A 285002-nucleotide genomic window follows, 5' to 3' on the forward strand; every position below is an offset into this window, starting at 1 on the left:
TCCTGCCTAGTTGCGAGGGACAACTCGGGATTCTCCTCGAGGCTTGGCAGGGCAATTGGGACGCCTCTCCAGCTGAGGCGGGAGACCAAGTGTCCCTTTCCACGTGCCACAGGAATCCTGGGACTCCTATCAAGTTTCATGAGGAGTCAGGCATCGTCTCCTTTGGAGGCACTGATCTCCGCGTACCTCTGGAGTTTTCAAAGGATGTGAGGCCTCCGGTCGCGATGAGGTGGGGAACTAAGTCTTTCTCTGTGGTCTCCACAGGGGATTCAGACATCCTTTCGTCTTGGCAGATGCAAGACGAGCCTACATTCAAGTCACTGCAGGGATATCCAGCCTTATTTCGAGTCAGGGTATCGCGGTGTCCATTCCACATGAGGCCGCAAACTCAGGGTCCCTCTCACATAGCTAGAGCTGAGAGAAGCCTCCTCTTGAGGTGCTTGTGTTAAGGTGGTATTCCTCTGGAGTCGAAGCCAGGGACTAACCTCTCATCTCGAGTTGATTTTTGGGCCACGGAGCTCTTTCGTGTGGCTACAGTGACCTCAGGATCCCTCTAGCCTGGAAACAGTGTTCTTGGGGTTTCTCTGGAGTGCCATCAAGGAAATCAAGGCTCCTTTCATGTGTGATGTGCAACACGGAATTGCTCTGCGCGCAGTGCAGGGGAATCAGGCCTCATCTCGCGGCAAGGGGGAAGTCTCATGGTTTTTCTCGAGTTGCGGCGGGACCTGGGGTATATTCTCGAGTTACGACGGGGATGGCCCTTCCACCCACGTGTTTGTTCAGCGACGTCAGGACTCCTGCCTAGTTGCGAGGGACAACTCTGGATTCTCCTCGAGGCTTGGCAGGGCAATTGTGATGCCTCTCCAGCTGAGGCGGGAGACCAATGGTCCCTTTCCAAGTGCCACAGGAATCCTGGGACTCCTATCAAGTTTCACGAGGAGTCAGGCATCATCTCCTTTGGAGGCACTGATCTCCGCGTACCTCTGGAGTTTTCAAAGGATGTGAGGCCTCTGGTCGCGATGAGGTGGGAAACTAGGTCTTTCTCTGTGGTCTCCACAGGGGATTCAGACATCCTTTCGTCTTGGGAGATGCAAGACGAGCCTGCATTCAAGTCAATGCAGATATATCCGGCCTTATTTCGAGCCAGGGCATTGCGGTGTCCACTCCACTTGAGGCCGCAAACTCAGGTTCCCTCTCACATACCTAGAGCTGAGAGAAGCCTCCTCTTGAGTGCTTGTGGTCAGGTGGTATTCCTCTGGAGTCGAAGCCAGGGACTAACCTCTCAAATCGAGTTGATTTTTGGTCCACGGAGCTCTTTCGTGTTGCTACAGTGACCTCAGGATCCCTCTAGCCTTGAAACAGTGTTCTTGGGGTTTCTCTGGAGTGCCATCAAGGAAATCAAGGCTCCTTTCACGTGTGATGTGCAACACGGAATTGCTCTGCATGCAGTGCAGGGGAATCGGGCCTCATCTCGCGGCGAGGGGGAAGTCTCATGGTTTTTCTCGAGGTGCGGCGGGAACCTGGGGTATATTCTCGAGTTACGATGGGGATGGCCCTTCCACCCACGTGTTTGTTCAGCGACGTCAGCACTCCTGCCTAGTTGCGCGGGATAACTCGGGATTCTCCTCCAGGCTTGGCAGGGCAATTGGGACGCCTCTCCAGCTGAGGCGGGAGACCAAGGGTCCCTTTCAACGTGCCACAGGAATCCTGGGACTCCTATCAAGTTTCACGAGGAGTCAGGCATCGTCTCCTTTGGAAGAACTGATCTCCGCGTACCTCTGGAGTTGTCAAAGGATATGAGGCCTCCGGTCGCGATGAGGTGGGGAACTAGGTTTTTCTCTGTGGTCTACACAGGTGATTCAGACATCCTTTCGTCTTGGGAGATGCAAGACGAGCCTGCATTCAAGTCACTGCAGGGATATCCGGCCTGATTTCGAGTCAGGGCATCGCGGTGTCCATTCCACTTGAGGCCGCAAACTCAGAACATAGCTAGAGCTGAGAGAAGCCTCCTCTTGAGGTGCTTGTGGTAAGGTGGTATTCCTCTGGAGTCGAAGCCAGGGACTAACCTCTCATCTCGAGTTGATTTTTGGTCCACGGAGCTCTTTCGTGTTGCTACAGTGACCTCAGGATCCCTCGAGCCTTGAAACAGTGTTCTTGGGGTTTCTCTGGAGTGCCATCAAGGAAATCAAGGCTCCTTTCATGTGTGATGTGCAACACGGAATTGCTCTGCACGCAGGGCAGGGGAATCATGCCTCATCTCGCGGGGAGGGGGAAGGCTCATGGTTTTACTCGAGTTGCGGTGGGAACCTGGGGTATATTCTCGAGTTACGACGGGGATGGCCCTTCCACCCACGTGTTTGTTCAGCGACGTCAGGACTCCTGCCTAGTTGCGAGGGACAACTCGGGATTCTCCTCGAGGCTTGGCAGGGCAATTGGGACGCCTCTCCAGCTGAGGCGGGAGACCAAGGGTCCCTTTCCACGTGCCACAGGAATCCTGGGACTCCTATCAAGTTTCATGAGGAGTCAGGCATCGTCTCCTTTGAAGGCACTGATCTCCGTGTACCTCTGAAGTTTTCAAAGGATGTGAGGCCTCCGGTCGCAATGAGGTGGGGAAGTAGGTCTTTCTCTGTGGTCTCCACAGGGGATTCAGACATCCTTTCATCTTGGGAGATGCATGACGAGCCTGCATTCAATTCACTGCAGGGATATCCGGCCTTATTTTGCGTCAGGGCATTGCAGTGTCCATTCCACTTGAGTCCGCAAAATCAGGGTCCCTCTCACATACCTAGAGCTGAGAGAAGCCTCCTCTTGCGGTGCTTGTGGTAAGGTGGTATTCCTCTGGAGTCGAAGCCAGGGACTATCCTCTCATCTCGAGTTGATTTTTTGTCCACGGAGCTCTTTCCTGTTGCTACAGTGACCTCAGGATCCCTCTAGCCTTGAAACAGTGTTCTTGGGGTTTCTCTGGAGTGCCATCAAGGAAATCAAGGCTCCTTTCATGTGTGATGTGCAACACGGAATTGCTCTGCACGCAGTGAAGGGGAATCGGGCCTCATCTCGCGGCGAACGGGAAGTCTCATGGTTTTTCTCGAGTTGCGGCGGGAACCTGGGGTATATTCTCGAGTTACGACGGGGATGGCCCTTCCACCCACGTGTTTGTTCAGGGTCGGCAGGACTCCTGCCTAGTTGCGAGGGACAACTCGGGATTCTCCTCGAGGCTTGGCAGGGCAATTGGGACGCCTCTCCAGCTGAGGCGGGAGACCAAGGGTCCCTTTCCACGTGCCACAGGAATCCTGGGACTCCTATCAAGTTTCACGAGGAGTCAGGCATCGTCTCCTTTGGAGGCACTGATCGCCGCGTACCTCTGGAGTTTTCAAAGGATGTGAGGCCTCCGGTCGCGATGAGATGGGGAACTAGGTCTTTCTCTGTGGTCTCCACAGGGGATTCAGACATCCTTTCGTCTTGGGAGATGCAAGACTAGCCTGCATTCAAGTCACTGCAGGGATATCCGGCCTTATTTCGAGTCAGGGCATCGCGGTGTCCATTCCACTTGAGGCCGCACATTCAGGGACCCTCTCACATACCTAGATCTGAGAGAAGTCTTCTCTTGAGGTGCTTGTGGTAAGGTCGTATTCCTCTGGAGTCGAAGCCAGGGACTAACCTCTCATCTCGAGTTGATTTTTGGTCCACGGAGCTCTTTCGTGTTGCTACAGTGACCTCAGGATACCTCTAGCCTTGAAACAGTGTTCTTGGAGTTTCTCTGTAGTGCCATCAAGGAAATCAAGGCTCCTTTCATGTGTGATGTGCAACACGGAATTGCTCTGCACGCAGTGAAGGGGAATCAGGCCTCATCTCGCAGCCAGGGGGAAGTCTCATGGTTTTTCTCGAGTTGCGGCGGGAACCTGGGGTATGTTCTCGAGTTACGACGGGGATGGCCCTTCCACCCACGTGTTTGTTCAGCGACGTCATGACTCCTGCCTAGTTGCGAGGGACAACTCGGGATTCTCCTCGAGGCTTGGCAGGGCAATTGGGACGCCTCTCCAGCTGAGGCGGGAGACCAAGGGTCCCTTTCCAAGTGCCACAGGAATCCTGGGACTCCTATCAAGTTTCACGAGAAGTCAGGCATCGTCTCCTTTGGAGGTACTGATCTCCACGTACCTCTGGAGTTTTCAAAGGATGTGAGGCCTCCGGTCGCCATGAGGTGGGGAACTAGGTCTTTCTCTGTGGTCTCCACAGGGAATTCAGACATCCTTTTGTCTTGGGAGATGCAAGACGAGCCTGCATTCAAGTCACTGCAGGGATATCTGGCCTTATTTCGAGTCAGGGCATCGCGGTGTCCATTCCACTTGAGGCCGCAAACTCAGGGTCCCTCTCACATACCTAGAGCTGAGAGAAGACTCCTCTTGAGGTGCTTGTGGTAAGGTGGTATTCCTCTGGAGTCGAAGCCAGGGACTAACCTCTCATCTCGAGTTGATTTTTCATCCACGGAGCTCTTTCATGTTGCTACAGTGACCTCAGGATCCCTCTAGCCTTGAAACAGTGTTCTTGGGGTTTCTCTGCAGTGCCATCAAGGAAATCAAGGCTCCTTTCATGTGTGATGTGCAACACGGAATTGCTCTGCAGGCAATGCAGGGGAATCAGGCCTCATCCCGCGGCGGGGGGGATGTCTCATGGTTTTTCTCGAGTTGCGGCGGGAACCTGGGGTATATTCTCGAGTTACCATGGGGATGGCCCTTCCACCCACGTGTTTGTTCAGCGACGTCAGGACTCCTGCCTAGTTGCGAGGGACAACTCGGGATTCTCCTCGAGGCTTGGCAGGGCAATTGGGACGCCTCTCCAGATGAGGCTGGAGACCAAGGGTCCCTTTCCACGTGCCACAGGAATCCTGGGACTCCTATCAAGTTTCATGAGGAGTCAGGCATCGTCTCCTTTGGAGGCACTGATCTCCGCGTACCTCTGGAGTTTTCAAAGGATGTGAGGCCTCCGGTCGCGATGAGGTGGGGAACTGGATCTTTCTCTGAGGTCTCCACAGGGGATTCAGACATCCTTTCGTCTTGGGAGAGGCAAGACGAGCCTGCATTCAAGGCACTGCAGGGATATCCAGCCTTATTTCGAGTCAGGGCATCGCAGTGTCCATTCCACTTGAGGCCGCAAACTCAGGGTCCCTCTCACATACCTAGAGCTGAGAGAAGCCTCCTCTTGAGGTGCTTGTGTTAAGGTGGTATTCCTCTGGAGTCGAAGCCAGGGACTAACCTCTCATCTCGAGTTGATTTTTGATCCACCGAGCTCTTTCGTGTGGCTACAGTGACCTCAGGATCCCTCTAGCCTTGAAACAGTGTTCTTGGGGTTTCTCTGCAGTGCCATCAAGGAAATCAAGGCTCCTTTCATGTGTGATGTGCAACACGGAATTGCTCTGCACGTAGTGCAGGGGAATCAGCCCTCATCTCGTGGCGGGGGGGATGTCTCATGGTTTTTCTCGAGTTGCGGCGGGAACCTGGGGTATATTCTCGAGTTACGACGGGGATGGCCCTTCCACACACGTGTTTGTTCAGCGACGTCAGGACTCCTGCCTAGTTGCGAGGGACAACTCGGGATTCTCCTCGAGGCTTGGCAGGGCAATTGGGACGCCTCTCCAGCTGAGGCGGGAGACCAAGGGTCCCTTTCCACGTGCCACAGGAATCCTGGGACTCCTATCAAGTTTCATGAGGAGTCAGGCATCGTCTCCTTTGGAGGCACTGATCTCCGCGTACCTCTGGAGTTTTCAAAGGATGTGAGGCCTCCGGTCGCGATGAGGTGGGGAACTAAGTCTTTCTCTGTGGTCTCCACAGGGGATTCAGACATCCTTTCGTCTTGGCAGATGCAAGACGAGCCTACATTCAAGTCACTGCAGGGATATCCAGCCTTATTTCGAGTCAGGGTATCGCGGTGTCCATTCCACATGAGGCCGCAAACTCAGGGTCCCTCTCACATACCTAGAGCTGAGAGAAGCCTCCTCTTGAGGTGCTTGTGTTAAGGTGGTATTCCTCTGGAGTCGAAGCCAGGGACTAACCTCTCATCTCGAGTTGATTTTTGGGCCACGGAGCTCTCTCGTGTGGCTACAGTGACCTCAGGATCCCTCTAGCCTGGAAACAGTGTTCTTGGGGTTTCTCTGGAGTGCCATCAAGGAAATCAAGGCTCCTTTCATGTGTGATGTGCAACACGGAATTGCCCTGCGCGCAGTGCAGGGGAATCAGGCCTCATCTCGCGGCAAGGGGGAAGTCTCATGGTTTTTCTCGAGTTGCGGCGGGACCTGGGGTATATTCTCGAGTTACGACGGGGATGGCCCTTCCACCCACGTGTTTGTTCAGCGACGTCAGGACTCCTGCCTAGTTGCGAGGGACAACTCTGGATTCTCCTCGAGGCTTGGCAGGGCAATTGTGATGCCTCTCCAGCTGAGGCGGGAGACCAAGGGTCCCTTTCCAAGTGCCACAGGAATCCTGGGACTCCTATCAAGTTTCACGAGGAGTCAGGCATCATCTCCTTTGGAGGCACTGATCTCCGCGTACCTCTGGAGTTTTCAAAGGATGTGAGGCCTCCGGTCGCGATGAGGTGGGAAACTAGGTCTTTCTCTGTGGTCTCCACAGGGGATTCAGACATCCTTTCGTCTTGGGAGATGCAAGACGAGCCTGCATTCAAGTCAATGCAGATATATCCGGCCTTATTTCGAGCCAGGGCATTGCGGTGTCCACTCCACTTGAGGCCGCAAACTCAGGTTCCCCCTCACATACCTAGAGCTGAGAGAAGCCTCCTCTTGAGTGCTTGTGGTCAGGTGGTATTCCTCTGGAGTCGAAGCCAGGGACTAACCTCTCAAATCGAGATGATTTTTGGTCCACGGAGCTCTTTCGTGTTGCTACAGTGACCTCAGGATCCCTCTAGCCTTGAAACAGTGTTCTTGGGGTTTCTCTGGAGTGCCATCAAGGAAATCAAGGCTCCTTTCACGTGTGATGTGCAACACGGAATTGCTCTGCACGCAGTGCAGGGGAATCGGGCCTCATCTCGCGGCGAGGGGGAAGTCTCACGGTTTTTCTCGAGGTGCGGCGGGAACCTGGGGTATATTCTCGAGTTACGATGGGGATGGCCCTTCCACCCACGTGTTTGTTCAGCGACGTCAGCACTCCTGCCTAGTTGCGCGGGATAACTCGGGATTCTCCTCCAGGCTTGGCAGGGCAATTGTGATGCCTCTCCAGCTGAGGCGGGAGACCAAGGGTCCCTTTCAACGTGCCACAGGAATCCTGGGACTCCTATCAAGTTTCACGAGGAGTCAGGCATCGTCTCCTTTGGAAGCACTGATCTCTGCGTACCTCTGGAGTTGTCAAAGGATATGAGGCCTCCGGTCGCGATGAGGTGGGGAACTAGGTTTTTCTCTGTGGTCTACACAGGTGATTCAGACATCCTTTCGTCTTGGGAGATGCAAGACGAGCCTGCATTCAAGTCACTGCAGGGATATCCGGCCTTATTTCGAGTCAGGGCATCGCGGTGTCCATTCCACTTGAGGCCGCAAACTCAGAACATAGCTAGAGCTGAGAGAAGCCTCCTCTTGAGGTGCTTGTGGTAAGGTGGTATTCCTCTGGAGTCGAAGCCAGGGACTAACCTCTCATCTCGAGTTGATTTTTGGTCCACGGAGCTCTTTCGTGTTGCTACAGTGACCTCAGGATCCCTCTAGCCTTGAAACAGTGTTCTTGGGGTTTCTCTGGAGTGCCATCAAGGAAATCAAGGCTCCTTTCATGTGTGATGTGCAACACGGAATTGCTCTGTACGCAGTGCAGGAGAATCGAGCCTCATCTCGCGGCGAGGGGGAAGTCTCATGGTTTTTCTCGAGTTGCGGTGGCACCCTGGGGTATATTTTCGAGTTATGACGGGGATGGCCCTTCCAGCCACGTGTTTGTTCAGCGACGTCAGGATTACTGCCTAGTTGCGAGGGACAACTCGGGATTCTCCTCGAGGCTTGTCAGGGCAATTGGGACGCCTCTCCAGCTGAGGCGGGAGACCAAGGGTCCCTTTCCACGTGCCACAGAAATCCTGGGACTCCTATCAAGTTTCACGAGGAGTCAGGCATCGTCTCCTTTGAAGGCACTGATCTCCGTGTACCTCTGGAGTTTTCAAAGGATGTGAGGCCTCCGGTCGCGATGAGGTGGGGAACTAGGTCTTTCTCTGTGGTCTCCACAGGGGATTCAGACATCCTTTCATCTTGGGAGATGCAAGACGAGCCTGCATTCAAGTCACTGCAGGGATATCCGGCCTGATTTCGAGTCAGGGCATCGCGGTGTCCATTCCACTTGAGGCCGCAAACTCAGGGTCCCTCTCACATACCTAGAGCTGAGAGACGCCTCATCTTGAGGTGCTTGTGGTAAGGTGGTATTCCTCTGGAGTCGAAGCCAGGGACTAACCTCTCATCTCGAGTTGATTTTTGGTCCACGGAGCTCTTTCGTGTTGCTACAGTGACCTCAGGATCCCTCGAGCCTTGAAACAGTGTTCTTGGGGTTTCTCTGGAGTGCCATCAAGGAAATCAAGGCTCCTTTCATGTGTGATGTGCAACACGGAATTGCTCTGCACGCAGGGCAGGGGAATCATGCCTCATCTCGCGGGGAGGGGGAAGGCTCATGGTTTTACTCGAGTTGCGGTGGGAACCTGGGGTATATTCTCGAGTTACGACGGGGATGGCCCTTCCACCCACGTGTTTGTTCAGCGACGTCAGGACTCCTGCCTAGTTGCGAGGGACAACTCGGAATTCTGCTCGAGGCTTGGCAGGGCAATTGGGACGCCTCTCCAGCTGAGGCGGGAGACCAAGGGTCCCTTTCCACGTGCCACAGGAATCCTGGGACTCCTATCAAGTTTCATGAGGAGTCAGGCATCGTCTCCTTTGAAGGCACTGATCTCCTTGTACCTCTGAAGTTTTCAAAGGATGTGAGGCCTCCGGTCGCAATGAGGTGGGGAAGTAGGTCTTTCTCTGTGGTCTCCACAGGGGATTCAGACATCCTTTCATCTTGGGAGATGCATGACGAGCCTGCATTCAATTCACTGCAGGGATATCCGGCCTTATTTTGCGTCAGGGCATTGCAGTGTCCATTCCACTTGAGTCCGCAAAATCAGGGTCCCTCTCACATACCTAGAGCTGAGAGAAGCCTCCTCTTGCGGTGCTTGTGGTAAGGTGGTATTCCTCTGGAGTCGAAGCCAGGGACTATCCTCTCATCTCGAGTTGATTTTTTGTCCACGGAGCTCTTTCCTGTTGCTACAGTGACCTCAGGATCCCTCTAGCCTTGAAACAGTGTTCTTGGGGTTTCTCTGGAGTGCCATCAAGGAAATCAAGGCTCCTTTCATGTGTGATGTGCAACACGGAATTGCTCTGCACGCAGTGAAGGGGAATCGGGCCTCATCTCGCGGCGAACGGGAAGTCTCATGGTTTTTCTCGAGTTGCGGCGGGAACCTGGGGTATATTCTCGAGTTACGACGGGGATGGCCCTTCCACCCACGTGTTTGTTCAGGGTCGGCAGGACTCCTGCCTAGTTGCGAGGGACAACTCGGGAATCTCCTCGAGGCTTGGCAGGGCAATTGGGACGCCTCTCCAGCTGAGGCGGGAGACCAAGGGTCCCTTTCCACGTGCCACAGGAATCCTGGGACTCCTATCAAGTTTCACGAGGAGTCAGGCATCGTCTCCTTTGGAGGCACTGATCGCCGCGTACCTCTGGAGTTTTCAAAGGATGTGAGGCCTCCGGTCGCGATGAGATGGGGAACTAGGTCTTTCTCTGTGGTCTCCACAGGGGATTCAGACATCCTTTCGTCTTGGGAGATGCAAGACTAGCCTGCATTCAAGTCACTGCAGGGATATCCGGCCTTATTTCGAGTCAGGGCATCGCGGTGTCCATTCCACTTGAGGCCGCACATTCAGGGACCCTCTCACATACCTAGATCTGAGAGAAGTCTTCTCTTGAGGTGCTTGTGGTAAGGTCGTATTCCTCTGGAGTCGAAGCCAGGGACTAACCTCTCATCTCGAGTTTATTTTTGGTCCACGGAGCTCTTTCGTGTTGCTACAGTGACCTCAGGATACCTCTAGCCTTGAAACAGTGTTCTTGGAGTTTCTCTGTAGTGCCATCAAGGAAATCAAGGCTCCTTTCATGTGTGATGTGCAACACGGAATTGCTCTGCACGCAGTGAAGGGGAATCAGGCCTCATCTCGCAGCCAGGGGGAAGTCTCATGGTTTTTCTCGAGTTGCGGCGGGAACCTGGGGTATATTCTCGAGTTACGACGGGGATGGCCCTTCCACCCACGTGTTTGTTCAGCGACGTCATGACTCCTGCCTAGTTGCGAGGGACAACTCGGGATTCTCCTCGAGGCTTGGCAGGGCAATTGGGACGCCTCTCCAGCTGAGGCGGGAGACCAAGGGTCCCTTTCCAAGTGCCACAGGAATCCTGGGACTCCTATCAAGTTTCACGAGGAGTCAGGCATCATCTCCTTTGGAGGCACTGATCTCCGCGTACCTCTGGAGTTTTCAAAGGATGTGAGGCCTCCGGTCGCGATGAGGTGGGAAACTAGGTCTTTCTCTGTGGTCTCCACAGGGGATTCAGACATCCTTTCGTCTTGGGAGATGCAAGACGACCCTGCATTCAAGTCACTGCAGGGATATCTGGCCTTATTTCGAGCCAGGGCATTGCGGTGTCCACTCCACTTGAGGCCGCAAACTCAGGTTCCCTCTCACATACCTAGAGCTGAGAGAAGCCTCCTCTTGAGTGCTTGTGGTCAGGTGGTATTCCTCTGGAGTCGAAGCCAGGGACTAACCTCTCAAATCGAGTTGATTTTTGGTCCACGGAGCTCTTTCGTGTTGCTACAGTGACCGCAGGATCCCTCTAGCCTTGAAACAGTGTTCTTGGGGTTTCTCTGGAGTGCCATCAAGGAAATCAAGGCTCCTTTCACGTGTGATGTGCAACACGGAATTGCTCTGCACGCAGTGCAGGGGAATCGGGCCTCATCTCGCGGCGAGGGGGAAGTCTCATGGTTTTTCTCGAGGTGCGGCGGGAACCTGGGGTATATTCTCGAGTTACGATGGGGATGGCCCTTCCACCCACGTGTTTGTTCAGCGACGTCAGCACTCCTGCCTAGTTGCGCGGGATAACTCGGGATTCTCCTCCAGGCTTGGCAGGGCAATTGGGACGCCTCTCCAGCTGAGGCGGGAGACCAAGGGTCCCTTTCAACGTGCCACAGGAATCCTGGGACTCCTATCAAGTTTCACGAGGAGTCAGGCATCGTCTCCTTTGGAAGCACTGATCTCCGCGTACCTCTGGAGTTGTCAAAGGATATGAGGCCTCCGGTCGCGATGAGGTGGGGAACTAGGTTTTTCTCTGTGGTCTACACAGGTGATTCAGACATCCTTTCGTCTTGGGAGATGCAAGACGAGCCTGCATTCAAGTCACTGCAGGGATATCCGGCCTTATTTCGAGTCAGGGCATCGCGGTGTCCATTCCACTTGAGGCCGCAAACTCAGAACATAGCTAGAGCTGAGAGAAGCCTCCTCTTGAGGTGCTTGTGGTAAGGTGGTATTCCTCTGGAGTCGAAGCCAGGGACTAACCTCTCATCTCGAGTTGATTTTTGGTCCACGGAGCTCTTTCGTGTTGCTACAGTGACCTCAGGATCCCTCTAGCCTTGAAACAGTGTTCTTGGGGTTTCTCTGGAGTGCCATCAAGGAAATCAAGGCTCCTTTCATGTGTGATGTGCAACACGGAATTGCTCTGCACGCAGTGCAGTTGAATCGGGCCTCATCTCGCGGCGAGGGGGAAGTCTCATGGTTTTTCTCGAGTTGCGGCGGGAACCTGGGGTATACTCTCGAGTTACGACGGGGATGGCCCTTCCACCCACGTGTTTGTTCAGCGACGTCAGGACTCCTGCCTAGTTGCGAGGGACAACTCGGGATTCTCCTCGAGGCTTGGCAGGGCAATTGGTACGCCTCTCCAGCTGAGGCGGGAGACCAAGGTTCCCTTTCCACGTGCCACAGGAATCCTGGGACTCCTATCAAGTTTCACGAGGAGTCAGGCATCGTATCCTTTGGAGGCACTGATCTCCGCGTACCTCTGGAGTTTTCAAAGGACGTGAGGCTACCGGTCGCGATGAGGTGGGAAACTAGGTTTTTTTCTGTGGTCTCCACAGGGGATTCAGACATCCTTTCGTCTTGGGAGATGCAAGACGAGCCTGCATTCAAGTCACTGCAGGCATATCCGGCCTTATTTCGAGTCAGGGCATCGCGGTGTCCATTCCACTTGAGGCCGCAAACTCAGGGTCCCTCTCATATACCTAGAGCTGAGAGAAGCCTCCTCTTGAGGTGCTTGTGGTAAGGTGGTATTCCTCTGGAGTCGAAGCCAGGGACTAACCTCTCATCTCGAGTTGATTTCTGGTCCACGGAGCTCTTTCGTGTTGCTACAGTGACCTCAGGATCCCTCTAGCCTTGAAACAGTGTTCTTGGGGTTTCTCTGGAGTGCCATCAAGGAAATCAAGGCTCCTTTCATGTGTGATGTGCAACACGGAATTGCTCTGCACGCAGTGCAGGGGAATCGGGCCTCATCTCGCGGCGAGGGGGAAGTCTCATGGTTTTTCTCGAGTTGCGGCTGGAACCTGGGGTATATTCTCGAGTTACGACGGGGATGGACCTTCAACCCACGTGTTTGTTCAGGGACGGCAGGACTCCTGCCTAGTTGCGAGGGACAACTCGGGATTCTCCTCGAGGCATGGCAGGGCAATTGGGACGCCTCTCCAGCTGAGGCGGGAGACCAAGGGTCCCTTTCCACGTGCCACAGGAATCCTGGGACTCCTATCAAGTTTCACGAGGAGTCAGGAATCGTCTCCTTTGGAGGCACTGATCTCCGCGTACCTCTGGAGTTTTCAAAGGATGTGAGGCCTCCGGTGGCGATGAGACGGGGAACTAGGTCTTTCTCTGTGGTCTCCACAGGGGATTCAGACATCCTTTCGTCTTGGGAGATGCAAGACTAGCCTGCATTCAAGTCACTGCAGGGATATCCGGCCTTATTTCGAGTCAGGGCATCGCGGTGTCCATTCCACTTGAGGCCGCACATTCAGGGACCCTCTCACATACCTAGAGCTGAGAGAAGTCTTCTCTTGAGGTGCTTGTGGTAAGGTCGTATTCCTCTGGAGTCGAAGCCAGGGACTAACCTCTCATCTCGAGTTGATTTGTGGTCCACGGAGCTCTTTCGTGTTGCTACAGTGACCTCAGGATACCTCTAGCCTTGAAACAGTGTTCTTGGGGTTTCTCTGGAGTGCCATCAAGGAAATTAAGGCTCCTTTCATGTGTGATGTGCAACACGGAATTGCTCTGCACGCAGTGAAGGGGAATCGGGCCTCATCTCGCAGCGAGTGGGAAGTCTCATGGTTTTTCTCGAGTTGCGGCGGGAACCTGGGGTATATTCTCGAGTTACGACAGGGATGGCCCTTCCACCCACGTGTTTGTTCAGCGACGGCAGGACTCCTGCCTAGTTGCGAGGGACAACTCGGGATTCTCCTCGAGGCTTGGCAGGGCAATTGGGACGCCTCTCCAGCTGAGGCGGGAGACCAAGGGTCCCTTTCCACGTGCCACAGGAATCCTGGGACTCCTATCAAGTTTCACGAGGAGTCAGGCATCGTCTCCTTTGGAGGCACTGATCTCCACGTACCTCTGGAGTTTTCAAAGGATGTGAGGCCTCCGGTCGCGATGAGGTGGGGAACTAGGTCTTTCTCTGTGGTCTCCACAGGGGATTCAGACATCCTTTTGTCTTGGGAGATGCAAGACGAGCCTGCATTCAAGTCACTGCAGGGATATCTGGCCTTATTTCGAGTCAGGGCATCGCGGTGTCCATTCCACTTGAGGCCGCAAACTCAGGGTCCCTCTCACATACCTAGAGCTGAGAGAAGACTCCTCTTGAGGTCCTTGTGGTAAGGTGGTATTCCTCTGGAGTCGAAGCCAGGGACTAACCTCTCATCTCGAGTTGATTTTTGGTCGACGGAGCTCTTTCGTGTTGCTACAGTGACCTCAGGATCCCTCTAGCCTTGAAACAGTGTTCTTGGGGTTTCTCTGGAGTGCCATCAAGGAAATCAAGGCTCCTTTCATGTGTGATGTGCAACACGGAATTGCTCTGCACGCAGTGCAGGGGAATCGGGTCTCATCTCGCGGCGAGGGGGAAGTCTCATGGTTTTTCTCGAGTTGCGGCGGGAACCTGGGGTATATTCTCGAGTTACGACGGGGATGACCCTTCCACCCACGTGTTTGTTCAGGGATGGCAGGACTCGTGCCTAGTTGCGAGGGACAACTCGGGATTCTCTTCGAGGCTTGGCAGGGCAATTGGGACGCCTCTCCAGCTGAGGCGGGAGACCAAGGGTCCCTTTCCACGTGCCACAGGAATCCTGGGACTCCTATCAAGTTTCACGAGGAGTCAGGCATCGTCTCCTTTGGAGGCACTGATCTCCGCGTACCTCTGGAGTTTTCAAACGATGTGAGGCCTCCGGTCGCGATGAGGTGGGGAACTATGTCTTTCTCTGTTGTCTCCACAGGGGATTCAGACATCCTTTCGTCTTGGGAGATGCAAGACGAGCCTGCATTCAAGTCACTGCAGGGATATCCGGCCTTATTTCGAGTCAGGGCATCGCGGTGTCCATTCCACTTGAGGCCGCAAACTCACGGTCCCTCTCACATACCTAGAGCTGAGAGAAGCCTCCTCTTGCGGTGCTTGTGGTAAGGTGGTATTCCTCTGGAGTCGAAGCCAGGGACTAACCTCTCATCTCGAGTTGATTCTTGGTCCATGGAGCTCTTTCCTTTTGCTACAGTGACCTCAGGATCCCTCTAGCCTTGAAACAGTGTTCTTGGGGTTTCTCTGGAGTGCCATCAAGGAAATCAAGGCTCCTTTCATGTGTGATGTGCAACACGGAATTGCTCTGCACGCAGTGCAGGGGAATCGGGCCTCATCTCGCGGCGAGGGGGAAGTCTCATGGTTTTTCTCGAGTTGCGGCGGGAACCTTGGGTATATTCTCGAGTTACGACGGGGATGGCCCTTCCACCCACGTGTTTGTTCAGCGACGTCAGGACTCATGCCTAGTTGCGAGGGACAACTCGGGCTTTTCTTCGACGTTTGGCAGGGCAATTGGGACGCCTCTCCACCTGAGTCTGGAGACCAAGCGTCCCTTTCCACGTGCCACAGGAATCCTGGGACTCCTATCAAGTTTCACGAGGAGTCAGGCATCGTCTCCTTTGGAGGCACTAATCTCCGCGTACCTCTGGAGTTTTCAAAGGATGTGAGGCCTCCGGTCGCGATGAGGTGGGGAACTAGGTCTTTCTCTGTGGTCTCCCCAGGGGATTCAGACATCCTTTCGTCTTGTGAGATGCAAGACTAGCCTGCATTCAAGTCACTGCAGGGATATCCGGCCTTATTTCGAGTCAGGGCATCGCGGTGTCCATTCCACTTGAGGCCGCAAACTCACGGTCCCTCTCACATACCTAGAGCTGAGAGAAGCCTCCTCTTGAGGTGCTTGTGGTAAGGTGGTATTCCTCTGGAGTCGAAGCCAGGGACTAACCTCTCATCTCGAGTTGATTCTTGGTCCACGGAGCTCTTTCCTTTTGCTACAGTGACTTCAGGATCCCTCAAGCCTTGAAACAGTGTTCTTGGGGTTTCTCTGGAGTGCCATCAAGGAAATCAAGGCTCCTTTCATGTGTGATGTGCAACACGGAATTGCTCTGCACGCAGTGCAGGGGAATCGGGCCTCATCTCGCGGCGATGGGGAAGTCTCATGGTTTTTCTCGAGTTGCGGCGGGAACCTGGGGTATATTCTCGAGTTACGACGGGGATGGCCCTTCCACCCACGTGTTTGTTCAGCGACGTCAGGACTCCTGCCTAGTTGCGAGGGACAACTCGGGATTCTCCTCGAGGCTTGGCAGGGCAATTGGGACGCCTCTCCAGCTGAGGCGGGAGACCAACGGTCCCTTTCCACGTGCCACAGGAATCCTGGGACTCCTATCAAGTTTCACGAGGAGTCAGGCATCGTCTTCATTGGAGGCACTGATCTCAACGTACCTCTGGAGTTTTCAAAGGATGTGAGGCCTCCGGTCGCGATGAGGTGGGGAACTAGGTCTTTCTCTGTGGTCTCCACAAGGGATTCAGACATCCTTTCGTCTTGGGAGATGCAAGACGAGCCTGCATTCAAGTCACTGCAGGTATATCCGGCCTTATTTCGAGTCAGGGCATCGCGGTGTCCATTCCACTTGAGGCCGCAAACTCAGAACATAGCTAGAGCTGAGAGAAGCCTCCTCTTGAGGTGCTTGTGGTAAGGTGGTATTCCTCTGGAGTCGAAGCCAGGGACTAACCTCTCATCTCGAGTTGATTTTTGGTCCACGGAGCTCTTTCATGTTGCTACAGTGACCTCAGGATCCCTCTAGCCTTGAAACAGTGTTCTTGGGGTTTCTCTGGAGTGCCATCAAGGAAATCAAGGCTCCTTTCATGTGTGATGTGCAACACGGAATTGCTCTGCACGCAGTGCAGTTGAATCGGGCCTCATCTCGCGGCGAGGGGGAAGTCTCATGGTTTTTCTCGAGTTGCGGCGGGAACCTGGGGTATATTCTCGAGTTACGACGGGGATGGCCCTTCCACCCACGTGTTTGTTCAGCGACGTCAGGACTCCTGCCTAGTTGCGAGGGACAACTCGGGATTCTCCTCGAGGCTTGGCAGGGCAATTGGTACGCCTCTCCAGCTGAGGCGGGAGACCAAGGGTCCCTTTCCACGTGCCACAGGAATCCTGGGACTCCTATCAAGTTTCACGAGGAGTCAGGCATCGTATCCTTTGGAGGCACTGATCTCCGCGTACCTCTGGAGTTTTCAAAGGACGTGAGGCTACCGGTCGCGATGAGGGGGGAAACTAGGTTTTTTTCTGTGGTCTCCACAGGGGATTCAGACATCCTTTCGTCTTGGGAGATGCAAGACGAGCCTGCATTCAAGTCACTGCTAGCATATCCGGCCTTATTTCGAGTCAGGGCATCGCGGTGTCCATTCCACTTGAGGCCGCAAACTCAGGGTCCCTCTCATATACCTAGAGCTGAGAGAAGCCTCCTCTTGAGGTGCTTGTGGTAAGGTGGTATTCCTCTGGAGTCGAAGCCAGGGACTAACCTCTCATCTCGAGTTGATTTCTGGTCCACGGAGCTCTTTCGTGTTGCTACAGTGACCTCAGGATCCCTCTAGCCTTGAAACAGTGTTCTTGGGGTTTATCTGGAGTGCCATCAAGGAAATCAAGGCTCCTTTCATGTGTGATGTGCAACACGGAATTGCTCTGCACGCAGTGCAGGGGAATCGGGCCTCATCTCGCGGCGAGGGGGAAGTCTCATGGTTTTTCTCGAGTTGCGGCTGGAACCTGGGGTATATTCTCGAGTTACGACGGGGATGGACCTTCAACCCACGTGTTTGTTCAGGGACGGCAGGACTCCTGCCTAGTTGCGAGGGACAACTCGGGATTCTCCTCGAGGCTTGGCAGGGCAATTGGGACGCCTCTCCAGCTGAGGCGGGAGACCAAGGGTCCCTTTCCACGTGCCACAGGAATCCTGGGACTCCTATCAAGTTTCACGAGGAGTCAGGCATCGTCTCCTTTGGAGGCACTGATCTCCACGTACCTCTGGAGTTTTCAAAGGATGTGAGGCCTCCGGTCGCGATGAGGTGGGGAACTAGGTCTTTCTCTGTGGTCTCCACAGGGGATTCAGACATCCTTTTGTCTTGGGAGATGCAAGACGAGCCTGCATTCAAGTCACTGCAGGGATATCTGGCCTTATTTCGAGTCAGGGCATCGCGGTGTCCATTCCACTTGAGGCCGCAAACTCAGGGTCCCTCTCACATACCTAGAGCTGAGAGAAGACTCCTCTTGAGGTGCTTGTGGTAAGGTGGTATTCCTCTGGAGTCGAAGCCAGGGACTAACCTCTCATCTCGAGTTGATTTTTGGTCCACGGAGCTCTTTCGTGTTGCTACAGTGACCTCAGGATCCCTCTAGCCTTGAAACAGTGTTCTTGGGGTTTCTCTGGAGTGCCATCAAGGAAATCAAGGCTCCTTTCATGTGTGATGTGTAACACGGAATTGCTCTGCACGCAGTGCAGGGGAATCGGGTCTCATCTCGCGGCGAGGGGGAAGTCTCATGGTTTTTCTCGAGTTGCGGCGGGAACCTGGGGTATATTCTCGAGTTACGACGGGGATGACCCTTCCACCCACGTGTTTGTTCAGGGATGGCAGGACTCCTGCCTAGTTGCGAGGGACAACTCGGGATTCTCTTCGAGGCTTGGCAGGGCAATTGGGACGCCTCTCCAGCTGAGGCGGGAGACCAAGGGTCCCTTTCCACGTGCCACAGGAATCCTGGGACTCCTATCAAGTTTCACGAGGAGTCAGGCATCGTCTCCTTTGGAGGCACTGATCTCCGCGTACCTCTGGAGTTTTCAAAGGATGTGAGGCCTCCGGTCGCGATGAGGTGGGGAACTAGGTCTTTCTCTGTTGTCTCCACAGGGGATTCAGACATCCTTTCGTCTTGGGAGATGCAAGACGAGCCTGCATTCAAGTCACTGCAGGGATATCCGGCCTTATTTCGAGTCAGGGCATCGCGGTGTCCATTCCACTTGAGGCCGCAAACTCACGGTCCCTCTCACATACCTAGAGCTGAGAGAAGCCTCCTCTTGCGGTGCTTGTGGTAAGGTGGTATTCCTCTGGAGTCGAAGCCAGGGACTAACCTCTCATCTCGAGTTGATTCTTGGTCCATGGAGCTCTTTCCTTTTGCTACAGTGACCTCAGGATCCCTCTAGCCTTGAAACAGTGTTCTTGGGGTTTCTCTGGAGTGCCATCAAGGAAATCAAGGCTCCTTTCATGTGTGATGTGCAACACGGAATTGCTCTGCACGCAGTGCAGGGGAATCGGGCCTCATCTCGCGGCGAGGGGGAAGTCTCATGGTTTTTCTCGAGTTGCGGCGGGAACCTTGGGTATATTCTCGAGTTACGACGGGGATGGCCCTTCCACCCACGTGTTTGTTCAGCGACGTCAGGACTCATGCCTAGTTGCGAGGGACAACTCGGGATTCTCTTCGACGTTTGGCAGGGCAATTGGGACGCCTCTCCAGCTGAGTCTGGAGACCAAGCGTCCCTTTCCACGTGCCACAGGAATCCTGGGACTCCTATCAAGTTTCACGAGGAGTCAGGCATCGTCTCCTTTGGAGGCACTAATCTCCGCGTACCTCTGGAGTTTTCAAAGGATGTGAGGCCTCCGGTCGCGATGAGGTGGGGAACTAGGTCTTTCTCTGTGGTCTCCCCAGGGGATTCAGACATCCTTTCGTCTTGTGAGATGCAAGACTAGCCTGCATTCAAGTCACTGCAGGGATATCCGGCCTTATTTCGAGTCAGGGCATCGCGGTGTCCATTCCACTTGAGGCCGCAAACTCACGGTCCCTCTCACATACCTAGAGCTGAGAGAAGCCTCCTCTTGAGGTGCTTGTGGTAAGGTGGTATTCCTCTGGAGTCGAAGCCAGGGACTAACCTCTCATCTCGAGTTGATTCTTGGTCCACGGAGCTCTTTTCTTTTGCTACAGTGACCTCAGGATCCCTCTAGCCTTGAAACAGTGTTCTTGGGGTTTCTCTGGAGTGCCATCAAGGAAATCAAGGCTCCTTTCATGTGTGATGTGCAACACGGAATTGCTCTGCACGCAGTGCAGGGGAATCGGGCCTCATCTCGCGGCGATGGGGAAGTCTCATGGTTTTTCTCGAGTTGCGGCGGGAACCTGGGGTATATTCTCGAGTTACGACGGGGATGGCCCTTCCACCCACGTGTTTGTTCAGCGACGTCAGGACTCCTGCCTAGTTGCGAGGGACAACTCGGGATTCTCCTCGAGGATTGGCAGGGCAATTGGGACGCCTCTCCAGCTGAGGCGGGAGACCAACGGTCCCTTTCCACGTGCCACAGGAATCCTGGGACTCCTATCAAGTTTCACGAGGAGTCAGGCATCGTCTCCTTTGGAGGCACTGATCTCAACGTACCTCTGGAGTTTTCAAAGGATGTGAGGCCTCCGGTCGCGATGAGGTGGGGAACTAGGTCTTTCTCTGTGGTCTCCACAGGGGATTCAGACATCCTTTCGTCTTGGGAGATGCAAGACGAGCCTGCATTCAAGTCACTGCAGGGATATCCGGCCTTATTTCGCGTCAGGGCATCGCAGTGTCCATTCCTCTTGAGGCCGCCCACTCAGGGTCCCTCTCACATACCTAGAGCTGAGAGAAGCCTCCTCTTGAGGTGCTTGTGGTAAGGTGGTATTCCTCTGGAGTCGAAGCCAGGGACTAACCTCTCATCTCGAGTTGATTCTTGGTCCACGGAGCTCTTTCCTGTTGCTACAGTGACCTCAGGATCCCTCTAGCCTTGAAACAGTGTTCTTGGGGTTTCTCTGGAGTGCCATCAAGGAAATCAAGGCTCCTTTCATGTGTGATGTGCAACACGGAATTGCTCTGCACGCAGTGCAAGGGAATCGGGCCTCATCTCGCGGCGAGGGGGAAGTCTCATGTTTTTTCTCGAGTTGCGGCGGGAACCTTGGGTATATTCTCGAGTTACGACGGGGATGGCCCTTCCACCCACGTGTTTGTTCAGCAACGTCAGGACTCCTGCCTAGTTGCGAGGGACAACTCGGGATTCTCCTCGAGGTTTGGCAGGGCAATTGGGACGCCTCTCCAGCTGAGGCTGGAGACCAAGGGTCCCTTTCCACGTGCCACAGGAATCCTGGGACTCCTATCAAGTTTCACGAGGAGTCATGCATCGTCTCCTTTGGAGGCACTGATCTCCGCGTACCTCTGGAGTTTTCAAAGGATGTGAGGCCTCCGGTCGCGATGAGGTGGGGAACTAGGTCTTTCTCTGTGGTCTCCACAGGGGATTCAGACATCCTTTCATCTTGGGAGATGCAAGACGAGCCTGCATTCAAGTCACTGCAGGGATATCCGGCCTTATTTCGAGTCAGGGCATCGCGGTGTCCATTCCACTTGAGGCCGCAAACTCACGGTCAATCTCACATAACTAGAGCTGAGAGAAGCCTCCTCTTGAGGTGCTTGTGGTAAGGTGGTATTCCTCTGGAGTCGAAGCCAGGGACTAACCTCTCATCTCGAGTTGATTCTTGGTCCACGGAGCTCTTTCCTGTTGCTACAGTGACCTCAGGATCCCTCTAGCCTTGAAACAGTGTTCTTGGGGTTTCTCTGGAGTGCCATCAAGGAAATCAAGGCTCCTTTCATGTGTGATGTGCAACACGGAATTGCTCTGCACGCAGTGCAGGGGAATCGGGCCTCATCTTGCGGCGAGGGGGAAGTCTCATGGTTTTTCTCGAGTTGCGGCAGGAACCTGGGGTATATTCTCGAGTTACGACGGGGATGGCCCTTCCACCCACGTGTTTGTTCAGCGACGGAAGGACTCCTGCCTAGTTGCGAGGGACAACTCGGGATTCTCCTCGAGGCTTGGCAGGGCAATTGGGACGCCTCTCCAGCTGAGGCGGGAGACCAAGGGTCCCTTTCCACGTGCCACAGGAATCCTGGGACTCCTATCAAGTTTCACGAGGAGTCAGGCATCGTCTCCTTTGGAGGCACTGATCTCCGCGTACCTCTGGAGTTTTCAAAGGATATGAGGCCTCCAGTCGCGATGAGGTGGGGAACTAGGTCTTTCTCTGTGGTCTCCACAGGGGATTCAGACATCCTTTCGTCTTGGGAGATGCAAGACGAGCCTGCATTTAAGTCACTGCAGGGATATCCGGCCTTATTTCGAGTCAGGGCATCGCGGTGTCCATTCCACTTGAGGCCGCAAACTCAGGGCCCCTCTCACATACCTACAGCTGAGAGAAGCCTCCTCTTGAGGTGCTTGTGGTAAGGTGGTATTCCTCTGGAGTCGAAGCCAGGGACTAACCTCTAATCTCGAGTTGATTTTTGGTCCACGGAGCTCTTTCGTGTTGCTACAGTGACCTCAGGATCCCTCTAGCCTGGAAACAGTGTTCTTGGGGTTTCTCTGGAGTGCCATGAAGGAAATCAAGGCTCCTTTCATGTGTGATGCACAACACGGAATTGCTCTGCACGCAGGGCAGGGGAATCAGGCCTCATCTCGCGGCGAGGGGGAAGTCTCATGGTTTTTCTCGGCTTGCTGCGGGAACCTGGGGTATATTCACGAGTTACGACGGGGATGACCCTTCCACCCACGTGTTTGTTCAGCGACGGCAGGACTCCTGCCTAGTTGCGAGGGACAACTCGGGATTCTCCTCGAGGCTTGGCAGGGCAATTGGGATGCCTCTCCAGCTGAGGCGGGAGACCAAGGGTCCCTTTCCACGTGACACAGGGATCCTGGGACTCCTATCAAGTTTCACGAGGAGTCAGGCATCGTCTCCTTTGGAGGCACTGATCTCAACGTACCTCTGGAGTTTTCAAAGGATATGAGGCCTCCGATCGCGATGAGGTGGGGAACTAGGTCTTTCTCTGTGGTCTCCACAGGGGATTCAGACATCCTTTCGTCTTGGGAGATGCAAGACGAGCCTGCATTCAAGTCACTGCAGGGATATCCGGCCTTATTTCGCGTCAGGGCATCGCAGTGTCCATTCCTCTTGAGGCCGCAAACTCAGGGTCCCTCTCACATACCTAGAGCTGAGAGAAGCCTCCTCTTGAGGTGCTTGTGGTAAGGTGGTATTCCTCTGGAGTCGAAGCGAGGGACTAACCTCTCATCTCGAGTTGATTCTTGGTCCACGGAGCTCTTTCCTGTTGCTACAGTGACCTCAGGATCCCTCTAGCCTTGAAACAGTGTTCTTGGGGTTTCTCTGGAGTGCCATCAAGGAAATCAAGGCTCCTTTCATGTGTGATGTGCAACACGGAATTGCTCTGCACGCAGTGCAGGGGAATCGGGCCTCATCTCGCGGCGAGGGGGAAGTCTCATGGTTTTTCTCGAGTTGCGGCAGGAACCTGGGGTATATTCTCGAGTTACGACGGGGATGGCCCTTCCACCCACGTGTTTGTTCAGCGACGGCAGGACTCCTGCCTAGTTGCGAGGGACAACTCGGGATTCTCCTCGAGGCTTGGCAGGGAAATTGGGACGCCTCTCCAGCTAAGGCGGGAGACCAAGGGTCCCTTTCCACGTGCCACAGGAATCCTGGGACTCCTATCAAGTTTCACGAGGAGTCAGGCATCGTCTCCTTTGGAGGCACTGATCTCCGCGTACCTCTGGAGTTTTCAAAGGATGTGAGGCCTCCGGTCGCCATGAGGTGGGGAACTTGGTCTTTCTCTGTGGTCTCCACAGGGGATTCAGACATCCTTTCGTCTTGGGAGATGCAAGACGAGCCTGCATTCAAGTCACTGCAGGGATATCCGGCCTTATTTCGAGTCAGGGCATCGCGGTGTCCATTCCACTTGAGGCCGCAAACTCACGGTCCCTCTCACATACCTAGAGCTGAGAGAAGCCTCCTCTTGAGGTGCTTGTGGTAAGGTGGTATTCCTCTAGAGTCGAAGCCAGGGACTAACCTCTCATCTCGAGTTGATTTTTGGTCCACGGAGCTCTTTCGTGTTGCTACAGTGACCTCAGGATCCCTCTAGCCTGGAAACAGTGTTCTTGGGGTTTCTCTGGAGTGCCATCAAGGAAATCAAGGCTCCTTTCATGTGTGATGTGCAACACGGAATTGCTCTGCACGCAGTGCAGGGGAATCAGGCCTCATCTCGCGGCGAGGGGGAAGTCTCATGGTTTTTCTCGAGTTGCGGCGGGAACCTGAGGTATATTATCGAGTTACGATGGGGATGCCCCTTCGACACACGTGTTTCTTCAGCGACTTCAGGACTCCTGCCTAGTTGCGAGGGACAACTCGGGATTCTCCTCGAGGCTTGGCAGGGCAATTGGGACGCCTCTCCAGCTGAGGCGGGAGACCAAGAGTCCCTTTCCACGTGCCACAGGAATCCTGGGACTCCTATCAAGTTTCACGAGGAGTCAGGCATCGTCTCCTTTGGAGGGACTGATCTCCGCGTACCTCTGGCGTTTTCAAAGGATGTGAGGCCTCCGGTCGCGATGAGGTGGGGAACTAGGTCTTTCTCTGTGGTCTCCACAGGGGATTCAGACATCCTTTCGTCTTGGGAGATGCAAGACGAGCCTGCATTCAAGTCACTGCAGGGATATCCGGCCTTATTTCGAGTCAGGGCATCGCGGTGTCCATTCCACTTGAGGCCGCAAACTCACGGTCCCTCTTACATAGCTAGAGCTGAGAGAAGCCTCCTCTTGAGGTGCTTGTGGTAAGGTGGTATTCCTCTGGAGTCAAAGCCAGGGACTAACCTCTCATCTCGAGTTGATTTTTGGTCCACGGAGCTCTTTCGTGTTGCTACAGTGACCTCAGGATCCCTCTAGCCTTGAAACAGTGTTCTTGGGGTTTCTCTGGAGTGCCATCAAGGAAATCAAGGCTCCTTTCATGTGTGATGTGCAACACGGAATTGCTCTGCACGCAGTGCAGGGGAATCGGGCCTCATCTCGCGGCAAGGGGGAAGTCTCATGGTTTTTCTCGAGTTGCGGCGGGAACCTGGGGTATATTCTCGAGTTACGACGGGGATGGCCCTTCCACCCACGTGTTTGTTCAGCGACGTCAGGAGTCCTGCCTAGTTGCGAGGGACAACTCGGATTTCTCCTCGAGGCTTGGCAGGGCAATTGGGACGCCTCTCCATCTGAGGCGGGAAACCAAGGGTCCCTTTCCGCGTGCCACAGGAATCCTGGGACTCCTATCAAGTTTCACGAGGAGTCAGGCATCGTCCCCTTTGGAGGCACTGATCTCCGCATACCTCTGGAGGTTTCAAAGGATGTGAGGCCTCCGGTCGCGATGAGGTTGTGAACTAGGTCTTTCACTGTGGTCTCCACAGGGGATTCAGACATCCTTTCATCTTGGGAAATGCAAGACGAGCCTGCATTCAAGTCACTGCAGCGATATCCGGCCTTATTTCGAGTCAGGGCATCGCGGTGTCCATTCCACTTGAGGCCGCAAACTCAGGGTCCCTCTCACATACCTAGAGCTGAGAGAAGCCTCCTCTTGAGGTGCTTGTGGTAAGGTGGTATTCCTCTGGAGTCGAAGCCAGGGACTAACCTCTCATCTCGAGTTGATTTTTGGTCCACGGAGCTCTTTCGTGTTGCCACAGTGACCTCCGAATCCCTCTAGCCTTGAAACAGTGTTCTTGGGGTTTCTCTGGAGTGCCATCAAGGAAATCAAGGCTCCTTTCATGTTTGATGTGCAACACGGAATTGCTCTGCATGCAGTGCAGGGGAATCGGGCCTCATCTCACGACGAGGGGGAAGTCTCATGGTTTTTCTCGAGTTGCGGCGGGAAACTGGGGTATATTCTCGAGTTACGACGGGGATGGCCCTTCCACCCACGTGTTTGTTCAGCGACGGAAGGACTCCTGCCTAGTTGCGAGGGACAACTCGGGATTCTCCTCGAGGCTTGGCAGGGCAATTGGGACGCCTCTCCAGCTGAGGCGGGAGACCAAGGGTCCCTTTCCACGTGCCACAGGAATCCTGGGACTCCTATCAAGTTTCACGAGGAGTCAGGCATCGTCTCCTTTGGAGGCACTGATCTCCGCGTACCTCTGGAGTTTTCAAAGGATGTGAGGCCTCCGGTCGCGATGAGGTGGGGAACTAGGTCTTTCTCTGTGGTCTCCACAGGGGATTCAGACACCCTTTCGTCTTGGGAGATGCAAGACGAGCCTGCATTCAAGTCACTGCAGGGATATCCGGCCTTATTTCGAGTCACGGCATCGCGGTGTCCATTCCACTTGAGGCCGCAAACTCACGGTCCCTCTCACATACCTAGAGCTGAGAGAAGCCTCCTCTAGAGGTGCTTGTGGTAAGGTGGTATTCCTCTGGAGTCGAAGCCAGGGACTAACCTCTCATCTCGAGTTGATTTTTGGTCCACGGAGCTCTTTCGTGTTGCTACAGTGACCTCAGGATCCCTCTAGCCTTGAAACAGTGTTCTTGGGGTTTCTCTGGAGTGCCATCAAGGAAATCAAGGCTCCTTTCATGTGTGATGTGCAACAGGGAATTGCTCTGCACGCAGTGCAGTTGAATCGGGCCTCATCTCGCGGCGAGGGGGAAGTCTCATGGTTTTTCTCGAGTTGCGGCGGGAACCTGGGGTATATTCTCGAGTTACGACGGGGATGGCCCATCCACCCACGTGTTTGTTCAGCGACGTCAGGACTCCTGCCTAGTTGCGAGGGACAACTCGGGATTCTCCTCGAGGCTTGGCAGGGCAATTGGTACGCCTCTCCAGCTGAGGCGGGAGACCAAGGGTCCCTTTCCACGTGCCACAGGAATCCTGGGACTCCTATCAAGTTTCACGAGGAGTCAGGCATCGTATCCTTTGGAGGCACTGATCTCCGCGTACCTCTGGAGTTTTCAAAGGACGTGAGGCTACCGGTCGCGATGAGGGGGGAAACAAGGTTTTTTTCTGTGGTCTCCACAGGGGATTCAGACATCCTTTCGTCTTGGGAGATGCAAGACGAGCCTGCATTCAAGTCACTGCTAGCATATCCGGCCTTATTTCGAGTCAGGGCATCGCGGTGTCCATTCCACTTGAGGCCGCAAACTCAGGGTCCCTCTCATATACCTAGAGCTGAGAGAAGCCTCCTCTTGAGGTGCTTGTGGTAAGGTGGTATTCCTCTGGAGTCGAAGCCAGGGACTAACCTCTCATCTCGAGTTGATTTCTGGTCCACGGAGCTCTTTCGTGTTGCTACAGTGACCTCAGGATCCCTCTAGCCTTGAAACAGTGTTCTTGGGGTTTCTCTGGAGTGCCATCAAGGAAATCAAGGCTCCTTTCATGTGTGATGTGCAACACGGAATTGCTCTGCACGCAGTGCAGGGGAATCGGGCCTCATCTCGCGGCGAGGGGGAAGTCTCATGGTTTTTCTCGAGTTGCGGCTGGAACCTGGGGTATATTCTCGAGTTACGACGGGGATGGACCTTCAACCCACGTGTTTGTTCAGGGACGGCAGGACTCCTGCCTAGTTGCGAGGGACAACTCGGGATTCTCCTCGAGGCTTGGCAGGGCAATTGGGACGCCTCTCCAGCTGAGGCGGGAGACCAAGGGTCCCTTTCCACGTGCCACAGGAATCCTGGGACTCCTATCAAGTTTCACGAGGAGTCAGGCATCGTCTCCTTTGGAGGCACTGATCTCCACGTACCTCTGGAGTTTTCAAAGGATGTGAGGCCTCCGGTCGCGATGAGGTGGGGAACTAGGTCTTTCTCTGTGGTCTCCACAGGGGATTCAGACATCCTTTTGTCTTGGGAGATGCAAGACGAGCCTGCATTCAAGTCACTGCAGGGATATCTGGCCTTATTTCGAGTCAGGGCATCGCGGTGTCCATTCCACTTGAGGCCGCAAACTCAGGGTCCCTCTCACATACCTAGAGCTGAGAGAAGACTCCTCTTGAGGTGCTTGTGGTAAGGTGGTATTCCTCTGGAGTCGAAGCCAGGGACTAACCTCTCATCTCGAGTTGATTTTTGGTCCACGGAGCTCTTTCGTGTTGCTACAGTGACCTCAGGATCCCTCTAGCCTTGAAACAGTGTTCTTGGGGTTTCTCTGGAGTGCCATCAAGGAAATCAAGGCTCCTTTCATGTGTGATGTGTAACACGGAATTGCTCTGCACGCAGTGCAGGGGAATCGGGTCTCATCTCGCGGCGAGGGGGAAGTCTCATGGTTTTTCTCGAGTTGCGGCGGGAACCTGGGGTATATTCTCGAGTTACGACGGGGATGACCCTTCCACCCACGTGTTTGTTCAGGGATGGCAGGACTCCTGCCTAGTTGCGAGGGACAACTCGGGATTCTCTTCGAGGCTTGGCAGGGCAATTGGGACGCCTCTCCAGCTGAGGCGGGAGACCAAGGGTCCCTTTCCACGTGCCACAGGAATCCTGGGACTCCTATCAAGTTTCACGAGGAGTCAGGCATCGTCTCCTTTGGAGGCACTGATCTCCGCGTACCTCTGGAGTTTTCAAAGGATGTGAGGCCTCCGGTCGCGATGAGGTGGGGAACTAGGTCTTTCTCTGTTGTCTCCACAGGGGATTCAGACATCCTTTCGTCTTGGGAGATGCAAGACGAGCCTGCATTCAAGTCACTGCAGGGATATCCGGCCTTATTTCGAGTCAGGGCATCGCGGTGTCCATTCCACTTGAGGCCGCAAACTCACGGTCCCTCTCACATACCTAGAGCTGAGAGAAGCCTCCTCTTGCGGTGCTTGTGGTAAGGTGGTATTCCTCTGGAGTCGAAGCCAGGGACTAACCTCTCATCTCGAGTTGATTCTTGGTCCATGGAGCTCTTTCCTTTTGCTACAGTGACCTCAGGATCCCTCTAGCCTTGAAACAGTGTTCTTGGGGTTTCTCTGGAGTGCCATCAAGGAAATCAAGGCTCCTTTCATGTGTGATGTGCAACACGGAATTGCTCTGCACGCAGTGCAGGGGAATCGGGCCTCATCTCGCGGCGAGGGGGAAGTCTCATGGTTTTTCTCGAGTTGCGGCGGGAACCTTGGGTATATTCTCGAGTTACGACGGGGATGGCCCTTCCACCCACGTGTTTGTTCAGCGACGTCAGGACTCATGCCTAGTTGCGAGGGACAACTCGGGATTCTCTTCGACGTTTGGCAGGGCAATTGGGACGCCTCTCCAGCTGAGTCTGGAGACCAAGCGTCCCTTTCCACGTGCCACAGGAATCCTGGGACTCCTATCAAGTTTCACGAGGAGTCAGGCATCGTCTCCTTTGGAGGCACTAATCTCCGCGTACCTCTGGAGTTTTCAAAGGATGTGAGGCCTCCGGTCGCGATGAGGTGGGGAACTAGGTCTTTCTCTGTGGTCTCCCCAGGGGATTCAGACATCCTTTCGTCTTGTGAGATGCAAGACTAGCCTGCATTCAAGTCACTGCAGGGATATCCGGCCTTATTTCGAGTCAGGGCATCGCGGTGTCCATTCCACTTGAGGCCGCAAACTCACGGTCCCTCTCACATACCTAGAGCTGAGAGAAGCCTCCTCTTGAGGTGCTTGTGGTAAGGTGGTATTCCTCTGGAGTCGAAGCCAGGGACTAACCTCTCATCTCGAGTTGATTCTTGGTCCACGGAGCTCTTTCCTTTTGCTACAGTGACCTCAGGATCCCTCTAGCCTTGAAACAGTGTTCTTGGGGTTTCTCTGGAGTGCCATCAAGGAAATCAAGGCTCCTTTCATGTGTGATGTGCAACACGGAATTGCTCTGCACGCAGTGCAGGGGAATCGGGCCTCATCTCGCGGCGATGGGGAAGTCTCATGGTTTTTCTCGAGTTGCGGCGGGAACCTGGGGTATATTCTCGAGTTACGACGGGGATGGCCCTTCCACCCACGTGTTTGTTCAGCGACGTCAGGACTCCTGCCTAGTTGCGAGGGACAACTCGGGATTCTCCTCGAGGATTGGCAGGGCAATTGGGACGCCTCTCCAGCTGAGGCGGGAGACCAACGGTCCCTTTCCACGTGCCACAGGAATCCTGGGACTCCTATCAAGTTTCACGAGGAGTCAGGCATCGTCTCCTTTGGAGGCACTGATCTCAACGTACCTCTGGAGTTTTCAAAGGATGTGAGGCCTCCGGTCGTGATGAGGTGGGGAACTAGGTCTTTCTCTGTGGTCTCCACAGGGGATTCAGACATCCTTTCGTCTTGGGAGATGCAAGACGAGCATGCATTCAAGTCACTGCAGGGATATCCGGCCTTATTTCGCGTCAGGGCATCGCAGTGTCCATTCCTCTTGAGGCCGCCCACTCAGGGTCCCTCTCACATACCTAGAGCTGAGAGAAGCCTCCTCTTGAGGTGCTTGTGGTAAGGTGGTATTCCTCTGGAGTCGAAGCCAGGGACTAACCTCTCATCTCGAGTTGATTCTTGGTCCACGGAGCTCTTTCCTGTTGCTACAGTGACCTCAGGATCCCTCTAGCCTTGAAACAGTGTTCTTGGGGTTTCTCTGGAGTGCCATCAAGGAAATCAAGGCTCCTTTCATGTGTGATGTGCAACACGGAATTGCTCTGCACGCAGTGCAAGGGAATCGGGCCTCATCTCGCGGCGAGGGGGAAGTCTCATGTTTTTTCTCGAGTTGCGGCGGGAACCTTGGGTTTATTCTCGAGTTACGACGGGGATGGCCCTTCCACCCACGTGTTTGTTCAGCAACGTCAGGACTCCTGCCTAGTTGCGAGGGACAACTCGGGATTCTCCTCGAGGTTTGGCAGGGCAATTGGGACGCCTCTCCAGCTGAGGCTGGAGACCAAGGGTCCCTTTCCACGTGCCACAGGAATCCTGGGACTCCTATCAAGTTTCACGAGGAGTCATGCATCGTCTCCTTTGGAGGCACTGATCTCCGCGTACCTCTGGAGTTTTCAAAGGATGTGAGGCCTCCGGTCGCGATGAGGTGGGGAACTAGGTCTTTCTCTGTGGTCTCCACAGGGGATTCAGACATCCTTTCATCTTGGGAGATGCAAGACGAGCCTGCATTCAAGTCACTGCAGGGATATCCGGCCTTATTTCGAGTCAGGGCATCGCGGTGTCCATTCCACTTGAGGCCGCAAACTCACGGTCAATCTCACATAACTAGAGCTGAGAGAAGCCTCCTCTTGAGGTGCTTGTGGTAAGGTGGTATTCCTCTGGAGTCAAAGCCAGGGACTAACCTCTCATCTCGAGTTGATTCTTGGTCCACGGAGCTCTTTCCTGTTGCTACAGTGACCTCAGGATCCCTCTAGCCTTGAAACAGTGTTCTTGGGGTTTCTCTGGAGTGCCATCAAGGAAATCAAGGCTCCTTTCATGTGTGATGTGCAACACGGAATTGCTCTGCACGCAGTGCAGGGGAATCGGGCCTCATCTTGCGGCGAGGGGGAAGTCTCATGGTTTTTCTCGAGTTGCGGCAGGAACCTGGGGTATATTCTCGAGTTACGACGGGGATGGCCCTTCCACCCACGTGTTTGTTCAGCGACGGAAGGACTCCTGCCTAGTTGCGAGGGACAACTCGGGATTCTCCTCGAGGCTTGGCAGGGCAATTGGGACGCCTCTCCAGATGAGGCGGGAGACCAAGGGTCCCTTTCCACGCGCCACAGGAATCCTGGGACTCCTATCAAGTTTCACGAGGAGTCAGGCATCGTCTCCTTTGGAGGCACTGATCTCCGCGTACCTCTGGAGTTTTCAAAGGATGTGAGGCCTCCAGTCGCGATGAGGTGGGGAACTAGGTCTTTCTCTGTGGTCTCCACAGGGGATTCAGACATCCTTTCGTCTTGGGAGATGCAAGACGAGCCTGCATTTAAGTCACTGCAGGGATATCCGGCCTTATTTCGAGTCAGGGCATCGCGGTGTCCATTCCACTTGAGGCCGCAAACTCAGGGCCCCTCTCACATACCTACAGCTGAGAGAAGCCTCCTCTTGAGGTGCTTGTGGTAAGGTGGTATTCCTCTGGAGTCGAAGCCAGGGACTAACCTCTAATCTCGAGTTGATTTTTGGTCCACGGAGCTCTTTCGTGTTGCTACAGTGACCTCAGGATCCCTCTAGCCTGGAAACAGTGTTCTTGGGGTTTCTCTGGAGTGCCATGAAGGAAATCAAGGCTCCTTTCATGTGTGATGCACAACACGGAATTGCTCTGCACGCAGGGCAGGGGAATCAGGCCTCATCTCGCGGCGAGGGGGAAGTCTCATGGTTTTTCTCGGCTTGCTGCGGGAACCTGGGGTATATTCACGAGTTACGACGGGGATGACCCTTCCACCCACGTGTTTGTTCAGCGACGGCAGGACTCCTGCCTAGTTGCGAGGGACAACTCGGGATTCTCCTCGAGGCTTGGCAGGGCAATTGGGACGCCTCTCCAGCTGAGGCGGGAGACCAAGGGTCCCTTTCCACGTGCCACAGGGATCCTGGGACTCCTATCAAGTTTCACGAGGAGTCAGGCATCGTCTCCTTTGGAGGCACTGATCTCAACGTACCTCTGGAGTTTTCAAAGGATATGAGGCCTCCGGTCGCGATGAGGTGGGGAACTAGGTCTTTCTCTGTGGTCTCCACAGGGGATTCAGACATCCTTTCGTCTTGGGAGATGCAAGACGAGCCTGCATTCAAGTCACTGCAGGGATATCCGGCCTTATTTCGCGTCAGGGCATCGCAGTGTCCATTCCTCTTGAGGCCGCAAACTCAGGGTCCCTCTCACATACCTAGAGCTGAGAGAAGCCTCCTCTTGAGGTGCTTGTGGTAAGGTGGTATTCCTCTGGAGTCGAAGCGAGGGACTAACCTCTCATCTCGAGTTGATTCTTGGTCCACGGAGCTCTTTCCTGTTGCTACAGTGACCTCAGGATCCCTCTAGCCTTGAAACAGTGTTCTTGGGGTTTCTCTGGAGTGCCATCAAGGAAATCAAGGCTCCTTTCATGTGTGATGTGCAACACGGAATTGCTCTGCACGCAGTGCAGGGGAATCGGGCCTCATCTCGCGGCGAGGGGGAAGTCTCATGGTTTTTCTCGAGTTGCGGCAGGAACCTGGGGTATATTCTCGAGTTACGACGGGGATGGCCCTTCCACCCACGTGTTTGTTCAGCGACGGCAGGACTCCTGCCTAGTTGCGAGGGACAACTCGGGATTCTCCTCGAGGCTTGGCAGGGAAATTGGGACGCCTCTCCAGCTAAGGCGGGAGACCAAGGGTCCCTTTCCACGTGCCACAGGAATCCTGGGACTCCTATCAAGTTTCACGAGGAGTCAGGCATCGTCTCCTTTGGAGGCACTGATCTCCGCGTACCTCTGGAGTTTTCAAAGGATGTGAGGCCTCCGGTCGCCATGAGGTGGGGAACTTGGTCTTTCTCTGTGGTCTCCACAGGGGATTCAGACATCCTTTCGTCTTGGGAGATGCAAGACGAGCCTGCATTCAAGTCACTGCAGGGATATCCGGCCTTATTTCGAGTCAGGGCATCGCGGTGTCCATTCCACTTGAGGCCGCAAACTCACGGTCCCTCTCACATACCTAGAGCTGAGAGAAGCCTCCTCTTGAGGTGATTGTGGTAAGGTGGTATTCCTCTAGAGTCGAAGCCAGGGACTAACCTCTCATCTCGAGTTGATTTTTGGTCCACGGAGCTCTTTCGTGTTGCTACAGTGACCTCAGGATCCCTCTAGCCTGGAAACAGTGTTCTTGGGGTTTCTCTGGAGTGCCATCAAGGAAATCAAGGCTCCTTTCATGTGTGATGTGCAACACGGAATTGCTCTGCACGCAGTGCAGGGGAATCAGGCCTCATCTCGCGGCGAGGGGGAAGTCTCATGGTTTTTCTCGAGTTGCGGCGGGAACCTGAGGTATATTATCGAGTTACGATGGGGATGCCCCTTCGAAACACGTGTTTCTTCAGCGACTTCAGGACTCCTGCCTAGTTGCGAGGGACAACTCGGGATTCTCCTCGAGGCTTGGCAGGGCAATTGGGACGCCTCTCCAGCTGAGGCGGGAGACCAAGGGTCCCTTTCCACGTGCCACAGGAATCCTGGGACTCCTATCAAGTTTCACGAGGAGTCAGGCATCGTCTCCTTTGGAGGGACTGATCTCCGCGTACCTCTGGCGTTTTCAAAGGATGTGAGGCCTCCGGTCGCGATGAGGTGGGGAACTAGGTCTTTCTCTGTGGTCTCCACAGGGGATTCAGACATCCTTTCGTCTTGGGAGATGCAAGACGAGCCTGCATTCAAGTCACTGCAGGGATATCCGGCCTTATTTCGAGTCAGGGCATCGCGGTGTCCATTCCACTTGAGGCCGCAAACTCAGGGTCCCTCTCACATAGCTAGAGCTGAGAGAAGCCTCCTCTTGAGGTGCTTGTGGTAAGGTGGTATTCCTCTGGAGTCAAAGCCAGGGACTAACCTCTCATCTCGAGTTGATTTTTGGTCCACGGAGCTCTTTCGTGTTGCTACAGTGACCTCAGGATCCCTCTAGCCTTGAAACAGTGTTCTTGGGGTTTCTCTGGAGTGCCATCAAGGAAATCAAGGCTCCTTTCATGTGTGATGTGCAACACGGAATTGCTCTGCACGCAGTGCAGGGGAATCGGGCCTCATCTCGCGGCAAGGGGGAAGTCTCATGGTTTTTCTCGAGTTGCGGCGGGAACCTGGGGTATATTCTCGAGTTACGACGGGGATGGCCCTTCCACCCACGTGTTTGTTCAGCGACGTCAGGAGTCCTGCGTAGTTGCGAGGGACAACTCGGATTTCTCCTCGAGGCTTGGCAGGGCAATTGGGACGCCTCTCCATCTGAGGCGGGAAACCAAGGGTCCCTTTCCACGTGCCACAGGAATCCTGGGACTCCTATCAAGTTTCACGAGGAGTCAGGCATCGTCCCCTTTGGAGGCACTGATCTCCGCATACCTCTGGAGGTTTCAAAGGATGTGAGGCCTCCGGTCGCGATGAGGTTGTGAACTAGGTCTTTCACTGTGGTCTCCACAGGGGATTCAGACATCCTTTCATCTTGGGAAATGCAAGACGAGCCTGCATTCAAGTCACTGCAGCGATATCCGGCCTTATTTCGAGTCAGGGCATCGCGGTGTCCATTCCACTTGAGGCCGCAAACTCAGGGTCCCTCTCACATACCTAGAGCTGAGAGAAGCCTCCTCTTGAGGTGCTTGTGGTAAGGTGGTATTCCTCTGGAGTCGAAGCCAGGGACTAACCTCTCATCTCGAGTTGATTTTTGGTCCACGGAGCTCTTTCGTGTTGCCACAGTGACCTCCGGATCCCTCTAGCCTTGAAACAGTGTTCTTGGGGTTTCTCTGGAGTGCCATCAAGGAAATCAAGGCTCCTTTCATGTTTGATGTGCAACACGGAATTGCTCTGCATGCAGTGCAGGGGAATCGGGCCTCATCTCACGACGAGGGGGAAGTCTCATGGTTTTTCTCGAGTTGCGGCGGGAACCTGGGGTATATTCTCGAGTTACGACGGGGATGGCCCTTCCACCCACGTGTTTGTTCAGCGACGTCAGGACTCCTGCCTAGTTGCGAGGGACAACTCGGGATTCTCCTCGAGGCTTGGCAGGGCAATTGGGACGCCTCTCCAGCTGAGGCGGGAGACCAAGGGTCCCTTTCCACGTGCCACAGGAATCCTGGGACTCCTATCAAGTTTCACGAGGAGTCAGGCATCGTCTCCTTTGGAGGCACTGATCTCCGCGTACCTCTGGAGTTTTCAAAGGATGTGAGGCCTCCGGTCGCGATGAGGTGGGGAACTAGGTCTTTCTCTGTGGTCTCCACAGGGGATTCAGACACCCTTTCGTCTTGGGAGATGCAAGACGAGCCTGCATTCAAGTCACTGCAGGGATATCCGGCCTTATTTCGAGTCACGGCATCGCGGTGTCCATTCCACTTGAGGCCGCAAACTCACGGTCCCTCTCACATACCTAGAGCTGAGAGAAGCCTCCTCTTGAGGTGCTTGTGGTAAGGTGGTATTCCTCTGGAGTCGAAGCCAGGGACTAACCTCTCATCTCGAGTTGATTTTTGGTCCACGGAGCTCTTTCGTGTTGCTACAGTGACCTCAGGATCGCTCTAGCCTTGAAACAGTGTTCTTGGGGTTTCTCTGGAGTGCCATCAAGGAAATCAAGGCTCCTTTCATGTGTGATGTGCAACACGGAATTGCTCTGCACGCAGTGCAGGGGAATCGGGCCTCATCTCGCGGCGAGGGGGAAGTCTCATGGTTTTTCTCGAGTTGCGGCGGGAACCTGGGGTATATTCTCGAGTTACGACGAGGATGGCCCTTCCACCCACGTGTTTGTTCAGTGACGTCAGGACTCCTGCCTAGTTCCGAGGGACAACTCGGGATTCTCCTCGAGGCTTGGGAGGGCAATTGGGACGCCTCTCCAGCTGAGGCGGGAGACCAAGGGTCCCTTTCCACGTGCCACAGGAATCCTGGGACTCCTATCAAGTTTCACGAGGAGTCAGGCATCGTCTCCTTGGGAGGCACTGATCTCCGCATACCTCTGGAGTTTTCAAAGGATGTGAGGCCTCCGGTCGCGATGAGGTGTGGAACTAGGTTTTTCTCTGTGGTCTCCTCAGGGGATTCAGACATCCTTTCGTCTTGGGAGATGCAAGACGAGCCTGCATTCAAGTCACGGCAGGGATATCCGGCCTTATTTCGAGTCAGGGCATCGCGGTGTCCATTCCACTTGAGGCCACAAACTCAGGGACCCTCTCACTTAGCTAGAGCTGAGAGAAGCCTCCTCTTGAGGTGCTTGTGGTAAGGTGGTATTCCTCTGGAGTCGAAGCCAGGGACTAACCTCTCATCTCGAGTTGATTTTTGGTCCACGGAGCTCTTTCGTGTTGCTAGAGTGACCTCAGGGTGCCTCTAGCTTGGAAACAGTGTTCATGGTGTTTCTCTGGAGTGCCATCAAAGAAATCAAGGCTCCTTTCTAGTGTGATGTGCAACACGGAATTGCTCTGCATGCAGTGCATGGGAATCGGGCCTCATCTCACGGCGAGGGGGAAGTCTCATGGTTTTTCTCGAGTTGCGGAGGGAACCTGGGGTTTATTCTCGAGTTACGACAGGGATGGCCCTTCCACCCACGTGTTTGTTCAGCGACGGCAGGACTCCTGCCTAGTTGCGAGGGACAACTCGGGATTCTCCTCGAGGCTTGGCAGGGCGATTGGGACGCCTCTCCAGCTGAGGCGGGAGACCAAGTGTCCCTTTCCACGTGCCACAGGAATCCTGGGACTCCTATCAAGTTTCACGAGGAGTCAGGCATCGTCTCCTTTGGAGGCACTGATCTCCGCGTACCTCTGGAGTTTTCAAAGGATGTGAGGCCCCTATCACGATGAGGTGGGGAACTAGGTCTTTCTCTGTGGTCTACACAGGTGATTCAGACATCCTTTCGTCTTGGGAGATGCAAGACGAGCCTGCATTCAAGTCACCGCAGGGATATCCGGCCTTATTTCGAATCAGGGCATCCCGCTGTCCATTCCACTTGAGGCCGCAAACTCAGGGTCCCTCTCACATACCTAGAGCTGAGAGAAGCCTCCTCTTGAGGTGCTTGTGGTAAGGTGGTATTCCTCTGGAGTCGAAGCCAGGGACTAACCTCTCATCTCGAGTTGATTCTTGGTCCACGGAGCTCTTTCCTTTTGCTACAGTGACCTCAGGATCCCTCTAGCCTTGAAACAGTGTTCTTGCGGTTTCTCTGGAGTGCCATCAAGGAAATCAAGGCTCCTTTCATGTGTGATGTGCAACACGGAATTGCTCTGCACGCAGTGCAGGGGAATCGGGCCTCATCTCGCGGCGATGGGGAAGTCTCATGGTTTTTTCTCGAGTTGCGGCGGGAACCTGGGGTATATTCTCGAGTTACGACGGGGATGGCCCTTCCACCCACGTGTTTGTTCAGCGACGTCAGGACTCCTGCCTAGTTGCGAGGGACAACTCGGGATTCTCCTCGAGGATTGGCAGGGCAATTGGGACGCCTCTCCAGCTGAGGCGGGAGACCAACGGTCCCTTTCCACGTGCCACAGGAATCCTGGGACTCCTATCAAGTTTCACGAGGAGTCAGGCATCGTCTCCTTTGGAGGCACTGATCTCAACGTACCTCTGGAGTTTTCAAAGGATGTGAGGCCTCCGGTCGTGATGAGGTGGGGAACTAGGTCTTTCTCTGTGGTCTCCACAGGGGATTCAGACATCCTTTCGTCTTGGGAGATGCAAGACGAGCATGCATTCAAGTCACTGCAGGGATATCCGGCCTTATTTCGCGTCAGGGCATCGCAGTGTTCATTCCTCTTGAGGCCGCCCACTCAGGGTCCCTCTCACATACCTAGAGCTGAGAGAAGCCTCCTCTTGAGGTGCTTGTGGTAAGGTGGTATTCCTCTGGAGTCGAAGCCAGGGACTAACCTCTCATCTCGAGTTGATTCTTGGTCCACGGAGCTCTTTCCTGTTGCTACAGTGACCTCAGGATCCCTCTAGCCTTGAAACAGTGTTCTTGGGGTTTCTCTGGAGTGCCATCAAGGAAATCAAGGCTCCTTTCATGTGTGATGTGCAACACGGAATTGCTCTGCACGCAGTGCAAGGGAATCGGGCCTCATCTCGCGGCGAGGGGGAAGTCTCATGTTTTTTCTCGAGTTGCGGCGGGAACCTTGGGTATATTCTCGAGTTACGACGGGGATGGCCCTTCCACCCACGTGTTTGTTCAGCAACGTCAGGACTCCTGCCTAGTTGCGAGGGACAACTCGGGATTCTCCTCGAGGTTTGGCAGGGCAATTGGGACGCCTCTCCAGCTGAGGCTGGAGACCAAGGGTCCCTTTCCACGTGCCACAGGAATCCTGGGACTCCTATCAAGTTTCACGAGGAGTCATGCATCGTCTCCTTTGGAGGCACTGATCTCCGCGTACCTCTGGAGTTTTCAAAGGATGTGAGGCCTCCGGTCGCGATGAGGTGGGGAACTAGGTCTTTCTCTGTGGTCTCCACAGGGGATTCAGACATCCTTTCATCTTGGGAGATGCAAGACGAGCCTGCATTCAAGTCACTGCAGGGATATCCGGCCTTATTTCGAGTCAGGGCATCGCGGTGTCCATTCCACTTGAGGCCGCAAACTCACGGTCAATCTCACATAACTAGAGCTGAGAGAAGCCTCCTCTTGAGGTGCTTGTGGTAAGGTGGTATTCCTCTGGAGTCGAAGCCAGGGACTAACCTCTCATCTCGAGTTGATTCTTGGTCCACGGAGCTCTTTCCTGTTGCTACAGTGACCTCAGGATCCCTCTAGCCTTGAAACAGTGTTCTTGGGGTTTCTCTGGAGTGCCATCAAGGAAATCAAGGCTCCTTTCATGTGTGATGTGCAACACGGAATTGCTCTGCACGCAGTGCAGGGGAATCGGGCCTCATCTTGCGGCGAGGGGGAAGTCTCATGGTTTTTCTCGAGTTGCGGCAGGAACCTGGGGTATATTCTCGAGTTACGACGGGGATGGCCCTTCCACCCACGTGTTTGTTCAGCGACGGAAGGACTCCTGCCTAGTTGCGAGGGACAACTCGGGATTCTCCTCGAGGCTTGGCAGGGCAATTGGGACGCCTCTCCAGATGAGGCGGGAGACCAAGGGTCCCTTTCCACGCGCCACAGGAATCCTGGGACTCCTATCAAGTTTCACGAGGAGTCAGGCATCGTCTCCTTTGGAGGCACTGATCTCCGCGTACCTCTGGAGTTTTCAAAGGATGTGAGGCCTCCAGTCGCGATGAGGTGGGGAACTAGGTCTTTCTCTGTGGTCTCCACAGGGGATTCAGACATCCTTTCGTCTTGGGAGATGCAAGACGAGCCTGCATTTAAGTCACTGCAGGGATATCCGGCCTTATTTCGAGTCAGGGCATCGCGGTGTCCATTCCACTTGAGGCCGCAAACTCAGGGCCCCTCTCACATACCTACAGCTGAGAGAAGCCTCCTCTTGAGGTGCTTGTGGTAAGGTGGTATTCCTCTGGAGTCGAAGCCAGGGACTAACCTCTAATCTCGAGTTGATTTTTGGTCCACGGAGCTCTTTCGTGTTGCTACAGTGACCTCAGGATCCCTCTAGCCTGGAAACAGTGTTCTTGGGGTTTCTCTGGAGTGCCATGAAGGAAATCAAGGCTCCTTTCATGTGTGATGCACAACACGGAATTGCTCTGCACGCAGGGCAGGGGAATCAGGCCTCATCTCGCGGCGAGGGGGAAGTCTCATGGTTTTTCTCGGCTTGCTGCGGGAACCTGGGGTATATTCACGAGTTACGACGGGGATGACCCTTCCACCCACGTGTTTGTTCAGCGACGGCAGGACTCCTGCCTAGTTGCGAGGGACAACTCGGGATTCTCCTCGAGGCTTGGCAGGGCAATTGGGACGCCTCTCCAGCTGAGGCGGGAGACCAAGGGTCCCTTTCCACGTGCCACAGGAATCCTGGGACTCCTATCAAGTTTCACGAGGAGTCAGGCATCGTCTCCTTTGGAGGCACTGATCTCAACGTACCTCTGGAGTTTTCAAAGGATATGAGGCCTCCGGTCGCGATGAGGTGGGGAACTAGGTCTTTCTCTGTGGTCTCCACAGGGGATTCAGACATCCTTTCGTCTTGGGAGATGCAAGACGAGCCTGCATTCAAGTCACTGCAGGGATATCCGGCCTTATTTCGCGTCAGGGCATCGCAGTGTCCATTCCTCTTGAGGCCGCAAACTCAGGGTCCCTCTCACATACCTAGAGCTGAGAGAAGCCTCCTCTTGAGGTGCTTGTGGTAAGGTGGTATTCCTCTGGAGTCGAAGCGAGGGACTAACCTCTCATCTCGAGTTGATTCTTGGTCCACGGAGCTCTTTCCTGTTGCTACAGTGACCTCAGGATCCCTCTAGCCTTGAAACAGTGTTCTTGGGGTTTCTCTGGAGTGCCATCAAGGAAATCAAGGCTCCTTTCATGTGTGATGTGCAACACGGAATTGCTCTGCACGCAGTGCAGGGGAATCGGGCCTCATCTCGCGGCGAGGGGGAAGTCTCATGGTTTTTCTCGAGTTGCGGCAGGAACCTGGGGTATATTCTCGAGTTACGACGGGGATGGCCCTTCCACCCACGTGTTTGTTCAGCGACGGCAGGACTCCTGCCTAGTTGCGAGGGACAACTCGGGATTCTCCTCGAGGCTTGGCAGGGAAATTGGGACGCCTCTCCAGCTAAGGCGGGAGACCAAGGGTCCCTTTCCACGTGCCACAGGAATCCTGGGACTCCTATCAAGTTTCACGAGGAGTCAGGCATCGTCTCCTTTGGAGGCACTGATCTCCGCGTACCTCTGGAGTTTTCAAAGGATGTGAGGCCTCCGGTCGCCATGAGGTGGGGAACTTGGTCTTTCTCTGTGGTCTCCACAGGGGATTCAGACATCCTTTCGTCTTGGGAGATGCAAGACGAGCCTGCATTCAAGTCACTGCAGGGATATCCGGCCTTATTTCGAGTCAGGGCATCGCGGTGTCCATTCCACTTGAGGCCGCAAACTCACGGTCCCTCTCACATACCTAGAGCTGAGAGAAGCCTCCTCTTGAGGTGATTGTGGTAAGGTGGTATTCCTCTAGAGTCGAAGCCAGGGACTAACCTCTCATCTCGAGTTGATTTTTGGTCCACGGAGCTCTTTCGTGTTGCTACAGTGACCTCAGGATCCCTCTAGCCTGGAAACAGTGTTCTTGGGGTTTCTCTGGAGTGCCATCAAGGAAATCAAGGCTCCTTTCATGTGTGATGTGCAACACGGAATTGCTCTGCACGCAGTGCAGGGGAATCAGGCCTCATCTCGCGGCGAGGGGGAAGTCTCATGGTTTTTCTCGAGTTGCGGCGGGAACCTGAGGTATATTATCGAGTTACGATGGGGATGCCCCTTCGAAACACGTGTTTCTTCAGCGACTTCAGGACTCCTGCCTAGTTGCGAGGGACAACTCGGGATTCTCCTCGAGGCTTGGCAGGGCAATTGGGACGCCTCTCCAGCTGAGGCGGGAGACCAAGGGTCCCTTTCCACGTGCCACAGGAATCCTGGGACTCCTATCAAGTTTCACGAGGAGTCAGGCATCGTCTCCTTTGGAGGGACTGATCTCCGCGTACCTCTGGCGTTTTCAAAGGATGTGAGGCCTCCGGTCGCGATGAGGTGGGGAACTAGGTCTTTCTCTGTGGTCTCCACAGGGGATTCAGACATCCTTTCGTCTTGGGAGATGCAAGACGAGCCTGCATTCAAGTCACTGCAGGGATATCCGGCCTTATTTCGAGTCAGGGCATCGCGGTGTCCATTCCACTTGAGGCCGCAAAATCAGGGTCCCTCTCACATAGCTAGAGCTGAGAGAAGCCTCCTCTTGAGGTGCTTGTGGTAAGGTGGTATTCCTCTGGAGTCAAAGCCAGGGACTAACCTCTCATCTCGAGGTGATTTTTGGTCCACGGAGCTCTTTCGTGTTGCTACAGTGACCTCAGGATCCCTCTAGCCTTGAAACAGTGTTCTTGGGGTTTCTCTGGAGTGCCATCAAGGAAATCAAGGCTCCTTTCATGTGTGATGTGCAACACGGAATTGCTCTGCACGCAGTGCAGGGGAATCGGGCCTCATCTCGCGGCAAGGGGGAAGTCTCATGGTTTTTCTCGAGTTGCGGCGGGAACCTGGGGTATATTCTCGAGTTACGACGGGGATGGCCCTTCCACCCACGTGTTTGTTCAGCGACGTCAGGAGTCCTGCCTAGTTGCGAGGGACAACTCGGATTTCTCCTCGAGGCTTGGCAGGGCAATTGGGACGCCTCTCCATCTGAGGCGGGAAACCAAGGGTCCCTTTCCACGTGCCACAGGAATCCTGGGACTCCTATCAAGTTTCACGAGGAGTCAGGCATCGTCCCCTTTGGAGGCACTGATCTCCGCATACCTCTGGAGGTTTCAAAGGATGTGAGGCCTCCGGTCGCGATGAGGTTGTGAACTAGGTCTTTCACTGTGGTCTCCACAGGGGATTCAGACATCCTTTCATCTTGGGAAATGCAAGACGAGCCTGCATTCAAGTCACTGCAGCGATATCCGGCCTTATTTCGAGTCAGGGCATCGCGGTGTCCATTCCACTTGAGGCCGCAAACTCAGGGTCCCTCTCACATACCTAGAGCTGAGAGAAGCCTCCTCTTGAGGTGCTTGTGGTAAGGTGGTATTCCTCTGGAGTCGAAGCCAGGGACTAACCTCTCATCTCGAGTTGATTTTTGGTCCACGGAGCTCTTTCGTGTTGCCACAGTGACCTCCGGATCCCTCTAGCCTTGAAACAGTGTTCTTGGGGTTTCTCTGGAGTGCCATCAAGGAAATCAAGGCTCCTTTCATGTTTGATGTGCAACACGGAATTGCTCTGCATGCAGTGCAGGGGAATCGGGCCTCATCTCACGACGAGGGGGAAGTCTCATGGTTTTTCTCGAGTTGCGGCGGGAACCTGGGGTATATTCTCGAGTTACGACGGGGATGGCCCTTCCACCCACGTGTTTGTTCAGCGACGTCAGGACTCCTGCCTAGTTGCGAGGGACAACTCGGGATTCTCCTCGAGGCTTGGCAGGGCAATTGGGACGCCTCTCCAGCTGAGGCGGGAGACCAAGGGTCCCTTTCCACGTGCCACAGGAATCCTGGGACTCCTATCAAGTTTCACGAGGAGTCAGGCATCGTCTCCTTTGGAGGCACTGATCTCCGCGTACCTCTGGAGTTTTCAAAGGATGTGAGGCCTCCGGTCGCGATGAGGTGGGGAACTAGGTCTTTCTCTGTGGTCTCCACAGGGGATTCAGACACCCTTTCGTCTTGGGAGATGCAAGACGAGCCTGCATTCAAGTCACTGCAGGGATATCCGGCCTTATTTCGAGTCACGGCATCGCGGTGTCCATTCCACTTGAGGCCGCAAACTCACGGTCCCTCTCACATACCTAGAGCTGAGAGAAGCCTCCTCTTGAGGTGCTTGTGGTAAGGTGGTATTCCTCTGGAGTCGAAGCCAGGGACTAACCTCTCATCTCGAGTTGATTTTTGGTCCACGGAGCTCTTTCGTGTTGCTACAGTGACCTCAGGATCGCTCTAGCCTTGAAACAGTGTTCTTGGGGTTTCTCTGGAGTGCCATCAAGGAAATCAAGGCTCCTTTCATGTGTGATGTGCAACACGGAATTGCTCTGCACGCAGTGCAGGGGAATCGGGCCTCATCTCGCGGCGAGGGGGAAGTCTCATGGTTTTTCTCGAGTTGCGGCGGGAACCTGGGGTATATTCTCGAGTTACGACGAGGATGGCCCTTCCACCCACGTGTTTGTTCAGTGACGTCAGGACTCCTGCCTAGTTCCGAGGGACAACTCGGGATTCTCCTCGAGGCTTGGGAGGGCAATTGGGACGCCTCTCCAGCTGAGGCGGGAGACCAAGGGTCCCTTTCCACGTGCCACAGGAATCCTGGGACTCCTATCAAGTTTCACGAGGAGTCAGGCATCGTCTCCTTGGGAGGCACTGATCTCCGCATACCTCTGGAGTTTTCAAAGGATGTGAGGCCTCCGGTCGCGATGAGGTGTGGAACTAGGTTTTTCTCTGTGGTCTCCTCAGGGGATTCAGACATCCTTTCGTCTTGGGAGATGCAAGACGAGCCTGCATTCAAGTCACGGCAGGGATATCCGGCCTTATTTCGAGTCAGGGCATCGCGGTGTCCATTCCACTTGAGGCCACAAACTCAGGGACCCTCTCACTTAGCTAGAGCTGAGAGAAGCCTCCTCTTGAGGTGCTTGTGGTAAGGTGGTATTCCTCTGGAGTCGAAGCCAGGGACTAACCTCTCATCTCGAGTTGATTTTTGGTCCACGGAGCTCTTTCGTGTTGCTAGAGTGACCTCAGGGTGCCTCTAGCTTGGAAACAGTGTTCATGGTGTTTCTCTGGAGTGCCATCAAAGAAATCAAGGCTCCTTTCTAGTGTGATGTGCAACACGGAATTGCTCTGCATGCAGTGCATGGGAATCGGGCCTCATCTCACGGCGAGGGGGAAGTCTCATGGTTTTTCTCGAGTTGCGGAGGGAACCTGGGGTTTATTCTCGAGTTACGACAGGGATGGCCCTTCCACCCACGTGTTTGTTCAGCGACGGCAGGACTCCTGCCTAGTTGCGAGGGACAACTCGGGATTCTCCTCGAGGCTTGGCAGGGCGATTGGGACGCCTCTCCAGCTGAGGCGGGAGACCAAGTGTCCCTTTCCACGTGCCACAGGAATCCTGGGACTCCTATCAAGTTTCACGAGGAGTCAGGCATCGTCTCCTTTGGAGGCACTGATCTCCGCGTACCTCTGGAGTTTTCAAAGGATGTGAGGCCTCTGGTCACGATGAGGTGGGGAACTAGGTCTTTCTCTGTGGTCTACACAGGTGATTCAGACATCCTTTCGTCTTGGGAGATGCAAGACGAGCCTGCATTCAAGTCACCGCAGGGATATCCGGCCTTATTTCGAATCAGGGCATCCCGCTGTCCATTCCACTTGAGGCCGCAAACTCAGGGTCCCTCTCACATACCTAGAGCTGAGAGAAGCCTCCTCTTGAGGTGCTTGTGGTAAGGTGGTATTCCTCTGGAGTCGAAGCCAGGGACTAACCTCTCATCTCGAGTTGATTTTTGGTCCACGGAGCTCTTTCTTGTTGCTACAGTGACCTCAGGATCCCTCTAGCCTTGAAACAGTGTTCTTGGGGTTTCTCTGGAGTGCCATCAAGGAAATCAAGGCTCCTTTCATGTGTGATGTGCAACAGGGAATTGCTCTGCACGCAGTGCAGAGGAATCGGGCCTCATCTCGCGGCGAGGGGGAAGTCTCATGGTTTTTCTCGAGTTGCGGCGGGAACCTGGGGTATATTCTCGAGTTACGACGGGGATGGCCCTTCCACACACGTGTTTGTTCAGCGACGTCAGGACTCCTGCCTAGTTGCGAGGGACAATTCGGGATTCTCCTCGAGGCTTGGCAGGGCAATTGGGACGCCTCTCCAGCTGAGGCGGGAGACCAAGGGTCCCTTTCCACGTGCCACAGGAATCCTGGGACTCCTATCAAGTTTCACGAGGAGTCAGGCATCGTTCCTGTTGGGAGCACTGATCTCCGCGTACCTCTGGAGTTTTCAAAGGATGTGAGGCCTCCGGTCGCCATGAGGTGGGGAACTAGGTCTTTCTCTGTGGTCTCCACAGGGGATTCAGACATCCTTTCGTCTTGGGAGATGCAAGACGAGCCTGGATTCAAGTCACTGCAGAGATATCCGGCCTTATTTCGAGTCAGGGCATCGCGGTGTTCATTCCACTTCAGGCCGCAAACTCAGGGTCCCTCTCACATACCGAGAGCTGAGAGAATCCTCCTCTTGAGGTGCTTGTGGTAAGGTGGTATTCCTCTGGAGTCGAAGCCAGGGACTAACCTCTCATCTCGAGTTGATTTTTGGTCCATGGAGCTCTTTCGTGTTGCTTCAGAGACCTCAGGATCCTCTAGCCTTGAAACAGTATTCTTGGGGTTTCTCTGGAGTGCCATCAAGGAAATCAAGGCTCCTTTCATGTGTGATGTGCAACACGGAATTGCTCTGCACGCCGTGCAGGGGAATCGGGCCTCATCTCGCGGCGAGGGGGAAGTCTGCTGGTTTTTCTCGAGTTGCGGCGGTAACCTGGGGTATATTCTCGAGTTACCACGGGGATGGCCCTTCCACACACGTGTTTGTTCAGCCACGTCAGGACTCCTGCCTAGTTGCGAAGGACAAGTCGGGATTCTCCTTGAGGCTTGGCAGGGCACTTGGGACGCCTCTCCAGCTGAGGCGGGAGACCAAGGGTCCCTTTCCACGTGCCACAGGAATCCTGGGACTCCTATCAAGTTTCACGAGGAGTCAGGCATCGTTCCTTTTGGGGGCACTGATCTCCGCGTACCTCTGGAGTTTTCAAAGTATGTGAGGCCTCCGGTCGCGATGAGGTGGGGAACTAGGTCTTTCTCTGTGGCTTCTACAGGGGATTCAGACATCCTTTCATCTTGGGAGATGCAAGACGATCCTGCATTCAAGTCACTGCAGGGATATCCGGCATTATTTCGCGTCAGGGCATCGCAGTGTCCATTCCTCTTGAGGCCGCCCACTCAGGGTCCCTCTCACATACCTAGAGCTGAGAGAAGCCTCCTCTTGAGGTGCTTGTGGTAAGGTGGTATTCCTCTGGAGTCGAAGCCAGGGACTAACCTCTCATCTCGAGTTGATTCTTGGTCCACGGAGCTCTTTCCTGTTGCTACAGTGACCTCAGGATCCCTCTAGCCTTGAAACAGTGTTCTTGGGGTTTCTCTGGAGTGCCATCAAGGAAATCAAGGCTCCTTTCATGTGTGATGTGCAACACGGAATTGCTCTGCACGCAGTGCAAGGGAATCGGGCCTCATCTCGCGGCGAGGGGGAAGTCTCATGTTTTTTCTCGAGTTGCGGCGGGAACCTTGGGTATATTCTCGAGTTACGACGGGGATGGCCCTTCCACCCACGTGTTTGTTCAGCAACGTCAGGACTCCTGCCTAGTTGCGAGGGACAACTCGGGATTCTCCTCGAGGTTTGGCAGGGCAATTGGGACGCCTCTCCAGCTGAGGCTGGAGACCAAGGGTCCCTTTCCACGTGCCACAGGAATCCTGGGACTCCTATCAAGTTTCACGAGGAGTCATGCATCGTCTCCTTTGGAAGCACTGATCTCCGCGTACCTCTGGAGTTTTCAAAGGATGTGAGGCCTCCGGTCGCGATGAGGTGGGGAACTAGGTCTTTCTCTGTGGTCTCCACAGGGGATTCAGACATCCTTTCATCTTGGGAGATGCAAGACGAGCCTGCATTCAAGTCACTGCAGGGATATCCGGCCTTATTTCGAGTCAGGGCATCGCGGTGTCCATTCCACTTGAGGCCGCAAACTCACGGTCAATCTCACATAACTAGAGCTGAGAGAAGCCTCCTCTTGAGGTGCTTGTGGTAAGGTGGTATTCCTCTGGAGTCGAAGCCAGGGACTAACCTCTCATCTCGAGTTGATTCTTGGTCCACGGAGCTCTTTCCTGTTGCTACAGTGACCTCAGGATCCCTCTAGCCTTGAAACAGTGTTCTTGGGGTTTCTCTGGAGTGCCATCAAGGAAATCAAGGCTCCTTTCATGTGTGATGTGCAACACGGAATTGCTCTGCACGCAGTGCATGGGAATCGGGCCTCATCTTGCGGCGAGGGGGAAGTCTCATGGTTTTTCTCGAGTTGCGGCAGGAACCTGGGGTATATTCTCGAGTTACGACGGGGATGGCCCTTCCACCCACGTGTTTGTTCAGCGACGGAAGGACTCCTGCCTAGTTGCGAGGGACAACTCGGGATTCTCCTCGAGGCTTGGCAGGGCAATTGGGACGCCTCTCCAGCTGAGGCGGGAGACCAAGGGTCCCTTTCCACGTGCCACAGGAATCCTGGGACTCCTATCAAGTTTCACGAGGAGTCAGGCATCGTCTCCTTTGGAGGCACTGATCTCCGCGTACCTCTGGAGTTTTCAAAGGATGTGAGGCCTCCAGTCGCGATGAGGTGGGGAACTAGGTCTTTCTCTGTGGTCTCCACAGGGGATTCAGACATCCTTTCGTCTTGGGAGATGCAAGACGAGCCTGCATTTAAGTCACTGCAGGGATATCCGGCCTTATTTCGAGTCAGGGCATCGCGGTGTCCATTCCACTTGAGGCCGCAAACTCAGGGCCCCTCTCACATACCTACAGCTGAGAGAAGCCTCCTCTTGAGGTGCTTGTGGTAAGGTGGTATTCCTCTGGAGTCGAAGCCAGGGACTAACCTCTAATCTCGAGTTGATTTTTGGTCCACGGAGCTCTTTCCTGTTGCTACAGTGACCTCAGGATCCCTCTAGCCTGGAAACAGTGTTCTTGGGGTTTCTCTGGAGTGCCATGAAGGAAATCAAGGCTCCTTTCATGTGTGATGCACAACACGGAATTGCTCTGCACGCAGGGCAGGGGAATCAGGCCTCATCTCGCGGCGAGGGGGAAGTCTCATGGTTTTTCTCGGCTTGCTGCGGGAACCTGGGGTATATTCACGAGTTACGACGGGGATGACCCTTCCACCCACGTGTTTGTTCAGCGACGGCAGGACTCCTGCCTAGTTGCGAGGGACAACTCGGGATTCTCCTCGAGGCTTGGCAGGGCAATTGGGACGCCTCTCCAGCTGAGGCGGGAGACCAAGGGTCCCTTTCCACGTGCCACAGGGATCCTGGGACTCCTATCAAGTTTCACGAGGAGTCAGGCATCGTCTCCTTTGGAGGCACTGATCTCCGCGTACCTCTGGAGTTTTCAAAGGATGTGAGGCCTCCGGTCGTGATGAGGTGGGGAACTAGGTCTTTCTCTGTGGTCTCCACAGGGGATTCAGACATCCTTTCATCTTGGCAGATGCAAGACGAGCCTGCATTCAAGTCACTGCAGGGATATTCGGCCTTATTTCGAGTCAGGGCATCGCGGTGTCCATTCCACTTGAGGCCGCAAACTCAGGGTCCCTCTCACATACCTAGAGCTGAGAGAAGCCTCCTCTTGAGGTGCTTGTGGTAAGGTGGTATTCCTCTGAAGTCGAAGCCAGGGACTAACCTCTCATCTCGAGTTGATTTTTGGGCCACGGAGCTCTTTCGTGTGGCTACAGTGACCTCAGGATCACTCTAGCCTTGAAACAGTGTTCTTGGGTTTTCTCTGGAGTGCCATCAAGGAAATCAAGGCTCCTTTCATGTGTGATGTGCAACACGGAATTGCTCTGCACGCAGTGCAGGGGAATCGGGCCTCATCTCGCGGCGAGGGGGAAATCTCATGGTTTTTCTCGAGTTGCGGCGGGAACCTGGGGTATATTCTCGAGGTACGACGGGGATGGTCCTTCCAACCACGTGTTTGATCAGCGACGTCAGGACTCCTGCCTAGTTGCGAGGGACAACTCGGGATTCTCCTCGAGGCTTGGCAGGGAAATTGGGATGCCTCTCCACCTGAGGCGGGAGATCAAGTGTCCCTTTCCACGTGCCACAGGAATCCTGGGACTCCTATCAAGTTTCACGAGGAGTCAGTTATCGTCTCCTTTGGAGGCACTGATCTCCGCGTACCTCTGGAGTTTTCAAAGGATGTGAGTCCTCCGGTCGCGATGAGGTGGGGAACTAGGTCTTTCTCTGTGGTCTCCACAGGGGATTCAGACATGCTTTCGTCTTGGGAGATGCAAGACGTGCCTGCATTCAAGTCACTGCAGGGATATCCGGCGTTATTTCGAGTCAGGGCATCACAGTGTCAATTCCACTTGAGGCCGCAAACTCAGGGTCCCTCTCACATACCTAGAGCTGAGAGAAGCCTCCTCTTGAGGTGCTTGTGGTAAGGTGGTATTCCTCTAGAGTCGAAGCCAGGGACTAACCTCTCATCCCGAGTTGATTTTTGGTCCACGGAGCTCTTTCGTGTTGCTACAGTGACCTCAGGATCCCTCTAGCCTTGAAACAGTGTTCTTGGCGTTTCTCTGGAGTGCCACCAAGGAAATCAAGGCTCCTTTCATGTGTGATGTGCAACACGGAATTGCTCTGCACGCAGTGCAGGGGAATCGGGCCTCATATCGCGGCGAGGGGAAAGTCTCATGGTTTTTCTCGAGTTGCGGCGGGAACCTGGGGTATATTCTCGAGTTACGACGGGGATGGCCCTTCCAACCACGTGTTTGTTCAGCGACGTCAGGACTCCTGCCTACTTGCGAGGGACAACTCGGGATTCTCCTCGAGGCTTGGCAGGGCAATTGGTACGCCTCTCCAGCTGAGGCGGGAGATCAAGGGTCCCTTTCCACGTGCACAGGAATCCTGGGACTCCTATCAAGTTTCACGAGGAGTCAGGCATCGTCTCCTTTGGAGGCACTGATCTCCGCGTACCTCTGGAGTTTTCAAAGGATGTGAGGCCTCCGTTCACGATGAGGTGGGGAAGTAGGTGTTTCTCTGTGGTCTCCACAGGGGATTCAGACATCCTTTCGTCTTGGGAGATGCAAGACTAGCCTGCATTCAAGTCACTGCAGGGATATCGGGCCTTATTTCGCGTCAGGGCATCGCAGTGTCCATTCCTCTTGAGGCCGCAAACTCAGGGTCCCTCTCACATAGCTAGAGCTGAGAGAAGCCTCCTCTTGAGGTGCTTGTGGTAAGGTGGTATTCCTCTGGAGTCGAAGAGAGGGACTAACCTCTCATCTCGAGTTGATTCTTGGTCCACGGAGCTCTTTCCTTTTGCTACAGTGACCTCAGGATCCCTCTAGCCTTGAAGGAGTGTTCTTGGGGTTTCTCTGGAGTGCCATCAAGGAAATCAAGGCTCCTTTCATGTGTGATGTGCAACACGGAATTGCTCTGCACGCAGTACAGGAGAATCGGGCCTCATCTCGCGGCGATGGGGAAGTCTCATGGTTTTTCTCGAGTTGCGGCGGGAACCTGGGGTATATTCTCGAGTTACGACGGGGATGGCCCTTCCACCCACGTGTTTGTTCAGGGACGGCAGGACTCCTGCCTAGTTGCGAGGGACAACTCGGGATTCTCCTCGAGGCTTAGCAGGGCAATTGGGACGCCTCTCCAGCTGAGGCGGGAGACCAACGGTCCCTTTCCACGTGCCACAGGAATCCTGGGACTCCTATCAAGTTTCACGAGGAGTCAGGCATCGTCTCCTTTGGAGGCACTGATCTCAACGTACCTCTGGAGTTTTCAAAGGATATGAGGCCTCCGGTCGTGATGAGGTGGGGAACTAGGTCTTTCTCTGTGGTCTCCACAGGGGATTCAGACATCCTTTCGTCTTGGGAGATGCAAGACGAGCCTGCATTCAAGTCACTGCAGGGATATCCGGCCTTATTTCGCGTCAGGGCATCGCAGTGTCCATTCCTCTTGAGGCCGCAAACTCAGGGTCCCTCTCACATACCTAGAGCTGAGAGAAGCCTCCTCTTGAGGTGCTTGTGGTAAGGTGGTATTCCTCTGGAGTCGAAGCGAGGGACTAACCTCTCATCTCGAGTTGATTCTTGGTCCACGGAGCTCTTTCCTGTTGCTACAGTGACCTCAGGATCCCTCTAGCCTTGAAACAGTGTTCTTGGGGTTTCTCTGGAGTGCCATCAAGGAAATCAAGGCTCCTTTCATGTGTGATGTGCAACACGGAATTGCTCTGCACGCAGTGCAGGGGAATCGGGCCTCATCTCGCGGCGAGGGGGAAGTCTCATGGTTTTTCTCGAGTTGCGGCAGGAACCTGGGGTATATTCTCGAGTTACGACGGGGATGGCCCTTCCACCCACGTGTTTGTTCAGCGACGGCAGGACTCCTGCCTAGTTGCGAGGGACAACTCGGGATTCTCCTCGAGGCTTGGCAGGGAAATTGGGACGCCTCTCCAGCTAAGGCGGGAGACCAAGGGTCCCTTTCCACGTGCCACAGGAATCCTGGGACTCCTATCAAGTTTCACGAGGAGTCAGGCATCGTCTCTTTTGGAGGCACTGATCTCCGCGTACCTCTGGAGTTTTCAAAGGATGTGAGGCCTCCGGTCGCGATGAGGTGGGGAACTAGGTCTTTCTCTGTGGTCTCCACAGGGGATTCAGACATCCTTTCGTCTTGGGAGATGCAAGACGAGCCTGCATTCAAGTCACTGCAGGGATATCCGGCCTTATTTCGAGTCAGGGCATCGCGGTGTCCATTCCACTAGAGGCCACAAACTCACGGTCCCTCTCACATACCTAGAGCTGAGAGAAGCCTCCTCTTGAGGTGCTTGTGGTAAGGTGGTATTCCTCTGGAGTCGAAGCCAGGGACTAACCTCTCATCTCGAGTTGATTCTTGGTCCACGGAGCTCTTTCCTTTTGCTACAGTGACCTCAGGATCCCTCTAGCCTTGAAGGAGTGTTCTTGGGGTTTCTCTGGAGTGCCATCAAGGAAATCAAGGCTCCTTTCATGTGTGATGTGCAACACGGAATTGCTCTGCACGCAGTGCAAGGGAATCGGGCCTCATCTCGCGGCGAGGGGGAAGTCTCATGGTTTTTCTCGAGTTGCGGCGGGAACATGGGGTATAATCTCGAGTTACGACGGGGATGGCCCTTCCACCCACGTGTTTGTTCAGCGACGGCAGGACTCCTGCCTAGTTGCGAGGGACAACTCGGGATTCTCCTCGAGGCTTGGCAGGGCAATTGGGACGCCTCTCCAGCTGAGGCGGGAGACCAAGGGTCCCTTTCCACGTGCCACAGGAATCCTGGGACTCCTATCAAGTTTCACGAGGAGTCAGGCATCGTCTCCTTTGGAGGCACTGATCTCCGTGTACCTCTGGAGTTTTCAAAGGATGTGAGGCCTCCGGTCGCGATGAGGTGGGGAACTGGGTCTTTCTCTGTGGTCTCCACAAGAGATTCAGAGATCCTTTCGTCTTTGGAGATGCAAGACGAGCCTGCATTCAAGTCACTGCAGGGATATCCGGCCTTATTTCACGTCAGGGCATCGCAGTGTCCATTCCACTTTAGGCCGCAAAATCAGGGTCCCTCTCACATACCTAGAGCTGAGAGAAGCCTCCTCTTGAGGTGCTTGTGGTAAGGTGGTATTCCTCTGGACTGGAAGCCAGGGACTAACCTCTCTTCTCGAGTTGATTTTTGGGCCACGGAGCTCTTTCGTGTGGCTACAGTGACCTCAGGATCCCTCTAGCCTTGAAACAGTGTTCTTGGGGTTTCCCTGGAGTGCCATCAAGGAAATCAAGGCTCCTTTCATGTGTGATGTGCAACACGGAATTGCTCTACACGCAGTGCAGGGGAATCGGGCCTCATCTCGCGGCGAGGGGGAAGTCTCATGGTTTTTCTCGAGTTGCGGCGGGAACCTGGGGTATATTCTCGAGTTACGACGGGAATGGCCCTGCCACACACGTGTTTGTTCAGCGACGTCAGGACTCCTGCCTAGTTGCGAGGGACAACTCGGGATTCTCCTCGAGGCTTGGCAGGGCAATTGGGACGCCTCTCCAGCTGAGGCGGGAGACCAAGGGTCCCTTTCCACGTGCCACAGGAATCCTGGGACTCCTATCAAGTTTCACGAGGAGTCAGGCATCGTCTCCTTTGGAGGCACTGATCTCCGCGTACCTCTGGAGTTTTCAAAGGATGTGAGGCCTCCGGTCGCCATGAGGTGGGGAACTTGGTCTTTCTCTGTGGTCTCCACAGGGGATTCAGACATCCTTTCGTCTTGGGAGATGCAAGACGAGCCTGCATTCAAGTCACTGCAGGGATATCCGGCCTTATTTCGAGTCAGGGCATCGCGGTGTCCATTCCACTTGAGGCCGCAAACTCACGGTCCCTCTCACATACCTAGAGCTGAGAGAAGCCTCCTCTTGAGGTGCTTGTGGTAAGGTGGTATTCCTCTAGAGTCGAAGCCAGGGACTAACCTCTCATCTCGAGTTGATTTTTGGTCCACGGAGCTCTTTCGTGTTGCTACAGTGACCTCAGGATCCCTCTAGCCTGGAAACAGTGTTCTTGGGGTTTCTCTGGAGTGCCATCAAGGAAATCAAGGCTCCTTTCATGTGTGATGTGCAACACGGAATTGCTCTGCACGCAGTGCAGGGGAATCAGGCCTCATCTCGCGGCGAGGGGGAAGTCTCATGGTTTTTCTCGAGTTGCGGCGGGAACCTGAGGTATATTATCGAGTTACGACGGGGATGCCCCTTCGACACACGTGTTTCTTCAGCGACTTCAGGACTCCTGCCTAGTTGCGAGGGACAACTCGGGATTCTCCTCGAGGCTTGGCAGGGCAATTGGGACGCCTCTCCAGCTGAGGCGGGAGACCAAGGGTCCCTTTCCACGTGCCACAGGAATCCTGGGACTCCTATCAAGTTTCACGAGGAGTCAGGCATCGTCTCCTTTGGAGGGACTGATCTCCGCGTACCTCTGGCGTTTTCAAAGGATGTGAGGCCTCCGGTCGCGATGAGGTGGGGAACTAGGTCTTTCTCTGTGGTCTCCACAGGGGATTCAGACATCCTTTCGTCTTGGGAGATGCAAGACGAGCCTGCATTCAAGTCACTGCAGGGATATCCGGCCTTATTTCGAGTCAGGGCATCGCGGTGTCCATTCCACTTGAGGCCGCAAACTCAGGGTCCCTCTCACATAGCTAGAGCTGAGAGAAGCCTCCTCTTGAGGTGCTTGTGGTAAGGTGGTATTCCTCTGGAGTCAAAGCCAGGGACTAACCTCTCATCTCGAGTTGATTTTTGGTCCACGGAGCTCTTTCGTGTTGCTACAGTGACCTCAGGATCCCTCTAGCCTTGAAACAGTGTTCTTGGGGTTTCTCTGGAGTGCCATCAAGGAAATCAAGGCTCCTTTCATGTGTGATGTGCAACACGGAATTGCTCTGCACGCAGTGCAGGGGAATCGGGTCTCATCTCGCGGCAAGGGGGAAGTCTCATGGTTTTTCTCGAGTTGCGGCGGGAACCTGGGGTATATTCTCGAGTTACGACGGGGATGGCCCTTCCACCCACGTGTTTATTCAGCGACGTCAGGAGTCCTGCCTTGTTGCGAGGGACAACTCGGATTTCTCCTCGAGGCTTGGCAGGGCAATTGGGACGCCTCTCCATCTGAGGCGGGAAACCAAGGGTCCCTTTCCACGTGCCACAGGAATCCTGGGACTCCTATCAAGTTTCACGAGGAGTCAGGCATCGTCCCCTTTGGAGGCACTGATCTCCGCATACCTCTGGAGGTTTCAAAGGATGTGAGGCCTCCGGTCGCGATGAGGTTGTGAACTAGGTCTTTCACTGTGGTCTCCACAGGGGATTCAGACATCCTTTCATCTTGGGAAATGCAAGACGAGCCTGCATTCAAGTCACTGCAGGGATATCCGGCCTTATTTCGAGTCAGGGCATCGCGGTGTCCATTCCACTTGAGGCCGCAAACTCAGGGTCCCTCTCACATACCTAGAGCTGAGAGAAGCCTCCTCTTGAGGTGCTTGTGGTAAGGTGGTATTCCTCTGGAGTCGAAGCCAGGGACTAACCTCTCATCTCGAGTTGATTTTTGGTCCACGGAGCTCTTTCGTGTTGCCACAGTGACCTCCGGATCCCTCTAGCCTTGAAAAAGTGTTCTTGGGGTTTCTCTGGAGTGCCATCAAGGAAATCAAGGCTCCTTTCATGTGTGATGTGCAACACGGAATTGCTCTGCATGCAGTGCAGGGGAATCGGGCCTCATCTCACGACGAGGGGGAAGTCTCATGGTTTTTCTCGAGTTGCGGCGGGAACCTGGGGTATATTCTCGAGTTACGACGGGGATGGCCCTTCCACCCACGTGTTTGTTCAGCGACGTCAGGACTCCTGCCTAGTTGCGAGGGACAACTCGGGATTCTCCTCGAGGCTTGGCAGGGCAATTGGGACGCCTCTCCAGCTGAGGCGGAAGACCAAGGGTCCCTTTCCACGTGCCACAGGAATCCTGGGACTCCTATCAAGTTTCACGAGGAGTCAGGCATCGTCTCCTTTGGAGGCACTGATCTCCGCGTACCTCTGGAGTTTTCAAAGGATGTGAGGCCTCCGGTCGCGATGAGGTGGGGAACTAGGTCTTTCTCTGTGGTCTCCACAGGGGATTCAGACACCCTTTCGTCTTGGGAGATGCAAGACGAGCCTGCATTCAAGTCACTGCAGGGATATCCGGCCTTATTTCGAGTCACGGCATCGCGGTGTCCATTCCACTTGAGGCCGCAAACTCACGGTCCCTCTCACATACCTAGAGCTGAGAGAAGCCTCCTCTTGAGGTGCTTGTGGTAAGGTGGTATTCTTCTGGAGTCGAAGCCAGGGACTAACCTCTCATCTCGAGTTGATTTTTGGTCCACGGAGCTCTTTCGTGTTGCTACAGTGACCTCAGGATCGCTCTAGCCTTGAAACAGTGTTCTTGGGGTTTCTCTGGAGTGCCATCAAGGAAATCAAGGCTCCTTTCATGTGTGATGTGCAACACGGAATTGCTCTGCACGCAGTGCAGGGGAATCGGGCCTCATCTCGCGGCGAGGGGGAAGTCTCATGGTTTTTCTCGAGTTGCGGCGGGAACCTGGGGTATATTCTCGAGTTACGACGAGGATGGCCCTTCCACCCACGTGTTTGTTCAGTGACGTCAGGACTCCTGCCTAGTTGCGAGGGACAACTCGGGATTCTCCTCGAGGCTTGGGAGGGCAATTGGGACGCCTCTCCAGCTGAGGCGGGAGACCAAGGGTCCCTTTCCACGTGCCACAGGAATCCTGGGACTCCTATCAAGTTTCACGAGGAGTCAGGCATCGTCTCCTTGGGAGGCACTGATCTCCGCATACCTCTGGAGTTTTCAAAGGATGTGAGGCCTCCGGTCGCGATGAGGTGTGGAACTAGGTTTTTCTCTGTGGTCTCCTCAGGGGATTCAGACATCCTTTCGTCTTGGGAGATGCAAGACGAGCCTGCATTCAAGTCACGGCAGGGATATCCGGCCTTATTTCGAGTCAGGGCATCGCGGTGTCCATTCCACTTGAGGCCACAGACTCAGGGACCCTCTCACTTAGCTAGAGCTGAGAGAAGCCTCCTCTTGAGGTGCTTGTGGTAAGGTGGTATTCCTCTGGAGTCGAAGCCAGGGACTAACCTCTCATCTCGAGTTGACTTTTCGTCCACGGAGCTCTTTCGTGTTGCTAGAGTGACCTCAGGGTGCCTCTAGCTTGGAAACAGTGTTCATGGTGTTTCTCTGGAGTGCCATCAAAGAAATCAAGGCTCCTTTCTAGTGTGATGTGCAACACGGAATTGCTCTGCATGCAGTGCAGGGGAATCGGGCCTCATCTCACGGCGAGGGGGAAGTCTCATGGTTTTTCTCGAGTTGCGGAGAGAACCTGGGGTTTATTCTCGAGTTACGACAGGGATGGCCCTTCCACCCACGTGTTTGTTCAGCGACGGCAGGACTCCTGCCTAGTTGCGAGGGACAACTCGGGATTCTCCTCGAGGCTTGGCAGGGCAATTGGGACGCCTCTCCAGCTGAGGCGGGAGACCAAGTGTCCCTTTCCACGTGCCACAGGAATCCTGGGACTCCTATCAAGTTTCACGAGGAGTCAGGCATCGTCTCCTTTGGAGGCACTGATCTCCGCGTACCTCTGGAGTTTTCAAAGGATGTGAGGCCTCTGGTCACGATGAGGTGGGGAACTAGGTCTTTCTCTGTGGTCTACACAGGTGATTCAGACATCCTTTCGTCTTGGGAGATGCAAGACGAGCCTGCATTCAAGTCACCGCAGGGATATCCGGCCTTATTTCGAATCAGGGCATCCCGCTGTCCATTCCACTTGAGGCCGCAAACTCAGGGTCCCTCTCACATACCTAGAGCTGAGAGAAGCCTCCTCTTGAGGTGCTTGTGGTAAGGTGGTATTCCTCTGGAGTCGAAGCGAGGGACTAACCTCTCATCTCGAGTTGATTTTTGGTCCACGGAGCTCTTTCTTGTTGCTACAGTGACCTCAGGATCCCTCTAGCCTTGAAACAGTGTTCTTGGGGTTTCTCTGGAGTGCCATCAAGGAAATCAAGGCTCCTTTCATGTGTGATGTGCAACAGGGAATTGCTCTGCACGCAGTGCAGAGGAATCGGGCCTCATCTCGCGGCGAGGGGGAAGTCTCATGGTTTTTCTCGAGTTGCGGCGGGAACCTGGGGTATATTCTCGAGTTACGACGGGGATGGCCCTTCCACACACGTGTTTGTTCAGCGACGTCAGGACTCCTGCCTAGTTGCGAGGGACAATTCGGGATTCTCCTCGAGGCTTGGCAGGGCAATTGGGACGCCTCTCCAGCTGAGGCGGGAGACCAAGGGTCCCTTTCCACGTGCCACAGGAATCCTGGGACTCCTATCAAGTTTCACGAGGAGTCAGGCATCGTTCCTGTTGGGAGCACTGATCTCCGCGTACCTCTGGAGTTTTCAAAGGATGTGAGGCCTCCGGTCGCCATGAGGTGGTGAACTAGGTCTTTCTCTGTGGTCTCCACAGGGGATTCAGACATCCTTTCGTCTTGGGAGATGCAAGACGAGCCTGGATTCAAGTCACTGCAGAGATATCCGGCCTTATTTCGAGTCAGGGCATCGCGGTGTTCATTCCACTTCAGGCCGCAAACTCAGGGTCCCTCTCACATACCTAGAGCTGAGAGAATCCTCCTCTTGAGGTGCTTGTGGTAAGGTGGTATTCCTCTGGAGTCGAAGCCAGGGACTAACCTCTCATCTCGAGTTGATTTTTGGTCCATGGAGCTCTTTCGTGTTGCTTCAGAGACCTCAGGATCCTCTAGCCTTGAAACAGTATTCTTGGGGTTTCTCTGGAGTGCCATCAAGGAAATCAAGGCTCCTTTCATGTGTGATGTGCAACACGGAATTGCTCTGCACGCCGTGCAGGGGAATCGGGCCTCATCTCGCGGCGAGGGGGAAGTCTGCTGGTTTTTCTCGAGTTGCGGCGGTAACCTGGGGTATATTCTCGAGTTACCACGGGGATGGCCCTTCCACACACGTGTTTGTTCAGCCACGTCAGGACTCCTGCCTAGTTGCGAAGGACAAGTCGGGATTCTCCTTGAGGCTTGGCAGGGCACTTGGGACGCCTCTCCAGCTGAGGCGGGAGACCAAGGGTCCCTTTCCACGTGCCACAGGAATCCTGGGACTCCTATCAAGTTTCACGAGGAGTCAGGCATCGTTCCTTTTGGGGGCACTGATCTCCGCGTACCTCTGGAGTTTTCAAAGTATGTGAGGCCTCCGGTCGCGATGAGGTGGGGAACTAGGTCTTTCTCTGTGGCTTCTACAGGGGATTCAGACATCCTTTCATCTTGGGAGATGCAAGACGATCCTGCATTCAAGTCACTGCAGGGATATCTGGCCTTATTTCACGTCATGGCATCCCGGTGTCCATTCCACTTGAGGCCGCAGAGTCAGGGTCCCTCTCACATACCTAGAGCTGAGAGAAGCCTCCTCTTGAGGTGCTTGTGGTAAGGTGGTATTCCTCTGGAGTCGAAGCCAGGGACTAACCTCTCATCTCGAGTTGATTTTTGGTCCATGGAGCTCTTTCGTGTTGCTTCAGTGACCTCAGGATCCTCTAGCCTTGAAACAGTATTCTTGGGGTTTCTCTGGAGTGCCATCAAGGAAATCAAGGCTCCTTTCATGTGTGATGTGCAACACGGAATTGCTCTGCACGCAGTGCAGGGGAATCGGGCCTCATCTCGCGGCGAGGGGGAAGTCTCCTGGTTTTTCTCGAGTTGCGGCGGGAACCTGGGGTATATTCTCGAGTTCCGACGGGGATGGCCCTTCCACACACGTGTTTGTTCAGCCACGTCAGGACTCCTGCCTAGTTGCGAGGGACAAGTCGGGATTCTCCTTGAGGCTTGGCAGGGCACGTGGGACGCCTCTCCAGCTGATGCGGGAGACCAAGGGTCCCTTTCCACGTGCCACAGGAATCCTGGGACTCCTATCAAGTTGCACGAGGAGTCAGGCATCGTTCCTTTTGGGGGCACTGATCTCCGCGTACCTCTGGAGTTTTCAAAGGATGTGAGGCCTTCGGTCGCCATGAGGTGGGGAACTAGGTCTTTCTCTGTGGTCTCCACAGGGGATTCAGACACCCTTTCGTCTTGGGAGATGCAAGACGAGCCTGCATTCAAGTCACTGCAGGGATATCTGGCCTTATTTCACGTCAGGGCATCGCAGTGTCCATTCCACTTGAGGCCGCAAACTCAGGGTCCCTCTCACATACCTAGAGCTGAGAGAAGCCTCCTCTTGAGGTGCTTGTGCTAAGGTGGTATTCCTCTGGAGTCGAAGCCAGGGACTAACCTCTCATCTCGAGTTGATTTTTGGTCCACGGAGCTCTTTCGTGTTGCTACAGTGACCTCAGGATCCCTCTAGCCTGGAAACAGTGTTCTTGGGGTTTCTCTGGAGTGCCATCAAGGAAATCAAGGCTCCTTTCATGTGTGATGTACAACACGGAATTGCTCTGCATGCAGTGCAGGGGAATCGGGCCTTATTTTGCGGTGAGGGGAAGGCTCATGTTTTTTCTCGAGTTGCGGCGGGAACCTGGGGTATATTCTCGAGTTACGACGGGGATGGCCCTTCCACCCACGTGTTTGTTCAGCCACGTCAGGACTCCTGCCTAGTTGCGAGGGACAAGTCGGGATTCTCCTTGAGGCTTGCCAGGGCACTTGGGACGCCTCTCCAGCTGAGGCGCTAGACCAAGGGTCCCTTTCCACGTGCCACAGGAATCCTGGGACTCCTATCAAGTTTCACGAGGAGTCAGGCATCGTCCCTTTTGGGGGCACTGATCTCCGCGTACCTCTGGAGTTTTCAAAGGATGTGAGGCCTCCGGTCGCAATGAGGTGGTGAACTAGGTCTTTCTCTGTGGTCTCCACAGGGAATTCAGACATCCTTTCATCTTAGGAGATGCAAGACGAGCCTACATTCAAATCACTGCAGGGATATCCGGCCTTATTTCGAGTCAGGGCATCGCGGTGTCCATTCCACTTGAGGCCGCAAACTCAGGGTCCCTCTCACATACCTAGAGCTGAGAGAAGCCTCCTCTTGAGGTGCTTGTGGTAAGGTGGTATTCCTCTGGAGTCGAAGCCAGGGACTAACCTCTCATCTCGAGTTGATTTTTGGTCCACGGAGCTCTTTCGTGTTGCTGCAGTGACCTCAGGATCCTCTAGCCTTGAAACAGTATTCTGGGGGTTTCTCTGGAGTGCCATCAATGAAATCAAGGCTCCTTTCATGTGTGATGTGCAACACGGAATTGCTCTGCACGCAGTGCAGGGGAATCGGGCCTCATCTCGCGGCGAGGGGGAAGTCTCATGGTTTTTCTCGAGTTGCGGCGGGAACCTGTGGTATATTCTCGAGTTACGACGGGGATGGCCCTTCCACACACGTGTTTGTTCAGCCACGTCAGGACTCCTGCCTAGCTGCGAGGGACAAGTCGGGATTCTCCTTGAGGCTTGGCAGGGCACTTGGGACGCCTCTCCAGCTGAGGCGCGAGACCAAGGGTCCCTTTCCACGTGCCACAGGAATCCTGGGACTCCTATCAAGTTTCACGAGGAGTCAGGCATCGTCCCTTTTGGGGGCACTGATCTCCGCGTACCTCTGGAGTTTTCAAAGGATGTGAGGCCTCCGGTCGCCATGAGGTGGTGAACTAGGTCTTTCTCTGTGGTCTCCACAGGGGATTCAGACATCCTTTCATCTTGGGAGATGCAAGAAGAGCCTGCATTCAAGTCACTGCAGGGATATCCGGCCTTATTTCGTGTCAGGGCATCGCGGTGTCCATTCCACTTGAGGCCGCAAAATCAGGGTCCCTCTCACATACCTAGAGCTGAGAGAAGCCTCCTCTTGAGGTGCTTGTGGTAAGGTGGTATTCCTCTGGAGTCGAAGCCAGGGACTAACCTCTCATCTCGAGTTGATTTTTGATCCACGGAGCTCTTTCGCGTTGCTACAGTGACCTCAGGATCCCTCTAGCCTTGAAACAGTGTTCTTGGGGTTTCTCTGGAGTGCCATCAAGGAAATCAAGGCTCCTTTCATGTTTGATGTGCAACACGGAATTGCTCTGCATGCAGTGCAGGGGAATCGGGCCTCATCTCGCGGCGAGGGGGAAGTCTCATGGTTTTTCTCGAGTTGCGGCGGGAACCTGCGGTAAATTCTCGAGTTACGACGGGGATGGCCCTTGCACCCAAATGTTTCTTCAGCGACGTCAGGACTCCTGCCTAGTTGCGAGGGACAACTCGGGATTCTCCTCGAGGCTTGGCAGGGCAATTGGGACGCCTCTCCAGCTGAGGCGGGAGACCAAGGGTCCCTTTCCACGTGCCACAGGAATCCTGGGACTCCTATCAAGTTTCATGAGGAGTCAGGCATCGGCTCCTTTGGAGACACTGATCTCCGCGTACCTCTGGAGTTTTCAAAGGATGTGAGGCCTCCGTTCGCCATGAAGTGGGGAACTAGGTCTTTCTCTGTGGTCTCCACAGGGGATTCAGACATCCTTTCATCTTGGGAGATGCAAGAAGAGCCTGCATTCAAGTCACTGCAGGGATATCCGGCCTTATTTCGAGTCAGGGCATCGCGGTGTCCATTCCACTTGACGCCGCAAACTCACGGTCCCTCTCACATACCAAGAGCTGAGAGAAGCCTCCTCTTGAGGTGCTTGTGGTAAGGTGGTATTCCTCTGGAGTCGAAGCCAGGGACTAACCTCTCATCTCGAGTGGATTTTTGGTCCACGGAGCTCTTTCGTGTTGCTACAGTGACCTCAGGATCCCTCTAGCCTTGAAACAGTGTTCTTGGGGTTTCTCTGTAGTGCCATCAAGGAAATCAAGGCTCCTTTCATGTGTGATGTGCAACATGGAATTGCTCTGCACGCAGTGCAGGGGAATCGGGCCTCATTTTGCGGCGAGGGGGAAGTCTCATGGTTTTTCTCGAGTTGCAGCGGGAACCTGGGGTATATTCTCGAGTTACGACGGGGATGGCCCTTCCACACACGTGCTTGTTCAGCGACGTCAGGACTCCTTCCTAGTTGCGAGGGACAACTCGGGATTCTCCTCGAGGCTTGGCAGGGCAATTGGGACGCCTCTCCAGCTATGGCGGGAGACCAAGTGTCCTTACCACGTGCCACAGGAATCCTGGGACTCCTATCAATTTTCACGAGGAGTCAGGCGTCGTCTCCTTTGGAGGCACTGATCTCCGTGTACCTCTGGAGTTTTCAAAGGATGTGAGCCCTCCGGTCGTGATGAGGTGGGGAACTAGGTCTTTCTCTGTGGTCTCCACAGGGGATTCAGACATCCTTTCATCTTGGGAGATGCAAAACGAGCCTGCATTTAAGTCACTGCAGGGATATCCGGCCTTATTTCGAGTCAGGGCATCGGGGTGTCCATTCCACTTGAGGCCGCAAACTCAGGGTCCCTCTCACATACCTAGAGCTGAGAGAAGCCTCCTCTTGAGGTGCTTGTGGTAAGGTGGTATTCCTCTGGAGTCGAAGCCAGGGACTAACCTCTCATCTCGAGTTGATTTTTGGTCCACGGAGCTCTTTCGTGTTACTACAGTGACCTCAGGATCCCTCTAGCCTTGAAACAGTGTTCTTGGAGTTTCTCTGGAGTAACATCAAGGAAATCAAGGCTCCTTTCATGTGTGATGTGCAACACGGAATTGCTCTGCACGCAGTGCAGGGGAATCGGGCCTCATCTCGCGGCGAGGGGGAAGTCTCATGGTTTTTCTCGAGTTGCGGCGGGAACCTGGGTTATATTCTCGAGTTACGACCGGGATGGCCCTTCCACCCAAGTGTTTGTTCAGTGACGTCAGGACTCCTGCCTAGTTGCGAGGGACAACTCGGGATTCTCCTCGAGGCTTGGCAGGGCAAATGGGATGCCTCTCCAGCTGAGGCGGGAGACCAAGTGTCCCTTTCCACGTGCCACAGGAATCCGGGGACTCCTATCAAGTTTCACGAGGAGTCAGGCATCGTCTCCTTTGGAGGCACTGATCTCTGCGTACCTCTGTAGTTTTGAAAGGATGTGAGGCCTCCAGTCGCCAGAAGGTGGGGAACTAGGTCTTTCTTTGTGGTCTCCACAGGGGATTCAGACAGCCTTTCGTCTTCGGAGATGCAAGACGAGCCTGCATTCAAGTCACTGCAGAGATATCCGGCCTTATTTCGAGTCAGGGCATCGCGGTGTCCATTCCACTTGAGGCCGCAAACTCAGGGTCCCTCTCACATACCTAGAGCTGAGAGAAGCCTCCTCTTGAGGTACTTGTGGTAAGGTGGTATTCCACCGGAGTCGAAGCCAGGGACTAAATTGTAATCTCGAGTTGATTTTTGGTCCACGGAGCTCTTTCGTGTTGCCACAGTGACCTCAGGATCCCTCTAGCCTTGAAACAGTGTTCTTGGGGATTCTCTGGAGTGCCATCAAGGAAATCAAGGCTCCTTCCATGTGTGATGTGCAACACGGAATTGCTCTGCACGCAGTGCAGGGGAATCGGGCCTCATCTCGTGGCGAGGGGGAAGTCTCATGGTTTTTCTCGAGTTGCGGCGGGAACCTGGGGTATATTCTCGAGTTATGACGGGGATGGCCCTTCCACACACGTGTTTGTTCAGCGACGGCAGGACTCCTGCCTAGTTGCGAGGGACAACTTGGGATTCTCCTCGACGCTTGGCAGGGCAATTGGGATGCCTCTCCACCTGAGGCGGGAGACCAAGTGTCCCTTTCCACGTGCCACAGGAATCCTGGGACTCCTATCAAGTTTCACGAGGAGTCAGGCATCGTCTCCTTTGGAGGCACTGATCTCCGCGTACCTCTGGAGTTTTCAAAGGATGTGAGGCCTCCGGTCGCGATGAAGTGGGGAACAAGGTCTTTCTCTGTGGTCTACACAGGGGATTCAGACATCCTTTCGTCTTGGGAGATGCAAGACGAGCCTGCATTCAAGTCACTGCAGGGATATCCGGCCTTATTTCGAGTCAGGGCATCGCGGTGTCCATTCCACTTGAGGCCGCAAACTCAGGGTCCCTCTCACATACCTAGAGCTGAGAGAAGCCTCCTCTTGAGGTGCTTATGGTAAGGTGGTATTCCTCTGGAGTCGTAGCCAGGGAATACCCTCTCATCTCAAGTTGATTTTCTGTCCACGGAGCTCTTTCGTGTTGCTACAGTGACCTCAGGATCCCTCTAGCCTTGAAACAGTGTTCTTGGGGTTTCTCTGGAGTGCCATCAAGGAAATCAAGGCACCTTTCACGTGTAATGTGCAACACGGAATTGCTCTGCACGCAGTGCAGGGGAATCGGGCCTCATCTAGCGGCGAGGGGGAAGTCTCATGGTTTTTCTCGAGTTTCGGCGGGAACCTGGGGTATATTCTCGAGTTACGACGGGTATGGCCCTTACACACACGTGTTTGTTCAGCCACGTCAGGACTCCTGCCTAGTTGCGAGGGACAACTCGGGATTCTCCTCGAGGATTGGCAGGGCAATTGGGACGCCTCTCCAGCTGAGGCAGGAGACCAAGGGTCCCTTTCCACGTGCCACAGGAATCCTCTGACTCCTATCAAGATTCACGAGGAGTCAGGCATCGCCGCCTTTGGAGGCACTGATCTTTGCGTACCTCTGGAGTTTTCAAAGGATGTGAGGCCTCTGGTCGCCATGAGGTGGGGAACTATGTCTTTCTCTGTGGTCTCCACAGGGGATTCACACATCCTTTCGTCTTGGGAGATGCAAGACGAGCCTGCGTTCAAGTCACTGCAGGGATATCCGGCCTTATTTCGAGTCAGGGCATCACGGTGTCCATTCGACTTGAGGCTGCAAACTCAGGGTCCCTCTCACATACCTAGAGCTGAGAGAAGCCTCCTCTTGAGGTGCTTGTGGTAAGGTGGTATTCCTCTGGAGTCGAAGCCAGGGACTAACCCCTCTTCTCGAGTTGATTTTTGGTCTACGGAGCGCTTTCGTGTTGCTACAGTGACCTTAGGATCCCTCTAGCCTTGAAACAGTGTTCTTGGGGTTTCTCTGGAGTGCCATGAAGGAAATCAAGGCTCCTTTCATGTGTGATGTGCAACACGGAATTGCTCTGCACGCACTGTAGGGGAATCGGGCCTCATCTCGCGGCGAGGGGGAAGTCTCATGGTTTTTCTCGAGTTGCGGCGGGAACCTGGGGCATATTCCGAGTTACGATGGGGATGGCCCTTTCATCCACGTGTTTGTTCAGCGACGTCAGGACTCCTGCCTAGTTGCAAGGGAAAACTCAGGATTCTCCTCGAGTCTTGGCAGGGCATTTGGGACGCCTCTCCGGCGGAGGCGAGAGACCAAGGGTCCCTTTCCACGTGCCACAGGAATCTTGGCACTCCCATCAAGTTTCACGAGGAGTCAGGCATCGTCTCCTTTGGAAGCACTGTTCTCCGCGTACCTCTGGAGTTTTCAAAGGATGTGAGGCCTGCGGTCGCGATGAGGTGGGGAACTAGGTCTTTCTCTGTGGTCTCCACAGGGGATTCAGACATCCTTTCGTCTTGGGAGATGCAAGACGAGCCTGCATTCAACTCACTGCAGGGATATCCGGCCTTATTTCGAGTCAGGGCATCGCGGTGTCCATTCCACTTGAGGCCGCAAACTCAGGGTCCCTCTCACATACCTAAAGCTGCAAGAAGCCTCCTCTTGAGGTGCTTGTGGTAAGGTGGTATTCCTCTGGAGTCGAAGTTAGGGACTAACCTCTCATCTGGAGTTGATTCTTGGTCCTCGGAGCTCTTTCATGTTGCTACAGTGACCTCAGGATCCCTCTAGCCTTGAAACAGTGTTCTTGGGGTTTCTCTGGAGTGCCATCAAGGAAATCAAGGCTCCTTTCATGTGTGATGTGCAACACGGAATTGCTCTGCACGCAGTGCCGGGGAATCGGGCCTCATCTCGCGGCGAGGGGGAAGTCTCATGGTGTTTCTCGAGTTGCGGCGGGAACCTGGGGTATATTCTCGAGTTACGACGAGGATGGCCCTTCCACCCACGTGTTTGTCCAGCGACGTCAGGACTCCTGCCTAGTTGCGAGGGACAACTCGGGATTCTCCTCGAGGATTGGCAGGGCAATTGGGACGCCTCTCCAGCTGAGGCGGGAGACCAAGGGTCCCTTTCCACGTGCCACAGGAATGCTGGGACTCCTATCAAGTTTCACGAGGAGTCAGGCATCGTCTCCTTTGGAGGCACTGATCTCCATGTACCTCAGAAGTTTTCAAAGGATGTGAGGCCTCCGGTCGCGATGAGGTGGGAAACTAGGTCTTTCTCTGTGGTCTCCACAGGGGATTCAGCCATCCTTTCGTCTTGGGAGATGCAAGACGAGCCTGTATTCAAGTCACTGCAGGGATATCCGGCCTGATTTCGAGTCAGGGCATCGCGGTGTCCATTCCACTTGAGGCCGCAAACTCAGGGTCCCTATCCCATACCTAGAGCTGAGAGAAGCCTCCTCTTGAGGTGGTTGTGGTAAGGTGGTAGTCCTCTGCAGTCGAAGCCAGGGACTAACCTCTCATCTCGAGTTGATTTTTGGTCCACGGAGCTCTTTCGTGTTGCTACAGTAACCTCAGGATCCCTCTAGCCTTGAAAAAGCGTTCTTGGGGTTTCTCTGGAGTGCCATCAAGGAAATCAAAGCTCCTTTCATGCGTGATGTGCAACACGGAATTGCTCTGCATGCAGTGCAGGGAAATCGGGCCTCATCTCGCGGCGAGGGGGAAGTCTCATGGTTTTTCTCGAGTTACGGCGGGAACCTGGGGAACATTCTCGAGTTACGACGGGGATGGCCGTTCCACCCACGTGTTTGTTCAGCCTCGTCAGGACTCCAGCTTAGTTGCGAGGGACAACTCGGGATTCTCCTCGAGGCTTGGCAAGGCAACTGGGACACCTCTCCAGCTGAGGCGGGAGACCAAGGGTCCCTTTCCACGTGCCACAGGAATCCTGGGACTCCTATCAAGTTTCACGAGTCAGGCATTGTCTCCTTTGGAGGCACTGATCTCCGCGTACCTCTTTGGTTTTCAAAGGATGTGAGGCCTCCGGTCGCGATGAGGTGGGGAACTAGGTCTTTCTCTGTGGTCTCCACAGGGGATTCAGACATCCTTTCGTCTTGGGAGATGCAAGACGAGCCTGCATTCAAGTCACTGCAGGGATATCCATCCTGATTTCGAGTCAGGGCATCGCGGTGTCCATTTCATTTGAGGCCGCAAACTCAGGGTCCCTCTCACATACCTAGAGCTGAGAGAAGCCTCCTCTTGAGGTGCTTATGGTAAGGTGGTATTCCTCTGGAGTCGAAGCCAGGGACTAACCCCTCATCTCGAGTTGATTTTTGGTCCACGGAGCTCTTTCGTGTTGCTACAGTGACCTCAGGTTCCCTCTAGCCTTGAAACAGTGTTCTTGGGGTTTCTCTGAAGTGCCATCAAGGAAATCAAGGCTCCTTTGATGTGTGATGTGCAACACGGAATTGCTCTGCACGCAGTGCAGGGGAATCGGGCCTCATCTCGCGGCGAGGGGGAAGTCTCATGGTTTTTCTCGAGTTGCGGCGGGAACCTGGGGTATATTCTCGAGTTACGACGGGGATGGCCCTTCCACCCACGTGTTTGTTCAGCCACGTCAGGACTCCTGCCTAGTTGCGAGGGACAACTCGGGATTCTCCTCGAGGCTTGGCAGGGCAATTGGGACGCCTCTCCAGCTGAGGCGGGAGACCAAGGGTCCCTTTCCACGTTCCAGAGGAATCCTGGGACTCCTATCAGGTTTCACGAGGAGTCAGGCATCGTCTCCTTTGGAGGCACTGATCTCCGCGTACCTCTGGAGTTTTCAAAGGATGTGAGGCCTCCGGTCGCGATGAGGTGGAGAACTAGGTCTTTCTCTGTGGTCTCCACAGGGGATTCAGACATCCTTTCGTCTTGGGAGATGCAAGACGAGCCTGCTTTCAAGTCACTGCAGGGACATCCGGCCTTATTTCGAGTCAGGGCATCGCGGTGTCCATTCCATTTGAGGCCGCAAACTCAGGGTCCCTCTCACATACCTAAAGCTGCGAGAAGCCTCCTTTTGAGGTACTTGTGGTAAGGTAGTATTCCTCTGAAGTCGAAGTTAGGGACTAACCTCTCATCTCGAGTTCATTTTTGGTCCACGGAGCTCTTTCCTGTTGCTACAGTGACCTCAGGATCCCTCTAGCCTTGAAACAGTGTTCTTGGGGTTTCTCTGGAGTGCCAACAAGGAAATCAAGGCTCCTTTCATGTGTGATGTGCAACACGGAATTGCTCTGCACGCAGTGTAGGGGAATCGGGCCTCATCTCGCGTCGAGCGGAAAGTCTCATGGTTTTTCTCGAGTTGCGGCGGGAACCTGGGGTATATTCTCGAGTTACGACGGGGATGGCCCTTCCACACACGTGTTTGTTCAGCCACGTCAGGACTCTTGCCTAGTTGCGAGGGACAACTCGGGATTCTCCTCGAGGCTTGGCAGGGCAATTGGGATGCCTTTCCAGCTAAGGCGGGAGACCAAGGGTCCCTTTCCACGTGCCACAGGAATCCTGGGACTCCTATCAGGTTTCACGAGGAGTCAGGCATCGTCTCCTTTGGAGGCACTGATCTCCGCGTACCTCTGGAGTTTTCAAAGGATGTGAGGCCTCCGGTCGCGATGAGGTGGGGAACTAGGTCTTTCTCTGTGGTCTCCACAGGGGATTCAGACATCCTTTCGTCTTGGGAGATGCAAGACGAGCCTGCATTCAAGGCACTGCAGGGATATCCGGCCTTATTTCGAGTCAGGGCATCGGGGTGTCCATTCCACTTGAGGCTGAAAACTCAGGGTCCCACTCACATACCTAAAGCTGCGAGAAGCCTCCTCTTGAGGTGCTTGTGGTAAGGTGGTATTCCTCTGGAGTCGAAGTTAGGGACTAACCTCTCATCTCGAGTTGATTCTTGGTCCACGGAGCTCTTTCGTGTTGCTACAGTGACCTCAGGATGCCTCTAGCCTTGAAACAGTGTTCTTGGGGTTTCTCTGGAGTGCCATCAAGGAAATCAAGGCTCCTTTCATGTGTGATGTGCAACACGGAATTGCTCTGCATGCAGTGCAGGGGAATCGGGCCTCATCTCGCGGCGAGGGGGAAGTCTCATGGTTTTTCTCGAGTTGCGGCGGGAACATGGGGTATATTCTCGAGTTACGACGGGGATGGCCCTTCCACACACGTGTTTGTTCAGCCACGTCAGGACTCCTGCCTAGTTGCGAGGGACAACTCGGGATTCTAATCGAGGCTTGGCAGGGCAACTGGGACGCCTCTCCAGCTGAGGCGGGAGACCAAGTGTCCCTTTCCACGTGCACAGGAATCCTGGGACTCCTATCAAGTTTCACGAGGAGTCAGGCATCGTCTCCTTTGGAGGCACTGTTCTCCGCGTTTCTCTGGAGTTTTCAAAGGATGTGAGGCCTCCGTTCGCGATGAGGTGTTGAAGTAGGTCTTTCTCTGTCGTCTCCACAGGGGATTCAGACATCCTTTCGTCTTGGGAGATGCAAGACGAGCCTGCAATCAAGTCACTGCAGGGATATCCGGCCTTATTTCGAGTCAGGGCATCGCGGTGTCCATTCCACTTGAGGCCGCAAACTCAGGGTCCCTCTCACATACCTAGAGCTGAGAGAAGCCTTCTCTTGAGGTACTTGTGGTAAGGTGGTGTTCTTCTCGAGTAGAAGCCAGGAACTAACCTCTCATCTCGAGTTGATTTTTGCCCCACGGAGTTCTTTCCTGTTGCTACAGTGACCTCAGGATCCCTCTAGCCTTGAAACAGTGTTCTTGGGGTTTCTCTGGAGTGCCATCAAGGAAATCAAGGCTCCTTTCATGTGTGATGTGCAAGACGGAATTGCTCTGCACGCAGTGCAGGGGAATCGGGCCTCATCTCGCGGCGAGGGGGAAGTCTCATGGTTTTTCTCAAGTTGCGGCGGGAACCTGGGGTATATTCTCGAGTTACGACGGGGATGACCCATCCACATACGTGTTTCCTCAGCGAGGTCAGAACTTCTGCCTAGTTTCGAGGGACCACTCGGGATTCTCCTCGAGGCTTGGCAGGGCAATTGGGACGCCTCTCCAGATGAGGTCGGAGACGAAGCGTCCCTTTCCACGTGCCACAGTAATCCTGGGACTCCTATCAAGTTTCACGAGGAGTCAGGCATCGTCTCCTTTGGAGGCACTGATCTCCGCGTACCTCTGGAGTTTTCAAAGGATGTGAGGCCTCCGGTCGCGATGAGGTGGGGAACTAGGTCTTTCTCTGTGGTCTCCACAGGGGATTCAGACATCCTTTCGTCTTGGGAGATGCAAGACGAGCCTGCATTCAAGTCACTGCAGGGATATCCGGCCTTATTTCGAGTCAGGGCATCGCGGTGTCCATTCCACTTGAGGCCGCTAACTCAGGTTCCCTCTCACATACCTACAGCTGAGAGAAGCCTCTTCTTGAGGTACTTGTGGTAAGGTGGTGTTCTTCTCGAGTAGAAGCCAGGGACTAACCTCTCATCTCGAGTTGATTTTTGGCCAACGGAGTTCTTTCGTGTTGCTACAGTGACCTCAGGATCCCTCTAGCCTTGAAACAGTGTTCTTGGGGTTTCTCTGGATTGCCATGAAGGAAATCAAGGCTCCTTTCATGTGTGATATGCAACACGGAATTGCTCTGCACGCAGTGTAGGGGAATCGGGCCTCATCTCGCGGCGAGGGGGAAGTCTAATGGTTTTTCTCGAGTTGCGGCAGGAACCTGGGGTGTATTCTCGAGTTACGATGGGGATGGCCCTTCCACCCACGTGTTTGTTCAGCGACGTCAGGACTCCTGCCTAGTTGTGAGGGACAACTCGGGATTCTCCTCGAGGCTTGGCAGGGCAATTGGGACGCCTCTCCGGCTGAGGCGGGAGACCAAGTGTCCCTTTCCACGTGCCACAGGAATCCTGGAACTCCTATCAAGTTTCACGAGGAGTCAGGCATCGTCTCCTTTGGAGGCACTTTTCTCCGTGTACCTCTGGAGTTTTCAAAGGATGTGAGGCCTCCGGTCGGGATGAGGTGGGAAACTAGGTCTTTCTCTGTGGTCTCCACAGGGGATTCAGACATCCTTTCGTCTTGGGAGATGAAAGACGAGCCTGCATTCAAGTCACTGCAGGGATATCCGGCCTTATTTTGAGTAAGGGCATCGCGGTGTCCATTCGACTTGAGGCTGCAAACTCAGGGTCCGTCTCACATACCTAGAGCTGAGAGAAGCCTCCACTTGAGGTGCTTGTGGTAAGGTGGTATCCCTCTGGAGTCGAAGCCAGGGACTAACCTCTCATCTCGAGTTGATTTTTTTCCTCGGAGCTCTTTCGTGTTGCTACAGTGACCTCAGGATCCCTCTAGCCTTGAAACAGTGTTCTTGGGGTTTCTCTGGAGTGCCACCAAGGAAATCAAGGCTCCTTTCATGTGTGATGTGCAACACGGAATTGCTCTGCATGCAGTGCAGGGGAATCGGGCCTCATCTCGCGGCGAGGGGGAAGTCTCATGGTTTTTCCCGAGTTGCGGCGGGAACATGGGGTATATTCTCGAGTTACGATGGGTATGGCCCTTCTACCCACGTGTTTGTTCAGCGACGTCAGGACTCCTGCCTAGTTGCGAGGGACAACTCGGGATTCTCCTCGAGGCTTGGCAGGGCAATTGGGACGCCTCTCCAGCTGAGGAGGGAGACCAAGTGTCCCTTTCCACGTGCCACAGGAATCCTGGGACTCCTATCAAGTTTCACGAGGAGTCAGGCATCGTCTCCTTTGGAGGCACTGATCTCCGTGTACCTCTGGAGTTTTCAAGGGATGTGAGGCCTCCGGTCGCGATGAGGTGGGGAACTAGGTCTTTCTCTGTGGTCTACACAGGTTATTCAGACATCCTTTCTTCTTGGGAGATGCAAGACGAGCTTGCATTCAAGTCACTGCAGGGATATCCGGCCTTATTTCGAGTAAGGGCATCGCGGTGTCCATTCCACTTGAGGCCGCAAACTCAGGGTCCCTCTCACATACCTAGAGCTGAGAGAAGCCTCCTCTTGAGGTGCTTGTGGTAAGGTTGTATTCCTCTGGAGTCGAAGCCAGGGACTAACCTCTCATCTCGAGTTGATTTTTGGTCCACGGAGCTCTTTCGTGTTGCTACAGTGACCTCAGTTTCCCTCTAGCCTTGAAACAGTGTTCTTGGGGTTTCTCTGGAGTGCCATCAAGGAAATCAAGGCTCCTTTCATGTGTGATGTGCAACACGGAATTGCTCTGCACGCAGTGCAGGGGAATCCGGCCTCATGTCGCGGCGAGGGGGAAGTCTCATGGTTTTTCTCGAGTTGCGGCGGGAACCTGGGGTATATTCTCGAGTTACGACGGGGATGGCCCTTCCACACACGTGTTTGTTCAGCCACGTCAGGACTCCTGCCTAGTTGCGAGGGACAACTCGGGATTCTCCTCGAGGCTTGGCAGGGCAATTGGGACGCCTCTCCAGCTGAGGCGGGAGACCAAGGGTCCCTTTCCACGTGCCACCGGAATCCTGGGACTCCTATCAAGTTTCCCGTGGAGGCAGGCATCGTCTCCTTTGGAGGCACTGATCTCCGCGTACCTCTGGAGTTTTCAAAGGATGTGAGGCCTCCGGTCGCGATGAGGTGGGGAACTAGGTCTTTCTCTGTGGTCTCCACAGGGGATTCAGACATCCTTTCGTCTTGGGAGATGCAAGACGAGCCTGCATTCAAGTCACTGCAGGGATATCCGGCCTTATTTCGCGTAAGGGCATCGCGGTGTCCATTCCACTTGAGGCCGCAAACTCAGGGTCCCTCACACATACCTAGAGCTGAGAGAAGCCTCCTCTTGAGGTGCTTGTGGTAAGATGGTATTCCTCTGGAGTCGAAGCCAGGGACTAACCTCTCATCTCGAGTTGATTTGTGGTCCACGGAGCTCTTTCGTGTTGCTACAGTGACCTCAGGATCCCTCTAGCCTTGAAACAGTGTTCTTGGGTTTTCTCTGGAGTGCCATCAAGGAAATCAAGGCTCCTTTCATGTGTGATGTGCAAGACGGAATTGCTCTGCACGCAGTGCAGGGGAATCGGGCCTCATCTCGCGGCGAGGGGGAAGTCTCATGGTTTTTCTCGAGTTGCGGCGGGAACCTGGGGTATATTCTCGAGTTACGACGGGGATGGCCCTTCCACCCACGTGTTTGTTCAGCCTCGTCAGGACTCGTGCCTAGTTGCGAGGGACAACTCGGGATCCTCCTCGAGGGTTGGCAGGGCAATTGGGACGAGTCTCCAGCTGAGGCGTGAGACCAAGGGTCCCTTTCCACGTGCCACAGGAATCCTGGGACTCCTATCAAGTTTCACGAGGAGTCAGGCATCGTCTACTTTGGAGGCACTGATCACCACGTACCTCTGGAGTTTTCAAAGGATGTGAGGCCTCCGGTCGCGATGAGGTTGGGAACTAGGTCTTTCTCTGTGGTCTCCACAGGGGATTCAAACATCCTTTCGTCTTGGGAGATGCAAGACAAGCCTGTATTCAATTCACTGCAGGGATATCCCGGCTTATTTCGAGTCAGGGCATCGCGGTGTCCATTCCACTTGAGGCCGCAAACTCAGGGTCCCTCTCACATACCTAGAGCTGAGAGAAGCCTCCTCTTGAGGTGCTTGTGGTAAGGTGTTATTCCTCTGGAGTCGAAGCCAGGGACTAACCTCTCATCTCGAGTTGATTTTTGGTCCACGGAACTCTTTAGTGTTGCTACAGTGAACTCAGGATCCCTCTAGCCTTGAAACAGTGTTCTTGGGGTTTCTCTGGAGTGCCATGAAGGAAATCAAGGCTCCTTTCATCTGTGATGTGCAACACGGAATTGCTCTGCACGCAGTGCAGGGGAATCGGGCCTCATGTCGCGGCGAGGTTAAAGTCTCATGGTTTTTCTCGAGTTGCGGCGGGAACCTGGGCTATATTATCGAGGTACGATGGGGATGGCCCTTCCACCCACGTGTTTGTTCAGTGACGTCAGGACTCCTGCCTAGTTGCGAGGGACAACTCGGGATTCTCCTCGAGGCTTGGCAGCGCAATTGGGACGCCTCTCCAGCTGAGGCGGGAGACCAAGGGTCCCTTTCCACGTGCCACAGGAATCCTGGGACTCCTAACAAGCTTCATGAGGATTCAGGCATCGTCTCCTTTGGAGTCACTGATCTCCACGTACCTCTGAAGTTTTCAAAGGATGTGAGGCCTCCGGTCGCGATGAGGTGGGGAACTAGGTCTTTCTCTTTGGTCTCCACAGGGGATTCAGACATCCTTTCGTCTTGGGAGATGCAAGACGAGCCTGCATTCAAGTCACTGCAGGGATATCCGGCCTTATTTCGAGTCAGGGCATCGCAGTGTCCATTCCACTTGAGGCCACAAACTCAGGGTCCCTCTCACATACCTAGAGCTGAGAGAAGCCTCCTCTTGAGGTGCTTGTGGTAAGGTGGTATTCCTCTGGAGTCGAAGCCAGGGGACTAACCTCTCATCTCGAGTTGATTTTTGGTCCACGGAGCTCTTTCGTGTTGCTACAGTGACCTCAGGATCCCTCTAGCCTTGAAACAGTGTTCTTGGGGTTTCTCTGGAGTGCCATCAAGGAAATCAAGGCTCCTTTCATGTTTGAAGTGCAGCACGGAATTGCTCTGCACGCAGTGTAGGGGAATCGGGCCTCATCTCGCAGCGAGGGGGAAGTCTCATGGTTTTTCTCGAGTTGCGGCGGGAACCTGGGGTATATTCTCGAGTTACGACGGGGATGGCCCTTCCACACACGTGTTTGTTCAGCGACGTCAGAACTGCTGCCTAGTTGCAAGGGACAACTCGGGATTCTCCTCGAGGCTTGGCAGGGCAACTGGGACTCCTCTCCAGCTGAGGCGGGAGACCAAGTGTCCCTTTCCACGTGCCACAGGAATCCTGGGACTCCTATCAAGTTTCACGAGGAGTCAGGCATCGTCTCCATTGGAGGTACTGATTTCCGCGTACCTCTGGAGTTTTCAAAGGACGTGAGGCCTCCGGTTGCGATGAGGTGGGGAACCAGGTCTTTCTCTGTGGCCTCCACAGGGGATTCAGACATTCTTTCGTCTTGGGAGATGCAAGACGAGCCTGCATTCAAGTCACTGCAGGGATATCCGGCCTTATTTCGAGTCAGGGCATCGCGGTGTCCATTCCACTTGAGGCCGCAAACTCAGGGTCCCTCTCACATACCTAGAGCTGAGAGAAGCCTCCTCTTGAGGTGCTTATGGTAAGGTGGTATTCCTCTGGAGTCGAAGCCAGGGACTAACCTCTCATCTCGAGTTGATTTTTGGCCCACGGAACTCTTTCCTGTTGCTACAGTGACCTCAGGATCCCTCTATCCTTGAAAGAGTTTTCTTGGGATTTCTCTGGAGTGCCATCAAGGAAATCAAGGCTCCTTTCATGTGTGATGTGCAACACGGAATTGCTCTGCACGCAGTGCAGGGGAATCGGGCCTCATCTCCCGGCGAGGCGGAAGTCTCATGGTTTTTCTCGAGTTGCGCGGGAACCTGGGGTATATTCTCGAGTTACGACGGGGATGGCCCTTCCACCCACGTGTTTGTTCAGCCAAGTGAGTACTCCTGCCTAGTTGCGATGGACAACTCGGGATTCTCCTCGAGGTTTGGGAGGGCAATTGGGACGCCTCTCCAGCTGAGGCGGGAGACCAAGGGTCCCTTTCCACGTGCCCCAGGAATCCTGGGACTCCTATCAATTTTCACGAGGAGTCAGGCATCGTCTCCTTTGGAGGCACTGATCTCCGCGTACCTCTGGAGTTTTCAAAGGATGTGAGGCCTCCGGTCGCGATGAGGTGGGGAACTAGGTCTTTCTCTGTGGTCTCCACAGGGGATTCAGACATCCTTTCGTCTTGGGAGATGCAAGACGAGCCTGCATTCAAGTCACTGCAGGGATATCCGGCCTTATTTCGCGTAAGGGCATCGCGGTGTCCATTCCACTTGAGGCCGCAAACTCAGGGTCCCTCACACATACCTAGAGCTGAGAGAAGCCTCCTCTTGAGGTGCTTGTGGTAAGATGGTATTCCTCTGGAGTCGAAGCCAGGGACTAACCTCTCATCTCGAGTTGATTTGTGGTCCACGGAGCTCTTTCGTGTTGCTACAGTGACCTCAGGATCCCTCTAGCCTTGAAACAGTGTTCTTGGGTTTTCTCTGGAGTGCCATCAAGGAAATCAAGGCTCCTTTCATGTGTGATGTGCAAGACGGAATTGCTCTGCACGCAGTGCAGGGGAATCGGGCCTCATCTCGCGGCGAGGGGGAAGTCTCATGGTTTTTCTCGAGTTGCGGCGGGAACCTGGGGTATATTCTCGAGTTACGACGGGGATGGCCCTTCCACCCACGTGTTTGTTCAGCCTCGTCAGGACTCGTGCCTAGTTGCGAGGGACAACTCGGGATCCTCCTCGAGGGTTGGCAGGGCAATTGGGACGACTCTCCAGCTGAGGCGTGAGACCAAGGGTCCTTTTCCACGTGCCACAGGAATCCTGGGACTCCTATCAAGTTTCACGAGGAGTCAGGCATCGTCTACTTTGGAGGCACTGATCACCACGTACCTCTGGAGTTTTCAAAGGATGTGAGGCCTCCGGTCGCGATGAGGTTGGGAACTAGGTCTTTCTCTGTGGTCTCCACAGGGGATTCAAACATCCTTTCGTCTTGGGAGATGCAAGACAAGCCTGTATTCAATTCACTGCAGGGATATCCCGGCTTATTTCGAGTCAGGGCATCGCGGTGTCCATTCCACTTGAGGCCGCAAACTCAGGGTCCCTCTCACATACCTAGAGCTGAGAGAAGCCTCCTCTTGAGGTGCTTGTGGTAAGGTGTTATTCCTCTGGAGTCGAAGCCAGGGACTAACCTCTCATCTCGAGTTGATTTTTGGTCCACGGAACTCTTTAGTGTTGCTACAGTGACCTCAGGATCCCTCTAGCCTTGAAACAGTGTTCTTGGGGTTTCTCTGGAGTGCCATGAAGGAAATCAAGGCTCCTTTCATCTGTGATGTGCAACACGGAATTGCTCTGCACGCAGTGCAGGGGAATCGGGCCTCATGTCGCGGCGAGGTTAAAGTCTCATGGTTTTTCTCGAGTTGCGGCGGGAACCTGGGCTATATTATCGAGGTACGATGGGGATGGCCCTTCCACCCACGTGTTTGTTCAGTGACGTCAGGACTCCTGCCTAGTTGCGAGGGACAACTCGGGATTCTCCTCGAGGCTTGGCAGCGCAATTGGGACGCCTCTCCAGCTGAGGCGGGAGACCAAGGGTCCCTTTCCACGTGCCACAGGAATCCTGGGACTCCTAACAAGCTTCATGAGGATTCAGGCATCGTCTCCTTTGGAGTCACTGATCTCCACGTACCTCTGAAGTTTTCAAAGGATGTGAGGCCTCCGGTCGCGATGAGGTGGGGAACTAGGTCTTTCTCTTTGGTCTCCACAGGGGATTCAGACATCCTTTCGTCTTGGGAGATGCAAGACGAGCCTGCATTCAAGTCACTGCAGGGATATCCGGCCTTATTTCGAGTCAGGGCATCGCAGTGTCCATTCCACTTGAGGCCACAAACTCAGGGTCCCTCTCACATACCTAGAGCTGAGAGAAGCCTCCTCTTGAGGTGCTTGTGGTAAGGTGGTATTCCTCTGGAGTCGAAGCCAGGGACTAACCTCTCATCTCGAGTTGATTTTTGGTCCACGGAGCTCTTTCGTGTTGCTACAGTGACCTCAGGATCCCTCTAGCCTTGAAACAGTGTTCTTGGGGTTTCTCTGGAGTGCCATCAAGGAAATCAAGGCTCCTTTCATGTTTGATGTGCAGCACGGAATTGCTCTGCACGCAGTGTAGGGGAATCGGGCCTCATCTCGCAGCGAGGGGGAAGTCTCATGGTTTTTCTCGAGTTGCGGCGGGAACCTGGGGTATATTCTCGAGTTACGACGGGGATGGCCCTTCCACACACGTGTTTGTTCAGCGACGTCAGAACTGCTGCCTAGTTGCAAGGGACAACTCGGGATTCTCCTCGAGGCTTGGCAGGGCAACTGGGACTCCTCTCCAGCTGAGGCGGGAGACCAAGTGTCCCTTTCCACGTGCCACAGGAATCCTGGGACTCCTATCAAGTTTCACGAGGAGTCAGGCATCGTCTCCATTGGAGGTACTGATTTCCGCGTACCTCTGGAGTTTTCAAAGGATGTGAGGCCTCCGGTTGCGATGAGGTGGAGAACCAGGTCTTTCTCTGTGGCCTCCACAGGGGATTCAGACATTCTTTCGTCTTGGGAGATGCAAGACGAGCCTGCATTCAAGTCACTGCAGGGATATCCGGCCTTATTTCGAGTCAGGGCATCGCGGTGTCCATTCCACTTGAGGCCGCAAACTCAGGGTCCCTCTCACATACCTAGAGCTGAGAGAAGCCTCCTCTTGAGGTGCTTATGGTAAGGTGGTATTCCTCTGGAGTCGAAGCCAGGGACTAACCTCTCATCTCGAGTTGATTTTTGGCCCACGGAACTCTTTCCTGTTGCTACAGTGACCTCAGGATCCCTCTAACCTTGAAAGAGTTTTCTTGGGATTTCTCTGGAGTGCCATCAAGGAAATCAAGGCTCCTTTCATGTGTGATGTGCAACACGGAATTGCTCTGCACGCAGTGCAGGGGAATCGGGCCTCATCTCCCGGCGAGGCGGAAGTCTCATGGTTTTTCTCGAGTTGCGCGGGAACCTGGGGTATATTCTCGAGTTACGACGGGGATGGCCCTTCCACCCACGTGTTTGTTCAGCCAAGTGAGTACTCCTGCCTAGTTGCGATGGACAACTCGGGATTCTCCTCGAGGTTTGGGAGGGCAATTGGGACGCCTCTCCAGCTGAGGCGGGAGACCAAGGGTCCCTTTCCACGTGCCCCAGGAATCCTGGGACTCCTATCAATTTTCACGAGGAGTCAGGCATCGTCTCCTTTGGAGGCACTGATCTCCGCGTACCTCTAGAGTTTTCAAAGGATGTGAGGCCTCCGGTCACGATGAGGTGGGGAACTAGGTCTTTCTCTGTGGTCTCCACAGGGGATTCAGACATCCTTTCGTCTTGGGAGATGCAAGACGAGCCTGCATTCAAGTCACTGCAGGGATATCCGGCCTGATTTCGAGTCAGGGCTTCGCGGTGTCCATCCCACTTGAGGCCGCAAACTCAGGGTCTCTCTAACATACCTAGAGCTGAGAGAAGCCTCCTCTTGAGGTGCTTATGGTAAGGTGGTATTCCTCTGGAGTCGAAGCCAGGGACTAACCTCTCATCTCGAGTTGATTTGTGGTCCACGGAGCTCTTTCGTGTTGCTACAGTGACCTCAGGATCCCTCTAGCCTTGAAACAGTGTTTTTGGGGTTTCTCTGGAGTGCCATCAAGGAAATCAAGGCTCCTTTCCTGTGTGATATGCAACACGGAATTGCACTGCACGCACTCCAGGGGAATCGGGCCTCATCTCGCGGCGAGGGGGAAGTCTCATGGTTTTTCTCGAGTTGCGGCGGGAACCTGTGGTATATTCTCGAGTTACGACGGGGATGCCCCTCCACACACGTGTTTGTTCAGCCACGTCAGGACTCCTGCCTAGTTGCGAGGAACAACTCGGGATTCTCCTCGAGGCTTGGCATGGCAATTGAGACGCCTCTCCAGCTGAGGCGGGAGACGAAGGGTCCCTTTCCACGTGCCACAGGAATCCTGGGACTCCTATCAAGTTTCACGAGGAGTCAGGCATCGCCTCCTTTGGAGGCACTGATCTCCGCGTACCTCTGGGGTTTTCAAAGAATGTGAGGCCTCCGGTCGCGATGAGGTGGGGAACTAGTTCTTTCTCTGTGGTCTCCACAGGGGATTCAGACATCCTTTCGTCTTGGGAGATGCAAGACGAGCCTGCATTCACATCACTGAAGAGATATCCGGCCTTATTTCGAGTCAGGGCATCGCGGTGTCCATTCCACTTGAGGCCGCAAACTCAGGGTCCCTCTCACATACCTAGAGCTGAGAGAAGCCTCCTCTTGAGGTGCTTGTGGTAAGGTGGTATTCCTCTGGAGTCGAAGCCAGGGACTAACCTCTCATCTCGAGTTGATTCTTGGTCCACGAAGCTCTTTCGTGTTGCTACAGTGACCTCAGGATCCCTCTAGACTTGAAACAGTGTTCTTGGGGTTTCCCTCGAGTGCCATCAAGGAAATCAAGGCTCCTTTCATGTGTGATGTGCAACACAGAATTGCTCTGAACGCAGTGTAGGGGAATCGGGCCTCATCTCGCGGCGAGGGGGAAGTCTCATGGTTTTTCTCGAGTTGCGGCGGGAACCTGGGGTATATTCTCGAGTTACGACGGGGATGGCCCTTCCAACCACGTGTTTGTTCAGCCATGTCAGGACTCCTGCCTAGTTGCGAGGGACAACTCGGGATTCTCCTCGAGGCTTGGCAGGGCAATTGGGACGCCTCTCCAGCTGAGGCGGGAGACCAAGGTTCCCTTTCCACGTGCCACAGGAATCCTGGGACTCCTATCAAGTTTCACGAGGAGTCAGGCATCGTCTCCTTTGGAGGCACTGATCTCCGCGTACCTCTCGAGTTTTCAAAGGATGTGAGGCCTCCGGTCGCGATGAGGTGGGGAACTAGGTCTTTGTCTGTGGTCTCCACAGGGGATTCAGACATCCTTTCGTCTTGGGAGATGCAAGACGAGCCTGCATTCAAGTCACTGCAGGGATGTCCGGCCTGATTTCGAGTCAGGGCTTCACGGTGTCCATCCCACTTGTGGCCGCAAACTCAGGGTCCCTCTCACATACCTAGAGCTGAGAGAAGCCTCCTCTTGAGGTGCTTATGGTAAGGTCGTATTCCTCTGGCGTCGAAGCCAGGGACTAACCTCTCATCTCGAGTTGATTTTTGGCCCACGGAACTCTTTCGTGTTGCTACAGTGACCTCAGGATCCCTCTAGCCTTGAAAGAGTGTTCTTGGGGTTTCTCTGGAATGCCATCAATGAAATCAAGGTTCCTTTCATGTGTGATGTGCAACACGGAATTGCTCTGCACGCAGTGCAGGGGAATCGGGCCTCATTTTGCGGCGAGGGGGAAGTCTCATGGTTTTTCTCGAGTTGCGGCGGGAACCTGTGGTATATTCTCGAGTTACGACGGGGATGCCCCTCCACACACGTGTTTGTTCAGCCACATCAGGACTCCTGCCTAGTTGCGAGGGACAACTCGGGACTCTCCTCGAGGCTTGGCAGGGCAATTGGGAAGCCTCTCCAGCTGAGGCGGGAGACCAAGGGTCCCTTTCCACGTGCCACAGGAATCCTGGGACTCCTATCAAGTTTCACGAGGAGTCAGGCATCGTCTCCTTTGGAAGCACTGACCTCCGCGTACCTCTGGAGTTTTTAAAGGATGTGAGGCCTCCGGTCGCGATGAGGTGGGGAACTAGGTGTTTCTCTGTGGTCTCCACAGTGGATTTCGACATCCTTTCTTCTAGGGAGATGCAAGACGAGCCTGCATTCATGTCACTGCAGAGATATCCGGCCTTATTTCGAGTCAGGGCATCGCGGTGTCCATTCCACTTGAGGCCGCAAACTCAGGGTCCCTCTCACATACCTAGCGCTGAGAGAAGCCTCCTCTTGAGGTGCTTGTGGTAAGGTGTTATTCCTCTGGAGTCGAAGCCAGGGACTAACCTCTCATCTCGAGTTGATTTTTGGTCCACGGAACTCTGTAGTGTTGCTACAGTGACCTCAGGATCCCTCTAGCCTGGAAACAGTGTTCTTGGGGTTTCTCTGGAGTGCCATCAAGGATATCAAGGCTCCTTTCATGTGTGATGTGCAACACGGAATTGCTCTGAACGCAGTGCAGGGGAATCGGGCCTCATGTCGCGGCGAGGTTAAAGTCTCATGGTTTTTCTCGAGTTGCGGCGGGAACCTGGGCTATATTATCGAGGTACGATGGGGATGGCCCTTTCACCCACGTGTTTGTTCAGTGACGTCAGGACTCCTGCCTAGTTGCGAGGGACAACTCGGGATTCTCCTCGAGGCTTGGCAGGGCAATTGGAACGCCTCTCCAGCTGAGGCGGGAGACCAAGGCTCCCTTTCCACGTGCCACAGGAATCCTGGGACTCCTATCAAGTTTCACGAGGAGTCAGGCATCGTCTTCATTCGAGGCACTGATCTACACATACCTCTGGAATTTTCAAAGGATGTGAGGCCTCCGGTCGCGATGACGTGGGGAACTAGGTCTTTCTCTGTGGTCTCCACAGGGGATTCAGACATCCTTTCGTCTTGGGAGTTGTAAGACGAGCCTGCATTCAATTCACTGCAGGGATATCCCGGCTTATTTCGAGTCAGGGCATCGCGGTGTCCATTCCACTTGAAGCCGCAAACTCAGGGTCTCTCTAACATACCTAGAGCTGAGAGAAGCCTCCTCTTGAGGTGCTTATGGTAAGGTGGTATTCCTCTGGAGTCGAAGCCAGGGACTAACCTCTCATCTCGAGTTGATTTGTGGTCCACGGAGCTCTTTCGTGGTGCTACAGTGACCTCAGGATATCTCTAGCCTTGAAACAGTGTTTTTGGGGTTTCTCTAGAGTGCCCTCAAGGAAATCAAGGCTCCTTTCATGTGTGATGTGCAACACGGAATTGCTCTGCACGCAGTGCAGGGGAAACGGGCCTCATCTCGCGGCGAGGGGGAAGTCTCATGGTTTTTCTCGAGTTGCGGCGGGAACCTGGGGTATATTCTCGAGTTACGACGGGGATGGCCCTTCCACACACGTGTTTGTTCAGCCAAGTGAGTACTCCTGCCTAGTTGCGAGGGACAACTCGGGATTCTCCTCGAGGCTTGGCAGGGCAATTGGGAAGCCTCTCCAGCTGAGGCGGGAGACCAAGGGTCCCTTTCCACGTGCCACAGGAATCCTGGGACTCCTATCAAGTTTCACGAGGAGTCAGGCATCGTCTCCTTTGGAAGCACTGACCTCTGCGTACCTCTCGAGTTTTTAAAGGATGTGAGGCCTCCGGTCGCGATGAGGTGGGGAACTAGGTGTTTCTCTGTGGTCTCCACAGTGGATTTCGACATCCTTTCTTCTTGGGAGATGCAAGACGAGCCTGCATTCATGTCACTGCAGAGATATCCGGCCTTATTTCGAGTCAGGGCATCGCGGTGTCCATTCCACTTGAGGCCGCAAACTCAGGGTCCCTCTCACATACCTAGCGCTGAGAGAAGCCTCCTCTTGAGGTGCTTGTGGTAAGGTGGTATTCCTCTGGAGTCGAAGCCAGGGAATAACCTCTCATCTAGAGTTGATTCTTGGTCGACGAAGCTCTTTCGTGTTGCTACAGTGACCTCAGGATCCCTCTAGCCTTGAAACAGTGTTCTTGGGGTTTCTCTGGAGTGCCATCAAGGAAATCAAGGCTCCTTTCAAGTGTGATGTGCAACACGGAATTGCTCTGCACGCAGTGCAGGGGAATCGGGCCTCATCTCGCGGCGAGGGGGAAGTCTCATGGTTTTTCTCGAGTTGCGGCGGGAACCTGGGGTATATTCTCGAGTTATGACGGGGATGGCCCTTCCACCCACGTGTTTGTTCAGCGACGTCAGGATTCCTCCCTAGTTGCGAGGGACAATTCGGGATTCTCCTCGAGGCTTGGCAGGGCAATTGGGACGCCTCTCCAGCTGAGGCGGGAGACGAAGGGTCCCTTTCCACGTGCCACAGTAATCCTGGGACTCCTATCAAGTCTCACGAGGAGTCAGACATCGTCTCCATTGGAGGCACTGATCTCCACGTACCTCTGGAGTTTTCAAAGGATGTGAGGCCTCCGGTCGCGATGAGGTGGGGAACCAGGTCTTTCTCTGTGGTCTCCAAAGGGTATTCAGACATCCTTTCGTCTTGGGAGAGGCAAGACGAGCCTGCATTCAAGTCACTGCAGGAATATCCGGCCGTTTTTCGAGTCAGGGCATCGCGGTGTCCATTCCACTTGAGGCCGCAAACTCAGGGTCCCTCTCACATACCTAGAGGTGAGAGAAGCCTCCTCTTGAGGGGCTTCTGGTAAGGTGGTATTCCTCTGGATTCGAAGCCAGGGACTAACCTCTCATCTCGAGTTGATTTTTGGCCCACGGAACTCTTTCGTGTTGCTGCAGTGACCTCAGGATCCCTCTAGCCTTGAAAGAGTGTTCTTGGGGTTTCTCTGGAGTGCCATCAATGAAATCAAGGCTCCTTTCATGTGTGATGTGCAACACGGAATTGCTCTGCACGCAGTGCAGGGGAATCGGGCCTCATCTCGCGGCGAGGGGGAAGTCTCATGGTTTTTCTCGAGTTGCGGGGGAACCTGGGGTATATTCTCGAGTTACGACGGGGATGCCCCTCCACACACGTGTTTGTTCAGCCACGTCAGGACTCCTGCCTAGTTGCGAGGGACAACTCGGGATTCTCCTCGAGGCTTGGCAGGGCAATTGAGACGCTTCTCCAGCTGAGGCGGGAGACCAAGGGTCCCTTTCCACGTGCCACAGGAATCCTGGGACTCCTAACAAGCTTCACGAGGAGTCAGGCATCATCTCCTTTGGAGGCACTCACCTCCGCGTACCTCTGGAATTTTCAAAGGATGTGAGGCCTCCGGTCGCGATGAGGTGGGGAACTAGTTCTTTCTCTGTGGTCTCCACAGGGGATTCAGACATCCTTTCGTCTTGGGAGATGCAAGACGAGCCTGCATTCACGTCACTACAGAGATATCCGGCCTTATTTCGAGTCAGGGCATCGCGGTGTCCATTCCACTTGAGGCCGCAAACTCAGGGTCCCTCTCACATACCTAGAGCTGAGAGAAGCCTCCTCTTGAGGTACTTGTGGTAAGGTGGTATTCCTCTGGAGTCGAAGCCAGGGACTAACCTCTCATCTCGAGTTGATTCTTGGTCCACGAAGCTCTTTCGTGTTGCTACAGTGACCTCAGGATCCCTCTAGCCTTGAAACAGTGTTCTTGGGGTTTCCCTGGAGTGCCATCAAGGAAATCAAGGCTCCTTTCATGTGTGATGTGCAACACGGAATTGCTCTGAACGCAGTGCAGGGGAATCGGGCCTCATCTCGCGGCAAGGGGGAAGTCTCATGGTTTTTCTCGAGTTGCGGCGGGAACCTGGAGTATATTCTCGAGTTACGACGGGGATGGCCCTTTCACCCACGTGTTTGTTCAGTGACGTCAGGACTCCTGCCTAGTTGCGAGGGACAACTCGGGATTCTCCTCGAGGCTTGGCAGGGCAATTGGAACGCCTCTCCAGCTGAGGCGGGAGACCAAGGCTCCCTTTCCACGTGCCACAGGAATCCTGGGACTCCTATCAAGTTTCACGAGGAGTCAGGCATCGTCTTCATTCGAGGCACTGATCTACACATACCTCTGGAATTTTCAAAGGATGTGAGGCCTCCGGTCGCGATGACGTGGGGAACTAGGTCTTTCTCTGTGGTCTCCACAGGGGATTCAGACATCCTTTCGTCTTGGGAGTTGTAAGACGAGCCTGCATTCAATTCACTGCAGGGATATCCCGGCTTATTTCGAGTCAGGGCATCGCGGTGTCCATTCCACTTGAAGCCGCAAACTCAGGGTCTCTCTAACATACCTAGAGCTGAGAGAAGCCTCCTCTTGAGGTGCTTATGGTAAGGTGGTATTCCTCTGGAGTCGAAGCCAGGGACTAACCTCTCATCTCGAGTTGATTTGTGGTCCACGGAGCTCTTTCGTGGTGCTACAGTGACCTCAGGATATCTCTAGCCTTGAAACAGTGTTTTTGGGGTTTCTCTAGAGTGCCCTCAAGGAAATCAAGGCTCCTTTCATGTGTGATGTGCAACACGGAATTGCTCTGCACGCAGTGCAGGGGAAACGGGCCTCATCTCGCGGCGAGGGGGAAGTCTCATGGTTTTTCTCGAGTTGCGGCGGGAACCTGGGGTATATTCTCGAGTTACGACGGGGATGGCCCTTCCACACACGTGTTTGTTCAGCCAAGTGAGTACTCCTGCCTAGTTGCGAGGGACAACTCGGGATTCTCCTCGAGGCTTGGCAGGGCAATTGGGAAGCCTCTCCAGCTGAGGCGGGAGACCAAGGGTCCCTTTCCACGTGCCACAGGAATCCTGGGACTCCTATCAAGTTTCACGAGGAGTCAGGCATCGTCTCCTTTGGAAGCACTGACCTCTGCGTACCTCTCGAGTTTTTAAAGGATGTGAGGCCTCCGGTCGCGATGAGGTGGGGAACTAGGTGTTTCTCTGTGGTCTCCACAGTGGATTTCGACATCCTTTCTTCTTGGGAGATGCAAGACGAGCCTGCATTCATGTCACTGCAGAGATATCCGGCCTTATTTCGAGTCAGGGCATCGCGGTGTCCATTCCACTTGAGGCCGCAAACTCAGGGTCCCTCTCACATACCTAGCGCTGAGAGAAGCCTCCTCTTGAGGTGCTTGTGGTAAGGTGGTATTCCTCTGGAGTCGAAGCCAGGGAATAACCTCTCATCTAGAGTTGATTCTTGGTCGACGAAGCTCTTTCGTGTTGCTACAGTGACCTCAGGATCCCTCTAGCCTTGAAACAGTGTTCTTGGGGTTTCTCTGGAGTGCCATCAAGGAAATCAAGGCTCCTTTCAAGTGTGATGTGCAACACGGAATTGCTCTGCACGCAGTGCAGGGGAATCGGGCCTCATCTCGCGGCGAGGGGGAAGTCTCATGGTTTTTCTCGAGTTGCGGCGGGAACCTGGGGTATATTCTCGAGTTATGACGGGGATGGCCCTTCCACCCACGTGTTTGTTCAGCGACGTCAGGATTCCTCCCTAGTTGCGAGGGACAATTCGGGATTCTCCTCGAGGCTTGGCAGGGCAATTGGGACGCCTCTCCAGCTGAGGCGGGAGACGAAGGGTCCCTTTCCACGTGCCACAGTAATCCTGGGACTCCTATCAAGTCTCACGAGGAGTCAGACATCGTCTCCATTGGAGGCACTGATCTCCACGTACCTCTGGAGTTTTCAAAGGATGTGAGGCCTCCGGTCGCGATGAGGTGGGGAACCAGGTCTTTCTCTGTGGTCTCCAAAGGGTATTCAGACATCCTTTCGTCTTGGGAGAGGCAAGACGAGCCTGCATTCAAGTCACTGCAGGAATATCCGGCCGTTTTTCGAGTCAGGGCATCGCGGTGTCCATTCCACTTGAGGCCGCAAACTCAGGGTCCCTCTCACATACCTAGAGGTGAGAGAAGCCTCCTCTTGAGGGGCTTCTGGTAAGGTGGTATTCCTCTGGAGTCGAAGCCAGGGACTAACCTCTCATCTCGAGTTGATTCTTGGTCCACGAAGCTCTTTCGTGTTGCTACAGTGACCTCAGGATCCCTCTAGCCTTGAAACAGTGTTCTTGGGGTTTCCCTGGAGTGCCATCAAGGAAATCAAGGCTCCTTTCATGTGTGATGTGCAACACGGAATTGCTCTGAACGCAGTGCAGGGGAATCGGGCCTCATCTCGCGGCAAGGGGGAAGTCTCATGGTTTTTCTCGAGTTGCGGCGGGAACCTGGAGTATATTCTCGAGTTACGACGGGGATGGCCCTTTCACCCACGTGTTTGTTCAGTGACGTCAGGACTCCTGCCTAGTTGCGAGGGACAACTCGGGATTCTCCTCGAGGCTTGGCAGGGCAATTGGAACGCCTCTCCAGCTGAGGCGGGAGACCAAGGCTCCCTTTCCACGTGCCACAGGAATCCTGGGACTCCTATCAAGTTTCACGAGGAGTCAGGCATCGTCTTCATTCGAGGCACTGATCTACACATACCTCTGGAATTTTCAAAGGATGTGAGGCCTCCGGTCGCGATGACGTGGGGAACTAGGTCTTTCTCTGTGGTCTCCACAGGGGATTCAGACATCCTTTCGTCTTGGGAGTTGTAAGACGAGCCTGCATTCAATTCACTGCAGGGATATCCCGGCTTATTTCGAGTCAGGGCATCGCGGTGTCCATTCCACTTGAAGCCGCAAACTCAGGGTCTCTCTAACATACCTAGAGCTGAGAGAAGCCTCCTCTTGAGGTGCTTATGGTAAGGTGGTATTCCTCTGGAGTCGAAGCCAGGGACTAACCTCTCATCTCGAGTTGATTTGTGGTCCACGGAGCTCTTTCGTGGTGCTACAGTGACCTCAGGATATCTCTAGCCTTGAAACAGTGTTTTTGGGGTTTCTCTAGAGTGCCCTCAAGGAAATCAAGGCTCCTTTCATGTGTGATGTGCAACACGGAATTGCTCTGCACGCAGTGCAGGGGAAACGGGCCTCATCTCGCGGCGAGGGGGAAGTCTCATGGTTTTTCTCGAGTTGCGGCGGGAACCTGGGGTATATTCTCGAGTTACGACGGGGATGGCCCTTCCACACACGTGTTTGTTCAGCCAAGTGAGTACTCCTGCCTAGTTGCGAGGGACAACTCGGGATTCTCCTCGAGGCTTGGCAGGGCAATTGGGAAGCCTCTCCAGCTGAGGCGGGAGACCAAGGGTCCCTTTCCACGTGCCACAGGAATCCTGGGACTCCTATCAAGTTTCACGAGGAGTCAGGCATCGTCTCCTTTGGAAGCACTGACCTCTGCGTACCTCTCGAGTTTTTAAAGGATGTGAGGCCTCCGGTCGCGATGAGGTGGGGAACTAGGTGTTTCTCTGTGGTCTCCACAGTGGATTTCGACATCCTTTCTTCTTGGGAGATGCAAGACGAGCCTGCATTCATGTCACTGCAGAGATATCCGGCCTTATTTCGAGTCAGGGCATCGCGGTGTCCATTCCACTTGAGGCCGCAAACTCAGGGTCCCTCTCACATACCTAGCGCTGAGAGAAGCCTCCTCTTGAGGTGCTTGTGGTAAGGTGGTATTCCTCTGGAGTCGAAGCCAGGGAATAACCTCTCATCTAGAGTTGATTCTTGGTCGACGAAGCTCTTTCGTGTTGCTACAGTGACCTCAGGATCCCTCTAGCCTTGAAACAGTGTTCTTGGGGTTTCTCTGGAGTGCCATCAAGGAAATCAAGGCTCCTTTCAAGTGTGATGTGCAACACGGAATTGCTCTGCACGCAGTGCAGGGGAATCGGGCCTCATCTCGCGGCGAGGGGGAAGTCTCATGGTTTTTCTCGAGTTGCGGCGGGAACCTGGGGTACATTCTCGAGTTATGACGGGGATGGCCCTTCCACCCACGTGTTTGTTCAGCGACGTCAGGATTCCTCCCTAGTTGCGAGGGACAATTCGGGATTCTCCTCGAGGCTTGGCAGGGCAATTGGGACGCCTCTCCAGCTGAGGCGGGAGACGAAGGGTCCCTTTCCACGTGCCACAGTAATCCTGGGACTCCTATCAAGTCTCACGAGGAGTCAGACATCGTCTCCATTGGAGGCACTGATCTCCACGTACCTCTGGAGTTTTCAAAGGATGTGAGGCCTCCGGTCGCGATGAGGTGGGGAACCAGGTCTTTCTCTGTGGTCTCCAAAGGGTATTCAGACATCCTTTCGTCTTGGGAGAGGCAAGACGAGCCTGCATTCAAGTCACTGCAGGAATATCCGGCCGTTTTTCGAGTCAGGGCATCGCGGTGTCCATTCCACTTGAGGCCGCAAACTCAGGGTCCCTCTCACATACCTAGAGCTGAGAGAAGCCTCCTCTTGAGGGGCTTCTGGTAAGGTGGTATTCCTCTGGATTCGAAGCCAGGGACTAACCTCTCATCTCGAGTTGATTTTTGGCCCACGGAACTCTTTCGTGTTGCTGCAGTGACCTCAGGATCCCTCTAGCCTTGAAAGAGTGTTCTTGGGGTTTCTCTGGAGTGCCATCAATGAAATCAAGGCTCCTTTCATGTGTGATGTGCAACACGGAATTGCTCTGCACGCAGTGCAGGGGAATCGGGCCTCATCTCGCGGCGAGGGGGAAGTCTCATGGTTTTTCTCGAGTTGCGGGGGAACCTGGGGTATATTCTCGAGTTACGACGGGGATGCCCCTCCACACACGTGTTTGTTCAGCCACGTCAGGACTCCTGCCTAGTTGCGAGGGACAACTCGGGATTCTCCTCGAGGCTTGGCAGGGCAATTGAGACGCTTCTCCAGCTGAGGCGGGAGACCAAGGGTCCCTTTCCACGTGCCACAGGAATCCTGGGACTCCTAACAAGCTTCACGAGGAGTCAGGCATCATCTCCTTTGGAGGCACTCACCTCCGCGTACCTCTGGAATTTTCAAAGGATGTGAGGCCTCCGGTCGCGATGAGGTGGGGAACTAGTTCTTTCTCTGTGGTCTCCACAGGGGATTCAGACATCCTTTCGTCTTGGGAGATGCAAGACGAGCCTGCATTCACGTCACTACAGAGATATCCGGCCTTATTTCGAGTCAGGGCATCGCGGTGTCCATTCCACTTGAGGCCGCAAACTCAGGGTCCCTCTCACATACCTAGAGCTGAGAGAAGCCTCCTCTTGAGGTACTTGTGGTAAGGTGGTATTCCTCTGGAGTCGAAGCCAGGGACTAACCTCTCATCTCGAGTTGATTCTTGGTCCACGAAGCTCTTTCGTGTTGCTACAGTGACCTCAGGATCCCTCTAGCCTTGAAACAGTGTTCTTGGGGTTTCCCTGGAGTGCCATCAAGGAAATCAAGGCTCCTTTCATGTGTGATGTGCAACACGGAATTGCTCTGAACGCAGTGCAGGGGAATCGGGCCTCATCTCGCGGCAAGGGGGAAGTCTCATGGTTTTTCTCGAGTTGCGGCGGGAACCTGGAGTATATTCTCGAGTTACGACGGGGATGGCCCTTCCAACCACGTGTTTGTTCAGCCATGTCAGGACTCCTGCCTAGTTGCGAGGGACAACTCGGGATTCTCCTCGAGGCTTGGCAGGGCAATTGGGACGCCTCTCCAGCTGAGGCGGGAGACCAAGGTTCCCTTTCCACGTGCCACAGGAATCCTGGGACTCCTATCAAGTTTCACGAGGAGTCAGGCATCGTCTCCTTTGGAGGCACTGATCTCCGCGTACCTCTCGAGTTTTCAAAGGATGTGAGGCCTCCGGTCGCGATGAGGTGGGGAACTAGGTTTTTGTCTGTGGTCTCCACAGGGGATTCAGACATCCTTTCATCTTGGGAGATGCAAGACGAGCCTGCATTCAAGTCACTGCAGGGATGTCCGGCCTGATTTCGAGTCAGGGCTTCACGGTGTCCATCCCACTTGTGGCCGCAAACTCAGGGTCCCTCTCACATACCTAGAGCTGAGAGAAGCCTCCTCTTGAGGTGCTTATGGTAAGGTCGTATTTCTCTGGCGTCGAAGCCAGGGACTAACCTCTCATCTCGAGTTGATTTTTGGCCCACGGAACTCTTTCGTGTTGCTACAGTGACCTCAGGATCCCTCTAGCCTTGAAAGAGTGTTCTTGGGGTTTCTCTGGAATGCCATCAATGAAATCAAGGTTCCTTTCATGTGTGATGTGCAACACGGAATTGCTCTGCACGCAGTGCAGGGGAATCGGGCCTCATTTTGCGGCGAGGGGGAAGTCTCATGGTTTTTCTCGAGTTGCGGCGGGAACCTGTGGTATATTCTCGAGTTACGACGGGGATGCCCCTCCACACACGTGTTTGTTCAGCCACGTCAGGACTCCTGCCTAGTTGCGAGGGACAATTCGGGACTCTCCTCGAGGCTTGGCAGGGCAATTGGGAAGCCTCTCCAGCTGAGGCGGGAGACCAAGGGTCCCTTTCCACGTGCCACAGGAATCCTGGGACTCCTATCAAGTTTCACGAGGAGTCAGGCATCGTCTCCTTTGGAAGCACTGACCTCCGCGTACCTCTGGAGTTTTCAAAGAATGTGAGGCCTCCGGTCGCGATGAGGTGGGGAACTAGGTGTTTCTCTGTGGTCTCCACAGTGGATTTCGACATCCTTTCTTCTTGGGAGATGCAAGACGAGCCTGCATTCATGTCACTGCAGAGATATCCGGCCTTATTTCGAGTCAGGGCATCGCGGTGTCCATTCCACTTGAGGCCGCAAACTCAGGGTCCCTCTCACATACCTAGCGCTGAGAGAAGCCTCCTCTTGAGGTGCTTGTGGTAAGGTGGTATTCCTCTGGAGTCGAAGCCAGGGACTAACCTCTCATTTCGAGTTGATTTGTGGTCCACGGAGCTCTTTCGTGGTGCTACAGTCACCTCAGGATCCCTCTAGCCTTGAAACAGTGTTTTTGGGGTTTCTCTGGAGTTCCATCAAGGAAATCAAGGCTCCTTTCCTGTGTGATGTGCAACACGGAATTACACTGCACGCACTCCAGGGGAATCGGGCCTCATCTCGCGGCGAGGGGGAAGTCTCATGGTTTTTCTCGAGTTGCGGCGGGAACCTGGGGTATATTCTCGAGTTACGACGGGGATGGCCCTTCCACCCACGTGTTTGTTCAGCGACGTCAGGACTGCTGCCTAGTTGTGAGGGACAACTCGGGACTCTCCTCGAGGCTTGGCAGGGCAATTGGGAAGCCTCTCCAGCTGAGGCGGGAGACCAAGGGTCCCTTTCCACGTGCCACAGGAATCCTGGGACTCCTATCAAGTTTCACGAGGAGTCAGGCATCGTCTCCTTTGGAAGCACTGACCTCCGCGTACCTCTGGAGTTTTCAAAGGATGTGAGGCCTCCGGTCGCGATGAGCTGGGGAATTAGGAGTTTCTCTGTGGTCTCCACAGTGGATTCCGACATCCTTTCTTCTTGGGAGATGCAAGACGAGCCTGCATTCAAGTCACTGCAGAGATATCCGGCCTTATTTCGAGTCAGGGCATCGCGGTGTCCATTCCACTTGAAGCCGCAAACTCAGGGTCCCTCTCACATACCTAGCGCTGAGAGAAGCCTCCTCTTGAAGTGCTTGTGGTAAGGTGGTATTCCTCTGGAGTCGAAGCCAGGGAATAAACTCTCATCTAGAGTTGATTCTTGGTCCACGAAGCTCTTTCGTGTTGCTACAGTGACCTCAGGATCCCTCTAGCCTTGAAACAGTGTTCTTGGGGATTCTCTGGAGTGCCATCAAGGAAATCAAGGCTCCTTTCATGTGTGATGTGCAACACGGAATTGCTCTGCACGCAGTGCAGGGGAATCGGGCCTCATCTCGCGGCGAGGGGGAAGTCTCATGGTTTTTCTCGAGTTGCGGCGGGAACCTGGGGTATATTCTCGAGTTTCGACGGGAATGGCCCTTCCACCCACGTGTTTGTTCAGCGACGTCAGGACTCCTGCCTAGTTGCGAGGGACAACTCGGGATTCTCCTCGAGGCTTGGCAGGGCAATTGGGACGCCTCTCCAGCTGAGGCGGGAGACGAAGTGTCCCTTTCCACGTGCCACAGGAATCCTGGGACTCCTATCAAGTCTCACGAGGAGTCAGACATCGTCTTCATTGGAGGCACTGATCTCCACGTACCTCTGGAGTTTTCAAAGGATGTGAGGCCTCCGGTCGCGATGAGGTCGGGAACCAGGTCTTTCTCTGTGGTCTCCACAGGGGATTCAGACATCCTTTCGTCTTGGGAGATACAAGACGAGCCTGCATTCAAGTCACTGCAGGGATATCCGGCCGTATTTCGAGTCAGGGCATCGCGGTGTTCATTCCACTTGAGGCCGCAAACTCAGGGTCCCTCTCACATACCTAGAGCTGAGAGAAGCCTCCTCTTGAGGTGCTTCTGGTAAGGTGGTATTCCTCTGGAGTCGAAGCCAGGGACTAACCTCTCATCTCGAGTTGATTCTTGGTCCACGAAGCTCTTTCGTGTTGCTACAGTGACCTCAGGATCCCTCTAGCCTTGAAACAGTGTTCTTGGGGTTTCTCTGGAGTGCCATCAAGGAAATCAAGGCTCCTTTCATGTGTGATGTGCAAGACGGAATTGCTCTGCACGTAGTGCAGGGGAATCGGGCCTCATCTCGCGGCGAGGGGGAAGTTTCATGGTTTTTCTCGAGTTGCGGCGGGAACCTGGGGTATATTCTCGAGTTACGACGGGGATGGCCCTTCCACACACGTGTTTGTTCAGCGACGTCAGGACTCCTGCCTAGTTGCGAGGGACAATTCGGGATTCTCCTCGAGGCTTTACACGGCAATTGAGACGCCTCTCCAGCTGAGGCGGGAGACCAAGTGTCCCTTTCCACGTGCCACAGGAATCCTGGGACTCCTATCAAGTTTCACGAGGAGTCAGGCATCGTCTCCATTGGAGGCACTGATCTCCGCGTACCTCTGGAGTTTTCAAAGGACGTGAGGCCTCCGGTTGCGATGAGGTGGGGAACCAGGTCTTTCTCTATGGCCTCCACAGGGGATTCAGACATCCTTTCGTCTTGGGAGATGTAAGACGAGCCTGCATTCATGTCACTGCAGGGATATCCGGCCTTATTTCGAGTCAGGGCATCGCGGTGTCCATTCCACTTGAGACCGCAAACTCAGGGTCCCTCTCACATACCTAGAGCTGAGAGAAGCCTCCTCTTGAGGTGCTTATGGTAAGGTGGTATACCTCTGGAGTCGAAGCCAGGGACTAACCTCCCACCTAGAGTTGATTTTTGGCCCACGGAACTCTTTCCTGTTGCTACAGTGACCTCAGGATCCCTCTAACCTTGAAAGAGTTTTCTTGGGATTTCTCTGGAGTGCCATCAAGGAAATCAAGGCTCCTTTCATGTGTGATGTGCAACACGGAATTGCTCTGCACGCAGTGTAGGGGAATCGGGCCTCATCTCGCGGCGAGGCGGAAGTCTCATGGTTTTTCTCGAGTTGCGCGGGAACCTGGGGTATATTCTCGAGTTACGACGGGGATGGCCCTTCCACCCACGTGTTTGTTCAGCCAAGTGAGTACTCCTGCCTAGTTGCGATGGACAACTCGGGATTCTCCTCGAGGTTTGGGAGGGCAATTGGGACGCCTCTCCAGCTGAGGCGGGAGACCAAGGGTCCCTTTCCACGTGCCCCAGGAATCCTGGGACTCCTATCAATTTTCACGAGGAGTCAGGCATCGTCTCCTTTGGAGGCACTGATCTTCGCGTACCTCTAGAGTTTTCAAAGGATGTGAGGCCTCCGGTCGCGATGAGGTGGGGAACTAGGTCTTTCTCTGTGGTCTCCACAGGGGATTCAGACATCCTTTCGTCTTGGGAGATGCAAGACGAGCCTGCATTCAAGTCACTGCAGGGATATCCGGCCTGATTTCGAGTCAGGGCTTCGCGGTGTCCATCCCACTTGAGGCCGCAAACTCAGGGTCTCTCTAACATACCTAGAGCTGAGAGAAGCCTCCTCTTGAGGTGCTTATGGTAAGGTGGTATTCCTCTGGAGTCGAAGCCAGGGACTAACCTCTCATCTCGAGTTGATTTGTGGTCCACGGAGCTCTTTCGTGGTGCTACAGTGACCTCAGGATCCCTCTAGCCTTGAAACAGTGTTTTTGGGGTTTCTCTGGAGTGCCATCAAGGAAATCAAGGCTCCTTTCCTGTGTGATGTGCAACACGGAATTGCACTGCACGCAGTGCAGGGGAATCGGGCCTCATCTCGCGGCGAGGGGGAAGTCTCATGGTTTTTCTCGAGTTGCGGCGGGAACCTGGGGTATATTCTCGAGTTACGACGGGGATGGCCCTTCCACCCACGTGTTTGTTCAGCCAAGTGAGTACTCCTGCCTAGTTGCGATGGACAACTCGGGATTCTCCTCGAGGTTTGGGAGGGCAATTGGGACGCCTCTCCAGCTGAGGCGGGAGACCAAGGGTCCCTTTCCACGTGCCCCAGGAATCCTGGGACTCCTATCAATTTTCACGAGGAGTCAGGCATCGTCTCCTTTGGAGGCACTGATCTTCGCGTACCTCTAGAGTTTTCAAAGGATGTGAGGCCTCCGGTCGCGATGAGGTGGGGAACTAGGTCTTTCTCTGTGGTCTCCACAGGGGATTCAGACATCCTTTCGTCTTGGGAGATGCAAGACGAGCCTGCATTCAAGTCACTGCAGGGATATCCGGCCTGATTTCGAGTCAGGGCTTCGCGGTGTCCATCCCACTTGAGGCCGCAAACTCAGGGTCTCTCTAACATACCTAGAGCTGAGAGAAGCCTCCTCTTGAGGTGCTTATGGTAAGGTGGTATTCCTCTGGAGTCGAAGCCAGGGACTAACCTCTCATCTCGAGTTGATTTGTGGTCCACGGAGCTCTTTCGTGGTGCTACAGTGACCTCAGGATCCCTCTAGCCTTGAAACAGTGTTTTTGGGGTTTCTCTGGAGTGCCATCAAGGAAATCAAGGCTCCTTTCCTGTGTGATGTGCAACACGGAATTGCACTGCACGCAGTGCAGGGGAATCGGGCCTCATCTCGCGGCGAGGGGGAAGTCTCATGGTTTTTCTCGAGTTGCGGCGGGAACCTGGGGTATATTCTCGAGTTACGACGGGGATGGCCCTTCCACCCACGTGTTTGTTCAGCGACGTCAGGACTGCAGCCTAGTTGTGAGGGACAACTCGGGACTCTCCTCGAGGCTTGGCAGGGCAATTGGGACGCCTCTCCAGCTGAGGCGGGAGACGAAGGGTCCCTTTCCACGTGCCACAGGAATCCTGGGACTCCTATCAAGTCTCACGAGGAGTCAGACATCGTCTCCTTTGGAGGCACTGATCTCCGCGTACCTCTGGAGTTTTCAAAGGATGTGAGGCCTCCGGTCGCGATGAGGTGGGGAACCAGGTCTTTCTCTGTGGTCTCCACAGGGGATTCAGACATCCTTTCGTCTTGGGAGATGCAAGACGAGCCTGCATTCAAGTCACTGCAGGGATATCCGGCCTTATTTCGAGTCAGGGCATCGCGGTGTCCATTCCACTTGAGGCCGCAAACTCAGGGTCCCTCTCACATACCTAGAGCTGAGAGAAGCCTCCTCTTGAGGTGCTTATGGTAAGGTGGTATTCCTCTGGAGTCGAAGCCAGGGACTAACCTCTCATCTCGAGTTGATTTTTGGCCCACGGAACTCTTTCCTGTTGCTACAGTGACCTCAGGATCCCTCTAACCTTGAAAGAGTTTTCTTGGGATTTCTCTGGAGTGCCATCAAGGAAATCAAGGCTCCTTTCATGTGTGATGTGCAACACGGAATTGCTCTGCACGCAGTGCAGGGGAATCAGGCCTCATCTCGCGGCGAGGCGGAAGTCTCATGGTTTTTCTCGAGTTGCGCGGGAACCTGGGGTATATTCTCGAGTTACGACGGGGATGGCCCTTCCACCCACGTGTTTGTTCAGCGACGTCAGGATTCCTCCCTAGTTGCGAGGGACAACTCGGGATTCTCCTCGAGGCTTGGCAGGGCAATTGGGACGCCTCTCCAGCTGAGGCGGGAGACGAAGGGTCCCTTTCCACGTGCCACAGGAATCCTGGGACTCCTATCAAGTCTCACGAGGAGTCAGACATCGTCTCCATTGGAGGCACTGATGTCCACGTACCTCTGGAGTTTTCAAAGGATGTGAGGCCTCCGGTCGCGATGAGGTGGGGAACCAGGTCTTTCTCTGTGGTCTCCACAGGGTATTCAGACATCCTTTCGTCTTGGGAGAGGCAAGACGAGCCTGCATTCAAGTCACTGCAGGGATATCCGGCCGTATTTCGAGTCAGGGCATCGCGGTGTCCATTCCACTTGAGGCCGCAAACTCAGGGTCCCTCTCACATACTGAGAGCTGAGAGAAGCCTCCTCTTGAGGTGCTTCTGGTAAGGTGGTATTCCTCTGGAGTCGAAGCCAGGGACTAACCTCTCATCTCGAGTTGATTTTTGGCCCACGGAGCTCTTTCGTGGTGCTACAGTGACCTCAGGATCCCTCTAGCCTTGAAACAGTGTTTTTGGGGTTTCTCTGGAGTGCCATCAAGGAAATCAAGGCTCCTTTCCTGTGTGATGTGCAACACGGAATTGCACTGCACGCAGTGCAGGGGAATCGGGCCTCATCTCGCGGCGAGGGGGAAGTCTCATGGTTTTTCTCGAGTTGCGGCGGGAACCTGGGGTATATTCTCGAGTTACGACGGGGATGGCCCTTCCACCCACGTGTTTGTTCAGCGACGTCAGGACTGCAGCCTAGTTGTGAGGGACAACTCGGGACTCTCCTCGAGGCTTGGCAGGGCAATTGGGAAGCCTCTCCAGCTGAGGCGGGAGACCAAGGGTCCCTTTCCACGTGCCACAGGAATCCTGGGACTCCTATCAAGTTTCACGAGGAGTCAGGCATCGTCTCCTTTGGAAGCACTGACCTCCGCGTACCTCTGGAGTTTTCAAAGGATGTGAGGCCTCCGGTCGCGATGAGCTGGGGAACTAGGTGTTTCTCTGTGGTCTCCACAGTGGATTCCGACATCGTTTCTTCTTGGGAGATGCAAGACGAGCCTGCATTCAAGTCACTGCAGAGATATCCGGCCTTATTTAGAGTTAGGGCATCGCGGTGTCCATTCCACTTGAGGCCGCAAACTCAGGGTCCCTCTCACATACCTAGCGCTGAGAGAAGCCTCCTCTTGAGGTGCTTGTGGTAAGGTGGTATTCCTCTGGAGTCGAAGCCAGGGAATAAACTCTCATCTAGAGTTGATTCTTGGTCCACGAAGCTCTTTCGTGTTGCTACAGTGACCTCAGGATCCCTCGAGCCTTGAAACAGTGTTCTTGGGGTTTCTCTGGAGTGTCATCAAGGAAATCAAGGCTCCTTTCATGTGTGATGTGCAACACGGAATTGCTCTGCACGCAGTGCAGGGGAATCGGGCCTCATCTCGCGGCGAGGGGGAAGTCTCATGGTTTTTCTCGAGTTGCGGCGGGAACCTGGGGTATATTCTCGAGTTTCGACGGGGATGGCCCTTCCACACACGTGTTTGTTCAGCCACGTCAGGACTCCTGCCTAGTTGCGAGGGACAACTCGGGATTCTCCTCGAGGCTTGGCAGGGCAATTGGGACGCCTCTCCAGCTGAGGCGGGAGACGAAGGGTCCCTTTCCACGTGCCACAGGAATCCTGGGACTCCTATCAAGTCTCACGAGGAGTCAGACATCGTCTCCTTTGGAGGCACTGATCTCCGCGTACCTCTGGAGTTTTCAAAGGATGTGAGGCCTCCGGTCGCGATGAGGTGGGGAACCAGGTCTTTCTCTGTGGTCTCCACAGGGGATTCAGACATCCTTTCGTCTTGGGAGATGCAAGACGAGCCTGCATTCAAGTCACTGCAGGGATATCCGGCCTTATTTCGAGTCAGGGCATCGCGGTGTCCATTCCACTTGAGGCCGCAAACTCAGGGTCCCTCTCACATACCTAGAGCTGAGAGAAGCCTCCTCTTGAGGTGCTTATGGTAAGGTGGTATTCCTCTGGAGTCGAAGCCAGGGACTAACCTCTCATCTCGAGTTGATTTTTGGCCCACGGAACTCTTTCCTGTTGCTACAGTGACCTCAGGATCCCTCTAACCTTGAAAGAGTTTTCTTGGGATTTCTCTGGAGTGCCATCAAGGAAATCAAGGCTCCTTTCATGTGTGATGTGCAACACGGAATTGCTCTGCACGCAGTGCAGGGGAATCAGGCCTCATCTCGCGGCGAGGCGGAAGTCTCATGGTTTTTCTCGAGTTGCGCGGGAACCTGGGGTATATTCTCGAGTTACGACGGGGATGGCCCTTCCACCCACGTGTTTGTTCAGCGACGTCAGGATTCCTCCCTAGTTGCGAGGGACAACTCGGGATTCTCCTCGAGGCTTGGCAGGGCAATTGGGACGCCTCTCCAGCTGAGGCGGGAGACGAAGGGTCCCTTTCCACGTGCCACAGGAATCCTGGGACTCCTATCAAGTCTCACGAGGAGTCAGACATCGTCTCCATTGGAGGCACTGATGTCCACGTACCTCTGGAGTTTTCAAAGGATGTGAGGCCTCCGGTCGCGATGAGGTGGGGAACCAGGTCTTTCTCTGTGGTCTCCACAGGGTATTCAGACATCCTTTCGTCTTGGGAGAGGCAAGACGAGCCTGCATTCAAGTCACTGCAGGGATATCCGGCCGTATTTCGAGTCAGGGCATCGCGGTGTCCATTCCACTTGAGGCCGCAAACTCAGGGTCCCTCTCACATACTGAGAGCTGAGAGAAGCCTCCTCTTGAGGTGCTTCTGGTAAGGTGGTATTCCTCTGGAGTCGAAGCCAGGGACTAACCTCTCATCTCGAGTTGATTTTTGGCCCACGGAACTCTTTCGTGTTGCTGCAGTGACCTCAGGATCCCTCTAGCCTTGAAAGACTGTTCTTGGGGTTTCTCTGGAGTGCCATCAATGAAATCAAGGCTCCTTTCATGTGTGATGTGCAACACGGAATTGCTCTGCACGCAGTGCAGGGGAATCCGGCCTCATCTCGCGGCGAGGGGGAAGTCTCATGGTTTTTCTCGAGTTGTGGCGGGAACCTGGGGTATATTCTCGAGTTACGACGGGGATGCCCCTCCAAACACGTGTTTGTTCAGCCACGTCAGGACTCCTGCCTAGTTGCGAGGGACAACTCGGGATTCTCCTCGAGGCTTGGCAGGGCAATTGAGACGCCTCTCCAGCTGAGGCGGGAGACCAAGGGTCCCTTTCCACGTGCCACAGGAATCCTGGGACTCCTAACAAGCTTCACGAGGAGTCAGGCATCATCTCCTTTGGAGGCACTCACCTCCGCGTACCTCTGGAGTTTTCAAAGGATGTGAGGCCTCCGGTCGCGATGAGGTGGGGAACTAGTTCTTTCTCTGTGGTCTCCACAGGGGATTCAGACATCCTTTCGTCTTGGGAGATGCAAGACGAGCCTGCATTCACGTCACTGCAGAGATATCCGGCCTTATTTCGAGTCAGGGCATCGCGGTGTCCATTCCACTTGAGGCCGCAAACTCAGGGTCCCTCTCACATACCTAGAGCTGAGAGAAGCCTCCTCTTGAGGTGCTTGTGGTAAGGTGGTATTCCTCTGGAGTCGAAGCCAGGGACTAACCTCTCATCTCGAGTTGATTCTTGGTCCACGAAGCTCTTTCGTGTTGCTACAGTGACCTCAGGATCCCTCTAGCCTTGAAACAGTGTTCTTGGGGTTTCTCTGGAGTGCCATCAAGGAAATCAAGGCTCCTTTCATGTGTGATGTGCAACACGGAATTGCTCTGAACGCAGTGCAGGAGAATCGGGCCTCATCTCGCTGCAAGGGGGAAGTCTCATGGTTTTTCTCGAGTTGCGGCCGGAACCTGGAGTATATTCTCGAGTTACGACGGGGATGGCCCTTTCAAACACGTGTTTGTTCAGCCATGTCAGGACTCCTGCCTAGTTGCGAGGGACAACTCGGGATTCTCCTCGAGGCTTGGCAGGGCAATTGGGACGCCTCTCCAGCTGAGCCGGAAGACCAAGGTTCCCTTTCCATATGCCACAGGAATCCTGGGACTCCTATCAAGTTTCACGAGGAGTCAGGCATCGTCTCCTTTGGAGGCACTGATCTCCGCGTACCTCTGGAGTTTTCAGAGGGTGTGAGGCCTCCAGTCGCGATGAGGTGGGGAACTAGGTCTTTCTCTGTGGTCTCCACAGGGGATTCAGACATCCTTCCGTCTTGGGAGATGCAAGACGAGCCTGCATTCAAGTCACTGCAGGGATATCCGGCCTTATTTCGAGTCAGGGCATCGCAGTGTCCATTCCACTTGAGGCCACAAACTCAGGGTCCCTCTCACATACCTAGAGCTGAGAGAAGCCTCCTCTTGAGGTGCTTGTGGTAAGGTGGTATTCCTCTGGAGTCGAAGCCAGGGACTAACCTCTCATCTCGAGTTGAATTTTGGGCCACGGAGCTCTTTCGTGTTGCTACAGTGACCTCAGGATCCCTCTAGCCTTGAAACAGTGTTCTTGGGGTTTCTCTGGAGTGCCATCAAGGAAATCAAGGCTCCTTTCATGTTTGATGTGCAGCACGGAATTGCTCTGCACGCAGTGCAGGGGAATCGGGCCTCATCTCGCAGCGAGGGGGAAGTCTCATGGTTTTTCTCGAGTTGCGGCGGGAACCTGGGGTATATTCTCGAGTTACGACGGGGATGGCCCTTCCACACACGTATTTGTTCAGCCAAGTGAGTACTCCTGCCTAGTTTCGAGGGACAACTCTGGATTCTCCTCAAGGCTTGGCAGGGCAATTGAGACGCCTCTCCAGCTGAGGCGGGAGACCAAGGGTCCCTTTCCACGTGCCACAGGAATCCTGGGACTCCTATCAAGTTTCACGAGGAGTCAGGCATCGTCTTCATTGGAGGCACTGACCTCCGCGTACCTCTGGAGTTTTCAAAGGATGTGAGGCCTCCGGTCGCGATGAGGTGGGGAACTAGGTCTTTCTCTGTGGTCTCCACAGGGGATTCAAACATCCTTTCGTCTTGGGAGATGCAAGCCGAGCCTGCATTTAATTCACTGCAGGGATATCCCGGCTTATTTCGAGTCAGGGCATCGCGGTGTCCATTCCACTTGAGGCCGCAAAATCAGGGTCCCTCTCACATACCTAGAGCTGAGAGAAGCCTCCTCTTGAGGTGCTTGTGGTAAGGTGGTATTCCTCTGGAGTCGAAGCCAGGGACTAACCTCTCATCTCGAGTTGATTTTTGGTCCAGGGAGTTCTTTCCTGTTGCTACAGTGACCTCAGGATCGCTCTAGCCTTGAAACAGTGTTCTTGGGGTCTCTCTGGAGTGCCATCAAGGAAATCAAGGCTCCTTTCATGTGTGATGTGCAACACGGAATTGCTCTGCACGCAGTGCAGGGGAATCGGGCCTCATCTCGTGGCGAGGGGGAAGTCTCATGGTTTTTCTCGAGTTGCGGCGGGAACCTGGGGTATATTCTCGAGTTACGACGGGGATGGCCCTTCCACACACGTGTTTGTTCAGCGACGTCAGGACTCCTGCCTGGTTGCGAGGGACAACTCGGGATTCTCCTCGAGGATTTGCAGGGCAATTGGGACGCCTCTCCAGCTGAGGCGGGAGACCAAGTGTCCCTTTCCACGTGCCACAGGAATCCTGGGACTCCTATCAAGTTTCACGAGGAGTCAGGCATCGTCTCCTTTGGAGGCACTGATCTCCGCGTACCTCTGGAGTTTTCAAAGGACGTGAGGCCTCCGGTTGCGATTAGGTGGGGAACCAGGTCTTTCTCTGTGGCCTCCACAGGGGATTCAGACATCCTTTCGTCTTGGGAGATGCAAGACGAGCCTGCATTCAAGTCACTGCAGGGATATCCGGCCTTATTTCGAGTCACGGCATCGCGGTGTCCATTCCACTTGAGGCCGCAAACTCAGGGTCCCTCTCACATACCTACAGCTGAGAGAAGCCTCCTCTTGAGGTGCTTATGGTAAGGTGGTATTCCTCTGGAGTCGAAGCCAGGGACTAACCTCTCATCTCGAGTTGATTTTTGGCCCACGGAACTCTTTCCTGTTGCTACAGTGACCTCAGGATCCCTCTAACCTTGAAAGAGTTTTCTTGGGATTTCTCTGGAGTGCCATCAAGGAAATCAAGGCCCCTTTCATGTGTGATGTGCAACACGGAATTGCTCTGCACGCAGTGCAGGGGAATCGGGCCTCATCTCGCGGCGAGGCGGAAGTCTCATGGTTTTTCTCGAGTTGCGCGGGAACCTGGGGTATATTCTCGAGTTACGACGGGGATGGCCCTTCCACCCACGTGTTTGTTCAGCCAAGTGAGTACTCCTGCCTAGTTGCGATGGACAACTCGGGATTCTCCTCGAGGTTTGGGAGGGCAATTGGGACGCCTCTCCAGCTGAGGCGGGAGACCAAGGGTCCCTTTCCACGTGCCCCAGGAATCCTGGGACTCCTATCAATTTTCACGAGGAGTCAGGCATCGTCTCCTTTGGAGGCACTGATCTCCGCGTACCTCTGGAGTTTTCAAAGGATGTGAGGCCTCCGGTCGCGATGAGGTGGGGAACTAGGTCTTTCTCTGTGGTCTCCACAGGGGATTCAGACATCCTTTCGTCTTGGGAGGTGCAAGACGAGCCTGCATTCAAGTCACTGCAGGGATATCCGGCCTGATTTCGAGTCAGAGCTTCGCGGTGTCCATCCCACGTGAGGCCGCAAACTCAGGGTCTCTCTAACATACCTAGAGCTGAGAGAAGCCTCCTCTTGAGGTGCTTATGGTAAGGTGGTATTCCTCTGGAGTCGAAGCCAGGGACTAACCTCTCATCTCGAGTTGATTTGTGGTCCACGGAGCTCTTTCGTGGTGCTACAGTGACCTCAGGATCCCTCTAGCCTTGAAACAGTGTTCTTGGGGTTTCTCTGGAGTGCCATCAAGGAAATCAAGGCTCCTTTCCTGTGTGATGTGCAACACGGAATTGCACTGCACGCACTCCAGGGGAATCGGGCCTCATCTCGCGGCGAGGGGGAAGTCTCATGGTTTTTCTCGAGTTGCGGCGGGAACCTGGGGTATATTATCGAGTTACGACGGGGATGGCCCTTCCACCCACGTGTTTGTTCAGCGACGTCAGGACTGCTGCCTAGTTGTGAGTGACAACTCGGGACTCTCCTCGAGGCTTGGCAGGGCAATTGGGAAGCCTCTCCAGCTGAGGCGGGAGACCAAGGGTCCCTTTCCACGTGCCACAGGAATCCTGGGACTCCTATCAAGTTTCACGAGGAGTCAGGCATCGTCTCCTTTGGAAGCACTGACCTCCGCGTACCTCTGGAGTTTTCAAAGGATGTGAGGCCTCCGGTCGCGATGAGCTGGGGAATTAGGTGTTTCTCTGTGGTCTCCACAGTGGATTCCGACAACCTTTCTTCTTGGGAGATGCAAGACGAGCCTGCATTCAAGTCACTGCAGAGATATCCGGCCTTATTTCGAGTCAGGGCATCGCGGTGTCCATTCCACTTGAGGCCGCAAACTCAGGGTCCCTCTCACATACCTAGCGCTGAGAGAAGCCTCCTCTTGAGGTGCTTGTGGTAAGGTGGTATTCCTCTGGAGTCGAAGCCAGGGAATAAACTCTCATCTAGAGTTGATTCTTGGTCCACGAAGCTCTTTCGTGTTGCTACAGTGACCTCAGGATCCCTCTAGCCTTGAAACAGTGTTCTTGGGGTTTCTCTGGAGTGCCATCAAGGAAATCAAGGCTCCTTTCATGTGTGATGTGCAAGACGGAATTGCTCTGCACGTAGTGCAGGGGAATCGGGCCTCATCTCGCGGCGAGGGGGAAGTTTCATGGTTTTTCTCGAGTTGCGGCGGGAACCTGGGGTATATTCTCGAATTACGACGGGGATGGCCCTTCCACACACGTGTTTGTTCAGCGACGTCAGGACTCCTGCCTAGTTGCGAGGGACAACTCGGGATTCTCCTCGAGGCTTTGCAGGGCAATTGAGACGCCTCTCCAGCTGAGGCGGGAGACCAAGTGTCCCTTTCCACGTGCCACAGGAATCCTGGGACTCCTATCAAGTTTCACGAGAAGTCAGGCATCGTCTCCATTGGAGGCACTGATCTCCGCGTACCTCTGGAGTTTTCAAAGGACGTGAGGCCTCCGGTCGCGATGAGGTGGGGAACCAGGTCTTTCTCTGTGGCCTCCACAGGGGATTCAGACATCCTTTCGTCTTGGGAGATGCAAGACGAGCCTGCATTCAAGTCACTGCAGGGATATCCGGCCTTATTTCTAGTCAGGGCATCGCGGTGTCCATTCCACTTGAGACCGCAAACTCAGGGTCCCTCTCACATACCTAGAGCTGAGAGAAGCCTCCTCTTGAGGTGCTTATGGTAAGGTGGTATTCCTCTGGAGTCGAAGCCAGGGACTAACCTCTCATCTCGAGTTAATTTTTGGCCCACGGAACTCTTTCCTGTTGCTACAGTGACCTCAGGATCCCTCTAACCTTGAAAGAGTTTTCTTGGGATTTCTCTGGAGTGCCATCAAGGAAATCAAGGCTCCTTTCATGTGTGATGTGCAACACGGAATTGCTCTGCACGCAGTGTAGGGGAATCGGGCCTCATCTCGCGGCGAGGCGGAAGTCTCATGGTTTCTCTCGAGTTGCGCAGGAACCTGGGGTATATTCTCGAGTTACGACGGGGATGGCCCTTCCACCCACGTGTTTGTTCAGCCAAGTGAGTACTCCTGCCTAGTTGCGATGGACAACTCGGGATTCTCCTCGAGGTTTGGGAGGGCAATTGGGACGCCTCTCCAGCTGAGGCGGGAGACGAAGGGTCCCTTTCCACGTGCCCCAGGAATCCTGGGACTCCTATCAATTTTCACGAGGAGTCAGGCATCGTCTCCTTTGGAGGCACTGATCTCCGCGTACCTCTAGAGTTTTCAAAGGATGTGAGGCCTCCGGTCGCGATGAGGTGGGGAACCAGGTCTTTCTCTGTGGTCTCCACAGGGGATTCAGACATCCTTTCGTCTTGGGAGAGGCAAGACGAGCCTGCATTCAAGGCACTGCAGGGATATCCGGCCGTATTTCGAGTCAGGGCATCGCGGTGTCCATTCCACTTGAGGCCGCAAACTCAGGGTCCCTCTCACATACCTAGAGCTGAGAGAAGCCTCCTCTTGAGGTGCTTCTGGTAAGGTGGTATTCCTCTGGAGTCGAAGCCAGGGACTAACCTCTCATCTCGAGTTGATTTTTGGCCCACGGAACTCTTTCGTTTTGCTGCAGTGACCTCAGGATCCCTCTAGCCTTGAAAGACTGTTCTTGGGGTTTCTCTGGAGTGCCATCAATGAAATCAAGGCTCCTTTCATGTGTGATGTGCAACACGGAATTGCTCTGAACGCAGTGCAGGCGAATCGGGCCTCATCTCGCCGCAAGGGGGAAGTCTCATGGTTTTTCTCGAGTTGCGGCGGGAACCTGGGGTATATTCTCGAGTTACGACGGGGCTGGCCCTTCCAACCACGTGTTTGTTCAGCCACGTCAGGACTCCTGCCTAGTTGCGAGGGACAACTCGGGATTCTCCTCGAGGCTTGGCAGGGCAATTGAGACACTTCTCCAGCTGAGGCGGGAGACCAAGGGTCCCTTTCCACGTGCCACAGGAATCCTGGTACTCCTAACAAGCTTCACGAGGTGTCAGGCATCATCTCCTTTGGAGGCACTCACCTCCGCGTACCTCTGGAGTTTTCAAAGGATGTGAGGCCTCCGGTCGCGATGAGGTGGGGAACTAGTTCTTTCTCTGTGGTCTCCACAGGGGATTCAGACATCCTTTCGTCTTGGGAGATGCAAGACGAGCCTGCATTCACGTCACTGCAGAGATATCCGGCCTTATTTCGAGTCAGGGCATCGCGGTGTCCATTCCACTTGAGGCCGCAAACTCAGGGTCCCTCTCACATACCTAGAGCTGAGAGAAGCCTCCTCTTGAGGTGCTTGTGGTAAGGTGGTATTCCTCTGGAGTCGAAGCCAGGGACTAACCTCTCATCTCGAGTTGATTCTTGGTCCACGAAGCTCTTTCGTGTTGCTACAGTGACCTCAGGATCCCTCTAGCCTTGAAACAGTGTTCTTGGGGTTTCTCTGGAGTGCCATCAAGGAAATCAAGGCTCCTTTCATGTGTGATGTGCAACACGGAATTGCTCTGAACGCAGTGCAGGCGAATCGGGCCTCATCTCGCGGCAAGGGGGAAGTCTCATGGTTTTTCTCGAGTTGCGGCGGGAACCTGGGGTATATTCTCGAGTTACGACGGGGATGGCCCTTCCAAACACGTGTTTGTTCAGCCATGTCAGGACTCCTGCCTAGTTGCGAGGGACAACTCGGGATTCTCCTCTAGGCTTGGCAGGGCAATTGGGACGCCTCTCCAGCTGAGGCGGGAGACCAAGGTTTCCTTTCCACGTGCCACAGGAATCCTGGGTCTCCTATCAAGTTTCACGAGGAGTCAGGCATCGTCTCCTTTGGAGGCACTGATCTCCGCGTACCTCTGGAGTTTTCAAAGGATGTGAGGCCTCCGGTCGTGATGAGGTGGGGAACTAGGTCTTTCTCTGTGGTCTCCACAGGGGATTCAGACATCCTTTCGTCTTGGGAGATGCAAGACGAGCCTGCATTCAAGTCACTGCAGGGATGTCCGGCCTGATTTCGAGTCAGGGCTTCACGGTGTCCATCCCACTTGTGGCCGCAAACTCAGGGTCCCTCTCACATACCTAGAGCTGAGAGAAGCCTCCTCTTGAGGTGCTTATGGTAAGGTGGTATTCCTCTGTCGTCGAAGCCAGGGACTAACCTCTCATCTCGAGTTGATTTTTGGCCCACGGGACTCTTTCGTGTTGCTACAGTGACCTCAGGATCCCTCTAGCCTTGAAAGAGTGTTCTTGGGGTTTCTCTGGAATGCCATCAATGAAATCAAGGCTCCTTTCATGTGTGATGTGCAACACGGAATTGCTCTGCACGCAGTGCAGGGGAATCAGGCCTCATTTTGCGGCGAGGGGGAATTCTCATGGTTTTTCTCGAGTTGGGGCGGGAACCTGTGGTATATTCTCGAGTTACCACGGGGATGCCCCTCCACACACGTGTTTGTTCAGCCACGTCAGGACTCCTGCCTAGTTGCGAGGGACAACTCGGGATTCTCCTCGAGGCTTGGCAGGCCAATTAAGACGCCTCTCCAGCTGAGGCGGGAGACCAAGGGTCCCTTTCCACGTGCCACAGGAATCCTGGGACTCCTAACAAGCTTCACGAGGAGTCAGGCATCGTCTCCTTTGGAGGCACTCACCTCCGCGTACCTCTGGAGTTTTCAAAGGATGTGAGGCCTCCGGTTGCGATGAGGTGGGGAACTCGGTGTTTCTCTGTGGTCTCCACAGTGGATTCCGACATCCTTTCTTCTTGGGAGATGCAAGACGAGCCTGCATTCAAGTCTCTGCAGAGATATCCGGCCTTATTTCGAGTCAGGGCATCGCGGTGTCCATTCCACTTGAGGCCGCAAATTCAGGGTCCCTCTCACATACTTAGAGCTGAGAGAAGCCTCCTCTTGAGGTGCTTGTGGTAAGGAGGTATTCCTCTGGAGTTGAAGCCAGGGACTAACCTCTCATCTCGAGTTGGTTCTTGGTCCACGGAGCTCTTTCGTGTTGCTACAGTGACCTCAGGATCCCTCTAGCCTTGAAACAGTGTTCTTGGGGTTTCTCTGGAGTGCCATCAAGGAAATCAAGGCTCCTTTCATGTGTGATTTTCAAGACGGAATTGCTCTGCACTCAGTGCAGGGGAATCGGGCCTCATCTCGCGGCGAATGGGAAGTCTCATGGTTTTGCTCGAGTTGCGGCGGGAACCTGGTGTATATTCTCGAGTTACGACGGGGATGGCCCTTCCAACCATGTGTTCGTTCAGCCATGTCAGGACTCCTGCCTAGTTGTGAGGGACAACTCGTGATTCTCCTCGAGGCTTGGCAGGGCAATTGGGACGCCTCTCCAGCTGAGGAGGGAGACCAAGGGTCCCTTTCCACGTGCCACAGGAATCCTGGGACTCCTATCAAGTTTCACGAGGAATCAGGCATCGTCTCCATTGGAGGCACTGACCTCCCCGTACCTCTGGAATTTTCAAAGGATGTGAGGCCTCCGGTCGCGATGAGGTGGGGAACCAGGTCTTTCTCTGTGGTCTCCACAGGGGATTCAGACATCATTTCGACTTTGGAGAGGCAAAACGAGCCTGCATTTAAGTCATTGCAGGGATATCCGGCCTTATTTCGAGTCAGGGCATCGCGGTGTCCATTTCACTTGAGTCCGCAAACTCAGGGTCCCTCTCACATACCTAGAGCTGAGAGAAGCCTCCTCTTGAGGTGCTTGTGGTAAGGTGGTATTCCTCTGGAGTCGAAGCCAGGGATTAACCTCTCATCTCGAGTTGATTCTTGGTCCACGAAGCTCTTTCGTGTTGCTACAGTGACCTCACGATCGCTCTAACCTTGAAACAGTGTACTTGGGGTCTCTCTGGAGTGCCATCAAGGAAATCAAGGCTCCTTTCATGTGTGATGTGGAACACGGAATTGCTCTGCACGCAGTGCAGGGGAATCGGGCCTCATCTCGCGGCGAGGGGGAAGTCTCATGGTTTTTCTCGAGTTGCGGCGGGAACCTGGGGTATATTCTCGAGTTACGACGGGGATGGCCCTTCCAACCACGTGTTTGTTCAGCCAAGTGAGTACTCCTGCCTAGTTGCGAGGGACAACTCGGGATTCTCCTCGTGGCTTGGCAGGGCAATTGAGACGCCTCTCCAGCTGAGGCGGGAGACCAAGGGTCCCTTTCCACGTGCCACAGGAATCCTGGGACTCCTATCAAGTTTCACGAGAAGTCAGGCATCGTCTCCTTTGGAGGCACTGATCTCCGCATACCTCTGGAGTTTTCAAAGGATTTGAGGCCTGCGGTCGCGATGATGTGGGGAACTAGTTCTTTCTCTGTGGTCTCCACAGGGGATTCAGACATCCTTTCATCTTGGGAGATGCAAGACGAGCCTGCATTCAAGTCACTGCAGGGATATCCGTCCTTATTTCGAGTCAGGGCAACGCGGTGTCCATTCCACTTGAGGCGGCAAACTCAGGGTCCGTCTCACATACCTAGAGCTGAGAGAAGCCTCCTCTAGAGGTGCTTGTGGTAAGGTGGTATTCCTCTGGAGTCGAAGCCAGGGACTAACCTCTCATCTCGAATTGACTTGTGGTCCACGGAGCTCTTTTGTGTTGCTACAGTGACCTCAGGATCCCTCTAGCCTTGAAACAGTGTTCTTGGGGTTTCTCTGGAGTGCCATCAAGGAAATCAAGGCTCCTTTCCTGTGTGATGTGCAACACGGAATTGCTCTGCACGCAGTGCAGGGGAATCGGGCCTCATCTCGCGGCGAGGGGGAAGTCTCATGGTTTTTCTCGAGTTGCGGTGGGAACCTGGGGTATATTCTCGAGTTACGACGGGGCTGGCCCTTCCAACCACGTGTTTGTTCAGCCACGTCAGGACTCCTGCCTAGTTGAGAGGGACAACTCGGGATTCTCCTCGAGGCTTGGCAGGGCAATTGAGACGCCTATCCAGCTGAGGCGGGAGACCAAGGGTCCCTTTCCACGTGCCACAGGAATCCTGGGACTTCTATCAAGTTTCACGAGGAGTCAGGCATCGTCTTCATTGGAGGCACTGATCTCCGCGTACCTCTGGAGTTTTCAAAGGATGTGAGGCCTCCGGTCGCGATGAGGTGGGGAACTAGGTCTTTCTCTGTGGTCTCCACAGAGGATTCAAACATCCTTTCATCTTCGGAGATGCAAGACAAGCCTGCATTCAAGTCACTGCAGGGATTTTCGGCATTAATTCGAGTCAGGGAATAGCGGTGTCCATTCCACTTCAGGCAGCAAACTCAGGGTCCCTCTCACATACCTAGAGTTAAGAGAAGCCTCCTCTTGAGGTGCTTGTGGTAAGGTGGTATTCCTCTAGAATCGAAGCCAGGGACTAACCTCTCATCTCGAGTTGATTTTTGGTCCACGGAGCTCTTTCATGTTGCTACATTGACCTGAGGATTCCTCTAGCCTTGAAACAGTGTTCTTGGGGTTTCTCTGGAGTGCCATCAAGGAAATCAAGGCTCCTTTCATGTGTGATGTGCAAGACGGAATTGCTCTGCACGCAGTGCAGGGGAATCGGGCCTCATCTCGTGGCGAGGGGGAAGTCTCATGGTTTTTCTCGCGTTGCGGCGGGAACCTGGGGTATATTCTCGAGTTACGACGGGGATGCCCCTCCACACACGTGTTTGTTCAGCCACGTCAGGACTCCTGCCTAGTTGCGAGGGACAACTCGGGATTCTCCTCGAGGCTTGGCAGGGCACTTGCGACGCCTCTCCAGCTGAGGCGGGAGACCAAGGGTCCCTTTCCACGTGCCACAGGAATCCTGGGACTCCTATCAAGTTTCACGAGGAGTCAGGCATCGTCTCCTTTGGAGGCACTGATCTCCGCGTACCTCTGGAGTTTTCAAAGGATGTGAGGCCTCCGGTCGCGATGAGCTGGGGAACTAGGTGTTTCTCTGTGGTCTCCACAGGGGATTCAGACATCCTTTCGTCTTGGAAGAGGCAAGACGAGCCTGCATTCAAGTCACTGCAGGGATATCCGGCCGGATTTCGAGTCAGGGCATCGCGGCGTCCATTCCACTTGAGGCCGCAAACTCAGGGTCCCTCTCACATACCTAGAGCTGAGAGAAGCCTCCTCTTGAGGTGCTTGTGGTAAGGTGGTATTCCTCTGGAGTCGAAGCCAGGGACTAACCTCTCATCTCGAGTTGGTTTGTGGTCCATGGAGCTCTTTTGTGTTGCTACAGTGACCTCAGGATCCCTCTAGCCTTGAAACAGTGTTCTTGGGTTTTCTCTGGAGTGCCATAAAGGATATCAAGGCTCCTTTCATGTGTGATGTGCAACACGGAATTGCTCTGCACGCAGTGAAGGGGAATCAGGCCTCACCTCGCGGCGAGGGGGTTTCATGATTTTTATCGAGTTGCGGCGGGAACCTGGGGTGTATTCTCGAGTTACGACGGGGATGGCCCTTCCAACCACGTGTTTGTTCAGCGACGTCAGGACTCCTGCCTAGTTGCGAGGGACAACTCGGGATTCTCCTCGAGGCTTGGCAGGGCAATTGGGACGCCTCTCCAGCTGAGGGGGGAGACCAAGGGTCCCTTTCCACGTGCCACAGGAATCCTGGGACTCCTAAGAAGCTTCACGAGGAGTCAGGCATCGTCTCCTTTGGAGGCACTGATCTCCGCCTACCTCTGGAGTTTTCAAAGGATGTGAGGCCTCCAGTCGCGATGAGGTGGGGAACTAGGTCTTTCTCTGTGGTCTCCACAGGGGATTCAGACATCCTTTCATCTTTGGAGATGCAAGACGAGCCTGCATTCAAGTCACTGCAGGGATATGCGTCCTTATTTCGAGTCAGGGAATCGCGGTGTCCATTCCACTTGAGGCCACAAACTCAGGGTCCCTATCACATACCTAGAGGTGAGAGAAGACTCCTCTTGAGGTGCTTGTGGTAAGGTGGTATTCCTCTGGAGTCGAAGCCAGGGACTAACCTCTCATCTCGGGTTGAATTTTGGTCCATGGATCTCTTTCGTGTTGCTACAGTGACCTCAGGATCCCTCTAGCCTTGAAACAGTGTTCTTGTGGTTTCTCTGGAGTGCCATCAAGGAAATCAAGGCTCCGTTCTTGTGTGATGTGAAACACGGAATTGCTCTGCACGCAGTGCAGGGGAATCGGGCCTCATCTCGCGGCGAGGGGGAAGTCTCATGGTTTTTCTCGCGTTGCGGCGGGAACCTGGGGTATATTCTCGAGTTACTACGGGGATAGCCCTTCCACCCACGTGATTGTTCAGCCACGGCAGGACTCCTGCCTAGTTGCGAGGGACAACTCGGGATTCTCCTCGAGGCTTGGCAGGGCAATTGGGACGCCTCTCCAGCTGAGGCGGGAGACCAAGGGTCCCTTTCCACGTGCCACAGGAATCCTGGGACTCCGAGCAAGCTTCACGAGGAGTCAGGCATCGTCTCCATTGGAGGCACTGATCTCCGCGTACCTCTGGAGTTTTCAAAGGACGTGAGGCCTCCGGTCGCGATGAGGTGGGGAACCAGGTCTTTCTCTGTGGCCTCCACAGGGGATTCAGACATCCTTTCGTCTTGGGAGATGCAAGACGAGCCTGCATTCAAGTCACTGCAGGGATATCCGGCCTTATTTCTAGTCAGGGCATCGCGGTGTCCATTCCACTTGAGACCGCAAACTCAGGGTCCCTCTCACATACCTAGAGCTGAGAGAAGCCTCCTCTTGAGGTGCTTATGGTAAGGTGGTATTCCTCTGGAGTCGAAGCCAGGGACTAACCTCTCATCTCGAGTTGATTTTTGGCCCACGGAACTCTTTCCTGTTGCTACAGTGACCTCAGGATCCCTCTAACCTTGAAAGAGTTTTCTTGGGATTTCTCTGGAGTGCCATCAAGGAAATCAAGGCTCCTTTCATGTGTGATGTGCAACACGGAATTGCTCTGCACGCAGTGTAGGGGAATCGGGCCTCATCTCGCGGCGAGGCGGAAGTCTCATGGTTTCTCTCGAGTTGCGCAGGAACCTGGGGTATATTCTCGAGTTACGACGGGGATGGCCCTTCCACCCACGTGTTTGTTCAGCCAAGTGAGTACTCCTGCCTAGTTGCGATGGACAACTCGGGATTCTCCTCGAGGTTTGGGAGGGCAATTGGGACGCCTCTCCAGCTGAGGCGGGAGACGAAGGGTCCCTTTCCACGTGCCCCAGGAATCCTGGGACTCCTATCAATTTTCACGAGGAGTCAGGCATCGTCTCCTTTGGAGGCACTGATCTCCGCGTACCTCTAGAGTTTTCAAAGGATGTGAGGCCTCCGGTCGCGATGAGGTGGGGAACCAGGTCTTTCTCTGTGGTCTCCACAGGGGATTCAGACATCCTTTCATCTTGGGAGAGGCAAGACGAGCCTGCATTCAAGGCACTGCAGGGATATCCGGCCGTATTTCGAGTCAGGGCATCGCGGTGTCCATTCCACTTGAGGCCGCAAACTCAGGGTCCCTCTCACATACCTAGAGCTGAGAGAAGCCTCCTCTTGAGGTGCTTCTGGTAAGGTGGTATTCCTCTGGAGTCGAAGCCAGGGACTAACCTCTCATCTCGAGTTGATTTTTGGCCCACGGAACTCTTTCGTTTTGCTGCAGTGACCTCAGGATCCCTCTAGCCTTGAAAGACTGTTCTTGGGGTTTCTCTGGAGTGCCATCAATGAAATCAAGGCTCCTTTCATGTGTGATGTGCAACACGGAATTGCTCTGAACGCAGTGCAGGCGAATCGGGCCTCATCTCGCCGCAAGGGGGAAGTCTCATGGTTTTTCTCGAGTTGCGGCGGGAACCTGGGGTATATTCTCGAGTTACGACGGGGCTGGCCCTTCCAACCACGTGTTTGTTCAGCCACGTCAGGACTCCTGCCTAGTTGCGAGGGACAACTCGGGATTCTCCTCGAGGCTTGGCAGGGCAATTGAGACACTTCTCCAGCTGAGGCGGGAGACCAAGGGTCCCTTTCCACGTGCCACAGGAATCCTGGTACTCCTAACAAGCTTCACGAGGTGTCAGGCATCATCTCCTTTGGAGGCACTCACCTCCGCGTACCTCTGGAGTTTTCAAAGGATGTGAGGCCTCCGGTCGCGATGAGGTGGGGAACTAGTTCTTTCTCTGTGGTCTCCACAGGGGATTCAGACATCCTTTCGTCTTGGGAGATGCAAGACGAGCCTGCATTCACGTCACTGCAGAGATATCCGGCCTTATTTCGAGTCAGGGCATCGCGGTGTCCATTCCACTTGAGGCCGCAAACTCAGGGTCCCTCTCACATACCTAGAGCTGAGAGAAGCGTCCTCTTGAGGTGCTTGTGGTAAGGTGGTATTCCTCTGGAGTCGAAGCCAGGGACTAACCTCTCATCTCGAGTTGATTCTTGGTCCACGAAGCTCTTTCGTGTTGCTACAGTGACCTCAGGATCCCTCTAGCCTTGAAACAGTGTTCTTGGGGTTTCTCTGGAGTGCCATCAAGGAAATCAAGGCTCCTTTCATGTGTGATGTGCAAAACGGAATTGCTCTGAACGCAGTGCAGGCGAATCGGGCCTCATCTCGCCGCAAGGGGGAAGTCTCATGGTTTTTCTCGAGTTGCGGCGGGAACCTGGGGTATATTCTCGAGTTACGACGGGGATGGCCCTTCCAAACACGTGTTTGTTCAGCCATGTCAGGACTCCTGCCTAGTTGCGAGGGACAACTCGGGATTCTCCTCTAGGCTTGGCAGGGCAATTGGGACGCCTCTCCAGCTGAGGCGGGAGACCAAGGTTTCCTTTCCACGTGCCACAGGAATCCTGGGTCTCCTATCAAGTTTCACGAGGAGTCAGGCATCGTCTCCTTTGGAGGCACTGATCTCCGCGTACCTCTGGAGTTTTCAAAGGATGTGAGGCCTCCGGTCGTGATGAGGTGGGGAACTAGGTCTTTCTCTGTGGTCTCCACAGGGGATTCAGACATCCTTTCGTCTTGGGAGATGCAAGACGAGCCTGCATTCAAGTCACTGCAGGGATGTCCGGCCTGATTTCGAGTCAGGGCTTCACGGTGTCCATCCCACTTGTGGCCGCAAACTCAGGGTCCCTCTCACATACCTAGAGCTGAGAGAAGCCTCCTCTTGAGGTGCTTATGGTAAGGTGGTATTCCTCTGTCGTCGAAGCCAGGGACTAACCTCTCATCTCGAGTTGATTTTTGGCCCATGGGACTCTTTCGTGTTGCTATAGTGACCTCAGGATCCCTCTAGCCTTGAAAGAGTGTTCTTGGGGTTTCTCTGGAATGCCATCAAGGAAATCAAGGCTCCTTTCATGTGTGATGTGCAACACGGAATTGCTCTGCACGCAGTGCAGGGGAATCAGGCCTCATTTTGCGGCGAGGGGGAAGTCTCATGGTTTTTCTCGAGTTGGGGCGGGAACCTGTGGTATATTCTCGAGTTACCACGGGGATGCCCCTCCACACACGTGTTTGTTCAGCCACGTCAGGACTCCTGCCTAGTTGCGAGGGACAACTCGGGATTCTCCTCGAGGCTTGGCAGGGCAATTGAGACGCCTCTCCAGCTGAGGCGGGAGACCAAGGGTCCCTTTCCACGTGCCACAGGAATCCTGGGACTCCTAACAAGCTTCACGAGGAGTCAGGCATCGTCTCCTTTGGAGGCACTGATCTCCGCGTACCTCTGGAGTTTTCAAAGGATGTGAGGCCTCCGGTTGCGATGAGGTGGGGAACTAGGTGTTTCTCTGTGGTCTCCACAGTGGATTCCGACATCCTTTCTTCTTGGGAGATGCAAGACGAGCCTGCATTCAAGTCTCTACAGAGATATCCGGCCTTATTTCGAGTCAGGGCATCGCGGTGTCCATTCCACTTGAGGCCGCAAATTCAGGGTCCCTCTCACATACTTAGAGCTGAGAGAAGCCTCCTCTTGAGGTGCTTGTGGTAAGGAGGTATTCCTCTGGAGTTGAAGCCAGGGACTAACCTCTCATCTCGAGTTGGTTCTTGGTCCACGGAGCTCTTTCGTGTTGCTACAGTGACCTCAGGATCCCTCTAGCCTTGAAACAGTGTTCTTGGGGTTTCTCTGGAGTGCCATCAAGGAAATCAAGGCTCCTTTCATGTGTGATTTTCAAGACGGAATTGCTCTTCACTCAGTGCAGGGGAATCGGGCCTCATCTCGCGGCGAATGGGAAGTCTCATGGTTTTGCTCGAGTTGCGGCGGGAACCTGGTGTATATTCTCGAGTTACGACGGGGATGGCCCTTCCAACCATGTGTTCGTTCAGCCATGTCAGGACTCCTGCCTAGTGGTGAGGGACAACTCGTGATTCTCCTCGAGGCTTGGCAGGGCAATAGGGACGCCTCTCCAGCTGAGGAGGGAGACCAAGGGTCCCTTTCCACGTGCCACAGGAATCCTGGGACTCCTATCAAGTTTCACGAGGAATCAGGCATCGTCTCCATTGGCGGCACTGACCTCCCCGTACCTCTGGAATTTTCAAAAGATGTGAGGCCTCCGGTCGCGATGAGGTGGGGAACCAGGTCTTTCTCTGTGGTCTCCACAGGGGATTCAGACATTATTTCGACTTTGGAGAGGCAAAACGAGCCTGCATTTAAGTCATTGCAGGGATATCCGGCCTTATTTCGAGTCAGGGCATCGCGGTGTCCATTTCACTTGTGTCCGCAAACTCAGGGTCCCTCTCACATACCTAGAGCTGAGAGAAGCCTCCTCTTGAGGTGCTTGTGGTAAGGTGGTATTCCTCTCGAGTCGAAGCCAGGGACTAACCTCTCATCTCGAATTGACTTGTGGTCCACGGAGCTCTTTTGTGTTGCTACAGTGACCTCAGGATCCCTCTAGCCTTGAAACAGTGTTCTTGGGGTTTCTCTGGAGTGCCACCAAGGAAATCAAGGCTCCTTTCATGTGTGATGTGCAACACGGAATTGCTCTGCACGCAGTGCAGGTTATCCGGCCCCATTTTGCGGCGAGGGGGAAGTCTCATGGTTTTTCTCGAGTTGCGGTGGGAACCTTGGGTATATTCTCGAGTTACGACGGGGATGGCCCTTCCAACCATGTGTTCGTTCAGCCATGTCAGGACTCCTGCCTAGTTGTGAGGGACAACTCTTGATTCTCCTCGAGGCTTGGCAGGGCAATTGGGACGCCTCTCCAGCTGAGGAGGGAGACCAAGGGTCCCTTTCCACGTGCCACAGGAATCCTGGGACTCCTATCAAGTTTCACGAGGAATCAGGCATCGTCTCCATTGGAGGCACTGACCTCCCCGTACCTCTGGAATTTTCAAAGGATGTGAGGCCTCCGGTCGCGATGAGGTGGGGAACCAGGTCTTTCTCTGTGGTCTCCACAGGGGATTCAGACATCATTTCGACTTTGGAGAGGCAAAACGAGCCTGCATTTAAGTCATTGCAGGGATATCCGGCCTTATTTCGAGTCAGGGCATCGCGGTGTCCATTTCACTTGTGTCCGCAAACTCAGGGTCCCTCTCACATACCTAGAGCTGAGAGAAGCCTCCTCTTGAGGTGCTTGTGGTAAGGTGGTATTCCTCTGGAGTCGAAGCCAGGGATTAACCTCTCATCTCGAGTTGATTCTTGGTCCACGAAGCTCTTTCGTGTTGCTACAGTGACCTCACGATCGCTCTAACCTTGAAACAGTGTACTTGGGGTCTCTCTGGAGTGCCATCAAGGAAATCAAGGCTCCTTTCATGTGTGATGTGGAACACGGAATTGCTCTGCACGCAGTGCAGGGGAATCGGGCCTCATCTCGCGGCGAGGGGGAAGTCTCATGGTTTTTCTCGAGTTGCGGCGGGAACCTGGGGTATATTCTCGAGTTACGACGGGGATGGCCCTTCCAACCACGTGTTTGTTCAGCCAAGTGAGTACTCCTGCCTAGTTGCGAGGGACAACTCGGGATTCTCCTCGTGGCTTGGCAGGGCAATTGAGACGCCTCTCCAGCTGAGGCGGGAGACCAAGGGTCCCTTTCCACGTGCCACAGGAATCCTGGGACTCCTATCAAGTTTCACGAGAAGTCAGGCATCGTCTCCTTTGGAGGCACTGATCTCCGCATACCTCTGGAGTTTTCAAAGGATTTGAGGCCTGCGATCGCGATGATGTGGGGAACTAGGTCTTTCTCTGTGGTCTCCACAGGGGATTCAGACATCCTTTCATCTTGGGAGATGCAAGACGAGCCTGCATTCAAGTCACTGCAGGGATATCCGTCCTTATTTCGAGTCAGGGCAACGCGGTGTCCATTCCACTTGAGGCGGCAAACTCAGGGTCCGTCTCACATACCTAGAGCTGAGAGAAGCCTCCTCTAGAGGTGCTTGTGGTAAGGTGGTATTCCTCTGGAGTCGAAGCCAGGGACTAACCTCTCATCTCGAATTGACTTGTGGTCCACGGAGCTCTTTTGTGTTGCTACAGTGACCTCAGGATCCCTCTAGCCTTGAAACAGTGTTCTTGGGGTTTCTCTGGAGTGCCATCAAGGAAATCAAGGCTCCTTTCCTGTGTGATGTGCAACACGGAATTGCTCTGCACGCAGTGCAGGGGAATCGGGCCTCATCTCGCGGCGAGGGGGAAGTCTCATGGTTTTTCTCGAGTTGCGGTGGGAACCTGGGGTATATTCTCGAGTTACGACGGGGCTGGCCCTTCCAACCACGTGTTTGTTCAGCCACGTCAGGACTCCTGCCTAGTTGAGAGGGACAACTCGGGATTCTCCTCGAGGCTTGGCAGGGCAATTGAGACGCCTATCCAGCTGAGGCGGGAGACCAAGGGTCCCTTTCCACGTGCCACAGGAATCCTGGGACTTCTATCAAGTTTCACGAGGAGTCAGGCATCGTCTTCATTGGAGGCACTGATCTCCACGTACCTCTGGAGTTTTCAAAGGATGTGAGGCCTCCGGTCGCGATGAGGTGGGGAACTAGGTCTTTCTCTGTGGTCTCCACAGAGGATTCAAACATCCTTTCATCTTCGGAGATGCAAGACAAGCCTGCATTCAAGTCACTGCAGGGATATCCGGCCTTATTTCGAGTCAGGGCATCGCGGTGTCCATTCCACTTGAGACCGCAAACTCAGGGTCCCTCTCACATACCTAGAGCTGAGAGAAGCCTCCTCTTGAGGTGCTTATGGTAAGGTGGTATTCCTCTGGAGTCGAAGCCAGGGACTAACCTCTCATCTCGAGTTGATTTTTGGCCCACGGAACTCTTTCCTGTTGCTACAGTGACCTCAGGATCCCTCTAACCTTGAAAGAGTTTTCTTGGGATTTCTCTGGAGTGCCATCAAGGAAATCAAGGCTCCTTTCATGTGTGATGTGCAACACGGAATTGCTCTGCACGCAGTGTAGGGGAATCGGGCCTCATCTCGCGGCGAGGCGGAAGTCTCATGGTTTTTCTCGAGTTGCGCGGGAACATGGGGTATATTCTCGAGTTACGACGGGGATGGCCCTTCCACCCACGTGTTTGTTCAGCCAAGTGAGTACTCCTGCCTAGTTGCGATGGACAACTCGGGATTCTCCTCGAGGTTTGGGAGGGCAATTGGGACGCCTCTCCAGCTGAGGCGGGAGACCAAGGGTCCCTTTCCACGTGCCCCAGGAATCCTGGGACTCCTATCAATTTTCACGAGGAGTCAGGCATCTTCTCCTTTGGAGGCACTGATCTCCGCGTACCTCTAGAGTTTTCAAAGGATGTGAGGCCTCCGGTCGCGATGAGGTGGGGAACTAGGTCTTTCTCTGTGGTCTCCACAGGGGATTCAGACATCCTTTCGTCTTGGGAGAGGCAAGACGAGCCTGCATTCAAGTCACTGCAGGGATATCCGGCCTTATTTCGAGTCAGGGCTTCGCGGTGTCCATTCCACTTGAGGCCGCAAACTCAGGGTCTCTCTAACATACCTAGAGCTGAGAGAAGCCTCCTCTTGAGGTGCTTATGGTAAGGTGGTATTCCTCTGGAGTCGAAGCCAGGGACTAACCTCTCATCTCGAGTTGATTTGTGGTCCACGGAGCTCTTTCGTGGTGCTACAGTGACCTCAGGATCCCTCTAGCCTTGAAACAGTGTTTTTGGGGTTTCTCTGGAGTGCCATCAAGGAAATCAAGGCTCCTTTCCTGTGTGATGTGCAACACGGAATTGCACTGCACGCACTCCAGGGGAATCGGGCCTCATCTCGCGGCGAGGGGGAAGTCTCATGGTTTTTCTCGAGTTGCGGCGGGAACCTGGGGTATATTCTCGAGTTACGACGGGGATGGCCCTTCCACCCACGTGTTTGTTCAGCGACGTCAGGACTGCTGCCTAGTTGTGAGGACAACTCGGGACTCTCCTCGAGGCTTGGCAGGGCAATTGGGAAGCCTCTCCAGCTGAGGCGGGAGACCAAGGGTCCCTTTCCACGTGCCACAGGAATCCTGGGACTCCTATCAAGTTTCACGAGGAGTCAGGCATCGTCTCCTTTGGAAGCACTGACCTCCGCGTACCTCTGGAGTTTTCAAAGGATGTGAGGCCTCCGGTCGCGATGAGCTGGGGAACTAGGTGTTTCTCTGTGGTCTCCACAGTGGATTCCGACATCCTTTCTTCTTGGGAGATGCAAGACGAGCCTGCATTCAAGTCACTGCACAGATATCCGGCCTTATTTCGAGTTAGGGCATCGCGGTGTCAATTCCACTTGAGGCCGCAAACTCAGGGTCCCTCTCACATACCTAGCGCTGAGAGAAGCCTCCTCTTGAGGTGCTTGTGGTAAGGTGGTATTCCTCTGGAGTCGAAGCCAGGGAATAAACTCTCATCTAGAGTTGATTCTTGGTCCACGAAGCTCTTTCGTGTTGCTACAGTGACCTCAGGATCCCTCTAGCCTTGAAACAGTGTTCTTGGGGTTTCTCTGGAGTGCCATCAAGGAAATCAAGGCTCCTTTCATGTGTGATGTGCAACACGGAATTGCTTTGCACGCAGTGCAGGGGAATCGGGCCTCATCTCGCGGCGAGGGGGAAGTCTCATGGTTTTTCTCGAGTTGCGGCGGGAACCTGGGGTATATTCTCGAGTTTCGACGGGGATGGCCCTTCCACACACGTGTTTGTTCAGCGACGTCAGGACTCCTGCCTAGTTGCGAGGGACAACTCGGGATTCTCCTCGAGGCTTGGCAGGGCAATTGGGACGCCTCTCCAGCTGAGGCGGGCGACGAAGGGTCCCTTTCCACGTGCCACAGGAATCCTGGTACTCCTATCAAGTCTCACGAGGAGTCAGACATCGTCTCCATTGGAGGCACTGATCTCCACGTACCTCTGGAGTTTTCAAAGGATGTGAGGCCTCCGGTCGCGATGAGGTGGGGAACCAGGTCTTTCTCTGTGGTCTCCACAGGGGATTCAGACATCCTTTCGTCTTGGGAGAGGCAAGACGAGCCTGCATTCAAGGCACTGCAGGGATATCCGGCCGTATTTCGAGTCAGGGCATCGCGGTGTCCATTCCACTTGAGGCCGCAAACTCAGGGTCCCTCTCACATACCTAGAGCTAAGAGAAGCCTACTCTTGAGGTGCTTCTGGTAAGGTGGTATTCGTCTGGAGTCGAAGCCAGGGACTAACCTCTCATCTCGAGTTGATTTTTGGCCCACGGAACTCTTTCGTTTTGCTGCAGTGACCTCAGGATCCCTCTAGCCTTGAAAGACTGTTCTTGGGGTTTCTCTGGAGTGCCATCAAGGAAATCAAGGCTCCTTTCATGTGTGATGTGCAACACGGAATTGCTCTGAACGCAGTGCAGGCGAATCGGGCCTCATCTCGCGGCAAGGGGGAAGTCTCATGGTTTTTCTCGAGTTGCGGCGGGAACCTGGGGTATATTCTCGAGTTACGACGGGGATGGCCCTTCCAAACACGTGTTTGTTCAGCCATGTCAGGACTCCTGCCTAGTTGCGAGGGACAACTCGGGATTCTCCTCTAGGCTTGGCAGGGCAATTGGGACGCCTCTCCAGCTGAGGCGGTAGACCAAGGTTTCCTTTCCACGTGCCACAGGAATCCTGGGTCTCCTATCAAGTTTCACGAGGAGTCAGGCATCGTCTCCTTTGGAGGCACTGATCTCCGCGTACCTCTGGAGTTTTCAAAGGATGTGAGGCCTCCGGTCGCGATGAGGTGGGGAACTAGGTCTTTCTCTGTGGTCTCCACAGGGGATTCAGACATCCTTTCGTCTTGGGAGATGCAAGACGAGCCTGCATTCAAGTCACTGCAGGGATGTCCGGCCTGATTTCGAGTCAGGGCTTCACGGTGTCCATCCCACTTGTGGCCGCAAACTCAGGGTCCCTCTCACATACCTAGAGCTGAGAGAAGCCTCCTCTTGAGGTGCTTTTGGTAAGGTGGTATTCCTCTGGAGTCGAAGCCAGGGACTAACCTCTCATCTCGAGTTGGTTCTTGGTCCATGGAACTCTTTCGTGTTGCTATAGTGACCTCAGGATCCCTCTAGCCTTGAAAGAGTGTTCTTGGGGTTTCTCTGGAATGCCATCAATGAAATCAAGGCTCCTTTCATGTGTGATGTGCAACACGGAATTGCTCTGCACGCAGTGCAGGGGAATCAGGCCTCATTTTGCGGCGAGGGGGAAGTCTCATGATTTTTCTCGAGTTGGGGCGGGAACCTGTGGTATATTCTCGAGTTACCACGGGGATGCCCCTCCACACACGTGTTTGTTCAGCCACGTCAGGACTCCTGCCTAGTTGCGAGGGACAACTCGGGATTCTCCTCGAGGCTTGGCAGGGCAATTGAGACGCCTCTCCAGATGAGGCGGGAGACCAAGGGTCCCTTTCCACGTGCCACAGGAATCCTGGGACTCCTAACAAGCTTCACGAGGAGTCAGGCATCGTCTTCTTTGGAGGCACTGATCTCCGCGTACCTCTGGAGTTTTCAAAGGATGTGAGGCCTCCGGTTGCGATGAGGTGGGGAACTAGGTGTTTCTCTGTGGTCTCCACAGTGGATTCCGACATCCTTTCTTCTTGGGAGATGCAAGACGAGCCTGCATTCAAGTCTCTGCAGAGATATCCGGCCTTATTTCGAGTCAGGGCATCGCGGTGTCCATTCCACTTGAGGCCGCAAATTCAGGGTCCCTCTCACATACTTAGAGCTGAGAGAAGCCTCCTCTTGAGGTGCTTGTGGTAAGGAGGTATTCCTCTGGAGTCGAAGCCAGGGACTAACCTCTCATCTCGAGTTGGTTCTTGGTCCACGGAGCTCTTTTGTGTTGCTACAGTGACCTCAGGATCCCTCTAGCCTTGAAACAGTGTTCTTGGCGTTTCTCTGGAGTGCCATCAAGGAAATCAAGGCTCCTTTCATGTGTGATGTTCAAGACGGAATTGCTCTGCACGCAGTGCAGGGGAATCGGGCCTCATCTCGCGGCGAATGGGAAGTCTCATGGTTTTTCTCGAGTTGCGGCGGGAACCTGGGGTATATTCTCGAGTTACGACAGGGATGGCCCTTCCAACCACGTGTTCGTTCAGCGACGTCAGGACTCCTGCCTAGTTGCAAGGGACAACTCGTGATTCTCCTCGAGGCTTGGCAGGGCAATTGGGACGCCTCTCCAGCTGAGGAGGGAGACCAAGGCTCCCTTTCCACGTGCCACAGGAATCCTGGGACTCCTATCAAGTTTCACGAGGAATCAGGCATCGTCTCCATTGGAGGCACTGATCTCCCCGTACCTCTGGAATTTTCAAAGGATGTGAGGCCTCCCGTCGCGATGAGGTGGGGAACCAGGTCTTTCTCTGTGGTCTCCACAGGGGATTCAGACATCATTTCGTCTTTGGAGAGGCAAAACGAGCCTGCATTTAAGTCATTGCAGGGATATCCAGCCTTATTTCGAGTCAGGGCATCGCGGTGTCCATTCCACTTGAGTCCGCAAACTCAGGGTCCCTCTCACATACCTAGAGCTGAGAGAAGCCTCCTCTTGAGGTGCTTGTGGTAAGGTGGTATTCCTCTGGAGTCGAAGCCAGGGATTAACCTCTCATCTCGAGTTGATTCTTGGTCCACGAAGCTCTTTCGTGTTGCTACAGTGACCTCAGGATCGCTCTAACCTTGAAACAGTGTTCTTGGGGTTTCTCTGGAGTGCCATCAAGGAAATCAAGGCTCCTTTCATGTGTGATGTGGAACACGGAATTGCTCTGCACGCAGTGCAGGGGAATCGGGCCTCATCTCGCGGCGAGGGGGAAGTCTCATGGTTTTTCTCGAGTTGCGGCGGGAACCTGGGGTATATTCTCGAGTTACGACGGGGATGGCCCTTCCAAACACGTGTTTGTTCAGCCAAGTGAGTACTCCTGCATAGTTGCGAGGGACAACTCGGGATTCTCCTCGTGGCTTGGCAGGGCATTTGAGACGCCTCTCCAGCTGAGGCGGGAGACCAAGGGTCCCTTTCCACGTGCCACAGGAATCCTGGGACTCCTATCAAGTTTCACGAGAAGTCAGGCATCGTCTCCTTTGGAGGCACTGATCTCCGCATTCCTCTGGAGTTTTCAAAGGATTTGAGGCCTGCGGTCGCGATGAGGTGGGGAACTAGGTCTTTCTCTGTGGTCTCCACAGGGGATTCAGACATCCTTTCATCTTGGGAGATGCAAGACGAGCCTGCATTCAAGTCACTGCAGGGATATCCGGCCTTATTTCGAGTCAGGGCAACGCGGTGTCCATTCCACTTGAGGCGGCAAACTCAGGGTCCCTCTCACATACCTAGAGCTGAGAGAAGCCTCCTCTAGAGGTGCTTGTGGTAAGGTGGTATTCCTCTGGAGTCGAAGCCAGGGACTAACCTCTCATCTCGAATTGACTTGTGGTCCACGGAGCTCTTTTGTGTTGCTACAGTGACCTCAGGATCCCTCTAGCCTTGAAACAGTGTTCTTGGGGTTTCTCTGGAGTGCCATCAAGGAAATCAAGGCTCCTTTCCTTTGTGATGTGCAACACGGAATTGCTCTGCACGCAGTACAGGGGAATCGGGCCTCATCTCGCGGCGAGGGGGAAGTCTCATGGTTTTTCTCGAGTTGCGGTGGGAACCTGGGGTATATTCTCGAGTTACGACGGGGCTGGCCATTCCAACCACGTGTTTGTTCAGCCACGTCAGGACTCCTGCCTAGTTGAGAGGGACAACTCGGGATTCTCCTCGAGGCTTGGCAGGGCAATTGAGACGCCTATCCAGCTGAGGCGGGAGACCAAGTGTCCCTTTCCACGTGCCACAGGAATCCTGGGACTTCTATCAAGTTTCACGAGGAGTCAGGCATCGTCTTCATTGGAGGCACTGATCTCCGCGTACCTCTGGAGTTTTCAAAGGATGTGAGGCCTCCGGTCGCGATGAGGTGGGGAACTAGGTCTTTCTCTGTGGTCTCCACAGGGGATTCAAACATCCTTTCATCTTCGGAGATGCAAGACAAGCCTGCATTCAAGTCACTGCAGGGATTTTCGGCCTTAATTCGAGTCAGGGAATAGCGGTGTCCATTCCACTTCAGGCAGCAAACTCAGGGTCCCTCTCACATACCTAGAGTTAAGAGAAGCCTCCTCTTGAGGTGCTTGTGGTAAGGTGGTATTCCTCTAGAATCGAAGCCAGGGACTAACCTCTCATCTCGAGTTGATTTTTGGTCCACGGAGCTCTTTCATGTTGCTACATTGACCTGAGGATTCCTCTAGCCTTGAAACAGTGTTCTTGGGGTTTCTCTGGAGTGCCATCAAGGAAATCAAGGCTCCTTTCATGTGTGATGTGCAACACGGAATTGCTCTGCACGCAGTGCAGGGGAATCGGGCCTCATCTCGTGGCGAGGGGGAAGTCTCATGGTTTTTCTCGCGTTGCGGCGGGAACCTGGGGTATATTCTCGAGTTACGACGGGGATGCCCCTCCACACACGTGTTTGTTCAGCCACGTCAGGACTCCTGCCTAGTTGCGAGGGACAACTCGGGATTCTCCTCGAGGCTTGGTAGGGCACTTGGGACGCCTCTCCAGCTGAGGCGGGAGACCAAGGGTCCCTTTCCACGTGCCACAGGAATCCTGGGACTCCTATCAAGTTTCACGAGGAGTCAGGCATCGTCTCCTTTGGAGGCACTGATCTCCGCGTACCTCTGGAGTTTTCAAAGGATGTGAGGCCTCCGGTCGCGATGAGGTGGGGAACTAGGTCTTTCTCTGTGGTCTCCACAGGACATTCAGACATCCTTTCGTCTTGGAAGAGGCAAGACGAGCCTGCATTCAAGTCACTGCAGGGATATCCGGCCGGATTTCGAGTCAGGGCATCGCGGTGTCCATTCCACTTGAGGCCGCAAATTCAGGGTCCCTCTCACATACCTAGAGCTGAGAGAAGCCTCCTCTTGAGGTGCTTGTGGTAAGGTGGTATTCCTCTGGAGTCGAAGCCAGGGACTAACCTCTCATCTCGAGTTGGTTTGTGGTCCATGGAGCTCTTTCATGTTGCTACAGTGACCTCAGGATCCCTCTAGCCTTGAAACAGTGTTCTTGGGTTTTCTCTGGAGTGCCATAAAGGATATCAAGGCTCCTTTCATGTGTGATGTGCAACACGAAATTGCTCTGCACGCAGTGAAGGGGAATCAGGCCTCACCTCGCGGCGAGGGGGTTTCATGATTTTCATCGAGTTGCGGCGGGAACCTGGGGTGTATTCTCGAGTTACGACGGGGATGGCCCTTCCAACCACGTGTTTGTTCAGCGACGTCAGGGCTCCTGCCTAGTTGCGAGGGACAACTCGGGATTCTCCTCGAGGCTTGGCAGGGCAATTGGGACGCCTCTCCAGCTGAGGGGGGAGACCAAGGGTCCCTTTCCACGTGCCACAGGAATCCTGGGACTGCTAAGAAGCTTCACGAGGAGTCAGGCATCGTCTCCTTTGGAGGCACTGATCTCCGCCTACCTCTGGAGTTTTCAAAGGATGTGAGGCCTCCAGTCGCGATGAAGTGGGGAACTAGGTCTTTCTCTGTGGTCTCCACAGGGGATTCAGACATCCTTTCATCTTTGGAGATGCAAGACGAGCCTGCATTCAAGTCACTGCAGGGATATGCGTCCTTATTTCGAGTCAGGGAATCGCGGTGTCCATTCCACTTGAGGCCGCAAACTCAGGGTCCCTATCACATACCTAGAGGTGAGAGAAGACTCCTCTTGAGGTGCTTGTGGTAAGGTGGTATTCCTCTGGAGTCGAAGCCAGGGACTAACCTCTCATCTCGAGTTGAATTTTGGTCCATGGATCTCTTTCGTGTTGCTACAGTGACCTCAGGATCCCTCTAGCCTTGAAACAGTGTTCTTGTGGTTTCTCTGGAGTGCCATCAAGGAAATCAAGGCTCCTTTCTTGTGTGATGTGAAACACGGAATTGCTCTGCACGCAGTGCAGGGGAATCGGGCCTCATCTCGCGGCGAGGGGGAAGTCTCATGGTTTTTCTCGAGTTGCGGCGGGAACCTGGGGTATATTCTCGAGTTACGACAGGGATAGCCCTTCCACCCACGTGATTGTTCAGCCACGGCAGGACTCCTGCCTAGTTGCGAGGGACAACTCGGGATTCTCCTCGAGGCTTGGCAGGGCAATTGGGACGCCTCTCCAGCTGAGGCGGGAGACCAAGGGTCCCTTTCCACGTGCCACAGGAATCCTGGGACTCCGAGCAAGCTTCACGAGGAGTCAGGCATCGTCTCCTTTGAAGGCACTGATCTCCGCGTACCTCTGGAGTTTTCAAAGGATGTGAGGCCTCCGGTCGCGATGAGGTGGGGAACTAGGTCTTTCTCTGTGGTCTCCACAGGGGATTCAGACATCCTTTCATCTTGGGAGATGCAAGACGAGCCTGCATTCAAGTCACTGCAGGGATATGCGGCCTTATTTCGAGTCAGGGAATCGCGGTTTCCATTCCACTTGAGGCCACAAACTCAGGGTCCCTATCACATACCTAGAGGTGAGAGAAGACTCCTCTTCAGGTGCTTGTGATAAGGTGGTATTCCTCTGGAGTCGAAGCCAGGGACTAACCTCTCATCTCGAGTTGATTTTTGGTCCACGGAGCTCTTTCGTGTTGCTACAGTGACCTCAGGATCCCTCTAGCCTTGAAACAGTGTTCTTGGGTTTTCTCTGGAGTGCCATCAAGGAAATCAAGGCTCCTTTCATGTGTGATGTGTAACACGGAATTGCTATGCACGCAGTGCAGGGTAATCGGGCTCATCTCGCGGCGAGGGGGAAGTCTCATGGTTTTTCTCGAGTTGCGGCGGGAACCTGGGGTATATTCTCGAGTTACGATGGGGATGGCCCTTCCACCCACGTGTTTGTTCAGCCACGTCAGGACTCCTGCCTAGTTGCGAGGGAAAACTCGGGATTCTCCTCGAGGCTTGGCAGGCCAATTGGGACGCCTCTCCAGCTGAGGCGGGAGAACAAGTGTCCCTTTCCACGTGCCACAGGAATCCTGGGACTCCTATCAAGTTTCACGAGGAGTCAGGCATTGTCTCCTTTGGAGGCACTGATCTCCGCGTACCTCTGGAGTTTTCAAAGGATGTGAGGCCTCCAGTCGTGATGAGATGGGGAACTAGCTGTTGCTCTGTGGTCTCCAAAAGGGATTCAGACATCCTTTCGTCTTGGGAGATGCAAGACGAGCCTGCATTCAAGCCACTGCAGGGTTATCCCGCCTTATTTCGAGTCAGGGCATCGCGGTGTCCATTCCACTTGAGGCTGCAAACTCAGGGTCCCTCTCACGTACTTAGAGCTGAGAGAAGCCTCCTATTGAGATGCTTGTGGTAAGGTGGTAGTCTTCTGCAGTCGAAGCCAGGGACTAACCTCTCATCTCGAGTTGATTCTTGGTCCACGGAGCTCTTTCTTGTTGCTACAGTGACCTCAGGATCCCTCTAGCCTTGAAACAGTGTTCTTGGGGTTTCTCTGGAGTGCCATCAAGGAAATCAAGGCTCCTTTCATGTGTGATGTGCAGCACGGAATTGCTCTGCACGCAGTGCAGGGGAATCGGGCCTCATCTCGTGGCGAGGGGGAAGTCTCATGGTTTTTCTCGAGTTGCGGCGGGAACCTGGGGTATATTCTCGAGTTACGACGGGGATGGCCCTTCCACACACGTGTTTGTTCAGCCAAGTGAGTACTCCTGCCTAGTTGCGAGGGACAACTCGGGATTCTCCTCGAGGCTTGGCAGGGCAATTGGGACGCCTCTCCAGCTGAGGCGGGAGACGAAGGGTCCCTTTCCACGTGCCACAGGAATCCTGGGACTCCTATCAAGTCTCACGAGGAGTCAGACATCGTCTTCATTGGAGGCACTGATCTCCACGTACCTCTGGAGTTTTCAAAGGATGTGAGGCCTCCGGTCGCGATGAGGTGGGGAACCAGGTCTTTCTCTGTGGTCTCCACAGGGGATTCAGACATCCTTTCGTCTTGGGAGAGGCAAGACGAGCCTGCATTCAAGTCACTGCAGGGATATCCGGCCGTATTTCGAGTCAGGGCATCGCGGTGTCCATTCCACTTGAGGCCGCAAACTCAGGGTCCTCTCACATACCTAGAGCTGAGAGAAGCCTCCTCTTGAGGTGCTTCTGGTAAGGTGGTATTCCTCTGGAGTCGAAGCCAGGGACTAACCTCTCATCTCGAGTTGATTCTTGGTCCACGAAGCTCTTTCGTGTTGCTACAGTGACCTCAGGATCCCTCTAGCCTTGAAACAGTGTTCTTGGGGTTTCTCTGGAGTGCCATCAAGGAAATCAAGGCTCCTTTCATGTGTGATGTGCAAGGCGGAATTGCTCTGCACGTAGTGCAGGGGAATCGGGCCTCATCTCACGGCGAGGGGGAAGTTTCATGGTTCTTCTCGAGTTGCGGCGGGAACCTGGGGTATATTCTCGAGTTACGACGGGGATGGCCCTTCCACACACGTGTTTGTTCAGCGACGTCAGGACTCCTGCCTAGTTGCGAGGGACAACTCGGGATTCTCCTCGAGGCTTTGCAGGGCAATTGAGACGCCTCTCCAGCTGAGGCGGGAGACCAAGTGTCCCTTTCCACGTGCCACAGGAATCCTGGGACTCCTATCAAGTTTCACGAGGAGTCAGGCATCGTCTCCATTGGAGGCACTGATCTCCGCGTACCTCTGGAGTTTTCAAAGGACGTGAGGCCTCCGGTTGCGATGAGGTGGGGAACCAGGTCTTTCTCTGTGGCCTCCACAGGGGATTCAGACATCCTTTCGTCTTGGGAGATGCAAGACGAGCCTGCATTCAAGTCACTGCAGGGATATCCGGCCTTATTTCGAGTCAGGGCATCGCGGTGTCCATTCCACTTGAGACCGCAAACTCAGGGTCCCTCTCACATACGTAGAGCTGAGAGAAGCCTGCTCTTGAGGTGCTTATGGTAAGGTGGTATTCCTCTGGAGTCGAAGCCAGGGACTAACCTCTCATCTCGAGTTGATTTTTGGCCCACGGAACTCTTTCCTGTTGCTACAGTGACCTCAGGATCCCTCTAACCTTGAAAGAGTTTTCTTGGGATTTCTCTGGAGTGCCATCAAGGAAATCAAGGCTCCTTTCATGTGTGATGTGCAACACGGAATTGCTCTGCACGCAGTGTAGGGGAATGGGGCCTCATCTCACGGCGAGGCGGAAGTCTCATGGTTTTTCTCGAGTTGCGCGGGAACCTGGGGTATATTCTCGAGTTACGACGGGGATGGCCCTTCCACCCACGTGTTTGTTCAGCCAAGTGAGTACTCCTGCCTAGTTGCGATGGACAACTCGGGATTCTCCTCGAGGTTTGGGAGGGCAATTGGGACGCCTCTCCAGCTGAGGCGGGAGACCAAGGGTCCCTTTCCATGTGCCCCAGGAATCCTGGGACTCCTATCAATTTTCACGAGGAGTCAGGCATCGTCTCCTTTGGAGGCACTGATCTCGGCGTACCTCTAGAGTTTTCAAAGGATGTGAGGCGTCCGGTCGCGATGAGGTGGGGAACTAGGTCTTTCTCTGTGGTCTCCACAGGGATTCAGACATCCTTTCGTCTTGGGAGATGCAAGACGAGCCTGCATTCAAGTCACTGCAGGGATATCCGGCCTGATTTCGAGTCAGGGCTTCGCGGTGTCCATCCCACTTGAGGCCGCAAACTCAGGGTCTCTCTAACATACCTAGAGCTGAGAGAAGCCTCCTCTTGAGGTGCTTATGGTAAGGTGGTATTCCTCTGGAGTCGAAGCCAGGGACTAACCTCTCATCTCGAGTTGATTTGTGGTCCACGGAGCTCTTTCGTGGTGCTACAGTGACCTCAGGATCCCTCTAGCCTTGAAACAGTGTTTTTGGGGTTTCTCTGGAGTGCCATCAAGGAAATCAAGGCTCCTTTCCTGTGTGATGTGAATCACGGAATTGCACTGCACGCACTCCAGGGGAATCGGGCCTCATCTCGCGGCGAGGGGGAAGTCTCATGGTTTTTCTCGAGTTGCGGCGGGAACCTGGGGTATATTCTCGAGTTACGACGGGGATGGCCCTTCCACCCACGTGTTTGTTCAGCGACGTCAGGACTGCTGCCTAGTTGTGAGGGACAACTCGGGACTCTCCTCGAGGCTTGGCAGGGCAATTGGGAAGCCTCTCCAGCTGAGGCGGGAGACCAAGGGTCCCTTTCCACGTGCCACAGGAATCCTGGGACTCCTATCAAGTTTCACGAGGAGTCAGGCATCGTCTCCTTTGGAAGCACTGACCTCCGCGTACCTCTGGAGTTTTCAAAGGATGTGAGGCCTCCGGTTGCGATGAGGTGGGGAACTAGGTGTTTCTCTGTGGTCTCCACAGTGGATTCCGACATCCTTTCTTCTTGGGAGATGCAAGACGAGCCTGCATTCAAGTCACTGCAGAGATATCCGGCCTTATTTCGAGTTAGGGCATCGCGGTGTCCATTCCACTTGAGGCCGCAAACTCAGGGTCCCTCTCACATACCTAGCGCTGAGAGAAGCGTCCTCTTGAGGTGCTTGTGGTAAGGTGGTATTCCTCTGGAGTCGAAGCCAGGGAATAAACTCTCATCTAGAGTTGATTCTTGGTCCACGAAACTCTTTCGTGTTGCTACAGTGACCTCAGGATCCCTCTAGCCTTGAAACAGTGTTCTTGGGGTTTCTCTGGAGTGCCATCAAGGAAATCAAGGCTCCTTTCATGTGTGATGTGCAACACGGAATTGCTCTGCACGCAGTGCAGTGGAATCGGGCCTCATCTCGCGGCGAGGGGGAAGTCTCATGGTTTTTCTCGAGTTGCGGCGGGAACCTGGGGTATATTCTCGAGTTTCGACGGGGATGGCCCTTCCACACACGTGTTTGTTCAGCGACGTCAGGACTCCTGCCTAGTTGCGAGGGACTACTCGGGATTCTCCTCGAGGCTTGGCAGGGCAATTGGGACTCCTCTCCAGCTGAGGCGGGCGACGAAGGGTCCCTTTCCACGTGCCACAGGAATCCTGGGACTCCTATCAAGTCTCACGAGGAGTCAGACATCGTCTCCATTGGAGGCACTGATCTCCACGTACCTCTGGAGTTTTCAAAGGATGTGAGGCCTCCGGTCGCGATGAGGTGGGGAACCAAGTCTTTCTCTGTGGTCTCCACAGGGGATTCAGACATCCTTTCGTCTTGGGAGAGGCAAGACGAGCCTGCATTCAAGGCACTGCAGGGATATCCGGCAGTATTTCGAGTCAGGGCATCGCGGTGTCCATTCCACTTGAGGCCGCAAACTCAGGGTCCCTCTCACATACCTAGAGCTGAGAGAAGCCTCCTCTTGAGGTGCTTCTGGTAAGGTGGTATTCCTCTGGAGTCGAAGCCAGGGACTAACCTCTCATCTCGAGTTGATTTTTGGCCCACGGAACTCTTTCGTTTTGCTGCAGTGACCTCAGGATCCCTCTAGCCTTGAAACAGTGTTCTTGGGGTTTCTCTGGAGTGCCATCAAGGAAATCAAGGCTCCTTTCATGTTTGATGTGCAGCACGGAATTGCTCTGCACGCAGTGCAGGGGACTCGGGCCTCTACTCGCAGCGAGGGGGAAGTCTCATGGTTTTTCTCGAGTTGCGGCGGGAACCTGGGGTATATTCTCGAGTTACGACGGGGATGGCCCTTCCACACACGTGTTTGTTCAGCCAAGTGAGTACTCCTGCCTAGTTGCGAGGGACAACTCGGGATTCTCCTCGAGGCTTGGCAGGGCAATTGGGACGCCTCTCCAGCTGAGGCGGGAGACCAAGGGTCCCTTTCCACGTGCCACAAGAATCCTGGGACTCCTATCAAGTCTCACGAGGAGTCAGACATCGTCTTCATTGGAGGCACTGATCTCCACGTACCTCTGGAGTTTTCAAAGGATGTGAGGCCTCCGGTCGCGATGAGGTGGGGAACCAGGTCTTTCTCTGTGGTCTCCACAGGGGATTCAGACATCCTTTCGTCTTGGAACAGGCAAGACGAGCCTGCATTCAAGTCACTGCAGGGATATCCGGCCGTATTTCGAGTCAGGGCATCGCAGTGTCCATTCCACTTGAGGCCGCAAACTCAGGGTCCCTCTCACATACCTAGCGCTGAGAGAAGCCTCCTCTTGAGGTGCTTCTGGTAAGGTGGTATTCCTCTGGAGTCGAAGCCAGGGACTAACCTCTCATCTCGAGTTGATTCTTGGTCCACGAAGCTCTTTCGTGTTGCTACAGTGACCTCAGGATCCCTCTAGCCTTGAAACAGTGTTCTTGGGGTTTCTCTGGAGTGCCATCAAGGAAATCAAGGCTCCTTTCATGTGTGATGTGCAAGACGGAATTGCTCTGCACGTAGTGCAGAGGAATCGGGCCTCATCTCACGGCGAGGGGGAAGTTTCATGGTTTTTCTCTAGTTGCGGCGGGAACCTGGGGTATATTCTCGAGTTACGACGGGGATGGCCCTTCCACCCACGTGTTTGTTCAGCGACGTCAGGACTCCTGCCTAGTTGCGAGGGACAACTCGGGATTCTCCTCGAGGCTTTGCAGGGCAATTGAGACGCCTCTCCAGCTGAGGCGGGAGACCAAGTGTCCCTTTCCACGTGCCACAGGAATCCTGGGACTCCTATCAAGTTTCACGAGGAGTCAGGCATCGTCTCCATTGGAGGCACTGATCTCCGCGTACCTCTGGAGTTTTCAAAGGACGTGAGGCCTCCGGTTGCGATGAGGTGGGGAACCAGGTCTTTCTCTGTGGCCTCCACAGGGGATTCAGACATCCTTTCGTCTTGGGAGATGCAAGACGAGCCTGCATTCAAGTCACTGCAGGGATATCCGGCCTTATTTCGAGTCAGGGCATCGCGGTGTCCATTCCACTTGAGACCGCAAACTCAGGGTCCCTCTCACATACCTAGAGCTGAGAGAAGCCTCCTCTTGAGGTGCTTATGGTAAGGTGGTATTCCTCTGGAGTCGAAGCCAGGGAATAAACTCTCATCTAGAGTTGATTTTTGGCCCTCGGAACTCTTTCCTGTTGCTACAGTGACCTCAGGATCCCTCTAGCCGTGAAACAGTGTTCTTGGGGTTTCTCTGGAGTGCCATCAAGGAAATCAAGGCTCCTTTCATGTGTGATGTGCAACACGGAATTGCTCTGCACGCAGTGTAGGGGAATCGGGCCTCATCTCGCGGCGAGGCGGAAGTCTCATGGTTTTTCTCGAGTTGCGCGGGAACCTGGGGTATATTCTCGAGTTACGACGGGGATGGCCCTTCCACACACGTGTTTGTTCAGCCAAGTGAGTACTCCTGCCTAGTTGCGATGGACAACTCGGGATTCTCCTCGAGGTTTGGGAGGGCAATTGGGACGCCTCTCCAGCTGAGGCGGGAGACCAAGGGTCCCTTTCCACGTGCCACAGGAATCCTGGGACTCCTATCAATTTTCACGAGGAGTCAGGCATCGTCTCCTTTGGAGGCACTGATCTCCGCGTACCTCTAGAGTTTTCAAAGGATGTGAGGCCTCCGATCGCGATGAGGTGGGGAACTAGGTCTTTCTCTGTGGTCTCCACAGGGATTCAGACATCCTTTCGTCTTGGGAGATGCAAGACGAGCCTGCATTCAAGTCACTGCAGGGATATCCGGCCTGATTTCGAGTCAGGGCTTCGCGGTGTCCATCCCACTTGAGGCCGCAAACTCAGGGTCTCTCTAACATACCTAGAGCTGAGAGAAGCCTCCTCTTGAGGTGCTTATGGTAAGGTGGTATTCCTCTGGAGTCGAAGCCAGGGACTAACCTCTCATCTCGAGTTGATTTGTGGTCCACGGAGCTCTTTCGTGGTGCTACAGTGACCTCAGGATCCCTCTAGCCTTGAAACAGTGTTTTTGGGGTTTCTCTGGAGTGCCATCAAGGAAATCAAGGCTCCTTTCCTGTGTGATGTGCAACACGGAATTGCACTGCACGCACTCCAGGGGAATCGGGCCTCATCTCGCGGCGAGGGGGAAGTCTCATGGTTTTTCTCGAGTTGCGGCGGGAACCTGGGGTATATTCTCGAGTTACGACGGGGATGGCCCTTCCACCCACGTGTTTGTTCAGCGACGTCAGGACTGCTGCCTAGTTGTGAGGGACAACTCGGGACTCTCCTCGAGGCTTGGCAGGGCAATTGGGAAGCCTCTCCAGCTGAGGCGGGAGACCAAGGGTCCCTTTCCACGTGCCACAGGAATCCTGGGACTCCTATCAAGTTTCACGAGGAGTCAGGCATCGTCTCCTTTGGAAGCACTGACCTCCGCGTACCTCTGGAGTTTTCAAAGGATGTGAGGCCTCCGGTCGCGATGAGCTGGGGAACTAGGTGTTTCTCTGCGGTCTCCACAGTGGATTCCGACATCCTTTCTTCTTGGGAGATGCAAGACGAGCCTGCATTCAAGTCACTGCAGAGATATCCGGCCTTATTTCGAGTTAGGGCATCGCGGTGTCCATTCCACTTGAGGCCGCAAACTCAGGGTCCCTCTCACATACCTAGCGCTGAGAGAAGCCTCCTCTTGAGGTGCTTGTGGTAAGGTGGTATTCCTCTGGAGTCGAAGCCAGGGAATAAACTCTCATCTAGAGTTGATTCTTGGTCCATGAAGCTCTTTCGTGTTGCTACAGTGACCTCAGGATCCCTCTAGCCTTGAAACAGTGTTCTTGGGGTTTCTCTGGAGTGCCATCAAGGAAATCAAGGCTCCTTTCATGTGTGATGTGCAACACGGAATTGCTCTGCACGCAGTGCAGGGGAATCGGGCCTCATCTCGCGGCGAGGGGGAAGTCTCATGGTTTTTCTCGAGTTGCGGCGGGAACCTGGGGTATATTCTCGAGTTTCGACGGGGATGGCCCTTCCACACACGTGTTTGTTCAGCGACGTCAGGACTCCTGCCTAGTTGCGAGGGACAACTCGGGATTCTCCTCGAGGCTTGGCAGGGCAATTGGGACGCCTCTCCAGCTGAGGCGGGAGACCAAGGGTCCCTTTCCACGTGCCACAGGAATCCTGGGACTCCTATCAAGTCTCACGAGGAGTCAGACATCGTCTCCATTGGAGGCACTGATCTCCACGTACCTCTGGAGTTTTCAAAGGATGTGAGGCCTCCGGTCGCGATGAGGTGGGGAACCAGGTCTTTCTCTGTGGTCTCCACAGGGGATTCAGACATCCTTTCGTCTTGGGAGAGGCAAGACGAGCCTGCATTCAAGGCACTGCAGGGATATCCGGCCGTATTTCGAGTCAGGGCATCGCGGTGTCCATTCCAGTTGAGGCCGCAAACTCAGGGTCCCTCTCACATACCTAGAGCTGAGAGAAGGCTCCTCTTGAGGTGCTTCTGGTAAGGTGGTATTCCTCTGGAGTCGAAGCCAGGGACTAACCTCTCATCTCGAGTTGATTTTTGGCCCACGGAACTCTTTCGTTTTGCTGCAGTGACCTCAGGATCCCTCTAGCCTTGAAAGACTGTTCTTGGGGTTTCTCTGGAGTGCCATCAATGAAATCAAGGCTCCTTTCATGTGTGATGTGCAACACGGAATTGCTCTGCACGCAGTGCAGGGGAATCGGGCCTCATCTCGTGGCGAGGGGGAAGTCTCATGGTTTTTCTCGAGTTGCGGCGGGAACCTGGGGTATATTCTCGAGTTACGACGGGGATGTCCCTCCAAACACGTGTTTGTTCAGCCACGTCAGGACTCCTGCCTAGTTGCGAGGGACAACTCGGGATTCTCCTCGAGGCTTGGCAGGGCAATTGAGACACCTCTCCAGCTGAGGCGGGAGACCAAGGGTCCCTTTCCACGTGCCACAGGAATCCTGGGACTCCTAACAAGCTTCACGAGGAGTCAGGCATCATCTCCTTTGGAGGCACTCACCTCCGCGTATCTCTGGAGTTTTCAAAGGATGTGAGGCCTCCGGTCGCGATGAGGTGGGGAACTAGTTCTTTCTCTGTGGTCTCCACAGGGGATTCAGACATCCTTTCGTCTTGGGAGATGCAAGACGAGCCTGCATTCACGTCACTGCAGAGATATCCGCCCTTATTTCGAGTCAGGGCATCGCGGTGTCCATTCCACTTGAGGCCGCAAACTCAGGGTCCCTCTCACATACCTAGAGCTGAGAGAAGCCTCCTCTTGAGGTGCTTGTGGTAAGGTGGTATTCCTCTGGAGTCGAAGCCAGGGACTAACCTCTCATCTCGAGTTGATTCTTGGTCCACGAAGCTCTTTCGTGTTGCTACAGTGACCTCAGGATCCCTCTAGCCTTGAAACAGTGTTCTTGGGGTTTCTCTGGAGTGCCATCAAGGAAATCAAGGCTCCTTTCATGTGTGATGTGCAACACGGAATTGCTTTGAACGCAGTGCAGGCGAATCGGGCCTCATCTCGCGGCAAGGGGGAAGTCTCATGGTTTTTCTCGAGTTGCGGCGGGAACCTGGGGTATATTCTCGAGTTACGACGGGGATGGCACTTCCAAACACGTGTTTGTTCAGCCATGTCAGGACTCCTGCCTAGTTGCGAGGGACAACTCGGGATTCTCCTCGAGGCTTGGCAGGGCAATTGGGACGCCTCTCCAGCTGAGGCGGGAGACCAAGTTTTCCTTTCCACGTGCCACAGGAATCCTGGGTCTCCTATCAAGTTTCACGAGGAGTCAGGCATCGTCTCCTTTGGAGGCACTGATCTCCGCGTACCTCTGGAGTTTTCAAAGGATGTGAGGCCTCCGGTCGCGATGAGGTGGGGAACTAGGTGTTTCTCTGTGGACTCCACAGGGGATTCAGACATCCTTTCGTCTTGGGAGATGCAAGACGAGCCTGCATTCAAGTCACTGCAGGGATGTCCGGCCTGATTTCGAGTCAGGGCTTCACGGTGTCCATCCCACTTGTGGCCGCAAACTCAGGGTCCCTCTCACATACCTAGAGCTGAGAGAAGCCTCCTCTTGAGGTGCTTGTGGCAAGGTGGTATTCCTCTGGAGTCGAAGCCAGGGACTAACCTCTCATCTCGAGTTGATTCTTGGTCTACGAAGCTCTTTCGTGTTGCTACAGTGACCTCAGGATCCCTCTAGCCTTGAAACAGTGTTCTTGGGGTTTCTCTGGAATGCCATCAATGAAATCAAGGCTCCTTTCATGTGTGATGTGCAACACGGAATTGCTCTGCACGCAGTGAAGGGGAATCAGGCCTCATTTTGCGGCGAGGGGGAAGTCTCATGGTTTTTCTCGAGTTGGGGCGGGAACCTGTGGTATATTCTCGAGTTACCACGGGGATGCCCCTTCACACACGTGTTTGTTCAGCCACGTCAGGACTCCTGCCTAGTTGCGAGGAACAACTCGGGATTCTCCTCGAGGCTTGGCAGGGCAATCGTGACGCCTCTCCAGCTGAGGCGGGAGACTAAGGGTCCCATTCCACGTGCCACAGGAATCCTGGGACTCCTAACAAGCTTCACGAGGAGTCAGGCATCGTCTCCTTTGGAGGCACTGATCTCCGCGTACCTCTGGAGTTTTCAAAGGATGTGAGGCCTCCGGTTGCGATGAGGTGGGGAACTAGGTGTTTCTCTGTGGTTTCCACAGTGGATTCCGACATCCTTTCTTCTTGGGAGATGCAAGACGAGCCTGCATTCAAGTCTCTGCAGAGATATCCGGCCTTATTTCGAGTCAGGGCATCGCGGTGTCCATTCCACTTGAGGCCGCAAATTCAGGGTCCCTCTCACATACTTAGAGCTGAGAGAAGCCTCCTCTTGAGGTGCTTGTGGTAAGGAGGTATTCCTCTGGAGTCGAAGCCAGGGACTAACCTCTCATCTCGAGTTGGTTCTTGGTCCACGGAGCTCTTTCGTGTTGCTACAGTGACCTCAGGATCCCTCTAGCCTTGAAACAGTGTTCTTGGGGTTTCTCTGGAGTGCCATCAAGGAAATCAAGGCTCCTTTCATGTGTGATGTTCAAGACGGAATTGCTCTGCACGCAGTGCAGGGGAATCGGGCCTCATCTCACGGCGAATGGGAAGTCTCATGGTTTTGCTCGAGTTGCGGCGGGAACCTGGGGTATATTCTCGAGTTACAACAGGGATGGCCCTTCCAACCACGTGTTCGTTCAGCGACGTCAGGACTCCTGCCTAGTTGCGAGGGACAACTCGTGATTCTAGTCGAGGCTTGGCAGGGCAATTGGGACGCCTCTCCAGCTGAGGAGGGAGACCAAGGCTCCCTTTCCACGTGCCACAGGAATCCTGGGACTCCTATCAAGTTTCACGAGGAATCAGGCATCGTCTCCATTGGAGGCACTGATCTCCCCGTACCTCTGGAATTTTCAAAGGATGTGAGGCCTCCGGTCGCGATGAGGTGGGGAACCAGGTCTTTATCTGTGGTCTCCACAGGGGATTCAGACATCATTTCGTCTTTGGAGAGGCAAAACGAGCCTGCATTTAAGTCATTGCAGGGATATCCGGCCTTATTTCGAGTCAGGGCATCGCGGTGTCCATTCCACCTGAGTCCGCAAACTCAGGGTCCCTCTCACATACCTAGAGCTGAGAGAAGCCTCCTCTTGAGGTGCTTGTGGTAAGGTGGTATTCCTCTGGAGTCGAAGCCAGGGATTAACCTCTCATCTCGAGTTGATTCTTGGTCCACGAAGCTCTTTCGTGTTGCTACATGACCTCAGGATCGCTCTAACCTTGAAACAGTGTTCTTGGGTTCTCTCTGGAGTGCCATCAAGGAAATCAAGGCTCCTTTCATGTGTGATGTGGAACACGGAATTGCTCTGCACGCAGTGCAGGGGAATCGGGCCTCATCTCGCGGCGAGGGGGAAGTCTCATGGTTTTTCTCGAGTTGCGGCGGGAACCTGGGGTATATTCTCGAGTTACGACGGGGATGGCCCTTCCACAAACGTGTTTGTTCAGCCAAGTGAGTACTCCTGCCTATTTGCGAGGGACAATTCGGGATTCTCCTCGTGGCTTGGCAGGGCAATTGAGACGCCTCTCCAGCTGAGGCGGGAGACCAAGGGTCCCTTTCCACGTGCCACAGGAATCCTGGGACTCCTATCAAGTTTCACGAGAAGTCAGGCATCGTCTCCTTTGGAGGCACTGATCTCCGCATACCTCTGGAGTTTTCAAAGGATTTGAGGCCTGCGGTCGCGATGAGGTGGGGAACTAGGTCTTTCTCTGTGGTCTCCACAGGGGATTCAGACATCCTTTCATCTTGGGAGATGCAAGACGAGCCTGCATTCAAGTCACTGCAGGGATATCCGGCCTTATTTCGAGTCAGGGCAACGCGGTGTCCATTCCACTTGAGGCGGCAAACTCAGGGTCCCTCTCACATACCTAGAGCTGAGAGAAGCCTCCTCTAGAGGTGCTTGTGGTAAGGTGGTATTCCTCTGGAGTCGAAGCCAGGGACTAACCTCTCATCTCGAATTGACTTGTGGTCCACGGAGCTCTTTTGTGTTGTTACAGTGACCTCAGGATCCCTCTAGCCTTGAAACAGTGTTCTTGGGGTTTCTCTGGAGTGCCATCAAGGAAATCAAGGCTCCTTTCCTGTGTGATGTGCAACACGGAATTGCTCTGCACGCAGTGCAGGGGAATCGGGCCTCATCTCGCGGCGAGGGGGAAGTCTCATGGTTTTTCTCGAGTTGCGGTGGGAACCTGGGGTATATTCTCGAGTTACGACGGGGCTGGCCCTTCCAACCACGTGTTTGTTCAGCCACGTCAGGACTCCTGCCTAGTTGAGAGGGACAACTCGGGATTCTCCTCGAGGCTTGGCAGGGCAATTGAGACGCCTATCCAGCTGAGGCGGGAGACCAAGGGTCCCTTTCCACGTGCCACAGGAATCCTGGGACTTCTATCAAGTTTCACGAGGAGTCAGGCATCGTCTTCATTGGAGGCACTGATCTCCGCGTACCTCTGGAGTTTTCAAAGGATGTGAGGCCTCCGGTCGCGATGAGGTGGGGAACTAGGTCTTTCTCTGTGGTCTCCACAGAGGATTCAAACATCCTTTCATCTTCGGGTATGCAAGACAAGCCTGCATTCAAGTCACTGCAGGGATTTTCGGCCTTAATTCGAGTCAGGGAATAGCGGTGTCCATTCCACTTCAGGCAGCAAACTCAGGGTCCCTCTCACATACCTAGAGTTAAGAGAAGCCTCCTCTTGAGGTGCTTGTGGTAAGGTGGTATTCCTCTAGAATCGAAGCCAGGGACTAACCTCTCATCTCGAGTTGATTTTTGGTCCACGGAGCTCTTTCATGTTGCTACATTGACCTGAGGATTCCTCTAGCCTTGAAACAGTGTTCTTCGGGTTTCTCTGGAGTGCCATCAAGGAAATCAAGGCTCCTTTCATGTGTGATGTGCAAGACGGAATTGCTCTACACGCAGTGCAGGGGAATCGGGCCTCATCTCGTGGCGAGGGGGAAGTCTCATGGTTTTTCTCGAGTTGCGGCGGGAACCTGGGGTATATTCTCGAGTTACGACGGGGATGCCCCTCCACACACGTGTTTGTTCAGCCACGTCAGGACTCCTGCCTAGTTGCGAGGGACAACTCGGGATTCTCCTCGAGGCTTGGCAGGGCACTTGGGACGCCTCTCCAGCTGAGGCGGGAGACCAAGGGTCCCTTTCCACGTGCCACAGGAATCCTGGGACTCCTATCAAGTTTCACGAGGAGTCAGGCATCGTCTCCTTTGGAGGCACTGATTTCCGCGTACCTCTGGAGTTTTCAAAGGATGTGAGGCCTCCGGTCGCGATGAGGTGGGGAACTAGGTGTTTCTCTGTGGTCTCCACAGGGGATTCAGACATCCTTTCGTCTTGGAAGAGGCAAGACGAGCCTGCATTCAAGTCACTGCATGGATATGCGTCCTTATTTTGAGTCAGGGAATCGCGGTGTCCATTCCACTTGAGGCCACAAACTCAGGGTCCCTATCACATACCTAGAGGTGAGAGAAGACTCCTCTTGGGGTGCTTGTGGTAAGGTGGTATTCCTCTGGAGTCGAAGCCAGGGACTAACCTCTCATCTCGAGTTGAATTTTGGTCCATGGATCTCTTTCGTGTTGCTACAGTGACCTCAGGATCCCTCTAGCCTTGAAACAGTGTTCTTGTGGTTTCTCTGGAGTGCCATCAAGGAAATCAAGGCTCCTTTCTTGTGTGATGTGAAACACAGAATTGCTCTGCACGCAGTGCAGGGGAATCGGGCCTCATCTCGCGGCGAGGGGGAAGTCTCATGGTTTTTCTCGCGTTGCGGCGGGAACCTGGGGTATATTCTCGAGTTACGACAGGGATAGCCCTTCCACCCACGTGATTGTTCAGCCACGGCAGGACTCCTGCCTAGTTGCGAGGGACAACTCGGGATTCTCCTCGAGGCTTGGCAGGGCAATTGGGACGCCTCTCCAGCTGAGGCGGGAGACCAAGGGTCCCTTTCCACGTGCCACAGGAATCCTGGGACTCCGAGCAAGCTTCACGAGGAGTCAGGCATCGTCTCCTTTGGAGGCACTGATCTCCGCGTACCTCTGGAGTTTTCAAAGGATGTGAGGCCTCCGGTCGCGATGAGGTGGGGAACTAGGTCTTTCTCTGTGGTCTCCACAGGGGATTCAGACATCCTTTCATCTTGGGAGATGCAAGACGAGCCTGCATTCAAGTCACTGCAGGGATATCCGGCCTTATTTCGAGTCAGGGAATCGCGGTGTCCATTCCATTTGAGGCCGCAAACTCAGGGTCCCTCTCACATACGTAGAGCTGAGAGAAGCCTCCTCTTGAGGTGCTTGTGGTAAGGTGGTATTCCTCTGGAGTCGAAGCCAGGGACTAACCTCTCATCTCGAGTTGATTTTTGGTCCACGGACCTCTTTCGTGTTGCTACAGTGACCTCAGGATCCCTCTAGCCTTGAAAAAGTGTTCTTGGTGTTTCTCTGGAGTGCCATCAAGGAAATCAAGGCTCCTTTCATGTGCGATGTGCAACACGGAATTGAGCTGCAGGCAGTGCAGGGGAATCGGGCCTCATCTCGCGGCGAGGGGGAAATCTCATGGTTTTTCTCGAGTTGCGGCGGGAACATGGGGTATATTCTCGAGTTACGACGTGGATGGCCCTTCCACACACGTGTTTGTTCAGCCATGTCAGGACTCCTGCCTAGTTGCGAAGGACAATTCGGAATTCTCCTCGAGGCTTTGCAGGGCAATTGGAACGCCTCTCCAGCTGAGGCGGGAGACCAAGGGTCCCTTTCCACGTGCCACAGGAATCCTGGGACTCCTATCAAGTTTCACGAGGAGTCAGGCATCGTCTCCTTTGGAGGCACTGATCTCCGCGTACCTCTGGAGTTTTCAAAGGATGTGAGGCCTCCGGTCGCGATGAGGTGGGGAACTAGGTCTTTCTCTGTGGTCTCCACAGGGGATTCAGACATCCTTTCATCTTGGGAGATGCAAGACGAGCCTGCATTCAAGTCACTGCAGGGATATGCGGCCTTATTTCGAGTCAGGGAATCGCGGTTTCCATTCCACTTGAGGCCACAAACTCAGGGTCCCTATCACATACCTAGAGGTGAGAGAAGACTCCTCTTCAGGTGCTTGTGATAAGGTGGTATTCCTCTGGAGTCGAAGCCAGGGACTAACCTCTCATCTCGAGTTGATTTTTGGTCCACGGACCTCTTTCGTGTTGCTACAGTGACCTCAGGATCCCTCTAGCCTTGAAACAGTGTTCTTGGGTTTTCTCTGGAGTGCCATCAAGGAAATCAAGGCTCCTTTCATGTGTGATGTGTAACACGGAATTGTTATGCACGCAGTGCAGGGGAATCGGGCTCATCTCGCGGTGAGGGGGAAGTCTCATGGTTTTTCTCGAGTTGCGGCGGGAACCTGGGGTATATTCTCGAGTTACGACGGGGATGGCCCTTCCACCCACGTGTTTGTTCAGCCACGTCAGGACTCCTTCCTAGTTGCGAGGGAAAACTCGGGATTCTCCTCGAGGCTTGGCAGGCCAATTGGGACGCCTCTCCAGCTGAGGCGGGAGAACAAGTGTCCCTTTCCACGTGCCACAGGAATCCTGGGACTCCTATCAAGGTTCACGAGGAGTCAGGCATTGTCTCCTTTGGAGGCACTGATCTCCGCGTACCTCTGGAGTTTTCAAAGGATGTGAGGCCTCCAGTCGTGATGAGATGGGGAACTAGGTGTTGCTCTGTGGTCTCCAAAAGGGATTCAGACATCCTTTCGTCATGGGAGATGCAAGACGAGCCTGCATTCAAGCCACTGCAGGGTTATCCCGCCTTATTTCGAGTCAGGGCATCGCGGTGTCCATTCCACTTGAGGCTGCAAACTCAGGGTCCCTCTCACGTACTTAGAGCTGAGAGAAGCCTCCTAAGGAGATGCTTGTGGTAAGGTGGTAGTCTTCTGCAGTCGAAGCCAGGGACTAACCTCTCATCTCGAGTTGATTCTTGGTCCACGGAGCTCTTTCTTGTTGCTACAGTGACCTCAGGATCCCTCTAGCCTTGAAACAGTGTTCTTGGTGTTTATCTGGAGTGCCATCAAGGAAATCAAGGCTCCTTTCATGTGTGATGTGCAACACGGAATTGCTCTGCACGCAGTGCAGGGGAATCGGGCCTCATCTCGTAGCGAGGGGGAAATCTCAGGGTTTTTCTCGAATTGCGGCGGGAACCTGGGGTATATTCTCGAGTTACGATGGGTTGGCCCTTCCATCCACGTGTTTGTTCAACGACGTCAGGACTCCTGCCTAGTTGCGAGGGACAACTCGGGATTCTCCTCGAGGCTTGGCAGGGCAATTGGGACGCCTCTTCAGCTGAGGCGGGAGACCAAGGGTCCCTTTCCACGTGCCACAGGAATCCTGGGACTCCTATCAAGTTTCACGAGGAGTCAGGCATCGTCTCCTTTGGAGGCACTGATCTCCGCGTACCTCTGGAGTTTTCAGAGGATGTGAGGCCTCCAGTCGCGATGAGGTGGGGAACTAGGTCTTTCTCTGTGGTCTCCACAGGGGATTCAGACATCCTTCCGTCTTGGGAGATGCAAGACGAGCCTGCATTCAAGTCACTGCAGGGATATCCGGCCTTATTTCGAGTCAGGGCATCGCAGTGTCCATTCCACTTGAGGCCACAAACTCAGGGTCCCTCTCACATTCCTAGAGCTGAGAGAAGCCTCCTCTTGAGGTGCTTGTGGTAAGGTGGTATTCCTCTGGAGTCGAAGCCAGGGACTAACCTCTCATCTCGAGTTGAATTTTGGTCCACGGAGCTCTTTCGTGTTGCTACAGTGACCTCAGGATCCCTCTAGCCTTGAAACAGTGTTCTTGGGGTTTCTCTGGAGTGCCATCAAGGAAATCAAGGCTCCTTTCATGTTTGATGTGCAGCACGGAATTGCTCTGCACGCAGTGCAGGGGAAACGGGCCTCATCTCGCGGCGAGGGGGAAGTCTCATGGTTTTTCTCGAGTTGCGGCGGGAACCTGGGGTATATTCTCGAGTTACGACGGGGATGACCCTTCCACACACGTGTTTGTTCAGCGACGTCAGGACTGCTGCCTAGTTGCGAGGGACAACTCGGGATTCTCCTCGAGGCTTGGCAGGGCAACTGGGACGCCTCTCCAGCTGAGGCGGGAGACCAAGGGTCCCTTTCCACGTGCCACAGGAATCCTGGGACTCCTATCAAGTTTCACAAGGAGTCAGGCATCGTCTCCATTGGAGGCACTGATCTCCGCGTACCACTGGAGCTTTCAAAGGACGTGAGGCCTCCGGTCGCGATGAGGTGGGGAACTAGGTCTTTCCCTGTGGTCTCAAAGGAGATTCAGACATCATTTCGTCTTGGGAGAGGCAAAACGAGCCTGCATTCAAGTCACTGCAGGGATATCCGGCCTTATTTCGAGTCAGGGCATCGCGGTGTCCATTTCTCTTGAGTCCGCAAACTCAGGGTCCCTCTCACATACCTAGAGCTGAGAGAAGCCTCCTCTTGAGGTGCTTGTGGTAAGGTGGTATTCCTCTGGAGTAGAAGCTAGGGACTAACCTCTCATCTCGAGTTGATTTTTGGGCCACGGAGCTCTTTTGTGTTGCTACAATGACCTCAGGATCGCTCTAGCCTTGAAACAGTGTTCTTGGGGTCTCTCTGGAGTGCCATCAAGGAAATCAAGGCTCCTTTCATGTGTGATGTGCAAGACGGAATTGCTCTGCACGCAGTGCAGGGGAATCGGGCCTCATCTCGCGGCGAGGGGGAAGTCTCATGGATTTTCTCGAGTTGCGGCGGGAACCTCGGGTATATTCTCGGGTTACGACGGGGATGGCCCTTCCACACACGTGTTTGTTCAGCCAAGTGAGTACTCCTGCCTAGTTGCGAGGGACAACTCGGGATTCTCCTCGAGGCTTGGCAGGGAAATTGAGACGCCTCTCCAGCTGAGGCGGGAGACCAAGGGTCCCTTTCCACGTGCCACAGGAATCCTGGGACTCCTATCAAGTTTCACGAGGAGTCAGGCATCGTCTTCATTGGAGGCACTGATCTCCGCGTACCTCTGGAGTTTTCAAAGGATGTGAGGCCTCCGGTCGCGATGAGGTGGGGAACTAGGTCTTTCTCTGTGGTCTCCACAGGGGATTCAGACATCCTTTCGTCTTGGGAGATGCAAGACGAGCCTGCATTCAATTCACTGCAGGGATATCCCGGCTAATTTCGAGTCAGGGCATCGCGGTGTCCATTCCATTTGAGGCCGCAAACTCAGGGTCCCTCTCACATACCTAGAGCTGAGAGAAGCCTCCTCTTGAGGTGCTTCTGGTAAGGTGGTATTCCTCTGGAGTCGAAGCCAGGGACTAACCTCTCATCTCGAGTTGATTTTTGGTCCACGGAGCTCTTTTCTGTTGCTACAGTGACCTCAGGATCGCTTTAGCCTTGAAACAGTGTTCTTGGGGTTTCTCTGGAGTGCCATCAAGGAAATCAAGGCTCCTTTCATGTGTGATGTGCAAGACGGAATTGCTCTGCACGTAGTGCAGGGGAATCGGGCCTCATCTCGCGTCGAGGGGGAAGTTTCATGGTTTTTCTCGAGTTGCGGCGGGAACCTGGGGTATATTCTCGAGTTACAACGGGGATGGCCCTTCCACCCACGTGTTTGTTCAGCGACGTCAGGACTGCTGCCTAGTTGTGAGGGACAACTCGGGACTGTCCTCGAGGCTTGGCAGGGCAATTGGGAAGCCTCTCCAGCTGAGGCGGGAGACCAAGGGTCCCTTTCCACGTGCCACAGGAATCCTGGGACTCCTATCAAGTTTCACGACGAGTCAGGCATCGTCTCCTTTGGAAGCACTGACCTCCGCGTACCTCTGGAGTTTTCAAAGGATGTGAGGCCTCCGGTCGCGATGAGCTGGGGAATTAGGTGTTTCTCTGTGGTCTCCACAGTGGATTCCGACATCCTTTCTTCTTGGGAGATGCAAGACGAGCCTGCATTCAAATCACTGCAGAGATATCCGGCCTTATTTCAAGTCAGGGCATCGCGGTGTCCATTCCACTTGAGGCCGCAAACTCAGGGTCCCTCTCACATACCTAGCGCTGAGAGAAGCCTCCTCTTGAGGAGCTTCTGGTAAGGTGGTATTCCTCTGGAGTCGAAGCCAGGGAATAAACTCTCATCTAGAGTTGATTCTTGGTCCACGAAGCTCTTTCGTGTTGCTACAGTGACCTCAGGATCCCTCTAGCCTTGAAACAGTGTTCTTGGGGTTTCTCTGGAGTGCCATCAAGGAAATCAAGGCTCCTTTCATGTGTGATGTGCAACACGGAATTGCTCTGCACGCAGTGCAGGGGAATCGGGCCTCATCTCGCGGCGAGGGGGAAGTCTCATGGTTTTTCTCGAGTTGCGGCGGGAACCTTGGGTATATTCTCGAGTTTCGACAGGGATGGCCCTTCCACACACGTGTTTGTTCAGCGACGTCAGGACTCCTGCCTAGTTGCGAGGGACAACTCGGGATTCTCCTCGAGGCTTGGCAGGGCAATTGGGACGCCTCTCCAGCTGAGGCGGGAGATGAAGGGTCCCTTTCCACGTGCCACAGGAATCCTGGGACTCCTATCAAGTCTCACGAGGAGTCAGACATCGTCTCCATTGGAGGCACTGATCTCCACGTACCTCTGGAGTTTTCAAAGGATGTGAGGCCTCCGGTCGCGATGAGGTGGGGAACCAGGTCTTTCTCTGTGGTCTCCACAGGGGATTCAGACATCCTTTCGTCTTGGGAGAGGCAAGACGAGCCTGCATTCAAGGCACTGCAGGGATATCCGGCCGTATTTCGAGTCAGGGCATCGCGGTGTCCATTCCACTTGAGGCCGCAAACTCAGGGTCCCTCTCACATACCTAGAGCTGAGAGAAGCCTCCTCTTGAGGTGCTTCTGGTAAGGAGGTATTCCTCTGGAGTCGAAGCCAGGGACTAACCTCTCATCTCGAGTTGATTTTTGGCCCATGGAACTCTTTCGTTTTGCTGCAGTGACCTCAGGATCCCTCTAGCCTTGAAAGACTGTTCTTGGGGTTTCTCTGGAGTGCCATCAATGAAATCAAGGCTCCTTTCATGTGTGATGTGCAACACGGAATTGCTCTGCACGCAGTGCAGGGGAATCGGGCCTCATCTCGTGGCGAGGGGGAAGTCTCATGGTTTTTCTCGCGTTGCGGCGGGAACCTGGGGTATATTCTCGAGTTACGATGGGGATGCCCCTCCACACACGTGTTTGTTCAGCCACGTCAGGACTCCTGCCTAGTTGCGAGGGACAACTCGGGATTCTCCTCGAGGCTTGGCAGGGCACTTGGGACGCCTCTCCAGCTGAGGCGGGAGACCAAGGGTCCCTTTCCACGTGCCACAGGAATCCTGGGACTCCTATCAAGTTTCACGAGGAGTCAGGCATCGTCTCGTTTGGGGGCACTGATCTCCGCGTACCTCTGGAGTTTTCAAAGGATGTGAGGCCTCCGGTCGCGATGAGCTGGGGAACTAGGTGTTTCTCTGTGGTCTCCACAGGGGATTCAGACATCCTTTCGTCTTGGAAGAGGCAAGACGAGCCTGCATTCAAGTCACTGCAGGGATATCCGGCCGGATTTCGAGTCAGGGCATCGCGGTGTCCATTCCACTTGAGGCCGCAAACTCAGGGTCCCTCTCACATACCTAGAGCTGAGAGAAGCCTCCTCTTGAGGTGCTTGTGTTAAGGTGGTATTCCTCTGGAGTCGAAGCCAGGGACTAACCTCTCAGCTCGAGTTGATTCTTGGTCCTCGGAGCTCTTTTGTGTTGCTACAGTGACCTCAGGATCCCTCTAGCCTTGAAACAGTGTTCTTGGGGTTTGTCTGGAGTGCCATCAAGGAAATCAAGGCTCCTTTCATGTGTGATGTGCAACACGGAATTGCTCTGCACGCAGTGCAGGGGAATCGGGCCTCATCTCGCGGCGAGGGGGAAGTCTCATGGTTTTTCTCGAGTTGCGGCGGGAACCTGGGGTATATTCTCGAGTTACGACGGGGATGGCCCTTCCACCCACGTGTTTGTTCAGCGATGTCAGGACTCCTGCCTAGTTGCGAGGGACAACTCGGGATTCTCCTCGAGGCTTGGCAGGGCAATTGGGACGCCTCTCCATCTGAGGCGGGAGACAAAGTGTCCCTTTCCACGTGCCACAGGAATCCTGGGACTCCTATCAAGTTTCACGAGGAGTCATGCATCGTCTCCTTGGAGGCACTGATGTCAGCGTACCTCTGGAATTTTCAAAGGATGTGAGGCCTCCGGTCGCGATGAGGTGGGGAACTAGGTCTTTCTCTGTGGTCTACACAGGTGATTCAGACATCCTTTCGTCTTGGGAGACGCAAGACGAGCCTGCATTCAAGTCACTGCAGGGATATCCGGCCTTATTTCGCGTCAGGGCATCGCAGTGTCCATTCCACTTGAGGCCGCAAACTCAGGGTCCCTCTCACATACCTAGAGCTGAGAGAAGCCTCCTCTTGAGGTGCTTGTGGTAAGGTGGTATTCCTCTGGAGTCGAAGCCAGGGACTAACCTCTCATCTCGAGTTGATTTTTGGTCCACGGAGCTCTTTCGTGTTGCTACAGTGACCTCAGGATCCCTCTAGTCTTGAAACAGTGTTCTTGCGGTTTCTCCTGAGTGCCGTCAAGGAAATCAAGGCTCCTTTCATGTGTGATGTGCAACACGGAATTGCTCTGCACGCAGTGCAGGGGAATCGGGCCTCATCTCGCGGCGAGGGGGAAGTCTCATGGTTTTTCTCAAGTTGCGGCGGGAACCTGGGGTATATTCTCGAGTTATGATTGGGATGGCCCCTCCACCCACGTGTTTGTTCAGCGACGTCAGGACTCCTGCCTAGTTGCGAGGGACAACTCGGGATTCTCCTCGAGGCTTGGCAGGGCAATTGGGATGCCTCTCCAGCTGAGGCGCGAGACCAAGGGTCCCTTTCCACGTGCCACAGGAATCCTGGGACTCCTATCAAGTTTCACGAGGACTCAGGCATCGTCTCCTTTGGAGGCACTGATCTCCGCGTACCTCTGGAGTTTTCAAAGGATGTGAGGCCTCCGGTCGCGATGAGGTGGGGAACTAGGTCTTTCTCTGTGGTCTACACAGGGGATTCAGACATCCTTTCGTCTTGGGAGATGCAAGACGAGCCTGGATTCAAGTCACTGCAGTGATATCCGGCCTTATTTCGCGTCAGGGCATCTCAATGTCCATTCCACTTGTGGCCGCAAACTCAGGGTCCCTCTCACATACCTAGAGCTGAGAGAAGCCTCCTCTTGAAGTGCTTGTGGTAAGGTGGTATTCCTCTGGAGAAGAAGCCAGGGACTAACCTCTCATCTCGAGTTGATTTTTGGGCCACGGAGCTCTTTCGTGTGGCTACAATGACCTCAGGATCCCTCTAGCCTTGAAACAGTGTTCTTGTGGTTTCTCTGGAGTGCCATCAAGGAAATCAAGGCTCCTTTCATTTGTGATATGCAACACTGAATTGCTCTGTACGCAGTGGAGGGGAATTGGGCCTCATTTCGCGTCGAGGGGGAAGTCTCATGGTTTTTCTGGAGTTGCGGTGGGAACCTGGGGTATATTCTCGAGTTACGACGGGGATGGCGCTTCCAACCACGTGTTTGTTCAGCGAAGGCAGGACTCCTGCCTAGTTGCGAGGGACAACTCGGGATTCTCCTCGAGGCTTGGCAGGGCAATTGGGACGCCTCTCCAGCTGAGGCGGGAGACCAAGGGTCCCTTTCCACGTGCACAGGAATCCTGGGACTCCTATCAAGTTTCACGAGGAGTCAGGCATCGTCTGCTTTGGAGGCACTGATCTCCGCGTACCTCTGGAGTTTTCAAAGGATGTGAGGCCTCCGGTCGCGATGAGGTGGGGAACTAGGTCTTTCTCTGTGGTCTCCACAGGGGATTCAGACATTCTTTCGTCTTGGGAGATGCAAGACGAGCCTGCATTCAAGTCACTGCAGGGATATCCGGCCTTATTTCGAGTCAGGGCATCGCGGTGTCCATTCCACTTGAGGCCGCAAACTCAGGGTCCCTCTCACATACCTAGAGCTGACAGAAGCCTCCTCTTGAGGTGCTTGTGGTGAGGTGGTATTCCTCTGGAGTCGAAGCCAGGGACTAACCTCTCATCTCGAGTTGATTTTTGGTCCACGGAACTCTTTCGTGTTGCTACAGTGACCTCAGGATCCCTCTAGCCTTGAAACAGTGTTCTTGGGGTTTCTCTGGAGTGCCATCAAGGAAATCAAAGGCTCCTTTCATGTGTGATGTGCAACACGGAATTGCTCTGCATGCAGTGCAGGAGAATCGAGCCTCATCTCGCGGCGAGGGGGAAGTCTCATGGTTTTTCTCGAGTTGCGGCGGGACCCTGGGGTATATTCTCGAGTTATGACGGGGATGGCCCTTCCAGCCACATGTTTGTTCAGCGACGTCAGGACTCCTGCCTAGTTGCGAGGACAACTCGGGATTCTCCTCGAGGCTTGGCAGGGCAATTGGGACGCCTCTCCAGCTGAGGCGGGAGACCAAGGGTCCCTTTCCATGTGCCACAGGAATTCTGGGACTCCTATCAAGTTTCACGAGGAGTCAGGCATCGTCTCCTTTGGAGGCACTGATCTCCGCGTACCTCTGGAGTTTTCAAAGGATGTGAGGCCTCCGGTCGCGATGAGGTGGGGAACTAGGTCTTTCTCCGTGGTCCTCCACAGGGGATTCAGGCATCCTTTCGTCTTGGAAGATGCAAGACGAGCCTGCATTCAAGTCACTGCAGGGATATCCAACCTTATTTCGAGTAAGGGCATCGCGGTGTCCATTCCACTTGAGGCCGCAAACGCAGGGTCCCTCTCACATACCTAGAGCTGAGAGAAGCCTCCTCTTGAGGTGCTTGTGTTAAGGTGGTATTCCTCTGGAGTCGAAGCCAGGGACTAACCTCTCATCTCGAGTTGATTTTTGGGCCACGGAGCTCTTTCGTGTGGCTACAGTGACCTCAGTATCCCTCTAGCCTTGAAACAGTGTTCTTCGGGTTTCTCTGGAGTGCCATCAAGGAAATCAAGGCTCCTTTCATGTGTGATATGCAACACTGAATTGCTCTGCACGCAGTGCAGGGGAATTGGGCCTCATTTCGCGGCGAGGGGGAAGTCTCATGGTTTTTCTGGAGTTGCGGCGGGAACCTGGGGTATATTCTCGAGTTACGAACGGGGATGGCCCTTCCACCACGTGTTTGTTCAGCGAAGGCAGGACTCCTGCCTAGTTGCGAGGGACAACTCGGGATTCTCCTCGAGGCTTGGCAGGGCAATTGGGACGCCTCTCCAGCTGAGGCGGGAGACCAAGGGTCCCTTTCCACGTGCACAGGAATCCTGGGACTCCTATCAAGTTTCACGAGGAGTCAGGCATCGTCTCCTTCGGAGGCACTGATCTCCGCGTACATTTGGAGTTTTCAAAGGATGTGAGGCCTCCGGTCGCGATGAGGTGGGGAACTAGGTCTTTCTCTGTGGTCTCCACAGGGGATTCAGACATCCTTTCGTCTTGGGAGATGCAAGACGAGCCTGCATTCAAGTCACTGCAGGGATATCCGGCCTTACTTCGAGTCAGGGCATCGCGGTGTCCATTCCACTTGAGGCCGCAAACTCAGGGTCCCTCTCACATACCTAGAGCTGACAGAAGCCTCCTCTTGAGGTGCTTGTGGTGAGGTGGTATTCCTCTGGAGTCGAAGCCAGGGACTAACCTCTCATCTCGAGTTGATTTTTGGTCCACGGAGCTCTTTCGTGTTGCTACAGTGACCTCAGGATCCCTCTAGCCTTGAAACAGTGTTCTTGGGGTTTCTCTGGAGTGCAACCAAGGAAATCAAGGCTCCTTTCATGTGTGATGTGCAACACGGAATTGCTCTGCACGCAGTGCAGGGGAATCGGGCCTCATCTCGCGGCGAGGGGGAAGTCTCATGGTTTTTCTCGAGTTGCGGCGGGAACCTGGGGTATATTCTCGAGTTCCGACGGGGATGGCCCTTCCACCCACGTGTTTGTTCAGCGACGTCAGGACTCCTGCCTAGTTGCGAGGGACAACTCGGGATTCTCCTCGAGGCTTGGCAGGGCAATTGGGATGCTTCTCCAGCTGAGGCGGGAGACCAAGGGTCCCTTTCCACGTGCCACAGGAACCCTGGGACTTCTATCAAGTTTCACGAGGAGTCAGGCATCGTCTCCTTTGCAGGCACTGATCTCCGCGTACCTCTGGAGTTTTCAAAGGATGTGAGGCCTCCGGTTGCCATGAGGTTGGAAACTAGGTCTTTCTCTGTGGTCTCCACAGGGGATTCAGACATTCTTTCATCTTGGGAGATGCAAGACGAGCCTGCATTCAAGTCACTGTAGGGATATCCGGCCTTATTTCGCGTCAGGGCATCGCAGTGTCCATGCCACTTGAGGCCGCAAAATCAAGGTCCCTCTCACATACCTAGAGCTGAGAGAAGCCTCCTCTTGAGGTGCTTGTGGTAAGGTGGTATTCCTCTGGAGTCGAAGCCAGGGACTAGCCTCTCATCTCGAGTTGATTTTTCGTAAACCTAGCTCTTTCGTGTTGCTACAGTGACCTCAGGATCCCTCTAGCCTTGAAACAGTGTTCTTGGGGTTTCTCTGGAGTGCCATCAAGGAAATTAAGGCTCCTTTCATGTGTGATGTGCAACACGGAATTGCTCTGCACGCAGTGCAGGGGAATCGGGCCTCATCTCGCGGCGAGGGGGAAGTCTCATGGTTTTTCTCGAGTTGCGGCGGGAACCTGGGGTATAATCTCGAGTTACGACGGGGATGGCCCTTCCACCCACGTGTTTGTTCAGCGACGTCAGGACTCCTGCCTAGTTGCGCGGGATAACACGGGATTCTCCTCGAGGCTTGGCAGGGCAATTGGGACGCCTCTCCAGCTGAGGCGGGAGACCAAGAGTCCCTTTCCACGTGCCACAGGAATCCTGGGACTCCTATCAAGTTTCACGAGGAGTCAGGCATCGTCTCCTTTGGAGGCACTGATCTCCGCGAACCTCTGGAGTTGTCAAAGGATATGAGGCCTCCGGTCGCGATGAGGTGGGGAACTAGGTCTTTCTCTGTGGTCTCCAAAGGGGATTCAGACATCCTTTCGTCTTGGGAGATGCAAGTCGAGCCTGCATTCAAGTCACTGCCGGGATATCCGGCCTTATTTCGAGTCAGGGCATCGCGGTGTCCATTCCACTTGAGGCCGCAAACTCAGGGTCCCTCTCACATACCTAGAGCTGAGAGAAGCCTCCTCTTGAGGTGCTTGTGGTAAGGTGGTATTCCTCTGGAGTCGAAGCCAGGGACTAACCTCTCATCTCGAGTTGATTTTTGGTCCACGGAGCTCTTTCGTGTTGCTACAGTGACCTCAGGATCCCTCTAGCCTTGAAACAGTGTACTTGGGGTTTCTCTGGAGTGCCATCAAGGAAATCAAGGCTCCTTTCATGTGTGATGTGCAACACGGAATTGCTCTGCACGCAGGACAGGGGAATCGGCCTCATCTCGCGGCGAGGGGGAAGTCTCATGGTTTTTCTTGAGTTGCGGCGGGAACCTGGGGTATATTCTCGAGTTACGACGGGGATGGCCCTTCCAACCACGTGTTTGTTCAGCGACGTCAGGACTCCTGCCTAGTTGCGAGGGACAACTCGGGATTCTCCTCGAGGCTTGGCAGGGCAATTGGAACGCCTCTCCAGCTGAGGCGGAAGACCAACGGTCCCTTTCCATGTGCCACAGGAATCCTGGGACTCCTATCAAGTTTCACGAGGAGTCAGGCCTCGTCTCCTTTGGAGGCACTGATCTCCGCGTACCTCTGGAGTTTTCAAAGGATGTGAGGCCTCCGGTCGCGATGAGGTGGGGAACTAGGTCTTTCTCTGTGGTCTCCACAGGGGATTCAGACATCCTTCCGTCTTGGGAGATGCAAGACGAGCCTGCATTCAAGTAACTGCAGGGATATCCGGCCTTATTTCGAGTCAGGGAATCGCGGTGTCCATTCCACTTGACGCCGCAAACTCAGGGTCCCTCTCACATACCTAGAGCTGAGAGAAGTCTCCTCTTGAGGTGCTTGTGGTAAGGTGGTATTCCTCTGGAGTCGAAGCCAGGGACTAACCTCTCATCTCGAGTTGATTTTTGGTCCACGGAGCTCTTTCGTGTTGCTACAGTGACCTCAGGATCCCTCTAGCCTTGAAACAGTGTTCTTGGGGTTTCTCTGGAGTGCCACCAAGGAAATCAAGGCTCCTTTCATGTGTGATGTGCAACACGGAATTGCTCTGCACGCAGTGCATGGGAATCGGGCCTCATCTCGCGGCGAGGGGGAAGTCTCATGGTTTTTCTCGAGTTGCGGCAGGAACCTGGGGTATATTCTCGAGTTACGACGGGGATGGCCCTTCCACCCACGTGTTTGTTCAGCGACGTCAGGACTCCTTCTTAATTGCGAGGGACAACTCGGGATTCTCCTCGAGGCTTGGCAGGGCAATTGGGACGCCTCTCCAGCTGAGGCGGGAGATCAAGGGTCCCTTTCCACGTGCACAGGAATCCTGGGACTCCTATCAAGTTTCACGAGGAGTCAGGCATCGTCTCCTTTGGAGGCACTGATCTCCGCGTACCTCTGAAGTTTTCAAAGAATGTGAGGCCTCCGTTCGCGATGAAGTGGGGAAGTAGGTCTTTCTCTGTGGTCTCCAGAGGGGATTCAGACATCCTTTCGTCTTGGGAGATGCAAGACGAGCCTGCATTCAAGTCACTGCAGGGATACCCGGCCATATTTCGTGTCAGGGCATCGCAGTGTCCATTCCACTTGAGGCCGCAAACTCAGGGTCCCTCTCACATACCTAGAGCTGAGAGAAGCCTCCTCTTGAGGTGCTTGTGGTAAGGTGGTATTCCTCTGGAGTCGAAGCCAGGGACTAACCTCTCATCTCGAGTTGATTTTTGGTCCACGGAGCTCTTTCGTGTTGCTACAGTGACCTCAGGATCCCTCCAGTCTTGAAACAGTGTTCTTGCGGTTTCTCCTGAGTGCCGTCAAGGAAATCAAGGCTCCTTTCATGTGTGATGTGCAACACGGAATTGCTCTGCACGCAGTGCAGGGGAATCGGGCCTCATCTCGCGGCGAGGGGGAAGTCTCATGGTTTTTCTCAAGTTGCGGCGGGAACCTGGGGTATATTCTCGAGTTATGATTGGGATGGCCCCTCCACCCACGTGTTTGTTCAGCGACGTCAGGACTCCTGCCTAGTTGCGAGGGACAACTCGGTATTCTCCTCGAGGCTTGGCAGGGCAATTGGGATGCCTCTCCAGCTGAGGCGGGAGACCAAGGGTCCCTTTCCACGTGCCACAGGAATCCTTGGACTCCTATCAAGTTTCACGAGGAGTCAGGCATCGTCTCCTTTGGAGGCACTGATCTCCGCGTACCTCTGGAGTTTTCAAAGGATGTGAGGCCTCCGGTCGCGATGAGGTGGGGAACTAGGTCTTTCTCTGTGGTCTACACAGGGGATTCAGACATCCTTTCGTCTTGGGAGATGCAAGACGAGCCTGGATTCAAGTCACTGCAGTGATATCCGGCCTTATTTCGCGTCAGGGCATCTCAATGTCCATTCCACTTGTGGCCGCAAACTCAGGGTCCCTCTCACATACCTAGAGCTGAGAGAAGCCTCCTCTTGAAGTGCTTGTGGTAAGGTGGTATTCCTCTGGAGAAGAAGCCAGGGACTAACCTCTCATCTCGAGTTGATTTTTGGGCCACGGAGCTCTTTCCTGTGGCTACAGTGACCTCAGGATCCCTCTAGCCTTGAAATAGTGTTCTTGGGGTTTCTCTGGAGTGCCATCAAGGAAATCAAGGCTCCTATCATGTGTGATATGCAACACTGAATTGCTCTGCACGCAGTGCAGGGGAATTGGGCCTCATTTCGCGGCGAGGGGGAAGTCTCATGGTTTTTCTGGAGTTGCGGCGGGAACCTGGGGTATATTCTCGAGTTACGACGGGGATGGCGCTTCCAACCACGTGTTTGTTCAGCGAAGGCAGGACTCCTGCCTAGTTGCGAGGGACAACTCGGGATTCTCCTCGAGGCTTGGCAGGGCAATTGGGACGCCTCTCCAGCTGAGGCGGGAGACCAAGGGTCCCTTTCCACGTGCACAGGAATCCTGGGACTCCTATCAAGTTTCACGAGGAGTCAGGCATCGTCTCCTTTGGAGGCACTGATCTCCGCGTACCTCTGGAGTTTTCAAAGGATGTGAGGCCTCCGGTCGCGATGAGGTGGGGAACTAGGTCTTTCTCTGTGGTCTCCACAGGGGATTCAGACATTCTTTCGTCTTGGGAGATGCAAGACGAGCCTGCATTCAAGTCACTGCAGGGATATCCGGCCTTATTTCGAGTCAGGGCATCGCGGTGTCCATTCCACTTGAGGCCGCAAACTCAGGGTCCCTCTCACATACCTAGAGCTGACAGAAGCCTCCTCTTGAGGTGCTTGTGGTGAGGTGGTATTCCTCTGGAGTCGAAGCCAGGGACTAACCTCTCATCTCGAGTTGATTTTTGGTCCACGGAGCTCTTTCGTGTTGCTACAGTGACCTCAGGATCCCTCTAGCCTTGAAACAGTGTTCTTGGGGTTTCTCTGGAGTGCCACCAAGGAAATCAAGGCTCCTTTCATGTGTGATGTGCAACACGGAATAGCTCTGCACGCAGTGCAGGGGAATCGGGCCTCATCTCGCGGTGAGGGGGAAGTCTCATGATTTTTCTCGAGTTGCGGCGGGAACCTGGGGTATATTCTCGAGTTACGACGGGGATGGCCCTTCCAACCACGTGTTTGTTCAGCGACGTCAGGACTCCTGCCTAGTTGCGAGGGACAACTCGGGATTCACCTCAAGGCTTGGCAGGGCAATTGGGATGCTTCTCCAGCTGAGGCGGGAGACCAAGGGTCCCTTTCCACGTGCCACAGGAAACCTGGGACTTCTATCAAGTTTCACGAGGAGTCAGGCATCGTCTCCTTTGGAGGCACTGATCTCCGCGTACCTCTGGAGTTTTCAAAGGATGTGAGGCCTCCGGTTGCCATGAGGTTGGAAACTAGGTCTTTCTCTGTGGTCTCCACAGGGGATTCAGACACTCTTTCATCTTGGGAGATGCAAGACGAGCCTGCATTCAAGTCACTGCAGGGATATCCGGCCTTATTTCGCGTCAGGGCATCGCAGTGTCCATTCCACTTGAGGCCGCAAAATCAGGGTCCCTCTCACATACCTAGAGCTGAGAGAAGCCTCCTCTTGAGGTGCTTGTGGTAAGGTGGTATTCCTCTGGAGTCGAAGCCAGGGACTAACCTCTCATCTCGAGTTGATTTTTGGTCCATGGAGCTCTTTCGTTTTGCTACAGTGACCTCAGGATCCCTCTAGCCTTGAAGCAGTGTTCTTGGGGTTTCTCTGGAGTGCCATCAAGGAAATCAAGGCTCCTTTCATGTGTGATGTGCAACACGGAATTGCTCTGCACGCAGTGCAGGGGAATCGGGCCTCATCTCGCGGCGAGGGGGAAGTCTCATGGTTTTTCTCGAGTTGCGGCGGGAACGTGGGGTATATTTTCGAGTTACGACGGGGATGGCCCTTCCACCCACGTGTTTGTTCAGCGATGGCAGGACTCCTGCCTAGTTGCGAGGGACAACTCGGGATTCTCCTCGAGGCTTGGCAGGGCAATTGGGACGCCTCTAAAGCTGAGGCGGGAGACCAAGGGTCCCTTTCCACGTGCCAAAGGAATCCTGGGACTCCTATCAAGTTTCACGAGGAGTCAGGCATCGTCTCCTTTGGAAGCACTGACCTCCGCGTACCTCTGGAGTTTTCAAAGGATGTGAGGCCTCCGGTCGCGATGAGGTGGGGAACTAGGTCTTTCTCTGTGGTCTCCACAGGGGATTCAGACATCCTTTCGTCTTGGGAGATGCAAGACGAGCCTGCATTCAAGTCACTGCAGGGATATCCGGCCTTATTTCGAGTCAGGGCATCGCGGTGTCCATTCCACTTGAGGCCGCAAACTCAGGGTCCCTCTCACATACCTAGAGCTGAGAGAAGCCTCCTCTTGAGGTGCTTGTGGTAAGGTGGTATTCCTTTGGAGTCGAAGCCAGGGACTAACCTCTCATCTCCAGTTGATTTTTGGTCCAGGGAGGTCTTCCGTGTTGCTACAGTGACCTCAGGATCCCTCTAGCCTTGAAACAGTGTTCTTGGGGTTTCTCTGGAGTGCCACCAAGGAAATCAAGGCTCCTTTCATGTGTGATGTGCAACACGGAATTGCTCTGCACGCAGTGCAGGGGAATCGGGCCTCATCTCGCGGCGAGGGGGAAGTCTCATGGTTTTTCTCGAATTGCGGCGGGAACCTCGGGTATATTCTCGAGTTACGACGGGGATGGCCCTTCCACACACGTGTTTGTTCAGCGACGTCAGGACTACTGCCTAGTTTCGAGGGACAACTCTGGATTCTCCTCGAGGCTTGGCAGGGCAATTGGGACGCCTCTCCAGCTGAGGCGGGAGACCAACGGTCCCTTTCCATGTGCCACAGGAATCCTGGGACTCCTATCAAGTTTCACGAGGAGTCAGGCATCGTCTCCTTTGGAGGCACTGATCTCCGCGTACCCCTGGAGTTTTCAAAGAACATGAGGCCTCCCGTCGCGATGAGGTGGGGAACTAGGTCTTTTTCTGTGGTCTCCACAGGGGATTCAGACATCCTTTCGTCTTGGGAGATGCAAGACGAGCCTGCATTCAAGTCACTGCAGGGATATCCGGCCTTATTTCGAGTCAGGGCATCGCGGTGTCCATTCCACTTGAGACCGCAAACTCAGCACATAGGTAGAGCTGAGAGAAGCCTCCTCTTGAGGTGCTTGTGGTAAGGTGGTATTCCTCTGGAGTCGAAGCCAGGGACTAACCTCTCATCTCGAGTTGATTGTTGGTCCACGGAGGTCTTTCGTGTTGCTACAGTGACCTCATGTTCCCGCTAGCCTTGAAACAGTGTTCTTGGGGTTTTTTTGGAGTGCCATCAAGGAAATCAAGGCTCCTTCATGTGTGATGTGCAACACGGAGTTGCTCTGCACACAGTGTAGGGGAATCGGGCCTCATATCGCGGCGAGGGGGAAGTCTCATGGTTTTTCCGAAGTTGCGGCGGGAACCTGGGATATATTCTCGAGTTACGACGGGGATGGCGCTTCCAACCACGTGTTTGTTCAGCGACGGCAGGACTCCGGCCTAGTTGCCAGGGACAACTGGGGATTCTCCTCGAGGCTTGGCAGGGCAATTGGGACGCCTCTCCAGCTGAGGCGGGAGACCAAGGGTTCCTTTCCACGTGCACAGGAATCCTGGGACTCCTATCAAGTTTCACGAGGAGTCAGGCATCGTCTCCTTTGGAGGCACTGATCTCCGCGTACCTCTGGAGTTTTCAAAGGATGTGAGGCCTCCGGTCGCGATCAGGTGGGACACTAGGTCTTTCTCTGTGGTCTTCACAGGGGATTCAGACATCCTTTCGTCTTGGGAGATGCAAGACGATCCTGCATTCAAGTCACTGCAGGGATATCCGGCCTTATTTCGAGTCAGGGCATCGCGGTGTCCATTCCACTTGAGGCCGCAAACTCAGGGTCCCTCTCACATAGCTAGAGCTGAGAGAAGCCTCCTCTTGAGGTGCTTGTGGTAAGGTGGTATTCCTCTGGAGTCGAAGCCAGGGACTAACCTCTCATCTCGAGTTGATTTTTGGTCCACGGAGCTCTTTCCTGTTGCTACAGTGACCTCAGGATCCCTCTAGCCTTGAAACACTGTTCCTGGGTTTTCTCTGGAGTGCCATCAAGGAAATCAAGGGTCCTTTCATGTGTGATGTGCAACACGGAATTGCTCTGCACGCAGTGCAGGGGAATCGGGCCTCATCTCTCGGCTAGGGGGAAGTCTCATGGTTTTTCTCGAGTTGCGGCGGGAACCTGGGGTATAATCTCGAGTTACGACGGGGATGGCCCTTCCACCCACGTGTTTGTTCAGCGACGTCAGGACTCCTGCCTAGTTGCGCGGGATAACACGGGATTCTCCTCGAGGCTTGGCAGGGCAATTGGGACGCCTCTCCAGCTGAGGCGGGAGACCAAGGGTCCCTTTCCACGTGCCACAGGAATCCTGGGACTCCTATCAAGTTTCACGAGGAGTCAGGCATCGTCTCCTTTGGAGGCACTGATCTCCGCGAACCTCTGGAGTTGTCAAAGGTTATGAGGCCTCCGGTCGCGATGAGGTGGGGAACTAGGTCTTTCTCTGTGGTCTCCACAGGTGATTCAGACATCCTTTCGTCTTGGGAGATGCAAGACGAGCCTGGATTCAAGTCACTGCCGGGATATCCGGCCTTATTTCGAGTCAGGGCATCGCAGTGTCCATTCCACTTGAGGCCGCAAACTCAGGGTCCCTCTCACATACCTAGAGCTGAGAGAAGCCTCCTCTTGAGGTGCTTGTGGTAAGGTGGTATTCCTCTGGAGTCGAAGCCAGGGACTAACCTCTCATCTCGAGTTGATTTTTGGTCCACGGAGCTCTTTCGTGTTGCTACAGTGACCTCAGGATCCCTCTAGCCTTGAAACAGTGTTCTTGGGGTTTCCCTGGAGTGCCACCAAGGAAATCAAGGCTCCTTTCATGTGTGATGTGCAACACGGAATTGCTCTGCACGCAGTGCAGGGGAATCGGGCCTCATCTCGCGGCGAGGGGGAAGTCTCATGGTTTTTCTCGAGTTGCGGCGGGAACCTGGGGTATATTCTCGAGTTACGACTGGGATGGCCCTTCCACAAACGTGTTTCTTCAGCGACGTCAGGACTGCTGCCTAGTTGCGAGGGACAACTCGGGATTCTCCTCGAGGCTTGGCAGGGCAATTGGGACGCCTCTCCAGCTGAGGCGGGAGACCAAGGGTCCCTTTCCACGTGCCACAGGAATCCTGGGACTCCTATCAAGTTTCACGAGGAGTCAGGCATCGTCTCCTTTGGAGGCACTGATCTCCGCGTACCTCTGGAGTTTTCAAAGGATGTGAGGCCTCCGGTCGCGATGAGGTGGGGAACTAGGTCTTTCTCTGTGGTCTCCACAGGGGATTCAGACATCCTTTCGTCTTGGGAGATGCAAGACGAGCCTGCACTCAAGTCACTGCAGGGATATCGGGCCTTATTTCGAGTCAGGGCATCGCGGTGTCCATTCCACTTGAGGCCGCAAACTCAGGGTCCCTCTCACATACCTAGAGCTGATAGAAGCCTCCTCTTGAGGTGCTTGTGGTAAGGTGGTATTCCTCTGGAGTCGAAGCCAGGGACTAACCTTTCATCTCGAGTTGATTTGTGGTCCACGGAGCTCTTTCGTGTTGCTACAGTGACCTCAGGATCCCTCTAGCCTTGAAACAGTGTTCTTGGGGTTTCCCTGGGGTGCCACCAAGGAAATCAAGGCTCCTTTCATGTGTGATGTGCAACAGGGAATTGCTCTGCACGCAGTGCAGGGGAATCGGGCCTCATCTCGCGGCGAGGGGGAAGTCTCATGGTTTTTCTCGAGTTGCGGCGGGAACCTGGGGTATATTCTCGAGTTACGACGGGGATGGCCCTTCCACACACGTGTTTGTTCAGCGACGTCAGGACTCCTGCCTAGTTGCGAGGGACAACTCGCGATTCTCCTCGAGGCTTGGCAGGGCAATTGGGACGCCTCTCCAGCTGAGGCGGGAGACCAAGGGTCCCTTTCCACGTGCCACAGGAATCCTGGGACTCCTATCAAGTTTCACGAGGAGTCAGGCATCGTCTCCTTTGGAGGCACTGATCTCCAAGTACCTCTGGAGTTTTCAAAGAATGTGAGGCCTCCGGTCGCAATGAGGTGGGGAACTAGGTCTTTCTCTGTGGTTTCCACAGGGGATTCAGACATTCTTTCGTCTTGGGAGATGCAAGACGAGCCTGCATTCAAGTCACTGCACTGATATCCGGCCTTATTTCGAGTCAGGGCATCGCGGTGTCCATTCCCCTTGAGGCTGCAAACTCAGGGTCCCTCTCACATAGCTAAAGCTGAGAGAAGCCTCCTCTTGAGGTGCTTGTGGTAAGGTGGTATTCCTCTGGAGTCGAAGCCAGGGACTAACCTCTCATCTCGAGTTGATTTTTGGTCCACGGAGCTCTTTCGTGTTGCTACAGTGACCTCAGGATCCCTCTAGCCTTGAAACAGTGTTCTTGGGGTTTCTCTGGAGTGCCATCAAGGAAATCAAGGCTCCTTTCATGTGTGATGTGCAACACGGAATTGCTCTGCACGCAGTGCAGGGGAATCGGGCCTCATCTCGCAGCGAGGGGGGAAGTCTCATGGTTTTTCTCGAGTTGCGGCGGGAACCTGGGGTATATTCTCGAGTTACAACGGGGATGGCCCTTCCACACACGTGTTTCTTCAGCGACGTCAGGACTCCTGCCTAGTTGCGAGGGACAACTCGGGATTCTCCTCGAGGCTTGGCAGGGCAATTGGGATGCCTCTCCAGCTGAGGCGGGAGACTAAGGGTCCCTTTCCATGTGCCACAGGAATCCTGGGACTCCTATCAAGTTTCACGAGGAGTCAGGCATCGTCTCCTTTGGAGGCACTGATTTCCGCGTACCTCTGGAGTTTTCAAAGGATGTGAGGCCTCCGGTCGCGATGAGGTGGGGAACTATTTCTTTCTCTGTGGTCTCCACAGGGCATTCAGACATCCTTTCTTCTTGGGAGATGCAAGACGAGCCTGCATTCAAGTCACTGCAGGGATATCCGGCCTTATTTCGAGTCAGGGCATCGCGGTGTCCATTCCACTCGAGGCCGCAAACTCAGGGTCCCTCTCACATACCTAAAGCTGCGAGAAGCCTCCTCTTGAGGTGCTTGTGGTAAGGTGGTATACCTCTGGAGTCAAAGTTAGGGACTAACATCTCATCTCTAGTTGATTTTTCGTCCACGAAGCTCTTTCGTGTTGCTACAGTGACCTCAGGATCCCTCTAGCCTTGAAACAGTGTTCTTGGGGTTTCCCTGGAGTGCCACCAAGGAAATCAAGGCTCCTTTCATGTGTGATGTGCAACACGGAATTGCTCTGCACGCAGTGCAGGGGAATCGGGCCTAATCTCGCGGCGAGGGGGAAGTCTCATGGTTTTTCTCGAGGTGCGGCGGGAACCTGGGGTATATTGTCGAGTTAAGACTGGGATGGCCCTTCCACAAACGTGTTTCTTCAGCGACGTCAGGACTCCTGCCTAGTTGCGAGGGACAACTCGGGATTCTCCTCGAGGCTTGGCAGGGCAATTGGGACCCCTCTCCAGCTGAGGCGGGAGACCAAGGGTCCCTTTCCACGTGCCACAGGAATCCTGGGACTCCTATCAAGTTTCACGAGGAGTCAGGCATCGTCTCCTTTGGAGGCACTGATCTCCGCGTACCTCTGGAGTTTTCAAAGGATGTGAGGCCTCCGGTCGCGATGAGGTGGGGAACTAGGTCTTTCTCTGTGGTCTCCACAGGGGATTCAGACATCCTTTCGTCTTGGGAGATGCAAGACGAGCCTGCATTCAAGTCACTGCAGGTATATCCGGCCTTATTTCGAGTCAGGGCATCGCGGTGTCCATTCCACTTGAGGCCGCAAACTCAGGGTCCCTCTCACATACCTAGAGCTGATAGAAGCCTCCTCTTGAGGTGCTTGTGGTTAGGTGGTATTCCTCTGGAGTCGAAGCCAGGGACTAACCTCTCATCTCGAGTTGATTTTTGGTCCACGGAGCTCTTTTGTGTTGCTACAGTGACCTCAGGATCCCTCTAGCCTTGAAACAGTGTTCTTGGGGTTTCTCTGGAGTGCCATCAAGGAAATCAAGGCTCCTTTCATGTGTGATGTGCAAGACGGAATTGCTCTGCACGCAGTGCATGGGAATCGGGCCTCATCTCGGGGCGAGGGGGAAGTCTCATGGTTTTTCTCGAGTTGCGGCGGGAACCTGGGGTATATTCTCGAGTTACGACGGGGATGACCCTTCCACACATGTGTTTATTCAGCGACGGCAGGACTCCTGCCTAGTTGCGAGGGACAACTCGGGATTCTCCTCGAGGCTTGACAGGGCAATTGGGACGCCTCTCCAGCTGAGGCGGGAGACCAAGTGTCCCTTTCCACGTGCACAGGAATCCTGGGACTCCTATCAAGTTTCACGAGGAGTCAGGCATTGTCTCCTTTGGATGCACTGATCTCCGCGTACCTCTGGAGTTTTCAAAGGATGTGATTCCTCCGGTCGCGATGAGGTGGGGAACTAGGTCTTTCTCTGTGGTCTCCACAGGGGATTCAGACATCCTTTCGTCTTGGGAGATGCAAGACGAGCCTGCATTCAAGTCACTGCAGGGATATCCGGCCTTATCTCGAGTCAGGGCATTGCGGTGTCCATTCCACTTGAGGCCGCAAACTCAGGGTCCCTCTCACATAGCTAGAGCTGAGAGAAGCCTCCTCTTGAGGTGCTTGTGGTAAGGTAGTATTCCTCTGGAGTCGAAGCCAGGGACTAACCTCTCATCTCGAGTTGATTTGTGGTCCACGGAGCTCTTTCGTGTTGCTTCAGTGACCTCAGGATCCCTCTAGCCTTGAAACAGTGTTCTTGGGGTTTCTCTGGAGTGCCATCAAGGAAATCAAGGCTCCTTTCATGTGTGATCTGCAACACCGAATTGCTCTGCACGCAGTGCAGGGGAATCGGGCCTCATCTCGCGGCGACTGGGAAGGCTCATGGTTTTTCTCGAGTTGCGGCGGGAACCTCGGGTATATTCTCGAGTTACGACGGGGATGGCCCTTCCACCCACGTGTTTCTTCAGCGACGTCAGGACTCCTGCAGAGTTGGAAGGGACATCTCGGGATTCTCCTCGAGGCTTGGCAGGGCAATTGGGACGCCTCTCCAGCTGAGGCGGGAGACCAAGGGACCCTTTCCACGTGCCACAGGAATCCTGGGACTCCTATCAAGTTTCACGAGGAGTCAGGCATCGTCTCCTTTGGAGGCTCTGATCTCCAAGTACCTTTGGAGTTTTCAAAGGATGTGAGGCCTCCGGTCGCGATGAGGTGGGGAACTAGGTCTTTCTCTGTGGTCTCCACAGTGGATTCAGACATCCTTTCATCTTGGGAGATGCAACACGAGCCTGCATTCAAGTCACTGCAGGGATATCCGGCCTTATTTCGAGTCAGGGCATCGCGGTGTCCATTCCACTTGAGGCTGCAAACTCAGGGTCCCTCTCACATACCTAGAGCTGACAGAAGCCTCCTCTCGAGGTGCTTGTGGTTAGGTGGTATTCCTCTGGAGTCGAAGCCAGGGACTAACCTCTCATCTCGAGTTGATTTTTGGTCCACGGAGCTCTTTCGTGTTGCTACAGTGACCTCAGGATCCCTCTATCCTTGAAACAGTGTTCTTGGGGTTTCCCTGGAGTGCCACCAAGGAAATCAAGGCTCCTTTCATGTGTGATGTGCAACACGGAATTGCTCTGCACGCAGTGCAGGGGAATCGGGCCTCATCTCGCGGCGAGGGGGGAAGTCTCATGGTTTTTCTCGAGTTGCGGCCGGAACCTGGGGTATATTCTCGAGTTACGACTGGGATGGCCCTTCCACACACGTGTTTCTTCAGCGACGTCAGGACTCCTGCCTAGTTGCGAGGGACAACTCGGGATTCTCCTCGACGCTTGGCAGGGCAATAGGGACGCCTCTCCAGCTGAGGAAGGAGACCAAGTGTCCCTTTCCATGTGCCACAGGAATCCTGGGACTCCTATCAAGTTTCACGAGGAATCAGGCATCGTCTCCTTTGGAGGCGTTGATCTCCGCGTACCTCTGGAGTTTTCAAAGGATGTGAGGCCTCCGGTCGCGATGAGGTGGGGAACTAGGTCTTTCTCAGTGGTCTCCACAGGGGACTCAGACATCCTTTCGTCTTGGGAGATGCAAGACGAGCCTGCATTCAAGTCACTGCAGGGATATCCGGCCTTATTTCACGTCAGTGCATCGCGGTGTCCATTCCACTTGAGGCCGCAAAATCAGGGTCCCTCTCACATACCTAGAGCTGAGAGAAGCCTCCACTTGAGGTGCTTGTGGTAAGGTGGTATTCCTCTGGAGTCGAAGCCAGGGACTAACCTCTCATCTCGAGTTGATTTTTGGTCCACGGAGCTCTTTCGTGTTGCTACAGTGACCTCAGGATCCCTCTAGCCTTGAAACAGTGTTCTTGGGGTTTCTCTGGAGTGCCATCAAGGAAATCAAGGCTCCTTTCATGAGTGATGTGCAAGACGGAATTGCTCTGCACGCAGTGCAGGGGAATCGGGCCTCATCTCGCGGCGAGGGGGAAGTCTCATGGTTTTTCTCGAGTTGCGGCGGGAACCTGGGGTATATTCTCGAGTTACGACGGGGATGGCCCTTAAACACACGTGTTTATTCAGCGACGGCAGGACTCCTGCCTAGTTGCGAGGGACAACTCGGGATTCTCCTCGAGGCTTGGCAGGGCAATTGGGACGCCTCTCCAGCTGAGGCGGGAGACCAAGGGTCCCTTTCCACGTGCCACAGGAATCCTGGGACTCCTATCAAGTTTCACGAGGAGTCAGGCATCGTCTCCTTTGGATGCACTGATCTCCGCGTACCTCTGGAGATTTCAAAGGATATGAGGACTCCGGTCGCGATGAGTTGGGGAACTAGGTCTTTCTCTGTGGTCTACACAGGTGATTCAGACATCCTTTCATCTTGGGAGATGCAAGACGAGCCTGCATTCAAGTCACTGCAGGGATATTCGGCCTTATTTCACGTCAGTGCATCGCGGTGTCCATTCCACTTGAGGCCGCAAACTCAGGGTCCCTCTCACATACATAGAGCTGAGAGAAGCCTCCACTTGAGGTGCTTGTGATAAGGTGGTATTCCTCTGGAGTCGAAGCCAGGGACTAACCTCTCATCTCGAGCTGATTTTTGGTCCACGGAGCTCTTTCGTGTTGCTCCAGTGACGTCAGGATCCCTCTAGCCTTGAAACAGTTTTCTTGGGGTTTCTCTGGAGTGCCACAAGGAAATCAAGTCTCCTTTCATGTGTGATGTGCAACACGGAATTGCTCTGCACGCAGGGCAGGGGAATCGGGCCTCATCTCGCGGCGAGGGGGAAGTCTCATGGTTTTTCTCGAGTTGCGGCGGGAACCTGGGGTATATTCTCGAGTTACGAAGGGGATGGCCCTTCCACACACGTGTTTGTTCAGCCACGTCAGGACTCCTGCCTAGTTGCGAGGGACAACTCGGGATTCTCCTCGAGGCTTGGCAGGGCAATTGGGACGCCTCTCCAGCTGAGGCGGGAGACCAAGGGTCCCTTTCCACGTGCCACAGGAATCCTGGGACTCCTGTCAAGTTTCATGAGGAGTCAGGCATCGTTTCCTTTGGAGGCACTGATCTCCGCGTACCTCTGGGGTTTTCAAAGGATGTGAAGCCTCCGGTCGCGATGAGGTGGGGAACTAGGTCTTTCTCTGTGGTCTCCACAGGGGATTCAGACATCCTTTCGTTTTGGGAGATGCAAGACGAGCCTGCATTCAAGTCACTGCAGGGATATCCGGCCTTATTTCGAGTCAGGGCATCGCGGTGTCCATTCCACTTGAGGCCGCAAACTCAGAGTCCCTCTCACATAGCTAGAGCTGAGAGAAGCCTCCTCTTGAGGTGCTTGTGGTAAGGTGGTATTCCTCTGGAGTCGAAGCCAGGGACTAACCTCTCATCTCGAGTTGATTTTTGGTCCACGGAGCTTTTTCGTGTTGCTACAGTGACGTCAGGATCCCTCTAGCCTGGAAAAAGTGTTCTTGGGGTTTCCTGGAGTGCCATTAAGGAAATCAAGGCTCATTTCATGTGTGATGTGCAACACGGAATTGCTCTGCACTCAGTGCAGGGGAATCAGGCCTCATCTCGCGGCGAGGGGGAAGTCTCATGGTTTTTCTCGAGTTGCGGCGGGAACCTGGGGTATATTCTCGAGTTACGACGGGGATGGCCCTTCCACCCACGTGTTTGTTCAGCGACGTCAGGACTCCTGCCTAGTTGCGAGGGACAACTCGGGATTCTCCTCGAGGCTTGGCAGGGCAATTGGGACGCCTCTCCAGCTGAGGCGGGAGACCAAGGGTCCCTTTCCACGTGCCACAGGAATCCTGGGACTCCTATCAAGTTTCACGAGGAGTCAGGCATCGTCTCCTTTGGAGGCACTGATCTCCGCGTACCTCTGGAGTTTTCAAAGGATGTGAGGCCTCCGTTCGCGATGAGGTGGGGAACTAGGTCTTTCTCTGTGGTCTCCACAGGGGATTCAGACATCCTTTCGTCTTGGGAGATGCAAGACGAGCCTGCATTCAAGTCACTGCAGGGATATCCGGCCTTATTTCGAGTCAGGGCATCGCGGTGTCCATTCCACTTGAGGCCGCAAACTCAGGGTCCCTCTCACATACCTAGAGCTGATAGAAGCCTCCTCTTGAGGTGCTTGTGGTTAGGTGGTATTCCTCTGGAGTCGAAGCCAGGGACTAACCTCTCATCTCGAGTTGATTGTTGGTCCACGGAGCTCTTTCGTGTTGCTACAGTGACCTCAGGATCCCTCTAGCCATGAAACTGTGTTCTTGGGGTTTCTCTGGAGTGCCATCAAGGAAATCAAGGCTCCTTTCATGTGTGATGTGCAAGACGGAATTGCTCTGCACGCAGTGCATGGGAATCGGGCCTCATCTCGGGGCGAGGGGTAAGTCTCATGGTTTTTCTCGAGTTGCGGCGGGAACTTGGGGTATATTCTCGAGTTACGACGGGGATGGCGCTTCCAACCACGTGTTTGTTCAGCGACGGCAGGACTCCTGCCTAGTTGCGAGGGACAACTCGGGATTCTCCTCGAGGCTTGGCAGGGCAATTGGGACGCCTCTCCAGCTGAGGCGGGAGACCAAGTGTCCCTTTCCACGTGCACAGGAATCCTGGGGTCCTATCAAGTTTCACGAGGAGTCAGGCATCGTCTCCTTTGGATGCACTGATCTCCGCGGACCTCTGGAGTTTTCAAAGGATGTGATTCCTCCGGTCGCGATGAGGTGGGGAACTAGGTCTTTCTCTGTGGTCTCCACAGGGGATTAAGACATCCTTTCGTCTTGGGAGATGCAAGACGAGCCTGCATTCAAGTCACTGCAGGGATATCCGGCCTTATCTCGAGTCAGGGCATCGCGGTGTCCATTCCACTTGAGGCTGCAAACTCAGGGTCCCTCTCACATAGCTAGAGCTGAGAGAAGCCTCCTCTTGAGGTGCTTGTGGTAAGGTGGTATTCCTCTGGAGTCGAAGCCAGGGACTAACCTCTCATCTCGAGTTGATTTGTGGTCCACGGAGCTCTTTCGTGTTGCTTCAGTGACCTCAGGATCCCTCTAGCCTTGAAACAGTGTTCCTGGGGTTTCTCTGGAGTGCCATCAAGGAAATCAAGGCTCCTTTCATGTGTGAAGTGCAACACCGAATTGCTCTGCACGCAGTGCAGGGGAATCGGGCCTCATCTCGCGGCGAGGGGGAAGTCTCATGGTTTTTCTCGAGTTGCGGCGGGAACCTGGGATATATTCTCGAGTTACGACGGGGATGGCCCTTCCACCCACGTGTTTGTTCAGCGACGTCACGACTCCTGCAGAGTTGCGAGGGACATCTCGGGATTCTCCTCGAGGCTTGGCAGGGCAATTGGGACGCCTCTCCAGCTGAGGCGGGAGACCAAGGGTCCCTTTCCACGTGCCACAGGAATCCTGGGACTCCTATCAAGTTTCACGAGGAGTCAGGCATCGTCTCCTTTGGAGGCTCTGATCTCCGCGTACCTCTGGAGTTTTCAAAGGATGTGAGGCCTCCGGTCGTGATGAGGTGGGGAACTAGGTCTTTCTCTGTGGTCTCCACAGGGGATTCAGACATCCTTTCGTCTTGGGAGATGCAAGACGAGCCTGCATTCAAGTCACTGCAGGGATATCCGGGCTTATTTCGAGTCAGGGCATCGCGGTGTCCATTCCACTTGAGGCCGCAAACTCAGGGTCCCTTTGACATACCTAGAGCTGAGAGAAGCCTCCTCTTGAGGTGCTTGTGGTAAGGTGGTATTCCTCTGGAGTCGAAGCCAGGGACTAACCTCTCATCTCGAGTTGATTCTTGGTCCACGGAGCTCTTTCGTGTAGCTACACTGACCTCAGGATCCCTCTAGCCTTGAAACAGTGTTCTTGGGGTTTCTCTGGAGTGCCATTAAGGAAATCAAGGCTCCTTTCATGTGTGATGTGCAAGACGGAATTGCTCTGCACGCAGTGCAGGGGAATCGGGCCTCATCTCGCGGCGAGGGGGAAGTCTCATGGTTTTTCTCGAGTTGCGGCGGGAACCTGGGGTATATTCTCGAGTTACGACTGGGATGGCCCTTCCACACACGTGTTTCTTCAGCGACGTCAGGACTCCTGCCTAGTTGCGAGGGACAACTCGGGATTCTCCTCGAGGCTTGGCAGGGCAATTGGGACGCCTCTCCAGCTGAGGCGGGAGACCAAGGGTCCCTTTCCACGTGCCACAGGAATCCTGGGACTCCTATCAAGTTTCACGAGGAGTCAGGCATCGTCTCCTTTGGAGGCACTGATCTCCGCGTACCTCTGGAGTTTTCAAAGGATGTGAGGCCTCCGGTCGCGATGAGGTGGGGAACTAGGTCTTTCTCTGTGGTCTCCACAGGGGATTCAGACATCCTTTCGTCTTGGGAGATGCAAGACGAGCCTGCATTCAAGTCACTGCAGGGATATCCGGCCTTATTTCGAGTCAGGGCATCGCGGTGTCCATTACACTTGAGGCTGCAAACTCAGGGTCCCTCTCACATACCTAGAGCTGACAGAAGCCTCCTCTTGAGGTGCTTGTGGTTAGGTTGTATTCCTCTAGAGTCGAAGCCAGGGACTAACCGCTCATCTCGAGTTGATTTTTGGTCCACGGGGCTCTTTCGTGTTGCTACAGTGACCTCAGGATCCCTCTAGCCTTGAAACAGTGTTCTTGGGGTTTCTCTGGAGTGCCATCAAGGAAATCAAGGCTCCTTTCATGTGTGATGTGCAACACGGAATTGCTCTGCACGCAGTGCAGGGGAATCGGGCCTCATCTCGCGGCGAGGGGGAAGTCTCATGGTTTTTCTCGAGTTGCGGAGGGAACCTGGGGTATATTCTCGAGTTACGACGTGGATGGCCCTTCCACACACGTGTTTGTTCAGCAACGGCAGGACTCCTGCCTAGTTGCCAGGGACAACTCGGGATTCTCCTCGAGGCCTGGCAGGGCAATTGGGACGCCTCTCCAGCTGAGGCGGGAGACCAAGGGTCCCTTTCCACGTGCCACAGGAATCCTGGGACTCCTATCAAATTTCACGAGGAGTCAGGCATCGTCTCCTTTGGAGGCACTGATCTCCGCGTACCTCTGGAGTTTTCAAAGGATGTGAGGCCTCCGGTCGCGATGAGGTGGGGAACTTGGTCTTTCTCAGTGGTCTACACAGGTGATTCAGACCTCCTTTCGTCTTGGGAGATGCAAGACGAGCCTGCACTCAAGTCACTGCAGGGATATCCGGCCTTATTTCGAGTCAGGGCATCGCGGTGTCCATTCCACTTGAGGCCGCAAACTCAGGGTCCCTCTCACATACCTAGAGCTGAGAGAAGCCTCCTCTTGAGGTGCTTGTGGTAAGGTGGTATTCCTCTGGAGTCGAAGCCAGGGACTAACCTCTCATCTCGAGTTGATTTGTGGTCCACGGAGCTCTTTCGTGTTGCTACAGTGACCTCAGGATCCCTCTAGCCTTGAAACAGTGTTCTTGGGGTTTCCCTGGAGTGCCACCAAGGAAATCAAGGCTCCTTTCATATGTGATGTGCAACAGGGAATTGCTCTGCACGCAGTGCTGGGGAATCGGGCCTAATCTCGCGGCGAGGGGGGAAGTCTCATGGTTTTTCTCGAGTTGCGGCCGGAACCTGGGGTATATTCTCGAGTTACGACGGGGATGGCTCTTCCACGCACGTGTTTCTTCAGCGACGTCAGGACTCCTGCCTAGTTGCGAGGGACAACTCGGGATTTTCCTCGAGGCTTGGCAGGGCAATTGGGACGCCTCTCCAGCTGAGGAAGGAGACCAAGCGTCCCTTTCCATGTGCCACAGGAATCCTGCGACTCCTATCAAGTTTCACGAGGAATCAGGCATCGTCTCCTTTGGAGGCGTTGATCTCCGCGTACCTCTGGAGTTTTCAAAGGATGTGAGGCCTCCGGTCGCGATGAGGTGGGGAACTAGGTCTTTCTCTGTGGTCTCCACAGGGGATTCAGACATCCTTTCATCTTGGGAGATGCAAGACGAGCCTGCATTCAAGTCACTGCAGGGATATCCGGCCTTATTTCGAGTCAGGGCATCGCGGTGTCCATTCCACTTGAGGCCGCAAACTCAGAGTCCCTTTCACATAGCTAGAGCTGAGAGAAGCCTCCTCTTGAGGTGCTTGTGGTAAGGTGGTATTCCTCTGGAGTCGAAGCCAGGGACTAACCTCTCATCTCGAGTTGATTTTTGGTCCACGGAGCTCTTTCGTGTTGCTACAGTGACGTCAGGATCCCTCTAGCCTGGAAAAAGTGTTCTTGGGGTTTCCTGGACTGCCATTAAGGAAATCAAGGCTCATTTCATGTGTGATGTGCATCACTGAATTGCTCTGCACGCAGTGCAGGGGAATCGGTCCTCATCTCGCGGCGAGGGGGAAGTCTCATGGTTTTTCTCGAGTTGAGGCGGGAACCTGGGGTATATTCTCGAGTTATGACGGGGATGGCCCTTCCACCCACGTGTTTGTTCAGTGACGTCAGGACTCCTGCCTAGTTGCGAGGGACAACTCGGGATTCTCCTCGAGGCTTGGCAGGGCAATTGGGACGCCTCTCCAGCTGAGGCGTGAGACCAAGGGTCCCTTTCCACGTGCCACAGGAATCCTGGGACTCCTATCAAGTTTCACGAGGAGTCAGGCATCGTCTCCTTTGGAGACACTGATCTCCGGGTACCTCTGGAGTTTTCAAAGGATGTGAGGCCTCCGGTCGCGATGAGGTGGGGAACTAGGTCTTTCTCTGTAGTCTCCACAGGGGATTCAGACATCCTTTCGTCTTGGGAGATGCAAGACGAGCCTGCATTCAAGTCACTGCAGGGATATCCAGCCTTATTTCGAGTCAGGGCATCGCGGTGTCCATTCCACTTGAGGCCGCAAACTCAGGGTCCCTCTCACATACCTAGAGCTGAGAGAAGCCTCTTCTTGAGGTGCTTGTGGTTAGGTGGTATTCCTCTGGAGTCGAAGCCAGGGACTAACCTCTCATCTCGAGTTGATTTTTGGTCCACGGAGCTCTTTCGTGTTGCTACAGTGACCTCAGGATCCCTCTAGCCTTGAAACAGTGTTCTTGTTTTTTCTCTGGAGTGCCATCAAGGAAATCAAGGCTCCTTTCATGTGTGATGTGCAACACGGAATTGCTCTGCACACAGTGCAGGGGAATCGGGCCTCATCTCTCGGCGAGGGGGAAGTCTCATGGTTTTTCTCGAGTTGCGGCGGGAACCTGGGGTATATTCTCGAGTTACCGCGGGGATGGCCCTTCCACCCACGTGTTTGTTCATCGGCGTCAGGACTCCTGCCTAGTTGCGAAGGACAACTCGGGATTCTCCTCGAGGCTTGGCAGGGCAATTGTGACGCCTCTCCAGCTGAGGCGGGAGACCAAGGGTCCCTTTCCACGTGCCACAGGAATCCTGGGACTCCTATCAAGTTTCACGAGGAGTCAGGCATCGTCTCCTTTGGAGGCACTGATCTCCGCGTACCTCTGGAGTTTTCAAAGGATGTGAGGCCTCCGGTCGCGATGAGGTGGGGAACTAGGTCTTTCTCTGTGGTCTCCACAGGGGATTTAGACATCCTTTCATCTTGGGAGATGCAAGACGAGCCTGCATTCAAGTCACTGCAGGGATATCCGGCCTTATTTCGCGTCAGGGTATCGTGGTTTCCATTCGACTTGAGGCTGCAAACTCAGGGTCCCTCTCACATAGCTAGAGCTGATAGAAGCCTCCTCTTGAGGTGCTTGTGGTAAGGTGGTATTCCTCTGGAGTCGAAGCCAGGGACTAACCTCTCATCTCGAGTTGATTCTTGGTCCACTGAGCTCTTTCGTGTTGCTACATTGACCTCAGTTTCCCTCTAGCCTTGAAACAGTGTTCTTGGGGTTTCTCTGGAGTGCCATCAAGGAAATCAAGCCTCCTTTCATGTGTGATGTGCAACACGGAATTGCTCTGCACGCAGTGCAGGGGAATTGGGCCTCATCTCGCGGCGAGAAGGAAGTCTCATGGTATTTCTCGAGTTGCGGGGGGAACCTGGGGTATATTCTCGAGTTATGACGGGGATGGCCCTTCCACCCACGTGTTTGTTCAGCGACGTCAGGACTCCTGCCTAGTTGTGAGGGACAACTCGAGATTCTCCTTGAGGCTTGGCAGGGCAATTGGGACGCCTCTCCAGCTGAGGCGGGAGACCAAGTGTCCCTTTCCACGTGCCACAGGAATCCTGGGACTCCTATCTAGTTTCACGAGGAGTCAGGCATCGTCTCCTTTGGAGGCACTGATCTCCGCGTACCTCTGGAGTTTTCAAAGGATGTGAGGCCTCCGGTCGCCATGAAGTGGGGAACTAGGTCTTTCTCTGTGGTCTCCACAGGGGATTCAGACATCCTTTGATCTTGGGAGATGCAAGACGAGCCTGCATTCAAGTCACTGCAGGGATATCCGGCCTTATTTTGAGTCAGGGCATCGCGGTCTCCATTCCACTTGAGGCCGCATGCTCAGGGTCCCTCTCACATACCTAGAGCTGAGAGAAGCCTCCTCTTGAGGTGCTTGTGGTAAGGTGGTATTCCTCTGGAGTCGAAGCCAGGGACTACCCTCTCATCTCGAGTTGATTTTTGGTCCACGGAGCTCTTTCATGTTGCTACAGTGACCTCAGGATCCCTCTAGCCTTGAAACAGTGTTCTTGGGGTTTCTCTGGAGTGCCATCAAGGAAATCAAGGCTCCTTTCATGTGTGATGTGCAACACGGAATTGCTCTGCACGCAGTGCAGGGGAATCGGGCCTCATATCGCGGCGAGGGGGAAGTCTCATGGTTTTTCTCGAGTTGCGGCGGGAACCTGGGGTATATTCTCGAGTTATGACAGGGATGGCCCTTCCACCCACGTGTTTGTTCAGCGACGTCAGGACTCCTGCCTAGTTGTGAGGGACAACTCGGGATTCTCCTCGAGGCTTGGCAGGGCAATTGGGACGGCTCTCCAGCTGAGGCGGGAGACCAAGTGTCCCTTTCCACGTGCCACAGGAATCCTGGGACTCCTATCAAGTTTCATGAGGAGTCAGGCATCGTTTCCTTTGGAGGCACTGATCTCCGCATTCCTCTGGGGTTTTCAAAGGATGAGAGGCCTCCGGTCGCGATGAGGTGGGGAACTAGGTCTTTCTCTGTGGTCTCCACAGGGGATTCAGACATGCTTTCGTCTTGGGAGATGCAAGACTAGCCTGCATTCAAGTCACTGCAGGGATATCCGGCCTTATTTCGAGTCAGGGCATCGCGGTGTCCATTCCACTTGAGGCTGCAAACTCAGGGTCCCTCTCACATACCTAGAGCTGATAGAAGCCTCCTCTTGAGGTGCTTGTGGTTAGGTGGTATTCCTCTGGAGTCGAAGCCAGGGACTAACCTCTCATCTCGAGTTGATTTTTGGTCCACGGAGCTCTTTCGTGTTGCTACAGTGACCTCAGGATGCCTCTAGCCTTGAAACAGTGTTCTTGGGGTTTCTCCGGAGTGCCATCAAGGAAATCAAGGCTCCTTTCATGTGTGATGTGCAACACGGAATTGCTCTGCACGCTGTGCAGTGGAATCGGGACTCATCTCTCGGCGAGGGGGAAGTCTCATGGTTTTTCTCGAGTTGCGGCGGGAACCTGGGGTATATTCTCGAGTTACGACGGGGATGGCCCTTCCGCCCACGTGTTTGTTCAGCGACGTCAGGACTCCTGCCTAGTTGCGAGGGACAACTCGGGATTCTCCTCGAGGCTTGGCAGGGCAATTGGGACGCCTCTCCAGCTGAGGCGGGAGACCAAAGGTCCCTTTCCACGTGCCACAGGAATCCTGGGACTCCCATCAAGTGTCACGAGGAGTCAGGCATCGTCTACTTTGGAGGCACTGATCTCCGCATACCTCTAGAGTTTTCAAAGGATGTGAGGCCTCCGGTCGCGATGAGGTGGGGAACTAGGTCTTTATCTTTGGTCTCCACAGGGGATTCAGACATCCTTTCGTCTTGGGAGATGCAAGACGAGCCTGCATTCAAGTCACTGCAGGGATATCAGGCCTTATTTCGAGTCAGGGCATCGCGGTGTCCATTCCACTTGAGGCCGCAAACTCAGCACATAGCTAGAGCTGAGAGAAGCCTCCTCTTGAGGTGCTTGTGGTAAGGTGGTATTCCTGTGGAGTCGAAGCCAGGGACTAACCTCTCATCTCGAGTTGATTGTTGGTCCACGGAGATCTTTCGTGTTGCTACAGTGACCTCAGGATCCCTCTAGCCTTGAAACAGTGTTCTTGGGGTTTCTCTGGAGTGCTATCAAGGAAATCAAGGCTCCTTTCATGTGTGATGTGCATCACTGAATTGCTCTGCACGCAGTGCAGGGGAATCGGGCCTCATCTCGCGGCGAGGGGGAAGTCTCATGGTTTTTCTCGAGTTGCGGCGGGAACCTGGGGTATATTCTCGAATTACGACGGGGATGGCCCTTCCACCCACGTGTTTGTTCAGTGACGTCAGGACTCCTGCCTAGTTGCGAGGGACAACTCGGGATTCTCCTCGAGGCTTGGCAGGGCAATTGGGACGCCTCTCCAGCTGAGGCGGGAGACCAAGGGTCCCTTTCCACGTGCCACAGGAATCCTGGGACTCCTATCAAGTTTCACGAGGAGTCAGGCATCGTCTCCTTTGGAGGCACTGATCTCCGCGTACCTCTGAAGTTTTCAAAGGATGTGAGGCCTCCGGTCGCGATGAGGTGGGGAACTAGGTCTTTCTCTGTGGTCTCCACAAGGGAATCAGACATCCTTTCGTCTTGGGAGATGCAAGACGAGCCTGCATTCAAGTCACTGCAGGGATATCCGGCCTTATTTTGAGTCAGGGCATCGCGGTCTCCATTCCACTTGAGGCCGCATGCTCAGGGTCCCTCTCACATACCTAGAGCTGAGAGAAGCCTCCTCTTGAGGTGCTTGTGGTAAGGTGGTATTCCTCTGGAGTCGAAGCCAGGGACTACCCTCTCATCTCGAGTTGATTTTTGGTCCACGGAGCTCTTTCATGTTGCTACAGTGACCTCAGGATCCCTCTAGCCTTGAAACAGTGTTCTTGGGGTTTCTCTGGAGTGCCATCAAGGAAATCAAGGCTCCTTTCATGTGTGATGTGCAACACGGAATTGCTCTGCACGCAGTGCAGGGGAATCGGGCCTCATATCGCGGCGAGGGGGAAGTCTCATGGTTTTTCTCGAGTTGCGGCGGGAACCTGGGGTATATTCTCGAGTTATGACAGGGATGGCCCTTCCACCCACGTGTTTGTTCAGCGACGTCAGGACTCCTGCCTAGTTGTGAGGGACAACTCGGGATTCTCCTCGAGGCTTGGCAGGGCAATTGGGACGGCTCTCCAGCTGAGGCGGGAGACCAAGTGTCCCTTTCCACGTGCCACAGGAATCCTGGGACTCCTATCAAGTTTCATGAGGAGTCAGGCATCGTTTCCTTTGGAGGCACTGATCTCCGCATTCCTCTGGGGTTTTCAAAGGATGAGAGGCCTCCGGTCGCGATGAGGTGGGGAACTAGGTCTTTCTCTGTGGTCTCCACAGGGGATTCAGACATGCTTTCGTCTTGGGAGATGCAAGACTAGCCTGCATTCAAGTCACTGCAGGGATATCCGGCCTTATTTCGAGTCAGGGCATCGCGGTGTCCATTCCACTTGAGGCTGCAAACTCAGGGTCCCTCTCACATACCTAGAGCTGATAGAAGCCTCCTCTTGAGGTGCTTGTGGTTAGGTGGTATTCCTCTGGAGTCGAAGCCAGGGACTAACCTCTCATCTCGAGTTGATTTTTGGTCCACGGAGCTCTTTCGTGTTGCTACAGTGACCTCAGGATGCCTCTAGCCTTGAAACAGTGTTCTTGGGGTTTCTCCGGAGTGCCATCAAGGAAATCAAGGCTCCTTTCATGTGTGATGTGCAACACGGAATTGCTCTGCACGCTGTGCAGTGGAATCGGGACTCATCTCTCGGCGAGGGGGAAGTCTCATGGTTTTTCTCGAGTTGCGGCGGGAACCTGGGGTATATTCTCGAGTTACGACGGGGATGGCCCTTCCGCCCACGTGTTTGTTCAGCGACGTCAGGACTCCTGCCTAGTTGCGAGGGACAACTCGGGATTCTCCTCGAGGCTTGGCAGGGCAATTGGGACGCCTCTCCAGCTGAGGCGGGAGACCAAAGGTCCCTTTCCACGTGCCACAGGAATCCTGGGACTCCCATCAAGTGTCACGAGGAGTCAGGCATCGTCTACTTTGGAGGCACTGATCTCCGCATACCTCTAGAGTTTTCAAAGGATGTGAGGCCTCCGGTCGCGATGAGGTGGGGAACTAGGTCTTTATCTTTGGTCTCCACAGGGGATTCAGACATCCTTTCGTCTTGGGAGATGCAAGACGAGCCTGCATTCAAGTCACTGCAGGGATATCAGGCCTTATTTCGAGTCAGGGCATCGCGGTGTCCATTCCACTTGAGGCCGCAAACTCAGCACATAGCTAGAGCTGAGAGAAGCCTCCTCTTGAGGTGCTTGTGGTAAGGTGGTATTCCTGTGGAGTCGAAGCCAGGGACTAACCTCTCATCTCGAGTTGATTGTTGGTCCACGGAGATCTTTCGTGTTGCTACAGTGACCTCAGGATCCCTCTAGCCTTGAAACAGTGTTCTTGGGGTTTCTCTGGAGTGCTATCAAGGAAATCAAGGCTCCTTTCATGTGTGATGTGCATCACTGAATTGCTCTGCACGCAGTGCAGGGGAATCGGGCCTCATCTCGCGGCGAGGGGGAAGTCTCATGGTTTTTCTCGAGTTGCGGCGGGAACCTGGGGTATATTCTCGAATTACGACGGGGATGGCCCTTCCACCCACGTGTTTGTTCAGTGACGTCAGGACTCCTGCCTAGTTGCGAGGGACAACTCGGGATTCTCCTCGAGGCTTGGCAGGGCAATTGGGACGCCTCTCCAGCTGAGGCGGGAGACCAAGGGTCCCTTTCCACGTGCCACAGGAATCCTGGGACTCCTATCAAGTTTCACGAGGAGTCAGGCATCGTCTCCTTTGGAGGCACTGATCTCCGCGTACCTCTGAAGTTTTCAAAGGATGTGAGGCCTCCGGTCGCGATGAGGTGGGGAACTAGGTCTTTCTCTGTGGTCTCCACAAGGGAATCAGACATCCTTTCGTCTTGGGAGATGCAAGACGATCCTGCATTCAAGTCACTGCAGGGATATCCAGCCTTATTTCGAGTCAGGGCATCGCGGTGTCCATTCCACTTGAGGCCGCAAACTCAGGGTCCCTCTCACATACCTAGAGCTGAGAGAAGCCTCCTCTTGAGGTGCTTGTGGTAAGGTGGTATTCCTCTGGAGTCGAAGCCAGGGACTAACCTCTCATCTCGAGTTGATTTGTGGTCCACGGAGCTCTTTCGTGTTGCTACAGTGACCTCAGGATCCCTCTAGCCGTGAAACAGTGTTCTTGGGGTTTCTCTGGAGTGCCATCAAGGAAATCAAGGCTCCTTTCATGTGTGATGTGCAACACGGAATTGCTCTGCACGCAGGGCAGGGGAATCAGGCCTCATCTCGCGGCGAGGGGGAAGTCTCATGGTTTTTCTCGACTTGCGGTGGGAACCTGGGGTATATTCTCGAGTTACGACGGGGATGGCCCTTCCAGCCACGTGTTTGTTCAGCGACGTCAGGACTCCTGCCTAGTTGCAAGGGACAATTCGGGATTCTCCTCGAGGTTTGGCAGGGCAATTGGGACGCCTCTCCAGCTGAGGCGGGAGACCAAGGGTCCCTTTCCACGTGCCACAGGAATCCTGGGACTCCTATCAAGTTTCACGAGGAGTCAGACATCGTCTCCTTTGGAGGCACTGATCTCCGCATACCTCTGGAGTTTTCAAAGGATGTGAGGCCTCCGGTCACTATGAGGTGGGGAACTAGGTCTTTCTCTGTGGTCTCCACAGGGGATTCAGACATCCGTTCGTCTTTGGAGATGCAAGACGAGCCTGCATTCAAGTCACTGCAGGGATATCCGGCCTTATTTCGAGTCAGGGCATCGCGGTGTCCATTCCACTTGAGGCCGCGAACTCAGGGTCCCTCTCACATACCTAGAGCTGAGAGAAGCCTCCTCTTGAGGTGCTTGTGGTAAGGTGGTATTCCTCTGGAATCGAAGCCAGGGACTAACCTCTCATCTCGAGTTTATTCTTGGTCCACGGAGCTCTTTCGTGTTGCTACAGTGACCTCAGGATCCCTCTAGCCTTGAAACAGTGTTCTTGGGGTTTCTCTGGAGTGCTATCAAGGAAATCAAGGCTCCTTTCATGTGTGATGTGCATCACTGAATTGCTCTGCACGCAGTGCAGGGGAATCGGGGCTCATCTCACGGCGAGGGGGAAGTCTCATGGTTTTTCTCGAGTTGCGGCCGGAACCTGGGGTATATTCTCGAATTACCGCGGGGATGGTCCTTCCACCCACGTGTTTGTTCAGCGATGTCAGGACTCCTGCCTAGTTGCGAGGGACAACTCGGGATTCTCCTCGAGGCTTGGCAGGGCAATTGGGACGCCTCTCCAGCTGAGGCGGGAGACCAAGGGTCCCTTTCACGTGCCACAGGAATCCTGGGACTCCTATCAAGTTTCAGAGGAGTTAGGCATCGTCTCTTTGGAGGCACTGATCTCCGCGTACCTCTGGAGTTTTCAAAGGATGTGAGGCCTCCGGTCGCGATGAGGTGGGGAACTAGGTCTTTCTCTGTGGTCTCCACAGGGGATTCAGACATCCTTTCTTCTTGGGAGATGCAAGACGAGCCTGCATTCAAGTCACTGCAGGGATATCCGGCCTTATTTCGAGTCAGGGCATCGCGGTGTCCATTCCACTTGAGGCCGCAAACTCAGGGTCCCTCTCACATACCTAGAGCTGAGAGAAGCCTCCTCTTGAGGTGCTTGTGGTAAGGTGGTATTCCTCTGGAGTCGAAGCCAGGGACTAATCTCTCACCTCGAGTTGATTCTTTGTCCCCGGAGCTCTTTCGTGTTGCTAGAGTGACCTCAGGATCCCTCTAGCCTTGAAACAGTGTTCTTGGGGTTTCTCTGGAGTGCCACCAAGGAAATCAAGGCTCCTTTCATGTGTGATGTGCAACACGGAATTGCTCTGCACGCAGTGCAGGGGAATCGGGCCTCATCTCGCGGCGAGGGGGAAGTCTCATGGTTTTTCTCGAGTTGCGGCGGGAACCTGATGTATATTCTCGAGTTAGGACGGGGATGGCCCTTCCACCCACGTGTTTGTTCAGCGACGTCAGGACTCCTGCCTAGTTGCGAGGGACAACTCGGGATTCTCCTCGAGGCTTGGCAGGGCAATTGGGACGCCTCTCCAGGTGTGGCGGGAGACCAAGGGTCCCTTTCCACGAGCCACAGGAATCCTGGGACTCCTATCAGGTTTCACGAGGAGTCAGGCATCGTCTCCATTGGGGGCACTGATCTCCGCGTACCTCTGGAGTTTTCAAAGGATGTGAGGCCTCCGGTCGCGATAGGTGGGGAACTAGGTCTTTCTCTGTGGTCTCCACAGGGAATTCAGACATCCTTTCATCTTGGGAGATGCAAGACGAGCCTGCATTCAAGTCACTGCAGGGATATCCTGCCTTATTTCGAGTCAGGGCATCGCGGTGTCCATTCCACTTGAGGCCGCAAACTCAGGGTCCCTCTCACATACCTAGAGCTGAGAGAAGCCTCCTCTTGAGGTGCTTGTGTTAAGGTGGTATTCCTCTGGAGTCGAAGCCAGGGACTAACCTCTCATCTCGAGTTGATTTTTGGGCCACGTAGCTCTTTCGTGTGGCTACAGTGACCTCAGGATCCCTCTAGCCTTGAAACAGTGTTCTTGGGGTTTCTCTGGAGGGCCATCAAGGAAATCAAGGCTCCTTTCATGTGTGATGTGCAACACCGAATTGCTCTGCACGCAGTGCAGGATATCGGGCCTCATTTTGCGGCGAGGGGGAAGTCTCATGGTTTTTCTCGAGTTGCGGTGGGAACCTGGCGTATATTCTCGAGTTATGACGGGAATGGCCCTTCCACCCACGTGTTTGTTCAGCGACGTCAGGACTCCTGCCTAGTTGCGAGGGACAACTCGGGATTCTCCTCGAGGTTTGGCAGGGCAATTGGGACGCCTCTCCAGCTGAGGCGGGAGACCAAGGGTCCCTTTCCACGTGCCACAGGAATCCTGGGACTCCTATCAAGTTTCACGAGGAGTCAGGCATCGTCTCCTTTGGAGGCACTGATCTCCGCGTACCTCTGGAGTTTTCAAAGGATGTGAGGCCTCCGGTCGCGATGAGTTGGGGAACTAGGTCTTTTTCTGTGGTCTCCACAGGGGATTCAGACAACCTTTCGTCTTGGGAGATGCAAGACGAGCCTGCATTCAAGTCACTGCAGGGATATCCGGCCTTATTTCGAGTCAGGGCATCGTGGTGTCCATTCCACTTGAGGCCGCAAACTCAGGGTCCCTCTCACATACCTAGAGCTGAGAGAAGCCTCCTCTTGAGGTGCTTGCGGTAAGGTGGTATTCCTCTGGAGTCGAAGCCAGGGACTAACCTCTCATCTCGAGTTGATTTTTGGTCCATGGAGCTCTTTCGTGTTGCTACAGTGACCTCATGATCCCTCTAGCCTTGAAACAGTGTTCTTGGGGTTTCTCTGGAGTGCCATGAAGGAAATCAAGTCTCCTTTCATGTGTGATGCGCAACACGGAATTGCTCTGCACGCAGTGCAGGGGAATCGGGCCTCATCTCGCGGCGAGGGGGAAGTCTCATGGTTTATCTCTAGTTGCGGCCGGAACCTAGGGTATATTCTCGAGTTACGACGGGGATGGCCCTTCCACCCACGTGTTTGTTCAGCGACGGCAGGACTCCTTCCTAGTTGCCAGGGACAACTCAGGATTCTCCTCGAGGCTTGGCAGGGCAATTTGGACGCCTCTCCAGCTGAGGCGGGAGACCAAGGGTCCCTTTGCATGTGCCACAGGAATCCTGGGACTCCTATCAAGTTTCACGAGGAGTCAGGCATCGTCTCCTTTGGAGGCACTGATCTCCACGTACCTCTGGAGTTTTCAAAGGATGTGAGGCCTCCAGTCGCGATGAGGTGGTGAACTAGGTCTTTCTCTATGGTCTCCACAGGGGATTCAGACATCCTTTCGTCTTGGGAGATGCAAGACGAGCCTGCATTCAAGTCACTGCAGGGATATCCGGCCTTATTTCGAGTCAGGGCATCGCGGTGTCCATTCCACTAGAGGCCGCAAACTCAGGGTCCCTCTCACATACCTAGAGCTGAGAGAAGCCTCCTCTTGAGGTGCTTGTGGTAAGGTGGTATTCCTCTGGAGTCGAAGCCAGGGACTAACCTTTCATTTCGAGTTGATTTTTGGTCCATGGAGCTCTTTCCTGTTGCTACAGTGACCTCAGGATCCCTCGAGCCTTGAAACAGTGTTCTTGGGGTTTCTCTGGAGTGCCACCAAGGAAATCAAGGCTCCTTTCATGTGTGATGTGCAACACGGAACTGCTCTGCACGCAGTGCAGGGGAATCGGGCCTCATCTCGCGGCGAGGGGGAAGTCTCATGGTTTTTCTCGAGTTGCGGCAGGAACCTGGGGTATATTCTCGAGTTACGACGGGATGGCCCTTCCACCCACGTGTTTGTAAAGCGACGTCAGGACTCCTGCCTACTTGCAAGGGACAACTCGGGATTCTCCTCGAGGCTTGGCAGGGCAATTGGGACGCCTCTCCAGCTTAGGCGGGAGACCAAGGGTCCCTTTCCACGTGCACAGGAATCCTGGGACTCCTATCAAGTTTCACGAGGAGTCAGGCATCGTCTCCTTTGGAGGCACTGATCTCCGCGTACCTCTGGAGTTTTCAAAGGATGTGAGGCCTCCGGTCACGATGAGGTGGGGAACTAGGTCTTTCTCTGTGGTCTCCACAGGTGATTCAGACATTCTTTCGTCTTGGGAGATGCAAGACGAGCCTGCATTCAAGTCACTGCAGGGATATCCGGCCTTATTTCGAGTCAGGGCATCGCGGTGTCCATTCCACTTGAGGCCGCAAACTCAGGGTCCCTCTAACATACCTAGAGCTGAGAGAAGCCTCCTCTTGAGGTGCTTATGGTAAGGTGGTATTCCTCTGGAGTCGAAGCCAGGGACTAACCTCTCATCTCGAGTTGATTCTTGGTCCACGGAGCTCTTTCGTGTTGCTACAGTGACCTCAGGATGCCTCTAGACTTGACACAGTGTTCTTGGGGTTTCTCTGGAGTGCCACCAAGGAAATCAAGGCTCCTTTCATGTGTGATGTGCAACACGGAATTGCTCTGCACGCAGTGCAGGGGAATCGGGCCTCATCTCGCGGCGAGGGGGAAGTCTCATGGTTTTTATCAAGTTGCGGCGGGAACCTGGGGTATATTCTCGAGTTAAGACGGGGATGGCCCGTCCACCCACGTGTTTGTTCAGCGACGTCAGGACTCCTGCCTAGTTGCGAGGGACAACTCGGAATTCTCCTCGAGGCTTGGCAGGGCAATTGGGATGCCTCTCCAGCTGAGGCGGGAGACCAAGGGTCCCTTTCCACGTGCCACAGGAATCCTGGGTCTCCTATCAAGTTTCACGAGGAGTCAGGCATCGTCTCCTTTGGAGGCACTGATCTCCGCGTACCTCTGGAGTTTTCAAAGGATGTGAGGCCTCCGGTCGCGATGAGGTGGGGAACTAGGTCTTTCTATGTGGTCTCCACAGGGGATTCAGACATCCTTTCGTCTTGGGAGATGCAAGACGAGCCTGCATTCAAGTCACTGCAGGGATATCCGGCCTTATTTCGCGTCAGGGCATCCCAGTGTCCATTCCACTGGAGGCCGCAAACTCAGGGTCCCTCTCACATACCTAGAGCTGAGAGAAGCCTCCTCTTGAGGTGCTTGTGGTTAAGTGGTATTCCTCTGGAGTCGAAGCCAGGGACTAACCTCTCATCTCGAGTTGATTCTTGGTCCACGGAGCTCTTTCGTGTTGCTACAGTGACCTCAGGATCCCTCTAGACTTGAAACAGTGTTCTTGGGGTTTCCCTGGAGTGCCATCAAGGAAATCAAGGCTCCTTTCATGTGTGATGTGCAAGACGGAATTGCTCTGCACGCAGTGCAGGGGAATCGGGCCTCATCTTACGGCGAGGGGAAGTCTCATGGTTTTTCTCGAGTTGCGGCGGGAACCTGGGGTATATTCTCGAGTTACGACGGGGATGGCCCTTCCACCCACGTGTTTGTTCAGCGACGTCAGGACTCCTGCCTAGTTGCGAGGGACAACTCGGGATTCTCCTCGAGGCTTGGCAGGGCAATTGGGACGCCTCTCCAGCTGAGGCGGGAGACCAAGGGTCCCTTTCCACGTGCCACAGGAATCCTGGGACTCCTATCAAGTTTCACGAGGAGTCAGGCATCGTCTCCTTTGGAGGCACTGATCTCCGCATACCTCTGGAGTTTTCAAAGGATGTGAGGCCTCCGGTCGCGATGAGGTGGGGAACTAGGTCTTTCTCTGTGGTCTCCACAGGGGATTCAGACATCCTTTCGTCTTGGGAGATGCAAGACGAGCCTGCATTCAAGTCACTGCAGGGATATCCGGCCTTATTTCGCGTCAGGGCATCGCAGTGTCCATTCCACTGGAGGCCGCAAACTCAGGGTCCCTCTCACATACCTAGAGCTGAGAGAAGCCTCCTCTTGAGGTGCTTGTGGTAAGGTGGCATTCCTCTGGAGTCGAAGCCAGGAACTAACCTCTCATCTCGAGTTGATTCTTGGTCCACGGAGCTCTTTCGTGTTGCTTCAGTGACCTCAGGATCCCTCTAGCCTTGAAACAGTGTTCTTGGGGTTTCTCTGGAGTGCCATCAAGGAAATCAAGGCTCCTTTCATGTATGATGTGCAACACGGAATTGCTCTGCACGCAATGCAGGGAAATGGGGCCTCATCTCGCGGCGAGGGGGAAATCTCATGGTTTTTCTCGAGTTGCGGCGGGAACCTGGGGTATATTCTCGAGTTACGACGGGGATGGCCCTTCCACCCACGCGTTTGTTCAGCGACGTCAGGACTCCTGCCTAGTTGCGAGGGACAACTGGGGATTCTCCTCGAGGCTTGGCAGGGCATTGGGACGCCTCTCCAGCTGAGGCGGGAGACCAAGGGTCCCTTTCCACGTGCCACAGGAATCCTGGGACTCCTATCAAGTTTCACGAGGAGTCAGGCATCGTCTCCTTTGGAGGCACTGATCTCCGCGTACCTCTGGAGTTTTCAAAGGATGTGAGGCCTCCGGTCGTGATGAGGTGGGGAACTAGGTCTTTCTCCGTGGTCTCCACAGGGGATTCAGACATCCTTTCGTCTTGGGAGATGCAAGACGAGCCTGCATTCATGTCACTGCAGGGATATCCGGCCTTATTTCGCGTCAGGGAATGGCGGTGTCCATTCCACTTGAGGCTGCAAACTCAGGGTCCCTCTCACATACCCAGAGCTGAGAGAAGCCTCCTCTTGAGGTGCTTGTGGTAAGGTGGTATTCCTCTGGAGTCGAAGCCAGGGACTAACCCCTCATCTCGAGTTGTTTTTTGGTCCACGGAGCTCTTTCATGTTGCTACAGTGACCTCAGGATCCCTCTAGCCTTGAAAGAGTGTTCTTGGGGTTTCTCTGGAGTGCCATCAAGGAAATCAAGCCTCCTTTCATGTGTGATGTGCAACAAGGAATTGCTCTGCACGCAGTGCAGGGGAATCGGGCCTCATCTCGCGGCGAGGGGGAAGTCTCCTGGTTTTTCTCGAGTTGCGGCGGGAACCTGGGGTATATTCTCGAGTTACGATGGGGATGGCCCTTCCACCCACGTGTTTGTTCAGCGACGTCAGGACTCCTGCCTAGTTGCGAGGGACAATTCGGGATTCTCCTCAAGGCTTGGCAGGGCAATTGGGACGCCTCTCCAGCTGAGGCGGGAGACCAAGGGTCCCTTTCCACGTGCCACCGGAATCCTGGGACTCCTATCAAGTTTCACGAGGAGTCAGGCATCGTCTCCTTTGCAGGCACAGATTTCCGCATACCTCTGGAATTTTCAAAGGATGTGAGGCCTCCGGTCACGATGAGGTGGGGAACTAGGTATTTCTCTGTGGTCTCCACAGGGGATTCAGACATCCTTTCGTCTTGGGAGATGCAAGACGAGCCTACATTCTAGTCACTGCAGGGATATCCGGCCTTATTTCGAGTCAGGGCATAGCGGTGTCCATTCCACTTGAGGCTGCAATCTCAGGGTCCCTCTCACATACCTAGAGCTGAGAGAAGCCTCCTCCTGAGGTGCTTGTGGTAAGGTGGTATTCCTCTGGAGTCGAAGCCAGGGACTAACCCCTCATCTCGAGTTGATTTTTGGTCCACGGAGCTCTTTCGTGTTGCTACAGTGACCTCAGGATCCCTCTAGCCTTGAAACAGTGTTCTTGGGGTTTCTCTGGAGTGCCATCAAGGAAATCAAGGCTCCTTTCATGTGTGATGTGCCACACGGAATTGCTCTGCACGCAGTGTAGGGGAATCGGGCCTCATTTCGCGGCGAGGGGGAAGTCTCATGGTTTTTCTCGAGTTGCGGCGGGAACCTGGGGTATATTCTCGAGTTACGATGGGGATGGCCCTTCCACACACTTGTTCGTTCCGCGACGTCAGGACTCCTGCCTAGTTGCGAGAGAAAACTCGGGATTCTCCTCGAGGCTTGGCAGGGCAATTGGGACGCCTCTCCAGCTGAGGAGGGAAACCAAGTGTCCCATTCCACTTGCCACAAGAATCCTGGGACTCCTATCAAGTTTCAGAGGAGTCAGGCATCGTCTCCTTTGGAGGCACTGATCTCCGCGTACCTCTGGAGTTTTCAAAGGATGTGAGGCCTCCGTTCGCAATGAGGTGGGGAACTAGGTCTTTCTCTGTGGTCTCCACAGGTGATTCAGACATCCTTTCGTCTTGTGAGATGCAAGATGAGCCTGCATTCAAGTCACTCCAGGGATATCCGGCCTTATTTCTCGTCAGGGCATGGCGGTGTCCATTCCACTTGAGGCTGCAAACTCAGGGTCCCTCTCACATACCTAGAGCTGAGAGAAGCCTCCTCTTGAGGTGTTTGTGGTAAGGTGGTATTCCTCTGGAGTCGAAGCCAGGGACTAACCCCTCATCTCGAGTTGTTTTTTGGTCCACAGAGCTCTTTCGTGTTGCTACAGTGACCTCAGGATCCCTCTAGACTTGAAACAGTGTTCTTGGGGTTTCTCTGGAGTGCCACCAAGGAAATCAAGGCTCCTTTCATGTGTGATGTGCAACACGGAATTGCTCTGCACGCAGTGCAAGTTATCCGGCCCCATTTTGCGGCGAGGGGGAAGTCTCATGGTTTTTCTCGAGTTGCGGTGGGAACCTTGGGTATATTCTCGAGTTATGACGGGGATGGCCCTTCCACCCACGTTTTTGTTCAGCCACGTCAGGACTCCTGCCTAGTTGCGAGGGACAACTCGGGATTCTCCTCGAGGCTGGGCAGGGCAATTGGGACGCCTCTCCAGCTGAGGCGGTAGACCAAGTGTCCCTTTTCACGTGCCACAGGAATCCTGGGACTCCTATCAAGTTTCACGAGGAGTCAGGCATCGTCTCCTTTGGAGGCACTGATCTCCGCGTACCTCTGGAGTTTTCAAAGGATGTGAGGCCTCCGGTCGCGATGAGGTGGGGAACTAGGTCTTTCTCTGTGGTCTCCACAGGGGATTCAGACATCCTTTCGTCTTGGGAGATGCAGGACGAGCCTGCATTGAAGTCACTGCAGAGATATCCGGCCTTATTTCGCGTCAGGGCATCGCAGTGTCCATTCCACTGGAGGCCGCAAACTCAGGGTCCCTCTCACATACCTAGAGCTGAGAGAAGCCTCCTCTTGAGGTGCTTGTGGTAAGGTGGCATTCCTCTGGAGTCGAAGCCAGGAACTAACCTCTCATCTCGAGTTGATTCTTGGTCCACGGAGCTATTTCGTGTTGCTTCAGTGACCTCAGGATCCCTCTAGCCTTGAAACAGTGTTCTTGGGGTTTCTCTGGAGTGCCATCAAGGAAATCAAGGCTCCTTTCATGTATGATGTGCAACACGGAATTGCTCTGCACGCAATGCAGGGGAATGGGGCCTCATCTCGCGGCGAGGGGGAAATCTCATGGTTTTTCTCGAGTTGCGGCGGGAACCTGGGGTATATTCTCGAGTTACGACGGGGATGGCCCTTCCACCCACGTGTTTGTTCAGCGACGTCAGGACTCCTGCCTAGTTGCGAGGGACAACTCGGGATTCTCCTCGAGGCTTGGCACGGCATTGGGACGCCTCTCCAGCTGAGGCGGGAGACCAAGGGTCCCTTTCCACGTGCCACAGGTATCCTGGGACTCCTATCAAGTTTCACGAGGAGTCAGGCATCGTCTCCTTTGGAGGCACTGATCTCCGCGTACCTCTGGAGTTTTCAAAGGATGTGAGGACTCCGGTCGCGATAAGGTGGGGAAATAGGTCTTTCTCTGTGGTCTACACAGGTGATTCAGACATCCTTTCTTCTTGGGAGATGCAAGACGAGCCTGCATTCAAGTCACTGCAGGGATATCCGGCCTTATTTCGAGTCAGGGGATCGCGGTGTCCATTCCACTTGAGGCCGCAAACTCAGGGTCCCTCTAACATACCTAGAGCTGAGAGAAGCCTCCTCTTGAGGTGCTTGTGGTAAGGTGGTATTCCTCTGGAGTCAAAGCCAGGGACTAACCTCTCATCTCGAGTTGATTTTTGGTCCACGGTGCTCTTTCGTGTTACTACAGTGACCTCCGGATCCCTCTAGCCTTGAAACAGTGTTCTTGGGGTTTCTCTGGAGTGCCACCAAGGAAATCAAGGCTCCTTTCATGTGTGATGTGCAACACGAAATTGCTCTGCACGCAGTGCAGGGAAATCGGGCCTCATCTCGTGGCGAGGGGGAAGTCTCATGGTTTTTCTCGAGTTGCGGCGGGAACCTGGGGTATATTCTCGAGTTATGACGGGGATGGCACTTCCACCCACGTTTTTGTTAGCCACGTCAGGACTCCTGCCTAGTTGCGAGGGACAACTCGGGATTCTCCTCGAGGCTGGGCAGGGCAATTGGGACGCCTCTCCAGCTGAGGCGGGAGACCAAGTGTCCCTTTCCACGTGCCACAGGAATCCTGGGACTCCTATCAAGTTTCACGAGGAGTCAGGCATCGTCTCCTTTGGAGGCACTGATCTCCGCGTACCTCTGGAATTTTCAATGGATGTGAGGCCTCCGGTCGCGATGAGGTGGGGAACTAGGTCTTTCTCTGTGGTCTCCACAGGGGATTCAGACATCCTTTCGTCTTGGGAGATGCAAGACGAGCCTGCATTCAAGTCACTGCAGGGATATCCGGCCTTATTTCGCGTCAGGGCATCGCAGTGTCCATTCCACTTGAGGCCGCAAACTCAGGGTCCCTCTCACATACCTAGAGTTGAGAGAAGCCTCCTCTTGAGGTGCTTGTGGTAAGGTGGTATTCCTCTGGAGTCGAAGCCAGGGACTAACCTCTCATCTCGAGTTGATTTTTGGTCCACGGAGCTCTTTCGTGTTGCTACAGTCACCTCAGGATCCCTCTAGCCTGGAAACAGTGTTCTTGGGTTTTCTCTAGAGTGCCATCAAGAAAATCAAGGCTCCTTTCATGTTTGATGTGCAACACGAAATTGCTCTGCATGCAGTGCAGGAGAATCGAGCCTCATCTCGCGGCGAGGGGGAAGTCTCATGGTTTTTCTCGAGTTGCGGCGGGAACCTGGGGTATATTCTCGAGTTACAATGGGGATGGCCCTTCCACCCACGTGTTTGTTCAGCCACGTCTGGACTCCTACCTAGTTGCGAGGGACAACTCGGGATTCTCCTCGAGACTTGGCAGGGCAATTGGGACGCCTCTCCAGCTGAGGCGGGAGACCAAGCGTCCCTTTCCACGTGCCACAGGAATTCTGGGACGCCTATCAAGTTTCACGAGTCAGGCATCGTCTCCTTTGGAGGCACTGATCTCCGCGTACCTCTGGAGTTTTCAAAGGATGTGAGGCCTCCGGTTGCGATGAGGTGGGGAACTAGGTCTTTCTCTGTGGTCTCCACAGGGGATTCAGACATCCTTTCATCTTGGGAGATGCAAGACGAGCCTGCATTCAAGTCACTGCAGGGATATCCGGCCTTATTTCGAGTCAGGGCATCGCGGTGTCCATTCCACTTGAGGCCGCAAACTCAGGGTCCCTCTCACATACCTAGAGCTGAGAGAAGCCTCCTCTTGAGGTGCTTGTGGTAAGGTGGTATCCCTCTGGAGTCGAAGCCAGGGACTAAACTCTCATTTCGAGTTGATTCTTGGTCCACAGAGCTCTTTCGTGTTGCTACAGTGACCTCTGGATTCCTCTAGCCTTGAAACAGTGTTCTTGGGGTTTCTCTGGAGTGCCATCAAGGAAATCAAGGCTCCTTTCATGTGTGATGTACAACGCGGAATTTCTCTTCCTGCAGTGCAGGGGAATCGGGTCTCATCTCGCCGCGAGAGGGAAGTCTCATGGTTTTTCTCGAGTTGCGGCGGGAACCTGATGTATATTCTCGAGTTACGACGGGGATGGCCCTTCCACACACGTGTTTGTTCAGCGATGTCCGGACTCCTGCCTAGTTGCGAGGGACAACTCGGGATTCTCCTCGAGGCTTGGCAGGGCAATTGGGACGCCTCTCAAGCTGAGGCGGGAGACCAAGGGTCCCTTTCCACGTGCCACAGCAATCCTGGGACTCCTATCAACTTTCCCGAGGAGTCAGGCATCCTCTCCTTTGGAGGCACTGATCTCCGCGTACCTCTGGAGATTTCAAATGATGTGAGGCCTCCGGTCGCGATGAGGTGGGGAACTAGGTCTTTCTCTGTGGTCTCCACAGGGGATTCAGACATCCTTTCATCTTGGGAGATGCAAGACGAGCCTGCATTCAAGTCACTGCAGGGATATCCGGCCTTATTTCGAGTCAGGGCATCGCGGTGTCCATTCCACTTGAGGCCGCAAACTCAGGGTCCCTCTCACATACATAGAGCTGAGAGAAGCCTCAACTTGACGTGCTTGTGGTAAAGTGGTAGTCCTCTGGAGTCGAAGCCAGGGACTAACCTCTCATCTCGAGTTGATTCTTGGTCCACGGAGCTCTTTCGTTTTGCTACAGTGACCTCAGGATCCCTCTAGCCTTGAAACAGTGTTCTTGGTGTTTCTCTGGAGTGCCACCAAGGAAATCAAGGCTCCTTTCATGTGTGATGTGCAACACGGAATTGCTCTGCACGCAGTGCAGGTTATCCGGCCCCATTTTGCGGCGAGGGGGAAGTCTCATGGTTTTTCTAGAGTTGCGGTGGGAACCTTGGGTATATTCTCGAGTTATGACGGGGATGGCCCTTCCACCCACGTTTTTGTTCAGCCACGTCAGGACTCCTGCCTAGTTGCGAGGGACAACTCAGGATTCTCCTCGAGGCTGGGCATGGCAATTGGGACGCCTCTCCAGCTGAGGTGGTAGACCAAGTGTCCCTTTTCACGTGCCACAGAAATCCTGGGACTCCTATCAAGTTTCACGAGGAGTCAGGCATCGTCTCCTTTGGAGGCACTGATCTCCGCGTACCTCTGGAGTTTTCAAAGAATGTGAGGCCTCCGGTCGCGATGAGGCGGGGAACTAGGTCTTTCTCTGTGGTCTCCACAGGGGATTCAGACATCCTTTCGTCTTGGGAGATGCAAGACGAGCCTGCATTCAAGTCACTGCAGGGATATCCGGCCTTATTTCGCGTCAGGGCATCGCAGTGTCCATTCCACTTGAGGCCGCAAACTCAGGGTCCCTCTCACATACCTAGAGCTGAGAGAAGCCTCCTCTTGAGGTGCTTGTGGTAAGGTGGTATTCCTCTGGAGTCGAAGCCAGGGACTAACCTCTCATCTCGAGTTGATTTTTGGTCCACGGAGCTCTTTCTTGTTGCTACAGTGACCTCAGTTTCCCTCTAGCCTTGAAACAGTGTTCTTGGGGTTTCTCTGGAGTGCCATCAAGGAAATCAAGGCCCCTTTCATGTGTGATGTGCAACACGGAATTGCTCTGCATGCAGTGCAGGGGAATCAGGCCTCATCTCGCGGCGAGGGGGAAGTCTCATGGTTTTTCTCGAGTTGCGGCGGGAACCTGGGGTATATTCTCGAGTTACGACGGGGATGGCCCTTCCACACACGTGTTTGTTCAGCGACGTCAGGACTCCTGCCTAGTTGCGAGGGACAACTCGGGATTCTCCTCGAGGCTTGGCAGGGCAATTGGGACGCCTCTCCAGCTGAGGCGGGAGACCAAGTGTCCCTTTCCACGTGCCACAGGAATCCTGGGACTCCTATCAAGTTTCACGAGGAGTCAGGCATCGTCTCCTTTGGAGGCACTGATCTCCGCGTACCTCTGGAGTTTTCAAAGGATGTGAGGCCTCCGGTCGCGATGAGGTGGGGAACTAGGTCTTTCTCTGTGGTCTCCACAGGGGATTCAGATATCCTTTCGTCTTGGGAGATGCAAGATGAGCCTGCATTCAAGTCACTGCAGGGATATCCGGCCTTATTTCGCGTCAGGGCATCGCAGTGTCCATTCCACTTGAGGCCGCAAACTCAGGGTCCCCCTCACATACCTAGAGCTGAGAGAAGCCTCCTCTTGAGGTGCTTGTGGTAAGGTGGCATTCCTCTGGAGTCGAAGCCAGGGACTAACCTCTCATCTCGAATTGATTCTTGGTCCACGGAGCTCTTTCGTGTTGCTTCAGTGACCTCAGGATCCGTCTAGCCTTGAAACAGTGTTCTTGGGGTTTCTCTGGAGTGCCATCAAGGAAATCAAGGCTCCTTTCATGTGTGATGTGCAACACGGAATTGCTCTGCAGGCAATGCAGGGGAATTGGGCCTCATCTCGCGGCGAGGGGGAAGTCTCATGGTTTTTCTCGAGTTGCGGCGGGAACCTGGGGTATATTCTCGAGTTACGACGGGGATGGCCCTTCCACACACGTGTTTGTTCAGCGACGTCAGGACTCCTGCCTAGTTGCGAGGGACAACTCGGGATTTTCCTCGAGGCTTGGCAGGGCAATTGGGACGCCTCTCCAGCTGAGGCGGGAGACCAAGGGTCCCTTTCCACGTGCCACAGGATTCCTGGGACTCCTATCAAGTTTCACGAGGAGTCAGGCATCGTCTCCTTTGGAGGCACTGATCTCCGCGTACCTCTGGAGTTTTCAAAGGATGTGAGGCCTCCGGTCGCGATGAGGTGGGGAAATAGGTCTTTCTCTGTGGTCTACACAGGTGATTCAGACATCTTTTCGTCTTGGGAGATGCAAGACGAGCCTGCATTCAAGTCACTGCAGGGATATCCGGCCTTATTTCGAGTCAGGGCATCGCGGTGTCCATTCCACTTGAGGCCGCAAACTCAGGGTCCCTCTAACATACCTAGAGCTGAGAGAAGCCTCCTCTTGAGGTGCTTGTGGTAAGGTGGTATTCCTTTGGAGTCAAAGCCAGGGACTAACCTCTCATCTCGAGTTGATTTTTGGTCCACGGAGCTCTTTCGTGTTACTACAGTGACCTCCGGATCCCTCTAGCCTTGAAACAGTGTTCTTGGGGTTTCTCTGGAGTGCCACCAAGGAAATCAAGGCTCCTTTCATGTGTGATGTGCAACACGAAATTGCTCTGCACGCAGTGCAGGGGAATCGGGCCTCATCTCGCGGCGAGGGGGAAGTCTCATGGTTTTTCTCGAGTTGCGGCGGGAACCTGGGGTATATTCTCGAGTTACGACGGGGATGGCCCTTCCACCCACGTGTTTGTTCAGCGACGTCAGGACTCCTGCCTAGTTGCGAGGGACAACTCGGGATTCTCCTCGAGGCTTGGCAGGGCAATTGGGACGCCTCTCCAGCTGAGGCGGGAGACCAAAGGTCCCTTTCCACGTGCCACAGGAATCCTGGGACTCCTATCAAGTTTCACGAGGAGTCAGGCATCGTCTCCTTTGGAGGCACTGATCTCCGCGTACCTCTGGAGTTTTCAAAGGATGTGAGGCCTCCGGGCTTGATGAGGTGGGGAACTAGGTCTTTCTCCGTGGTCTCCACAGGGGATTCAGACATCCTTTCGTCTTGGGAGATGGAAGACGAGCCTGCATTCTAGTCACTGCAGGGATATCCGGCCTTATTTCGAGTCAGGGCATAGCGGTGTCCATTCCACTTGAGGCTGCAATTTCAGGGTCCCTCTCACATACCTAGAGCTGAGAGAAGCCTCCTCCTGAGGTGCTTGTGGTAAGGTGGTATTCCTCTGGAGTCGAAGCCAGGGACTAACCCCTCATCTCGAGTTGATTTTTGGTCCACGGAGCTCTTTCGTGTTGCTACAGTGACCTCAGGATCCCTCTAGCCTTGAAACAGAGTTCTTGGGGTTTCTCTGGAGAGCCATCAAGGAAATCAAGGCTCCTTTCATGTGTGATGTGCCACACGGAATTGCTCTGCACGCAGTGTAGGGGAATCGGGCCTGATTTCGCGGCGAGGGGGAAGTCTCATGGTTTTTCTCGAGTTGCGGCGGGAACCTGGGGTATATTCTCGAGTTACGATGGGGATGGCCCTTCCACACACTTGTTTGTTCCGCGACGTCAGGACTCCTGCCTAGTTGCGAGAGAAAACTCGGGATTCTCCTCGAGGCTTGGCAGGGCAATTGGGACGCCTCTCCAGCTGAGGCGGGAAACCAAGTGTCCCATTCCACTTGCAACAAGAATCCTGGGACTCCTATCAAGTTTCAGAGGAGTCAGGCATCGTCTCCTTTGGAGGCACTGATCTCCGCGTACCTCTGGAGTTTTCAAAGGATGTGAGGCCTCCGTTCGCGATGAGGCGGGGAACTAGGTCTTTCTCTGTGGTCTCCACAGGTGATTCAGACATCCTTTCGTCTTGGGAGATGCAAGATGAGCCTGCATTCAAGTCACTGCAGGGATATCCGGCCTTATTTCGCGTCAGGGCATGGCGGTGTCCATTCCACTTGAGGCTGCAAACTCAGGGTCCCTCTCACATACCTAGAGCTGAGAGAAGCCTCCTCTTGAGGTGCTTGTGGTAAGGTGGTATTCCTCTGGAGTCGAAGCCAGGGACTAACCCCTCATCTCGAGTTGTTTTTTGGTCCACAGAGTTCTTTCGTGTTGCTACAGTGACCTCAGGATCCCTCTAGACTTGAAACAGTGTTCTTGGGGTTTCTCTGGAGTGCCATCAAGGAAATCAAGGCTCCTTTCATGTTTGATGTGCAACACGAAATTGCTCTGCATGCAGTGCAGGAGAATCGAGCCTCATCTCGCGGCGAGGGGGAAGTCTCATGGTTTTTCTCGAGTTGCGGCGGGAACCTGGGGTATATTCTCGAGTTACAAGGGGGATGGCCCTTCCACCCACGTGTTTGTTCAGCCACGTCTGGACTCCTACCTAGTTGTGAGGGACAACTCGGGATTCTCCTCGAGACTTGGCAGGGCAATTGGGACGCCTCTCCAGCTGAGGCGGGAGACCAAGCGTCCCTTTCCACGTGCCACAGGAATTCTGGGACGCCTATCAAGTTTCACGAGTCAGGCATCGTCTCCTTTGGAGGCACTGATCTCCGCGTACCTCTGAAGTTTTCAAAGGATGTGAGGCCACCGGTTGCGATGAGGTGGGGAACTAGGTCTTTCTCTGTGGTCTCCACAGGGGATTCAGACATCCTTTCGTCTTGGGAGATGCAAGACGAGCCTGCATTCAAGTCACTGCAGGGATATCCGGCCTTATTTCGCGTCAGGGCATCGCAGTGTCCATTCCACTTGAGGCCGCAAACTCAGGGTCCCCCTCACATACCTAGAGCTGAGAGAAGCCTCCTCTTGAGGTGCTTGTGGTAAGGTGGTATTCCTCTGGAGTGGAAGCCAGGGACTAACCTCTCATCTCGAGTTGATTCTTGGTCCACGGAGCTCTTTCGTGTTGCTTCAGTGACCTCAGGATCCGTCTAGCCTTGAAACAGTGTTCTTGGGGTTTCTCTGGAGTGCCATCAAGGAAATCAAGGCCCCTTTCATGTGTGATGTGCAACACGGAATTGCTCTGCATGCAGTGCAGGGGAATCAGGCCTCATCTCGCGGCGAGGGGGAAGTCTCATGGTTTTTCTCGAGTTGCGGCGGGAACCTGGGGTATATTCTCGAGTTACGACGGGGATGGCCCTTCCACACACGTGTTTGTTCAGCGACGTCAGGACTCCTGCCTAGTTGCGAGGGACAACTCGGGATTCTCCTCGAGGCTTGGCAGGGCAATTGGGACGCCTCTCCAGCTGAGGCGGGAAACCAAGTGTCCCATTCCACTTGCAACAAGAATCCTGGGACTCCTATCAAGTTTCAGAGGAGTCAGGCATCGTCTCCTTTGGAGGCACTGATCTCCGCGTACCTCTGGAGTTTTCAAAGGATGTGAGGCCTCCGTTCGCGATGAGGCGGGGAACTAGGTCTTTCTCTGTGGTCTCCACAGGTGATTCAGACATCCTTTCGTCTTGGGAGATGCAAGATGAGCCTGCATTCAAGTCACTGCAGGGATATCCGGCCTTATTTCGCGTCAGGGCATGGCGGTGTCCATTCCACTTGAGGCTGCAAACTCAGGGTCCCTCTCACATACCTAGAGCTGAGAGAAGCCTCCTCTTGAGGTGCTTGTGGTAAGGTGGTATTCCTCTGGAGTCGAAGCCAGGGACTAACCCCTCATCTCGAGTTGTTTTTTGGTCCACAGAGTTCTTTCGTGTTGCTACAGTGACCTCAGGATCCCTCTAGACTTGAAACAGTGTTCTTGGGGTTTCTCTGGAGTGCCATCAAGGAAATCAAGGCTCCTTTCATGTGTGATGTGCAACACGGAATTGCTCTGCACGCAGTGCAGGTTATCCGGCCCCATTTGCGGCGAGGGGGAAGTCTCATGGTTTTTCTCGAGTTGCGGTGGGAACCTGGGGTATATTCTCGAGTTATGACGAGGATGGCACTTCCACCCACGTTTTTGTTCAGCCACGTCAGGACTCCTGCCTAGTTGCGAGGGACACCTCGGGACTCTCCTCGAGGCTGGGCAGGGCAATTGGGACGCCTCTCCAGCTGAGGCAGTAGACCAAGTGTCCCTTTCCACGTGCCACAGGAATTCTGGGACGCCTATCAAGTTTCACGAGTCAGGCATCGTCTCCTTTGGAGGCACTGATCTCCGCGTACCTCTGAAGTTTTCAAAGGATGTGAGGCCTCCGGTTGCGATGAGGTGGGGAACTAGGTCTTTCTCTGTGGTCTCCACAGGGGATTCAGACATCCTTTCGTCTTGGGAGATGCAAGACGAGCCTGCATTCAAGTCACTGCAGGGATATCCGGCCTTATTTCGAGTCAGGGCATCGCGGTGTCCATTCCACTTGAGGCCGCAAACTCAGGGTCCCTCTCACATACATAGAGCTGAGAGAAGCCTCCTCTTGAGGTGCTTGTGGTAAGGTGGTATTCCTCTGGAGTCGAAGCCAGGGACTAAACTCTCATTTCGAGTTGATTCTTGGTCCACGGAGCTCTTTCGTTTTCCTACAGTGACCTCAGGATCCCTCTAGCCTTGAAACAGTGTTCTTGGGGTTTCTCTGGAGTGCCATCAAGGAAATCAAGGATCCTTTCATGTGTGATGTGCAACACGGAATTGCTTTGCACGCAGTGCAGGGGAATCGGGCCTCATCTCGCGGCGAGGGGGAAGTCTCATGGTTTTTCTCGAGTTGCGGCTTTAACCTGGGGTATATTCTCGAGTTACGACGGGGATGGCCCTTCCACACACATGTTTGTTCAGCGACGGCACGACCCCTGCCTAGTTGCAAGGGACAACTCGGGATGCTCCTCGAGGCTTGGCAGGGCAATTGGGACGCCTCTCCGGCTGAGGCGGGAGACCAAGGGTCCCTTTCCACATGCCACAGTAATCCTGGGACTCCTATCAAGTTTCACGAGGAGTCAGGCATCGTCTCCTTTGGAGGCACTGATCTCCGCGTACCTCTGGAGTTTGCAAAGGATGTGAGGCCTCCGGTCGCGATGAGGTGGGGAACTAGGTCTTTCTCTGTGGTCTCCACAGGGGATTCAGACATCCTTTCGTCTTGGGAGATGCAAGACGAGCCTGCATTCAAGTCACTGCAGGGATATCCGGCCTTATTTCGAGTCAGGGCATCGCGGTGTCCATTCCCCTTGAGGCCGCAAACTCAGGGTCCCTCTCACATACCTAAAGCTGCGAGAAGCTTTCGCTTGAGGTGCTTGTGGTAAGGTGGTATTCCTCTGAAGTCGAAGTTAGGGACTAACCTCTCATCTCGAGTTGATTTTTGGTCCACGGAGCTCTTTCGTGTTGCTACAGTGACCTCAGGATCCCTCTAGCCTTGAAACAGTGTTCTTGGGGTTTCTCTGGATTGCCATAAAGGAAATCAAGGCCCCTTTCATGTGTGATGTGCAACACGGAATTGCTCTGCACGCAGTGTAGGGGAATCGGGCCTCATCTCGCGGTGAGGGGGAAGTCTCTTGGTTTTTCTCGAGTTGCGGCGGGAACCTGTGGTATATTCTCGAGTTACAATGGGGATGGCCCTTCCACCCACGTGTTTGTTCAGCGACGTCAGGACTCCTGCCTAGTTGCGAGGGACAACTCGGGATTCTTCTCGAGGCTTGGCAGGGCAATTGGGACGCCTCTCCAGCTGAGGCGGGAGACCAAGGGTCCCTTTCCACGTGCCACAGGAATCCTGGGACTCCTATCAAGTTTCACGAGGAGTCAGGCATCGTCTCCTTTGGAGACACTGATCTCCGCGAACCTCTGGAGTTTTCAAAGGATGTGAGGCCTCCGGTCGCGATGAGGTGGGGAACTAGGTCTTTCTCTGTGGTCTCCACACGGGATTCAGACATCCTTTCGTCTTGGGAGATGCAAGACGAGCCTGCATTCAAGTCACTGCAGGGATATCCGGCCTTATCTCGAGTCAGGGCATCGCGGTGTCCATTCCACTTGAGGCCGCAAACTCAGGGTCCCTCTCACATAGCTAGAGGTGAGAGAAGCCTCCTCTTGAGGTGCTTGTGGTAAGGTGGTATTCCTCTGGAGTCGAAGCCAGGGACTAACCTCTCATCTCGAGTTGATTTTTGGTCCACGGAGCTCTTTCGTGTTGCTTCAGTGACCTCAGGATCCCTCTAGCCTTGAAACAGTGTTCTTGGGGTTTCTCTGGAGTGCCATCAAGGAAATCAAGGCTCCTTTCATGTGTGATGTGCAAGACGGAATTGCTCTGCACGCAGTGCAGGGGAATCGGGCGTCATCTCGCGACGAGGGGGGAAGTCTCATGGTTTTTCTCGAGTTGCGGCGGGAACCTGGGGTATATTCTCGAGTTATGACGGGGATGGCTCTTCAACACACGTGTTTGTTCAGCGACGTCAGGACTCCTGCCTAGTTGCGAGGGACAACTCGGGATTCTCCTCGAGGCTTGGCAGGGCAATTGGGACGCCTCTCCAGCTGAGGCGGGAGACCAAGTGTCCCTTTCCACGTGCCACAGGAATCCTGGGACTCCTATCAAGTTTCACGAGGAGTCAGGCATCGTCTCCTTTGGAGGCACTGATCTCCGCGTACCTCTGGAGTTTTCAAAGGATGTGAGGCCTCCGGTCGCGATGAGGTGGGGAACTAGGTCTTTCTCTGTGGTCTCCACAGGGGATTCAGACATCCTTTCGTCTTGGGAGATGCAAGACGAGCCTGCATTCAAGTCACTGCAGGGATATCCGGCCTTATTTCGCGTCAGGGCATCGCAGTGTCCATTCCACTTGAGGCCGCAAAATCAGGGTCCCTCTCACATACCTAGAGCTGAGAGAAGCCTCCTCTTGAGGTGCTTGTGGTAAGGTGGTATTCCTCTGGAGTCGAAGCCAGGGACTAACCTCTCATCTCGAGTTGATTTTTGGTCCACGGAGCTCTTTCATGTTGCTACAGTGACCTCAGTTTCCCTCTAGCCTTGAAACAGTGTTCTTGGGGTTTCTCTGGAGTGCCATCAAGGAAATCAAGGCTCCTTTCATGTGTGATGTGCAACACGGAATTGCTCTGCATGCAGTGCAGGAGAATCGAGCCTCATCTCGCGGCGAGGGGGAAGTCTCATGGTTTTTCTCGAGTTGCGGCGGGAACCTGGGGTATATTCTCGAGTTACGACGGGGATGTCCCTCCACACACGTGTTTGTTCAGCGACGTCAGGACTCCTGCCTAGTTGCGAGGGACAACTCGGGATTCTCCTCGAGGCTTGGGAGGGCAATTGGGACGCCTCTCCAGCTGAGGCGGGAGACCAAGGGTCCCTTTCCACGTGCCACAGGAATCCTGGGACTCCTATCAAGTTTCACGAGGAGTCAGGCATTGTCTCCATTGGAGGCTCTGATCTCCGCGTACCTCTGGAGTTTTCAAAGGATGTGAGGCCTCCGGTCGCGATGAGGTGGGGAACTAGGTCTTTCTCCGTGGTCTCCACAGGGGATTCAGACATCCTTTCGTCTTGGGAGATGCAAGACGAGCCTGCATTCAAGTCACTGCAGGGATATCCGGCCTTATTTCGAGTCAGGGCATCGCGGTGTCCATTCCACTTGAGGCCGCAAACTCAGGGTCCCTCTAACATACCTAGAGCTGAGAGAAGCCTCCTCTTGAGGTGCTTGTGGTAAGGTGGTATTCCTTTGGAGTCAAAGCCAGGGACTAACCTCTCATCTCGAGTTGATTTTTGGTCCACGGAGCTCTATCGTGTTACTACAGTAACCTCCGGATCCCTGTAGCCTTGAAACAGTGTTCTTGGGGTTTCTCTGGAGTGCCACCAAGGAAATCAAGGCTCCTTTCATGTGTGATGTGCAACACGAAATTGCTCTGCACGCAGTGCAGGGGAATCGGGCCTCATCTCGCGGCGAGGGGGAAGTCTCATGGTTTTTCTCGAGTTGCGGCGGGAACCTGGGGTATATTCTCGAGTTACGACGGGGATGGCCCTTCCACCCACGTGTTTGTTCAGCGACGTCAGGACTCCTGCCTAGTTGCGAGGGACAACTCGGGATTCTCCTCGAGGCTTGGCAGGGCAATTGGGACGCCTCTCCAGCTGAGGCGGGAGACCAAGGGTCCCTTTCCACGTGCCACAGGAATCCTGGGACTCCTATCAAGTTTCACGAGGAGTCAGGCATCGTCTCCTTTGGAGGCACTGATCTCCGCGTACCTCTGGAGTTTTCAAAGGATCTGAGGCCTCCGGTCGCGATGAGGTGGGGAACTAGGTCTTTCTCCATGGTCTCCACAGGGGATTCAGACATCCTTTCGTCTTGGGAGATGCAAGACGAGCCTGCATTCATGTCACTGCAGGGATATCCGGCCTTATTTCGCGTCAGGGAATGGCGGTGTCCATTCCACTTGAGGCTGCAAACTCAGGGTCCCTCTCACATACCTAGAGCTGAGAGAAGCCTCCTCTTGAGGTGCTTGTGGTAAGGTGGTATTCCTCTGGAGTCGAAGCCAGGGACTAACCCCTCATCTCGAGTTGTTTTTTGGTCCACGGAGCTCTTTCGTGTTGCTACAGTGACCTCAGTATCCCTCTAGCCTTGAAACAGTGTTCTTGGGGTTTCTCTGGAGTGCCATCAAGGAAATCAAGGCTCCTTTCATGTGTGATGTGCAACACGGAATTGCTCTGCACGCAGTGCAGGGGAATCGGGCCTCATCTCGCGGCGAGGGGAAAGTCTCATGGTTTTTCTCGAGTTGCGGCGGGAACCTGGGGTATATTCTCGAGTTACGACAGGGATGACCCTTCCACACACGTGTTTGTTCACTGACATCAGTACTCCTGCCTAGTTGCGAGGGACAACTTGAGATTTTCCTCGAGGCTTTGCAGGGCAATTGGGACGCCTCTCCAGCTGAGGCGGGAGACCAAGGGTCCCTTTCCACGTGCCACAGGAATCCTGGGACTCCTATCAAGTTTCACGAGGAGTCAGGCATCGTCTCCTTTGGAGGCACTGATCTCCGCGTCCCTCTGAAGTTTTCAAAGGATGTGAGGCCTCCGGTTGCGATGAGGTGGGGAACTAGGTCTTTCTCCGTGGTCTCCACAGGGGATTCAGACATCCTTTCGTCTTGGGAGATGCAAGACGAGCCTGCATTCAAGTCACTGCAGGGATATCCGGCCTTATTTCGAGTCAGGGCATCGCGGTGTCCATTCCACTTGAGGCCGCAAACTCAGGGTCCCTCTCACATACATAGAGCTGAGAGAAGCCTCCTCTTGAGGTGCTTGTGGTAAGGTGGTATTCCTCTGGAGTCGAAGCCAGGGACTAAACTCTCATCTCGAGTTGATTTTTGGTCCACGGAGCTCTTTTGTGTTCTACAGTGACCTCAGGATCCCTCTAGCCTTGAAACAGTGTTCTTGGGGTTTCTCTGGAGTGCCATCAAGGATATCAAGGCTCCTTTCATGTGTGATGTGCAACACGGAATTGCTCTGCACGCAGTGCAGGGGAATCGGGCCTCATCTCGCGGCAAGGGGGAAGTCTCATGGTTTTTCTCGAGTTGCGGCGGGAACCTGGGGTATATTCTCGAGTTACGATGGGGATGGCCCTTCCACCCACGTGTTTGTTCAGCGACGTCAGGACTCCTGCCTAGTTGCGAGGGACAATTCGGGATTCTCCTCAAGGCTTGGCAGGGCAATTGGGACGCCTCTCCAGCTGAGGCGGGAGACCAAGGGTCCCATTCCACTTGCCACAAGAATCCTGGGACTCCTATCAAGTTTCAGAGGAGTCAGGCATCGTCTCCTTTGGAGGCACTGATCTCCGCGTACCTCTGGAGTTTTCAAAGGATGTGAGGCCTCCGGTCGCGATGAGGTGGGGAACTAGGTCTTGCTCTGTGGTCTCCACAGGTGATTCAGACATCCTTTCGTCTTGGGAGATGCAAGATGAGCCTGCATTCAAGTCACTGCAGGGATATCCGGCCTTATTTCGCGTCAGGGCATGGCGGTGTCCATTCCACTTGAGGCTGCAAACTCAGGGTCCCTCTCACATACCTAGAGCTGAGAGAAGCCTCCTCTTGAGGTGCTTGTGGTAAGGTGGTATTCCTCTGGAGTCGAAGCCAGGGACTAACCCCTCATCTCGAGTTGTTTTTTGGTCCACAGAGCTCTTTCGTGTTGCTACAGTGACCTCAGGATCCCTCTAGACTTGAAACAGTGTTCTTGGAGTTTCTCTGGAGTGCCATCAAGGAAATCAAGGCTCCTTTCATGTGTGATGTGCAACACGGTATTGCTCTGCACACAGTGCAGGGGAATCGGGCCTCATCTCGCGCCGAGGGGGAAGTCTCATGGTTTTTCTCGAGTTGCGGCTTTAACCTGGGGTATATTCTCGAGTTACGACGGGGATGGCCCTTCCACCCACGTGTTTGTTCAGCGACGTCAGGACTCCTGCCTAGTTGCGAGGGACAACTCGGGATTCTCCTCGAGGCTTGGCAGGGCAATTGGGACGCCTCTCCAGCTGAGGCGGGAGACCAAGGGTCCCTTTCCACGTGCCACAGGAATCCTGGGACTCCTATCAAGTTTCATGAGGAGTCAGGCATCGTCTCCTTTGGAGGCACTGATCTCCTCATACCTCTGAAGTTTTCAAAGGATGTGAGGCCTCCGGTTGCGATGAGGTGGGGAACTAGGTCTTTCTCTGTGGTCTCCACAGGGGATTCAGACATCCTTTCATCTTGGGAGATGTAAGACGAGCCTGCATTCAAGTCACTGCAGGGATATCCGGCCTTATTTCGAGTCAGGGCATCGCGGTGTCCATTCCACTTGAGGCCGCAAACTCAGGGTCCCTCTCACATACCTAGAGCTGAGAGAAGCCTCCTCTTGGGGTGCTTGTGGTAAGGTGGTATTCCTCTGGAGTCGAAGCCAGGGACTAACCTCTCATCTCGAGTTGATTTTTGGTCCACGGAGCTCTTTTGTGTTGCTACAGTGACCTCAGGATCCCTCTAGCCTTGAAACAGTGTTCTTGGGGTTTCTCTGGAGTGCCATCAAGGAAATCAAGGCTCCTTTCATGTGTGATGTGCCACACGGAATTGCTCTGCACGCAGTGCAGGGGAATCGGGCCTCATCTCGCGGCGAGGGGGGAAGTCTCTTGGTTTTTCTCGAGTTGCGGCGGGAACCTGGGGTATATTCTCGAGTTATGACGGGGATGGCTCTTCCACACACGTGTTTCTTCAGCGATGTCAGGACTCCTGCCTAGTTGCGAGGAACAACTCGGGATTCTCCTCGAGGCTTGACAGGGCAATTGGGATACCTCTCCAGCTGAGGCGGGAGACCAAGTGTCCCTTTCCATGTGCCACAGGAATCCTGGGACTCCTATAAAGTTTCACGAGGAGTCAGGCATCGTCTCCTTTGGAGGCACTGATCTCCGCGTACCTCTGGAGTTTTCAAAGGATGTGAGGCCTCCGGTCGCAATGAGGTGGGGAACTAGGTCTTTCTCTGTGGTCTCCACAGGGGATTCAGACATCCTTTCGTCTTGGGAGATGCAAGACGAGCCTGCATTCAAGTCACTGCAGGGATATCCGGCCTTATTTCGAGTCAGGGCATCGCGGTGTCCATTCCACTTGAGGCCGCAAACTCAGGGTCCCTCTCACATAGCTAGAGCTGAGAGAAGCCTCCTCTTGAGGTGCTTGTGGTAAGGTGGTATTCCTCTGGAGTCGAAGCCAGGGACTAACCTCTCATCTCGAGTTGATTTGTGGTCCACGGAGCTCTTTCGTGTTGCTTCAGTGACCTCAGGATCCCTCTAGCCTTGAAACAGTGTTCTTGGGGTTTCTCTGGAGTGCCATCAAGGAAATCAAGGCTCCTTTCATGTGTGATGTGCAACACCGAATTGCTCTGCACGCAGTGCAGGGGAATCGGGCCTCATCTTGCGGCGAGGGGGAAGTCTCATGGTTTTTCTCGAGTTGTGGTGGGAACCTGGGGTATATTCTCGAGTTACGACGGGGATGGCCCTTCCACCCACGTGTTTGTTCAGCGACGTCAGAACTCCTGCCTAGTTGCGAGGGACATCTCAGGATTCTCCTCGAGGCTTGGCAGGGCAATTGGGACGCCTCTCCATCTGAGGCGAGAGACCAAGGTTCCCTTTCCACGTGCCACAGGAATCCTGGGACTCCTATCAAGTTTCAGAGGAGTCAGGCATCGTCTGCTTCGGAGGCACTGATCTCCACGTACCTCTGGAGTTTTCAAAGGATGTGAGGCCTCCGGTCGCGAAGAGGTGTTGAACTAGGTCTTTCTCTGTGGTCTCCACAGGGGATTCAGACATCCTTTCGTCTTGGGAGATGCAAGACGAGCCTGCATTTTAGTCACTGCAGGGATATCCGGCCTTATTTCGAGTCAGGGCATATCGGTGTCCATTCCACTTGAGGCTGCCAACTCAGGGTCCCTCTGACATACCTAAAGCTGCGAGAAGCCTCCTCTTGAGGTGCTTGTGGTAAGGTGGTATTCCTCTGGAGTCGAAGCCAGGGACTAACCTTTCATCTCCAGTTAATTTTTGGTCCACGGAGCTCTTTCGTGTTGCTACAGTGACCTCAGGGTGCCTCTAGCCTTGAAACAGTGTTCTTGGGGTTTCTCTGGAGTGCCATCAAGGAAATCAAGTCTCCGTTCATGTGTGATGTGCAACTCGGAATTGCTCTGCACGCAGTAAGGGGAATCGGGCCGCATCTCGCGGCGAGGGGGAAGTCTCATGGTTTTTCTCGAGTTGCGGGGGGAACCTGGGGTATATTCTCGAGTTACGACGGGGATGGCCCTTCCACACACGTGTTTGTTCAGCGACGGCAGAACTCCTGCCTAGTTGCGAGGGACAACTCGGGATTCTCTTCGAGGCTTGGCAGGGCAATTGGGACGCCTCTCCAGCTGAAGGGGGAGACCAAGGGTCCCATTCCACATGCCACAGGAATCCTGGGACTCCTATCAAGTTTCACGAGGAGTCAGGCATCGTCTCCTTTGGAGTCACTGATCACTGCGTACGTCTGGACTTTTCAAAGGATGTGAGGCCTCCGGTCGCGTTGAGGTGGGGAACTAGGTCTTTCTCTGTGGTCTCCACAGGGGATTCAGACACCCTTTCGTCTTGGGAGATGCAAGACGAGCCTGCATTCAAGTCACTGCAGGGATATCCGGCCTTATTTCGAGTCAGGGCTTCGCGGTGTCCATTCCACTTGAGGCTGCAAACTCAGGGTCCCTCTTACATACCTAGAGCTGAGAGAAGCCTCATCTTGAGGTGCTTGTGGTAAGGTGGTATTCCTCTGGAGTCGAAGCCAGGGACTACCCTCTCATCTCGAGTTGATTTTTGGTCCACGGAGCTCTTTCGTGTTGCTACAGTGACCTCAGGATCCCTCTAGCCTTGAAACAGTGTTCTTGGGGTTTCTCTGGAGTGCCATCAAGGAAATCAAGGCTCCTTTCATGTGTGATGTGCAAGACGGAATTGCTCTGCACGCAGGGCAGGGGAATTGGGCCTCATCTCGCGGCGAGGGGGAAGTCTCATGGCTTTTCTCGAGTTGCGGCGGGAACCTGGGGTATATTCTCGAGTTACGACGGGGATGGCCCTTCCATCCACGTGTTTGTTCAGCGACGTCAGGACTCCTGCCTAGTTGCGAGGGACAACTCGGGATTCTCCTCGAGGCTTGGCAGGGCAATTGGGACGCCTCTCAAGCTGAGGGGGGAGACCAAGGGTCCCTTTCCACGTGCCACAGGAATCCTGGGACTCCTATCAAGTTTCACGAGGAGTCAGGCATCGTCTCCTTTGGAGGCACTGATCCCTGCGTACGTCTGGAATTTTCAAAGGATGTGAGGCCTCCGGTCGCGATGAGGTGGGGAACTAGGTCTTTCTCTGTGGTCTCCACAGGGGATTCAGACATCCTTTCATCTTGGGAGATGCAAGACGAGCCTGCATTCAAGTCACTGCAGGGATATCCGGCCTTATTTCGAGTCAGGGCATCGTGGTGTCCATTCCACTTGAGGCTGCAAACTCAGGGTCCCTCTCACATACCTAGAGCTGAGAGAAGCCTCCTCTTGAGGTGCTTGTGGTAAGGTGGTATTCCTCTGGAGTCGAAGCCAGGGACTACCCTCTCATCTCGAGTTAATTTTTGGTCCACAGAGCTCTTTCTTGTTGCTACAGTAACCTCAGGATCCCTCTAGCCTTGAAAGAGTGTTCTTGGGGTTTCTCTGGAGTGCCATCAAGGAAATCAAGGCTCCTTTCATGTGTGATGTGCAACACGGAATTGCTCTGCACGCAGTGCAGGGGAATCGGGCCTCATCTCGCGGCGAGGGGGAAGTCTCATGGTTTTTCTCTAGTTGCGGCGGGAACCTGGGGTATATTCTCGAGTTAGGACGGGGATGGCCCTTCCATCCACGTGTTTGTTCAGCGACGTCAGGACTCCTGCCTAGTTGCGAGGGACAACTCGGGATTCTCCTCGAGGCTTGGCAGGGCAAATGGGACGCCTCTCCATCTGAGGCGGGAGACCAAGGGTCCCTTTCCACGTGCCACAGGAATCCTGGGACTCCTATCAAGTTTCACGAGGAGTCAGGCATCGTCTCCTTTGGAGGCACTGATGTCCGCCTACCTCTGAAGTTTTCAAAGGATGTCAGGCCTCTGGTCGCCATGAAGTGGGAAACTTGGTCTTTCTCTGTGGTCTCCACTGGGGATTCAGACATCCTTTCGTCTTGGGAGGTGCAAGACGAGCCTGCATTCAAGTCACTGCAGGGATATCCGCCCTTATTTTGAGTCAGGGCTTCGCGGTGTCCATTCCACTTGAGGCTGCAAACTCAGGGTCCCTCTCACATAGCTAGAGCTGAGAGAAGCCTCCTCTTGAGGTGCTTGTGGTAAGGTGGTATTCCTCTGGACTCGAAGCCAGGAACTAACCTCTCATCTCGAGTTGATTTTTGGTCCACGGAGCTCTTTCGTGTTGTTACAGTGACCTAAGGATCCCTCTAGCCTGGAAACAGTGTTCTTGGGGTTTCTCTGGAGTGCCATCAAGGAAATCAAGGCTCCTTTCATGTGTGATGTGCAACACGGAATTGCTCTGCACACAGTGCAGGGGAATCGGGCCTCATCTCACGGCGAGAGGGAAGTGTCATGGTTTTTCTCGAGTTGCGGCGGGAACCTGGGGTATATTCTCTAGTTACGACAGGGATGGCCCTTCCACACACGTGTTTGTTCAGCGACGGCAGAACTCCTGCCTAGTTGCGAGGGACAACTCGGCACTCCCCTCGAGGCTTGGCAGGGCAATTGGGACGCCTCTCCAGCTGAGGCGGGAGACCAAGGGTCCCTTTCCACGTGCCACAGGAATCCTGGGACTCCTATCAAGTTTCACGAGGAGTCAGGCATCGTCTCCTTTGGAGGCACTGACCTCTGCGTACCTCTGGAATTTTCAAAGGATGTGAGGCCTCCGGTCGCGATGAGGTGGGGAACTAGGTCTTTCTCTGTGGTCTCCACAGGGGATTCAGACATCCTTTCGTCTTGGAGATGCAAGACGCGCATGCATTCAAGGCACTGCAGGGATATCCGGCCTTATTTCGAGTCAGGGCATCGCGGTGTCCATTCCACTTGAGGCCGCAAACTCAGGGTCCCTCTCACATACCTAGAGCTTAGAGAAGCCTCATCTTGAGGTGCTTGTGGTAAGGTGGTATTCCTCTGGAGTCGAAGCCAGGGACTACCCTCTCATCTCGAGTTGATTTTTGGTCCACGGAGCTCTTTCGTGTTGCTACAGTGACCTCAGGGTGCCTCTAGCCTTGAAACAGTGTTCTTGGGGTTTCTCTGGAGTGCCATCAAGGAAATCAAGGCTCCTTTCATGAGTGATGTGCAACTCGGAATTGCTCTGCACGCAGTGCAGGGGAATCGGGAGTCATCTCGCGGCGAGGGGGAAGTCTCATGGTTTTTCTCGAGTTGCGGCGGGAACCTGGGGTATATTCTCGAGTTACGACAGGGATGGCCCATCCATTCACGTGTTTATTCAGCGACGTCAGGACTCCTGCCTAGTTGCGAGGGACAACTCGGGGTTCTCCTCGAGGCTTGGCAGGGCAATTGGAACGCCTCTCCAGCTGAGCGGGAGACCAAGGGTCCCTTTCCACGTGCCACAGGAATCCTGGGACTCCTATCAAGTTTCACGAGGAGTCAGGCATCGTCCCCTTTGGAGGCACTGATCTCCGCGTACCTCTGAAGTTTTCAAAGGATGTGAGGCCTCCGGTCGCGATGAGGTGGGGAACTAGGTCTTTCTCTGTGGTCTCCACAGGGGATTCAGACATCCTTTCGTCTTGGGAGATGCAAGACGAGCCTGCATTCAAGTCACTGCAGGGATATCCGGCCTTATTTTGCGTCAGGGCATCGCAGTGTCCATTCCACTTGAGGCCGCAAAATCATGGTCCCTCTCACATACCTACAGCTGAGAGAAGCCTCCTCTTGAGGTGCTTGTGGTAAGGTGGTATTCCTCTGGAGTCGAAGCCAGGGACTAAGCTCTCATCTCGAGTGGATTTTTGGTCCACGGAGTTCTTTCGTGTTGCTACAGTGACCTCAGGATCCCTCTAGCCTTGAAACAGTGTTCTTGGGGTTTCTCTGGAGTGCCATCAAGGAAATCAAAGCTCCTTTCATGTTTGATGTGCAACACGGAATTGCTCTGCATGCAGTGCAGGGGAATTGGGCCTCATCTCGCGGCGAGGTGGAAGTCTCATGGTTTTTCGCGAGTTGCGGCGGGAACCTGGGGTATATTCTCGAGTTACGACAGGGATGGCCCTTCCATTCACGTGTTTATTCAGCGACGTCAGGACTCCTGCCTAGTTGCAAGGGACAACTCGAGGTTCTCCTCGAGGCTTGGCAGGGCAATTGGAACGCCTCTCCAGCTGAGCGGGAGACCAAGGGTCCCTTTCCACGTGCCACAGGAATCCTGGGACTCCTATCAAGTTTCACGAGGAGTCAGGCATCGTCTCCTTTGGAGGCACTGATCTCCGCGTACCTCTGGAATTTTCAAAGGATGTGAGGCCTCCGGTCGCGATGAGGTGGGGAACTAGGTCTTTCTCTGTGGTCTCCACAGGGGATTCAGACATCCTTTCATCTTGCGAGATGCAAGACGAGCCTGCATTCAAGTCACTGCAGGGATATCCGGCCTTATTTCGAGTCAGGGCATCGCGGTGTCCATTCCGCTTGAGGCCGCAAACTCAGGGTCCCTCTCACATACCTAGAGCTGAGAGAAGCCTCCTCTTGAGGTGCTTCTGGTAAGGTGGTATTCCTCTGGAGTCGAAGCCAGGGACTAACCTCTCATCTCGAGTTGATTTTTGGTCCACGGAGCTCTTTCGTGTTGCTACAGTGACCTCAGGATCCCTCTAGCCTTGAAACAGTGTTCTTGGGGTTTCTCTGGAGTGCCATCAAGGAAATCAAGGCTCCTTTCATGTGTGATGTGCAACACGGAATTGCTCTGCACGCAGTGCAGGGGAATCGGGCCACATCTCTCGGCGAGGGGGAAGTCTCATGGTTTTTCTCGAGTTGCGGCGGGAACCTGGGGTATATTCTCGAGTTACGACGGGGATGGACCTTCCACACACGTGTTTTTTCACCGACGTCAGGACTCCTGCCTAGTTACGAGGGACAACTCGGGATTCTCCTCGAGGTTTGGCAGGGCAATTGGGACGCCTCTCCAGCTGAGGCGGGAGACCAAGGGTCCCTTTCCACGTGCCACAGGAATCCTGGGACTCCTATCAAGTTTCACGAGGAGTCAGGCATCGTCTCCTTTGGAGGCACTGATCTCCGCGTACCTCTGGAGTTTTCAAAGGATGTGAGGCCTCCGGTCGCGATGATGTGGGGAACTAGGTCTTTCTCTGTGGTCTCCACAGGGGATTCAGACATCCTTTCTTCTTCGGAGATGCAAGACGAGCCTGCATTCAAGTCACTGCAGGGATATCCGGCATTATTTCGAGTCAGGGCATCGCGGTGTCCATTCCACTTGTAGCTGCAAACTCGGGGTCGCTCTCACATACCTAGAGCTGAGAGAAGCCTACTCTTGAGGTGCTTGTGGTAAGGTGGTATTCCTCTGGAGTCGAAGCCAGGGACTAACCTCTCATCTCGAGTGGATTTTTGGTCCACGGAGTTCTTTCGTGTTGCTACAGTAACCTCAGGATCCCTCTAGCCTTGAAACATTGTTCTTGGGGTTTCTCTGGAGTGCCATCAAGGAAATCAAGGCTCCTTTCATGTTTGATGTGCAACACGAAATTGCTCTGCATGCAGTGCAGGAGAATAGAGACTCTTCTCGCGGCGAGGGGGAAGTCTCATGGTTTTTCTCGAGTTGCGGCGGGAACCTGGGGTATATACTCGAGTTACGACAGGGATGGCCCTTCCACACACGTGTTTGTTCAGCGACGTCAGGACTCCTGCCTAGTTGCGAGGGACAACTCGAGATTCTCCTCGAGGCTTGGCAGGGCAATTGGGATGCCTCTCCAGCTGAGCCGGGAGACCAAGGGTCCCTTTCCACGTGCCACAGGAATCCTGGGACTCCTATCAAGTTTCACGAGGAGTCAGGCATCGTCTCCTTTGGAGGCACTGATCTCCGCGTACCTCTGGAGTTTTCAAAGGATGTGAGGCCTCCGGTCGCAATGAGGTGGGGAACTAGGTCTTTCTCTGTGGTCTCCACAGGGGATTCAGACATCCTTTCGTCTTGGGAGATGCAAGACGAGCCTGCATTCAAGTCACTGCAGGGATATCCGGCCTTATTTTGCGTCAGGGCATCGCAGTGTCCATTCCACTTGAGGCCGCAAAATCATGGTCCCTCTCACATACCTAGAGCTGAGAGAAGCCTCCTCTTGAGGTGCTTCTGGTAAGGTGGTATTCCTCTGGAGTCGAAGCCAGGGACTAACCTCTCATCTCAAGTTGATTTTTGGTCCACGGAGCTCTTTCGTGTTGCCACAGTGACCTCAGGATCCCTCTAGCCTTGAAACAGTGTTCTTGGGGTTTCCCTGGAGTGCCATCAAGGAAATCAAGGCTCCTTTCATGTGTGATGTGCAACACGAAATTGCTCTGCACGCAGTGCAGGGGAATCGGGCCTCATCTCGCGGCGAGGGGGAAGTCTCATGGTTTTTCTCGAGTTGCGGCGGGAACCTGGGGTATATTCTCGAGTTACGACAGGGATTGCCCTTCCACACCCTTGTTTGTTCAGCGACGTCAGGACTCCTGCTTAGTTGCGAGGGACAACTCGGGATTCTCCTCGAGGCTTGGCAGGGCAATTGGGACGCCTCTCCAGCTGAGGCGGGAGACCAAGGGTCCCTTTCCACGTGCCACAGGAATCCTGGGACTCCTATCAAGATTCACGAGGAGTCAGGCATCGTCTCCTTTGGAGGCACTGATCTCCGCGTACCTCTGGAGTTTTCAAAGGATGTGAGGCCTCCGGTCGCGATGAGGTGGGGAACTAGGTCTTTCTCTGTGGTCTCCACAGGGGATTCAGACATCCTTTCATCTTGGGAGATGCAAGACGAGCCTGCATTCAAGTCACTGCACGGATATCCGGCCTTATTTCGCGTCAGGGCATCGCGGTGTCCATTCCACTTGAGTCCGCAAAATCAGGGTCCCTCTCACATACCTAGACCTGAGAGAAGCCTCCTCTTGAGATGCTTGTGGTAAGGTGGTATTCCTCTGGAGTCGAAGCCAGGAACTAACCTCTCATCTCGAGTTGATTTTTGGTCCACGGAGCTCTTTCGTGTTGCTACAGTGACCTCAGGATCCCTCTATCCTTGAAACAGTGTTCTTGGGGTTTCTCTGGAGTGTCATCAAGGAAATCAAGGCTCCTTTCATGTGTGATGTGCAACACGGAATTGCTCTGCACGCAGTGCAGGGGAATCGGGCCTCATCTCGCGGCGAGGGGGAAGTCTCATGGTTTTCTCGAGTTGCGGTGGGAACCTGGGGTATATTCTCGAGTTACGACGGGGATCTCCCTTCCAAACACGTGTTTGTTCAGCGACGTCAGGACTCCTGCCTAGTTGCGAGGGACAACTCGGGATTCTCCTCGAGGCTTGGCAGGGCAATTGGGATTAATCTCCAGCTGAGGCGGGAGACCATGGGTCCCTTTCCACGTGCCACAGGAATCCTCGAACTCCTATCAAGTTTCACGAGGAGTCAGGCATCGTCCCCTTTGGAGGCACTGATCTCCGCGTACCTCTGGAGTTTTCAAAGGATGTGAGGCCCGCGGTCGCGATGAGGTGGGGCACTAGGTCTTTCTCTGTGGTTTCAACAGGGGATTAAAACATCCTTTCATCTTGGGAGATGCAAGACGAGCCTGGATTCAAGTCACTGCAGGGATATCCGGCCTTATTTCGAGTCAGGGCATCGCGGTGTCCATTCCACTTGAGGCCGCAAACTCAGGGTCCCTCTCACATACCTAGAGCTGAGAGAAGCCTCATCTTGAGGTGCTTGTGGAAAGGTGGTATTTCTCTGGAGTCGAAGCCAGGGACTACCCTCTCATCTCGAGTTGATTTTTGGTCCACGGAGCTCTTTCGTGTTGCTACAGTGACCTCAGGGTGCCTCTAGCCTTGAAACAGTGTTCTTGGGGTTTCTCTGGAGTGCCATCAAGGAAATCAAGGCTCCATTCATGTGTGATGTGCAACTCGGAATTGCTCTGCACGCAGTGCAGGGGAATCAGGCCTCATCTCGCGGCGAGGGGGAAGTCTCATGGCTTATCTCGAGTTGCGGCGGGAACCTGGGGTATATTCTCGAGTTAGGACGGGGATGGCCCTTCCATCCACGTGTTTGTTCAGCGACGTCAGGACTCCTGCCTAGTTGCGAGGGACAACTCGGGATTCTCCTCGAGGCTTGGCAGGGCAATTGGGACGCCTCTCCAGCTGAGGCGGGAGACCAAGGGTCCCTTTCCACGTGCCACAGGAATCCTGGGACTCCTATCAAGTTTCACGAGGAGTCAGGCATCGTCTCCTTTGGAGGCACTGATGTCCGCCTACCTCTGAAGTTTTCAAAGGATGTCAGGCCTCTGGTCGCCATGAAGTGGGAAACTTGGTCTTTCTCTGTGGTCTCCACTGGGGATTCAGACATCCTTTCATCTTGGGAGATGCAAGACGAGCCTGCATTCAAGTCACTGCAGGGATATCCGCCCTTATTTTGAGTCAGGGCTTCGCGGTGTCCATTCCACTTGAGGCTGCAAACTCAGGGTCCCTCTCACATAGCTAGAGCTGAGAGAAGCCTCCTCTTGAGGTGCTTGTGGTAAGGTGGTATTCCTCTGGACTCGAAGCCAGGAACTAACCTCTCATCTCGAGTTGATTTTTGGTCCACGGAGCTCTTTCGTGTTGTTACAGTGACCTAAGGATCCCTCTAGCCTGGAAACAGTGTTCTTGGGGTTTCTCTGGAGTGCCATCAAGGAAATCAAGGCTCCTTTCATGTGTGATGTGCAACACGGAATTGCTCTGCACACAGTGCAGGGGAATCGGGCCTCATCTCACGGCGAGGGGGAAGTCTCATGGTTTTTCTCGAGTTGCGGCGGGAACCTGGGGTATATTCTCTAGTTACGACAGGGATGGCCCTTCCACACACGTGTTTGTTCAGCGACGGCAGAACTCCTGCCTAGTTGCGAGGGACAACTCGGCACTCTCCTCGAGGCTTGGCAGGGCAATTGGGACGCCTCTCCAGCTGAGGGTGGAGACCAAGGGTCCCTTTCCACGTGCCACAGGAATCCTGGGACTCCTATCAAGTTTCACGAGGAGTCAGGCATCGTCTCCTTTGGAGGCACTGATCTCTGCGTACCTCTGGAATTTTCAAAGGATGTGAGGCCTCCGGTCGCGATGAGGTGGGGAACTAGGTCTTTCTCTGTGGTCTCCACAGGGGATTCAGACATCCTTTCGTCTTGGAGATGCAAGACGCGCATGCATTCAAGGCACTGCAGGGATATCCGGCCTTATTTCGAGTCAGGGCATCGCGGTGTCCATTCCACTTGAGGCCGCAAACTCAGGGTCCCTCTCACATACCTAGAGCTGAGAGAAGCCTCATCTTGAGGTGCTTGTGGTAAGGTGGTATTCCTCTGGAGTCGAAGCCAGGGACTACCCTCTCATCTCGAGTTGATTTTTGGTCCACGGAGCTCTTTCGTGTTGCTACAGTGACCTCAGGGTGCCTCTAGCCTTGAAACAGTGTTCTTGGGGTTTCTCTGGAGTGCCATCAAGGAAATCAAGGCTCCTTTCATGAGTGATGTGCAACTCGGAATTGCTCTGCACGCAGTGCAGGGGAATCGGGAGTCATCTCGCGGCGAGGGGGAAGTCTCATGGCTTTTCTCGAGTTGCGGTGGGAACCTGGGGTATATTCTCGAGTTACGACAGGGATGGCCCTTCCATTCACGTGTTTATTCAGCGACGTCAGGACTCCTGCCTAGTTGCGAGGGACAACTCGAGATTCTCCTCGAGGCTTGGCAGGGCAATTGGGATGCCTCTCCAGCTGAGCCGGGAGACCAAGGGTCCCTTTCCACGTGCCACAGGAATCCTGGAACTCCTATCAAGTTTCACGAGGAGTCAGGCATCGTCTCCTTTGGAGGCACTGATCTCCGCGTACCTCTGGAGTTTTCAAAGGATGTGAGGCCTCCGGTCGCAATGAGGTGGGGAACTAGGTCTTTCTCTGTGGTCTCCACAGGGGATTCAGACATCCTTTCGTCTTGGGAGATGCAAGACGAGCCTGCATTCAAGTCACTGCAGGGATATCCGGCCTTATTTTGCGTCAGGGCATCGCAGTGTCCATTCCACTTGAGGCCGCAAAATCATGGTCCCTCTCACATACCTAGAGCTGAGAGAAGCCTCATCTTGAGGTGCTTCTGGTAAGGTGGTATTCCTCTGGAGTCGAAGCCAGGGACTACCCTCTCATCTCGAGTTGATTTTTGGTCCACGGAGCTCTTTCGTGTTGCTACAGTGACCTCAGGGTGCCTCTAGCCTTGAAACAGTGTTCTTGGGGTTTCTCTGGAGTGCCATCAAGGAAATCAAAGCTCCTTTCATGTTTGATGTGCAACACGGAATTGCTCTGCATGCAGTGCAGGGGAATTGGGCCTCATCTCGCGGCGAGGTGGAAGTCTCATGGTTTTTCGCGAGTTGCGGCGGGAACCTGGGGTATATTCTCGAGTTACGACAGGGATGGCCCTTCCATTCACGTGTTTATTCAGCGACGTCAGGACTCCTGCCTAGTTGCGAGGGACAACTCGGGGTTCTCCTCGAGGCTTGGCAGGGCAATTGGAACGCCTCTCCAGCTGAGCGGGAGACCAAGGGTCCCTTTCCACGTGCCACAGGAATCCTGGGACTAGTATCAAGTTTCACGAGGAGTCAGGCATCGTCTCCTTTGGAGGCACTGATCTCCGCGTACCTCTGGAATTTTCAAAGGATGTGAGGCCTCCGGTCGCGATGAGGTGGGGAACTAGGTCTTTCTCTGTGGTCTCCACAGGGGATTCAGACATCCTTTCATCTTGCGAGATGCAAGACGAGCCTGCATTCAAGTCACTGCAGGGATATCCGGCCTTATTTCGAGTCAGGGCATCGCGGTGTCCATTCCGCTTGAGGCCGCAAACTCAGGGTCCCTCTCACATACCTAGAGCTGAGAGAAGCCTCCTCTTGAGGTGCTTGTGGTAAGGTGGTATTCCTCTGGAGTCGAAGCCAGGGACTAACCTCTCATCTCGAGTTGATTTTTGGTCCACGGAGCTCTTTCGTGTTGCTACAGTGACCTCAGGATCCCTCTAGCCTTGAAACAGTGTTCTTGGGGTTTCTCTGGAGTGCCATCAAGGAAATCAAGGCTCCTTTCATGTGTGATGTGCAACACGGAATTGCTCTGCACGCAGTGCAGGGGAATCGGGCCACATCTCTCGGCGAGGGGGAAGTCTCATGGTTTTTCTCGAGTTGCGGCGGGAACCTGGGGTATATTCTCGAGTTACGACGGGGATGGACCTTCCACACACGTGTTTTTTCACCGACGTCAGGACTCCTGCCTAGTTGCGAGGGACAACTCGGGATTCTCCTCGAGGTTTGGCAGGGCAATTGGGACGCCTCTCCAGCTGAGGCGGGAGACCAAGGGTCCCTTTCCACGTGCCACAGGAATCCTGGGACTCCTATCAAGTTTCACGAGGAGTCAGGCATCGTCTCCTTTGGAGGCACTGATCTCCGCGTACCTCTGGAGTTTTCAAAGGATGTGAGGCCTCCGGTCGCGATGAGGTGGGGAACTAGGTCTTTCTCTGTGGTCTCCACAGGGGATTCAGACATCCTTTCTTCTTCGGAGATGCAAGACGAGCCTGCATTCAAGTCACTGCAGGGATATCCGGCATTATTTCGAGTCAGGGCATCGCGGTGTCCATTCCACTTGTAGCTGCAAACTCGGGGTCCCTCTCACATACCTAGAGCTGAGAGAAGCCTACTCTTGAGGTGCTTGTGGTAAGGTGGTATTCCTCTGGAGTCGAAGCCAGGGACTAACCTCTCATCTCGAGTGGATTTTTGGTCCACGGAGTTCTTTCGTGTTGCTACAGTAACCTCAGGATCCCTCTAGCCTTGAAACATTGTTCTTGGGGTTTCTCTGGAGTGCCATCAAGGAAATCAAGGCTCCTTTCATGTTTGATGTGCAACACGAAATTGCTCTGCATGCAGTGCAGGAGAATAGAGACTCTTCTCGCGGCGAGGGGGAAGTCTCATGGTTTTTCTCGAGTTGCGGCGGGAACCTGGGGTGTATACTCGAGTTACGACAGGGATGGCCCTTCCACACACGTGTTTGTTCAGCGACGTCAGGACTCCTGCCTAGTTGCGAGGGACAACTCGAGATTCTCCTCGAGGCTTGGCAGGGCAATTGGGATGCCTCTCCAGCTGAGCCGGGAGACCAAGGGTCCCTTTCCACGTGCCACAGGAATCCTGGGACTCCTATCAAGTTTCACGAGGAGTCAGGCATCGTCTCCTTTGGAGGCACTGATCTCCGCGTACCTCTGGAGTTTTCAAAGGATGTGAGGCCTCCGGTCGCAATGAGGTGGGGAACTAGGTCTTTCTCTGTGGTCTCCACAGGGGATTCAGACATCCTTTCGTCTTGGGAGATGCAAGACGAGCCTGCATTCAAGTCACTGCAGGGATATCCGGCCTTATTTTGCGTCAGGGCATCGCAGTGTCCATTCCACTTGAGGCCGCAAAATCATGGTCCCTCTCACATACCTAGAGCTGAGAGAAGCCTCATCTTGAGGTGCTTCTGGTAAGGTGGTATTCCTCTGGAGTCGAAGCCAGGGACTAACCTCTCATCTCGAGTTGATTTTTGGTCCACGGAGCTCTTTCGTGTTGCCACAGTGACCTCAGGATCCCTCTAGCCTTGAAACAGTGTTCTTGGGGTTTCCCTGGAGTGCCATCAAGGAAATCAAGGCTCCTTTCATGTGTGATGTGCAACACGAAATTGCTCTGCACGCAGTGCAGGGGAATCGGGCCTCATCTCGCGGCGAGGGGGAAGTCTCATGGTTTTTCTCGAGTTGCGGCGGGAACCTGGGGTATATTCTCGAGTTACGACAGGGATTGCCCTTCCACACCCTTGTTTGTTCAGCGACGTCAGGACTCCTGCTTAGTTGCGAGGGACAACTCGGGATTCTCCTCGAGGCTTGGCAGGGCAATTGGGACGCCTCTCCAGCTGAGGCGGGAGACCAAGGGTCCCTTTCCATGTGCCACAGGAATCCTGGGACTCCTATCAAGATTCACGAGGAGTCAGGCATCGTCTCCTTTGGAGGCACTGATCTCCGCGTACCTCTGGAGTTTTCAAAGGATGTGAGGCCTCCGGTCGCGATGAGGTGGGGAACTAGGTCTTTCTCTGTGGTCTCCACAGGGGATTCAGACATCCTTTCATCTTGGGAGATGCAAGACGAGCCTGCATTCAAGTCACTGCACGGATATCCGGCCTTATTTCGCGTCAGGGCATCGCGGTGTCCATTCCACTTGAGTCCGCAAAATCAGGGTCCCTCTCACATACCTAGACCTGAGAGAAGCCTCCTCTTGAGATGCTTGTGGTAAGGTGGTATTCCTCTGGAGTCGAAGCCAGGAACTAACCTCTCATCTCGAGTTGATTTTTGGTCCACGGAGCTCTTTCGTGTTGCTACAGTGACCTCAGGATCCCTCTATCCTTGAAACAGTGCTCTTGGGGTTTCTCTGGAGTGTCATCAAGGAAATCAAGGCTCCTTTCATGTGTGATGTGCAACACGGAATTGCTCTGCACGCAGTGCAGGGGAATCGGGCCTCATCTCGCGGCGAGGGGGAAGTCTCATGGTTTTCTCGAGTTGCGGTGGGAACCTGGGGTATATTCTCGAGTTACGACGGGGATCTCCCTTCCAAACACGTGTTTGTTCAGCGACGTCAGGACTCCTGCCTAGTTGCGAGGGACAACTCGGGATTCTCCTCGAGGCTTGGCAGGGCAATTGGGATTAATCTCCAGCTGAGGCGGGAGACCATGGGTCCCTTTCCACGTGCCACAGGAATCCTCGAACTCCTATCAAGTTTCACGAGGAGTCAGGCATCGTCCCCTTTGGAGGCACTGATCTCCGCGTACCTCTGGAGTTTTCAAAGGATGTGAGGCCCGCGGTCGCGATGAGGTGGGGCACTAGGTCTTTCTCTGTGGTCTCAACAGGGGATTAAAACATCCTTTCATCTTGGGAGATGCAAGACGAGCCGGCATTCAAGTCACTGCAGGGATATCCGGCCTTATTTCGAGTCAGGGAATCACGGTGTCCATTCCACTTGAGGCCGCAAACTCAGGGTCCCTCTCACATACCTAGAGCTGAGAGAAGCCTCCTCTTGAGGTGCTTGTGGTAAGGTGGTATTCCTCTGGAGTCGAAGCCAGGGACTAACCTCTCATCTCGAGTTGATTTTTGGTCCACCTAGCTCTTTTGTGTTGCTACAGTGACCTCAGGATCCCACTAGCCTTGAAACAGTGTTCTTGGGGTTTCTCTGGAGTGCCATCAAGGAAATCAAGGCTCCTTTCATGTGTGATGTGCAACACGGAATTGCTCGGCACGCAGTGCAGCGGAATGGGGCCTCATGTCGCGGCGAGGGGGAATTCTCATGGTTTTTCTCGAGTTGCGGCGGGAACCTTGGGTATATTCTTGAGTTACGACGGGGATGGCCCTTCCACACACGTGTTTGTTCAGCGACGTCAGGACTCCTGCCTAGTAGCGAGGGACAACTCGGGATTCTCCTCGAGGCTTGGCAGGGCAATTGGGACGCCTCTCCAGCTGAGGCGGGAGACCAAGTGTCCCTTTCCACGTGCCACAGGAATCCTGGGACTCCTATCAACTTTCACGAGGAGTCAGGCATCGTCTCCTTTGGAGGCACTGATCTCCGCGTACCTCTGTAGTTTTCAAAGGATGTGAGACCTCCGGTCGCGATGAGGTGGGGAACTAGGTCTTTTTCTGTGGTCTCCAAACGGGATTCAGACATCCTTTCACCTTGGGAGATGCAAGACGAGCCTGCATTTAAGTCACTGCAGGGATATCCGGCCTTATTTCGAGTCAGGGCATCGCGGTGACCATTCCACTTGAGGCCGCAAACTCAGGGTCCCTCTCACATAGCTAGAGCTGAGAGAAGCCTACTCTTGAGGTGCTTGTGGTAAGGTGGTATTCCTCTGGAGTCGAAGCCAGGGACAAACCTCTCATCTCGAGTTGATTCTTGGTTCACGGAGCTCTTTCGTGTTGTTACAGTGACCTCATGATCCCTCTATCCTTAAAACAGTGTTCTTGGGGTTTCTCTGGAGTGCCATCAAGGAAATCAAGGCTCCTTTCATGTGTGATGTGCAACACGGAATTGCTCTGCACGCAGTGCAGGGGAATCGGGCCTCATCTCGCGGCGAGGGGGAAGTCTCATGGTTTTTCTCGAGTTGCGGCGGGAACCTGGGGTATATTCTCGAGTTACGACGGGGATGGCCCTTCCACACACGTGTTTGTTCAGCGACATCAGGACTCCTGCCTAGTTGCGAGGGATAACTCGGGATTCTCCTCGAGGCTTAGCAGGGCAATTGGGACGCCTCTCCAGCTGAGGCGGGAGACCAAGGGTCCCTTTCCACGTGCCACAGGAATCCTGGGACTCCTATCAAGTTTCACGAGGAGTCAGGCATCGTCTCCATTGGAGGTCTGATCTCTGCGTACCTCTGGAGTTTTCAAAGGATGTGAGGCCTCCGGTTGCAATGAGGTGTGGAACCAGGTCTTTCTCTGTGGTCTCCACAGGGGATTCAGACATACTTTCGTCTTGGGAGATGCAAGACGAGCCTGCATTCAAGTCACTGCAGGGATATCCGGCCTTATTTCGAGTCAGGGCATCGGGGTGTCCATTCCACTTGAGGCCGCAAACTCAGGGTCCCTATCACATACCTAGAGCTGAGAGAAGCCTCCTCTTGAGGTGCTTGTGGTAAGGTGGTATTCTTCTGGAGTCGAAGCCAGGGACTAACCTCTCATCTCGAGTTGATTTTTGGTCCACGGAGCTCTTTCGTGTTGCTACAGTGACCTCAGGATCCCTCGAGCCTTGAAACAGTGTTCTTGGGGTTTCTCTGGAGTGCCATCAAGGAAATCAAGGCTCCTTTCATGTGTGATGTGCAAGACGGAATTGCTCTGCACGCAGTGCAGGGGAATCGGGCCTCATCTCACGGCGAGGGGGAAGTCTCATGGTTTCTCTCGAGTTGCGGCGGGAACTTGGGGTATATTCTCGAGTTACGACGGGGATGGCCCTTCCACCCACGTGTTTGTTCAGCGAAGTCAGGACTCCTGCCTAGTTGCGAGGGACCACTCGGGATTCTCCTCGAGGCCTGGCAGGGCAATTGGGACGCCTCTCCAGCTGAGGCGGGAGACCAAGGGTCCCTTTCCACGTGCCACAGGAATCCTGAGACTCCTATCAAGTTTCACGAGGAGTCAGGCATCGTCTCCATTGGAGGCACTGATCTCCGCGTACCTCTGGAATTTTCAAAGGATGTGAGGCCTCCGGTCGCGAAGAGGTGTTGAACTAGGTCTTTCTCTGTGGTCTCAACAGGGGATCAGACATCCTTTCGTCATGGGAGATGCAAGACGAGCCTGCATTCAAGTCACTGCAGGGATATCCGGCCTTATTTCGAGTCAGGGCATCGCGGTGTCCATTCCACTTGAGGCCGCAAACTCAGGGTCCCTATCACATACTAGAGCTGAGAGAAGCCTCCTCTTGAGGTGCTTGTGGTAAGGTGGTATTCCTCTGGAGTCGAAGCCAGGGACTAACCTCTCATCTCGAGTTGATTTTTGGTCCACGGAGCTCTTTCGTGTTGGTACAGAGACCTCAGGATTCCTCTAGCCTTGAAACAGTGTTCTTGGGTTTTCTCTGGAGTGTCATCAAGGAAATCAAGGCTCCTTTCATGTGTGATGTGCAACACGGAATTGCTCTGCACGCAGTGCAGGGGAATCGGGCCTCATCTCGCGGCGAGGGGGAAGTCTCATGGTTTTTCTCGAGTTGCGGCGGGAACCTGGGGTATATTCTCGAGTTACTACGGGGATGGCCCTTCCACCCATGTGTTTGTTCAGCCACGTCAGGACTCCTGCCTAGTTTCGAGGGGCAACTCGGGATTCTCCTCGAGGCTTGGCAGGGCAATTGGGACGCCTCTACAGGTGAGGCAGGAGACCAAGGGTCCCTTTCCACGTGCCACAGGAATCCTGGGACTAGTATCAAGTTTCACGAGGAGTCAGGCATCGTCCCCATTCGAGACACTGATCTCCGCGTACCTCTGAAGTTTTCAAAGGATGTGAGGCCTCCGGTCGCGATGAGGTGGGGAATTAGATCTTTCTCTGTGGTCTCCACAGGTGTTTCAGACTTCCTTTCATCTTGGGAGATGCAAGACGAGCCTGCATTCAATCACTGCAGGGATATCCGGCCTTATTTCGAGTAAGGGCATCGAGGTGTCCATTCCACTTGAGGCCGCAAACTCAGGGTCCCTCTCACATAACTAGAGCTGAGAGAAGCCTCCTCTTGAGGTGCTTGTGGTAAGGTGGTATTCCTCTGGAGTCGAAGCCAGGGACTAACCTCTCACCTCGAGTTGATTTTTGGTCGACGGAGCTCTTTCGTGTTGCTACAGTGACCTCAGGATCCCTCTAGCCTTGAAACAGTGTTCTTGGGGTTTCTCTGGAATGCCATCAAGGAAATCAAGGCTCCTTTCATGTGTGATGTGCAACACGGAATTTCTCTGCACGCAGTGCAGGGGAATCGGGCCTCATCTCGCGGCGAGGGGGAAGTCTCATGGTTTTTCTCGAGTTCCGGCGGGAACCTGGGGTATATTCTCGAGTTACGACGGGGATGGCCCTCCCACACACGTGTTTGTTCAGCCACGACAGGACTCCTGCCTAGATGTGAGGGACAACTCGGGATTCTCCTCGAGGCTTGGCAGGGCAATTGGGACGCCTCTCCAGCTGAGGCGGGAGACCAAGGGTCCCTTTCCACGTGCCACAGGAATCCTGGGACTCCTATTAAGTTTCACAAGCAGTCAGGCATCGTCCCCATTCGAGGCACTGATCTCCGCGTACCTCTGGAGTTTTCAAAGGATGTGAGGCCTCCGGTCGCGATGAGGTGGGGAACTAGGTCTTTCTCTGTGTTCTCCACAGGTGTTTCAGACATCCTTTCATCTTGGGAGATGCAAGACGAGCCTGCATTCAAGTCACTGCAGGGATATCCGCCCTTATTTCGAGTCAGGGCTTCGCGGTGTCCATTCCACTTGAGGCCGCAAACTCAGGGTCCCTCTCACATACCTAGAGCTGAGAGAAGCCTCCTCTTGAGGTGCTTGTCGTAAGGTGGTATTCCTCTGGAGTCGAAGCCAGGGACTAACCTCTCATCTCGAGTTGATTTTTGGTCCATGGAGCTCTTTCGTGTTGGTAAAGAGACCTCAGGATTCCTCTAGCCTTGAAACAGTGTTCTTGGGTTTTCTCTGGAGTGTCATCAAGGAAATCAAGGCTCCTTTCATGTGTGATGAGCAACACGGAATTGCTCTGCACGCAGTGCAGGGGAATCGGGCCTCATCTCGCGGCGAGGGGGAAGTCTCATGGTTTTTCTCGAGTTCCGGCGGGAACCTGGGGTATATTCTCGAGTTACGACGGGGATGGCCCTCCCACACACGTGTTTGTTCAGCGACGACAGGACTCCTGCCTAGATGTGAGGGACAACTCGGGATTCTCCTCGAGGCTTGGCAGGGCAATTGGGACGCCTCTCCAGCTGAGGCGGGAGACCAAGGGTCCCTTTCCACGTGCCACAGGAATCCTGGGACTCCTATCAAGTTTCACAAGCAGTCAGGCATCGTCCCCATTCGAGGCACTGATCTCCGCGTACCTCTGGAGTTTTCAAAGGATGTGAGGCCTCCGGTCGCGATGAGGTGGGGAACTAGGTCTTTCTCTGTGTTCTCCACAGGTGTTTCAGACATCCTTTCATCTTGGGAGATGCAAGATGAGCCTGCATTCAAGTCACTGCAGGGATATCCGCCCTTATTTCGAGTCAGGGCTTCGCGGTGTCCATTCCACTTGAGGCCGCAAACTCAGGGTCCCTCTCACATACCTAGAGCTGAGAGAAGCCTCCTCTTCAGGTGCTGGTGGTAAGGTGGTATTCCTCTGGAGTCGACGCCAGGGACTAACCTCTCATCTCGAGTTGATTATTGGTCCACGGAGCTCTTTCATGTGGCTACAGTGACCTCAGGATCCCTCTGGCCTTGAAACAGTGTTCTTGGGATTTCTCTGGAGTGCCATCAAGGAAATCAAGGCTCCTTTCATGTGTGATGTGCAAGACGGAATTACTCTACACGCAGTGCAGGGGAATCGGGCCTCATCTCGCGGCGAGGGGGAAGTCTCATGGTTTTTCTCGAGTTGCGGCGGGAACCTGGGGTATATTCTCGAGTTACGATGGGGATGGCACTTCCACACAGGTGTTTGTTCAGCCAAGTGAGTACTCCTGCCTAGTTGCGAGGGACAACTCGGGATTCTCCTCGAGGCTTGGCAGGGCAATTGGGACGCCTCTACAGCTGAGGCGGAGACCAAGTGTCTCTTTCCACGTGCCACAGGAATCCTGGGACTCCTATCAAGTTTCACGAGGAGTCAGGCATCGTCTCCTTTGGAGGCACTGATCTCCGCGTACCTCTGGAGTTTTCAAAGGGTTTGAGGCCTCCGGTTGCGATGAGGTGGGGAACTAGTTCTTTCTCTGTGGTCTCCACATGGGATTCAAACATCCTTTCGTCTTGGGAGATGCAAGACGAGCCTGCATTCAAGTCACTGCAGGGATATCCCGGCTTATTTCGAGTCAGGGCATCGCGGTGTCCATTCCACTTGAGGCCGCAAACTCAGGGTCCCTCTCACATACCTAGAGCTGAGAGAAACCTCCTCTTGAGGTGTTTTTGGTAAGGTGTTATTCCTCTGGAGTCGAAGCCAGGGACTAACCTCTCATCTCGAGTTGATTTTTGGTCCACGGAGCTCTTTCGCGTTGCTACAGTGACCTCAGGATCCCTCGAGCCTTGAAACAGTGTTCTTGGGGTTTCTCTGGAGTGCCATCAAGGAAATCAAGGCTCCTTTCATGTGTGATGTGCAAGACGGAATTGCTCTGCACGCAGTGCAGGGGAATCGGGCCTCATCTCGCGGCGAGGGGGAAGTCTCAAGGTTTTTCTCGAGTTGCGGCGGGAACCTGGGGTATATTCTCGAGTTACGACGGGGATGGCCCTTCCACCCACGTGTTTGTTTAGCGACGTCAGGACTCCTGCCTAGTTGCGAGGGACAACTCGGGATTCTCCTCGAGGGTTGGCAGGGCAATTGGGACGCCGCTCCAGCTGAGGCGGGAGACCAAGGGTCCCTTTCCACGTGCCACAGGAATCCTGGGACTCCTATCAAGTTTCACGAGGAGTCAGGCATCGTCTCCATTGGAGTCACTGATCTCCGCGTACCTCTGGAGTTCTCAAAGGATGTGAGGCCTCCGGTCGCGATGAGGTGGGGAACTAGGTGTTTCTCTGTGCTCTCCACAGGGGATTCAGACATCCCTTCTTCTTGGAAGATGCAAGACAAGCCTGCATTAAAGTCACTGCAAGGATATCTGGCCTTACTTCGAGTCAGGGCATCGCGGTGTCCATTCCACTTGAGGCCGCAAACTCAGGGTCCCTCTCACATAGCTAGAGCTGAGAGAAGCCTCCTCTTGAGGTGCTTGTGGTAAGGTGTTATTCCTCTGGAGTCGAAGCCAGGGACTAACCTCTCATCTCGAGTTGATTCTTGGTCCACGAAACTCTTTCGTGTTGCTACAGTGACCTCAGGATCCCTCTAGCCTTGAAACGGTCTTCTTGGGGTTTCTCTGGAGTGCCATCAAGGAAATCAAGGCTCCTTTCATGTGTGATGTGCAAGACGGAATTGCTCTGCACGCAGTGCAGCGGAATCGGGCCTCATCTCGCGCCGAGGGGGAAGTCTCATGGTTTTTCTCGAGTTGCGGAGGGAACCTGGGGTATATTCTCGAGTTACGACGGGGATGGCACTTCCACACAGGTGTTTGTTCACCCAAGTGAGTACTCCTGCCTAGTTGCGAGGGACAACTCGGGATTCTCCTCGAGGCTTGGCAGGGCAATTGGGACGCCTCTACAGCTGAGGCGGAGACCAAGTGTCTCTTTCCACGTGCCACAGGAATCCTGGGACTCCTATCAAGTTTCACGAGGAGTCAGGCATCGTCTCCTTTGGAGGCACTGATCTCCGCGTACCTCTGGAGTTTTCAAAGGGTTTGAGGCCTCCGGTTGCGATGAGGTGGGGAACTAGTTCTTTCTCTGTGGTCTCCACATGGGATTCAAACATCCTTTCGTCTTGGGAGATGCAAGACGAGCCTGCATTCAAGTCACTGCAGGGATATCCCGGCTTATTTCGAGTCAGGGCATCGCGGTGTCCATTCCACTTGAGGCCGCAAACTCAGGGTCCCTCTCACATACCTAGAGCTGAGAGAAACCTCCTCTTGAGGTGTTTTTGGTAAGGTGTTATTCCTCTGGAGTCGAAGCCAGGGACTAACCTCTCATCTCGAGTTGATTTTTGGTCCACGGAGCTCTTTCGCGTTGCTACAGTGACCTCAGGATCCCTCGAGCCTTGAAACAGTGTTCTTGGGGTTTCTCTGGAGTGCCATCAAGGAAATCAAGGCTCCTTTCATGTGTGATGTGCAAGACGGAATTGCTCTGCACGCAGTGCAGGGGAATCGGGCCTCATCTCGCGGCGAGGGGGAAGTCTCATGGTTTTTCTCGAGTTGCGGCGGGAACCTGGGGTATATTCTCGAGTTACGACGGGGATGGCCCTTCCACCCACGTGTTTGTTTAGCGACGTCAGGACTCCTGCCTAGTTGCGAGGGACAACTCGGGATTCTCCTCGAGGGTTGGCAGGGCAATTGGGACGCCTCTCCAGCTGAGGTGGGAGACCAAGGGTCCCTTTCCACGTGCCACAGGAATCCTGGGACTCCTATCAAGTTTCAGGAGGAGTCAGGCATCGTCTCCATTGGAGTCACTGATCTCCACGTACCTCTGGAGTTCTCAAAGGATGTGAGGCCTCCGGTCGCGATGAGGTGGGGAACTAGGTGTTTCTCTGTGCTCTCCACAGGGGATTCAGACATCCTTTCTTCTTGGAAGATGCAAGACAAGCCTGCATTAAAGTCACTGCAGGGATATCTGGCCTTACTTCGAGTCAGGGCATCGCGGTGTCCATTCCACTTGAGGCCGCAAACTCAGGGTCCCTCTCACATAGCTAGAGCTGAGAGAAGCCTCCTCTTGAGGTGCTTGTGGTAAGGTGTTATTCCTCTGGAGTCGAAGCCAGGGACTAACCTCTCATCTCGAGTTGATTCTTGGTCCACGAAACTCTTTCGTGTTGCTACAGTGACCTCAGGATCCCTCTAGCCTTGAAACGGTCTTCTTGGGGTTTCTCTGGAGTGCCATCAAGGAAATCAAGGCTCCTTTCATGTGTGATGTGCAACACGGAATTGCTCTGCACGCAGTGCAGCGGAATCGGGCCTCATCTCGCGCCGAGGGGGAAGTCTCATGGTTTTTCTCGAGTTGCGGAGGGAACCTGCGGTATATTCTCGAGTTACGACGGGGATGCCCCTCTACACACGTGTTTGTTCAGCCACGTCAGGACTCCTGCCTAGTTGTGAGGGACAACTCGGGATTCTCCTCGAGGCTTGGCAGGGCAATTGGGACGCCTCTTCAGCTGAGGCGGGAGACCAAGGGTCCCTTTCCACATGCTACAGGAATCCTGGGACTCCTAACAAGCTTCACGAGGAGTCAGGCATCGTCTCCTTTGGAGGCACTGACCTCCGCGTACCTCTGGAGTTTTCAAAGGATGTGAGGCCTCCGGTCGCGATGAGGTGGGAAACTAGGTGTTTCTCTGTGGTCTCCACAGGGGATTCAGACATCCTTTATTCTTGGAGATGCAAAACAAGCCTGCATTCAAGTCACTGCAGGGATATCCGGCCTTATTTCGAGTCAGGGCATCGCGGTGTCCATTCCACTTGACGCCGCAAACTCAGGGTCCCTCTCACATACCTAGAGCTGAGAGAAGCCTCCTCTTGAGGTGCTTGTGGTAAGGTGGTATTCCTCTGGAGTCGAAGCCAGGGACTAACCTCTCATCTCGAGGTGATTCTTGGTACACGAAGCTCTTTCGTGTTGCTACAGTGACCTCAGGATCCCTCTAGCCTTGAAACAGTGTTCTAGGGGTTTCTCTGGAGTGCCATCAAGGAAATCAAGGCTCCTTTCATGTGCGATGTGCAAGACGGAATTGCTCTGCACGCAGTGCAGGGGAATCGGGCCTCATCTCGCGGCGAGGGGGAAGTCTCATGGTTTTTCTCGAGTTGCGGCGGGAACCTGGGGTATATTCTCGAGTTACGACGGGGATGGCCCTTCCACCCACGTGTTTGTTCAGCGACGTCCGGACTCCTTCCTAGTTGCGAGGGACAACTCGGGATTCTCCACGAGGCTTGGCAGGGCAATTGGGACGCCTCTCCAGCTGAGGCGGGAGACCAAGGGTCCCTTTCCACGTGCCACAGGAATCCTGGGACTCCTATCAATTTTCACGAGCAGTCAGGCATCGTCTCCTTTGGAGGCACTGATCTCCGCGTACCTCTGGAGTTTTCAAAGGATGTGAGGCCTCCGGTCGCGATGAGGTGGGGAACTAGGTCTTTCTCTGTGGTCTCCACAGGGGATTCAGACATCCTTTCGTCTTGGGAGAGGCAAGACGAGCCTGCATTCAAGTCACTGCAGGGATATCCGGCCTGATTTCGAGTCAGGGCATCGCGGTGTCCATTCCAGTTGAGGCCGCAAACTCAGGGTCCCTCTCACATACCGAGAGCTGAGAGAAGCCTCCTCTTGAGGTGCTTGTGGTAAGGTGGTAATCCTCTGGAGTCGAAGCCAGGGACTAACCTCTCATCTCGAGTTGATTGTTGGTCCACGGAGCTCTTTCGTGTTGCTACAGTGACCTCAGGATCCCTCTAGCCTTGAAACAGTGTTCTTGGGGTTTCTCTGGAGTGCCATCAAGGAAATCAAGGCTCCTTTCCTGTGTGATGTGCAACACGGAATTGCTCTGCACGCAGTGCAGGGGAATCGGGCCTCATCTCGCGGCGAGGGGGAAGACTCATGGTTCTCTCCAGTTGCGGCGGGAACCTGGGGTATATTCTCGAGTTACGACGGGGATGGCCCTTCCACCCACGTGTTTGTTCAGCGACGACAGGACTCCTGCCTAGTTGCGAGGGACAATGCAGGATTCTCCTCGAGGCTTGGCAGGGCAATTGGGACGCCTCTCCAGCTGAGGCGGGAGACCAAGGGTCCCTTTCCACGTGCCACAGGAATCCTGGGACTCCTATCAAGTTTCACGAGGAGTCAGGCATCATCTCCTTTGGAGGCACTGATCTCCGCGTACCTCTGGAGTTTTCAAAGGATGTGAGGCCTCCGTTCGCGATGAGGTGGGGAACTAGGTTTTTCTCTGTGGTCTCCACAGGGGATTCAAACATACTTTCATCTTCGGAGATGCAAGACGAGCCTGCAATCAAGTCACTGCAGGGATATCCGGCCTTATTTCGAATCATGGAATCGCAGTGTCCATTCCACTTGAGGCCGCAAACTCAGGGTCCCTCTCACATACCTAGAGCTGAGAGAAGCCTCCTCTTGAGGTGCTTGTGGTAAGGTGGTATTCCTCTGGAGTCGAAGCCAGGGACTAACCTCTCATCTCGAGTTGATTTTTGGTCCACGGAGCGCTTTCGTGTTGCTACAGTGACCTCAGGATCCCTCGAGCCTTGAAACAGTGTTCTTGGGGTTTCTCTGGAGTGCCATCAAGGAAATCAAGGCTCGTTTCTTGTGTGATGTGCAACACGGAATTGCTCTGCACGCAGTGCAGGGGAATCGGGCCTCATCTCGCGGCGAGGGGGAAGTCTCATGGTTTTTCTCGAGTTGCGGAGGGAACCTGGGGTATATTCTCGAGTTTCGACGGGGATGGCCCTCCCACACACGTGTTTGTTCAGCCACGTCAGGACTCCTGCCTAGTTGCGAAGGAAAACTCGGGATTCTCCTCGAGGCATTGCAGGGCAATTGGGACGCCTCTCCAGCTGAGGCGGGAGACCAAGGGTCCCTTTCCACGTGCCACAGGAATCCTGGGATTCCTAACAAGTTTCACGAGGAGTCAGGCATCGACTCCTTTGGAGGCACTGATCTCCGCGTACCTCTGGAGTTTTCAAAGGATGTGAGGCCTCCGGTCTCGATGAGGTGGGGAACTAGGTCTTTCTCTGTGGTCTCCACAGGGGATTCAGACATCCTTTTCTTTTGGGAGATGCAAGACGATCCTGCATTAAAGTCACTGCAGGGATATCCGGCCTTATTTCGCGTCAGGACATCGCGGTGTCCATTCCACTTGTGGCCGCAAACTCAGGGTCCCTCTCACATACCTACAGCTTAGAGAAGCCTCCTCTTGAGGTGCTTGTGGTAAGGTGGTATTCCTCTGGAGTCGAAGCCAGGGACTAACCTCTCATCTCGAGTTGATTTTTGGTCCACGGAGCTCTTTCGTGTTGCTACAGTGACCTCAGGATCCCTCGAGCCTTGAAACAGTGTTCTTGGTGTTTCTCTGGAGTGCCATCAAGGAAATCAAGGCTCCTTTCATGTGTGATGTGCAACACGGAATTGCTCTGCACGCAGTGCAGGGGAATCGGGCCTCATCTCGCGGCGAGGGGGAAGTCTCAAGGTTTTTCTCGAGTTGCGGCGGGAACCTGGGGTATATTCTCGAGTTACGACGGGGATGGCCCTCCCACACACGTGTTTGTTCAGCGACGACAGGACTCCTGCCTAGATGTGAGGGACAACTCGGGATTCTCCTCGAGGCTTGGCAGGGCAATTGGGACGCCTCTCCAGGTGAGGCGGGAGACCAAGGGTCCCTTTCCACGTGCCACAGAAATCCTGGGACTCCTATCAAGTTTCACAAGGAGTCAGGCATCATCTCCATTTGAGGCACTGATCTCCGCGAACCTCTGGAGTTTTCAAAGGATGTGAGGCCTCCGGTCGCGATGAGGTGGGAAACTAGGTCTTTCTCTGTGGTCTCCACAGGGGATTCAGACATCCTTTCGTCTTGGGAGAGGCAAGACGAGCCTGCATTCAAGTCATTGCAGGGATATCCGGCCTTATTTCGAGTCACGGCATAGCGGTGTCCATTCCACTTGAGGCCGCAAACTCAGGGTCCCTCTCACATACCTAGAGCTGAAAGAAGCCTCCTCTTGAGGTGCTTGTGGTAAGATGGTATTCCTCTGGAGTCGAAGCCAGGGACTAACCTCTAATCTCGAGTTGATTTTTGGTCCACGGAGCTCTTTCGTGTGGCTACAGTGACCTCAGGATCCCTCTAGCCTTGAAACAGTGTTCTTGGGGTTTCTCTGGAGTGCCATCAAGGAAATCAAGGCTCCTTTCCTGTGTGATGTGCAACACGGAATTGCTCTGCACGCAGTGCAGGGGAATCGGGCCTCATCTCGCGGCGAGGGGAAAGTCTCATGGTTTTTCTCGAGTTGTGGCGGGAACCTGGGGTATATTCTTGAGTTACGACGGGGATGGCCCTTCAACCCACGTGTTTGTTCAGCGACGACAGGACTCCTGCCTAGATGTGAGGGACAATGCAGGATTCTCCTCGAGGCTTGGCAGGGCAATTGGGACGCCTCTCCAGGTGAGGCGGGAGACCAAGGGTCCCTTTCCACGTGCCACAGAAATCCTGGGACTCCTATCAAGTTTCACGAGGAGTCAGGCATCGTCTCCTTTAGAGGCACTGATCTCCGCGAACCTCTGGAGTTTTCAAAGGATGTGAGGCCTCCGGTCGCGATAAGGTTGGGACCTAGGTCTTTCTCTGTGGTCTCCACAGGGGATTCAGACATCCTTTCATCTTGGGCGATGCAAGACGAGCCTGCATTCAAGTCACTGCAGGAATATCCGCCTTATTTCGAGTCAGGGCATCGCGGTGTCCATTCCACTTGAGTCCGCAAACTCAGGGTTCCTCTCACATACCTAGAGCTGAGAGAAGCCTCCTCTTGAGGTGCTTGTGGTAAGGTGTTATTCCTCTGGAGTCGAAGCCAGGGACTAACCTCTCATCTCGAGTTGATTTTTGGTCCACGAAGCTCTTTCGTGTTGCTACAGTGACCTCAGGATCCCTCTAGCCTTGAAACAGTGTTCTTGGGGTTTATCTGGAGTGCCATCAAGGAAATCAAGGCTCCTTTCATGTGTGATGTGCAACACGGAATTGCTCTGCACGCAGTGCAGGGGAATCGGGCATCATCTCGCGGCGAGGGGGAAGTCTCATGGTTTTTCTCGAGTTGCGGCGGGAACCTGGGGTATATTCTCGAGTGACGTCGGGGATGCCCCTCCACACACGTATTTGTTCAGCCACGTCAGCACTCCTGCCTAGTTGCGAAGGAAAACTCGGGATTCTCCTCGAGGCATTGCAGGGCAATTGGGACGCCTCTCCAGCTGAGGCGGGAGACCAAGGGTCCCTTTCCACGTGCCACAGGAATCCTGGGATTCCTATCAAGTTTCACGAGGAGTCAGGCATCATCTCCTTTGGAGGCACTGATCTCCGCATACCTCTGGAGTTTTCAAAGGATGTGAGGCCTCCGGTCGTGATGAGGTGGGGAACTAGGTCTTTCTCTGTGGTCTCCACAGGGGTTTCAGACATCCTTTTGTCATGGGAGAGGCAAGACGAGCCTGCCTTCAAGTCACTGCAGGGATATCCGGCCTTATTTCGAGTCAGGGCATCGCGGTGTCCATTCCACTTGAGGCCGCAAACTCAGGGTCCCTCTCACATACCTAGAGCTGAGAGAAGCCTCCTCTTGAGGTGCTTGTGGTAAGGTGGTATTCCTCTGGAGTCGAAGCCAGGGACTAACCTCTCATCTCGAGTTGATTTTTGGTCCACGAAGCTCTTTCGTGTTGCTACAGTGACCTCAGGATCCCTCTAGCCTTGAAACAGTGTTCTTGGGGTTTATCTGGAGTGCCATCAAGGAAATCAAGGCTCCTTTCATGTGTGATGTGTAACACGGAATTGCTCTGCACGCAGTGCAGGGGAATCGGGCCTCATCTCGCAGCGAGGGGGAAATCTCAGGGTTTTTCTCGAGTTGCGGCGTGAACCTGGGGTATATTCTTGAGTTACGACGGGGATGACCCTTCCAAACACGTGTTTGTTCAGTGATGTCAGGACTCCTGCATAGTTGAGAGGGACACCCCGGTATTCTCCTTGAGGCTTGAAAGGGCTATAGGAACACCTCTCGATGTGAGGCGGCATAACGTGCGTCCCTTTCCTGTTGCCACCTTGATCCTGTGATTCCTGTCAATTTTCAGGAGGAATCAGACATCATCTCCTTTTGAATCATTGAACTCCAAATTCCTCTCGAGTTTTCAACGGGATGTGAGGCCTCCTGTCAATATGGGGCGGGGAGCTAGGGCTTTCTCTTGGGTCTCGCCAGGGGATTCAGACATCCCTTCGTCTTGGGAGATGCATGACGAGCCTGCATTCAAGTCACTGCAGGCATATCCGGCCTTATTTCGATTGAGGGCATCTCGGTGTCCATTCCACTTGGGGCCGCACACTCAGGGTCCCTCTCACATACCTATAGCTGAGAGAAGCCTCCTCTTGAGGTGCTTGCTGAAAGTTGGTATTCCTTTGGGTCGAAGCCAGGGACTAAGCTCTCATCTCGAGTTGATTTTTGGTTCACGGAGCTCTTTCGGGTTGCTACAGTGACCTCGGGATCCCTCTAGACCTGAGACAGTGTTCTTGCTGTCTCTCTAGAGTGCAATCAAGGAAATCAAGTCTCCTTTAATGTTTGATGTGGAACACGAAATTGCACTGCTCGCAATGCAGCGGAATCGGGCCTCATCTCGCGGCGAGGGGGATGTCTCATGATTTTTCTCGAGTTGCAGCTGGAACCTTGGGTATACTCTCGAGGTACGATGGAGATGGGCCTTCACAACACGTGTTTGTTCAGAGACGTCAGGACTCCTGCCTAGTTGCGAGGGACACCTCGGGATTCTCCTCGAGGCTTGAAGGGGCTATAGGAACACCTCTCGAGTTGAGTTGGCAGACCCAGGGTCCCTTTCCTGTTGCCACTGGGATACTGGGATTCCTGTCAATTTTCAAGAGGAGTCAGGCATCGTCTGCTTTTGAATGATTGAACTCTGCGTTCCTCTCGAGTTGGCAAGGAGATGTGAGGCCTGCTGTCGACAGGGGGCGGGGAGCTAGGGCTTTCTCTAGTGTCTCCCCAGGGGATTCAGACATCCCTTCATCTTGTGAGATGAAAACCAGCTTGCATTCACGTCACTGCAGGGAATTCCGGCCTTATTTTGAGTCAGGGCATATCGGTGTCGATTAGATTTGAGACCTCAATTTCAGGGCCCCTCTCACATACGTATAGCTGACAGAAGCCTCCTCTTGAGGTGCTTGTGGAAAGGGTATTCCTCTTGAGTCGAAGCCAGGCACTAAGCTCTCATCTCGAGTTGTTTTGGGGTACACGGAGCTCTTTCGTGTTGCTACAGTGACGTCAGGAGCCCTCTAGACTTGAGACAGTGTTCTTGGGGTTTCTCTGGACAGCCATCAGGGAAATGAAGGCTCTTTTCGTGTTTGATGTGGAAACCGGAATTGCTCTGCACGCAGTGTAGGGGAATCGGGCCTCATCTCGCGACAAGGGGAGAGTCTCATGGTTTCTCTAGAGTTGCGCCGGGAAACTGGGGTATATTCTCGAGTTATGACAGGGATGGCCTTTGAAACTCGTGGTTGTACAGCGACGTCAGGACTCCTGCCTAGTTGTGAAGGACAACTCGGGATTCTCCTCGAGGCTTGGCAGTGCAATTGGGATGCCTCTTCAGGTGAGGCGTGAGACCCAAGGTCCAACTCCAAGTGCCACAGGGATACTGGGATTCCTATCAATTTTCAAGAGGAATCAGGCATCATCTCCTTTTGAAGCAGTGATCTCCGTGTACCTCTCACGTTTTCAAACGATGTGAGGCCTCTGGTCGTGATGTGGCGGGTAACTAGGTCTTTCTCTGTGGTCCCCACAGGGGATTCAGACATCCCTTCATCTTGGGAGAGGTGAGGCGAACCTCCATTCAAGTCACTGCAGGGATATCCGTCCTTATTTCAAATCAGGGCATAGCAGTGTCCATTCCACTTGAGGCCGCAAACTCAGGGTCCCACTCACATACCTATAGCTGACAGAAGCCTCCTCTTGAGGTGCTTGTGGAAACTTGGTATTCCTCTTGAGTTGAAGCCAGGGACTAAGCTCTCATCTCGAGTTGATTTGGGGTACACGGAGCTCTTTTGTGTTGCTACAGTGACCTCAGGATCCCTCTGGACGTGAGACAGTGTTCTTGGGGTTTCTCTGGAGTGCCATCAGGGAAATCAAGGTTCCTTTCATTTTTGATGTGTAACACGTAATTGCTCTGCACGCAATGGAGGGGAATCGGACCTCATCTCGCGGCGAGGGGGAAGTCTCATGGTTTTTCTCGAGTTGCGGCGGGAACCTGGGGTATATTCCTGAGTTACGACGGGGATGGCCCTTCCAATCACGTGTATGTTCAGCGACGTCAGGACTCCTGACTAGTGGCGAGGGACACCTCGGGATTCTCCTCAAGGCTTGGCAGGGCAATTGGGATGACTCTCCAGGTGAGGCGGGAGACACAGGGCCCCTTTCCACGTGCGACTTGGTTCCTGGAACTCCTATCAATTTTCAAGAGGAGTCAGGCATCGTCTCCTTTTGAAACATTGATCGCCGCATACCTCTCGAGTTTTCAAAGGATGTGAGGCCTCGGTTCTCGAAGAGGCGGGTAACTAGCTCTTTCTCTGTGGTCTCCACAGGGGATTCAGACATCCTTTCGTCTTGGGAGATGCAAGACGAGCCTGCATTCAAGTCACTGCAGGGATATCCGGCCTTATTTCGAGTCAAGGCATCTCGGTGTCCATTCCACTTGAGGCTGCAAACTCAGGGTCCCTGTCCCATACCTATAGCTGAGAGAAGCCTCCTCTTGAGGTGCTTGTGGAAAGTTGGTATTCCTTTTGAGTCAAAGCCAGGGACTAAGCTCTCATCTCAAGCTTCCTTAGGGTACATGGAGCTCGTTCGTGTTGCTACAGTCACCTCCGGATCCCTCTAGACTTCACACAGTGTTCTTGGGGATTCTCTGGAGTGCCATCAAGGAAATCAAGGCTCCTTTCATGTTTGATGTGGAACACGGAATTGCTCTGCATGCAATGCATGGGAATCGGGCCTCATCTCGCGGCGAGGGGGAAGTCTCTTGGTTTTTCTGGAGTTCGGCGGAAACTTGGGGTATATTCTCAAGTTACGACGGGGATGGCCCTTCCAAACACATGTTTGTTCAGCGAGGTCAGGACTCCTGCCTAGTTGCGAGGGACACCTCGGAAATCTCCTCGAGGCTTGGCAGGGCAATTGGGATGACTCTCCAGGTGAGGCGGGAGACACTGGGCCCCTTTCCACGTGCAACAGGGATCCTGGAACTCCTATCAATTTTCAAGAGGAGTCAGGCATCGTCTCCTTTTGAAACATTGATCTCCGCGTACCTCTGGAGTTTTCAAAGGATGTGAGGCCTTGGTTCGCGAAGAGCCTAGGAACAAGGTCTTTCTCTGCAGTCTCCACAGGGTATTCAGACAACCCTTCATCTTGGGAGATGCAAGACGAGCCTGCATTCAAGTCACTGCAGGGATATCCAGTCTTATTTCGAATGATGGCATCTCGGTGTCCATTCCACTTGAGGCTGCAAACTCAGGGTCCCTCTCACATAGATATAGCCGAGAGAAGCCTCCTCTTGAGGTGATTGTGGAAAGTTGGTATTCCTCTTGAGTCGAAGCCAGGGACTATGCTCTCATCTCAAGCTGATTTGGGGTACATGGAGCTCGTTCGTGTTACAACCGTGACCTCAGGATCCCTCTAGACTTGAGACAGTGTTCTTGTGGTTTCTCTGGAGTGCCAACAAGGAAATCAAGGCTCCTTTCATGTTTTATGTGGAACACGGAATTGCTCTGCACGCAATGCAGGGGAATCGGGCCTCATCTCGTGGCGATTGGGAACTTTCATGGTTTTTCTCGAGTTGCGGCGGGAACCTGGGGTATATTCTCGAGTTACGACGGCGATGACCCTTCCAAACACGTGTTTGTTCTGCGATGTAAGGACTCCTGCCTAGGTGAGAGGGACACCCCGGTATTCTCCTTGATGCTTGAAAGGGCAATAGGAACACCTCTCGATGTGAGGCGGCATAACGTGGGTCCCTTTCCTGTTGCCACCTTGATCCTGGGATTCCTGTCAATTTTCAAGTGGAATCAGACATCATCTCCTTTTGAATCATTGAACTCTGCATACCTCTCGAGTTTTCAACGGGATGTGAGGCCTCCTGTCAATATGGGGCGGGGAGCTAGGGCTTTCTCTTGGGTCTCGCCAGGGGATTCAGACATCCCTTCGTCTTGGGAGATGCAAGACGAGCCTGCATTCAAGTCACTGCAGGCATATCCGGCCTTATTTTGAGTCAGAGGATCGCGCTGTCCATTCCACTTGGGGCCGCACACTCAGGGTCCCTCTCACATACCTATAGCTGAGAGAAGCCTCCTCTTGAACTGCTTGTGGAAAGTTAGTATTCCTCTTGAGTCGAAGCCAGGGACTAAGGTCTCATCTCGAATTCATTTGGGGTACACGGAGCACTTTCGTGTTGCCACCGTGACCTCAGGATCCCTCTAGACTTGAGACAGTGTTCTTGGGGTTTCTCTGGAGGGCCATGAAGGAAATCAAGGCTCCTTCCATGTTTGATTTAGAACACGGAATTGCTCTGCATGCAATGAAGGGGAATCGGGCCTCATCTTGCGCCGAGAGGGAAGTCTCATGGTTTTTCTCGATTTGCGGCGGGAACCTAGGGTATATTCTCGAGATACGACGGGGAAGGCCCTTCCAAACACGTGTTGTTTAGCGACGTCAGGATTCATGCCTAGTTGCGAGGGACACCTCGGGATTCTCCTCGAGGCTTGTCAGGGCAATTTGGACGCCTCTCCAGGTGAGGCGGGAGACCCAGGGTCCCTTTCCTCGTGCCACAGGGATACTGGCATTCCTATCAATTTTCTTTCTTTTTTTTTTTTTTTTTTTGAGTTTTTTTTTTTTCTGGTTGGAGGCTAATTCCTTCACATTTCAGTGGGTTTTGTCATAAATTAATATGAATCAGCCATAGAGCTACACGTATTCCCCATCCTGGTCCCCCTTCCCACCTCCCACTCCACCCGATTCCTCTCGGTCTTCCTAGTGCACCAGGCCCGAGCACTTGTCTCATGCATCCCACCTGGGCTGGTTATCTCTTTCACCATATATAATACACATGCTGTTCTTTCGAAACATCCCACCCTCACCTTCTCCCACAGAGTTCAAAAGTCTCTTCTGCACTTCTGTATCTCTTTTTCTGTTTTTCATATAGGGTTATCGTTACCTTCTTTCTAAATTCCATATATATGTGTTAGTATTCTGTAATGTTCTTTATCTTTCTGGCTTACTTCACTCTGTATAATGGGCTCCAGTTTCATCCATCTCATTAGAACTGATTCAAATGAATTCTTTTTAATGGCTGACTAATATTCCATGGTGTATATGTACCACAGCTTCCTTATCCATTCATTTGCTGATGGGCATCTAGGTTGCTTCCATGTCCTGCCTATTATAAACAGTGCTGTGATGAACACTGGGGTGCCCGTGTCTCTTTCAGAACTGGTTTCCTCAGTGTCTAGGCCCAGAAGTGGGATTGCTTGGTCCTATGGCAGTTCTATTTCCAGCTTTTTTAGAAATTTCCACACTGTTCTCCATAGAGGCTGTACTAGTTTGCATTCCCACCAACAGTGTAAGAGGGCAAGAGGAGTCAGGCATTGTCTCCTTTGGAAGCATTGATCTCCGCGTACCTCTCGAGTTTTCAAAGGATGTGAGGCCTCCGGTCGCGATGAGGCGGGGAACTAAGTCTTTCTCTGTGGTCTCTACAGGGGATTCAGACATCCCTTCGTCTTGGGAGATGCAAGAGGAGCCTGCATTCAAGTCACTGCAGGGATATCCGGCCTTATTTCGAGTCAGGGCATCTCGGTGTCCATTCCACTTGAGGCCGCAAACTCAGGGTCCCTCTCACATACCTATAGCTGAGAGAAGTCTCCTCTTGAGGTGCTTGTGGAAAGTTGGTATTCCTCTTGGGTGGAAGCCAGGGACTAAGCTCTCATCTCGAGTTGACTTGGGGTTCATGGAGCTCTTTCGTGTTGCTACAGTGTCCTCGGGATCCCTCTGGACCTGAGACAGTGTTCTTGGTGTTTCTCTAGAGTGCCATCAAGGAAATCAAGTCTCCTTTCATGTTTGATGTGGAACACGAAATTGCACTGCACGCAATGCAGCGAAATCGGGCCTCATCTCACGGCAAGGGGGATGTCTCATGATTTTTCTCGAGTTGCAGCTGGAACCTTGGGTATATTCTCGAGGTACGATGGAGATGGGCCTTCACAACATGTGTTTGTTCAGAGACGTGAGGACTCCTGCCTAGTTGCGAGGGACACCTCGGGGTTCTCCTCGAGGCTTGAAAGGGCTATAGGAACACCTCTCGAGTTGAGGCGGCAGATCCAGGGTCCCTTTCCTGTTGCCACTGGGATACTGAGATTCCTGTCAATTTTCAAGAGGAGTCAGGCATCGTCTGCTTTTGAATGATTGAACTCTGCTTTCCTCTCGAGTTGGCAAGGAGACGTGAAGCCTGCTGTCGAGATGGGGTGGGGAGCTAGGGCTTTCTCTAGTGTCTCTCGAGGGGATTCAGACATCCCTTCATCTTGTGAGATGAAAACCAGCTTGCATTCACGTCACTGCAGGGATATCCGGCCTTATTTCGAGTCAGGGCATCTCGGTGTCCATTCCACTTGAGGCCGCAACTCAGGGCCCCTCTCACATACGTATAGCTGAGAGAAGCCTCCTCTTGTGGTGGTTGTGGAAAGTTGGCATTCCTCTTAATTTGAAGCCAGGAAATCAGCTGTCATCTCGAGATGATTTTTAGTACATGCAGCTCTTCGTGTTGCTGCTGTGACCTCAGGATCCCTCTAGACTTGAGACAGTGTTCTTGGGGTTTCTCTGGAGTGCCATCAAGGAAATCAAGGCTCCTTTCATGTTTGATGTGGAACACAGAATTGCACTGCATGCAATGCAGCGGAATCGGGCCTCATCTCACGGCGAGGGGGAAGTCTCATGATTTTTATCAGGTTGCGGCGGGAACCTGGGGTATATTCTCGAGTTACGACAGGGATATCCCTTCCACACAGGTGTTTCTTGAGCGACGTCAGGACTCTTGTCTAGGTGCGAGGGACACCTCGGGATTCTCCTGGAGGCTTGGCAGGGCAATTGGGACGCCTCTGCAGGTGAGGCGGAGACCTAGGATATCTTTCCACGGTCAACAGGGATATTGGGATTGCTATCAGTTTTCAAGAGGCGTCAGGCATCGTATCCTTCTGAAGCAGTGATCTCCGCGTACCTCTCGAGTTTTCAAAGGATATGAGGCCTCCGGTCGCAAAGAGGCGGGATTTTCGTCTTTCACGGTGGTCTCCACAGGGGATTCAGACATCCCATCGTCGTGTGAGATGCAAGACGAGCCTGCATTCACGTCACTGCAGGAATATCCCGTGTTAATTCTAGTCAGGACATCTTGGTGTCCATTCCACTTGAGGCCACAAACTCAGGGTCCCTCTCACATACCTATAGCTGACAGAAGCCTCCTCTTGAGGTGCTTGTGGAAAGTTGGTATTCCTCTTGAGTCGAAGCCAGGGACTAAGCTCTCATCTCGAGTTGTTTTGGGGTACACGGAGCTCTTTTGTGTTGCTACAGTGACGTCAGAAGCCCTCTAGACTTGAGACAGTGTTCTTGGGGTTTCTCTGGACAGCCATCAGGGAAATGAAGGCTCTTTTCATGTTTGATGTGGAAACCGGAATTGTTCTGCACGCAGTGCAGTGGAATCGTGCCTCATCTCGCGTCGAGGGGAGAGTCTCATGGTTTTTCTCGAGTTGCGCCGGGAACCTGGGGTATAATCTCGAGTTATGACAGGGATGGCCTTTGAAACTCGTGGTTGTACAGCGACGTCAGGATTCCTGCCTAGTTGCGAAGGACAACTCGGGATTCTCCTCGAGGCTTGGCAGTGCAATTGGGATGCCTCTTCAGGTGAGGCGTGAGACCCAAGGTCCAACTCCACGTGCCACAGGGATACTGGGATTCCTATCAATTTTCAAGAGGAGTCAGGCATCATCTCCTTTTGAAGCAGTGATCTCCGCATACCTCTCACGTTTTCAAAGGATGTGAGTACTCTGGTCGCGATGTGGCGGGTAACTAGGTCTTTCTCTGTGGTCTCCACAGGGGATTCAGACATCCCTTCATCTTGGGAGAGGTGAGGTTAACCTCCATTCAAGTCACTGCAGGGATATCCGTCCTTATTTCAAATCAGGGCATAGCAGTGTCCAATCCACTGGAGGCCGCAAACTCAGGGTCCCTTTCACATACCTATAGCTGACAGAAGCCTCCTCTTGAGGTGCTTGTGGAAACTTGGTATTCCTCTTGAGTTGAAGCCAGGGACTAAGCTCTCATCTCGAGTTGATTTGGGGTACACGGAGGTCCTTTTTGTTGCTACAGTGACCTCAGGATCCCTCTGGACGTGAGACAGTGTTCTTGGGGTTTCTCTGGAGTGCCATCAGGGAAATCAAGGTTCCTTTCATTTTTGATGTGTAACATGGAATTTCTCTGCACGCAATGCAGGGGAATCGGGCCTCATCTCGCGGCGAGGGGGAAGTCTCATGGTTTTTCTCGAGTTGCGGTGGGAACCTGGGGTATATTCCTGAGTTACGACGGGGATGGCCCTTCCAATCACGTGTTTGTTCAGCGACGTCAGGACTCCTGCCTAGTTGCGAGGGACGCTTCGGGATTCTCCTCGAGGCTTGGCAGGGCAATTGGGATGACTCTCCAGGTGAGGCGGGAGACACAGGGCCCCTTTCCACGTGCGACAGGGATCCTGGAACTCCTATCAATTTTCAAGAGGAGTCAGGCATCGTCTCCTTTTGAAACATTGATCTCCGCATACCTCTCGAGTTTTCAAAGGATGTGAGGCCTTGTTTTGTGAAGAGGCGGGTAACTAGGTCTTTCTCTATGGTCTCCACTGGGGATTCACACATCCCTTCGTCTTGGGAGATGCAAGACGAGCCTGCATTCAAGTCACTGCAGGGATATCCGGCCTTATTTCGAGTCAAGGCATCTCGGTGTCCATTCCACTTGAGGCTGCAAACTCAGGGTCCCTGTCCCATACCTATAGCTGAGAGAAGCCTCCTCTTGAGGTGTTGTTGAAAGTTGGTATTCCTTTTGAGTCGAAGCCAGGGACTAAGCTCTCATCTCAAGCTTCTTTAGGGTACATGGAGCTCGTTCGTGTTGCTACAGTCACCTCCGGATCCCTCTAGACTTCACACAGTGTTCTTGGGGATTCTCTGGAGTGCCATCAAGGAAATCAAGGCTCCTTTCATGTTTGATGTGGAACACGGAATTGCTCTGCACGCAATGCACGGGAATCGGGCCTCATCTCGCGGCGAGGGGGAAGTCTCTTGGTTTTTCTGGAGTTGCGGCGGAAACTTGGGGTATATTCTCGAGTTACGACGGGGATGGCCCTTCTAAAGACGGGTTTGTTCAGCGACGTCAGGACTCCTGCCTAGTTGCGAGGGACACCTCGGGATTCTCCTTGAGGCTTGGCAGGGCAATTGGGACGCCTCTCCAGGAGAGGCGGGAGACCCAGAGTCCCTTTCCACGTGCCACAGGGATGCTGGGACTCCTATCAATTTTCAAGAGGAGTCAGGTATCGTCTCCTTTGGAAGCATTGATCTCTGCCTACCTCTGGAGTTTTCAAAGGATATGAGGTCTCCGGTCGCGATGAGGCTAGGAACAAGGTCATTCTCTGCAGTCTCCACAGGGTATTCAGACAACCCTTCGTCTTGGGAGATGCAAGACGAGCCTGCATTCAAGTCACTGCAGGGAAATCCAGTCTTATTTCGATTGAGGGAATCTCGGTGTCCATTCCACTTGAGGCTGCAAACTCAGGGTCCCTCTCACATAGATATAGCCGAGAGAAGCCTCCTCTTGAGGTGATTGTGGAAAGTTGGTATTCCTCTTAAGTCGAAGCTAGGGACTATGCTCTCATCTCAAGCTGATTTGGGGTACATGGAGCTCGTTCGTGTTACAACAGTGACCTCAGGATCCCTCTAGACTTGAGACAGTGTTCTTGTGGTTTCTCTGGAGTGCCAACAAGGAAATCAAGGCTCCTTTCATGTTTTATGTGGAACACGGAATTGCTCTGCACGCAATGCAGGGGAATCGGGCCTCATCTCGTGGCGAGCGGGAAGGCTCTTGGTTTTTCTCGCGTTGCGGCGGGAACCTGGCGTATATTCTCGAGTTACGACGGGGATGACCCTTCCAAACACGTGTTTGTTCATCGATGTCAGGACTCCTGCCTAGTTGAGAGGGACACCCCGGTATTCTCCTTGAGGCTTGAAAGGGCAATAGGAACACCTCTCGATGTGAGGCGGCATAACGTGGGTCCCTTTCCTGTTGCCACCTTGATCCTGGGATTCCTGTCAATTTTCAAGAGGAATCAGACATTGTCTCCTTTTGAATCATTGAACTCCGCATTCCTCTCGAGTTTTCAACGGGATGTGAGGCCTCCTGTCAATATGGGGCCGGGAGCTAGGGCTTTCTCTTGGGTCTCGCCAGGGGATTCAGACATCCCTTCGTCTTGGGAGATGCAAGACGAGCCTGCATTCAAGTCACTGCAGGCATATCCGGCCTTATTTTGAGTCAGAGGATCTCGCTGTCCGTTCCACTTGGGGCCGCACACTCAGGGTCCCTCTCACACACCTATAGCTGAGAGAAGCCTCCTCTTGAAGTGCTTGTGGAAAGTTGGTATTCCTCTTGAGTCGAAGCCAGGGACTAAGCTCTCATCTCGAATTCATTTGGGGTACACGGAGCACTTTCGTGTTGCCACCGTGACCTCAGGATCCCTCTAGCCTTGAAACAGTGTTCTTGGGGTTTCTCTGGAGGGCCATGAAGGAAATCAAGGCTCCTTCCATGTTTGATTTAGAACACGGAATTGCTCTGCATGCAATGAAGGGGAATCGGGCCTCATCTTGCGGCGAGAGGGAAGTCTCATGGTTTTTCTTGATTTGCGGCGGGAACCTGGGGTATATTCTCGAGATACGACGGGGAAGGCCCTTCCAAACACGTGTTGTTTAGCGACGTCAGGATTCATGCCTAGTTGCGAGGGACACCTCGGGATTCTCCTCGAGGCTTGTCAGGGCAATTTGGACGCCTCTCCAGGTGAGGCGGGAGACCCAGCATCCCTTTCCACGTGCCACAGGGATACTGGCATTCCTATCAATTTTCTTTCTTTGTTTTTTTTTTTTGAGTTTTTTTTTCTGGTTGGAGGCTAATTCCTTCACATTTCAGTGGGTTTTGTCATAAATTGATATGAATCAGCCATAGAGCTACATGTATTCCCCATCCTGGTCCCCCTTCCCACCCCCCTCTCCACCCGATTCCTCTGGGTCTTCCCAGTGCACCACGCCCGAGCACTTGTCTCATGCATCCCACCTGGGCTGGTTATCTCTTTCACCATATATAATATACATGCTGTTCTTTCGAAACAACCCACCCTCACCTTCTCCCACAGAGTTCAAAAGTCTCTTCTGCACTTCTATGTCTCTTTTTCTGTTTTGCATATAGGGTTATCGTTACCTTCTTTCTAAATTCCATATATATGTGTTAGTATTCTGTAATGTTCTTTATCTTTCTGGCTTACTTCACTCTGTATAATGGGCTCCAGTTTCATCCATCTCATTAGAACTGATTGAAATGAATTCTTTTTAATGGCTGAGTAATATTCCATGGTGTATATTTACCACGGCTTCCTTATCCATTCATTTGCTGATGGGCATCTAGGTTGCTTCCATGTCCTGCCTATTATAAACGGTGCTGTGATGAACACTGGGGTGCACGTGTCTCTTTGAGATCTGGTTTCCTCAGTGTGTATGCCCAGAAGTGGGATTGCTTGGTCCTATGGCAGTTCTATTTCCAGCTTTTTTAGAAATTTCCACACTGTTCTCCATAGAGGCTGTACTAGTTTGCATTCCCACCAACAGTGTAAGAGGGCAAGAGGAGTCAGGCATTGTCTCCTTTGGAAGCATTGATCTCCGCGTACCTCTCGAGTTTTCAAAGGATGTGAGGCCTCCGGTCGCGATGAGGCGGGGAACTAAGTCTTTCTCTGTGGTCTCTACAGGGGATTCAGACATCCCTTCGTCTTGGGAGATGCAAGAGGAGCCTGCATTCAAGTCACTGCAGGGATATCCGGCCTTATTTCGAGTCAGGGCATCTCGGTGTCCATTCCACTTGAGGCCGCAAACTCAGGGTCCCTCTCACATACCTATAGCTGAGAGAAGCCTCCTCTTGAGGTGCTTGTGGAAAGTTGGTATTCCTCTTGGGTCGAAGCCAGGGACTAAGCTCTCATCTCGAGTTGACTTGGGGTTCACGGAGCTCTTTCGGGTTGCTACAGTGACCTCGGGATCCCTCTAGACCTGAGACAGTGTTCTTGGTGTTTCTCTAGAGTGCCATCAAGGAAATCAAGTCTCCTTTCATGTTTGATGTGGAACACGAAATTGCACTGCACGCAATGCAGCGGAATCGGGCCTCATCTCGTGGCAAGGGGGATGTCTCATGATTTTTCTCGAGTTGCAGCTGGAACCTTGGGTATATTTTCGAGGTAGGATGGAGATGGGCCTTCACAACATGTGTTTGTTCAGAGACGTGAGGACTCCTGCCTAGTTGCGAGGGACACCTCGGGATTCTCCTCGAGGCTTGAAAGGGCTATAGGAACACCTCTCGAGTTGAGGCGGCAGACCCAGGGTCCCTTTCCTGTTGCCACTGGGATACTGGGATTCCTGTCAATTTTCAAGAGGAGTCAGGCATCGTCTGCTTTTGAATGATTGAACTCTGCATTCCTCTCGAGTTGGCAAGGAGATGTGAGGCCTGCTGTCGAGATGGGGCGGGGAGCTAGGGCTTTCTCTAGTGTCTCCCCAGGGGATTCAGACATCCCTTCATCTTGTGAGATGAAAACCAGCTTGCATTCACGTCACTGTAGGGAATTCCGGCCTTATTTTGAGTCAGGGCATAACGGTGTCGATTAGATTTGAGACCTCAAATTCAGGGCCCCTCTCACATACGTATAGCTGAGAGAAGCCTCCTCTTGTGGTGGTTGTGGAAAGTTGGCATTCCTCTTAATTTGAAGCCAGGAAATCAGCTGTCATCTCGAGATGATTTCGGGTACATGGAGCTCTTCGTGTTGCTGCCGTGACCTCAGGATCCCTCTAGACTTGAGACAGTGTTCTTGGGGTTTCTCTGGAGTGCCATCAAGGAAATCAAGGCTCCTTTCATGTTTGATGTGGAACACAGAATTGCACTGCATGCAATGCAGCGGAATCGGGCCTCATCTCACGGCGAGGGGGAAGTCTCATGATTTTTATCAGGTTGCGGCGGGAACCTGGGGTATATTCTCGAGTTACGACGGGGATATCCCTTCCAAACAGGTGTTTCTTGAGCGACGTCAGGACTCCTGTCTAGTTGCGATGGACAACTCGAGATTCTCCTCGAGGCTTAGCAGGACAATTGGGACGCCTCTCCAGGTGAGGCGGAGACCCAGGATACCTTTCCACGGGCAACAGGGATATTGGGATTGCTATCAATTTTCAAGAGGAGTCAGGCATCGTATCCTTCTGAAGAATTGATCTCCGCGTACCTCTCGAGTTTTCAAAGGATATGAGGCCTCCGGTCACGAATAGGCGGGGAACTACCTCTTTCACTGTGGTCTCCACAGGCGATTCAGACATCCCTTCGTTGTGGGAGATGCAAGACGAGCCTGCATTCAAGTCACTGCAGGAATATCCCGCGTTAATTCTAGTCAGGACATCTTGGTGTCCATTACACTTGAGGCCGCAAACTCAGGGTCCCTCTCACATACCTATAGCTGACAGAAGCCTCCTCTTGAGGTGCTTGTGGAAAGTTGGTATTCCTCTTGAGTCGAAGCCAGGGACTAAGCTCTCATCTCGAGTTGTTTTGGGGTACACGGAGCTCTTTCGTGTTGCTACAGTGACGTCAGGAGCCCTCTAGACTTGAGACAGTGTTCTTGGGGTTTCTCTGGACAGCCATCAGGGAAATGAAGGCTCTTTTCGTGTTTGATGTGGAAACCGGAATTGCTCTGCACGCAGTGCAGGGGAATCGGGCCTCATCTCGCGTCAAGGGGAGAGTCTCATGGTTTTTCTCGAGTTGCGCCGGGAAACTGGGGTATATTCTCGAGTTATGACAGGGATGGCCTTTGAAACTCGTGGTTGTACAGCGACGTCAGGATTCCTGCCTAGTTGCGAAGGACAACTCGGGATTCTCCTCGAGGCTTGGCAGTGCAATTGGGATGCCTCTTCAGGTGAGGCGTGAGACCCAAGGTCCAACTCCACGTGCCACAGGGATACTGGGATTCCTATCAATTTTCAAGAGGAGTCAGGCATCATCTCCTTTTGAAGCAGTGATCTCCGCATACCTCTCACGTTTTCAAAGGATGTGAGTACTCTGGTCGCGATGTGGCGGGTAACTAGGTCTTTCTCTGTGGTCTCCACAGGGGATTCAGACATCCCTTCATCTTGGGAGAGGTGAGGTTAACCTCCATTCAAGTCACTGCAGGGATATCCGTCCTTATTTCAAATCAGGGCATAGCAGTGTCCAATCCACTGGAGGCCGCAAACTCAGGGTCCCTTTCACATACCTATAGCTGACAGAAGCCTCCTCTTGAGGTGCTTGTGGAAACTTGGTATTCCTCTTGAGTTGAAGCCAGGGACTAAGCTCTCATCTCGAGTTGATTTGGGGTACACGGAGGTCCTTTTTGTTGCTACAGTGACCTCAGGATCCCTCTGGACGTGAGACAGTGTTCTTGGGGTTTCTCTGGAGTGCCATCAGGGAAATCAAGGTTCCTTTCATTTTTGATGTGTAACATGGAATTTCTCTGCACGCAATGCAGGGGAATCGGGCCTCATCTCGCGGCGAGGGGGAAGTCTCATGGTTTTTCTCGAGTTGCGGTGGGAACCTGGGGTATATTCCTGAGTTACGACGGGGATGGCCCTTCCAATCACGTGTTTGTTCAGCGACGTCAGGACTCCTGCCTAGTTGCGAGGGACGCTTCGGGATTCTCCTCGAGGCTTGGCAGGGCAATTGGGATGACTCTCCAGGTGAGGCGGGAGACACAGGGCCCCTTTCCACGTGCGACAGGGATCCTGGAACTCCTATCAATTTTCAAGAGGAGTCAGGCATCGTCTCCTTTTGAAACATTGATCTCCGCATACCTCTCGAGTTTTCAAAGGATGTGAGGCCTTGTTTTGTGAAGAGGCGGGTAACTAGGTCTTTCTCTATGGTCTCCACTGGGGATTCACACATCCCTTCGTCTTGGGAGATGCAAGACGAGCCTGCATTCAAGTCACTGCAGGGATATCCGGCCTTATTTCGAGTCAAGGCATCTCGGTGTCCATTCCACTTGAGGCTGCAAACTCAGGGTCCCTGTCCCATACCTATAGCTGAGAGAAGCCTCCTCTTGAGGTGTTGTTGAAAGTTGGTATTCCTTTTGAGTCGAAGCCAGGGACTAAGCTCTCATCTCAAGCTTCTTTAGGGTACATGGAGCTCGTTCGTGTTGCTACAGTCACCTCCGGATCCCTCTAGACTTCACACAGTGTTCTTGGGGATTCTCTGGAGTGCCATCAAGGAAATCAAGGCTCCTTTCATGTTTGATGTGGAACACGGAATTGCTCTGCACGCAATGCACGGGAATCGGGCCTCATCTCGCGGCGAGGGGGAAGTCTCTTGGTTTTTCTGGAGTTGCGGCGGAAACTTGGGGTATATTCTCGAGTTACGACGGGGATGGCCCTTCTAAAGACGGGTTTGTTCAGCGACGTCAGGACTCCTGCCTAGTTGCGAGGGACACCTCGGGATTCTCCTTGAGGCTTGGCAGGGCAATTGGGACGCCTCTCCAGGAGAGGCGGGAGACCCAGAGTCCCTTTCCACGTGCCACAGGGATGCTGGGACTCCTATCAATTTTCAAGAGGAGTCAGGTATCGTCTCCTTTGGAAGCATTGATCTCTGCCTACCTCTGGAGTTTTCAAAGGATATGAGGTCTCCGGTCGCGATGAGGCTAGGAACAAGGTCATTCTCTGCAGTCTCCACAGGGTATTCAGACAACCCTTCGTCTTGGGAGATGCAAGACGAGCCTGCATTCAAGTCACTGCAGGGAAATCCAGTCTTATTTCGATTGAGGGAATCTCGGTGTCCATTCCACTTGAGGCTGCAAACTCAGGGTCCCTCTCACATAGATATAGCCGAGAGAAGCCTCCTCTTGAGGTGATTGTGGAAAGTTGGTATTCCTCTTAAGTCGAAGCTAGGGACTATGCTCTCATCTCAAGCTGATTTGGGGTACATGGAGCTCGTTCGTGTTACAACAGTGACCTCAGGATCCCTCTAGACTTGAGACAGTGTTCTTGTGGTTTCTCTGGAGTGCCAACAAGGAAATCAAGGCTCCTTTCATGTTTTATGTGGAACACGGAATTGCTCTGCACGCAATGCAGGGGAATCGGGCCTCATCTCGTGGCGAGCGGGAAGGCTCTTGGTTTTTCTCGCGTTGCGGCGGGAACCTGGCGTATATTCTCGAGTTACGACGGGGATGACCCTTCCAAACACGTGTTTGTTCATCGATGTCAGGACTCCTGCCTAGTTGAGAGGGACACCCCGGTATTCTCCTTGAGGCTTGAAAGGGCAATAGGAACACCTCTCGATGTGAGGCGGCATAACGTGGGTCCCTTTCCTGTTGCCACCTTGATCCTGGGATTCCTGTCAATTTTCAAGAGGAATCAGACATTGTCTCCTTTTGAATCATTGAACTCCGCATTCCTCTCGAGTTTTCAACGGGATGTGAGGCCTCCTGTCAATATGGGGCCGGGAGCTAGGGCTTTCTCTTGGGTCTCGCCAGGGGATTCAGACATCCCTTCGTCTTGGGAGATGCAAGACGAGCCTGCATTCAAGTCACTGCAGGCATATCCGGCCTTATTTTGAGTCAGAGGATCTCGCTGTCCGTTCCACTTGGGGCCGCACACTCAGGGTCCCTCTCACACACCTATAGCTGAGAGAAGCCTCCTCTTGAAGTGCTTGTGGAAAGTTGGTATTCCTCTTGAGTCGAAGCCAGGGACTAAGCTCTCATCTCGAATTCATTTGGGGTACACGGAGCACTTTCGTGTTGCCACCGTGACCTCAGGATCCCTCTAGCCTTGAAACAGTGTTCTTGGGGTTTCTCTGGAGGGCCATGAAGGAAATCAAGGCTCCTTCCATGTTTGATTTAGAACACGGAATTGCTCTGCATGCAATGAAGGGGAATCGGGCCTCATCTTGCGGCGAGAGGGAAGTCTCATGGTTTTTCTTGATTTGCGGCGGGAACCTGGGGTATATTCTCGAGATACGACGGGGAAGGCCCTTCCAAACACGTGTTGTTTAGCGACGTCAGGATTCATGCCTAGTTGCGAGGGACACCTCGGGATTCTCCTCGAGGCTTGTCAGGGCAATTTGGACGCCTCTCCAGGTGAGGCGGGAGACCCAGCATCCCTTTCCACGTGCCACAGGGATACTGGCATTCCTATCAATTTTCTTTCTTTGTTTTTTTTTTTTTGAGTTTTTTTTTCTGGTTGGAGGCTAATTCCTTCACATTTCAGTGGGTTTTGTCATAAATTGATATGAATCAGCCATAGAGCTACATGTATTCCCCATCCTGGTCCCCCTTCCCACCCCCCTCTCCACCCGATTCCTCTGGGTCTTCCCAGTGCACCACGCCCGAGCACTTGTCTCATGCATCCCACCTGGGCTGGTTATCTCTTTCACCATATATAATATACATGCTGTTCTTTCGAAACAACCCACCCTCACCTTCTCCCACAGAGTTCAAAAGTCTCTTCTGCACTTCTATGTCTCTTTTTCTGTTTTGCATATAGGGTTATCGTTACCTTCTTTCTAAATTCCATATATATGTGTTAGTATTCTGTAATGTTCTTTATCTTTCTGGCTTACTTCACTCTGTATAATGGGCTCCAGTTTCATCCATCTCATTAGAACTGATTGAAATGAATTCTTTTTAATGGCTGAGTAATATTCCATGGTGTATATTTACCACGGCTTCCTTATCCATTCATTTGCTGATGGGCATCTAGGTTGCTTCCATGTCCTGCCTATTATAAACGGTGCTGTGATGAACACTGGGGTGCACGTGTCTCTTTGAGATCTGGTTTCCTCAGTGTGTATGCCCAGAAGTGGGATTGCTTGGTCCTATGGCAGTTCTATTTCCAGCTTTTTTAGAAATTTCCACACTGTTCTCCATAGAGGCTGTACTAGTTTGCATTCCCACCAACAGTGTAAGAGGGCAAGAGGAGTCAGGCATTGTCTCCTTTGGAAGCATTGATCTCCGCGTACCTCTCGAGTTTTCAAAGGATGTGAGGCCTCCGGTCGCGATGAGGCGGGGAACTAAGTCTTTCTCTGTGGTCTCTACAGGGGATTCAGACATCCCTTCGTCTTGGGAGATGCAAGAGGAGCCTGCATTCAAGTCACTGCAGGGATATCCGGCCTTATTTCGAGTCAGGGCATCTCGGTGTCCATTCCACTTGAGGCCGCAAACTCAGGGTCCCTCTCACATACCTATAGCTGAGAGAAGCCTCCTCTTGAGGTGCTTGTGGAAAGTTGGTATTCCTCTTGGGTCGAAGCCAGGGACTAAGCTCTCATCTCGAGTTGACTTGGGGTTCACGGAGCTCTTTCGGGTTGCTACAGTGACCTCGGGATCCCTCTAGACCTGAGACAGTGTTCTTGGTGTTTCTCTAGAGTGCCATCAAGGAAATCAAGTCTCCTTTCATGTTTGATGTGGAACACGAAATTGCACTGCACGCAATGCAGCGGAATCGGGCCTCATCTCGTGGCAAGGGGGATGTCTCATGATTTTTCTCGAGTTGCAGCTGGAACCTTGGGTATATTTTCGAGGTAGGATGGAGATGGGCCTTCACAACATGTGTTTGTTCAGAGACGTGAGGACTCCTGCCTAGTTGCGAGGGACACCTCGGGATTCTCCTCGAGGCTTGAAAGGGCTATAGGAACACCTCTCGAGTTGAGGCGGCAGACCCAGGGTCCCTTTCCTGTTGCCACTGGGATACTGGGATTCCTGTCAATTTTCAAGAGGAGTCAGGCATCGTCTGCTTTTGAATGATTGAACTCTGCATTCCTCTCGAGTTGGCAAGGAGATGTGAGGCCTGCTGTCGAGATGGGGCGGGGAGCTAGGGCTTTCTCTAGTGTCTCCCCAGGGGATTCAGACATCCCTTCATCTTGTGAGATGAAAACCAGCTTGCATTCACGTCACTGTAGGGAATTCCGGCCTTATTTTGAGTCAGGGCATAACGGTGTCGATTAGATTTGAGACCTCAAATTCAGGGCCCCTCTCACATACGTATAGCTGAGAGAAGCCTCCTCTTGTGGTGGTTGTGGAAAGTTGGCATTCCTCTTAATTTGAAGCCAGGAAATCAGCTGTCATCTCGAGATGATTTCGGGTACATGGAGCTCTTCGTGTTGCTGCCGTGACCTCAGGATCCCTCTAGACTTGAGACAGTGTTCTTGGGGTTTCTCTGGAGTGCCATCAAGGAAATCAAGGCTCCTTTCATGTTTGATGTGGAACACAGAATTGCACTGCATGCAATGCAGCGGAATCGGGCCTCATCTCACGGCGAGGGGGAAGTCTCATGATTTTTATCAGGTTGCGGCGGGAACCTGGGGTATATTCTCGAGTTACGACGGGGATATCCCTTCCAAACAGGTGTTTCTTGAGCGACGTCAGGACTCCTGTCTAGTTGCGATGGACAACTCGAGATTCTCCTCGAGGCTTAGCAGGACAATTGGGACGCCTCTCCAGGTGAGGCGGAGACCCAGGATACCTTTCCACGGGCAACAGGGATATTGGGATTGCTATCAATTTTCAAGAGGAGTCAGGCATCGTATCCTTCTGAAGAATTGATCTCCGCGTACCTCTCGAGTTTTCAAAGGATATGAGGCCTCCGGTCACGAATAGGCGGGGAACTACCTCTTTCACTGTGGTCTCCACAGGCGATTCAGACATCCCTTCGTTGTGGGAGATGCAAGACGAGCCTGCATTCAAGTCACTGCAGGAATATCCCGCGTTAATTCTAGTCAGGACATCTTGGTGTCCATTACACTTGAGGCCGCAAACTCAGGGTCCCTCTCACATACCTATAGCTGACAGAAGCCTCCTCTTGAGGTGCTTGTGGAAAGTTGGTATTCCTCTTGAGTCGAAGCCAGGGACTAAGCTCTCATCTCGAGTTGTTTTGGGGTACACGGAGCTCTTTCGTGTTGCTACAGTGACGTCAGGAGCCCTCTAGACTTGAGACAGTGTTCTTGGGGTTTCTCTGGACAGCCATCAGGGAAATGAAGGCTCTTTTCGTGTTTGATGTGGAAACCGGAATTGCTCTGCACGCAGTGCAGGGGAATCGGGCCTCATCTCGCGTCAAGGGGAGAGTCTCATGGTTTTTCTCGAGTTGCGCCGGGAAACTGGGGTATATTCTCGAGTTATGACAGGGATGGCCTTTGAAACTCGTGGTTGTACAGCGACGTCAGGATTCCTGCCTAGTTGCGAAGGACAACTCGGGATTCTCCTCGAGGCTTGGCAGTGCAATTGGGATGCCTCTTCAGGTGAGGCGTGAGACCCAAGGTCCAACTCCACGTGCCACAGGGATACTGGGATTCCTATCAATTTTCAAGAGGAGTCAGGCATCATCTCCTTTTGAAGCAGTGATCTCCGCATACCTCTCACGTTTTCAAAGGATGTGAGTACTCTGGTCGCGATGTGGCGGGTAACTAGGTCTTTCTCTGTGGTCTCCACAGGGGATTCAGACATCCCTTCATCTTGGGAGAGGTGAGGTTAACCTCCATTCAAGTCACTGCAGGGATATCCGTCCTTATTTCAAATCAGGGCATAGCAGTGTCCAATCCACTGGAGGCCGCAAACTCAGGGTCCCTTTCACATACCTATAGCTGACAGAAGCCTCCTCTTGAGGTGCTTGTGGAAACTTGGTATTCCTCTTGAGTTGAAGCCAGGGACTAAGCTCTCATCTCGAGTTGATTTGGGGTACACGGAGGTCCTTTTTGTTGCTACAGTGACCTCAGGATCCCTCTGGACGTGAGACAGTGTTCTTGGGGTTTCTCTGGAGTGCCATCAGGGAAATCAAGGTTCCTTTCATTTTTGATGTGTAACATGGAATTTCTCTGCACGCAATGCAGGGGAATCGGGCCTCATCTCGCGGCGAGGGGGAAGTCTCATGGTTTTTCTCGAGTTGCGGTGGGAACCTGGGGTATATTCCTGAGTTACGACGGGGATGGCCCTTCCAATCACGTGTTTGTTCAGCGACGTCAGGACTCCTGCCTAGTTGCGAGGGACGCTTCGGGATTCTCCTCGAGGCTTGGCAGGGCAATTGGGATGACTCTCCAGGTGAGGCGGGAGACACAGGGCCCCTTTCCACGTGCGACAGGGATCCTGGAACTCCTATCAATTTTCAAGAGGAGTCAGGCATCGTCTCCTTTTGAAACATTGATCTCCGCATACCTCTCGAGTTTTCAAAGGATGTGAGGCCTTGTTTTGTGAAGAGGCGGGTAACTAGGTCTTTCTCTATGGTCTCCACTGGGGATTCACACATCCCTTCGTCTTGGGAGATGCAAGACGAGCCTGCATTCAAGTCACTGCAGGGATATCCGGCCTTATTTCGAGTCAAGGCATCTCGGTGTCCATTCCACTTGAGGCTGCAAACTCAGGGTCCCTGTCCCATACCTATAGCTGAGAGAAGCCTCCTCTTGAGGTGTTGTTGAAAGTTGGTATTCCTTTTGAGTCGAAGCCAGGGACTAAGCTCTCATCTCAAGCTTCTTTAGGGTACATGGAGCTCGTTCGTGTTGCTACAGTCACCTCCGGATCCCTCTAGACTTCACACAGTGTTCTTGGGGATTCTCTGGAGTGCCATCAAGGAAATCAAGGCTCCTTTCATGTTTGATGTGGAACACGGAATTGCTCTGCACGCAATGCACGGGAATCGGGCCTCATCTCGCGGCGAGGGGGAAGTCTCTTGGTTTTTCTGGAGTTGCGGCGGAAACTTGGGGTATATTCTCGAGTTACGACGGGGATGGCCCTTCTAAAGACGGGTTTGTTCAGCGACGTCAGGACTCCTGCCTAGTTGCGAGGGACACCTCGGGATTCTCCTTGAGGCTTGGCAGGGCAATTGGGACGCCTCTCCAGGAGAGGCGGGAGACCCAGAGTCCCTTTCCACGTGCCACAGGGATGCTGGGACTCCTATCAATTTTCAAGAGGAGTCAGGTATCGTCTCCTTTGGAAGCATTGATCTCTGCCTACCTCTGGAGTTTTCAAAGGATATGAGGTCTCCGGTCGCGATGAGGCTAGGAACAAGGTCATTCTCTGCAGTCTCCACAGGGTATTCAGACAACCCTTCGTCTTGGGAGATGCAAGACGAGCCTGCATTCAAGTCACTGCAGGGAAATCCAGTCTTATTTCGATTGAGGGAATCTCGGTGTCCATTCCACTTGAGGCTGCAAACTCAGGGTCCCTCTCACATAGATATAGCCGAGAGAAGCCTCCTCTTGAGGTGATTGTGGAAAGTTGGTATTCCTCTTAAGTCGAAGCTAGGGACTATGCTCTCATCTCAAGCTGATTTGGGGTACATGGAGCTCGTTCGTGTTACAACAGTGACCTCAGGATCCCTCTAGACTTGAGACAGTGTTCTTGTGGTTTCTCTGGAGTGCCAACAAGGAAATCAAGGCTCCTTTCATGTTTTATGTGGAACACGGAATTGCTCTGCACGCAATGCAGGGGAATCGGGCCTCATCTCGTGGCGAGCGGGAAGGCTCTTGGTTTTTCTCGCGTTGCGGCGGGAACCTGGCGTATATTCTCGAGTTACGACGGGGATGACCCTTCCAAACACGTGTTTGTTCATCGATGTCAGGACTCCTGCCTAGTTGAGAGGGACACCCCGGTATTCTCCTTGAGGCTTGAAAGGGCAATAGGAACACCTCTCGATGTGAGGCGGCATAACGTGGGTCCCTTTCCTGTTGCCACCTTGATCCTGGGATTCCTGTCAATTTTCAAGAGGAATCAGACATTGTCTCCTTTTGAATCATTGAACTCCGCATTCCTCTCGAGTTTTCAACGGGATGTGAGGCCTCCTGTCAATATGGGGCCGGGAGCTAGGGCTTTCTCTTGGGTCTCGCCAGGGGATTCAGACATCCCTTCGTCTTGGGAGATGCAAGAACGAGCCTGCATTCAAGTCACTGCAGGCATATCCGGCCTTATTTTGAGTCAGAGGATCTCGCTGTCCGTTCCACTTGGGGCCGCACACTCAGGGTCCCTCTCACACACCTATAGCTGAGAGAAGCCTCCTCTTGAAGTGCTTGTGGAAAGTTGGTATTCCTCTTGAGTCGAAGCCAGGGACTAAGCTCTCATCTCGAATTCATTTGGGGTACACGGAGCACTTTCGTGTTGCCACCGTGACCTCAGGATCCCTCTAGCCTTGAAACAGTGTTCTTGGGGTTTCTCTGGAGGGCCATGAAGGAAATCAAGGCTCCTTCCATGTTTGATTTAGAACACGGAATTGCTCTGCATGCAATGAAGGGGAATCGGGCCTCATCTTGCGGCGAGAGGGAAGTCTCATGGTTTTTCTTGATTTGCGGCGGGAACCTGGGGTATATTCTCGAGATACGACGGGGAAGGCCCTTCCAAACACGTGTTGTTTAGCGACGTCAGGATTCATGCCTAGTTGCGAGGGACACCTCGGGATTCTCCTCGAGGCTTGTCAGGGCAATTTGGACGCCTCTCCAGGTGAGGCGGGAGACCCAGCATCCCTTTCCACGTGCCACAGGGATACTGGCATTCCTATCAATTTTCTTTCTTTGTTTTTTTTTTTTTGAGTTTTTTTTTCTGGTTGGAGGCTAATTCCTTCACATTTCAGTGGGTTTTTGTCATAAATTGATATGAATCAGCCATAGAGCTACATGTATTCCCCATCCTGGTCCCCCTTCCCCCCCCCCTCTCCACCCGATTCCTCTGGGTCTTCCCAGTGCACCACGCCCGAGCACTTGTCTCATGCATCCCACCTGGGCTGGTTATCTCTTTCACCATATATAATATACATGCTGTTCTTTCGAAACAACCCACCCTCACCTTCTCCCACAGAGTTCAAAAGTCTCTTCTGCACTTCTATGTCTCTTTTTCTGTTTTGCATATAGGGTTATCGTTACCTTCTTTCTAAATTCCATATATATGTGTTAGTATTCTGTAATGTTCTTTATCTTTCTGGCTTACTTCACTCTGTATAATGGGCTCCAGTTTCATCCATCTCATTAGAACTGATTGAAATGAATTCTTTTTAATGGCTGAGTAATATTCCATGGTGTATATTTACCACGGCTTCCTTATCCATTCATTTGCTGATGGGCATCTAGGTTGCTTCCATGTCCTGCCTATTATAAACGGTGCTGTGATGAACACTGGGGTGCACGTGCCTCTTTGAGATCTGGTTTCCTCAGTGTGTATGCCCAGAAGTGGGATTGCTTGGTCCTATGGCAGTTCTATTTCCAGCTTTTTTAGAAATTTCCACACTGTTCTCCATAGAGGCTGTACTAGTTTGCATTCCCCACCAACAGTGTAAGAGGGCAAGAGGAGTCCAGGCATTGTCTCCTTTGGAAGCATTGATCTCCGCGTACCTCTCGAGTTTTCAAAGGATGTGAGGCCTCCGGTCGCGATGAGGCGGGGAACTAAGTCTTTCTCTGTGGTCTCTACAGGGGATTCAGACATCCCTTCGTCTTGGGAGATGCAAGAGGAGCCTGCATTCAAGTCACTGCAGGGATATCCGGCCTTATTTCGAGTCAGGGCATCTCGGTGTCCATTCCACTTGAGGCCGCAAACTCAGGGTCCCTCTCACATACCTATAGCTGAGAGAAGCCTCCTCTTGAGGTGCTTGTGGAAAGTTGGTATTCCTCTTGGGTCGAAGCCAGGGACTAAGCTCTCATCTCGAGTTGACTTGGGGTTCACGGAGCTCTTTCAGGTTGCTACAGTGACCTCGGGATCCCTCTAGACCTGAGACAGTGTTCTTGGTGTTTCTCTAGAGTGCCATCAAGGAAATCAAGTCTCCTTTCATGTTTGATGTGGAACACGAAATTGCACTGCACGCAATGCAGCGGAATCGGGCCTCATCTCGCGGCAAGGGGGATGTCTCATGATTTTTCTCGAGTTGCAGCTGGAACCTTGGGTATATTTTCGAGGTAGGATGGAGATGGGCCTTCACAACATGTGTTTGTTCAGAGACGTGAGGACTCCTGCCTAGTTGCGAGGGACACCTCGGGATTCTCCTCGAGGCTTGAAAGGGCTATAGGAACACCTCTCGAGTTGAGGCGGCAGACCCAGGGTCCCTTTCCTGTTGCCACTGGGATACTGGGATTCCTGTCAATTTTCAAGAGGAGTCAGGCATCGTCTGCTTTTAAATGATTGAACTCTGCATTCCTCTCGAGTTGGCAAGGAGATGTGAGGCCTGCTGTCGAAATGGGGCGGGGAGCTAGGGCTTTCTCTAGTGTCTCCCCAAGGGATTCAGACATCCCTTCATCTTGTGAGATGAAAACCAGCTTGCATTCACGTCACTGTAGGGAATTCCGGCCTTATTTTGAGTCAGGGCATAACGGTGTCGATTAGATTTGAGACCTCAAATTCAGGGCCCCTCTCACATACGTATAGCTGAGAGAAGCCTCCTCTTGTGGTGGTTGTGGAAAGTTGGCATTCCTCTTAATTTGAAGCCAGGAAATCAGCTGTCATCTCGAGATGATTTCGGGTACATGGAGCTCTTCGTGTTGCTGCCGTGACCTCAGGATCCCTCTAGACTTGAGACAGTGTTCTTGGGGTTTCTCTGGAGTGCCATCAAGGAAATCAAGGCTCCTTTCATGTTTGATGTGGAACACAGAATTGCACTGCATGCAATGCAGCGGAATCGGGCCTCATCTCACGGCGAGGGGGAAGTCTCATGATTTTTATCAGGTTGCGGCGGGAACCTGGGGTATATTCTCGAGTTACGACGGGGATATCCCTTCCAAACAGGTGTTTCTTGAGCGACGTCAGGACTCCTGTCTAGTTGCGATGGACAACTCGAGATTCTCCTCGAGGCTTAGCAGGACAATTGGGACGCCTCTCCAGGTGAGGCGGAGACCCAGGATACCTTTCCACGGGCAACAGGGATATTTGGATTGCTATCAATTTTCAAGAGGAGTCAGGCATCGTATCCTTCTGAAGAATTGATCTCCACGTACCTCTCGAGTTTTCAAAGGATATGAGGCCTCCGGTCACGAATAGGCGGGGAACTACCTCTTTCACTGTGGTCTCCACAGGCGATTCAGACATCCCTTCGTTGTGGGAGATGCAAGACGAGCCTGCATTCAAGTCACTGCAGGAATATCCCGCGTTAATTCTAGTCAGGACATCTTGGTGTCCATTACACTTGAGGCCGCAAACTCAGGGTCCCTCTCACATACCTATAGCTGACAGAAGCCTCCTCTTGAGGTGCTTGTGGAAAGTTGGTATTCCTCTTGAGTCGAAGCCAGGGACTAAGCTCTCATCTCGAGTTGTTTTGGGGTACATGGAGCTCTTTCGTGTTGCTACAGTGACGTCAGGAGCCCTCTAGACTTGAGACAGTGTTCTTGGGGTTTCTCTGGACAGCCATCAGGGAAATGAAGGCTCTTTTCGTGTTTGATGTGGAAACCGGAATTGCTCTGCACGCAGTGCAGGGGAATCGGGCCTCATCTCGCGTCAAGGGGAGAGTCTCATGGTTTTTCTCGAGTTGCGCCGGGAAACTGGGGTATATTCTCGAGTTATGACAGGGATGGCCTTTGAAACTCGTGGTTGTACAGCGACGTCAGGACTCCTGCCTAGTTGCGAAGGACAACTCGGGATTCTCCTCGAGGCTTGGCAGTGCAATTGGGATGCCTCTTCAGGTGAGGCGTGAGACCCAAGGTCCAACTCCACGTGCCACAGGGATACTGGGATTCCTATCAATTTTCAAGAGGAGTCAGGCATCATCTCCTTTTGAAGCAGTGATCTCCGCATACCTCTCACGTTTTCAAAGGATGTGAGTACTCTGGTCGCGATGTGGCGGGTAACTAGGTCTTTCTCTGTGGTCTCCACAGGGGATTCAGACATCCCTTCATCTTGGGAGAGGTGAGGTGAACCTCCATTCAAGTCACTGCAGGGATATCCGTCCTTATTTCAAATTAGGGCATAGCAGTGTCCAATCCACTTGAGGCCACAAACTCAGGGTCCCTTTCACATACCTATAGCTGACAGAAGCCTCCTCTTGAGGTGCTTGTGGAAAGTTGGTATTCCTCTTGAGTTGAAGCCAGGGACTAAGCTCTCATCTCGAGTTGATTTGGGGTACACGGAGGTCCTTTTTGTTGCTACAGTGATCTCAGGATTCCTCTGGATGTGAGACAGTGTTCTTGGGGTTTCTCTGGAGTGCCATCAGGGAAATCAAGTTTCCTTTCATTTTTGATGTGTAACATGGAATTGCTCTGCACGCAATGCAGGGGAATCGGGCCTCATCTCGCGGCGAGGGGGAAGTCTCATGGTTTTTCTCGAGTTGCGGCGGGAACCTGCGGTATATTCCTGAGTTACGACGGGGATGGCCCTTCCAATCACGTGTTTGTTCAGAGATGTCAGGACTCCTGCCTAGTTGCGAGGGACACCTCAGGATTCTCCTCGAGGCTTGGCAGGGCAATTGGGATGACTCTCCAGGTGAGGCGGGAGACACAGGGCCCCTTTCCACGTGCGACAGGGATCCTGGAACTCCTATCAATTTTCAAGAGGAGTCAGGCATCGTCGCCTTTTGAAACATTGATCTCCGCGTACCTCTGGAGTTTTCAAAGGATGTGAGGCCTCGTTTCGCGAAGAGGCGGGTGACTAGGTCTTTCTCTGTGGTCTCCACTGGGGATTCAGACATCCCTTCGTCTTGGGAGATGCAAGACGAGCCTGCATTCAAGTCACTGCAGGGATATCCGGCCTTATTTCGAGTCAGGGCATCTCGCTATCCATTCCACTTGAGGCCGCAAACTCAGTGTCCCTGTCCCATACCTATAGCTGAGAGAAGCCTCCTCTTGAGGTGCTTGTTGTAAGTTGGTATTCCTTTTGAGTCGAAGCCAGGGACTAAGCTCTCATCTCAAGCTTCTTTAGGGTACATGGAGCTCGTTCGTGTTGCTACAGTGACCTCCGGATCCCTCTAGACTTCACACAGTGTTCTTGGGGATTCTCTGGAGTGCCATCAAGGAAATCAAGGCTCCTTTCATGTTTGATGTGGAACACGGAATTGCTCTGCACGCAATGCACGGGAATCGGGCCTCATCTCGCGGCGAGGGGGAAGTCTCTTGGTTTTTCTGGAGTTGAGGCGGAAACTTGGGGTATATTCTCGATTTACGACGGGGATGGCCCTTCCAAATACGGGTTTGTTCAGCGATGTCAGGCCTCCTGCCTAGTTGCGAGGGACACCTCGTGATTCTCCTTGAGGTTTGGCAGGGCAATTGGGACGCCTCTCCAGGAGAGGCGGGAGACCCAGAGTCCCTTTCCACGTGCTACAGGGATGCTGGGACTCCTATCAATTTTCAAAAAGAGTCAGGCATCGTCTCCTTTGGAAGCATTGATCTCCGCGTACCTCTGGAGTTTTCAAAGATTGTGAGACCTCCGGTCGCGATGAGGCTAGGAACAAGGTCATTCTCTGCGGTCTCCACTGGGTATTCAGACAACCCTTCATCTTGGGAGATGCAAGACGAGCCTGCATTCAAGTCACTGCAGGGATATCCGGCCTTATTTCGAGTCAGGGCATCTCGGTGTCCATTCCACTTGAGGCTGCAAACTCAGAGTCCCTCTCACATAGATATAGCCGAGAGAAGCCTCCCCTTGAGGTGCCTGTGGAAAGTTAGTATTCTTCTTGAGTCGATGCCAGGTACTAAGTTCTCATCTCGAGTTGATCTGGGGTACACGGAGCTCTTTTGTGTTGCTACAGTGACCTCAGGATCCCTCTAGACTTGAGACAGTGTTCTTGGGGTTTCTCTGGAGTGCTATCAAGGAAATCAAGTCTCCTTCAGTGTTTGATGTGGAACAAGGAATTTCTCTTCACGCAATGCAGCGGAATCAGGCCTCATCTTGCTGCGAGGGGGAAGTCTCATGGTTTTTCTCGAGTTGCGGTGGGAACCTGGGATATATTCTCGAGTTATGACGAGGATGGCCTTCCAAACACATGTTTGTTCAGCGACGTCAGAACTCCTGCCTAGTTGCGAGGGACACCTCGGGATTCTCCTCTAGGCTTGAAAGGGCAATAGGAACACCTCTCAAGGTGAGGCGGCAGACCCAGCATCCCTTTCCTGTTGCCACTTTGATCCTGGGTTTCCTGTCAATTTTCTAGAGGAGTCAGGCATCGTCTCCTTGAGAAGCATTGAACTCTGCGTTCTTCTCGATCTGTCAAAGGGATATGAGGCTTTCTTTCGAGAGGGGGCTGGAGATGTAGTGCTTTCTCTAGGGTCTCCCAGGGGATTCAGACATCCCTTCATCATGTGAGATGAAAACCAGCTTGCATTCACGTCACTGCAGGGAATTCCGGCCTATTTCCAGTCAGGGCATCTCTGTGTCGATTCCATCTGAGGGCACAAATTCAGGGTCCCTTTCACATACGTATATCTGACAGAAGCCTCCTCTTGTGGTGCTTGTGGAAAGTTTGCATTCCTCTGATTTGAAGCCAGGAAATCAGCTCTTATCTGGAGATGATTTGGGGTACTTGGAGCTCTTTCCTGTTGCTGCAGTGACCTCAAGATCCCTCTAGACTTGAGACAGTGTTCTTGGGGTTTTAGAGGAGTGCCATCAAAGGAAATCAAGGCTCCTTTCGTGTTTGATGTGGAACTTGGAATTGCTCTGCACACAATGCAGAAGAATCGGGCCTCATTTCATGGCGAGTGGGAATTCTCATGGTTTTTCTTGAGTTGCAGCAGAAACCTGAGGGATATTCTCGAGTTACGACGGGCATGGCCCTTCCAAACACCTGTTTGTTGTGCGATGTCAGGACTCTTGTCTAGTTGCGAGGGACACATCGGGATTCTCCTCGAGGCTTCTCAGGGCAATGAGGACGCCTCTCCAGGTGAGGCGTGAGACCCAGGGTCCCTTTCCACGGGCCACAGGGATGCTGGGATTTCTATCAATTTTCAAGAGGAGTCAGGCATCGTCTCCTTTTGAAGCAGTGATCTCTGCGTACCTCTCAAGTTTTCAAAGGATGTGAGTCCTCCAGTCGTGATGAGGCAGGGAACTACGTCTTTCTCTGTTGTCTCTACAGGGGATTCAGACATCCCTTCATCTTGAGAGATGCAAGACGAACCTGCATTCAAGTCACTGCAGGGATATCCGGCCTTATTTCGAGCCCAGGCATCTCGGAGTCCATTCCACTTGAGGCCGCAAACTCATGGTCCCTCTCACATATGTGTGTCTGAGAGAAGCCTCCTCTTGTGGTGCTTGTGGAAAGTTGGCATTCCTCTTGATTTTAAGCCAGGAAATCAGCTCTTATCTCCAGATATTTTGGGGTACATGGAGCTCTTTGTTGTCGCTGCAGTGACCTCAGGAGCCCTCTAGACTTGAGACAGTATTCTTGGTGTTTCTCTGGAGTGCCATCAAGGAAATCAAGGCTACTTTCGTATTTGATGCGGATCACGGAATTGCTCTGCACGCAATGCAGCGGAATTGCGCCTCATCCTGCGGCGAGGGGGAAGTGTCATGGTTTTTCTCGAGTTGTAGCTGGAACCTGGGGTATATTCTTGAGTTGCGATGCGGATGGCCCTTCAAAACACGTGTTTAGTTCCCTGCAGTGACTTGATTGCAAGCTGGTTTTCATCTCACAAGATGAAGGGATGTCTGAATCCCCTGGGGAGAGACTAGACAATGCCCTAGCTCCCCGGCCCATCTCGACAGGAGGCCTCACATCCCTTTGACAAATAGAGAGGAACGCAGAGGTCAGTGATTCAAAAGGAGACAATGCCTGACTCCTCTTAAAAATTGACAGGAATTCCAGTATTCCAGTGGCAACAGGAAAGGGACCCTGGGTCTGCCGCCTCACATCGAGAGGTGTTCCTATTGCCCTTTCAAGCCTCGAGGAGAATCCCAAGGTTTCCCTAGTATCTAGGCAGCGATCCTGACGTCGCTGAACAAACACGTGTTTTGAAGGGCCATCCCCGTTGTAACTCGAGAATATAACCATTGTTCTTGTCGCAACTCGAAAAAAACCATGAGACGTCCCCCTCGCCTTGAGATGAGGCCCAATTCCGCTGCATTGCGTGCAGAGCAATGCCGTGCTCCACATGAAACATGAAAGGAGCCTTTATTTCCTTGATGGCACTCCAGAGAAACCTCAAGAACACTGTCTCAAATCTAGAGGGATCCTGAGGTCACTGCAACAACACGAAAGAGCTCCATGTACCCCAAATCATGTGGAGATGAGAGCTGATTTCCTGGCTTCAAATCAAGAGAAATGCCAACTTTCCAGAAGCACCTCAAGAGGAGGCTTCTCTCAGCTATAGGTATGTGAGAGGGACCCTGAGTTTTCGGCCTCAAGTGGAATGGACACTGAGATGCCCTGACTCGAAATAAGGCCAGATTTCCCTGCAGTGAATTGAATGCAGGCTATTCTTGCATCTCCCAAGATGAAAGTATGTCTGAATACCCTGTGGAGACCACAGAGAAAGACATAGGTCCCCGCCAAATGGCGACCGTAGGCCTCATATCCTTTGAAAACTCGAGAGGAATGCAGAGTTCAATGCTTCAAAAAGAGACGATGCCTGACTCCTCTTGAAAATTGACAGGAATGCCAGTATCCCACTGGCAACAGGAAAGGGACCCTGGGTCTGCCGCCTCACCTCGAGAGGTGTTCCTATAGCCCTCTCAAGCCTCGAGGAGAATCCCGAGGTGTCCCTCACAACTAGGCACGAGTCCTGTCATCGCTGAAGAGACACGTGTTTGGAAGGGCCATCCCCATCGTAACTCGAGAATATACCCCAGGTTCCCGCCATAACTCGAGAAAAACCATGAGACTTCCCCCTCTCCGCGAGATGAGGCGCGATTCCCCTGCATTGCGAGCAGAGCAATTCCATGTTCCACATCAAACACGAAAGGAGCCTTGATTTCCTTGATGGCACTCCAGAGAAACCCCAAGAACACTGTCTCAAGTCGAGAGGGAACCTGAGGTCACTGCAGCAACAACAAAGAGCTTCATGTACCCCAAATCATCTCGAGATGAGAGCTGATTTCCTGGCTTCAAATCAAGAGGAATGCCAACTTTCCACAAGCACCACAAGAGGAGGCTTCTCTCAGCTATACAGATTTGAGAGGGATCCTGAATTTGTGGCCTCAAATGGAATAGACACCGACATGCCCTAACTCGAAATAAGGCTGGAATTCCCTGCAGTGACTTGAATGCAAGCTGGTTTTCATCTCACAAGATGAAGGGGTGTCTGAATCCCATTGGGAGACACTAAAGAAAGCCCTAGCTCCCCGCCCCATCTTGACAGGAGGCCTCACATCCCGTTGAAAACTCGAGAGGAACATGGAGTTCAGTGATTCAAAAGGAGACGATGCCTGACTCCTCTTGAAACTTGACAGGAATCCCAGTATCCCAGTGGCAACAGGAAAGGAACCCTGGGTCTGCCTCCTCACCACGAGAGGGGTTCCTATAGCCCTTTCAAGCCTCGAGGAAAATCCCGAGGTGTCCCTCGCAACTAGGCAGAAGTCCTGACGTCGCTGAACAAACACGTGTTTTGAAGGGCCGTCTCCGTCGTAACTCAAGAATATACCCCAGGTTCCCACCGCACCTCGAGAAAAACCATGAGACTTCCCCGTCACCGCGAGATGAGGCCCGATTCGACTGCACTGCGTGCAGAGCAATTCGGTGTTCCACCTCAAACATGAAAGGAGCCTTGATTTCCTTGATGACATTCCAGAGAAACCCCAAGAACACTGTCTCAAGTCTAGAGGGATCCTGAAATCACTGCAGCAACACAAAACAGCTCCATGTACCCCAATTCTTCTCGACATGAGAGCTGATTTCCTGGCTTCAAACCAAGAGGAATGCCAACGCTCCACAAACTCCACAAGAGGAGGCTTCTCTCAGCTATATGTATGTGAGAGGGACCCTGAATTTGCTGTCTCAAATGGAATAGACACCGAGATGCCTTGACTCGAAATAAGGCCGGAATCCCTGCAGTACTTGAATGCAAGGTGGTTTTCATCTCACAAGATGAAGGGATGTCTGAATCCCCTGGGGTGACATTAGAGAAAGCCCTAGCTCCCCGCCCCATCTCGACAGGAGGCCTCACATCCCTTTGACAACTGGAGAGGAACGCGGACTTCAGTGATTCAAAAGGAGATGATGCCTGACTCCTCTTGAATATTGACAGAAATCCCAGTATCACAGTGGCAACAGGAAAGGGACCCTCGATCTGCCGCCTCACCTGGAGAGGCGTCCCTATTGCCCTGCCAAGCCTCGAGGAGAATCCCGAGGTGTCCCTCGCACCTAGGCGTGAGTCCTGATGTCGCTGAACAAACACGTGTTTTGAAGGGCCATCTCCGTCGTAACTCGAGAATATTCCCCAGGTTCCTGCCGCAACTCGAGAAAAACCATGAGACTTCCCCCTTTCCCCGAGATGAGTTCCGATTCCCCTGCATTGCGTGCAGATCAATTCCGTGTTCCACATCAAACACGAAGGGACCCTTGACTACTTTAATGGCACTCTAGAGAGGCCCCAAGAACACTGTCACAAGTATAGAGGGACCCTGAGGTCAACGCAGCAACATGAAAGAGCTCCGTGTACCCCAAATCAACTCGAGATGAGAGCTGACTCCGTGGAATCGAGTAAAGAGAAATACCAACTTTCCACAAGCTCTTCAGGTAGAGGATTCTCTCAGCTATAGGTATGTGAGAGGGATCCTGTGTCTGCAGGCTCAAGTGGAATGGACATCCTGATGCCCTGACTCTAAATAAGGCTGGATATCCCTGCAGTGGCTTGAATGCAGGCTCGTCTTGCATCTCCCAAGACGAAGGGATGTATGAATCCCCAGTGGAGACCCTAGAGAAAGCCCTAGGTCCCCGCCTCATCACAACAGCAGGCCACACATCCTTTGAAAACTCGAGAGGTACGCGGAGATCAATGCTTCAAAAGGAGACGATGCCTGACTCCTCTTGAAAATTGATAGGAATCCCAATATCCCCGTGGCAAGTGGAAAGGGGTCCTGGGTCTCCCACCTCATTTGGAGAGGCGTCCCTATTGCCCTGCCAAGCCTCGAGGAAAATCCCGAGTTGTCCCTCACAACTAGACAGGAGTCCTGATGTCGCTGAACAAACACGAGTTTTGAGGGGCCATCCCTGTCGTCACTCGAGAATATACCCCAGGTTCCATCCGCAAGTAGAGAATAACCATGAGACTGACTGCTCAATGAGAGATGAGATCAGATTCCCCTGCACTGCATGCAGAGCAATTCCATGTTCCCAATCAAACGTGAAAGGAGCCTTGACTTCCTTGATGGAACTCCAGAGAGTCCCCACGAACACTGATGCAAGTCTACAGGGACCCTGAGGTCACCGCAGCAACATGAAAGAGCTCGGTGTATCCCAAATCAACTCGAGATGAGGCCAGATTCCCCTACATTGGCTCCAGAGCCATCCAGCATTCCCCATCAAACACGACAAGTGGCTTGACTTCCTTAAGGCAGCTCCAGAGATTCCCTGAGAACACCGTCCTAAGTATACAGGAACACCACGTTCAGTACAGCAACTAGAAAACAGCTCTGTGTACCTCAAATCATCTCGAGATGAGAGCTGATTCCCTGGCTTTGACTCAAGAGGAATGCCAGCTTTAAATAACACCTAAAGAGGAGGCTTCTCTCAGCTATAGGTACGTGAGAGGGACCCTGAGTTTGCTGCCTCAAGTGGAATGGACACCGAGATGCCCTGACTTGAAATAAGGCCGGATTTCCCTGCAGTGACTTGAATGCAGGCTCGTCTTTCACCTCACAAGATGAAGGGCTGTCTGAATCCCCTGTGGGTATCCTAGACAATACCCTAGCTCCCCACCTCATCTCGACAAGGGGCCTCACATCCCTTTGACAACATGAGAGGCACGCGGAGTTCAATGCTTCAAAAGGAGACAAGGCCTGACTCCTCTTGAAAACTGGCAGGAGTCACAGTATCACTCTGGCAACTGCAAAGGGAAACTTGGTCTCCCGCCTCACCTCGAGAGGCGTCCCTATTGTCCTGCCAAGCCTCGAGGAGAATCCCCAGGTGTCCCTCGCAACTAGGCAGGAGTCCTGGCGTCACTGAACAAAAACGAGTTTTGAAGGGCCATCCCCGCCATAACTCAAGAACATAACCCTGGTTCCCTCCGCAACTCCAGAAAAACAATGAGACTTTCCCCTCACCGCGAGATGAGGCCCGATTCCCCTGCAATGCATGCAGAGTAAGTCCGTGTTCCCCATCAAACACAAAAGGAGCCTTGACTTCCTTGATGGAACTCTAGAGAGACTGCAAGAACACTGTCACAACTCTACAGTGACCCTGAGGTCCCCGCAGCAACACGAAAGCACTCCGTGTACTCCAAATCAACTCGAGATGAGGCCCGATTCCCCTGCACTATGTGCACAGCAAGTCCGTGTTCCCCATCAAACATGAAAGGAGACTTGCCTTCCTTGATGGAACTCCAGAGAGTCCCCAGGAACACTGTCACAAGTCTAGAGGGACCCTGAGGTCCCCGCAGCAACATGAAAGTGCACCGTGTACTTGAAATCAACTCGAGATGAGGCCCAATTCCCCTGCACTGACTTCAGAACCATCACACGTTCCACATCAAACATGACAAGTGGCTTTACTTCCTTTAGGCAACTTCAGAGATTACCCGAGAATACCGTCTCAAGTCTAGAGGAACACCAAGTTCAGCACAGCAACTCAAGAAAAGCTCCGTGTACCCCAAATCATCTCGAGACGAGAGCTGATTCCCTGTCTTTGATTTAAGAGGAATGCCACCTTTCCACAAGCCCCTCAAGAGGAGGCTTCTATCAGCTATAGGTATGTGAAAGGGACCCTGAGTTGGCTGCATCTAGTGGAATGGTCACCGAGATGCCGTGACTTGAAATAAGGCCAGATTTCCCTGCAGTGACATGAATGCAGGCTCATTTTCATCACACAAGATGATGGGATGTCTGAATCCCCTGTGGAGACCCTAGAGAAAGCCCTAGTTCCCTGGCTCATCATGACAGGAGGCCTCACATCCTTTTGAAACCTCGAGAGGCAGGGGGAGTTAAATGCTTCAAAAGGAGAGGATGGCTGCCTCCTCTTGAAAATTGATAGGAATCCCAAAATTCCTGTGGCAACTGGCAAAGACCCTGGGTCTACCCCTTCACCTCGAGAGGCGTCCCTATTGTCCTGCCAAGCCTCGAAGAGAATCCCAAGGTGTTCCTCGCAACTAGACAGGAGTCCTGAAGTCACTGAACAAACACGAGTTTTGAAGGGCCGTCCCCGCCATAACTCGAGAACATACCCCAGGTTCCCTCCGCAACTCCAGAAAAACAATGACACTTTCCCCTCGCCGCAAGATGAGGCCCAATTCCACTGCAATACATGCAGAGTAAGTCCGTCTTCCCCATCAAACATGAAAGGAACCTTGACTTCCTTGATGGAACTCCAGAGAGACCTCAAGAACACTGTCACAAGTCTAGAGGGACCCTGAGGTCCCCGCAGCAACATGAGAGGGCTCTGTGTACTCCAAATCAACTCAAGATGAGGCCCTATTCCCCTGCATTGTCTCCAGAGCCATCCCGTGTTCCCCATCTAACACGACAAGTGGCTTGACATCCTTTAGGCAAATCCATAGATTTCACGAGAATACCATCACAAGTCTAGAGGAACACCAAGATCAGGACAGCAACTCGAGAAAAACTCTGTGTACCCCATTTCATCTTGAGATGAGAGCTTAGTCCCTGGCTTTGACTCAAGAGGAATGCCAACGTTCCACAAGCACCTATTGAGGAGGCTTCTCTCAGCTATATGTATGTGAGAGGGACCCTGAGTTTGCTGCCTCAAGTGGAATGGACACCAAGACGCCCTGACTCGAAATAAGACCAGAATTCCCTGCAGTGACTTGAATGCAGGCTCATCTTTCATCTCACAAGATGAAGGGATGTCTGAATCCCCTGTGAAGACCCTAGAGAAAGCCCTTGTTCCACGCCTCATCTCGACAGGAAGCCTCACATCCCTTTGACAACACGAGTGGAACGCGGAGTTCAATGCTTCAAAAGTAGACGATGACTGACTCCTCTTAAAATTTGACAGGAATCCCAGTATCCCTGTGGCAACTTGAAAGGACACTGGGTCTCTCACCTCACCTCGAGAGGCGTCCCTATTGCCCTGCCAAGCCTCGAAGAGAATCCCGAGTTGTCCCTCACAACTAGACAGGGGTCCTGACGTCGCTGAACAAACACGAGTTTTGAGGGGCCATCCCCGTCGTCACTCGAGAATATAACCCAGGTTCCATCCACAACTCGAGATAAACCATGAGACTCCCCGCTCGATGAGAGATGAGATCAGATTCCCCTGCATTGCGTGCAGAGCAATTCCGTGTTCCCCATCAAACATGAAAGGAGCCTTGACTTCCTTGGTGGAACTCCAGAGAGTCCCCAAGAACACTGATACAAGTCTACAGGGACCCTGAGGTCACCGCAGCAACACGAAAGAGCTCGGTGTACCCCAAATCAACTTGAGATGAGGCCAGATTCCCCTACATTGGCTCCAGAGCCATCCAGCATTCCCCATCAAACACGACAAGAGGCTTGACTTCCTTTAGGCAACGCCAGAGTTTCCCCGAGAACACCATCCTAAGTATACAGGAACACCACGTTCAGCACAGCAACTAGAAAACAGCTCCGTGTACCTCAAATCATTTCGAGATGAGAGCTGATTCCCTGAATTTGACTCAAGAGGAATGCCAGCTTTAAACAACACCTAAAGAGGAGGCTTCTCTCAGCTATAGGTACGTGAGAGGGACCCTGAGTTTGCTGCCTCAAGTGGAATGGACACCGAGATGCCCTGACTCGAAATAAGGCCGGATTTCCCTGCAGTGACTTGAATGCAGGCTCGTCTTTCATCTCACAAGATGAAGGGCTGTCTGAATCCCCTGTGGAGACCCTAGAGAATACCCTAGTTCCCCGCCTCATCTTGACAGTAGGCCTCACATCCGTTTGACAACACGAGAGGCACGCGTCAATGCTTCAAAAGGAGACGAAGCCTGACTTCTCTTGAAAACTGACAGGAGTCACAGTATCGCTCTGGCAACTGCAAAGGGAAACTTGGTCTCCCGCATCACCTCAAGAGGCATCCCTATTGTCCTGCCAAGCCTCGAGGAGAATCCCCAGATGTCCCTCGCAACTAGACAGGAGTCCTGAAGTCGCTGAACAAACACGAGTTTTGAAGGGCCATCCCCAACATAACTCGAGAATATACCCCAGGTTCCCTCCGCAATTCGAGAAAAACAATGACACTTCCCGCTCGATGAGAGATGAGACCAGATTCCCATGCATTGAGTGCAGAGCAAGTCTGTGTTCCCCATCAAACATGAAAGGAGCCTTGACTTCCTTGATGGAACTCCAGAGAGTCCCCAAGAACACTCTCACAAGTATAGAGGGACCCTGAGGTCCCCGCAGCAACACGAAAGCACTCCGTGTACTCCAAATCAACTCAAGATGAGGCCCAATTCCCCTGCACTGTCTCCAGAGCCATCCCGCGTTACCCATCAAACACGACAAGTGGCTTGACATCCTTTAGGCAAATCCCTAGATTTCACGAGAATACCATCACAAGTCTAGAGGAACACCAAGTTCAGCACAGCAACTTGAAAAAAGCTCCATGTGCCCCAAATCATCTCGAGATGAGAGCTGATTTCCTGGCTTTGACTCAAGAGGAATGCCAACTTTCCACAAGCACCTAACGAGGAGGCTTCTCTCAGCTATATGTATGTGAGAGGGACCCTGAGTTTGCTGCCTCAAGTGGAATGGTCACTGAGATGCCTTGACTAAAAATAAGGCCGGATTTCCCTGCAGTGACTTGAATGCAGGCTCATCTTTCATCTCACAAGATGAAGGGATGTCTGAATCCCCTGTGAAGACCCTAGAGAAAGCCCTTGTTCCACGCCCCATATTGACAGGAGGCCTCACATCCCTTTGACAACATGAGTGGAACGCGGAGTTCAATGCTTCAAAAGTAGACGATGACTGACTCCTCTTGAAAACTGACAGGAATCCCAGTATCCCTGTGGCAACTTGAAAGGACACTGGGTCTCCTGCCTCACTTCGAGAGGCATCCCTATTGCCCTGCCAAGCCTCGAAGAGAATCCCGAGTTGTCCCTCACAACTAGACAGGAGTCCTGATGTCGCTGAACAAACAAAGTTTTGAGGGGCCATCCCTGTCGTCACTCGAGAATATAACCCAGGTTCCATCCACAACTCGAGAAAAACCATGAGACTCCCCGCTCGATGAGAGATGAGATCAGATTCCCCTGCATTGCGTGCAGAGCAATTCCGTGTTCCCCATCAAACATGAAAGGAGCCTTGACTTCCTTGATGGAACTCCAGAGAGACCCCAAGAACACTGATACAAGTCTACAGGGACCCTGAGGTCACCGCAGCAACATGAAAGAGCTCGGTGTACCCCAAATCAACTCAAGATGAGGCCAGATTCCCCTACATTGGCTCCAGAGCCATCCAGCATTCCCCATCAAACACGAAAGTGGCTTGACTTCCTTTAGGCAACGCCAGAGTTTCCCTGAGAACACCGTCCTAAGTATAGAGGAACACCACGTTCAGCACAGCAACTAGAAAACAGCTCCGTGTACCTCAAATCATCTCGAGATGAGAGCTGATTCCCTGGCTTTGACTCAAGAGGAATGCCAGCTTTAAACAACACCTAAAGAGGAGGCTTCTCTCAGCTATAGGTACGTGAGAGGGACCCTGAGTTTGCTGCCTCAAGTGGAATGGACACCGAGATGCCCTGACTTGAAATAAGACCGGATTTCCCTGCAGTGACTTGAATGCAGGCTCGTCTTTCATCTCACAAGATGAAGGGCTGTCTGAATCCCCTGTGGAGACCCTAGAGAATACCCTAGTTCCCCACCTCATCTCGACAGGAGGCCTCATATCCCTTTGACAACTCGAGTGGAACGCGGAGTTCAATGCTTCAAAAGGAGACGAAGCCTGACTCCTCTTGCAAACTGACAGGAGTCACAGTATCGCTCTGGCAACTTCAAAGGGAAACTTTGTCTCCCTCCTCACCTCGAGATGCGTCCGTATTGCGCTGCAACATCTCGAGGAGAATCCCGATGTGTCCTTCCCAACAAGACAGTATCCCTGACGTCGCTGAACCTCACCCCAGACCCTGTACCTGGGGTCACTCGTCCAGTTTCCAAGGTGACTCCACCTGAAATATCCTGTGTCTGGATTCACATGTGCACATCTCCAGGATGACCCCACTTCCCAGACCCAGTACTTTGGTCACGCTTCTACAATCTCCAGGGTGACCACAACACACTGGACCATGCACCTGGGGTCACATGTCCACAGTCTGCAGGGTGACACTCTCCCAAACCCTATATCTAGGATCACATATCTACAGTCCCCTGGGTGATCCCTCCCAGACACTGTACCTGGAGTCACACATCCACAGTCTCCACGGCGACCCCTTCCCAAGCCTTGCAACTGGGCTCACAATTCCACAGTCTCCAGGGTGACTTCCTTCTGTCCATTCCCCTGGGGTCACATATCCACATTCTCCAGGGTGACCAACCCAGTCCCTGTCCATGGGGTCACATATCAACAGTCTCCAGGGTGACACTCCTCCTCTGAATGCACATTTCAAGGGGAGCACAAAACAGCACACCCAAAATATGCCCATTTGACAAAAGGGTTATTTTGGACTGATTAATTAAAAAAAAACAGCCACCCAAGGAGGATCTTTGAAAACCAAGTCGAAATGCCATTTTATGAAGTAGATTTACATTTATTAAGGATATCTCCATCTTTAAGGTTGTGTCCCTGTCTGGACCAGGAAATAGAGGATGACTAAATATCAAGAATGGACTAAGTATCAAGACTGACTTGATTTCACTAAATGACTTGACTAAATATCAACAAGGTCTATGGAATGGACCTGGAAGTTAATCTGCATACCACCATGCCTTTGTTTACTGTGCTTCACCTAATAATCTCCCTTAAATAGCTTCTTCCATTCCTTAACCTCCTTCTTTCATTCTTAGCTGATGATAGCATTTAAGGTAAAATCTTGGACCATTTCAGAAAGTGACTGTTTTCCCAGTTATCTTTCAACTATATAGGAGGTATGCATGGCATATATTAAACTTCTGATTGTTTTTCTCCAATCCATCTCCCTTTCATTATGAACATCTCAGTGAAGAACTTTGAGGCTAGGGGGAAAATTATCTTTCCTCTCATCTAATGCAATAAAATAGCATTCAGAGATATAGAGGAATGAACCACAGACCAATTTAAAAAAAAACAAAAGCATGAATCTAACACTTACATTACTAAGTGAAGGAATCCAGCCTCAAGTGCTACACACTGTATGATCTTGTAAGACATTCTAGCAAAGGTAAAACAGACATGATAAACAGTTTATGGAATATACAGCTGAAATATTTCACATGGTACTTTAGTGAGGAATACCTGCCACTATGCATTTGTCTAAGTACATAATTTTTGTTTTCAGAACACAAGTAATTTATTACCTATTCACATTTATTTATTTATGGTATGGAGTGCCAAAGACTGGAATGCAGAATTTAACAAAGAATCTAACAGATTGAGAAATACATGAAAAGCTTCAGACTTCCCTAGGGGCCCAGTGGTTAAGACTCCATGTTGTCAGTGCAGGAAAGGTGGGTTCAATTCCTGGTCAGAGACCTAAAACCCCACATGCTGCGGCACAGCCAAAAGATTTAAAATGAAGAAGAAAATTTTTAAAAAGCCACTCTCACTGTTAGGACAAAATTATCTGACCTAAGTTCACTGTGTAATTGAATGGAATCTGCAGGCCAAAGGCAAAATGTACCATACATAAACAATGGGCTCTGTAAGTTCTTTCCACGGGGGTTTGTAGCTAACAGGACTGAAACTGCCATATCAGTCATTGAAGGAGCAAGCCCTGAATTTGATAAGTGATGAGTAGTGGAAGCCAGGTTTCTTACCATTGGAGTGGGAAGTTACAGGCAGACAAAAGGAGAAGGTTATAATACCTGTGTCATAAGAGATCAGGTTGGAGACATCATTATAAGCTATCTTTAGCCTAATACAGAAACATATAACTCCATGTGAAAATCTTCATAACCGTATGTATGCATAGTCTGGATACATGCATGTGTATTTCCATGCATTGTCTGCTGAGATTATTAAGTTCCCACATACAAGTTTTTATTAATATGCTCTAATAAAAAGGGACAAGGACTCTAAATATGTGTCTGATACTAGGACTGAGACAGTAAATATGTAAAGCAGCATAATCTTAAAATATGAGAAAGAAGGACCAAAAAGCCCCATAAAAGCTGAATTGTGTAAAATAAAAGCAGGAGAGTATGGAAAAAGCTCTCAATAGCCAAAGCTAGATTGAACGAAGCAGTCTAATTGGCTGGATTATAGCCAAAAGAAAGTGAAAGTGAAGTTGCTCAGTCGTGTCTGACTCTTTGCAACCCCATGGACTGTAAGCTACGAGGCGCCTCCATTCATGAAATTTTCCAGGCAAGAGTACTGGAGTGGGTTGCCATTTCCTTCTCCAGGGGATCTTCCCCACCCAGGGATTGAACCCAGGTCTCCTGCATTGCAAGCATATGATTTTACAGGCTGAGCCACCAGGGAAGCTCCCAAAAGTTTAAAATAATTTTCAGGTGTCCAAACTGGTAAAAAGTAAAAATTAGGTTTTATGAGTAATGTTGAATAAAAATCTCACACAGAAAGATTCTAAATAATTGATACAGACTCAGCTGTCCATCAAGTATATGAAGCTAACTCCCCTCTCCTCAAATGTGGGTCCTGCATTATGACTTCCTCCTTAATAAGGCACTCAGGATGGAAGTGAGGAAAATCAACAATAAAGACAAATGACAAATGTTGGCGAAAATGTACAAAATTGAAACTCAAAACTTTACTTGTGGAGAGGTAAAATGGTGCAATCAATGTGTGCAAAACAAGCATTTTCTCGAAAACATAAAAATGTAATTATATCACTTAGCAGTGGCCACAGGACTGGAAAAGGTCAGTTTTCATTCCAATCCCAAAGAAAGGCAAAGCCAAAGAATGTTCCAACTACCACACAGTTGCACTCATCTCACACGTTAACAAAGTAATGATGAAATTTCTCCAAGCCAGGCTTCAACAGTAAGTGAACCATGAATTTCTAGATGTTCAAGCTGGATTTAGAAAAGACAGAGGGGCCAGAGATCAAATTGCCAACACCCGTTGGATCATTGAAAGAGCAAGAGAGAAAAACATCCAGAAAAATATTTACTTCTGCTTTGTTAACAAGGCCAAAGCCTTTGACTGTGCAGATCACCACAAACTATGGAAAATTCTGAAAGGTATGGGAATACCAGACCACCTTACCTGCCTCCTGAGAAATCTGTATGCAGGTGAAGAAGCAACAATTAGAACTAGACACGGAACAATGGACTGGTTCCAAATCAGGAAAGGAGTACAGCACCCTGCTTATTTAACTTATATGCAGAGTATATCATGTGAAATCCCAGGGCTGGATGAGGCACAAGCTGGAATCAAAATTGCCAGGAGAAATATCAGTAATTTCAGATACACAGATGACACCACTCTTATGGCAGAAAGCAAAGAAGAACTAAAGAGTCTCTTGATGCAAGTGAAAGAGGAAAGTGAAAAAGTTGGCTTAAAACTCAGTATTCAGAAAACTAAGATCATGGCATCCGGCCCCATCACTTCATGGCAAATAGATGGGAAAACAATGGAAATGGTGACAGACTTTATTGTGGGGGGGGGGGGGGGGGCGCTCCTAAATCGCTGAAGATGGTGACTGCAGCCATGAAATTAAAAGACACCTGCTCCTTGGAATAAAAGTTATGACCAACCTAGATAGCATATTAAAAAGCAGAGACATTACCAACAAAGGTCCATGTACTCAAAGCTATGGTTGTTCCAATAGTCATGTATAGATGTTACAGCTGGACTACAAAGAAAACTGAGCACCAAAGAAGTGATGCTTTGGGACTGTGGTGTTGGAGGAGACTCTTGAGCATCACTTGGACTGCAAGGAGATCCAACAAGTCAATCCTAAGGGAAATCAGCCCTGAATATTCATTGGAAGGACTGATGCTGAAGCTGAAACTGCAATACTTTGGCCACCTAATGTGAAGAACTGACTCATTGGAAAAGACCCTGATGCTGGGAAAGATTGAAGGCAGGAGCAGAACGGGATAACAGAGGATGAGATGGTTGATGGCATCACCAACTCGATGGACATGAGTTTGAGCAAGCTCTGGGAGTTGGTGATGGATAGGGAAGCCTGGTGTGCTGCAGTCCACGGGGTCACAAAGAGTCAGACATGACTGAGTGACTGAACTGAAATATCATATGTTTTGGTAACTCCACTCCTAGATATACATCCAAAGAATTTAAAAGAGGTGTTCAAATATATATTTGTACACCAATATTTACAGCAGCAGTGTTCTTGATAGCCCAAGTTAAAAACAATGAAAATGTCCACCAACAAGTGAATGGAAGAGCAAATAGGACAGTTCCATCCATGAGATGCATTACTCTGCCATATAAAGGAATATAGTAAAATAATGCCACAGCTTCAGAAAATAGCAGGGGGCTTTTCAAAAACTTAAACACAGAGTTAACATAGAATCCATCAATTCCGGTCCAGGTTATACACTCAAAATATTTAAAACCATATACTGGAACAGATATTCAAACCCCATATTCATAGCAGCATTATTCATAGTAACCAAAAGGTGGAAGCAGCACAAACGTTCAATAGATGACTGGATGAGCACGATGTAGTATATACACAATGGGATATGATTCAACCTTTAAAAACAAGATAACTCTCATACATGCTATAGTGTAGATGAAACTTCAAGTCATTAGGTGAAGTGAAACAAGGCTGACACAAAAGGAAAAATGTTCTATGATTCCACTAGTATGAGATATCCATATAAGACAAATTCCAAGTAGAATAAGATGGCCAGGGATTGGGGATTATGAGTATTTAATGGTTACAGCGTCACTTCAGGAAAAGGGAAAGATTCTGGAGATGAATGGTGGGGAAATTTTTACAATGTGAGTGCAGTTAATGCTATAGAAGTTCATACTTAAAATGACTCAAATAATAAATGTTGTTATATGTTTGTAAGCACAATGAAAAAAATGACACATGGCACAACATGGAAAAGCACTAAAAACATTCTCAGTGAAAGAAACCACACTGAAAAACCACCCAGATCATAGTCATCTTGTCACTTTAAATCCATGAAGGTTTTTAACATGAGGGAAAGCCCCAGTGATGGCTCCAGAAAAAGAAAACTGGATTAGAATGAAGAAAGACCATTGCACAAAGCTTGGGCAGCTGATGAAAGTTGAACTGGTCCTATGGATGGGATTGTAATGTGGAAACCATAATTATCCCCCATTTTGGGGTTGTGGGCTGGTTCCCTGGGAAAGTGACCATGTTTTGGGTAAAACACATTGCGGTATTTGGTGTGAATGTAGAAAACTTTGTACCACTATTTAAAGTAGACACGTTTGAAATTTTACTAGAAAGTAAGTTACTTTTCAATACAGCCATGTAAGTCACATGCCAGAAAATCAGAGATGACATCGAACATTGCAATAGAGGCCAAGACTTAACCTAACCAAATTCAGCTAAAGTAGTTTGATGCTAGTTGCCTTGTACTAGTCCACATGGTATTAAAAGGCACCATAGGAAGAGTATATTAGTAGACATCATGCCCTGGGTGCTGTGGATGACCAGATGGAACTGAAACTATGAGATGTCTTAATTCTAGTTTTCCACATAACACTACACCAAAGCAACTGTCAGAACTAAAAAGCGAATTCACGGACTTGCCTGGCAGTCCAGTGGTTAAGACTGCATTTCCACTGCAGAGGGTACAGGTTTGATCCTTGGTCAGGGAACTAAGATCCAACATGATGAGCTGCGGGGCCAAAAAAGAAAAAAGAAAGTCAGCAGAACTGCAAGATCATTTGTGATTCTCTACAGTAATAATGAACTATCAGAAAGAGAAATTAAGAAAATAATTCCTTTTACAATTGCATCCCCTCCCCCACATAACTAGAAATCTAACCAAGGACTTGAAAGACCTGAAAGCTAAAAACTACAAGACAATGATCAAAGAAACTGAATGGACACAAGTAAAAAGATATCCCATGCTTATGGGTGAAAATACCATTAAAATATCCATTCTAAACAAAGCAACGTACACATTCATGCAATCACTGCCAATATTTCAATGACATTTTTCACAGAAACAAAAGCAATCTTCACATCTGTGAGGAGCCACAAAGGAACCAAAAGAGCCAAAGGGATCCTGAGAAAGCAGAACAGGCTGGTGGCATGTCTATCCCTGACTTCAATCTGGAGTATGGACCTACAGTCACCAGAAGACGAGTGGAATTGGCACAGAAATAGTCAAGAGGGCAAACCTACAGGTGCATGGTAATTAATTTACAAGAAAGGAACTAAGAACATATATGCGGGAAAGGACAGTCCCCCCACCCCTCAATAAACCGTGCTGGGAAAAATGGAAACCACACACCAAGGAACAATATAGGACACCATCTTATACTACAGACAAAAACTGACTAAAATCCCACAACTTTCCACATCAAGCCCTAACAGTCTTGTGTCCTCTTAAGACAGACTTTCAGCAACAGCCACACACAGAAGCTTCTTCCCAATTTTCCTCACTTTTTCTTTCAGCAGCACATCGTTGCAGGAATCTTGAGGAAATCAGACTCCCGTCAGACTCAACTGAACCCCACAATGCCCCAAAATTG

This window comes from Cervus elaphus, chromosome 15 (genome assembly GCF_910594005.1).
Source record: "Cervus elaphus chromosome 15, mCerEla1.1, whole genome shotgun sequence".
In the NCBI taxonomy this organism is placed as follows: domain Eukaryota; kingdom Metazoa; phylum Chordata; class Mammalia; order Artiodactyla; family Cervidae; genus Cervus; species Cervus elaphus.